The 212,502-nt window shown below is 43.8% G+C and overlaps 9 protein-coding genes and 1 pseudogene across 29 annotated transcripts; 2 read left to right on the forward strand and 8 right to left on the reverse strand.

The window, feature by feature from the left end:
* Nucleotides 1-7,719: 7,719 nt before the first annotated feature.
* LOC106602331 (uncharacterized) lies at nucleotides 7,720-19,150 on the reverse strand. 2 transcript variants are annotated; one of them, XM_014194904.3, is made up of 7 exons: nucleotides 18,722-19,150; nucleotides 11,639-11,788; nucleotides 11,223-11,345; nucleotides 10,935-11,106; nucleotides 10,507-10,613; nucleotides 10,359-10,398; nucleotides 7,720-8,295 (listed from the first exon to the last, which is right to left on the reverse strand). In XM_014194904.3, exons 1-7 carry the CDS (start codon nucleotides 19,115-19,117, stop codon nucleotides 8,147-8,149), a joined length of 1,137 nt encoding a protein of 378 aa, XP_014050379.1. In that variant the 5' UTR covers nucleotides 19,118-19,150; the 3' UTR covers nucleotides 7,720-8,146. The 2 variants fall into 2 exon arrangements, with proteins under 2 accessions (XP_014050379.1, XP_014050378.1); XM_014194903.3 differs by having other exon boundaries at nucleotides 10,929-11,106.
* Nucleotides 19,151-23,460: 4,310 nt separating this feature from the next.
* LOC145850236 (uncharacterized) lies at nucleotides 23,461-39,220 on the reverse strand (annotated as a pseudogene). The gene is made up of 7 exons (XR_014392096.1): nucleotides 38,542-39,220; nucleotides 36,272-36,421; nucleotides 26,265-26,387; nucleotides 25,827-25,998; nucleotides 24,128-24,201; nucleotides 24,003-24,045; nucleotides 23,461-23,912 (listed from the first exon to the last, which is right to left on the reverse strand). The product of XR_014392096.1 is annotated as an uncharacterized LOC145850236 (transcript).
* Nucleotides 39,221-39,794: 574 nt separating this feature from the next.
* Nucleotides 39,795-49,904, reverse strand: trmo (tRNA methyltransferase O). 2 transcript variants are annotated; one of them, XM_045716223.2, is made up of 7 exons: nucleotides 49,638-49,904; nucleotides 49,356-49,501; nucleotides 48,872-49,046; nucleotides 48,449-48,606; nucleotides 46,736-48,139; nucleotides 43,994-45,215; nucleotides 39,795-42,037 (listed from the first exon to the last, which is right to left on the reverse strand). In XM_045716223.2, exons 1-6 carry the CDS (start codon nucleotides 49,721-49,723, stop codon nucleotides 44,983-44,985), a joined length of 2,202 nt encoding a protein of 733 aa, XP_045572179.2. In that variant the 5' UTR covers nucleotides 49,724-49,904; the 3' UTR covers nucleotides 39,795-42,037; nucleotides 43,994-44,982.
* A 307-nt stretch (nucleotides 49,905-50,211) lies between these two features.
* LOC106602333 (hemogen-like) lies at nucleotides 50,212-53,145 on the reverse strand. Of its 2 annotated transcripts, none has more exons than XM_014194914.3 (4): nucleotides 52,994-53,145; nucleotides 52,007-52,097; nucleotides 50,938-51,404; nucleotides 50,212-50,765 (listed from the first exon to the last, which is right to left on the reverse strand). In XM_014194914.3, exons 1-4 carry the CDS (start codon nucleotides 53,055-53,057, stop codon nucleotides 50,650-50,652), a joined length of 738 nt encoding a protein of 245 aa, XP_014050389.2. In that variant the 5' UTR covers nucleotides 53,058-53,145; the 3' UTR covers nucleotides 50,212-50,649. The 2 variants fall into 2 exon arrangements, with proteins under 2 accessions (XP_014050389.2, XP_045572470.1); XM_045716514.2 differs by having other exon boundaries at nucleotides 52,019-52,097; nucleotides 52,994-53,144.
* Nucleotides 53,146-58,367: 5,222 nt separating this feature from the next.
* On the forward strand, nucleotides 58,368-64,021 carry LOC100194711 (uncharacterized). The gene is given in 7 exon segments (NM_001139759.1): nucleotides 58,368-58,497; nucleotides 59,248-59,397; nucleotides 59,705-59,827; nucleotides 60,095-60,281; nucleotides 63,040-63,140; nucleotides 63,234-63,297; nucleotides 63,416-64,021. Coding segments are annotated over 3 exon segments (585 nt in total). The 5' UTR covers nucleotides 58,368-58,497; nucleotides 59,248-59,397; nucleotides 59,705-59,827; nucleotides 60,095-60,281; nucleotides 63,040-63,117; the 3' UTR covers nucleotides 63,914-64,021.
* A 7,864-nt stretch (nucleotides 64,022-71,885) lies between these two features.
* LOC106610278 (coronin-2A) lies at nucleotides 71,886-129,491 on the reverse strand. 5 transcript variants are annotated; one of them, XM_045716517.2, is made up of 12 exons: nucleotides 129,032-129,491; nucleotides 89,947-90,147; nucleotides 87,795-87,911; nucleotides 87,231-87,380; nucleotides 82,571-82,750; nucleotides 81,724-81,840; nucleotides 80,212-80,316; nucleotides 79,485-79,581; nucleotides 78,330-78,442; nucleotides 77,016-77,106; nucleotides 75,714-75,976; nucleotides 71,886-75,500 (listed from the first exon to the last, which is right to left on the reverse strand). In XM_045716517.2, the coding sequence occupies exons 1-12, from the start codon at nucleotides 129,044-129,046 to the stop codon at nucleotides 75,369-75,371; spliced, it is 1,581 nt and encodes a 526-aa protein (XP_045572473.1). In that variant the 5' UTR covers nucleotides 129,047-129,491; the 3' UTR covers nucleotides 71,886-75,368. The 5 variants fall into 5 exon arrangements, with proteins under 5 accessions (XP_045572473.1, XP_045572474.1, XP_045572472.1 ...); XM_045716518.2 differs by lacking the exon at nucleotides 129,032-129,491 and adding an exon at nucleotides 101,432-101,822; XM_045716516.2 differs by lacking the exon at nucleotides 129,032-129,491 and adding an exon at nucleotides 99,616-99,728 and having other exon boundaries at nucleotides 75,732-75,976.
* A 3,547-nt stretch (nucleotides 129,492-133,038) lies between these two features.
* Nucleotides 133,039-151,449, reverse strand: LOC106602327 (general vesicular transport factor p115). Of its 8 annotated transcripts, XM_014194896.3 has the most exons (28): nucleotides 151,200-151,449; nucleotides 148,011-148,097; nucleotides 146,651-146,715; nucleotides 146,371-146,447; nucleotides 145,999-146,010; nucleotides 145,688-145,741; nucleotides 144,592-144,692; nucleotides 144,254-144,356; nucleotides 143,901-143,956; nucleotides 143,501-143,621; nucleotides 143,080-143,258; nucleotides 142,755-142,895; nucleotides 142,526-142,614; nucleotides 142,281-142,435; nucleotides 141,850-142,055; nucleotides 141,339-141,359; nucleotides 140,827-140,841; nucleotides 139,135-139,245; nucleotides 138,673-138,791; nucleotides 137,938-138,119; nucleotides 137,601-137,722; nucleotides 136,607-136,745; nucleotides 136,219-136,385; nucleotides 135,870-135,944; nucleotides 135,669-135,767; nucleotides 135,329-135,433; nucleotides 134,322-134,537; nucleotides 133,039-134,003 (listed from the first exon to the last, which is right to left on the reverse strand). In XM_014194896.3, exons 1-28 carry the CDS (start codon nucleotides 151,269-151,271, stop codon nucleotides 133,911-133,913), a joined length of 2,982 nt encoding a protein of 993 aa, XP_014050371.3. In that variant the 5' UTR covers nucleotides 151,272-151,449; the 3' UTR covers nucleotides 133,039-133,910. The 8 variants fall into 8 exon arrangements, with proteins under 8 accessions (XP_014050371.3, XP_045572476.2, XP_045572479.2 ...); XM_045716520.2 differs by lacking the exon at nucleotides 145,999-146,010; XM_045716523.2 differs by lacking the exon at nucleotides 145,688-145,741.
* A 6,764-nt stretch (nucleotides 151,450-158,213) lies between these two features.
* On the reverse strand, nucleotides 158,214-165,293 carry LOC106602326 (ras GTPase-activating protein-binding protein 2). 5 transcript variants are annotated; one of them, XM_014194895.3, is made up of 13 exons: nucleotides 165,074-165,293; nucleotides 163,227-163,345; nucleotides 163,034-163,115; nucleotides 162,617-162,790; nucleotides 162,177-162,267; nucleotides 161,964-162,069; nucleotides 160,643-160,823; nucleotides 160,305-160,406; nucleotides 160,103-160,208; nucleotides 159,858-159,917; nucleotides 159,634-159,762; nucleotides 159,307-159,425; nucleotides 158,214-158,646 (listed from the first exon to the last, which is right to left on the reverse strand). In XM_014194895.3, the coding sequence occupies exons 2-13, from the start codon at nucleotides 163,319-163,321 to the stop codon at nucleotides 158,359-158,361; spliced, it is 1,533 nt and encodes a 510-aa protein (XP_014050370.1). In that variant the 5' UTR covers nucleotides 163,322-163,345; nucleotides 165,074-165,293; the 3' UTR covers nucleotides 158,214-158,358. The 5 variants fall into 5 exon arrangements, with proteins under 5 accessions (XP_014050370.1, XP_014050366.1, XP_014050364.1 ...); XM_014194891.3 differs by having other exon boundaries at nucleotides 159,298-159,425; XM_014194889.3 differs by having other exon boundaries at nucleotides 162,605-162,790.
* A 9,816-nt stretch (nucleotides 165,294-175,109) lies between these two features.
* LOC106602324 (polycystin-2) lies at nucleotides 175,110-192,192 on the forward strand. Of its 2 annotated transcripts, none has more exons than XM_014194884.3 (15): nucleotides 175,110-176,104; nucleotides 176,387-176,500; nucleotides 184,745-184,878; nucleotides 186,491-186,741; nucleotides 187,018-187,242; nucleotides 187,512-187,740; nucleotides 187,982-188,152; nucleotides 188,437-188,618; nucleotides 188,815-188,935; nucleotides 189,062-189,160; nucleotides 189,474-189,595; nucleotides 189,752-189,869; nucleotides 189,994-190,157; nucleotides 190,334-190,481; nucleotides 190,772-192,192. In XM_014194884.3, the coding sequence occupies exons 1-15, from the start codon at nucleotides 175,657-175,659 to the stop codon at nucleotides 191,000-191,002; spliced, it is 2,757 nt and encodes a 918-aa protein (XP_014050359.1). In that variant the 5' UTR covers nucleotides 175,110-175,656; the 3' UTR covers nucleotides 191,003-192,192. The 2 variants fall into 2 exon arrangements, with proteins under 2 accessions (XP_014050359.1, XP_014050360.1); XM_014194885.3 differs by having other exon boundaries at nucleotides 189,997-190,157.
* A 417-nt stretch (nucleotides 192,193-192,609) lies between these two features.
* Nucleotides 192,610-212,109, reverse strand: LOC106602338 (broad substrate specificity ATP-binding cassette transporter ABCG2). Its single transcript, XM_045716527.2, has 16 exons — nucleotides 212,002-212,109; nucleotides 209,372-209,619; nucleotides 205,963-206,022; nucleotides 205,735-205,849; nucleotides 205,381-205,533; nucleotides 204,414-204,571; nucleotides 203,803-203,954; nucleotides 203,539-203,637; nucleotides 202,566-202,816; nucleotides 199,386-199,468; nucleotides 197,857-197,946; nucleotides 196,886-197,010; nucleotides 196,403-196,557; nucleotides 195,046-195,135; nucleotides 193,926-194,050; nucleotides 192,610-193,378 (listed from the first exon to the last, which is right to left on the reverse strand). Exons 2-16 carry the CDS (start codon nucleotides 209,599-209,601, stop codon nucleotides 193,231-193,233), a joined length of 2,034 nt encoding a protein of 677 aa, XP_045572483.1. The 5' UTR covers nucleotides 209,602-209,619; nucleotides 212,002-212,109; the 3' UTR covers nucleotides 192,610-193,230.
* Nucleotides 212,110-212,502: the final 393 nt, after the last annotated feature.

Raw genomic sequence — 212,502 nt, forward strand, 5'->3', positions numbered from 1 at the left:
CATTATTCTTAATGAGAAATATGATCTAATAAACAAATGTTTGCATAACCGCACATAGGATGTTCCCACATGATGGAAGGGTGGCATGACTGAAAACGTTTGGGAAGCACTGATCTAGCTAATGATAAGCACAAATACAGATGGACATGCTTCAGCCTAATAATGTTTAGCCACTATGCTGCATAAGTTGCATTACAGGTGATAATGCGGTAACACTTTATTTGAATAGTCCATCTGTAGATGCTCTTCAGACTATCAGTAACATTTCAACTAACCATGTTGGGGAGTATTAAACTATATGTAGTTCAACTAGTAATTGAACTACATTTTGCATCAGCTTGGTGGTAGTCGAATTAAATTCAAATCATGTTATGCCATGTAGCGGTGTAGTTTACAACTTAAACTACACACTGCAAATATAAACTGGACACTGCAGATAGAGCATGAAATACGGTTATAGATCATTTGTGACCCATGTATGTAGTGTTTCTAAAGCCTATATGAATGCTTTATGAAGCTTTCATAAGATGCATTTCAAATAAAGCTGGACCGAATTTCCTTTCTTTTTCAGCATCACCCCTTTCTAATTCTCACTTGGAACATCGTTTTTGTGTTTAATATGCTAAATTACACATTCTGTTAACAGAGTGATCTGTTCTTTCAATTTGTAGTCTATGACGTTTCAGATTTAGATATGATCCTTTATCATGACATAGTTCGTATTTTCAAAATAACTTTAGTTAAGTGAACTATATTTTTCTTGAGGGTTACTTTAGTGCAACTTAACTTCTTCCAGAGTGAAGTAATTGGTAGCTTGGTAAACTATATGTTCAGAGTAGCTTCCCCAGCACTGTAACTATCTATTAACCCTAACCTTAACCCTTATCCTAATTTTTACCCTAGCCCTAACCGTAACCTTAGCAAGCAGTTGCTTATCAACAGATAGTTTGTTGATAGTATGACCACCAATAGAGCATATACAGACGGACTTTCTGGACTATCCAAATAAAGTGTGACCAATAATGCTTATTGCTAAATAACACACCAGCCAGATAAAATGGACCAATATGTTGTTAGGCTCATTTTTGGAGGGGAAAATTATATTTGAATGGTATCACCATCATTTTATTTTCATAAATGTTGGAGTAGAAAAGTCACCAGGGCTGCGTTCAGTATGTAAAAACGTAATGCAATGTTCAATTACATGGACACAGTGCTGTTCTGAACGACCAGTTGAAAAACGGGGAGGTGTTTGGTTGTGGGTTCAAAATGCACAACTGCCTACGCCACTCATTGCTTCAAGCCACACGGAGCAAACGTAGGCGATCTCAAAGTCTATTCAAGAACATTGAAGAACTTTTTGGGGAACCGTTTCGTTCAGTACAAGCAATTACGCAATGTAGCTGATGTCCAGTTGAACCTGAGCGCACCCCAGAACTGACTTTCTCACAATCGCTCTACAAACAAATTGCCAAGCGTGGTTCATTTCTGAACTGTTAGAGTTAAACCAACAGTTTAAAGTAACACAAAAATTATTGGTGTTTCAGTTGTGTTTGGGATATATTTACCAAATTATCAGGAAAGTTTGGGGTGTATTTTCCCTTCAAAATGCACCAGAAAAAAAAACATTTATTTTAAAAGGTTATGACAGGGGGGCATGCCCCGGACCCAATTGACCTTGACCCCCCCCAATATGCAACACAAAGTTACACCCTTGATGTCTATAGTCTGAAATTTCCAGGGGTAACTTGGTGTGTGTGTCTGTGAGATATTAGATCATTAGATTGATAAGAGTGAGTGCGCTATGAGGCCTGTTTGAACAAGTGTATTAGATTGACACACAACCCGCCATTCTCTACCTACAGTATGTACACAATATATACAAAAGTATGTGGACACCCCTTCAAATTAGTGGATTCGGCCTTTTCAGCCACACCCGTTGCTGACAGGTGTATAAAATCGAGCACACAGCCATGCAATCTCCAAAGACAAACATTGGCATTAGAATGACCTTACTGAAGAGCTCAGTGACTTTCAGCGTGGCACCGTCATAGGATGCCAAATTTCCAACAGACTATCAGTTCGTCAAATTTCTTCCCTGCTAGAGCTTCCCCGGTCAACCGTAAGTGCTGTTAATGTGAAGTGGAAACGTCTAGGAGCAACAACGGCTCAGCCGTGAAGTGGTATGCCACATAAGCTCACAGAACGGGACCACCGAGTGCTGAATCGCGTAGCTCGTAAAAATCATCTGTCCTTGGTTGAAACACTCACTACCGAGTTCCAAACTGCCTCTGGAAGCAATGTCAACACAATAACTGTTTGTTGGGAGCTTCAGGAAATGGGTTTCCCCGTGCAGACAAAGCGAGGTCCATACAGAAATGGTTTGTCGAGATCGGTGAGGAAGAACTTGACTAGCCTGCACAGAGCCCTGACCTCAACCATATCGGACACCTTTGGGATGAATTGGAATGCCGACTGCGAGCCAGGCCTAATCGCCCAGCATCAGTGCTCGACCTCACTAATGCTCTTGTGGCTGAATGGAAGCAAGTCCCCGCAGCAATGTTCCAACATCTAGTGGAAAGCCTTCCCAGAAAGAATGGCAGCTGTTATAGCTAGCTAGCTGCTATCCGAGTGGCCACTCCTAGCTAACATATCTGTCCCGTAGCAAGAACCAATTAGCCTGGAGTTAGCCTTGCTAGGCCCATCTCTCGGCTAGCCGAAGAGGTCCATCAGCCACTCCTTGGGCTACAATACCTATTTTGCCAATAGGCCTGGACCCCCGCCGACCCATCACGACTGGACTACCGACGTAATTCGGCCGAGGGGGTTTATCAACTGGTTCCTCCGTCGCGACGTCCCCTGAATGCCCATCTGCTAGCCGCGGCACGCTAGCTGTCTAGAGCATATCGGACTGTTAGCTTAAGAGGCCCATCGGACAAATTCTTTGGTCACTATACCTATTCTGCGAATTGGCTTGGACCCTTTTACCACACGGAGCCATGCTGATCCACGACGACTGGTCTGCAGACGTATCAGCACGGGGGGCTACAACAGACTTCTTCCGTCGCGACGTCCCTCTAAGGCCCTTCTGCTAGCTTGCTAGCAGTCTGAATCGCCGTGTCTCCGGCCCGAGCGACTCACTGGACCCCTATGATCACTCGGCTACGCATGCCTCACCCTAATGTCAATATGCCTTGTCCATTGCTGTCTTGGTTAGTAATTATTGCCTTATTTCACTGTAGAGCCTCTAGCCCTGATCAATACACCTTAGTTAACCCTTTAGTTCCACCTCCCACACATGCGGTAACCTCACCTGGTTTAAATGATGTTTCTAGGGACATTATCTCTCTCATCGTCACTCAGTGCATAGGTTTACCTCCACTGTATTCACATCCAACCATATCTTTGTCTGTACATTATGCCTTGAATCTATTCTACCGTGCCCAGAAACCTGCACCTTTTACTCTGTTCCGAACGTACTAGGTGATCAGTTCTTATAGCCTTTAGCCGTACCCTTATCCTACTCCTCCTCTGTTCCTCTGGAGGTTAATCCAGGCCCTGCAGTGCCTAGCTCCACTCCCATTCCCCAGGCGCTCTCATTTGTTGACTTCTGTAACCATAAAAGCCTTGGTTTCATGCATGTTAACATTAGAAGCCTCCTCCCTAAGTTTGTATTATTCACTGCCTTAGCACTCTCTGCCAACCCGGATGTCCTAGCTGTGTCTGAATCCTGGCTTAGGAAGACCACCAAAAACCCTGAAATTTCCATCCCTAACCAAAATTTTCCGACAAGATAGAACTGCCAAAGGGGGCGGAGTTGCAATCTACTGCAGAGATAGCCTGCAGAGTTCTGTCTTACCATCCAGGTCTGTGCCCAAACAATTTCAGCTCCTACTTTTAAAAATCCACCTTTCCAGAAACAAGTCTCTCACCGTTGCCGCTTGCTATAGACCACCTTCTGCACCCAGCTGTGCCCTGGACACCATATGTGAATTGATTGCCCCCCATCTATCTTCAGAGCTCGTGCTGTTAGGTGACCTAAACTGGGACATGCTTAACACTCCGGCCGTCCTACAATCTAAGCTTGATGCACTCAATCTCACTCAAATGATCAATAAACCTACCAGGTACAACCCCAAATCCGTAAACATGGGCACCCTCATAGATATCATCCTAACCAACCTTCCCTCCAAATACACCTCTGCTGTCTTCAACCAGGATCTCAGCGATCACTGCCTCATTGCCTGCGGTCAAACGACCACCGCTTATCACTTTCAAATGCTCCCTAAAACACTTCAGCGAGCAGGCCTTTCAAATTGACCTGCCCGGGTATCCTTGAAGGACATTGACCTCATTCCGTCAGTAGAGGATGCCTGGTTATTCTTTAAAAGTGCTTTCCTCACCATCCTAAATAAGAATGCCCCATTCAAAAAATTTAGAACCAGGAACAGATATAGCCCCTGGTTCACTCCAGACCTGATTGCCCTTGACCAGCACAAAAACATCCTGTGGCGTACTGCATTAGCTTCGAATAGCCTCCGCGATATGCAACTTTTCAGGGAAGTTAGGAACCAATATACACAGGCAGTTAGGAAAGCAAAGGCTAGCTTTTTCAAACAGAAATTTGCATCCTGTAGCACAAACTCCAAAAAGTTCTGGGACACTGTAAAGTCCATGGAGAATAAGAGCACCTCCTCCCAGCTGCCCACTGCACTGAGGCTAGGAAACACTGTCACCACCGATAAATCCGCGATAATTGAGAATTTCAATAAGCATTTTTCAACGGCTGGCCATGCTTTCCACCTGGCTACCCCTACCCCGGTCAACAGCCCTGCACCCCCCCCACAGCAACTTGCCCAAGCCTCCCCCATTTCTCCTTCACCCATATCCAGATAGCTGATGTTCTGAAAGAGCTGCAAAATCTGGACCCCTACAAATCAGCCGGGCTAGACAATCTGGACCCTCTCTTTCTAAAATTATCTGCCGAAATTGTTGCAACCCCTATTACTAGCCTGTTCAACCTCTCTTTCGTATCGTCTGAGATCCCCAAAGATTGGAAAGCTGCCATGGTCATCCCCCTCTTCAAAGGGGGAGAAACTCTAGACCCAAACTGCTACAGACCTATATCTATCCTACCCTGCCTTTCTAAGGTCTTTGAAAGCCAAGTTAACAAACAGATCACCGACCATTTCGAGTCCCACCATACCTTCTCCGCTATGCAATCTGGTTTCCGAGCTGGTCATGGATGCACCTCAGCCACACTCAAGGTCCTAAACGATATCATAACCGCCATCAAAAAGAGACAATACTGTGCAGCTGTGTTCATCAACCTGGCCAAGGCTTGACTCTGTCAATCACCACATTCTTATCGGCAGACCCAACAGCCTCGGTTTCTCAAATGACATTTACATTTTTACATTTTAGTCATTTAGCAGACGCTCTTATCCAGAGCGACTTACAGTAGTGAATGCATACATTTTTTCTCCGTACTCGTCCCCCGTGGGAATCGAACCCACAACCCTGGCGTTGCAAACACCATGCTCTACCAACACGGGACTGCCTCGCCTGGTTAACCAACTACTTCTCTGACAGAGTTCAGTGTGTCAAATCGGAGGGCCTCTTGTCCGGACCTCTGGCAGTCTCTATGGGGGTGCCACAGGGTTCAATCCTCGGGCCGACTCTTTTCTCTGTATACGTCAATGATGTCGCTCTTGCTGCTGGTGATTCTCTGATCCACCTCTACGCAGACGACACCATTCTGTATACTTCTGGCCCTTCTTTGGACACTGTGTTAACTAACCTCCAGATGAGCTTCAATGCCATACAACTCTCCTTCCGTGGCCTCCAACTGGTCTTAAATGCAAATAAAACTAACTTCATGCTCTTGAACCGATCGCTGCCCACACCTGCCCGCCTGCCCAGCATCACTACTCTGGACGGTTCTGACTTAGAATATGTGGACAACTACAAATACCTAGGTGTCTGGTTAGACTGTAAACTCTCCTTCCAGACTCACATTAAGCCTCTCCAATCCAAAATTAAATCTAGAATCAGCTTCCTATTTCGCAACAAAGCATCCTTCACTCATGCTGCTAAACACACCCTCGTAAAACTGACTATCCTACCGATCCTTGACTTCGGTGATGTCATTTACAAAATAGCCTCCAACACTCTACCCAGTAAATTGGATGCAGTCTATCAGAGTACCATCCATTTTGTCACCAAAGCCCCATATACTACCCACCACTGCAACCTGTATGCTCTCGTTGGCTGGCCCTCGCTTCATATTCGTCGCCAAACCCACTGGCTCCAGGTCATCGATAAGTCTTTGCTAGTTAAAGCCCCGTCTTATTTCAGCTCACTGGTCACCATAGAAGCACCCACCCGTAGCATGCGCTCCAGCAGTTATATTTCACTGGTCACCCCCAAAGCCAATTCCTCCTTCTGCCAGGTCGCAGTTGTAAATGAGAACTTGTTCTCAACTAGCCTACCTGGTTAAATAAAAGTGAAAAATAAATAAAAAATAGCAGCAAAGGGGGGACCAACTCCATATTAATGCCCATGATTTTGGAATGAGATGTTCGACGAGCAGATGTTTACATACTTTTGGTCATGTAGTGTATGTAACCATGGTTCGACGTAAAAAATAATCTGTGGCACAACATCTTCCTGGTCCTAATACTTATACTATGGCCCATTCTCGAATGATGGCCTCCCGAGTGGTGTAGCGGTCTACACCGGGGGGCATCATTGTAAATAAGAATTTGTTCTTAAAGCTACAACTTAACTTTTTGGGCGACCTGACCAAATTCACATAGAAATGTAGGTTATAGATCTTTCATGCTCATTGAAAGCAAGTCTAAGAAGCAGTAGATCTGTTCTATGTGCTCTATTTCTATGCTTCCTGTTAAGTTTAGTGGTCTTTTCCTTTCGGTTTTGTACACCAGCTTCAAAGAGCTGAAGAAAACGCTTTGGTTATTGAGAATATATTTCACAGCAGTTTAATGGTAAATGATTCTCTACACAAGTAGCATTCATCTCTTACCCTGAGGTCCGGCACCTGCTAGATTTCTGTTCTACCTGATAATTAATTGCACACACCTGGTGTCCCAGGTCTAAATCAGTCGCTGATTAGACAGGAACAATAAGCAGTGGAACTGGCTTCACGGTCCAGAGTTCAGGCACAAACTGAAATTAGGCAAACTATTTGAATTTTAGCAACCAAGTAATGGTGGTGCGATTTCTGCATATTCTACTTTTAAGTAGTTAACCAAATAGCTATCCCGTCTATCTACAATAACCCTTTTTGCACTAACCATGACTCACCACACTGCTGCTACTGTCACTTTATTCCTAGTTATATGTGCATATCTACCTCGTACCCCTGCACAGACTTGGTACTGGTACCTCTTGTATATAGCCATGCTATCGTTATTCATTGTACATCTGCTATTATTTTTATTACATGCTTTACTTCCCATCTCTGTATTGTTGGGAAGGGCCTGCAAGTAAGCATTTCACTGTTTGTCTACACCTTTTTACAAAGCATGTGACAAATAAAATTTGAGTTGCAGTGAAACTCGTGTTCCTATTGCAGTCTTTTTTTCCTTCCCTCCCATTCAAAATAAATTAAGCTGCAACATGTCATTTCGTAGAGTGACTGGAGTATCCATTGAGGAATTTGGTGTATATTGTGTGATAAAAATAAGAGTTCTAGACTTATCACTAGCGCAAAACGTTAACATTTTATTTACAAAGTTTGGTCATACAGAAATAATGTTTTTTTTTAGCTATAACCTTTATTTGTGCAACAGGCGGCCACACAAAAATCACAGCTTGCTTGTTGCACCGTTGCTATATAAATTTTATTGGGGGGGAAAAAATAAAGAAAGCCGACAAAGGGGTAAGAAGTAAACCTAACAATGTATTCATAATTCATCCAATAAAAATATTAAAAGCACAGACCCAAAATGAAATACCAATCCTGAAATCCTCACACAGGTATACATAAAGGGGAGTTGACAGTGAAATTGTGGAATGCGGAGTAAAGCGCTGCTTGAGAACCTTGGGAATGTCTCTCGATTCCATGGGGCACAGGCAGCTCCACTCGAACCAACCGTCTGGTACAGTCTTGCCCTAGACGGGCTCAAAGCTGGGAGAGAGACGTGGCGTAGGCAGGGTGGGTGTCAGGGTGGAGAGGGAAGGGGTTGGTAACTTGATAGGCTGTCGTTTTTTGCTCATAATCATCGTTGTCAGGCTCTTGCTTTCTCTGCTCTCCTTGGACAGCCATGATTTCTGGGAGAAATGGGAAAGGGTCATTATACCATACTAGTGCTGCACCGACGTTACATTTTTGGCTGATACGCAATATTTTCCTTGCCAAAAAAAACTGATACCGATAACCAATATTTAAAATTTTAACAGCCTTTTAAGCATTCTCGCACAGTTAAATAGTTAACACACACATGGGCGCAGCGGTCTAAGGCACTGCATCTCAGTGCAAGAGGCGTCACTACAGTCCCTGGTTCAAATCCAGGCTGTATCACATCCAGGCGTGATTGGGAGTACCATAGGGTGGTGCACAATTGGCCCAGCGTCGTCCAGGTTTGGCCGGGGTAGGCCGTCATCGTAAATAAGAATTTATTCTTAACTAGTTAAATAAAGGTTACACACAAACTGACCAAAAAGTTATTTTGATGGCACTTACGCATGTCCCCATTACCAGTAAAACATAAAAATTTCACTTACTGTGCTGTTTCGTTCAGTCGTTTCATTCTCAACCAGGATTTCTATGGAACTCCGTTTGCCTTTGCGCGGCAAAAAAGATACATATCGATGAATTGTTGTGACATGAAATACAAGTGATAGTTATTACACTATGTTAAAAATGTATGAACGCGTTACATTGTGACATGCAGTCATATTCAGGTCCTGATTGGTCACACCATTTGATGTGTCAAATAAGCTTGTTGACCAATCAGGACCTGAATATGACTGTACGTCACAATAATTGAACACGTTCATTAATTTATGTAGTTATTACAAATTGATTACACCATCATTCGTATTTCATATGTCACAACGATTCATCGATACATATGCTATGATGGTGGTAAAGTTGTCTCGCACAGTGCGGGTCATAAAAAAAAGAAGCTAGCTAGCTCATGGATGCAAACAATGTTCTTCCCCAAAAACATAGCAAAACCACATCTGTTTCAGTAGCATAGCTAGGTGTCATCATCTAAAATAAACCTAATTTATAAGACCGTTCTTATTTGATTAATGGTGGTCGGACCCATCTATGTGAAGCTGGCCACAATAAGGATTAGCCACAATAGTGGACTTTGCGGTTAGCCTTCAAAATAAAAGTTTGGCATAATTCTACTATTTGTATTCATTTGCATCACTGTCAATAACACTTATTTTGAATGCAAACCGCAAATTCCACTATTGTGCCTAATCCTTATTGTGGCTAGCTTCACGACACATAACACGGTCCGGTCGAGCATCACTAGCCAGATTAAGTCAGCTGGCTGCTTATAACGTTAGCTTTGGGCAACAGGGTTAAGTAGTTGGCTGCGATTTATTTTCATGAACTGAAGTTCAATTTCAATAGGTGAACAACAATACTTACAAGGATTCTTAAATCATTGCTAAGAATAATGAAAATGACTGCAGTTTTTACTGGTCATTGTTTTTCAAGTTGGTTGTATTGGTGCTACCTAAAGCTAGCTACCCCAGAAGATGCGGTCAAACAAATGACGCTTTATTACCAACGCGGTATTGTAAACATCGTTCGTGGCCGGTGTTTGCAGACTTTTTTGTACAGCTTTGACAGTGCTACTGTATCATTTTTGACACGCAAAGACCCAAACGGCGTTCCATAGTATGTATGTCATAACGCTATTACTGTGAAACTCCGGTAGGGCAACATCTGAAAAATAGCGCACTTGGTAGTGTGTACCAGTGCTCGACCAGTCGGCGAAAGCCCACGACAGAGAACGGTTGATTGTCAAGGGCAATGAATTCCATTATCTTGGCTTTAATGGATTTCGCCTTTGAGTTGTCTCGCTGAAATGTTCTTACCCTTTCAAATGACTGCTCGACTGCTCTATCCACACAGCAGACATTGTGGGCTAGGTTAGGAATGCTGTGTTGCACGTGTAGCGCAACATTTTTACGTGGCGTCATTAGCTCATGTACCTACCTTACAGGTATGCATGTCAGCTTTGACATCGGTTTTGCACATTGGCGTTAACTAGATATGATCACCAATATATCGTGCATCCCTATACTATATGTACTGTACTTAGTAAAGTATCCAAAAGTGAGCTTGTGACAAAGTATGAATGACATACCATCTTTATCAACTTCACCCTTGATGCCGAGATCTTCCTCCTGGAGAGAAGTGACAGAGCAGGTCAGAATCCACAGAGCTCTCAAACCATATTGATCTGTTGATCTTTTTAAACTATTGGGTCACAAACAAAACAAAAATGGCTTTACCTCCTTATCTCTGCTGATCTCATCATCCTCTCCTACTACTCGCTCCTCTTCAAAGTCATCATCCACCTCGTAGTCAAAGTCTTCCTCCTCTACGTCCTCATCCTCTCCTAAAAAACAAATACACCACCTCCATTGTCAGTCATCACACAGAAATGCCGACAAACCCTACAAATACACAACAGAATTGCTTTGCATGACAAAACACATATGGATTGTAATATATAAATATTCCATTTAGCAGACGTTTTACAGTGAATCGAGCATACATTTTACGTACAAGTGGTCCCGGGAATCGAACCCACTATCCTGGCGTCGCAAGTGCCATGCTCTACCAACTGAGCTACAGAAGACCCTCATTCAACTCACATCTGCACTTACATTTCCTCGTATTCCCTCAAAACACAAACTAAATGGCTGCCCACCCTCACCGTCGTCATCGTCCACCTCTCCATCCGAGTCGGTCGCCTCTCGGTCCTCCACGTCGTACCCGTCCAGGTAGGTGATCTGAGGGAGCAGCTTGAACACACTCTCCCTGTAGTTGTTCAGGTTGGTCACCTCACAGTTGAACAAGTCTAGAGACTTCAGGCTATCCAGCTTTTTCTGTGGGACCAAATTAGTCAAAACTCTAGATGGGGAAATGTAATTTGAGGCATAGCCTGAGACAATGAGATGGTGTCGCACTGTATTGTGCTCTACCAGGAGTTTGGTGTACCTACCAAAGGTTCCAACGTGCTGATGTCTTTCAGTTTGTTCCCGCTTAGATTTAGATGTGTGAGGTTGGGGAGTTTCTCTGCTAGCACATCAAGGCCACCAGAGATTCTGTTGTCACTGAGTTCCAACTGCAACATAATGTGAAGATACATCAGTCACTTCTGTCCAAAAACGCCCAAGCAAGTAACAGCCTTTCAGAAAATAATGACTACGTCCCAAATGGAACCCTATTCCTTACATAGAGCACTACTTTACACCAAGGCCCTCAAAAGTGCACTATATAGGGTGCCATTAGGGGATGACCCAATGGCTCTTTCTATACCACCCCCCGGCAGAATTTAAGGTATTTTTCAAAAGGAGTCAACACAAATGTTACTGTAAACTTGTGTTAAAAATGGAGAAAAAAAAAAAATTTAATTACCTTTTTGAGTTTCCCAAGTTTGGGAAGGTTGGAGACTGAGATTAGGCCAACGTTTATCAAACTGAGGAATTCCAGATTGACGAATTCTGCTGTGAGACCTTCAATTTTCCCTTCATTTGATCTGCAGTTGTCCAGGACAAGTTCTCGTACCTATAAGGATAAAATAATGTTAAATTGTAATCCATGTAATTAAAAAAAAAATTAAAATAAACATTTTAAACGCACGCATGCATCGTTTACAGACGCATTAAAACACTCAATGGATAATGCACCCATATTATGAAAAATGTTATTTTATGCATTTATATAAAAGTGTGAGAAACCTGTTTAGGATAGTCACATGTTGGCAACAGTAACTTGCTGCATCAATATTTTTCATGGATAAAAACAAAAAGCTTTTCATTTAAACTTCAGGATGAAAAAGGTCAATACACAAAATATGGACCGCAATGATAGGAGTGGTTGTTATTCCACCTCTATTGGTCCATTTTTAAGCTACGACTCCAGTACATAGACGGGAGACGGGGGCGCTCCGGTACATGCCGCTAATGCACCATAACGTTGGATGCCAACCACCGATAAACCCCCCCCCCCCAGCTAGCTATAGCCAACTATTATGGATATACTGACAAGATACATGTCTGTCTATCTTAACAATGGGAGTCGTTGTCCACAAAAGCGGCACGGCGGGCTGTCTAGCTCCTGCCTGTCCTTTCTTTGGATTGATGAATACATCTCATTATTGTAAAACTTTTTGGAATATTCGATGAGGGTTGTTGACATCAACCACCTGTATTCAATGGAAAGATACTATGCTATTAGACTTATGCATAGCCATCTCTGATATAGTGCCGTCGGAAAGTATTCAGACCCCTTGAATTTCTACACATTGGTAGGTTACAGCCTTACTCTAAAATTATCCCCCCCAATCTACACACAAAAACCGGTTTAGAATATTGCAAATGTATTAAAAAAAACATCACATTTACATAAGTATTCAGACCCTTTACGCAGTACCTTGTTGAAGCACCTTTAGCAGCGATTACAGCCGCATGTCTTCTTGGGTATGCTGCTACAAGCTGCAACCTGTATTTGGGGAGTTTATCCCATTCTTCTCTGCAGAACCTCTCAAACTCTATCAGGTTGGATGGCTGCACAGCTATTTTCAGGTCTCTCCAGAGATGTTTGCTCGGTTTCAAGTCCGGGGTGTGGCTGGGCCAATCAAGGACATTCAGAGACTTGTCCCAAAGCTACTCCTGTGTTGTCTTGGCTGTGTGCTTAGGGTCGTTGTCTTGTTGGAAGGTGAACCGTCGCCCCAGTCTGAGGTCCTGAGCGCTCTGGAGCAGGTCTTCATCAAGGATCTCTGTACAGTCATGGCCAAAAGTTGAGAATGACACAAATATTAATTTTCAAAGTTTGCTGCTTCAGCATCTTTAGATTTGTCAGATGTAATTATACTTCAGTATTCCATAGTAACAAGTATTTCATAAGTGTCAAAGGCTTTTATTGACAATTACATGAAGTTGATGCAAAGAGTCAATATTTGCAGTGTTGACCCTTCTTTTTCAAGACCTCTGCAATCAGCCCTGGCATGCTGTCAATTAACTTCTGGGCCACATCCTGACTGATGGTAGCCCATTCTTGCATAATCAATGCTTGGAGTTTGTCAGAATTTGTGGGTTTTTGTTTGTCCACCCGCCTCTTGAGGATTGACCACAAGTTCTCAATGGGATTAAGGTCTGAGGAGTTTCCTGGCCATGGACCCAAAATATCGATGTTTTGTTCCCCCGAGCCACTTAGTTATAATTTTTGCCTTATGGCAAAGTGCGCCATTATGCTGGAAAAGGCATTGTTTGTCACAAAACTGTTCCTGTATGGTTGGGAGAAGTTGCTCTCGGAGGATGTGTTGGTACCATTCTTTATTCATGGCTGTGTTCTTAGGCAAAATTGTGAGTGAGCCCACTCCCTTGGCTGAGAAGCAACCCCACACATGAATGGTCTCAGGATGCTTTACTGTTGGCATGACACAGGACTGATGGTAGCGCTCACCTTGTCTTCTCCGGACAAGCTTTTTTCCGGATGCCCCAAACGATCGGAAAGGGGATTTATCAGAGAAAATGACTTTACCCCAGTCCTCAGCAGTCCAATCCCTGCACCTTTTGCAGAATATCAGTCTGTCCCTGATGTTTTTCCTGGAGAGAAGTGGCTTCTTTGCTGGCCCTTCTTGACACCAGGCCATCCTCCAAACGTCACTGCTTCACTGTGCGTGCAGATGCACTCACACCTGCCTGCTGCCATTCCTGAGTAAGCTCTGTACTGGTGGTGCCCTGATCACGCAGCTGAATCAACTTCAGGAGACGGTCCTGGCGCTTGCTGGACTTTCTTGGGCGCCCCGAAGCCTTCTTCACAACAATTGAACCGCTCTCCTTGAAGTTCTTGATGATCCGATAAATGGTTGATTTAGGTGCAATCTCACTGGCAGCAATATCCTTGCCTGTGAAGCCCTTTTTGTGCAAAGCAATGATGACAGCACCTGTTTCCTTCCAGGTAACCATGATTGACAGAGGAAGAACAATGATTTCAAGCACCACCCTCCTTTTGAAGCTTTCAGTCTGTTATTCGAACTCAATCAGCATGACAGAGTGATCTCCAGTCGTGTCCTCATCAACACTCACACCTGTGTTAATGAGAGAATCACTGACATGTCAGTTGGTCCTTTTGTGGCAGGTCTGAAATGCAGTGGAAATGTTTTTGGGGGATTCAGTTCATTTGCATGGTAAAGAGGGACTTTGCAATTAATTGCAATTCATCTGATTACTCTTCATAACATTCTGGAGTATATGCAAATTGCCATCATACAAACTGAGGCAGCAGACTTTGTGAAAATTAATATTTGTGTAATTCTCAAAACCTTTGGCCACGACTGTACTTTGCTCTATTCATCTTTGATCCTGACTAGTCTCCCAGTCCCTGCTGCTGAAAAACATCCCCACAGCATGATACTGCCACCCCCATACTTCACCGTAGTTATGGTGCCAGGTTTCCTCCAGACGTGACGCTTGGCATTCAGGCCAAAGAGTTCAATCTTGTTTTTCATGGTCTGAGTGTCCTTTAGGTGCCTTTTGGCAAACTCCAAATGGGCTATCATGTGCCTTACGTCTGCCCACTCTAGCATAAAGACCTGATTGAAGTGCTGCAGAGATGGGAGAACCTTCCAGAAGGACAACCATCTTCACAGAGGAACTCTTGAGCGCTGTCAGAGTAGCTATCAGGTTCTTGGTCACTTCCCTGACCAAGGCCCTTCTCCCCCGATTGCTCAGTCTGGCCGGCGGCCAGTTCTAGGAAGAGAGAGTCTTGTTGGTTCCGATCTTCTTCCATTTAAGAATGATGGAGGCCACTGTGTTCTTGGTGTGCCTTCAATGATGCAGACTTTTTTTGGTACCCTTCCCCAGATCTGTGCCGACACAGTCGGTCTCGGAGCTCTACAGACAATTCCTTCAACCTCATGGCTTGGTTTTTGCTCTGATGTGCACTGTCAACTGTGGGACCTTATATAGACAGGTGTGTGCCTTTCCAAATCATGTCCAATCAATTGAATTTACCACAGGTGGACTCCAATCAAGTTGTAGAAGCCTCCCAAGGATGATCAATGGAAACAGGATGCACCTGAGCTAAATTGAGTCTCATAGCAAAGGGTCTGAATACATATGTAAATAAGGTATCTGTTTTTTTTTCTCGTTTTTTTTAAAAACAACTACTTTCACTTTGTCATTATGGGGTAACAAAATGTGGACAAGTCAAGGGGTCTGAATACTTCCGAAGGTTGCTGGATGTCACGTGACCTATATCAGTACACTTAACTTGAACATTATGAAACATATATTCGATCAAATAAACCTCATGTAGCAAATAGGCCATACATTTTTGTTGACCAAATTCAAAACTCATTGACCGCCATACAAAAACTCCTTGCTTGGTTGGCGAAACAACCCCACTTGCTGGAGGGAGAAAGATCTTCAGCCAAATTGGGCCTCACTTCCTCTTTGTTATAGCTAGTACACACCAGTAGCACAGAACAATCAGCCAGATACTTCACCAGTTGTATAAATGTGAAGCATCTGGTTGGCGTCTGGTCACTCAATGGTAAATATGGTGATGAGGAAGCCCAGTGGCCGGCAATGGGAGAAGATCGCGTTTGGGCCGACATTCTGCTAATTTTCTCATCTATTAAACATTTGATCTCCATACAGTATTGTTTCCAAAACTAGAATCTGTAACAAGCTGAGTTTTATAGACTTTACCCTTTGCCAAAGTAAAAAATTTTTTAGGTGTTCCATACCAAAAATATGCAAATAAATGCTAGAACGCGCCAATAGGATCTCACTAGCTCATGCATGCTCTGCCCATCTTCTTGGTTGTTCTGCCAACTATGATTAATTTGCTCCCATTGGAAATGACAGGCTCTGGTTTATCTTGGGCACAGAAGGTTTGTGGCACCTTAATTGGGGAGAATGGGCTCGTGTTAATTACTGGAGTGGAATGGTATCAAATGTGACTCATTTCAGAAAAACCTAGGCGTATGTCGCGGGTCACTATTTCACAGGAGAGCCATTCGAATACCAACTTTTTTTTAATCAAAATGCATTTTTTTGGCAGAAATGTCTTCTGGAACATAACTTTCATGTGCCTTAAAACTTGTATGCCTTCTGTAAATACAAATAAAATTGTTAAATACCGAGCCTAGTTGGTTTAGGCACAGAAAGACAGCAACCTTCCCGCTAGCCATGATTGGCTGAGAGAGTGGGCTGGACATGCCGAGTGGGCTGGACATGCCGAGAGATGAGTTCGGATTGCTTCTGTCCATTTGAGCTGGTCAGTATGTGTAGGTAATCCTGTCTAGCGCAGCTTTTTTACTAATATATTGCATAGTAGAACTGCATAAGTGTTGCTCTCCACTTTCTGGAGGACCAAGTTTTAATCAGTGGAATTAGAGAATGATAGCTAAGGAGATGGAGAAAACACCTGTCTCCGGATTACATCTTCAAACTAAGGGCAACCATGGTCACAAATACATCAAACATGTGGTTTCTGGCCATTATAAGTCGTTCTCCCCGCCCCAGCCTTCTGTGCTCTTGGGTTAGTTATAAAAATCTTTACCAGTAGTGTTCTTCGCCCCCACCTGCCGGGCACTGTTTTCCCGCAGTTCTGTTAACGACACCGGCAGGTGGGAGCGGAGGACACTGTGCTAGCTTGCCAGCTCATCCTGCTGACGCCGGTACACAGCAGGCGGGGGCGATGACGTGTGTTAGCTAGCTAACAGTGTCGCTGACTAGCAAGCTAGCTAGTTAGCACATGGTGTCGCCCCAGCCTCCCACCTGTTGTGCGGGTGACCGTTAGACAGTGTCCTTTGCCCCCCCCCCCCCCCCTCCCCCTTGTCAGGCATGGTTTTCTTTTGCTAGCTAGCTAACAAGCTAGCACAGTGTTGCTAATTAACATGCACACAGTGTTTCCCCAGCTTCCCGACTGCTGTGCTAGTGGGAGTAACCGGTACAGTGTCCCACTAGCTAGCAAAGAGGACTCTGGTACACAGCAGGCGGGGGCGACGCAATGTGTTAGCTAACAGTGTCGCTGACTAGCAAACTAGCTAGTTAGCACATTGTGTCGCCCCAGCCTCCCACCTGTTGTGCTAGCGGGAGGTGGGGGGGCGACCGTTAAACAGTGTCCTTCGCACCCGCCTGTCAGGCATGGTTTTCTCCGGTATGTGGGGGCGAAAGTGTGCTAGCTAGCTAACTAACAAGCTAGCAGTGTCACCCCAGCCTCCCGACTGCTGTGCTAGCGACCACTAGACAGTGTCCCACTAGCAGGCAAAGAGGACTCCGGTACACAGCAGGAGAGGGTGAAACATTTCCCTTTTGAGCCACATTCAAAAGGTGTCACAGGAGCATGAAGATGTTGTGCCCGAGGGGTACATTCATGCAGGAACCAATGGACTTACCGGGGCGTTCCTACAGATGAAGGAGGGGAGGGGGAGTCCCTAAAGATGTAGGAATGCCCACATGCAACAACGCCCCGAATTGCAGGCTGCAGTTGCACACTATTGGAAATTAGTAAAACAAAGATGGAGTTCCTTCCTCTAGAGCTTCAAAGACAACAGAATGACAACATGGCGATTCCTGAGATGCAGTTATCTAAACGCTCCAAAGAAGAATGACTGTTTACTCGCAGTAATAACGTAAAAATATCAATTAAAATGCATTCAATGTTAAATACTTGTATTAATGTATGCATGAAAAGCCAGAGGGTCGAACGGAGTTTTAGCAACCCACACACCGAACGCCTTTTGCTCGGTCTCATGTCATTCAGCCCGGCAATTTCACAAGACGGCGACCAACACGTTAATTGTCTTGCCTATACATTATACATGTCAAATTATTAACACAATGTACAAAATATCGACACCGAACGTAGAGCTTGTTGGCCAGTTTCAGTATGTTTTTTGTTTTCCTTCGTGGTAGTTGCGAGGAATAATATGGCTGGAAATAAACATTCGTTGACCGCTCGTAACAGATGCTGTAAAGAAGTCGATCGAACTCGACTAAAACAATGGAATTGCCATGGAAACGCATAGGGGGAAAGGGCTGTGGAGGAAAGATTCCGAATTTCTTCATTGCCCCAACGAAATTAGTTTACATTTAGGCAATTTATTTTACACAACGTTAAGGTAAAAATCGGAGTATAACGCTTATATGGATGTCAACAACACGTCATCGTCACCAATCAACTGTATTACAGTTAAAAAACGACTGACTACCACCGATTTCTGTACGCTACGTAACAAGTTTAGCTCTATGAACGGGAGTTAGTATTTAGCAGTCACTTCTTCTGAACTTTAAAGTGGCAACTTCTAAACATTATGCAGCGAAAACAGCCAAACAAATCAATCGGATTTAAGTAACCACATTGTGGGCCTGTGACAATACATAAATAATCCATTATTTGAGACATCCACTTTGTTTGGCGCACATTCAACAAATCTGACCTATCTAATCAATGGAACGGTCTGCATCCCATTGCCTCCTTTACCTTATCCACACAGGCGATGTTTTTCCACTCCTCATTTGCCCGGCGTTTGCTGCAATAGCCCATCCGTGACAAGGATCGGCGAGTTGTGCGTTCAGAGATACTGTTCTGCACACCACTGTTGTACTGCGCCGTTATTTGTCTAATTGTAGCGCGCCTGTTAGTTTGCACGATTCTTTCCAATCTCCTCCGACCTCTCTTATCAACGAGCTGTTTACGCCCACTGGACTGGCGCTGACTGGATGTTTTTTGTTTGTCGCGCCATTCTCGGTAAACCACAGACACTGTCGTGCGTGAAAAGCCCAGGAGTGCGGCCGTTTGTGAAATACTGGATCCGGCGCGTCTGGCACCGACAATCATACCACGCTCAAAATCCCTGAGGTCACTCTTCTTGCCCATTCTAACGTTCAATCGAATAGTATACCTAGACGCCAGGCGGCCTGCTTTATATAGCAGGCCACGTGACTGTCTGTAGGAGCAATCCATTTTCGGGAACGGGGTGGTGTACCAAATTATATATGTTTAACCCCTGGAGTGGATACTGTATTGAAGCCATCTTGGCACTCCTCAATTGTAAAACATAGTACTTTAGAAGCTATAGAAAAGCATTTGTCTACATTCGTTTTTGACACATGTATTCTATTACAGACAACTTAATACATACTTTTAAATTATATGAGCTAAACATAAAAAAAATATAAAAATGTTCCTTAAACTCAGCAAAACTCAGCAAAAAAAGAAACGTCCCCTTTTTCAGGACCGTTTTTCAAAGATAATTCGTAAAAATCCAAATAACTTCACAGATCTTCATTGTAAAGGGTTTAAACACTGTTTCCCATGCTTGTTCAATGAACCATAAACAATGAATGAACATGCACCTGTGGAACGGTTGTTAAGACACTAACAGCTTATAGATGGTAGGCAATTAAGGTCACAGTTATGAAAACGTAGGACACTAAAAGAGGCCTTTCTACTGACTCTGAAAAACACCAAAAGAAAGATGCCCAGGATCCCTGCTCATCTGCGTGAATGTGCCTTAGGCATGGTACAAGGAGGCATGAGGACTGCAGATGTGGCCAGGGCAATAAATTGCAATGTCCGTACTGTGAGATGCCTAAGACAGCACCACAGGGAGACAGGATGGACAGCTGATCGTCCTCGCAGTGGCAGGCCACGTGTAACAACACCTGCACAGGATCGCTACATTCGAACATCACACCTGCGGGACAGGTACAAGGATGGCAACAACAACTGCCAGAGTTACACCAGGAACGTATAATCCCTCCATCAGTGCTCAGACTGTCCGCAATAGGCTGAGAGAGGCTGGACTGAGGCCTGTTGTAAGGCAGGTCCTCACCAGACATCATCGTCAACAAATGTCGCCTATGGGCACAAACCCACCGTTGCTGGACCAGACAGGACTGGCAAAAAGTGCTCTTCGTGGTTCTGTCTCACCAGGGGTGATGGTCAGATTCATGTTTATCGTCGAAGTAATGAGCATTACACCGAGGCCTGTACTCTGGAGCGGGATCGATTTGGAGGTGGAGGGTCCGTTAAGGTCTGAGGCAGTGTGTCACAGCATCATCAGACTGCCTGCAATGACAACAAGCTCAATCTCAACGCTGTGCGTTACAGGGAAAACATCCTCCTCCCTCATGTGGTACCCTTCCTGCAGGCTCATCCTGACATGACCCTCCAGCATGACAATGCCACCAGCCATACTGCTCGTTCTGTGCGTGATTTCCTGCAAGACAGGAATGTCAGTGTTCTGCCATGGCCAGCGAAAAGCCCGGATCTCAATCCCATTGAGCACATCTGGGACCTGTTGGATCGGAGGGTGAGGGCTAGGACCATTCCCCCCAGAAATGACCGGGAACTTGTAGGTTCTTTGGTGGAAGAGTGGGGTAATGTCTCACAGCAAGAATTGGCAAATCTGGTGCAGTCCATGAGGAGATGCACTGCAATACTTAATGCAGCTGGTGGCCACACCAGATACTGACTGTTACTTTTGATTTTGACCCCACCCTTTGTTCAGGGAAACACTATTCAATGTCTGTTAGTCACATGTCTGTGGAACTTGTTCAGCTTATGTCTCCGTTGTTGAATCTTGTTAATACTTAAATACTGTACAATGAATTTTGTCCTTGAAACATAATTGAAATACGGCAGAATAACATTAATTCCTATGGAGGACTGCTCCTACTATGGAGTGCCAATATGGTCGACCGGTGGCTTCAAAGCCTCAATGGCCAATAAATAGCATCAGCAATCCAGGGTTTATATACATCATTGGGTCCACCTAAAACTGACCACAGAGTATGTAACAAATCAGCTTTAATTTGCCAGAAAATAAAATAGTTTATGAATATCAAATCGAACAATATAACATTTGTCGAGATGTGAGGCTAGGCGAGTAGAAGATAATCTGCAACATTGTATCTGGCAATGGCCCCTCAATAACTTCAATCGACTGTTAGCAAGCTAGTATTATAAACTGGGTGGTTCGGGCCCTGAATGCTGATTGGCTGATACATTTGGTATACAGTCTGATATACTATGGCTATGACAAAACATTTATTTTTACTGCTCTCATTTCATTGGTAACCAGTTTATTGGTTAGAGCATTGGGCCAGTAACTGAAAGGTTGCTGGATCGAATCCCTGAGCTGATAAGGTAAAAATCTGTCGTTCTACCCCTGAGCAAGGCAGTTAACCCACTGTTCCTCGGGCTCCGAAGACGTGGATGGTGATTAAGGCCGCCCCCTTAAATGCGGAATACACATTTCAGTTGAAGGCATTGTTGTACAACTGACTAGGTATCCCCCTTTTCCCTTTATAATTGGCAATAAGGCACCTTGGTGGTTTGTGATATATGGCCAATATACCACAGCTAAGGGCTGTATCCAGGCACTCCACGTTGTGTCATGTAAAGAACAGCCCTTAGCCGTGGTATATTGGCCGTGTCACAAACCCCCGAGGTGCCTTATTGCTTAAATATAAAACTTTACATTATGGCTAGGTAGCTTAAGGGGGGGGCGCTAATGGTAGTTATAGCCTACAAGATGTGGATGACTCGAACTAGTGAAACATTTGTTTGCGTAGCTAGCTAGCTAGCTAAATATCTGGGTCCCTACTGAATCAGGAAAAATGTCTAAGACTCCGTTTATCACAAATATAGTTGGACATGCTGTAAACACAAAATGTATTATTGCTGGGGGATATATAAAAGTGCACTGTAATAAAGGGCACCACATTTGAGCATTTATGCTAGCAACAAAAATGGCTACCAAGGTCAATATAAAATAAACCATTCCGTCTCTCTAATGCATTGTGGAAACGTTGACCTCCTACAACACCGATGTAGAAGTTAAATGATTGAGACAAGTTTGCAATTGAACCGTGTGTGTGTGCAACTGACCAGGAGGCTGCGAATTGGTTAAACACTGCCCAAATTCCAGCAAGCAAAATAAAATCGGCAGTGATGCCCCATTCATGTGCAAATTGGAAATGTCAGACTTGCTAATAGGTTTCAGTTATACACATGCTACATTCAACCAGTTAGCATTCCTAGTTCTGACCAGCACTTGAATGTGGCATAAAGCCTGGCAGGCTGTCTGGTTGGCAGTTAGTAAGTTGCTGGTTGGCTAGCTAGAAATTACGACATGTGCAGCAACCTATGACATTTGCCCATGTGTACTTTTGTTAGGCGGCATAAACAATCACTGATATCTTACAACGTAATCAGATGTATGAATTCAGATCTATTTAGATCTTTCTCTGTGACACGATCACAGGCACCCTACATCTCTATGACTCCCCACGAAGTAGAGTGAACATTGACACAGATACTTATGACTGTGGCGTCTAACCTGAGAGCACCAGTGTACCATCAGAAGAGGGGACCACCAGTGTACCATCAGAAGAGGGGACCACCAGTGTACCATCAGAAGAAGGGACCACCAGTGTACCATCAGAAGAGGGGACCACCAGTGTACCATCAGAAGAGGGGACCACCAGTGTACCATCAGAAGAGGGGACCACCAGTGTGGAGACGCTGCATTCAGACTCAGTAGCTTCTTTCTCCTGTACTGTTGATCCCCAGTTGGACTTGAGAGACAGGATAGTCATAGCACAGAATATTCCACTCAAAATTCAAATCCAAAGTTCACATCCTCCGTCCAGGCGATGCCTTCAGCTCTTATGCTCCTAAAGACCCAGGCAAAGACCTCACCCCTGTGCTGGGGGAGCTCAAGGCCTACATCAGCCAGGTAGATGACCACCTAGCCCTGGGAAGCTGTGTAGGAAAGTGCCAGGCTTCAGATGGCCCTAAAGCCAAGCCATTGGAGCCAGCGGAGAATAGTGCTAGGCCCTGCTATGGGCAAGAGGCCTACAGCACCATCGCATTGTTGGGAAGGGCCTGTAAGTAAGCTTTTCACTGTTAGTCTACACCTGTTTACAAAGCATGTGATGAATAAACTTTGATTTCATGTGTTCCTAGTGCTGTCTTTTTACCTTCCTTCCCATTCAAAATAAAATAAGCTGCAACATGTCATCTCGTGGAGTGACTTTGAAGTATCCATTGAGGCATTTGCTGAATATTGTGTGATGAGTGTTCTAGACTTTTCCCCACTGAGGCAACCCATTGCACTCAGCAGGAGTTGAGCGACAGGCACTTGTAGCTACAACCTTGATTTGTGCAACAGGCGGCCACACTGAATCTTAGCTCGCTCTTCACACAGTTGCTATAGCAATACATTTTATTGGAGAAAAAATAAGGAACAGAAAAGATGAAAAGAAGAAAGAAGAAATAAACCCAACAACAACTTTCTCTTCATAATTCATCCAACAAAATATTAAAAGCACAGACCCAAAACTAGATACAGTACCAGTCCCAAAGTCCTCACACAGGGATACATAAAGGGGGAGTTGACAGTGAAAAAGTGGAGTGGTGCGCTCCTTGAGGATGGCTCTTGGTTCCATGGGGCGGAGGCAGCGCCACTTGAACCACCTGTCCGGTACAGTCTTTCCCCACACGGGAGCTCAAAGCTGGGGTAGAGACGTGGAGTAGGCAGGGTGTGGGTGGGTGTCAGGGTGGAGAGGGAAGGGGTTGGTAACTTGATTGGCTTTCGTTTTTTTCTCATAATCATAATTGTCGTCAGGCTCTTGCTTTCTCTTCTCTCCTTGGACAACCTCAACTTCTGGGGGAAATGGGAAAGGGTTATTATATTATACTTCGTAAAGTATCAAAAAGTGAGATCATGACAAAAAGTACAAGAATGACATACCATCATCATTGTCGTCCTCATCATCAATACCAAGGTCTTCTTCCTGGGGAGATAGGACAGTGCTTTCAAACCATATCCCCCGGTGATCTTTTGGGTCACAAACAAACCAAAAAAAGGGGCTTTACCTCTTCGTCGCCGCTGACTTCATCATCCTCCTCGTCAAAGTCTTCCTCCTTTCCATCCTCATCCTTCATTCCTCCTAAAAAAAAAAGAGCAAAGAAATACATCACATCCACTGTCGAAAAACCCAACACAATAGAATCCGCTTGCATGAGTCCCATGTTTCATGAGCTGAAATAAAAGATCCAATAATTTTTCCATTCGCACAAAAAGCCTATTTGTCAAATTTGTTTACATCCCTGTTAGTGAGCATCTCTTTGCCGAGATAATCCATCCACCTGACAGGTGTGGCATGACAAGAAGCTGATTAAACAGCATGCTCATTACATAGGTGCACCTTGTGCTGGGGAGAATAAAAGGCCACTAAATGGTGCAGTTTTGTCACAACACAATTTGCATTCTGATTGCTGTAATGTCCACCAGAGCTGTTGCCAGAGAATTGAATGTTCATTGCTCTACCATAAGCCGCCTTCATCATTTTAGAGAATTTGACAGTACGTTCAACCGGCCTCACAACCGCAGACCGTGTAACCAAGCCAGCCATGACCTCCACATCTGGCTTCTTTACCTGCGGAATCGTCTGAGACTAGCCACCCGGACAGCTAATGACACTGTGCATTTGCACAACCGAATAATTTATACACAAACTGTCAGAAACCGTATCAGGGAAGCTCATCTGCGTGCTTATCTGTGTGCTTGTCCTCACCAGGGTTTTGACCTGACTGCAGTTTGGCGTCGTAACCATCTTCAGTGGGCAAATGCTCACCTTTGTGTATTGCATTGTGTGGACGAGCGGAATGCTGATGTCAACGTTGTGAACATTAGTGGCCCATGGTGGTGGTGGGGTTATGGTATGGGCAGGCATAAGCTACGGACAATGAACACAACTGCATTTTATCATTGGCAATTTGAATGCACAGAGATACCATGATGAGATCCTGAGGCCCATTGTCATACCATTTATCTGCCGCCATCGCCTCATCTTTCAGCATGATAATGCAGGGCCCCTTTTTCGTAAGGATCTGTACACAATTCCTGGAAGCTGAAAATGTCCCAGTTCTTCCATGGCCTACATACTCAGACATGTCACCCATTGAGCATGTTTGGGATGCTCTGGATCAACTTGTACGACAGCTTGTTCCAGTTCCAGCCAATATCCAGAAACTTCGCACAGCCATTGAAGATGAGTGGGACAACATTCCACAATCAACAGCCTGATCAACTCTATCCAAAGGAGAAGTGTCGCGCTGCATGACGCAAATAGTGGTCACACCAGATACTGACTGGTTTTCAGATCTACGACCCTACCATTAAGGTATCTGTAACCAACAGATGCATATCTGTGTTCCCAGTCATGTGAAATCCATAGATTAGGGCCTAATGAATTTATTTGAAATGGCTGATTTCCTTATATGAACTAACTCAGTAAAATATTAGAAATTGGTACATGTTGCGTTTATTTTTGTTCAGTGTATAATGATATACCATTTAGCAGATGCTTTTAGCCAAAGTTGCTTGCAGTGTTGTGTGCATACATTTTACATATGGGTGGTCCCGGGAATCAAACCCACTATTATGCCATTGCAAGCTCCACGCTCTACCAACTGAGCTACAGAAGACCCACATTCTCAACTCAAATTACAACTGCATTTTCATTTTCTTATACTTCCTCAAAACATGGAAAAAAACAAAATGGTTGCCAACCCTCATCGTCGTCGTCCACCCAATCCACGTCAGATGCCTCTCGGTCCTCCACATTGTACCCGTCCAGGTAGGTGAGCTGAGGGAGCAGCTTGAACACACTCTCCCTGTAGTAGTTCAGGTTGGTCACCTCACAGTTGAACAAGTCTAGAGACTTCAGGCTATCCAGCTTTTTCTGTGGGACCAAATGGGTGTAGGGTAATTAGGGGGTGAACAACACTGCCTGAATAAATCTCTAATTAGATTTGAGAGCACACCTTTTCCCCATATAGGCTAGCAAACTAATGTTGACCAGAGCCACATAGGGAAACAAACATCACACTGCCAACTAGGTCTATGGTCAAAACTCTATATAGGGAATAGTGTCATTTGAGGCATAGCCTGAGACAATGAGATGGTGTCGCAATGTATTGTGCTCTACCGGGAGTTTGGTGTACCTACCAAAGGTTCCAACGTGCTGATGTCTTTCAGTTTGTTCCCGCTTAGATTTAGATGTGTGAGGTTGGGGAGTTTCTCTGCTAGCACGTCAAGGCCACCAGAGATTCTGTTGTCACTGAGTTCCAACTGCAACATAATGTGAAGATATACAGTGAGCTCCAGAAGTGTTTGGCCAGTGACATTTGTTGTTTTGACTGTACAATTTGAAATGATACAACGACTGTGGTTAAAGTGAAGACTGTCAATTTTGAGTATTTTCAAGTGAGCATTTCCAAAATTACAGCACTTTTTGTACATAGTTCTCCCATTTTAGGGGACCAAAAGTATTGGGACAAATTCACTTGTGTATTAAAGTAGTTAAAAAGTTGAGTATTTGGTCCCATATTCATAGCACGCAATGACTACATCAAGCTCGTGACTGCACAAATTTGTTGGATGTACTTGCTATTTGTTTTGGTTGTTTCAGATTATTTTGTTAGCATACCCCCAAATAGCATACCCCCAAGACATGCTAACCTCTCACCATTACAATAACGGGAGGTTAGCATTTTTGGGGGGGCTATGATATTTCTGCGTCCAACTCTCAACATTATTCATGGCTCATTCAGGATTATCCGTAATCATTTAGCATCTAGGGCTGACCCCATTTAGTCGACTGGTTGATTATTTGGTCGACAGGCTGTTGATTGACCAAGATTTCTTTAGTCAAGCAGTCGCATGGTACACAAGACTCCTCATCTGATTTGTGCTCGTCTCAGTGGACTAATCCATTGCGGTGGCCACGGGGATGGCACTGTCCATCACATCACTGTAAGACATGTGATACTGAAATTGTATATGGTTATATTATGCAAAAATAAATGGTGCAACACTAAAATCTAATATTTTATAACAAACGTGCTTTCTCCCGTGTTGGATGTGGTCGCTGTCCGCGGTTTGTACATGACAAGAGTAACAATTCCAGCTAGAGTAACCTACTGTTTTTTGGTGAACTCCAAGGTCCTCTGATAATACTAGTCCTGTATGAATAGACATCCCTGTGTTTTGAGAGAAATGTCTGAGTTTGACAGGTGTTGCTCACGGTTTGAGTAAGAAAACGGATTGTATTAATTGAATGAAGTGCTGCATATAGCCTATATATGAAGGGCCTACATGTATCAACTTTCGCAGTGAATGCTTTTATTAATGTTTTGTGCTCATTATTGAATATTGCCAAATGCGTCACTAAAAATAAATTGCGCCTACTTAATGTAAACCTTGCTTTTACTAGATCGCAAAGCAGCATACAACTGACCTAAACCTTTTGGAATTAAGTTCACATCCATAGCCTGAAAACACATCTCAAGTGCACCGTTTAGCTCACAGGACGTACGGCGGATCGCCAAAATGATTATGATCACACTTCACTTATTATGGCGACACGACACTATCCCAAAGATGGTTTGGTATGTTTAGTGTAGCCCTGTTATCAGCTGGACATGTTGAAATATCTTCACGCCTAGAAAAAAAACCTCCAGGCTTCTGTCATAACTGTCAATTAATTGGAAAAAAATAATAACATGGGGCAGTTTGGAAAAAACTAATCCCCTCTAAATCGTCCTCTGGAATAACGGACATTCTGGGGTAATAATTACATAACCAACATTCTCTAGTAATACTAGTCCTGTGCGAATAAGGCTAAGCCTTATACCAAAGCTCCATATACTACCCACCACTGCGACCTGTATGCTCTCGTTGGCTGGCCCTTGCTTCATACTCGTCGCCAAACCCACTGGCTCCAGGTCATCTACAAGACCCTGCTAGGTAAAGTTCCATTGGAAGTTTGTTGTAACCAAGTATTGGTGCTAACCGTGTGTTATTGGACGCTAGCATGCTAGTTAGCTACGGCGTCATAGGATACGGTGCACTGGGTGGGTTTCACGGAAGAATACTGTACCAAGTTATCTAGCTGAATAAACTAAGTTTGAGCCTATTCCTGGAAACATTGAACCACTGTAGTTTACATCAATTATAATTTCTAAAGTGGAAGTTGGAAAAGTTATATTTGAGTGTTTCAGTGAATGGTTAGTGAGGGAGGCCCTGCTCTCTCGCTTCCCCAGTTGTTTAGTTAATTTTCATTCCAATCTCCTTTGCATTAGCATAGCCTCTCCTGTAGCCTCTCAACTATGTGTATGTCTATCCCTGTTCTCTCCTCTCTGCACAGGCCATACAAACGCTTCACACCGCATGGCCGCTGCCACTCTAACCTGGTGGTCCCAGCGCGCACGACCCACGTGGAGTTCCAGGTCTCCGGCAGCCTCTGGAACTGCCGGTCTGCGGCCAACAAGGCAGAGTTCATCTCAGCCTATTCTATCCTCCAGTCCCTCGACTTCTTGGCGCTGACGGAAACATGGATTACCACAGAAAACACTGCTACTCCTACTGCTCTCTCCTCGTCTGACCACGTGTTCTCGCATACCCCGAGAGCATCTGGTCAGCGGGGTGGTGGCACTGGAATCCTCATCTCTCCCAAGTGGACATTCTCTCTTCCTCCCCTGACGCATCTGTCTATCTCCTCCTTTGAATTCCATGCAGTCACAGTCACTAGCCCATTCAAGCTTAACATCCTTATCATTTATCGCCCTCCAGGTTCCCTTGGAGAGTTCATCAATGAGCTTGACGCCTTGATAAGTTCCTTTCCTGAGGATGGCTCACCCTCACAGTTCTGGGTGACTAACCTCCCTACGTCTATCTTTGACTCATTTCTCTCTGCCTCCTTCTTTCCACTCCTCTACTCTTTTGACCTCACCCTCTCACCGTCTCCCCCCTACTCTCAAGGCAGGCAATACGCTTGACCTCATCTTTACTAGATGGTGTTCTTCTACTAATCTCACTGCAACTCCCCTCCAAGTCTCCAACCACTACCTTGTATCCTTTTCCCTCTCGCGCTCCTCCAACACTACTCACTCTGCCCCTACTCAGATGGTATTGCGCCGTCACAACCTTCGCTCTCTCTCTCTCTCCTGCTACTCTCCTCTTCCATCCTATCATCTCTTCCCTCTGCTCAATCCTTCTCCAACCAATCTCCTGATTCTGCCTCCTCAACCCTCCTCTCCTCCCTTTCTGCATCCTTTGACTCTCTATGTCCCCTATCCTCCCGGCCGGCTCGGTCCTCCCCTCCTGCTCCGTGGCTTGACGACTCATTGCGAGCTCACAGAACAGGGCTCTGGGCAGCCGAGCGGAAATGGAGGAAAACTAGCCTCCCTGCGGACCTGGCATCTTTTCACTCCCTCCTCTCTACATTGTCTTCCTCTGATTCTGCTGCTAAAACCACTTTCTACCACTCTAAATTCCAAGCATCTGCCTCCAACCCTAGGAAGCTCTTTGCCACCTTCTCCTCCCTCCTGAATCCTCCTCCCCCCCTCTCTGCGGATGACTTCGTCAACCATTTTGAAAAGAAGGTTGACGACATCCGATCCTCGTTTGTTAAGTCAAACGACACCGCTGGTCCTGCTCACATTGCCCTACCCTATGCTTTGACCTCTTTCTCCCCTCTCGCTCTCTCTCCAGATGAAATCTTGTGACTTGTGACGGCCGGCCGCCCAACAACCTGCCCGCTTGACCCTATCCCCTCCTCTCTTCTCCAGACCATTTCCGGAAACCTTCTCCCCTACCTCACCTCGCTCATCAACTCATCCTTGACCGCTGGCTACGTCCCTTCCGTCTTCAAGAGAGCAAGAGTTGCACCCCTTCTCATAAAACCTACACTCGATCCCTCCGATGTCAACAACTACAGACCAGTATCCCTTCTTTCTTTTCTCTCCAAAACTCTTGAACGTGCCGTCCTTGGCCAGCTCTCTTGCTATCTCTCTCAGAATGACCTTCTTGATCCAAATCAGTCAGGTTTCAAGACTGATCATTGAACTGAGACTGCTCTTCTCTGTGTCACAGAGGCTCTCCACACTGCTAAAGCTAACTCTCTCTCCTCTGCTCTCATCCTTCTAGACCCATCTGCTGCCTTTGATACTGTGAACCATCAGATCCTCCTCTCCACCCTCTCCGAGTTGGGCATCTCCGGCGCGGCTCACTCTTGGATTGCGTCCTACCTGACAGGTCGCTCCTACCAGGTGGCGTGGCGAGAATCCTTCTCCGCACCACGTGCTCTCACCACTGGTGTCCCCCAGGGCTCAGTTCTAGGCCCTCTCCTATTCTCGCTATACACCAAGTCACTTGGCTCTGTCATATCCTCACATGGTCTCTCCTATCATTGCTACGCAGACGACACACAATTAATCTTCTCCTTTCCCCCTTCTGATAACCAGGTGGCGAATCGCATCTCTGCATGTCTGGCAGACATATCAGTGTGGATGACGGATCACCACCTCAAGCAGAACCTCGGCAAGACAGAGCTGCACTTCCTCCCGGGGAAGGACTGCCCGTTCCATGATCTCGCCATCACGGTTGACAACGCCATTGTGTCCTCCTCCCAGAGTGCTAAGAGCCTTGGCGTGACCCTGGACAACACCCTGTCGTTCTCCGCTAACATCAAGGCAGTGACCCGATCCTGTAGGTTCATGCTCTACAACATTCGCAGAGTACGACCCTGCCTCACACAGGAAGCGGCGCAGGTCCTAATCCAGGCACTTGTCATCTCCCGTCTGGATTACTGCAACTCGCTGTTGGCGGGGCTCCCTGCCTGTGCCATTAAACCCCTACACCTCATCCAAAACGCCGCAGCCCGTCTGGTGTTCAACCTTCCCAAGTTCTCACGTCAACCCGCTCCTCCGCACACTCCACTGGCTTCCAGTTAAAGCTCGCATCTGCTACAAGACCATGGTGCTTGCCTACGGAGCTGTGAGGGGAACGGCACCTCCGTACCTTCAGGCTCTGATCAGTCCCTACAACCAAACAAGGGCACTGCGTTCATCCACCTCTGGCCTGCTGGCCCCGCTACCTCTGCGGAAGCACAGTTCCCGCTCAGCCCAGTCAAAACTGTTCGCTGCTCTGGCACCCCAATGGTGGAACAAGCTCCTTCACGACGCCAGGACAGCGGAGTCAATCACCACTTTCCGGAGACACCTGAAACCCCACCTCTTTAAGGAATACCTGGGATAGGATAAAGTAATCCTTCTAACCCCCCCCCCCCAAAAAAAAATATATAGATGTACTATTGTAAAGTGGTTGTTCCACTGGATATCATAAGGTGAATGCACCAATTTGTAAGTCGCTCTGGATAAGAGTGTCTGCTAAATGACATAAATGTAAATTAACCATAAACAATTAATGAACATGCACCTGGAACGGTCGTTAAGACACTAACAGCTTACAGACGGTAGGCAATTAAGGTCACAGTTATGAAAACTTAGAGGACACTAAAGAGGCCTTCTTCTGACTCTGGAAAAACACCAAAATAAAATGTCCAGGGTCCCTGCTCATTTGCGTGAACGTGCCTGTGGCAAAGAAGGGGGGGGGGGGGGGGTTGAGTGATAAATGGCAGATATGTGAGAGCAGAGCTAATAAACGGGCTCTGCCCTTTCACTAAAAATGGCCACCCCGATCAGAACTAGATCACAAAATGGTCGACTGCCAAAACTACAATTTCCAGAAGCAAGGGGAACCCCACCTCAGAAGGTGGGGCCGACCCACAGATAAGGGGTCAAGACAAACCAGGAAGAGAGAGAAAGGGCTGGAAGGATCTGTGAATCATAGAGAAAGAGACGATATATACTGCTCAAGAAAATAAAGGGAACACTTAAACAACACATCCTAGATCTGAATGAATTAAATAATCTTATTAAATACTTTTTTCTTTACATAGTTGAATGTGCTGACAACAAAATCACACAAAAATAATCAATGGAAATCCAATTTATCAACCCATGGAGGTCTGGATTTGGAGTCACACTCAAAATTAAAGTGGAAAACCACACTACAGGCTGATCCAACTTTGATGTAATGTCCTTAAAACAAGTCAAAGTGAGGCTCAGTAGTGTGTGTGGCCTCCACGTGCCTGTATGACCTCCCTACAACGCTTGGGCATGCTCCTGATGAGGTGGCGGATGGTCTCCTGAGGGATCTTCTCCCAGACCTGGACTAAAGCATCCGCCAACTCCTGGACAGTCTGTGGTGCAAAGTGGCGTTGGTGGATGGGGCGAGACATGATGTCCCAGATGTGCTCAATTGGATTCAGGTCTGGGGAACGGGCGGGCCAGTCCATAGCATCAATGCCTTCCTCTTGCAGGAACTGCTGACACACTCCAGCCACATGAGGTCTAGCATTGTCTTGCATTAGGAGGAACCCAGGGCCAAACGCACCAGCATATGGTCTCACAAGGGGTCTGAGGATCTCATCTTGGTACCTAATGGCAGTCAGGCTACCTCTGGCGAGCACATGGAGGGCTGTGCGGCCCCCCAAAGAAATGCCACCCCATGACTGACCCACCGCCAAACCGGTCATGCTGGAGGATGTTGCAGGCAGCAGAACGTTCTCCACGGCGTCTCCAGACTCTGTCATGTCTGTGACGTGCTCAGTGTGAACCTGCTTTCATCTGTGAAGAGCACAGGGCGCCAGTGGCGAATTTGCCAATCTTGGTGTTCTCTGGCAAATGCCAAACGTCCTGCACGGTGTTGGGCTGTAAGCACAACCCCCACCTGTGGACGTCGGGCCCTCATACCACCCTCATGGAGTCTGTTTCTGACCGTTTGAGCAGACACATGCACATTTGTGGCCTGCTGGAGGTCATTTTGCAGGGCTCTGGCAATGCTCCTCCTTGCACAAAGGCGGAGGTAGCGGTCCTGCTGCTGGGTTGTTGCCCTCCTACGGCCTCCTCCACGTCTCCTGATGTACTGGCCTGTCTCCTGGTAACGCCTCCATGCTCTGGACACTACGCTGACAGACACAGCAAACCTTCTTGCCACAGCTCGCATTGATGTGCCATCCTGGATGAGCTGCACTACCTGAGCCACTTGTGTGGGTTGTAGACTCCGTCTCATGCTACCACTAGAGTGAAAGCACCGCCAGCATTCAAAAGTGACCAAAACATCAGCCAGGAAGCATAGGAACTGAGAAGTGGTCTGTGGTCCCCACCTGCAGAATCACCCTCTTGCTAATTGCGATGTGCACGTCTACGGAACCTGACCAGGAGGCCGCTCTGTCTGCCCCTTCTGTGGCACCGTTTTGGGTCGGCTACTGGGATTAGATCCATTGTCCTGGGTGGTGGTCCGAACAGAGGATCCACATCGGGAAAGTCATATTCCTGGTCGTAATGTTGGTAAGTTGACGTTGCTCTCATATCCAATAGTTCTTCCCAGCTGTATGTAATAAGACTTAAGATTTCCTGGGGTAACAATGTAAGAAATAATACATAAAAAAACGAAATACTGCATAGTTTCCTAAGAACGCGAAGCGACCTTCTCTGTCGGCGCCACTTCGATGTTGCCATTAAGTCATACATCAGATAATTGTCTATAGGCTAGATTTGTTCCAACCAACCCAAGGATTCATTTCATACCCCCCATGCCATGTAGCTATAGCTCAAACACAGAACAAATCGAAGCTTACCGTGTAAGATGCTTGCTTTAAAACGATGTGTAAAAGACACCCAACCCGGAAGACACGCATCCAACCCGGAAGCCAGCCGCACCAATGTGTCGGGAGGAAACACCGTACACCTAGCGACCTGGTCAGCGTGCACTGCGCCCGGCCCGCCACAGGAGTCGCTAGTGCGCGATGAGACAAGGATATCCCTGCCGGCCAAACCCTCCCTAACCCGGACGACGCTAGGCCAATTGTGCACCGCCCCATGGGCCTCCCAGTCGTGGCCGGCTGCGACAGAGCCTCTGGTGGCACAGCTAACACTGCGATGCAGTGCCTTAGACCACTGCGCCACCCAGGAGGCCTCAAAACAATCTAAATTTGATCAATTTTAAATTCAGGTTGTAACAACAAAATGTGGAATAAGTCAAGGGGTGTGAATACTTTCTGAAGGTACAGTATAAGTGAATGTCCCAATACATTTGGTCCCCTAAAATGGGCCGACTGTACAAGTACTGTAATTTCTTAAAAGGTTCACCCGATATGGATGAAAATACCCTCAAATTAAAGCTGACATTCTGCACTTTAACCTCAAGTCACTGTATAATTTAAAATCCAAAGTGCTGGAGTAGAGCCAAAACAAAATTGTCACTGTTGCAATACTTTGAGCAGTCACTTCTGTCAAATGCCCAAGCAAGTAACAGTCTTTCAGAAAACAATGACCATGTCCCACATGGAACCCTATTCCTTACATAGTGCACTACTTTTGACCAGAGCCCTCAAAAGTAGTGCACTGCATAAGGAATAGGGTGCCATTAGGGACTGAATTGAAGCCATTTTTCAAAAGAAAACAAATGTCACTTTTTTACTAGAAGAGTAAGCTTTCGTATAAAAAAATGTATAAAAAGGGCTCCTCCACACACACCCGGTCAAAAGTTTTAGAACACCTACTCATTCAAGGGTTTCTTTATTTTTACATTGTAGAATAATAGTAAAGACATCGAAACTATGAAATAACACATATGGAATCATGTAGTAACCAAATAAAATGTTAAAATCCAAATATATTATGAGATTCTGCAACGTAGCCACCCTTTGCCTTGATGACAGCTTTGCACACTCTTGGCATTCTCTAAACCAGTTTCATGAGGTAATTTCAATTAAAAAGACCAAGGCCATATTATGGCAAGAACAGCTCAAATAAGCAAAGAGAAACGACAGTCAAGGTCAGTCAATACAGAAAATTAAGAACTTTGAACATTTCTTAAAGTGCAGTCACAAAAACCCCATCAAGAGCTACGATGAAACTGGCTCTCATGAGGACCGCCACAGGAATGGAAGACCGAGTTACCGCTGCTGCAGAGGATAAGTTCATTAGAGTTATGAGCCTCAGAAATTGCAGCCCAAATAAATTCTTGACAGAGTTTAAGTAACAGACACATCAACATCAACTGTTCAGAGGAGACTGTGAATCAGGCCTTCATTTTTTACTTATTTCTTTACCTTTATTTAACTAGGCAAGTCAGTTAAGAACAAATTCTTATTTTCAATGACGGCCTAGGAACAGTGCCTTGTTCAGGGGCAGAACGACAGATTTGTACCTTGTCGGCTTGGGGATTCGATCTTGCAACCTTTCGGTTACTAGTCCAATGCTCTAACCACTAGGCTACGCTGCCACCCCATGGTCAAATTGCTGCAAAGAAACCACTATTAAAGGACACATAAGAAGAGACTTGCTTGGGCCAAGAAACACGAGCAATGGACATTAGACCGGTGTAAATCTGTCCTTTGGTCTGATGAATCCAAATTTGAGATTTTTGGTTCCAACCGCCATGTCTTTGTGAGACACAAAGTAGATGAACGGAAGATCTCTGCATGTGGTTCCCACTGCGAAGCATGGAGGTGGTGGTGTGATGGCATGGGGATGCTTTGCTGGTGACACTGTCAGTGATTTATTTAAAATTCAAGGCACACTTAACCAACATGGCTACCACAGCATTCTGCAGCGATATGCCATCCCATTTAGTTTGCGCTTAGTGGGACTATCATTTGTTTTTCAACAGGACAATGACCCAACACACCTCCTGGCTGTGTAAGGGCTATTTGACCAAGAAGGAGATTGATGGAGTGCTGCATCAGATGACCTGGCCTCCACAATCACCCAAAATCAATCAAATTGTGATGGTTTGGGAAGAGTTGGACCGCAGAGTGAAGGAAAAGCATTCCAGTTGAAGCTGGTTGAGAGAATACCAAGAGTGTGCAAAGCTGTCACCAAGGCAAAGGGTGGCTATTTGAAGAATCGCAAACATAAAATCCATTTTGATTTGTTTAACATTTTTTGGGGGCTAATGCTTGATTCCATATGTGTTATTTCATAGTTTTTATGTCTTCACTATTATTCTACAATGTAGAAAATAGTAAAAATAAAGAAAAAAACTTTGAGTGAGTAGGTGTTCGAAAACTGAGTGAGTATGTATAAAATAAAGCAAAACATTACCTTTTTGAGTTTCCCAAGTCTGGGAAGGTTGGAAACTGACAATAAGCCAACATTTATCAAACTGAGGAATTCCAGATTGACGAATTCTTCTGTGAGGCCTTCGATTTTCCCTTCATTTGATCTGCAGTTGTCCAGGACAAGTTCCCGTACCTATAAGGATTTAAAAAAAAAATGTAATGTGTACAATTGTAAAATCGATGAAATTCAAAGATTAGATTTTTTTTTATGTATGCGTGCATTGTTTACAGCTGCACTACAAACTCAATTGAGAATGCAAACTTTATTTTATGCATACATGATAAATAATAATCTGAGTGCTTATTTCTATTTTACAAATGTCCTGAGACACCCTCGGAGAGTGGGTCTCTGCCAGGGTCTGATTATCTACGGCGACCTTGGAGCAATTAGGGTTAAGTGCCTCTAGGGCACACCCACAGATGTTTCACCTTGTCGCCTTGGGGATTTGAACTAGAGACCTTTCGGTTATTGGCCCAACAATAACGGTTAGTGCCATCTGAGATCCTTGGGACATCCCTACCCAAAACCTTAACCCTTACCTAACCTTAGCCATTTTAAAATGTCATTTTCAATGGGGTAACATCTAGAGGTCGACCGATTAATCGGAATGGCCGATTAATTAGGGCCAATTTCAAGTTTTCATAACAATCAGGAATCTGTATTTTTGGACAACGATTTGGCCGATTAAAAAAAAATAAAAAAATACTAAAAATAATAATTAACACCTTCATTTAACTAGGCAAGTCAGTTAAGAACACATTCTTATTTTCAATGACGGCCTAGGAACGGTGGGTTAACTTCCTTGTTCAGGGGCAGAATGACAGATTTTACCTTGTTAGTCCAACGCTCTAACCACCTGCATTACATTGCACTCCACGAGGAGCCTGCATGGCAGGCTGACTACCTGTTACGCGAGGGCAGCAAGAAGCCAAGGTAAGTTGCTAGCTAGCATTAAACTTATAAAAAACAATCAATCTTGACATAGTCACTAGTTAACTACACATGGTTGATGATATTACTAGTTTATCTAGCGTGTCCTGCGTTGCATATAATCGATGCAGTGCCTGTTAATTTCTCATCGAATCACAGCCTACTTCGGCAAACGGGTGATGATTTAGCACTGTCGTTGCACCTAACCATAAACATCAATGCCTTTCTTTAAAATCAATACACAAGTATATATTTTTAAACCTGCATATTTAATTAATATTGCCTGCTAACATGAATTTCTTATAATTAGGGAAATTGTGTCACTTCTCCTGCGTTCCGTGCAAGCAGTCAGGGTATATGCAGCAGTTTGGGCCGCCTGGCTCATTGCGAACTGTGTGAAGTCCATTTATTCCTAACAAAGACCGTAATTCATTTGCCAGAATTGTACATAATTATGACATAACATTGAAGGTTGTGCAATGTAACAGCAATATTTAGACTTAGGGATGCCACCTGTTAGATAAAATACGGAACGTATGTCACGTAAAATTCCGGCCAAATTAGTTCGCAACGAGCCAGGCAATGAACGCAAGAGCAGTGAGACAATTTCATGTTAGCAGGCAATATTAACTAAATATGCAGGTTTAAAAATATATACTTGTGTATTGATTGTAAAGAAAGGCATTGATGTTTATGGTTAGTTTAATGCTAGCTAGCAACTTACCTTGGCTTCTTGCTGCCCTCGCGTAACAGGTAGTCAGCCTGCCATGCAGGCTCCTCGTGGAGTGCAATGTAAGGCAGGTGGTTAGAGCGTTGGACTAGTAACCCGGAAGGTTGCAAAAACGAATCCCCGAATCCCCCCTGAACAAGGCAGTTAACCCCCATTCCTAGGCCGTCATTGAAAATAATTGTGTTCTTAATCTGACAAGCCTAGTTAAATAAAGGTGTAGTAAAAAAAAAAAATAATCGGTGTCCAAAAATACCGATTGTTATGAAAACTTGAAATCGGCCCAAATTAAATCGTCCATTCCGATTAATTGGTCGACCTCTACTCGGTACCTCCTGTATATAGCCTTGTTATTCTTATTGTGTTTATTATTTTAAACTTTAGTCCATTTGGTAAATATTTTCTTAACTCCTCTTGAGCAGCACTGTTGGTTAAGGGCTTGTAAGTAAGCATATAACGGTAAGGTCTACACTTGTTGTATTCGGCGCATGTGACAAAGTTTGATTTGAGCATGAAAAACCCAGCAGCGTTGCAATTCTTGACATAAACCGATGTGCCTGGCACCTACTACCATACCCAGTTCAAAGGCACTTACATTTTTGTATTTCTCTTTCACCCTCAATGGCACAAATAGACAGTCCATGTGTCAATGGTCTCATGGCTCAACAATCCTTTAACCTGTCTCTTCACCTTCATCTACACTGATTGTAGTGGATTTAACAAGTGACAACAACATGGGATCACAGCCTTCACCTGGTCAGTCTCGTGGAAAGAGCAGGTGTTCCTACTGTTTTGTATATACACTGTGTATATGGGTCCTTCTATAAATAAACGGGGCCAACGTATGACATCACGCCTGAAGAATGAAAAAGATAAACAGCATTTCTATGCTTTAATAACAAACATTCGCTGACCGCTCGCAACAACAGATAAGGTAAAGGGGTCAATCGAACTTAAGGCTATTGTTTGTTGTTGAGGTAAAATCAGTATAATACTGATGTCAACCCCAATACATTCAGGTCATCGTCACCAATCAACGTAATTAGTTATAACCGACTACCACCGATTTCTGTATGCTAGCTATGCTAACCAGTTTATATGAACGGGAGTTACTTCTAAGTCTGAAAAGGGACAACTTTTAAAATGTTATGCAGCGAAAACAGCCATATATATCAAAATCGGACCTGATCTGACGAATATCCACTTTGTTAGATCAGATTTGTTGAATGTGCGACAATCTGGTCAATGTTGTAACGCTGTGTGTCCATTGACTCCTTTACCTTATCTACACAGGCGGTGTTTTTCCACTCCTCATTTGCCCGGCGTTTGCTGCAATAGCCCATCCGTGACAAGGATCGACGAGTTGTGCATTCAGAGATGCAGTTTTGCACACCACTGTTGTACTGCGCCGTTATTTGTCTAATTGTAGCGCGCCTGTTAGTTTGCACGATTCTTTCCAATCTCATCCGACCTCTCTTATCAACGAGCTGTTTACGCCCACTGGACTGGCGCTGACTGGATGTTTTTTGTTTGTCGCGCCATTCTCGGTAAACCACAGACACTGTCGTGCGTGAAAAGCCCAGGAGGGCGGCCGTTTGTGATATACTGGACCCTGCGCGCCTGGAACCGACGATCATACCACGCTCGAAGTCCCTTAGATCTCTCTTTTTACCCATTCTAACATTAAATCGAATCGTTAAACTGGATGCCCGTCTGCCTGCTTTATAAAGCAAGCACCGCCACGTGACTCACTGTCTGTAGGCGCAATCCATTTTCGGGAATGGGGTGGTGGTGTATGTAAGAAATCTACGGTCGGGAGAGTATTAGTGAAAAGAAAAAAATTACAAGTGAAGAGAAAAATTACACTTTACAAAAATATAAACACAACATGGAAATTGTTGGTCCCATGTTTCATGAGCTTAAATTCAAGTCCAGAAATGTTTCATATGCACAAAATGCGTATTTCTCACAAATGGTGTGCTCAAATGTGTTTACATCTCTGTTAGTGAGCAATTTATCCTTTGTCAAGATAATCCATCCACTTGACAGGTGTGGCATATCAAGAAGATGATTAAATAGATGCACCTTGTGCTGGTGACAATAAAAGGCCACTAAAATGTGCAGTTGTCACACAACACAATGTCACAAATTTGGAGGGAGAATGCTGTGCTTGCCACTGTTGAAATGCCCGACTTAGATGACCAGGTGAAATTATACTTTGGAATGTATTTAACTAGGCAAGTCAGTTGACTTCTTCGGGATCGGTGTCCCTTCCACGGGACGGTTGAGCTAACGTAGGCTAATACGATTAGCATGAGGTTGTCAGTAACAAGAACATTTCCCAGGACATAGACATATCTGATATTGGCAGAAAGCTTAAATTCTTGTTAATCTAACTGCACTGTCCAATTTACAGTTGCTATTACAGTGAAAGAAAACCATACTATTGTAGGAGGAGAGTGCACAATGTTGAACATAAGTTATTAATAAACATTTGCCATATTTGGGCAGTCTTGATAGAAAATTTGAACAGAAATGCAATGGTATGCAATTTGTATCATCTTTTGCCTATGTATGTTATGTTGTGAATTTGAACATGAACTATGCCCCTATTTAAGATTACTGTTTTTCGTACGATGTACCCAATGATTAAGGAAAACTTGCTCGGAAGGTCTATGTCCTCAGTGTGGTTTTACAGACGTGTTTAATACGTCTTATTTACACACTTAAAATATTTATGAAATGCATATTGTTATATTTGGTAGCACTTATTTGTTTTTCCTTCGCTTCAATCCCTTTCGATGCGTGGAATGGATGTGGGTGGGGCTAGGTCTACATAAGGGTGCTAATTTTTTTTAAACTCACAAAAGCTCTGACGAAGGCCGTGAGACCGATACATAAGCTAATTAAAGATCAGTGATGCTATCAAGAGCAGTGTGCGGTTTCCTTTTTCCTTCATCTTGTTCAACCGTTACCATGCACCTGAAAAAAAGATTGCTCAGATGTGCGAGTGCCTTTTGAATGATCTTTTACCAGATCTATTGTGTTATATTCTCCTACATTCCTTTGACATTTCCACAAACTTCAGTGGTTCCTTTCAAATGGTACCAAGAACATGCATATCCTTGCTTCAGGGCCTGAGCTATAGGCAGTTAGATTTGAGTATGTCATTTCAGGCGAAATTAAAAAAAAAAAAAAGGGGCAGCTCCTTAAGAGGTTTAACTAACTATTTAGCAGTCTTATGGCTTGGGGGTAGAAGCTGTTCAGGGTCCTGCTGGTTCCAGACTTGGTCCATCGGTACCACTTGCCGTGTGGTAGCCGAAAGAACAGTGACTTGGGTGGCAGGAGTCTGACATTTTTTGGGGCCTTTCTCTGAGACCGCCTAGTATAGACGTCCTGGATGGCAGGGAGCTGCTCTCAATTGTGCTGCTGTATAACCTTTTGAGGATCTGAAGGCCTTTGCCAAATCTTTTCAGCCTCCTGAGGGGGAAGAGGCATTGTCGTGCCCTCTACACAACTGTGTTGGTGTGTTTGGACCATGATAGATCTTTAAAGGCTCTGCATGGTCAATCGGACATCTGCAGTGGCCGTACAGTATTTACTGCCATGTGGCCTCCGCAGAAGTCCAAGCGTTGATACTTCTTGCTCTTGTGAAACAAGTTGTCAAGGAAGTGAGTTTCTGTTTATACAGCACCTCCTGCCACCACCTACCATCAACCAATCATGTCAATGTGGAGCTATACAGAGCCTTAGGCATTGTTACAAAATTTGGGAGAAGCAAGGCAATATGGTACAGAGCTTGATTTGGCCCCTGGAGGCTCCGCCATTATGTCAAACCCTCCGGATCGCAAATACAGAGTAGGCATAAATTGGCTTTAAGTGATGTGGACACCGAGGAACTTGAGCTCTCGACCAGCTCCACTACAGCCCTGTTGATGTGGATGAGGACATGCTCGGCCCTCCGTTTCCTGTAGTCCGCGATCAGCTCCTTTGTCTTGCTGTCGTTGGGGGTAGAGGTTGTTGTCCTGTCACCACACTGCCAGGTCTCTGACCTCCTCCCTATAGGCCAGGAATGGTCAACTTTTGTAGGCCTGCGGAGAAAAAAAAAAAAAGTGTCTCAATTTACTGTTGAGAGTTAGAATACAGAAGGTGCAATTTCAAAATGTGGTTGTGCATCAGCAGTCACTTAATTAGCCCATGTCAGCAAAGCATTTTTAGATTGGTAAGTTAGTCTAGCGGCCAGCTATCTAAACTCGTAGTAAGCAAGGTCGAATTACCGACTGGGGTGGGGCCCATTGATCATCAGTTATCATATTAAAAACTGCAAACATTTGCCTCCATCCTATGGCAAAATAAGTAGAATTGCAGGAAAGTAGCTCGCCCACGAGCCACCGCAGCCCCTTATGATGAGTTCTGTTTTTTTGTGGCCCCCACCCCCATCAGTTGCCCATCCCTGCTATAGGCTGTCTCATCGACGTCAGTGACCAGGCCTCCCACCGTCGGCAAACTTAATATTGGTGTTGGGAGTTGTGCGCAGTTACGTAGTATCGGGTGAACAGGAAGTATAGGAGGGGACTTATGCACGTACTCCTGAGGAGCCCCCGTGTTGAGGGTCAGTGTGGTGGATGCATTGATTCCTACCCTCACCACCTGGGGGCAGCCAGTCAGGAAGTCCAGGATCCAGTTACAGAGGGAGGTGTTCAGTCTTAGGCTCCTTAGCTTAGTGATGAGCTTGGAGGGTACAATGGTAGTAATCGTCTCGTGAACATGATGATGATAGCTTAAGTGGCTGGGCTACTGTCAGAATACAAACAACCTGGTATTATTGTTGGAGCCATATCAGACACGTTACCAACTTGCCTAGCTAGCTAGCTTTTAGACAAAAGTGCTGGGGTGTATTCATTAGTCAGATTCCATCAGCAAACTGAGCGAAATGGGGCGGGACCTACCTACATTTCCCCAATAGAAACTCGTTTTTGAGGAAACATGTTTTTGGTTTGGAGTAAAATGGTTCCCTTGTAGAACATTTTGCAACAGACGAAACGTTCTGCAATGTATTTTTTATTTGATGTATTTAACCTTTATCTAGGCAAGTCAGTTAAGGACAAATCCTTATTTACTAAAGAACTCACTCCTGGGGTGTAATCTTCCACCACTAATTGGCAACAAGTTTCGTTGGCAACTAAAACGAGAGTTTCTATTGGACAAATCCAGGTAGGTTTCGTTCCGTTTAAAAAACGTTTTGCAACAGAATCGCCGGAATTAATACACCCCAATGTACAGTATGTAACTCGTTAACGGGCTACGGAAGATTACGTTGACTTAAATTAGCTAATACCCATACCATTGGGCATATTACTCACTGTGTTAATGGACAGCGATAAAACAGAATTTGAACTTCACGGGGACATTTGTGTAACGTTAGGTAAATTGCCGTTAGCTACAGTAGTTAGAGTTACTGACTAACGTTATGAAACGTGACCCTATTTAAATTATTCGGCTACAAAGCGCTGTAAATAAAAGTCAGAGCAATTTCATATGGTTATTATGAACAGCTACTTAAAATATTTGCTAAATAAAATGTTTTTGAATGAAGTAAACAAACCTGCTGCAGGAATAAACGTCAACCGCCTGTTCTTCATTCAAACATGAATAGGTTCGCTGCTATTGGCTATAAACCGTTAACGTCAAATCCAACGCCTTCACGTAAATCTATGGGTCGGCTTTTACCCATTACTGCCACCTGCTGTTGTGTTTGTTTAGTGTATGGTATTATTTTCAAACGTTTCAGACGCTGCATGTTCACAAAGACAAAATTCAATGGAAGTCACAGTAAAGCCCAAATTAGATTTTAGTAATTTTATTCATAAGACAGTATTTGTTTTATTTTGATACAAAATACAAAACATTCCAAGACAAGTTGTATACAAAAACAAACTTTTTCTCATCTGCATCTAATCCTCACCTCAATGCATCTGTCCCACTCGATGATTGGTATTAACGTTTTAATACAGACACAGCAGGTCATTGATAGGACCGTTACCTACCTGAGCAGCGTACCACAGCACCATGTGATCATGCTTGTCGATACATAGTCCAGTGCTTGGAGGATGAAGTCAGCCTGGTGGAGATTCAGTGGTCCCATTAGACAAATCAACTGGTGAAGGCGTTGTTGTTTTCTCTCTGTTCAGTGAACTCTTTACATCCGATTTAACAACACACTATTAATTAGTTGTAATTTGCTGACTCTAAAAACAGTGTCTCCTCAAATGAAAATACCCACTATGTGTGTGACTCCGAGCCTCCAACTCTCTCTCTCCACACACACACACACACACACACACACACACACACACACACACAAGAATACAAAGTAGTAGTGTGAAAGAGTGACTTGCTGTTGCTATTGGAAAGGGGAGTGGTTCTAGTAGTAAATCTATGCCAGGCAAGTTGACCAATCCCACAGACTGTTGTCACACTGGATATAGACAGAGAGCAATTAAGTTCCCAATATAAATCCCAGAATTTAAAAGACTTTGTACTGGACATTGGATTACTAAAACTGAGAGGTTGACAAAGGTCAAGGGAAATACTGGAAGCAATTTTGGAATCCATATCCTATCATAGCGGAGTCAATATTAAAACTGTGCAACAATCTAACTTGGATAGTAATGGTAGTGAACACGCTTTTACTAAACAGAACTCAACCATAAAGATTCCATCTGATAAGTGATAGTGTGCGCTGCAGTGTACTGAGGTGCTCTCTCCCAGCCTAGAGGTGCTTGGAAAAAATGCCCTATAATGTAACTTACTTAGTCAAATAATGTGGTACGATCATACGGTATAACCAACCATTTCAACAAGCACTATCTTCACAGGAAAAATAAAATCCATGTTTTAATAACAGTTGTTTATAACATTGCATTTATTTAGTTAAATATTCATATTTTCTCAGATTCACCTGTAAAACTATTCTTGAGAGCTGATTCCAAAATCATTCCATAGAACCATTAGGATCATATAGAACCTGAACCATTCAGCTGGCCAGTTCTTTTCCAACAGCCACGAGTCTGACCCGGAGCACCTCAGCGAAGCCCTGTCCGAACCAGCAGGTGATGTCTGCCGTGTCCAAGGTGAAGAAGAAGAGTCTGTCCTTACAGCGGCTCCTCCGATACACTGACCTGGGGTCAGCAGATAGGACCCCTCTGATGGCGGCCGCAGCCTCTTTTGGACCGCGCAGGAACCGGAACCTGGGTCGGTCACGAGATTCTAGAGAAACGGGGACATTCATAGAGGAAGAAGCCAGTGAACATAGATCTACTTTAACGATTATGGCAAAATGGATGACGGAGAAACATTACTTTTTTTAATACCATTGACTTTAGTTTGGTAGGATAGTTTAGGCATGAGATGCAATGGTATCTATACAAACCCACTGCAAAAACAATTGGCGCCACTATGGAGCTCTCTGGTGGATGAATGCACAACTCAGTCCTTTTAAAAAGCAATAAAGCTCTCAAGTCAACCTCGGCTCGGGGAGAATTACAGTGAATTCGGAAAGTACTTCCGACCCCTTGACTTTTTCCACATGTTGTTACGTTACAGCCTTATTATAAAAATGGATTGAATTGTGTATGACATTTACATAAGTATTCAGACCCTTTTAATCAGTACTTTGTTGAAGCCCCTTTGGCAGTGATTACAGTCTTGATTCTTCTTGGCTATGACGCTACAATCTTGTCTCACCTGTATTTGGGGAGTCTATCCCATTCTTCTCTGCAAATCCTCTCAAGCTCTATCAGGTTGGATGGGGAGCGTCGCTGCAAAGCTATTTTCAGGTCTCTCCAGAGATGTTTGATCGGGTTCAAGTCTGGGCTCTGGCTGGGCCAATCAAGGACATTCAGGAACTTGTCCTGAAGCCACTCCTGTGTTGTCTTGGCTGTGTGCTTAGGGTCATTTTCCTGTTGGAAGGTGAACCTTCGCCCCAGTCTGAGGTCCTGAGCAGGTTTTCATCAAGGATCTCTCTCCCAGTCCCTGCCGCTGAAAAACATCCCCACAGCATGATGCTGCCACCACCATGCTTCACCGTAGGGATGGTGCCATGTTTCCTCCAGACATGACGCCTGGCATTCAGGCCAAAGAGTTAAATCTTGGTTTCATCAGACCAGAGAATCTTGTTTCTCATGGGCAGAGTCCTTTAGGTGCCTTTTGGCAAACTCCAAGTGGGCTATCATGTGCCTTTTACAAAGGAGTGGCTTCCGTCTGGCCACTATGCCATAAAGGCCTGATTTGTGGAGTGCTGCAGAGATGGTTGTCCTTCTGGAAGGTTCTCCCATCTCCACAGAGGAACTCTGGAAGTCTGTCAGAGTGACCATCAGGTTCTTGGTCACCCACCTGACCAAGGCCCTTCTCCCCCGATTGCTCAGTTTGGCCGAGCGTCCAGCTCTAGGAAGAGTCTTGGTGGTTCCAAACTTCTTCCATTTAAGAATGATTGAGGCCACTGTGTTCTTGGAGACCTTCAATGCTGCAGAAATGTTTTGGTACCCTTCCCCAGGTCTGTGCCTCGACACAATCATGTGTCGGAGCTCTACGGACAATCCCTGACATGCACTGTCAACTGTGGGACCTTATATAGACAGGTGTGTGCCTTTCCAAATCATGTCCAAGAAGTAGTGTGTGTAGATTGAGGATTTAAAACAAAATGTAATCCATTTTAGAATAAGGCTGTAATGTAACAAAATATGGAAAACGTCAAGGGGTCTGAATACTTTCCCAATGCATAGGCTTACCTGCACTGATGGGGGCAAGGAACTCCCCCAGCTCTCTCTCTGCATGGGGGGTGAAGCGCACCTCCAGACTGGTCACAGGAGGCTCCCTGATCCAGCCAGCGATGGTGCTGTAGGCCTCTTCATCATAGCAAGGCCTAGCACTATCCTCCACTGGCTCCAATGGCTTGGCATTAGGGCCATCTGAAGCCTGAGACTTTCCTACAGAGCTCCCCAGGGTGAGGTAGTCATCTCCCTCGCTAATGTAGGCCTTGAGCTCCCCCAGCACAGTGGTGAGGTCTTTGCCCAGGGTTTTCGAAGCAGAAGAGCTGGAGGCATCGCCTGGACGGAGGATGTGAACTTTGGATTTGTCTTTTGAGTGGAGTATTCTGGGGTCTGCGTTATGACTATCCTGTCTCTCAACCCCCAAGTCCAACTGGGGATCAACAGTACAGGAGAAAGAAGCTACTGAGTCTGAATGCAGCGTCTCCACACTGGTGGTCCCCTCTTCTGATGGTACACTGGTGGTCCCCTCTTCCGATGGTACACTGGTGGTCCCCTCTTCTGATGGTACACTGGTGGTCCCCTCTTCTGATGGTACACTGGTGGTCCCCTCTTCCGATGGTACACTGGTGGTCCGCTCTTCCGATGGTACACTGGTGGTCCCCTCTTCCGATGGTACACTGGTGGTCCCCTCTTCCGATGGTACACTGGTGGTCCCCTCTTCCGATGGTACACTGGTGGTCCCCTCTTCCGATGGTACACTGGTGGTCCCCTCTTCAGATGGTACACTGGTGGTCCCCTCTTCAGATGGTACACTGGTGGTCCCCTCTTCAGATGGTACACTGGTGGTCCCCTCTTCTGATGGTACACTGGTGGTCCCCTCTTCTGATGGTACACTGGTGGTCCCCTCTTCTGATGGTACACTGGTGGTCCCCTCTTCTGATGGTACACTGGTGGTCCCCTCTTCTGATGGTACACTGGTGGTCCCCTCTTCTGATGGTACACTGGTGGTCCCCTCTTCTGATGGTACACTGGTGGTCCCCTCTTCTGATGGTACACTGGTGGTCCCCTCTTCTGATGGTACACTGGTGGTCCCCTCTTCTGATGGTACACTGGTGGTCCCCTCTTCTGATGGTACACTGGTGGTCCCCTCTTCTGATGGTACACTGGTGGTCCCCTCTTCTGATGGTACACTGGTGGTCCCCTCTTCTGATGGTACACTGGTGGTCCCCTCTTCTGATGGTACACTGGTGGTCCCCTCTTCTGATGGTACACTGGTGCTCTCAGGTTGGACGCCAGAGTCATAAGTATCTGTGTCAATGTCCAGTCTACTGTGTGGGGAGTCATAGTCAGAGATGTAGGGTTTGATATCGAGGACAGGGGTTCCTTCGATCATGTCTATCTCACTCAGATGAAGTGTGTCACCTTAAAGTAGAAAGTGAACTGTTTATTTCATAAAATACACCAATCCACATAGCAGGAAGTTCGACACTGAACAAGTGTGCCTATGGCATGCCAAGCTTAGCAATTATGGGGACAATAAGCCTAAGCATACCTGCAATGATGTTGAACACACCCACAAACTCTCTCTCACACACAATGTACTGCTCAATCTGAAATGAGACTGCAACATTCTGGGGGTTATATATTTGGGGACGCACCTTTAGACGGAGCACCATCACACTGCGCAGAAGAGCAAAACAATTCGAGCTGGTTTTGGCAACTGATACTAACCTGTGACTCTGTCCAGCTTGGCCAGGGTCAGACCCAGGGCGTTGGGCCGGTGGGGGCTACGTGTGGAGTACACCCCAACCCTCTGGCCGTTGAGTCTGGGTGGCTTCACCTTAGCCTTATAACTCAGGTGGCCATTCTTATGGAACAGGAAGATGACCCTGGAAATGGAATGAGTGAAAGCAGGCTAATGTATTTCTTGTACATGTGTAGACAAATTGGGAATATTGGGATGTAAGTTGATCAAAACAGTTCATGACTAAGAAAATGATTGTGACATCCTTGATACGTTTAGCTAATGAGAGAACTGTCTTTGCAAAAAATACAGATTGTTTTATGCAATTGCTACCTTCTTAAACAGCCTTAAGTTTAGCTAGCTACCCCCTCTACTAAGTCTAGCACCCTATCCCAGTCTCTAGTACGTACCAGACATGAGAGTAGTTGTCCAGGCCGACCAGTGAGTGTTCAGGGTTGTTGAAGACACTCTGCTGGATCTGAAGGGTGGCTCTGGAGGGCCCACATATGGTTGGCTGTCTGGGGGTGCCATTCTTCACTGAGAAACAGGAGCTGATGTAACCTATGGGGACTGTCTGGATGGTCCCTGTGAAGGTGACATTGACACATTCGAACAATGATTAAAGGTCCATTATCTAGCTTTGTGCCCGACCCAACATATATCAGATTGAAATGCAATCTATAGATATGTTATTCTCATTGAAAATGATTCTCATTGGAAGCAAGTCTAATAATTGGATGATCCTTTGTGCGATATTTCTATATTGATTCTATATTGAATAGAAGTTATAATTAAGTGCCAGTCAGATAAAGCTAAACAATGATCAAGACAAGTCATGCGAGGAAGATATAAGAGGGGGATATAAGCGAGAGATCGAGTGCCTTAGCCGGTTACCTTTCTCAAGTGAATTCTGTGTCTCAAGGTCTGCCTGTGGCCTTGGCTGACTCTTTGGAGATCGACTCTGGCCAATGTGTGTCAAAGCAGACTGGAGAGATGTCATGTGTTTTCGATGAGAACGAACAGCACTGTCCAACAATTGCCTGGGGGGGAAACATTATAATACCTGTGTTGACACATTATGGTCAGCAGCATATAGTCAGTATGTAATACGGATAACGACTTAACTAAATGTTTTTTCCAAGATGCCATGCGTTGCATTATGCATTCATTTCATACCTGAGATTCTTGATTTCTTTTCGCATGACAGATATCTGCTGGTTGAGTTTGTTGACATGCTCGGTACAGTTGCAAGTGGCAGACATTTTGATAGCGTCTTGATTGCTTTGCTAGTTTGTCATTGATTAGATTAAATAATCAGAATTCATACAATAACATCTGATAATGTTGTAAAATATCAGAGATTGTTTATGCTGCCTAACAAAAGTACACATCTCTGCTGAAATGCTTCCGCACATGTGTGTCGTCATTTCTAGCTGGCCAACCAGCAACTTACTAATGGAAAGCGGTGACTGACTGCTGTAGCAAGCATGCGCAAATTATTATGTAAATTGGGAAGCAAAACATCAAACTCGTGTCCTGTTGGAGAGTTATGGATGAAACTCGTAGAAATAACTATTTTTAATGGTTGTCAGTTTAGAGAAATGTCAAAACAACATGTCTACTGTAATATTGAATATATATAATGACTCCTTCGAGATTGTTTCACTACTGTAAAAGGACAGCAGAGGGTAGTATTGAGCAACTGAGACTTGTTCTTGTTTTGTAGATGATCATAACAAGGAGACAGTCATATTATCAACAAAGCATCACACCTTTATTATCATAGCGCTTATCTCAAATAAACCATTGGTATAAAAAAAATGTAAAAATCACAATTAGAAAACACAGTTATCAGAAATGATTAAATACAAATGTACTTTCAAATGCTGCCATATTTAGCTTGTACAAATCATTTATTAAATACAGACAGTGCAGTTCTTGCAACATAACAAATTGACACCATTCATGAAGCAAAAATAAATAAATCCATGGGTAGGTTTAAAGCTGGAATTCATGCATTTCGTTGTACATAACATTTCGTATCCATATTCTATCAGGCTCAAAATTATAAAGGTGAGTTTACCAGTAAGGCTAAACTGCATCACCTCTCAAATGCACATGTTGACAAAATAGATTACTATGCATGTAATCTGTCTGTATGTTATCAGAGGCCAGATCTGAGTCGATTTCAGAACAAGTTTCTTGGTGGATGATCTTGTGAAGGAGCACCAGTGTAGAACCTGGGGAACGTAGAGAACACTCTATTCTGTTCAGGCACATTGACAGACAGCTCCTCAATTGAACCTATGACAGAAAGGTGGTTAGTTTAACATTTCTGATTATACTATATGTGACAAGATCATATCCCCCACAGCTAGATAACATCCCAATGAGCTCATTGGCCAGCCACTTCAGTACATTCAGAAGTCAAGTACATGACGGCAAAGAGACATTAATTAATTGACGCCATTAGTACCTTGATCAGTGCCCCGATTGTTTTGAGATGGAGGGACGTCTTCCTTCTCATCAGGACCCAAGTCCTCAATCAGCACCTGGTCCAGGGTGTCACTACCCTGGTCACTGCCTTCTGTGTACAGGGTCTCCAACAGGGATGGTGTAGGGGCAGTAACAGGGTTATACATTGGAGAAGGGGCAGGGGCAAGGATAGGGATAGGGATAGGGGCTGGGACGGGGGGAACATACGCCGGTAGTGATTCTGGCGGGCTAGGGTCCACCGGAAGGAATGGGGATAGTGAGATCAAGGTAGGGGCAGAGGTGACTTCCACGGGTTTGGACACCACCTTTACAATGACAGCCTCCTGTTCTGGCTCTTCCTGGGAAGCCGGGAGCTCCGGTGTTGGATCAGTCTTCCTCGGCCTTCCTCGTCTTCCCGAGCTACTCTTCTCCTCTCTTCCCTTCGCTCTCTTCCTCCTGCTCTCTACCCTGATGTCACACAAATAGTAATGTAATCGTGGGTCGTCATTATACACTGCTTCGCAACTGGAATGTTTACACTTTGCAGCTGATTACGTTGATAAGCTTGGCGATATTCATTCATTCATTGTTGATAGTGCAAAGTCCTTGATCTAAATGTGAGGTGCTAATAGCTGGAAACGCCTAAGCAACCTTTGGTTTCCTCTTGCTTCATATTGGACAATATGGGCTGGAAAACTGATAGGCAGCCAAATACGATCATTATCAAATATATTGTTTCATGTACATAACTTTATTTATGCATGTACAACACATCTATTACTATTTTCAAGTCTTACATTCTTTAAACATACAAAAACATAAAGTCATGTTAAGTGGCTTTTCAGCCAAACTTATTTAAGCACTAGAGTAAGCCAATAAGGACAAAGGGCTTGGCAGCTGTATTGAAGCCCACATAGTCCACTCAAGTTTCCAGTTAAACACATTTGTAGGCTGAAGCACAAAACCGTCATTAGTGGTTCAAATCTAGGCCTCTCCCTAACTCTAACATGTTTGTTAGAGGATGAGCGTGCATTACTAGTTCTGCACCTCTTCTTAATGTCTACATTTACCCATAAACCCACTGGTTAATCGCCTTCTCCTCGGCTTCTGCCTTTCTTTTCTTGAGAAGGTCTCTGTCTCTTAGCCGCCGCTGGATCCCACCTGTAACACCGACCAACATACACCAGTCAGACAGTCAGCTATCAACGACAGACAGGACACTTCACTCTCATTCCTCATTTGAATTCTATTACATCAATAGTCAGAGTGTAAGACGCATTTAGTAAATATCGTAATAAACTGACAATGGATCAATAAAAATTGGGTTACTTAGGCACTTTGTTTCATTATGATTTTGTTCACTGTCCTCTCTGTACTTGATTACTGGTTTATGCTGTAGTAACAAAACTCTCTCCATATTTGAATGCTCCAATAGCTTATGCTCTTGTATGATTTGTGTCAGAAATTGACTGCAAAACCAATGCAGCTATGTAGCAGCAGTTGTATAAACCATCAGCATACCAAAGTGTAGGATGATAGTACATATTATACCATGGCATTGTTGAATACTCCTTTCTGAGTGGCTTGAAGGGCATTCTAGAGCGTGCATTATTCCCTATAACTCATTTTTACATTGTTTGAGCTGCTTTTGAAAGAAAAAGTTTAATTGAAAACAGTATTGTATAGGATGATTAGTACATGTTAGTACATGGTGTCTGGGACTACAAACATACAGTATGAGACACAAACAGACTCAGACAGAGAACATCTACAGTAAAATTGTCTTCCAAATACATGTTCCTATTGAGTTGCAATCATCTTAGTGGTACATCTGTTTGGACAGATCAACCATCAGTAAGTCCTTTGTGACCCAGTTTGCAGCAAAATACATTAGCAGGAATATGCATGAATAGAGCCAATGTTAACAAATACAAGGACAGTATGACATACTAGGACTAAGATAGTAACCTTTTCCAAAGAACAGTGGTACATCTGAGAAATAATTGGATATTTCACTATAAAACACAGAATAGAGACAATGTTCAGAGGTCATTTACCTTGGTTATCATTGGGATTTTTATATTCCAACTCTGGTTTCTCTTTATCGAACGTCCCCTCCATTTTGCCTCCTGTAGAAATGAATGTAACTTGTTGAGAGGGGCAAGTGAGCAGAGAGGGGTAAAAATGTTGATAAAAAAATGTCTGTTTGCAAGTCCCGCCCCCCCAAAAATCATTATCGGGTTAACCATTACCATAGCCATGGAAGAGCTCTTATCATATTTGTAAAGGTGGAGGAGTTGGCACAAAACGGGCATAAAAAAGCAGGCCGTGTGTGTGTGTGTGTGTGTGTGTGTGTGTGTGTGTGTGCGAGAGAGAGAGAGAGTTGTCATGGGGCTACCTATACAGATGTGTGTGTCTGAGAATAGCTAGCAGCACAGTATAAATAAAAGGTGCGGAATGTGTCACAGGTGCTCAGGAGAGAGAATGACTGAATTCAGGCAATTTCTCCCTTGATGTTATGCAATATCCAGTCAGTGATATGAGAAGGAGCACAGTAGGGTTCAACAAGAGAAAATAAAGCCCAGAGGGACTGAGGCAGACAGTGTCGGTAGGCCCTTCTAGCTGTGAGTCAACGCTTCTGGGATAGACTGTGTGCAGCTCGTTAGAAGGGTATAGCCATAGACATGCACACATTCCGGAAGGCTCCACACCGGCCCTACATACATAGTGTTTGACTTGGACTGAAAAAGGTGCCGCTGGTACTCACTTTGGGTGACGGTACTGTTATATTTAGGTGCAGGAGTTCCACAATACTTTTGAGCTAATATTCTTTAAGAGGAACAGGAGCTCAAGCAGTAGAACATTTGAGGTGCCGATACTCAGCTCTGGGGAGCTCCTGCCCAAGTCAAACACTGAATACATAGTCTACATACCTTAGGCCATGTATTTTTCTATTTCGAGAACTACAGTGCGGAGAAAATGTATCCTATATACCAGATTCACTGAAACCACAGTATACATTCCTATAAGTTGGGAAGTTAACACAATGTCCTCCAATCCATTCACTGAATACTATCTAGTCTAACAAAAAAAAAAAATGTATGGCTGTTTTTTCTTTCTCACAAAGGAAGAACATAGCCACAAAACCTTGAAATACCGGCATGTTTTGTTTTTGAATCAGGCGGCAAAAGTAGCACCCCTACCCCGTGCCTCAGGGTCTTCTACAGTAGAGTGGGGGCATAACCATCTTATCTCATCGCAAGGGAGCTGCTCATTTTCTGGGCGTGTTCTCAATCTTCTCCCTGCACATTGAAGCCTCAGCCTGCTGTGTCTGAGCCAGTGAGCCTCTCTGGAAGCCGCTGCTTCACTAAGAGCAAATAAGACTCAACTGCCTACCAGTCTTCAGTCAGGCACAGTGCTACTAAGAGGCCCTATACTTGATTACTGTACTTAGCCTAGTTTCTGGCTTTGGAATTTTGTGTCAAATAGAATTTTTCTCAAACAATAATTTTACATCAACTTAGTAGACGGCCAAGTACTTTGTTAGCCATTGAAAATACTAAGTAAACCATAGCCTAAACAGTTCATTCTGGGAGACTAGCAACTTCCAATGCAAGGCCACAAAGAGTACTGCCCTACAAATAATCTATGGACTACCAGATATGTGACACCTCCTCTATTTTCATCTACAGCTTTGGAGGGGAGTTTGACAATGACACTTATGCAGAACAATTTGCAAAGCAATAGTAGGTTACCAAAATAATAACTCAATGAGCAACAAATGAGGACACACACACACATACACAAAACTACCTTGAAAAATGCGTGTTGAGGAGAATCAGTTTGCTGGGATCCTGCTGTCAAAATCAAAGCAACTAACACTTCCGTAGATATATACTCAGCCGGTTCACAATAATGTACCCCCTTCTATCTCTTTAAGGGGCAATCTGCACTTGCTACATCCATTTTTTGATGTATAAATTAATATGTACCCATTGATTCTTGAAGAATATAATTTATAAATGCCTCATAAGCTTAGTTCAACTGTCATACCCCATCGGAACCCAAAATATAAGCTTTTTTTACTCCAATGTTTGTAAACAAAGTAGCCTCAAAACATGGTTAAAACTATAATTTTGATTTCATGGCTGGTCAGTCCTTGCATCCATACCTCTGTCTATGAATTGAGAGTGGTTACATTTCTGTATCCCCCTCCCTCAGCTTTCTGCGAAAACACTGTTATTGTTTCCACTGCTGATTGCCCCTTTAAAGGCTTGCACATATTTCTAAGCAATCGATTAGATAAGCAGATACAGTCAGAGGAGAGAAGTCCCCCACACACACCCATAATGCATGATAACCTCATGAGTTTGAGGAGGCTGTACAAATAGACATTGCAGTGCCCTCTCCTGGTAAATACTTTCTATTACCGATTACCATTTTCAAAACATCGTTGAAATGTACAGCATAGTACAGTAGGGCCTGTAATGGAATTTATTTTAGAACATTGATTCTAAGAAAGTTACATTCATATCCAAGATACAAAACTGCTGTTTTCATGTTTTACATATTGTGATTTAGAAGCTGTGATTACAATTTTACAAATGTTACCACCATATGAATTAAAATCCATGCCAAAATAGAAACACATAGCTATCTCAAGCATAGTAGTTGTATAGGTACCGTTAGTCTTGAATAGGACACACATTGGTGACCTGACTAGATCCTACGAAAGGCTTTTGAAAAGATGCATCCAGAGATGCAAGAGACTCTTTCATTGAAAAATAAAACATTTAAATACATAAATTGGCTTGTTGATGAATATCAATTTTTACTAAGGTAATTTGTTGCTGGTTCATAATTGGTCATAGGTGTAAGAGTTTCTTGTTCTGATAGAGAGAGAAGGTGCTCTTTGGTGGTAGCGGGAGGCACACTGGTGTGTTCTTCTGCTTCAGGGATCTGGCGTCTCTATGCAGGAAGTGTAAGGGAGAAGTACCCCATCACGGTGTGCATATACAATGCTCCCTTCACTGTAAACCAAATAAACGCACTCTACCTACCGGTTCTAAATAAAGGGAAAATTGAATGAGATTATCGGGCATCGTCATATTGCTTGATGCTGATTATTGGTAAATGAAATGTGTCCACACATTAAATAGGGTGTAATGTTTATTGAGTACATTAGGACAACAATGTAATGTGTTTACGTTGAAATGTACTGATAAACAAAGAATGCTATGAAATTCATTTGCCGCTGCCTTGTCAACAGGTATCTTATTAATTCATTTCAAAATAAGGCCCTTTAAATAATACAATAATTAGGTGGTTGCTTGGGTTTGTCCTGCTTCACACATGTACCAGTGTGTATTATACATGTGTGAAATGGAAATGTACTTTTTGCATATCCCAAATCCCCCTGAGACCCCCTGGAAGAGTGGGGTCAAGGCTGGGAGGGGGCCTCAAACATCTCCGCTGTAGGTGTTTGAATAAAGTAAATAATAGTCCTGATTTCATTTGTTTTTTTCTTTAGCAATGATTTCTGATTATGTAATCAATTGATTTAATAAATATGTTTCAAATAATCTCTGAATTACAGAATGTTAAACTGGTTATTTTTATAAAAATAATCAAATAAAAAGACTAACAAAAAAACATTTGTTTGAACATCACTTTTCCCCCAGAAATAAATCGCACCCCAGTTGTTTCATGGCAGCGTCATGTTTTGTGACTGCATTGCCTGTTTAACGGCAGTGGGCATTTATGACCAGAGATGGCGCTATTGAGTATATATATTTTGTTTTAGTCCCGTTTCCCTCCATGGTTTCTCCTCTCCGCGGGTAACTTGGCGTTTGGCTCAGTTCATTATACAGTCCCATATTCTTCCTCCATTAGGGCATCTCTCTGCCTTTGGACTGAATATAAATTACACCGACACCCAAGAGAAAAGTTCACTTTCTTAGGGCGAGATGGACATGAAAAAGAGGATCCACTTGGAACTAAGAAACAGGACACCATCTGATGTAAGTCGTGCCTTTTAAACCAAACCTTTAGTTTTCTGGCTAGCTTGCTACTTTTTTTGCTTTCCAAGTGACCTGTGTAGCTAATGGTGACCACATGGGCTTAATGTTTCTCATTTATTAATAGAGCCGAAAATACTTCAACTGTAACAAGCTACATTACACTGTCCCCGTTGGGGCGTGAGAGAGAACAAGACAATATATTCAATCGTTACTTTCGAAAGGCGATGATTTTTTTTCTTTCTGTTAACAGTTTCACAGTCACTGGGTAGATGTTGCGCACACACACACGGTTCGAATGCAACAACGTTGTAGCAATTATTTGTTAACTTCTACATCTGTGTTGTATGAGACGTGTTTTTCCACGATGCGTTAGACATTGACGGAATGGTTTATTTTATATAGACCTTGGTAGCCATGTTTGTTGCTAGCATAAATTCTAAAATGGGGCGCCCTTTATTACAATGCACTTATAACCACAACAATAATCCAAAATTAAGTTTACACCATGCCCCTACTTTTCATATCATTCATGAGATCACGGGTGCCTTCTTTTCGACATTTTCCACGAATTGGGTAGGGACACGTTAGTTAGTTAGCTAGCAAGCAAACAAACAAAATTAGTCATTAACGTTTGTTCTCACGAGTCATCCACATCTTGTAGGCTACAACTGCTACTATTACACCCCCTTTTCGCTAGCTAGCAATATAACGTTTTTATATTACTTTACTTGCTAAGAATCAACTGAAGTTGAGGGAATTAGCCAGCTACAATGTCGCCGATGATCTAAGGTTACTTGCCTACCCTCGCATTTCGTCAAATATTACATTGTTCGATTTGAGATTCATACACCAAATGTAATTTCCCGCAAATTAAAGCTGATTTGTTACAATGTTACTAATTCGCAGCGGTCAGCAAATGTTTTGTTCCCGCCATATTATTCCCCACAACTACCACGAAAGCAAACGAAATACTTATTGAAACTGGCTAACCTTCACGTTCAGATTCGGTATTTTGTATGTTAGTAATTTAAAATGTCTAATGCTTAGGCTACCGACAATAATAACGTGTTGGTCGTCGGCTCGTGCAATAGCCTGCCTGAATGGCACGAGACAGAGGAAACTGCGTTCGGTGCGTGGGCTGCTAAAACTCGACGTTGACGCTCTCTGGTTTTCATGCAAACATTGATAAAAGTATTCTACATTGAAAGTTAATTTTAAGGGGTGATTTTACGTAATTACTGCATGTAAACAGTCATCCATCTCCGGAGAGTTTAGAGAACTCTGCATACTGTATCTCAGGAATCGCCATGTTGTCATTCTGCCGTCTTTGAAGCTCTGGAGAAAGGAGGCTCCATCTTTGTTTGACTAATTTCCGTTATGAATATTTCCTTCGACGTTGTTTACGAAACGGTGATATGTAACAAACTGTCATATCTGTCGTTCGCTCGACGGCTAGGCGATCCATTTCCCCAATAAATTCGATTTGAAAATAATAAAACATCTTTACAGGGTATATTCGCAGTCCTTTCCATTGCTGTAGGGTAGGTAATGGCGGGCAGTCAGGCTTCTCTTGCAGGTCCTCAACTCCACGGCAGCGCTTAAAAGGGCAATGGCTAGCCTGTAGCGAGCTTGCTAACAAAAAGCATTGCTTGTGTCATTAGTGACTGAACAGCGGGCAATTGAAGGTAGAACTGTATTGTGCGGTTCTTCCTCGTGGCAGCTGGTTTAAAGAAACAACCGCGGTGCCTCGACATAAAACATCATGCAACCAAATACCTTTATTGATGGCTCCACTAGACAGCCTTATCAATGTTTCACTTTGCATCAATGTTTCACTTTGCCAATGTGCAAATCATGATATTTGACGTTCAGCGTTAACTTCAACCCTTTTATCGAGTTTTTGGTTGCGTAACGACTGTCCCTCACGTTAACTTTTTAAACGATGAGGTTTTGTAGTGAGGAATTGAAAGGTTGCAAGTATTCATACATAAATCAGGAAAACGTCAAAATAACAACCACTCCTGTCATTGAGGTCCATATTTTGTGTATTGACCTTTTTCAATCATGAAGTTTAGATTCAATCGTAGTTTTTTGTTGTTGTATTGATGCCGCAAGTTGCTGTTGCCAACATGTGACCATTCTAAACAGATTTTCCCACCGTTTTTGCATATATGCGTAAAATAAAGCTTTTTATAATATGTGTGCATTCTCAATTTTAGTGTTTGTAGTGCATCTGTAAACAATGCATACATATGCTTTTCTTTGGATTACAATTTTACACATTTCTATAGGTACGAGAACTTGTCCTGGATAACTGCAGATCAAATGAAGGGAAAATTGAAGGTCTCACAGCAGAATTCGTCAATCTGGAATTCCTCAGTTTGATAAACGTTGGCCTAATCTCAGTCTCCAACCTTCCCAAACTTGGGAAACTCAAAAAGGTAATTAAAAAAAAAAAGTTACTTATAGTTGCAGTATATATTTTAAAAAAAGGTTGACTCCTTTAAAAAAAGACATTAAGTTCTGCCTGGGGGAGTATAGAAAGAGCCATTGGATGCATCCCTAATGGCAACCTATTCCCTATATAGTGCACTATTGAGGGCCCTTGTCAAAAGTAGTGCACTGTTATGTAAGGAATAGGGTTCCATTTAGGGCATAGTCATTCTTTTCTGAAAGACTGTTACTTGCTTGGGAGTTTTTTTGTTGTTGTTGACAGAAGTGACTGTATATCTTCACATTATGTTGCAGTTGGAACTCAGTGACAACAGAATCTCTGGTGGCCTTGACGTGCTAGCAGAGAAACTCCCCAACCTCACACATCTAAATCTAAGCGGGAACAAACTGAAAGACATCAGCACGTTGGAACCTTTGGTAGGTACACCAAACTCCCGGTAGAGCACAATACAGTGCGACACCATCTCATTGTCTCAGGCTATGCTTCAAATGGCACTATTCCTCGTATAGTTGGCAGGCAGATTTGTTTTACACTCATTTCTGATTTGTTTCCCTATGTGGCTCTGGTCAAAATTAGTTTGCTAGCCTATATGGGCAAAAGGTGTGCTCTAAAATCGAATTAGAGATTTACTCAGCCAGTGTTTTTTCACCCCCTAATTACCCTACACCCATTTGCTCCCACAGAAAAAGCTGGATAGCCTGAAGTCTCTGGACCTGTTCAACTGTGAGGTGACCAACCTGAACGACTACAGGGAGAGTGTGTTCAAGCTGCTCCCTCAGCTTACCTACCTGGACGGGTACGACGTGGAGGACCGAGAGGCATCCGACTCGGACGGAGAGGTCGACGGTGTGGACGATGACGATGATGAGGGTGGGCATCCATTTTTTTTGTGTGTGTTTTGAGGGAATATGAGGAAGTGCAGATGTGAGTTGAATGGGGGTCTTCTGTAGCTCAGTTGGTAGACCATGACGCTTGCAATGTCAGGATAGTAGGTTCGATTCCCGGGATCACCCATACATAATGTATGCTTGCGTGACTAAGCCGCTTTGAATAAAAGCATCTGCTAAATGGCATATATTACTATATATTAGAATCCATAATAGTACATCGTGGGTGTTTTGTCATGCAAGGGAATTTTATTGTGTATTTGTACGGTTTGTCAGCGTGTGTGTGTGATAACTGAAATGGATGTGATTAGATTTTTATTAGGATCTCTTTTAGTCCTCAGTTGGACTAATCTACCAAGAGTCCTTAACCTCACTCGGGGTGTGGGACGCTAGACCTGGCCAATCTAGAAAAAAGAAACGCACACCTATAAAGGCGAGGTGCTGGCTAGCGGAGTAGAACACTAGAAAATAAAGGAAAGCCGCACACTCTAAGAGCTCAGATGCAAAAATGTAATAACCAACGTTTCGACAGCGAAGCTGTCTTCATCAGGGTATCATCACAAACACTGCGAGATGAGTCATTTATATAGTGTCAAGAGACACACAGGTGTTTGTAATCATGGCCAAGTATGGCCTAATATCATTGGTTAACTCAAATATTTAAAAAAATGGCATACAAAGAACATACAAAAAGACAAGCAAATGGATAGCATACGATCATAGCATTTGTAGTCTAAAATGTATCTAACAAACAATTACAATGGCAAAATCACAATAATCACAAGAATGGCTTCAGATCAAAGTCTATGTTGAGACCGAAGGGAGCAAGGGTCTTTAAATTAAAGATCCAGGCAGCCTCTCGTTTTAACAATAAATTATCAAGGTCACCCCCTGTCCTTGGGAGGGTGACATGTTCGATGCCAATATAACGCAGAGACGAAATCGAATGGTTTGCTTCCAAACTGGGTAAGTCAAGTTTTTGCACCTAATGGTGCTACGGTGCTCTGAGATACGTACTTTTAATTCACGCTTTGTTTTACCCACATAATTTTTACCACAGGGACAAGTTATAAGATAAATAACTGCCTTAGTGGAACACGTTAGACCTAGCCAACATCCAGTGAAATTGCAGAGCGCCAAATTCAAAAACAGAAATACTCATTATAAAAATGTGTGAATCATACAAGTGTTATACATGGGTTTAAAGAAACTTATTGTTAATCCAACCACGGTGTCAGATTTCAAAAAGGCTTTACGGCGAAAGCATACCATGCGATTATCTGAGAACAGCAGACAAATCATTACAAACAGTAACAAGCCAAGTAGAGGAGTTACACAAGTCAGAAATAGTGATAAAATTAATCACTTACCTTTGATCTTCATATGTTTGCACTCACAAGACTCCCATTTACTCAATAAATGTTTGTTTTGTTCGATAAAGTCCATGTTTATATCCAAAAATCTCAGTTTTGTTAGCGCGGTTTTTGTTCTGTAATCCACTAACTCAAACAACATCCGGTGAAATTGCAGAGCGTGAAACTCAACAAAACAGAAATTCTCATAATAAACATGCATAAAAGATACAAATGTTATACACCAGCTTAAAGATAAACTTCTTGTTAATCCAACCGCTGTGTCAGATTTCAAAAAGGCTTTAAGGCGAAAGCAAACCATGCGATAATCTGAGAACAGCGCCCAGCAGACAAATCATTACAAACAGTTAGCAGCCAAGAAGAGGAGTAACAAAAGTCAGAAATAGCGATTAAAATGTATTACTTACCTTTGATCTTCATATGGTTGCACTCCGAAGACTCCATGTTACACAAATGTTCGTTTTGTTCAATAATGTCCCTCTTTAAGTCCAAAAACCTCCGTTTTGTTCAGCAATCCATTGGAACAAAGCGCGGTCACAACAGACAGACGAAAAATCAAAAAGTACAATAAAAGTTCGTAGAAACATGTCAAACGATGTTTAAAATCAATCCTCAGGTTGTTTGTCATAAATAATCAATATGTCAACCGGACAAAAGCTTTGTCAATAGAAAAGGAGAAACAAAGGCGCGCTCCCGATCGCACGCTGGACTCTTGTCTGGAAATTTCCACTGTCCACTCATTGAAAGTGCTGTATCTCCCTCATTTTTCAGAGTAAAAGCCTGAAACGATGCCTAAAGACTGGCCACATGTAGAAGAAGCCATCGAGATTGTGAACTGGGTCCTAAGTCTTTGTATGGTGGATAGGCTTTCAATGGGGAAAAACAGCCTTTCAAAATAATAGTACTTCCTGGATGGATTTTCCTCAGGTTTTCGCCTGCTATATCAGTTCTGTTATACTCAGACATTATTTTAACAGTTTTGGAAACTTTAGAGTGTTTTCTATCTATATGCACATCCTAGCTTCTTGGCCTGAGTAGCAGGCAGTTTACTTTGGGCACGTTTTTCATCCAAAATTCCGAATGCTGCCCCCTGCCCTAGTGAAGTTAAACATTAAAATACAATTTATAATATGATCGCATTTTCACATAACACACTGTTGCAAACCGCCATAATACACTGACATTGACCAGATAAATACTCTGATTTATTCCTTCATCTACCATAGTCCTGCACAACCTTCCAATTTATTATATCTAAATGGTTCTAACGTATTGTTTGAATTTCTATATTGAAAGGTTTTTGGTTTGCTCAGATAAATGATTCACTTGCTCTGAATTGAAATGTGATGTATTTATTTTATTTTTTAGAAGATGAGGAGGGAGAGGAGGAAGACTTTGATGAGGAGGATGATGACGATGAAGAGGGAGTAGAAGGAGAGGAGGAAGATGAGGTCAGCGGCGATGAAGAGGTAAACCCCTTTTTGGTTTGTTTGACTGAATAGTTTAAAAGATCAACAGGGGGAATATTGTTGATTCTGATCTGCTCTGTCCCTTCTCTCCAGGAGGAAGACCTTGGCATTGATGGTGAAGTTGAAGATGAGGATGATGATGATGAGGATGAAGAGGGTATGTCATTGTCATACTTTTTGTCACAAGCTCATGTCCGAAACTCATGTTAAAAAGTATACCTTTCGGATACTTTACTAAGTACAGTGTAATAACTCTTTCTCATTTCCCCTAGAAGTTGAGGCTGTCAAAGGCGAGAAGAGAAAGCGAGAACCCGATGATGAAGATGACGATGATGATGAGGACGACGATTAAGAGCAAAAAACAAGAGCCTGTCAAGTTACCAACCCCTTCCCTCTCCACCCTTACACCCTGCCTACGCCACGTCTCTCCCCTAGCTTTGAGTCCCCGTGTGGGGAAAGACTGTACCGGATGGGTGGTCCGAGTGGAGCTGCCTGCTCCCGATGGAACCGAGAGCCATTCCCAAGGTTCTCAAGCAGCGCACCACTCCGCATTCCACAATTTCACTGTCAACGCCCCCTTTATGTATACCTGTGTGAGGACTTTGGGACTGGTATCTAGTTTTGGGTCTGTGCTTTTAATATTTTGTTGGATGAACTCTGAATTTATATTTTATGTTGTTGGGTTTATTATTTCTTCCCCCTCTTCTTTTGTTGTTTTATTTTCTGTTCCTTATCCCCCCCCATATAAAATTATTGCTATAGCAGCTGTGTGATGAGCGAGCTATGATTTTGTGGCCGCCTGTTGCACAAATCAAGGTTGTAGCTACATTTTTACTTCCTGTATGACCAAACTACTTTGTAAATAAAATGTTACAATTTTGCGCTTTGCTCTCCTCCCGCCATACCTTTCTCTTGTCACATCTAGAGTTGAATGAATCTGATGAGTTAAGTGCAAGTCGTCTGTCTCACCCCCTGCTGATTGCAATAGGTTGCCTCAGTGGGAAAAGTCTAACACTCATTTTTATATTACATAGAATATGAATTTCCTTAAGGCCTCAGAATGGATACTTCAAAGTCACTCTACAAGATGACATGTTGCACCTCATCATTTTATTATTTTAAATGAGAGGGAAAAAATAGGAAGACGTGAAATCCACTTTAACCCCAGAGCTGCCATGTGTTCGCACTTCTCTTTGTATGTTTGACTTTGAGAGTTGCAAAAGAGGTTATTTGTTCAATTCTAATTTGTTTTGCTTTGCTTTGAGTGCTCCTAGAGATTTGAGAATTCTAGTGCCCAAAAGCCTGTTTTAGCATGTGTAGCACCACTGAGGACTTTCACCATTTTGAAGTAGTCACCTGGGTGGGACTTCCTATGGCTTAAGGAAAGATCACATAATTCCATCCAGGTCACCAGGATAGACTTGTGAGGGAACATTCCATAACTGCAGATGGTAGTAAATTGCCAACCTTTAAAATATGGCTGTGCAGTTGAGTATGTTCCTTCAATCCATGAGGTTATGGGTTCAAACCCCCATTTCCTGTTTTCTAGTGTATATTTAACAATGTCAAATTTAAGAAAATAAGTATAATGGATGTGAAGGAGTCAGTGGCTCTGGCATAAGGATCTCCCCCCTAAGCAAGGGATTATAAAGTTGAACCCAGCCCTGGCTCTGGAGCAGGGTTGCCTTAACACTGAGGACTGCCACAGAGTGAATCAAGGCCACTGGGAGTGGCTGCCTAACATAAGATGGCCAGAAAGGGGTGATGTTGGCCGGAAGGGTGCCATAAATGATCGAGTTCCCCCCTGTGGTGCCTGAACACTAACCAGCAGTGGTTATGGGGATAAGTCCCCGGAAAAAAGTTGACACTGTTCTTAAAGAGCGCTTTAATGGTCTACGTTTTTCAGGGATTTTCCACCGTAACCTCTGCTGTACTCAGGAGAGGAGACCCCAGGTATTCATAACCATTTTGTAGCGTGAATACCACCACACTGCCCAGCTTGTAAACTCAGCAAAAAAAGAAACGTCCCCTTTTCATGACCCTGTCTTTCAAAGATAATTTGTAAAAATCCAAATAACTTCATAGATCTTCTTCTTCCCTCCATCAGTGCTCAGACTGTCCACAATAGGCTGAGAGAGGCTGGACTGAGTGCTTGTAGGCCTGTTGTAAGGCAGGTCCTCATCAGACATCACTGGCAACAATGTTGCCTATGGGCACAAACCCACCGTCGTTGGACCAGACAGGACTGGCAAAAAGTGCTCTTCACTGACATGTCGCGGTTTTGTCTCACCAGGGGTAATGGTCGGATTCTCGTTTATCGTCGAAGGAATGAGCGTTACACCGAGGCCTGTACTCTGGAGTGGGATCGATTTGGAGGTGGAGGGTCCGTCATGGTCTGGGGCGGTGTGTCACAGCATCATTGGACTGAGCTTGTTGTCATTGCAGGCAATTTTCTCAACGCTGTGCGTTACAGGGAAGACATCCTCCTCCCTCATGTGGTAACCTTCCTGCAGGCTCATCCTGACATGACCCTCCAGCATGACAATGCCACCAGCTATACTGCTCGTTCTGTGTGTGATTTCCTGCGAGACAGGAATGTCAGTGTTCTGCCATGGCCAGCGAAGAGCCCGGATCTCAATCCCATTGAGCATGTCTGGGACCTGTTGGATCGGAGGGTGAGGGCTAGGGCCATTCCCCCCAGAAATGTCCGGGAACTTACAGGTGCCTTGGTGGAAGAGTGAGGTAACATCTCACAGCAAGAACTGGCAAATCTGGTGCCATCCATGAGGAGGAGATGCACTGTAGTACTTAATGCAGCTGGTGGCCACACCAGATACTGACTGTTATTTTTGATTATGACCCTCCCTTTGTTCAGGGACACATTATTACATTTCTGTTAGTCACATGTCTGTGGAACTTGTTCAACTTATGTCTCAGTTGTTGAATCTTGTTATGTTCATACAAATATTTACACATGTTAAGTTTGCTGAAAATAAACGCAGTTGACAGAGAGAGGACATATCTTTTGTTGATGAATTTATATGAACCTACAACCTTGTGCTCCAGGGGGACCAGCTTTTCCACAGGGTCAGATGCCCATTCACACTTCAAACTGTTCTCTGCATTAATTTGATATGAAGAAATGCTGAAATAGGGAAAAGAGGAGAGGGTTTGATAGAGGACTCATCTTTGTATCTGTGCCATTATAGGGACTGTGACAGCATGGGCAGTGCCATTGAGGCTATCTCCATTTTAAAGTAGTACTTTTTCTTATTCTGCAGTGGCTGATTGCTCCCAACTTATAGGAAACCCTACCCAGTTGGCTACTTTAAAATTGTGGAAGCCCTCAATGGCAATGTCCATGTTGAAACGGCCATATCGGTAACCCAGAGGTAATCCCTGTTGCTGCCTTGGCCAATCAAAGGGATAGTAGGGGAAGTGAACGGAACAAATGACAATAGCCGTGGGGCAGAGACATTTGTATAGTGAGTACCGTGTGTCAAAGTAGTTTAGTGTGAGCTCAGATAGCGACCCTAGATTCCAGGAAATACTAGGGTTTCCTCTGAGCCTCGTGAAGAAACGTCATCTGGCTAATTAGAAAAGCGATCCCTCTGTTTCTCACCACTGCACTGAATACGGACCACTCTCACCTGCATTGGGACTCCTGCTCCAGAAGCCACACACACAAACAAGAAGCACAGGCCTCCAACGTAGTAAAAGTTATTACATTACAGAGCTCTGATAGTTAAGGGGTACCCGTTTTTTAAAGGTTGCAACCGTTTGACTGTTACTGAATGTGAATGTTTTTACATGTATGGTGAATGACAGTGATATGGTTTTAAGTCTATTGGTTGACTTGGTGCCATACTGACTGGTTTATGTTTACCTGCAATTGAATATCTTATACGATTTATGAATATGTCTATTTACTGAGAGAGGTGTTGCTTTTCCAAACTTAATATCATTTCTGAAATGAGACATTTTGCTGTGTGCATTTTGTTTCTGTGTGTCTGATAATGGGTCAGGTTAAACTAAGGGTATTTGAATAGGGAATTTGTATTTGTATTTATTATGGATCCCTATTAGCTGCTGCCAAGGCAGCATGAGAACACACATGGGGTTATTTCATTTTAGTTAGATCCCAGACCACTATCAACCAGACTTCTCCCTGGTTAGGAAAATGGGTGTTACATATCCAAATGTAACACTACCCAGGAAAGGGCTGAAAATATCCCGTACTAATATATGTAGCCTTAGAAATAAGGTTAATGAAATCAATAACATCAGATAACATTCATATTAGCCATTTCTTAGATAATCAATTTTATGATACAACAGTAGCAATGCAAGGATATAACATCTATAGAAGAGACAGGAATGCTTATGGGGGAGGTGTTGCTATATATATTCAGAGCCATATCCCAGTAATGCTTAGAGAAAATCTTATGTCAAGTGTTATTGAAGTGTTGTGGTTGCAGGTTCACCTGGCACATCTAAAGCCTTTTCTTTTGGGGTGTTGCTATAGGCCACCAAGTGCTAACAGTCTGTATCTAAATAATATGTGTGAAATGCTTGATGTGATGTAAGCAGGTCTACTTTCTCAGGGACCTGAATATTGACTGGTTTCATCAAGCTGTCCCCTCAAGAGGAAGTTTCTCACTTTAATTAACCAGTGCCTGTAATCTGGTTCAGGTTATTAATCAGCCTACCAGGGTGTTTACAAACACTACAGGAACAAGATCATCCACATATATTACATTTTACATTTTTTTTTAGTCTTTTTAGCAGACGCTCTTATCCAGAGCGACTTACAGTAGTGAATGCATACATTTCATACAATTTCATACATTTTTTTCTGTGCTGGCCCCCCATGGGAATCGAACCCACAACCCTGGTGTTGCAAACACCATGCTCTACCAACTGAGCTACAGTACATTACAGTACATTTGTACTAACACTGTAGAACTTTGTTGTAAAGCTGTATCCATACCCATTGGATGCAGTGATCACAATATAGTGGCTATATCCAGGAAAGCCAAAGTTCCAAAAATTGGGCTTAAAATAGTGTACACAGATTTTGCTGTGACTCTTATATGGATGATGTTAAAATATTTGTTGGTCTGGTGTGATTAATAAGGAGCATCCAGATGCTGCACTTGATGCATTTATGAAATTGCTTCTTCCAATTATTGATAAACATGCACCTGTTAAGAAACTGACTGGTAGAACTGTTAAGGCTCCATGGATTGATGAGGAATTAAAAAACTGTATGGTTGAAAGAGATGGTGCAAAAGGAGTGGCTAATAAGTCTGCCTGCGCCTTTGACTGGCTGGCTTACTGCAAATTGAGAAATTATGTGACTCAACTCAACAAAAGAACGGTCCCGTGTGGCTCAGTTGGTAGAGCATGGTGTTTGCAACGTCAGGGTTGTGGGTTCGATTCCCACGGAGGACGAGTACGGGAAGGAAAAAAAATATATGAAATGTATGCATTCACTCCCGTAAGTCGCTCTTACATTTACTAAAATGTAAATGTAAGAAACTGTATTATGAATCCAAGATTAATGATATAAAGAATGATGGAAAACATCCGTTGGAATACTTTACATTAAATTATGGGCTCAAAGACAAATTCAACTCCATCTTTCATCAAATCAGATGGCTTATTCATCACAAAACCATTTGATGTTGCCAATTATTTTAATGATTACTTTATTGGCAAAGTGGGAAAACTTAAGCAGGAAATGCCGACAACGAACCGTGAGCCATCGTATTAATGCATAAAAAAAACTAATAATGAAAGAAAAGCATTGCAAGTTAGAATTTGGTAAAATTAGTGTGGGAGAGGTGGAAAAATTATTGTTTTGATCAATAATGACAAACCTCCTGGCATTGACAACTTAGACAGGAAGCTACTGAGGATAGTAGCTGACTCTATAGCCACTCCTATATGTCATATCTTTAATCTGAGCCTAGAGGAAAGTCTTTGTCCTCAGGCCTGGAGGGAAGCCAAAGTCATTCCGCTACCCAAGAGTGGTAAAGCGGCCTTTACTGGTTCTAACAGCAGACCAATCAGCTAGCTGCAAGCTCTTAGCAAACTGTTGGAAAATATTGTGTTTCACCAAATACAATGCTATTTCTTTGTAAACAAATTAACAACAGACTTTCATCATGCTTATAGAGAAGGGCACTCAACATGTACTCCACTGACACAAATGACTGATGATTGGTTGAAAGAAAGTGATAACAAGAAGATTGTGGGAGCTGTACTGTTAGATTTCAGTACAGCCTTTGATATTATTGACCATAAACTGTATTTTGAAAACGTACATTACCAGTCAAAAGTTTGGACACACCTACTCCTTCAAGGGTTTTTCTTGATTTTTACTATTTTGTAATTTGTAGAATAATAATGAAGACATCAAAACTATGAAATAACACATACGGAATCATTTAGTAACCCCCCCAAAATATTTTGATTTGTTTAACACCTTTTTGGTTACTACATGATTACATTTGTGTTATTTCATAGTTTTGATGTCTTCACTATTATTCATCAATGTAGAAAATAAAGAAAAACCCTGGAATGAGTAGGTGTGTCCAAACTTGGTACTGTATGTGTTATGGCTTTTCAACCTCAGCTCTGAATCCACAATATGACAATCTAATATAACTCAGAGGGTTTTCTTTAATGGAAACATCTCTAATGTTAAACATGTAAAGTGTGGTGTACCGCAGGACAGCTGTCTATGCCCTCTACTCTTTCTATTTTTACCAATGACCTGCCACTGGCATTTAACAAAGCATATGTGTCCATGTATGCTGATGATTCAACCCTATGCACATCAGCAACCACAGCTAATGAAGTCACTGCAACCCTTACAAAGAGTTGCAGTCTGTTTTGGAATGGGTGACCAGTGATAAACTAGTCCTGAACATCTCTAAAACTAAGAGCATTATATTTGGTAGAAATCATTCCCTACATTCTAGACCTCAGCTGAATCTGGGAATGAATGGTGTGGCTGTTGAACAAGTTGAGACTAAATTACTTGGATGTTACCTTAGATTGTAAACTGTCATGGTCAAAACATATAGATTCAATGGTTGCAAAGATGGGGAGAGGTCTGTCCGTAATAAAGAGATGCTCTGCTTTTTTGACAACACATTCCACAAAGCAAGTCCTGCATGCTCTAGTTTAGTCTTATCTTGATTATTGTCCAGTCGTGTGGCCGAGTGCTGCAAAGAAATTCCTAGTTAAGCTGCAGCTGGCCCAGAACAGAGCAGCACGTCTTGCTCTTCATTGTAATCAGAGGGCTAATATTAATACTATGCATGCCAGTCTCTCTTGGTTAAGAGTTAAGGAAATACTTACTGCTTCACTTCTTTTTTTTATAAGAAACATTCACGTGTTGTAAATTCCAAATTGTTTGCATAGTCAACTTACACACAGCACTGACACACACACTTATCCCAGCAGACATGCCACTAGGGGTCTTTTCACAGTCCCAGGTCCAGAACAAATTCAAGAAAACGTACAGTATTATACAGAGCCATGAGTGCATGGAACTCCCTTCCATCTTATATAGTGCAAGTGAACAGAAAACCTGGTTTAAAAAAACAAATAAAGCAACACCTCACGGCACAACACCTCTCCCCCATGTAACCTACTTGTTGTGTGTATGTACTAACATGTATGCGCGCGCACACACAGACAGACAGACAGACTACATGTTAATGTATGTAAATTGTAAAGTATTTTGTCTGTAATGTCTTTTTCGTTATGTTCCGGACCCCAGTAAGACTAGATGTCGCCATTGGTGTCAGCTAATGGGGATCCTAATAAATCAAATCAAATAATGTGTCCCCTATTAATCTCTATGGTTGGTCCCCACAACTTCCTGAATGTAAGGCCCTCCCCTTCCTCATCAAAGATTATGGATATACAGGGTGCCTCCCGAGTGGCGCAGTGGTCTAAGGCACTGCATCACATTGCTAGCTTTGCCACTAGAGATTCTGGGTTCAAGTCCAGGCTCTGTCGCAGCCGGCCGCGACCAGGAGATCCATGGGGCGGCACACAATTGGCCCAGCGTCGTCTGGGTTAGGGGAGGGTTTGGCCGGGAGGGATTCAACCCATCGTGCACTAGCGACTCCTGTGGTGGGCCGGGCGCAGTGCACGCTGACACGGGTTACCAGGTGTAGTGTTTCCTCCGACACATTGGTGTGGCTGGCTTCCGGGTTAAGTGGGCATTGCATCAAGAAGCAGTTGGTTGGGTTGGGTTGTGTTTCGGAGGACGCACGGCTCTCGACCTTCGCCTCTCCCGAGTCCGTACGGGAGTTGCAGCGATGAGACAAGACTGTAACTACTACCAATTGGGGAGAAAAAGGGGTAAAAAAAAAAAAAAAGAGTATGGATATACTGACAAGATACTTGTCTGTCCGCCCTAACAATAGTAGTCTTCGTCCACAAAGCGGCACGGCGGGGTGTCTAGCTCCAGCCTATCCTTTCTTTGGATTGGTAGATACATCTCATTATGTTGACGTCAACCACCTGTATTTAATGGAGAAAGATGCTATGCTACTAGCCTCATGCCATGAATGTGCATAGCCATCTCGAGACAACAACGATATAAAGTGTTTTTTTCTCAAAGTAGCCGGGATGTCACGTGTCTTACTTATATCAGTGCACTTGTAACCACCTAAGCATTCCGAAAACCTATTTTAAATCAAATAAACCTCACACAGCAAATAAGCCATTTATTGTTTTATTGACAAAATTTGACACTTTCTCATTGACCTCTATACAAAAACTCCTTGCTTGGTGGGCTAAACAACAACAAAAAATGCCACCTGCTGGAGGGAGTCAGATTTTCCGGTAGTTGGATCTCCCTCTTCCTCTTTGTCATAATGCACCTGCACCATAGAGATAGATGGAAGACTAGTGCACAAAAGCCCGTTTTAGCATGGGAATCGCCATTGAGGACTTTCACAATTTTTAAGTAGTCAACTGGGTGGGACTTCAAATGGGTATCAAAAGACTTGAAAAAAGACATAAATTACCCAAAGTAATGTTTTCACCTATTTTTTTATTCTCTACACCTGATGTATTTCTTGATATATATAAAAACAATATTAAACATAACAGGAACAAAATTAGAATCATTTCATAAATTGTTCACTGTATTTGTGAGCTGTGTGAACACTAATATTAATATTCGTTCTGAAAGACATCATAATAGCTATACAAAAGAAAACTAAAATTGCAGCTTGATTCTTAGGCACAGTAAGGCTCAGTCATGATATTGCCCAGCAGAAACCCTCCATTTTCAACTTATTTATACAGATGTCCTTGTTTCCAATGAGCAAGATAATGCTAGTGATCGTAGTGTATTTCCCTCAAACTACTGCTCTTTCTTCTGCTAAAATATTGCTTCTGTAAAAATGTAAATGGGACACACACACACAGTTTGGGGATTTAAAATGCCATCAAGTCCCTGGAATGGACTTTGTGATTTGGTCTTGACTGTATCTTTTCTGAAGAAAAATGGTATACAGTAGTCGGTGAAGTCTACAATGCTTAAAGAGGACTAAACACCAAAGTAGTAGTACAAGGATGTGATTGCCAGATATCTAGCCATTGTAGCTGGCAGTAAATGCAAAAGGTCTACAAAAGAACTAGAGACTTATTGCTAAAGTACACATGCCAAGCTAGCTAGACAAGATAGACTACATGCACTCTACAATGACCATCAGGATTACAATAACAGTCGGTTTTCGGATTGTTTCTGAGATTGTCTTCCCTAAGGTGCCATTAGCTAAGTAGTGACTCCATTCAGTCAAGTACCATTTAGAAATATTACCCTTCAAATGGCAATACTCTGACTGAGCTACATTGGCCTACATACAATAGCATATATGAGCTGAACAATAAGGCTAAAACCAAACACATTGCAGGTACCCTGGCCCACATTGCAGGTGCCCCGGCCCACATTGCAGGTGCCCTGGCCCACTTAGTGCAATATTATCCAAGCATATGCAGTTACGTGTTAATGTATTATTAATACATCTATACTAGCGGTGACAATGGTTGGCTTGCCCTCATGCTGCTCTTTGACCATGGTCAAAAGTACTGCTCTCTATGGGAATAGGGGATGTCTTCTCTAGATGCCTGCCCACAAGTGTTGAATAGCTCACAATTATATTTTGGCGTGTGTGCCGTGCTTGTGTAAAACGTTGGCCTCTTTCTTTTCTTTGGACAGGGGCAGTGGGTCTCTGATTGTCTAACTAACATATGATGCACAATTACAGAGCAGTTCCAATCCCATTCCTTGCCATAGTATTTCCATTTCAAACTATTATGAACCACAAAGTAAGTACTTGTGCAGCAGAGGAGGCTGGAGGGAGGAGCTATAGGAGGATGGGCTCATTGTAATGTCTGGAATGGAATAAATGGAACGATATCAAACACGTTTGACTCTGTTACATTCATTCCATTCCAGCCATTAAAATGAGCATGTCCTCCTACAGATCCTCCAACCAGCCTCCTCTGTAGTGCATCACAAAAGCAATGGACATCATATCAAAAACAAAGGCTTAGTGTTATCCTGAAAGTTCCAAATTAGCCTGCTCCAAACATATATATTCCCTTTTACAGTTTCCTCTGTTGTTTTCAAGAGACAACCCAATCACTTGGGTCAGCACTTACAAATTAACAACATAGTTATTAAGTTCCCTGTTAAGTCATATATTACACAATGGCTTTGAGGTTCATTCGATCCCTTTTAAAAAGAAATCATTCCTACTTTTACACAGCGGCTTCGGAACAATGAAAACGGATGGACCAGCACCAAATAGACAGTGAAACAGTAAAACTTTGTGTGCCCTACCAACCCACTCCCTATATGATGTGGTGTGTGTGTTATCTGATAGCGTTAGACATACTCAGTGGTGAGCCTGAAGCATAGAGCTGTGGCCACTGGTGTGAAAAACATGCCTCTGTAATTGGTCATCATTCCATACGGCTACCTTTTCTTGTCCACAAATTAAAAAGAAACAGAATAAATAAATGCAATTTTAAAAATGACAAGTGAGATTCCCTTGGCTGCTTTCGGGTAAAATAAATGGTGTATTTAAAAGCTGCTGGGCAACGATTGTTCTTTCATTTGATTGATCTTCCACCAGTTTACCAGTCATTAAAACAAAACACAGCTTCATTAAAGTCAGACTCACCGAAATGAGTCTGATATTGTGATGAGCGAGATGCAAGACTTTGTTCTCACACAGTCACACACTGTATATGCGCATGTGCACGGGTTCGCTTCACGCTGTTCACACCACGGTAGCGGGACCAATAAAGCGGAGAAGTTTCGCCTCGCGCTTCAACGCCCTTAGCTGTTGTGGAAATTGACCCACTATGTTTACTTTCTGCATCTACGTCATAGCGCTGAGTCTACCTTTAAATACAAAAGACCCAAATTGACTCAATATATACAAAATTAAGCATGTCTCTTTCCCCCTCTCTCTCTCACCCACACATATATTCTGTCATTCCAGATGTAGACATCACGTAGACATCTTCACCAGCATCCACCCATGTACAGTTGTTTAAATATGCAAAATAACAAAGCATAGAAAATAAATTCAGTGTATTTTACAATCATGTGTGACATCTGCTCCCATCCAGACAACATTCAAACATAACCAGCAGACAACCACACCATCTTTTAAAGACAGGCACGTACATCTTATATTCATTCTTTTTCAAATAAAAACGGCATAAACATATTTTCTTTTACCACAAAAACAAAACTAAAATACATCAAACTTGCATAGCTCTGAAGCGTACAAAAGGAAAAAACGAAAACTAACTTTGGGGAGAGGAGCAGGGAGAGGGACAAGCGGCTTACATGTATAGTGATGCGGTAGCATTAAAATATGTTACATATTGAGGAGTGACTGAGAGTCTGTGGGTGTATGTACATATATGGGGGACATGAGAAGCCTTGGTGCGGCTTTGACCCATCCACAGAGACAGATAGTGTTCTGAGATGAGACAGCGAGGCCCCTGGGGAGGGCCCTTGTCTTTAGGGTAAGGAAGGTGGGGGTTGAGGGGTTAGAGGGTTGTTAATTACAGTGAGACCCCCAGGGTGAGAGAGCGGGGGAGAGGTTGGTCAGAGAGTAATCCAGGGAGAGGTGGCTTGGTGCGACGGGGGGGGGCAAGGGGAGCCTCTTCTCAGTGCGAGCCCTGGGAATTCCTCACGTTGTTGATCTCCAGCTCCAGCTGCTTGATGCGGACGTCCCTCTGGTTGAGCATCTCCCGCAGACGCCGGATCTCCTCCTGCTGCTTGTGGAACTTCAGACGCAGCTGCACACCCAACACACACGCACATGCACGGAACACACATTGAGAAAGAATGTGGGTGAGTGCAAGACTAGGGCCAGGATATTTTCTGACCCTATATAGTCACCTACAAAACTCCTACCCATGATGGGATAGGATACAGTCAGTACAGCCTCCATACACTAAACCTTCCCCAACCCACGGTAGAATGGTATACAGCCAAGCTGGGTAACTCACATCGAAACCGCCCCATACCTCGTTCTCGGTTTTGGGAGGCGAGCAGAGCGTGGGGTCCTGTCCGTTGCTGACAGACGTCTTACTCCTGCACTCCTTGTTGCCAAGCTGGTCCTGGATGTACGCCAGCTGCAGTTGGCCTGGTCGGCTCTGGGACCTCCGAGTGCCCAGGGAGTTGCCTAGCCCCTTACTGCCCAGGCCGGAGCTCAGCTCCGGGTAGGAGTCCGGTACTCGACTCCCAGGCTTCAGGGACTGGAGCACCGGGCCTAGTGGAGGTGGAAGGTGAGAGAGCAAACATGATGTTAATGTAATGATTACCTTCTTACTGTCTCACATATGGTTGGTTGATGATAACACAATGCTATCGTTGTCGAGATTTCTTTGAAGGTCAACATATATATATATTCTTTACATCATTTGAATTACGAACACAATTTATAACCAAATCAAGGTTCAAAGACATGATAGAGGACGATGGAATATAAACTTTGCAGGATCTTCTTTGCACAGGACATTGCAGGGTAGATATATATTGTACGAATGGTGCATAATGGGCAACTTCCTGGCCCTACACATGACAAATGAGAATGTCACATCTCGTAGAGAAGCAAATAGGATGCAGCTGAGGCGTCTAGACAGACATGGGTTCAAAAACTATTTGAAATACATCAACTGGGCTAAATTTTGTTTGCCAGGGGCAATAGAACCAATAGAATAGTATCAGAACTGCAAACCCCGCCCATCTGGTACTCCAGGCAGGCTAAGGCAAAATGCTCCACATTTTTGAAAGATATTAAATAATATTTGAACCCGGGTCTGCATCTACCGTAGGTAAACAGATTTCATGGTCAGCTAAAGGGACATCTTGATCCTCCTTTGACCTTTCCACTGTAGGGGGCAGCAAATGGAATCCATGTTATCTCAAACGGAGAACTAATATCCAGCATTAGGCCCTATTAGGACCTTAGATTGAGAGACAGCATTGTGACCTTGCTGTACATGAAAGAGCCTGCATGTCTGATGGCTGACCCCTTACACTGATAATCCGTATTCTGATCATATTGAAATACACTATACACTTTGATACATAATGTATAAATATCCCTTGAATATACGTATACTACTGATAATGTACAAATCCCTTTTGAATACAGTTCTTCGTTTCCTCAGTATTGCCAGCAACTTGTGCTTTTGTATTGCAGTTTCCTCATTGCATAATTCAAGTTCTCAAACTACGGAGAAACAGCATACGATAACCCTGCCCATCCCCACGACCACCCTCTTTCTGTGGTGGTGACCTCTGACCTTTGTTAATGCCGCTAAGCCACTCCTCGGCCGACATGGCGGCCGCGCTCGCCGCCGTCATGGGGTAGATGTCATCCTGGTACGACTCCGACTACAGGGGATGTAAATACACACACGTACACACAGTTGATGCCGAGTTTGTCATGTTTTCAGTACATTGCACTAACGCATTTGGATCAGTAGATTGTGACTACATTGTGTTCTAGTGCTCAGTAGATTGTGTTCTAGTGCTCAGTATATTGTGACTACATTGTGTTCTAGTGCTCAGGAGATTGTGACTATATTGTGTTCTAGTGCTCAGTAGATTGTGACTACATTGTGTTCTAGTGCTCAGTAGATTGACACTACATTGTGTTCTAGTGCTCAGTAGATTGTGACTACATTGTGTTCTAGTGCTCAGTAGATTGTGACTACATTGTGTTCTGGTGCTCAGTAGATTGTGACTACATTGTGTTCTAGTGCTCAGTAGATTGTGACTACATTGTGTTCTAGTGCTCAGTAGATTGTGACTACATTGTGTTCTAGTGCTCAGTAGATTGTGACCACATTGTGTTCTAGTGCTCAGTAGATTGACTGCATTCTGTTCTAGTGCTCAGTAGACTGTGACTATATTGTGTTCTAGTGCCCAGTAGATTGTGACTACATTGTGTTCTAGTGCTCAGTAGATTGTGACTACATTGTGTTCTAGTGCTCAGTAGATTGTGACTACATTGTGTTCTAGTGCTCAGTAGATTGTGACTACATTGTGTTCTAGTGCTCAGTAGATTGTGACTACATTGTGTTCTAGTGCTCAGTAGATTGTGACTACATTGTGTTCTAGTGCTCAGTAGATTGTGACTATATCGTGTTCTAGTGCTCAGTAGACTGTGACTATATTGTGTTCTAGTGCTCAGTAGATGTGACTGCATTCTGTTCTAGTGCTCAGTAGACTGTGACTATATTGTGTTCTAGTGCTCAGTAGATTGTGACTACATTGTGTTCTAGTGCTCAGTAGACTGTGACTATATTGTGTTCTAGTGCTCAGTAGATTGTGACTGACATTCGTGTTCTAGTGCTCAGTAGATTGTGACTACATTGTGTTCTAGTGCTCAGTAGACTGTGACTATATTGTGTTCTAGTGCTCAGTAGATTGTGACTACATTGTGTTCTAGTGCTCAGTAGATTGTGACTACATTGTGTTCTAGTGCTCAGTAGATCTGTGACTATATTGTGTTCTAGTGCTCAGTAGATTGTGACTATATTGTGTTCTAGTGCTCAGTTGATTGTGACCCTAGGTGTTCTGGTCGTCTGTGTTGGTGTGTCAGGGGTTCTTACCCTACGAGGTACAATCATGGAGAGGGGTTCGATGAGGGCCTTGATCGTCACCAGTTTGTAGAACCTGAACACCTCACAGGAGCTCACGTCCAGACCTCTCTTTGGCATGATACCTGAGGGTGGAGGGGCACACACACACACACAGGAAGTTAGTAGCACTGCCTGTTTCTGACACCTTGACCAAACCGGCCCCATGTGTGCGCTTGTTGATTTTGTCTCTCCCCACCAGACGTGTTCATGACACGCAGGTTAAAATACCAAAACCAATATTCATTTGGGGACCGGTCGAAACACACATGAAACATTCATGGACATTTAGCTAGCTTGCTTTTGCTAACTAGTTTTTCCTGTGAGATAAACATTTGGATTATTATTTTACCTGAAATGCATATGGTCCTTTTTTTAGCTGGATCTTTGTAGAATGTGGACCCATCTCTACTCCAACAATTAATTCACAAATAAAATGGGAAACCTAGTTTGTTTTCTTTGATTAGCCCCTCCTCGTTCATCTTTCAATCCCCACGTGGGTTAGTATGCTCGTGAAAACCAATGAGTAGATGGGAGAGGCGGGACTTGTAGTGCGTCAAGCGTCTCAAAGAGAACCATGTAGAGCCTGGCTACGCAGACGCTCGTTGATGCCGCGAGCAGTTTGGAACTAATGATTGAAAAACATCAATGTGTACGTTTATTTAGCAACCCTCACGCACACAACGTGGCCGGTCTAGTCAGCATCAGACAAACACTCCCATCTCAATCACGCTTTTATTGTTTGATACTGTCCATGCCCGTTGAGTTTGTTGATTCTAAGTCTTGACAACAAGGGACTGCAACTTGACTTTGCGTCCTATTGAAGCACTTCAACGGTGAGTAAGTTGTTCAACTCCAGAGACAGGATAAGAGCATTCTCTAAATGAATCAAATGTAAAATGTAACTAGTGCCTCTGTTCCACCACTATGACCCCTAGTGCTTCTGTTGTTACTGCTGATGGTAGTATTATTCATGTCGTAAGTCATTGTCATCATAACACATGACTGAAAGCCTTGTAATCACCTTTTTGGCTAGTCAAATCAACTGGGTTATTTGCACATCTGGTTTGGTTGCAGGTGCACACAGTGTGTGTGTGTGTGTGTGTGTGTGTGTGTGTGTGTGCTTACCCATTCCTTTCTGAGGAGTGTGCGAGCGGTACTCTGTGAGGAAGTGCAAGTAGGGCTTCTCTGAGCTGATCTCATAGTACCGGATATTACCATCCCCCTGAGAGAGACAGAGAGAGATGGAGAGAGACATAGAGAGAAAGAGATGGGGAGAGAGAGGGAGGGAGGTAGAGAAAGACAGAGGGATGGAGAGAGAGACAGAGAAAGAGATGGGGAGAGAGAGAGGGAGGGAGGTAGAGAGAGACAGAGCGATGGAGAGAGACATAGAGAGAAAGAGATGCGGAGAGAGAGAGGGAGATGGAGAGAGAGGGAGGGAGGTAGAGAGAGAAAGAGATGGGGAGAGAGAGAAAGAGATGGGGAGAAAGACGGAGAGGGATGGAGAGAGAGACATAGAGAGAAAGAGATGGGGAGAGAGAGAGGGAGATGGAGAGAGAGAGAGGGAGATGGAGAGAGAGAGAGGGAGGGAGGTAGAGAGAGACAGAGAGAAAGAGATGCAGAGAGAGAGAGAAAGAGATGCGGAGAGAGAGAGAGAGAGAGGGAGGTAGAGAGAGAGAGACAGAAAGACAGAGAGAGATGGAGAAAGAGAGAGCGAGACACATCAGTCAAACATGTAAATGTGTGTGCTCTTGTTCTTCAAGAGTCAGCCATTTAAAACATAGTAGAATTCATCATACAGAAGACCTTGATGGGAATGTGTTGTGTCTCGACCAGCCATGTACCAGAGACCCACCTTCCCTGCTATGTAGAGCATGTGTGTGTCTGGGTCGTAGAAAGGAAAGAGCACCCCAGACGAACCATCAAGGTCCTCCTGTAACAAAGGCACATCTAGGTCCTCCTGTAGACAGACAGACATGATTACTTAATCAACTAAACTGCTGGCTTGCTTCTGAAGCTAAGCAAGGTTGGTCCTGGTCAGTCCCTGGATGGGAGACCAGATGCTGCTGGAAGTGGTGTTGGAGGGCCAGTAGGAGGCACTCTTTCCTCTGGTCTAAAAAATATCCCAATGCCCCAGGGCAGTGATTGGGGACATTGCCCTGTGTAGGGTGCCATCTTTCGGATGGGACGTTAAATGGGTGTCCTGACTCTGTGGTCACTAAAGATCCCATGGCACTTATCTTAAGAGTAGGGGTGTTAACCCTGGTGTCCTGGCTAAATTCCCAATCTGGCCCTCATACAATCATAGTCACCTAATCATCCCCTGCTTCCAATTGGCTCATTCATCCCCCCTCCTCTCCCCTGTAACTATTCCCCAGGTCGTTGATGTAAATGAGAATGTGTTCAGTCAACTGACCTGGTAAAATAACAGATAAATAAAAAAACTCAAGGCAAGAACACCTTATTACTTCAATAAGAATGGAGGTTTCATTGAAGTGGAGGCAACATGAACATGTCTCCCAGCACAGAATGAAAAAGATTGACTGTTTAAAACCCCCTAATCTGTGTTGCAGTCATAATCTCCCCGCCCACTCAGAACCACACCAACATACATTGGTTGTTTTCAAATAGAATACTGGTTGTTGTGCAACAAACACATGCAGGGAGGAATCAGATGATAAATGACATAACCAAAACAGATACTATTTGGGGATTTTGCATGAAAGCATCCTGCAGGATTTCTAATGTGAGATACACCCATTTGGCACCAGAGGGAGCCGTTGTTTGATCCCAATAAAATGAAGTCACCACTAATTGACACTGATCTAAGGTCAGTTTTGAATTTGCCCCCCTGAATTGGGGAAGTAAGCTGTTCCTAGCCCGCTTTCTCAGGGTCAGCCTCTACCAAAGTAAGATGAAGTTGCTCCTACACACTGCTCTAAGGTCAGTTTTACATATCCTTACTGGTTGATATCAGCGACTGTGCGTGAGACAGCTACTCCTAACAGTGTGGTTATGTACCTGGCCATCTGTCAACATGTAAACTGACCCTAGATCTGTGCCTAAGGGCAGCCTCTATCAGTAGTGTGGTTGTGTACCTACCTGGTCCCAGAGAGCCATCTGTCAACATGTAAACTGACCCTAGATCTGTGCCTAAGGGCAGCCTCTATCAGTAGTGTGGTTGTGTACCTACCTGGTCCCAGAGGGCCATCTGTCAACATGTAAACTGACCCTAGATCTGTGCCTAAGGGCAGCCTCTATCAGTAGTGTGGTTGTGTACCTGGTCCCAGAGAGCCATCTGTCAACATGTAAACTGACCCTAGATCTGTGCCTAAGGGCAGCCTCTATCAGTAGTGTGGTTGTGTACCTGGTCCCAGAGAGCCATCTGTCTGTGGTTCCAGCGGGAGCTGCCGGTGGACAGCAGCATCTTGAGGTTCCCCAGGAACAGCACCTTGCTGGCTTTGTGGTTCTTACAGTTGGCCTCCTGAAAAAAAACAGCAGGAAACAAACAAATCAAAAAACTAAAAAGGTCTATGAGAAGAGGTTTATTTCTAAATGTTTTATTGAGTCTATATTTAACCAGATTGGTCAGAGATGAAATGATAATTTGAAGCAATGCCCTGGTCAGGAAGACCAGGGCATATGGTTTAAGTGTGGTTGAAGCATATGGTTGAAGGGCATTCAACCATATGCTATAACAGTGCAAAAGTGTTGTTACACAGGTCACATTTCCTCATTGTAAATAAGAATGGATAGATAACCCTACAGAGTTGTTTTAACTAATGTATTCACATTTCATCACAGTATGCTCCTGGGGTTTCAGTAGTTTCAGAAGTAAACAGTCTATTGGCGTCTGTATAAATATTTTAAACGTCAGCACATCGTGTCTGCACAAATAGGTCTTTGCAATATCACTGTGTCACTATCTGCACATTGCCACGTCAGCTGGTTTGAGGGGCAGAGGGAAGAGTGAGAACAGAGAGAACATGAGTCATGGGGTGGCTGGGTGGGGAGGTGTCAGTTTTGTCTGTGTGGTGCTGGAGGGGCGTGGAGGGGCATAGGACAAGGAGAGAAGGAGAATCCTAAGCACCGTGTTGATATAAATAGTAATTCAATCACTGTTACCGAGGACAATGGCATTATGACAAAAAAATTGAATACTTGCATACAACTACAGACAAACACACAAACCCAGCAGCCCCACCCGTACAGACCTGTAGCAGGTTCCCAGTGCGTGGCTCTAGAACTCTGATCTTCTTGTCCTTGCAGGACGTGGCCAGCCTGCTGCCATCTGTATTGAAGGACATGGAGAGCACCACGTCAGTGTGGTGGCTGATGGTCCGCACCGGGTTCTTTATCACCGCCTCAGGGCTGTCCAGGTTCCAGATCATCACCTGGGGAAGGACACACACACACGTTATGAAATCAGATACTGAAAGTACAAACAGATTGACAAAGGATTTTCAATTCTGTAACTCGACAGGTGAGCAGGGTGTGTGTGTGAGGTCCCGGGTGGCGCAGCGGTCTAAGGCACTGCATCTCAGTGCTTGAGGCGTCACTACAGACCCTGGTTCAATTCCAGGTTGTATCACAACCGGCCGTGATTGGGAGTCCCATAGGGCGGCGCACAATTGGACCGGGGTAGGCCGCCATTGTAAATAAGAATTTGTTCTTAACTGACTTGCCTAGTTAAATAAAGGTAAAATGTGTGTGTTTTAATTTGTTTCCACCTAGGGCTGTGGCAGTCATGAAATTTTGTCAGCCGGTGATTGTGAAGCAAATAACTGCCGGTGTCACGGTAATTGACCGTTAATTAAGATAAATACATTTAGCATCTCCTGTCTTTCACACATAGCCTACAAGCCACTGATAGAGACCTTTGGAACATCTACATTTTAAAAGTCTAATAAATACATGTAATATAGCCAACACCATCACAATAGATCTATTATTTATTTTAGACAGATCTAAAGAAATATGATAGGCCCTGATCTGGCTATGCCATATAGATGTGGGCTACACTAGTTCATTTAGCAGACAAGATTTGCTTCGAATACGGTGGCATTATTTTAAAGTATGAAGAATACAATTGAACATAGCTGAATAAAACAAAAAGGATATTTTCTCCAAGCGATTTGAGGGAGTGCGCACATGCGGCTATTCTGTGATGAGCGGTTAACAAAGAAACAGGTACTCCTACATGCTTAATTTAGAGTTATTTATGTCATATGTGATACATATGTTTAGATTTTCAAAACATTCTAAGGCTGCATGATGTGACTAACGATGATTTGAAAAAAGTCACATGAAAGGCATGAGCTCTGCTTTGTTTTTTTGCGCAGGCTGTACATACTTCATCAGTCTCTCATTCACAATTTGACAAGCACTCGATAATGCCTCGAATTTCCTGGCTGCATCCCGTTTGTGTGGCTGTAATGCCCCCTAAAAAAATCCATGCCTTTTACTCCCAGTGGCCTTTGTGCACTTGGGCTGTGTCACAGTATCCAACGAAGGTGGCGCCCCTCCTCGGTCGGGCGGCGCTCGGCGTCGCCGGCCTATTAGCTGCCACCGATCTATGTTTCTGTGTCTTTTGGTTTTGTCTGTCTATCCCGCACCTGTTTCGTGTCTGTCATTAGTGGGGGGTTATTTAGTGTGTATTTTCAGTTTGGGTTCTCGTGCGGGATTGTTTATTGTCCACTCAGGACAGTTGTGTGTGTGGCCTGTTTCGCTGGCCTGTGTCAGCTTTATTGCCGGGCTGCGCCCCGTGCGCTTTTTTCTCGTGTTTATTTTGGGAATGTGTTTTCCCTGGCGGACTTTATTGAGCGCCCTGTGCCTTTCGGCTATTGTGTTTTTTCCCGTTGCATTAAAACACTGTTGCTCCGGCCCTCTGTCTCCTGCGCCTGATTCCGCATCTCCACTGGTCCTAGAATTCAGGCTGAATATAATAACATGGCTCTCCGTCACGTGATTGGGTCTTTCTCACAGGCTACAAGTGAAGACTGATACATCGTGGATGCAACTGCGCGCGCCCTTATCCAATTCCGAGGTGCATATTGAAGATATTGGAAGATCTGTCCAAATTTACTTTTTGTCAGCCAACACGATGAGTAGGCCTAAAGAACAGCAAAAGCACTAGCCTATGTCAATCTACTATCTCCCATAGTACACAAGTTGACCTATTCTACTCAGTGCGAGAAATAAATATTCCAAACATAGTCTGGGACAGTTGTGGGATGCGATAGATCCCAAATTAATACAACCACTAGTATAAAAAAAAAAAACGGAACTATTAAACTATTTCTTCACATTATAAGCACAGCAACGCACACATGGCAGTAGGCTGTAAGCGCAAATGCTCCATGAGCAGGAAAACACCATTCTCAAAAGTGACCACAAATGCAATTATGCACGTAATGCTTTTATTATAAAGGTGCATTTTTATGGTGAAAAGTGGATTAATGAGCTTCATTTTAAGAAGTTATTTGGCCACTTCAGTTGACACAAACCTTATCAAAACATATAGGTCTAGGGGCTAGGCTACATGAGGTGTGATACAAACCTTATCAAAACATATAGATCTATGGGCTACATGAGGTGTGCGACTAGGATTTCAAAAAGTTGCAAAAAAAAGCATGTGCTGTTTCTTGCCTTACGCTGGGCATCATTAACAAGTGATAGGCTAATATTGTCACCCATCACACTATTGATTTAATCGTGTCTTTACCTGTACCGGGAAAAAAATATGTAATCTATGCACTTAAATAGCGAATGGAGGACGCTTTTCCCGTTGTTCATTTTCATGCCAGCCAGGTAGGCTATACTCCTGTTGTAAAGAGAAGCAATGTGCTTAATATCAGGAAAGTTGAGAAATAAATATAGTAGGCCTAGCCTACATCAGAGCTTGGAGAAGCCTAATTACCATGACTAAAAAGGTCACATGGAATTTGACAGCCGTCATGACTCGTGATCGCCGGTGTGGCGGTAAAACGGTCACCGTAACAGCCCTATTTCCACCACATTTTACTTGCATTCTTATACTGTAAATTCCTACATGGGCATCTAATATTCAAGTACTGAGGAGCTCAACAGATTTCCAAGGAATCCTTAAAGGTCAACAAGGAGCAATGTTCAAGTGTGGCAGATAGACAGTGATCGATTTGGGCTCCGGTCCAAGGCACTGCATCTCAGTTCTAGAGGTGTCACTACAGACCCTGGTTCGATTCCAGGCTGTATCATAACCAGGCGTGATAGGGAGTCCCATAGGGCGGCGCACAATTGGCCAAGCGTCGTTGGCCGTCATTGTAAATAAGAATTTGTTCTTAACTGACTTGCCTAGTTAAATAAAGGTTAAATAAAATACAAATCGTGATGCTTACTGTTGCACTTTGCCAAGCAGATTAAGCTGCAGTAGAATGTGGTGACCCGTTTGGCTGCATTTCAACATTGATAGATTATTCCTGCCAACGCTATTTCCTGGTTAGCTCTCACTATTCTGTATATGTGCGATATATTACATTGAGTGTGTCTGAGTATCTGTATGCAAGTGTGTGGGAGCAGGAGTAGCTGTGAGGGTATATGGGTCTGAGTGTGTGTGTGTGTGTGTGACTTTTTCACATTTTGTTGAGCTACAATGATTCAAATGGATTTGTCATTTTTTGTCAACGATCTACACATAATACTTGAATGTCAAAGTGGAAGAAAAATGTTAACATTTTATTTTATTAAATGGAAAATAAAACACTAATATATTTTGATTAGATAAGTATTTAACGCCCTGAATCACCTTTGGCAGCTATTACAGCTGTGAGCCTTTCTGGGTAAGTCTCTAAGAGCTTACTGTACAATATCTCCCTATTATTCTTTTAAATTCTTCAAGCTCTGTCAAGTTGGTTGTTAATCATTGCTAGACAGATATTTTCAAGTCTTGCCATAGATTTTCAAGCCAATTGAAGTCAAAACTGTAACTAGACCACTCAAGAACATTCAATGCTGTCTTAGTAAACTCCAGTGTATAGTTGGCCTTGCGTTTAGGTTATTGTCCTGCTGAAAGGTGTATTTGTCTCTCAGTGGCAGTTGGAAAGCTGACTTCCTCTTGAACTTTTCCTGTGCTTAGCTCTATCCCTTTTCTTTTTATCAAAACAAATTCCCTTGCCGATGACAAGCATCCCCACAACATGCAGCCACCACTATGCTTGAAAGTATGAAGAGTGGTACTCAGTAATGTGTTGCGTTGGATTTTCTCCAAACATAATGCTTTGAATTCAGGACAAAAAGTTAATTTCTTTGCCACATATTTTGCGATATTACTTTAGTGCCTTATTGCAAACAGGATGCATGTTTTGGAATATTTTTATTCTGTACAGGCTTCCTTCTTTTCACTCTGTCATTTAGGTTAGTATTGTGTAGTAACTACAATGTTGTTGATCCATCCTCAGTTCTCTCCTATCACAGACATTAAACTGGTTAAAATCTCTGAGCGGTTTCCTTCCTCTCCGTCAACTGAGTTAGGAAGGACGCCTGTATCTTTGTAGTGACTGGGTGTATTGATACACCATCCAAAGTACCAATCTACCAATAGGTGCCCTTTTTTGCGAAGGCATTGAAAAACCTTCCTGGTTTTTGAATACTTATTGAGTCAAGACATTTCAGCTTTTCATTTTTAATTCATTTGTAAAAATGTCTAAAAACATAATTCCACTTTGACATTATGGGGTATTGTGTGTAGATAACTGACACAAAATCTCCATTGAATACATTTTAAATTCAGGCTGTAACACAACAAAATGTGACAAAATGTGAAAAAAGTCAAGGGGTGTGAATACTTTCTGAAGGCACATGAGCTTGTGTATCAGAGGGTTAGTGTGTGTGTGTTACCTGGTAGTCATAGCCAGTGCTGAATAGCACATTGTTGGCAGTAGGGTGCCACTCGATGAGGCCCACCCTGCGGCTGTGACCCTGCAACTCCTTCCACGGCACCGTCAGGTTCTTCAGCACACCATGGGGAGGGATGTCCCACACCTTCACCTGTTAGAGCAACACACACACACACACGCGCGCAGACATACAGACAGACACACACAGGCACACCCACGTGCAGGCACACAAATACACATGCACACACAAGGACACACATAAAAAGTTACATACACACACATCAAAGCTAAACATTGACTAGAGCCAACTCACATAGCCAAACTGAAAGGTGAGGAAGTTGGACTGACCAGAGGCTAATTCATAACACACAAATAAGAGTTGTAACTCTCAAACATGTTACAGGTGGTAGTACAGGTCAGGACTTCAGACAGCTATTACCTAGGCCCTCCAGTTATCTTTGACTGTTTAATAGATGTTGCTCTAACCCCAGTTGGCTACTTAGTCAGTGGTATGAAATGAATGGAAAGGTGATTTTATGGGTGTGTGTGTGTGTACACTACTGACCGTGGAGTCCTCTGAGCAGGATGCTATGCAGAAGTCGTTGAAGGGGTTCCATTTGATGTCCAGTACGTTACCTCTGTGGCCTGACACTTTGGGGTGAAGGGGGTCCACCTTCCCTGTCTGAAAAACACAGACAGACAGACAGAGGGGGACAATAGAACATTACATCAGGTAGAAATGTGTAGGCTGGATACAGACTATACATAAAAAGATAAGGACTAATATTGAAGGTAAACAGGGGAAATCGCAAGATAAAATGTATATTCATTACTCGAAGAAACCGATCAACAAATATCCAGTATTCAAAGTCAGGGAGAGAATCTGTCCAGGTAAACATGATGTAATCGGCAGACCAGCCAAGAAAGAACCAAGTCTGACTCCTCTTTACAAGTCAGGACAGGCAGCCTACCTCAGCATACTGAATGACAACCTCACTACAGAGCTAACCAGCAAGTCTCTGCAAGGCGGCATAGCAAACCCTTCACCTGCCTGAAGACAATTGAGCAATAGGCAATGACAGTAAGGAATAGTTCACAAATAATTAACTTCAATACCCTAGCTGGCTAACATGATGGTAAAGGTGGTACATAAAGAAGTTATTTAAGAAAGAGTGTAAAAACAGTTTTAAAAGCCAACCTTATTGATATGTTTTATTCTTTAGGTGTCTGTCAACTCAGGAACTTCCTGAATAGATCTAGACATAATGTATCAAGATCAGCAACTTATGACAGAGGTGAGCATGTTGAGCAATGCTGGGGCGTGTTCACTATTCACCATTGTTTTTAACACAACATGTCTCTATTACACAATCCTTTTGGTATCAATCTGATTTGCATCAGACAATTCAAGAAGTTTAAGAATGCAGTAATCCAGGCCTGTCTTAGTCAGACTTACAGTAACTCAGTCTTATTCAGGCTCCCCGTACTAATGAGTCTGAAAAGAACCACTCACAGGAGTGTTGTGACAGGTGACTGACAACACACATACACACACACTGCATGACATCATTGGTGTACAGGAGGAGCATGGTGTGTGTGTGTGTGTGTGTGTGTGTGTGTGTGTGTGTGTGTGTGTGTGTGTGTGTGTGTGTGTGTGTGTGTGTGTAGGTAAGGTGTGTTTGGGATAGGGGGGTGAGCCCTGAAACTACATTAATGACTCAGTCTAAGAACATGCTATCAGAGAGAGAGATAGGTCATAGATGTATTAGATTATAGGGACCGAACGGTGTGTGTGTGTCGAGGTGGGGGGGGGGACAACTCCTTGCGACGGGTGGAGGGGGACATAGGTGAGTTATGTCATTCCTGAGTCCCCATGTAACTCCTGTCGGAGCCAAGAAGAGGATTATGATAAATTCAGAGAGAGACCCCTTCAAGAAGAAAGCGGAAAAAAAGAAGGGAAAAGACAGGAAAAAAGGAAGAGGGAAATGAGGGAGCGGTGGATCGAGAGCCTTTCTGATGAATCACTGCAAGGTCCTTGATAAATGAAAGCCTGTAAATTCAGCTGATGTTCAGGTGAAGAGGTCTGGAGGTGCTATAGCCGTACAGGGAGTTGAAAGAGAAAGCCAAGTTCAGTGGAGAGATCAACGCAATGCCTCCACTGATAAGAGGCTATACATAATAAGGACATCTTTATATACATCATTTACGAGTCAGATTGATTATTGATATCTAGACAGCAAAGGGAAGGAGGGAGAAAGAGTTTGTGGAGGGGTAACAAAATAAAGATGACAGGCGTTTTAGGAGGGAAAGTTATGGGTTAGACGGTTTAACTTTCCCTGCATTTTCTTTCCGTCTTTTTTTTGCTGGTCTTTGGCTGGGGCGCTGTTTGAAGTGAATCCCCCCAAAACATCAGCCTTAGCAACAGACTACAGAGGGCTTGGAGGGATACCTCAAAATGAAAAGTCAAAGCTAAAACCAGAAGTTTTAGGTAATATAACGCAGCAGGGCATCTCATACAATATGTCCAGAATCTATCAAATGTAAAGGCCCTCAAATACTCACTAATTCACCAACAATGACATCACCATGTAGCTAGACGTTAGGATCATACATTCTGATCCCAGACCTGTGGTTATGAAAAACTTCTACCTCGACAAGAGAGAGAGTGATTTCACATCTATTTCTCAAAAAAAATGCAAAGGTGGGCGGAGACTCACGTGATGGACAGAGAGGACCAGGAAGGCTCCACCCCCGGCGCACTCTGTGATGACGGCAATGAAACGCGGGTTGACGGCGCAGAAGTGGTTGTCGTGGACGCTCCGCGTGATGGGCACGCCATCGTAGCAGTTCTCCTTGGTGGCGGCCTTACCGAACACGTGGCGGAACTTGGAGCTGCGATACTGAGGACGCCATGTCATCTAGGATGGAGAGAGCGAGAGAGCGAGAGAAAATGTACAATCCTGTTTTTTTGGATTAACATCATACATTACTACACAAACACATTAGGCAGAGCGGGAGACAAGGCAGAGGAGGGGAGAAGTAGGGAGAGAGAGATGGAGGAGGGGAGAAGGAGGGAGAGGGAGGAGAGGAGGAGAGAGGAAGAAGGGTCAATGAAGGAGAATTGCCTGTTCATTAAAGTTAATTTAATGGTGCCTTTAACAAAGTTGTTGACTGTTGGCCACGCGTACAACAAAACACAGATACAGAACTAGATATATGCCTTAAAGAGACAGCACTTCAGCCCAATCTTACCAGAGTGTGAGAGATCCATCTATGTCAACCAGACATAAAAAAAACATCCGAAAAGCAGGCCACCACATAACAGTTATTACAATCAAAATGGCAAGCTGCCCACTTCAATTGACATTCTGCACAGTGACAGGATAGATGGACCTATTGTAAAGCTGCACCCTAACACTGTCAACCACCACGGGGGATTGGAACCGTTTAGTAAAGTGAAGATAATCACTATTAGACCTCCCCCCAAACCGTAAGCCTCATGTTAGTCCATCCGCCTCTCTTCAGCCTGCACTTCAGGATCCTATCCATTAGGGAAAACGTTTTTCAACGGGAAGCTAAAAAGAGTGTTTCTTGTTGGACCAGGAAGTCCCTCCCTGTTTCAGTCTGTTTCAGTGCCTGTTAAAGCCAACCCAGCACTCCAGCTAGTGGATAAGTCATCTGTGTGAATGCTAGGCTAAGTGCCTGTGTGGAAGAACTTCTGGGACCCAGCCTGGCTAGCCAACATGTCTGTCTGTCTGCATGTCTATTACTGCTGCATGGTCATTATTTATGAATTAGAGGAGAGGCTGGTGGACCTGAGGTTACAGTACAGTAACAGTACAGGACCAAAACAGTGAGCAGGATGAAGTTGCCCCTATAGATGCTGATCTTAGGTCAGTGTTTCCCTCAAATGGTCAAGGTTAGGGTATAATGAGAGTAAACCAAAAGGTAGGTCGCTGGTTCGAAACATGAGCTGACGAGGTGAGAAATCTGCCAGCGTGCCCGTGAGCAAGGCACTTAACCCTAATTGCTCTGGATAAGAGCATCTGCTAAATTACTAAAATGTAAATAGGAGTAGAATGTAGTGGCTTCTCAAACACTGATCTAAGGTCAGTTTATCATTTTTCCCCCCAATGGTTAAAGTTAAAGGGTTTCGTGAGGGTTAACTGATCCTAGATCTGTGCCTAAAGGCAACCGCTATCTGGAGCCCAAAGGATATGGGCTGTTGTGTCACCTGGAAATGACCTATGGCTTAATGACATCATCCCTCTCTGTGTTTGGATGGAAGTGAGTTTTTTCTGGCGATGCAGATGGTGTCAGTAAAAATATATAAGGCAACGAGGAAAACAGAGTGACATCATTGTGGGGGGGAAAGAGGTAAAAATAACACACTGGGAGCCAGGCAGGCCAGTGGTTGGTTGGTGCGGGTGTGGCTTTAGTGGTGGTGGTTGGTTGGCCTCAACAGAAGCAGAGAACGGGAGAGAGAGAGAGGGGGAGAGAGAGAGAGAGAGAGAGAGGGGGGAAAGAGAGAGAGAGAGAGGTAAAGAGAGAGGGGGGAAAGAGAGAGGGAAAGGAGAGAGAAGTAGGAACAGAAAGAGAGAGGAGACTCCAAGAGATAGAGAAAAAGAAAGAGAGAAACAGGGAATAAGATTTCCCATCCTTCAGCTCGTCTCAGTCTCTGTTTACGCGTGGCCCTATCGTCTTCTACCCCGGGGGTGAGCGTTTAGAGCGCCGTGCGGTCACGCCCGAAAGTTCTCTACCTGACGAGAGCTTCGTTAACCTTTTCAGGTGAGTGAATGAACCCAACCAGCCGTGGGACACAGATGGCTCTCACTGATAATGCCATATCCCTGCAGCTGCACTGCCAACAGCTAGCTGCCTAGATGAACTACACTAGTGGAAATAATGCATTGAGACTGCTGACAAATGTTTTTACCTCAAATGAACAAAAGCCAACACACAATCCCAAACAGTGAAATATCTCAATGCATGTCAAGACAGAAAGCAGGAATGTGTCTACCAGGTCCTATGTGTAGGCGTTCATATTTACACCAACACAACGGTCCTATCAGACTGGGCCTATCTTCTCTCAGCTCTTGCTCTGGGCAACATCTGTGTCCTCAAAAGAAAGAGAAAGCAACAGCCAACAGCCATATCCCATCCCTGTCAGTAGCAGTCAGAGACAGCAGCTCTCTACTACCCCTCAGTAGGAGACTGTTGGGTGTAGCTGATAGTGTCAGCCTACTGCCTGTCAGTAGCAGTCAGAGACAGCAGCTCTCTACTACCCCTCAGTAGGAGCCTGTTGGGTGTAGCTGATAGTGTCAGCCTAATGCCTGTCAGTAGCAGTCAGAGAAAGCAGCTCTCTGCTACCCCTCAGTAGGAGACTGTTGGGTGTAGCTGATAGTGTCAGCCTACTGCCTGTCAGTAGCAGTCAGAGACAGCAGCTCTCTACTACCCCTCAGTAGGAGACTGTTGGGTGTAGCTGATAGTGTCAGCCTACTGCCTGTCAGTAGCAGTCAGAGACAGCAGCTCTCTACTACCCCTCAGTAGGAGACTGTTGGGTGTAGCTGATAGTGTCAGCCTACTGCCTGTCAGTAGCAGTCAGAGACAGCAGCTCTCTACTACCCCTCAGTAGGAGACTGTTGGGTGTAGCTGATAGTGTCAGCCTACTGCCTGTCAGTAGCAGTCAGAGACAGCAGCACTCTACTACCCCTCAGTAGGAGCCTGTTGGGTGTAGCTGATAGTGTCAGCCTACTGCCTGTCAGTAGCAGTCAGAGACAGCAGCTCTCTACTACCCCTCAGTAGGAGCCTGTTGGGTGTAGCTGATAGTGTCAGCCTACTGCCTGTCAGTTTTGAGCCAATGAGAACAGGCTTGATGGGCCCTGTTGGAATGGATGATGGCACGTTGATCATTGGTTGGCTCTGGGTGGTGTTCATAAGTGCACGCAACGGAAGAAAACAGAGTAAAACAGGGAGCTGGACTTATCCAATAAAATCACTCATTTTTGTTTTTCGTTGCACGTTTCACTACAGTATTCCCTTATGAACACGACCCAGCTCCAACAAGGCTCTCTCCATTGGTTCAGCTGTAGAGAGCCGAGTTGACATCGTTCTGCTCCAAGGCTCTCTATTTGAATGTGTGTCTTTCCTCGCTTCGAGTCATTAACCCAAATACATAGAACCTGATCATTATCTCTCAACCCTCTGCTTCTCTCCAAACCCACCTGCCTCTGTTCTTCTACAGAGGGAACACAATGACCTGAAGAACTTCACAATGAGGGGCTTGAAAATGGCAATCTCAAAAGCTGCGTTTGAAATGGCAGCCTATTTGATTTATTTAACCAGGAAAAGCCCATTGAGATCCAGAGTCTCTTTTCGAGGGAGACCTGGCCAAGATGGCAGCAACAATCAATACTAGAGGTCGACCGATTATGATTTTTCAACGCCGATTCCGATACCGATTATTGGAGGGCCCAGAAACCCGCCGATACCGATTAAATTTATTTGTAATAATGACAATTACAACAATACTGAATGAACACTTATTTTAACTTAATATAATCAATAAAATCTTTATATCAATAAAATCAATTTAGCCTCAAATAAATAATGAAACGTTAAATTTGGTTTAAATAATGCAAAAACAAAGTGTTGGAGAAGAGCGTAAAAGTGCAATATGTGCCATGTAAAAAAGCTAACGTTTAAGTTCCTTGCTCAGAACGTGAGAACATATGAAAGCTGGTGGTTCCTTTTAACATGAGTCTTCAATATTCCCAGGTAAGAAGTTTTAGGTTGTAGTTATTATAGGACTATTTCTCTCTATACGATTTGTATTTCATGTACCTTTGACTATTGGATGTTCTTATAGGCACTTTAGTATTGCCAGTGTAACAGTATAGCTTCCGTCCCTCTCCTCGCTCCTACCTGGGCTTGAACCAGGAACACATCAACAACAGCCACCCTCGAAGCAGCGTTACCCATGCAGAGCAAGGGGAACAACTACTCCAAGTCTCAGAGCGAGTGATGTTTGAAACGCTATTACCCCGCTAACTAGTTAGCCATTACACCAGCCTAATCTTGGGAGTTGATAGGCTTGAAGTCATAAACAGCGCAATGCTTGAAGCACAGCGAAGAGCTGCTTGCAAAACGCACGAAAGTGCTGTTTGAATGAATGCTTACGAGCCTGCTGGTGCCTACCACCGCTCAGTCAGACTGCTCTATCAAATCATAGACTTAATTATAAAATAATAAACACACAGAAATACGAGCTATGGTCATTAATACGCCAGGACAGCGGAGTCAATCACCACCTTCCGGAGACACCTGAAACCCCACCTCTTCAAGGAATACCTGGGATAGGATAAGGTAATCCTTCTAACCCCCCCCCCTTAAAAGATTTAGATGCACTATTGTAAAGTGGTTGTTCCACTGGATATTATAGGTGAATGCACCAATTTGTAAGTCGCTCTGGATAAGAGCGTCTGCTAAATGACTAAAATGTAATGTAAATGTAATATGGTCGAATCCGGAAACTATCATCTCGAAAACAAAACGTTTTTCCTTTCAGTGAAATACGGAACCGTTCCATATTTTATCTAACGGGTGGCATCCCTAAGTCTAAATATTCCTGTTACATTGCACAACCTTCAATGTTATGTCATAATTACGTAAAATTCAGGAAAATTAGTTCGCAACGAGCCAGGCGGCCCAAACTGTTGCATATACCCTGACTCTGCGTGCAATGAACGCAAGAGAAGTGACACAATTTCACCTAGTTAATATTGCCTGCTAACCTGGATTTCTTTTAGCTAAATATGCAGGTTTAAAAATATATACTTCTGTGTATTGATTTTAAGAAAGGCATTGATGTTTATGGTTAGATACAGTCGTGCAACGATTGTGCTTTTTTCGCAAATGCGCTTTTGCTAAATCATCCCCCGTTTGGCGAAGTCGGCTGTCTTTGTTAGGAAGAAATAGTCTTCACAGTTCGCAACGAGCCAGGCGGCCCAAACTGCTGCATATACCTTGACTCTGTTGCAAGAGAAGTGACACATGTTCCCTAGTTAAAAGAAATTCATGTTAGCAGGCAATGTTAACTAAATATGCAGGTTTAAAAATATATACTTGTGTATTGATTTTAAGAAAGGCATTGATGTTTATGGTTGGAGCAACGTGTACCTAAGCGATTATATGCAACGCAGAACAGGCTAGATAAACTAGTAATATCATCAACCATGTGTTGTTAACTAGTGATTATGATCGATTGATTGTTTTTTATAAGATAAGTTTAATGCTAGCTAGCAACTTACCTTGGCTTCTTACTGCATTCGCGTAACAGGCAGGCTCCTCGTGGAGTGCAATGTAAAGCAGGTGGTTAGAGCATTGGACTAGTTAACCGTAAGGTTGCAAGATTGAATCCCCGAGCTGACAAGGTAAAAATCTGTCGTTCTGCCCCTGAACAAGGCAGTTAACCCACCGTTCTTAGGCCGTCATTGAAAAAAAAGAATGTGTTCTTAACTGAGTTGCCTAGTTAAATAAAGGTGGGGGGAAAAAAAGAATCGGCCAAATCGGCGTCCAAAAATACCGATTTCCGATTGTTATGACAACTTGAAATCGGCCCTAATTAATCGGCCATTCCGATTAATCGGTCGACCTCTAATCAATACATTACAGAATTAAAACATACAACAATACAATTCAACAACATGATCCAGCCTAAAAAAAAACATTTAAACTCCTCTGTAACAGAGTCTACCATCAAAATGTGTAATTAATTCAGTGGCACTAACATATCTAGATGAAGCATGGGTTGTAGACTATTCCATGCCTCTGGTGCACAAGATGAGAAGGCAGTCTTGCCTAATAAGAGTGCATTACTATATACAGTATATAGGCCCTGGACAAAAGTAGTGCACTATAAAGGGAATAGAGTGCCATTTCAGACACAGACAAAGTGTGACAAGCCTCCAAGAGGAGAAAAAAACCCAACCCTTTTCCCAGAAATCCAGCCTGTAGTCATAGACTTCAAATACAGAGTTAAGTAGTGAGAGAAAGTGACAGTTCCATTTTGTGCTTTAACAGCAGGTAGGTACACAGCTTGGCTGCATTGTGGGGGGCGTCTGAACAAGGAAATGATGACGAGTACAGATTATTCTATTTTTAACCATCTTGCTGATCAAAAGTCTTCCACTGCTCCAAAAATGTCAAATATTGTAAAGGCTGGATATCTCTTGCTGTATAATGGAGAGCAAGGTACATAAGATATAGAGCTAGCTCTATCAGTTGGACTGTAGAACATCTATTTTTGTCAATGGAGGTCTATAACCAATGACTCACAACTTCATATGGTAAAAGGGTGCTGTAAAAACCACTGTGAAACGCATCACAAAGACAAATGTAGAAGACGAATCTCAAGTTGCATTTTTCACGTCTTTCATATTTCAGTGGCATTCAACCATCTGTTCTTTAATCCTGTGAGAGCTAGGTGCGTTACCGTCTCACCCTAGTCACCTTGGTGTGTTCAGGACTCTCCACATCCCCATGAGCCCTGGTCAAAAGTAGTGCACTATATAGGGAATGGGGTGATATTTGGGACGCATCTCAAAGTTCAGAGCCAGGAGGAGGGCAAAGTTCACATGCATTGACACTAATCCGTACGCTTATAAGAAATCCTGCTATGCCCTCAGACAAACCATCAAACAGGCAAAGTGTCAATACAGGACTAAGATTGAATCGTACTACACTGGTTCTGATGCTCATCGGATGTGCAAGGGCTTGCAAACTATTACGGACTACAAAGGGAAACACAGCCACGAGCTATCCAGTGACACGAGCCTACCAGATGAGCTAAATGTCTTTTATGCTCGCTTCAAGGCAAGCAAAACTGAAGCATGCATGAGAGCACCAGCTGTTCCGGATGACTGTGTGATTACGCTTTCTATAGCCGATGTGAGCAAGACCTTTAAAACAGGTCCACAAGGCTGCGGGGCCAGACGGATTACCAGGGCGTGTACCCAGAGCATACACGGACCAACTGGGAAGTGTCTTCACTGACATTTTCAACCTCTCCCTGACCCGAGTCAGTAATACCTACGTTTCAAGCAGACCAACATAGTCCCTGTGCCCAAGAATGTGAAGGTAACCTGCCTAAATGACTACCGCCCTGTAGCACTCACACCGGTAGCCATGAAGTGCTTTGAAAGGCTGGTTAGTGCTCACAACAACACCATCATCCCGGAAACCCTAGATCCAATTTGCATACCGCACCAACAGATCCACAGATGACGCAATCTCAATCACACTCCACACTGCCCTTTCCCACCTGGACAAAATGAACACCTATGTGAGAATGCTGTTCATTGACTACAGCTCAGCGTTCAACACCATAGTGCCCATAAAGCTCATCACTAGGCTAAGGATCCTGGGACTAAACACCTCCCTCTGCAAACCCTCCTGTACTCCCTGTTCACCCACGACTGCGTGGCCAAGCACGACTCCAACACCATCATTAAGTTTGCTGACAACACAACAGTGGTAGGCCTCATCACCGACAACGATGAGTCAACCTATAGGGAGGATCAGAGACCTGGCAGTGTGGTGCCAGGACAACAACCTCTCCCTCAATGTGAGCAAGACAAATGAGCTGATCGTGGACTACAGGAAAAGGAGGGCCGAACAGTCCCCCATTAACATCGACGGGGCTGTAGGGGAGCGGGTCGAGAGTTTCAAGTTCCTTGGTGTCCACATCACCAACAAAATATCATGGTCCAAACACACAAAGACAGTCGTGAAGAGGGCACGACAACACCTTTTCCCCCTCAGGAGAGAAATATTTGCCATGGGTCCCCAGATCCTCAAAAAGTTCTACAGCTGCACCATCGAGAGCATCCTGACTGGTTGCATCACTGCCTGGTATGGCAACTGCTCGGCATCTGACCGTAAGGCTCTACAGAGGGTAGTGCGTACGGCCCAATACATCACTGGGGCCAAACTTCCTGCCATCCAGGACCTATTTACTAGGCGGTGTCAGAGGAAGGCACAAAAAATTGTCAAAGACTCCAGTCACCCAAGCCATAGACTGTTCTCTCTGCTACCGCACGGCAAGCGGTACCGGAGCGCCAAGTCTAGGTCCAAAAGGCTCCTTAAGAGCTTCTACCCCCAAGCCATAAGACTGCTGAATAATTAATCAAATGGCCACCCAAAATATTTACATTCACCCCACCAGACTTTGTTTTTACACTGCTGCTACTGGCTGTGCATTATCTATGTATAGTCACTTTACCTCTACCTACATGTACAAATTACTTTGACTAACCTGTAGCCCCGCACATTGACTTGGTACCGGTACCCCCTGTATATAGCTTCGTTATTGTTATGTAATCTTATTGTTTGTTTTTATTTAAAAAATGTATTTAGCAAATATTTTCTTAACTATATTTCTTGAACTACATTGTTGGTTAAGGGCTTGTAAGTAAGAATTTCACGGTAAGGTTGTATTCGGTGGATGAGACGAATACATTTTTTTTTTTTTTTTGGATCTCTCTATTTACCTCTGTGGCTAAGATGGACTACAGACTCCCAGTTAGAATGTCATGCCTGAAGCTGGAGGCACCATGACACCTTCCACCTACCTTCAGCATCTCTGACATCTATCAGTGATCTTTCTCTCTAAGGATCATGTTACCTCACAACTCCCTTCACCACCCTCACAGCCTAACTACAACTCCCGCATAGCCAAACTACAACTCCCTCCGCCACCCTCACAGCCTAACTACAACTCCCACATAGCCAAACTACAACTCCCTCAGCCACCCTCACAGCCTAACTACAACTCCCTCATAGCCAAACTACAACTCCTTCACAGCCAAACTACAACTCCCTCACTGCCAATCTACAACTCCCTCACAGCCAAACTACAACTCCCTCACAGCCAAACTACAACTCCCTCCACCCCCCTCACAGCCAAACTACAACTCCCTCTGCCCCCTCACAACCAAACTACAACTCCCTCACAGCCAAACTACAACTCCCTCACAGCCAAACTACAACTCCCTCACAGCCAAACTACAACTCCCTCACAGCCAAACTACAACTCCCTCCACCCACCTCACAGCCAAACTACAACTCCCTCTGCCCCCTCACAACCAAACTACAACTCCCTCTGCCCCCTTCACAACCAAACTACAAATCTCTCACCTTTACTTCAACCTAATGTCTTGTCTTATGTTTATATGGTTTAGGAAAATATGTTACTATTAAACGATCTGTCCACTGATGCTTCCACTATGAGAGCCTGTGAAAGGGGGAGTAGTGGAGGAGGGGGTAAGGTGGGAGAAGAGTGAGGAGGAAGGGGGAGATAGAGTGAGGGCTGTTGCTGGGTCGCCTACCATGTTTTGTAAGTGCTCAAAGGGAAACACGAGCCAGGGAATGTCCAGGTCTGTGTGTGTGTCTACGTTCCCGTCTGACATGACATGGTACTCAGACGACAGCCACGCGCTACAGGCTTTCTCCCTGGAAGAGAAGGCCATGCAGCCTAGGTAACACAATAACAGCCCAACACTATAGAATGTACATGGAAAACAGGAATGTACTATAGAAGGAGATGCCTTGATGGGGGCGAGTGGTGTGTGTGTGTGTAGTCTGGCTACAGACCATGGGGTAAGAAAGAGCATTTTGAGCTTGTGGAGGACCTGCAGCAGGTGAAATGTTATACTAGAGAGAGAGAGAGCCTGGGCCTTGCAGCACTATCAATGGGAAAACTCCCACTACAGGACAATGTGTGTGTTGAAGTGTGCAAGCATCTGTATATAGGCTGCACGCCATACAGAACAAATGCTAGCTCTGAATGAACAACAGTCAGTTGTTTCCCAGTTGATTTTGTATGCATTAACATGCGTTTGTGCACCTGCGTGTGTGCGTGCGAGTCGGCGCATTCTTAGAATGCTAGAATTGTATGCATACGACTGCTGCCAATATGCAAAGTCAATGGTATTGACCGCCATTGAAGCACAGAGGAAGTATGCATGCGGAAATAACACGTATGCATGGCTTGCACAAACAGATAGCCTATAGTCCTCCTATGGCCAAACAACTTCCCTATACAGTATACAGGTGTAGTGCCAAACTACTGTCAACACTCACTCACCACTTCCTACATGTTGATACACCCTGGTAAAGTCTGGTAAAACATCCTTTTAAAAGTTTCAAAAGCAGAACACCAGGCAATGAAATCCTGGTATTATGCGGGTTCAGATAGCAATATAAAGTGCTGCTTTGTGTGCAGATCTTTAAGCAGTAGGGATATCTCCAGTGACAGGTGTAGATTTAATGATTAACTAATGGGTGAATTAGGTGAGCAGGGTGTGGTGTGTCCAACAATGGGACTATGCCTATATCTACACGTTACTTCTCCCATTGTAGGCCAATGCAACCCTTTACAGTACAAATCAATCAGAAGGCTATGCTATCCCACTTCAGCACACACACACACACACACACACACACACACACAGCCTTAACATGACTGAGAAATGGGACCCAGAGCTTAATGAATAGGTCTTGTGCGTCTTGTGTGTCTTCCATAGTTCAGTGGCAGAGAGCCTTAGATGACCCAACCATAAAAAACCATCTGTGATTTAACACTTGACTGACTCAGTATAGGGATGATGTCATGTTCACTATTCTAAAACTGTAACAGCTCCTTCATTACGTTCCCTTTTCGGTTTAGTCAGAGTCAGCAGGATTATGCTGCCGTTGGCGATGTGCGTGAATAATTACTTTGTAATGACAACTTCGTAGAGCTTTGCCAACAGGATCTTTTAAAAATACTATGCACGGATGTGCGCACACACACACACACACACACACACACACACACACACACACACACACACACACACACACACACACACACACACACACACACACACACACACACACACACACACACACACACACACACACACACACACACACACTTTAAACGCTCCCTAGAGGTGTTAGGTGTATCTTGTTGGAGCCTGCCTCAGCTCCTCAGGAGCCAGAAAACTGCACACTGTAATCCCCCTGTCCCACACACACACACACACAAAGAAGGAGCAAGTATCAAAGAGCAAGTATCAAAGATAAAGACAGACAGTATGAGTGAACAGCCGAAAGTGAAAAAGACCTGTCATTCCCTCTGTCTGAATGAAGCCTACTCACCCTGTCTAGTCAGTGTGGGATGGCAGGCAGGCCAACTGAGAGGAGAAAAAGAGAAGAGCTCCTTGAGCGAGAGAGAGCAGGTGCTGTCTATATGTCACGTCTAGATGGCTTGCCTCTGTAAATCTCTCTTCTCTCCCGTCTCGCTCTCTGAGGCACATGGAGCAAGCCAGCCTCCTACAACACAGGCTTCAAAGAGTACAGCCACTGAGTGATATCATCCAACTCTCTACAGCCCAAGCCCTTACAGTCCTGCTGCTGGAGTCCAACCAGAGCTCATCCAACTCTCTCTGGGTAGAGCAGTACAGCAGTTCTACGGACACAAAGTTCAGTACACAGTAGCTGGTGGTCACTGTAAGCAGGAGAGAGCATGAGTGTGCGTGTGTGTACACTCACTAAAAGGGTGGTGCCTAACCCAGTGACGAAGAGAAGCAGGGATGAGATAGGAGAGGGAAAGATCCTCCGATCGCCACTTCCTCTGCCTTCACTCCTCCTCCACAGTATTGGTTCAATCAGGATTCCTCCCTCTATCTTGGAGCCGCCACAACCAGAGATAGAGAGAACGGGACAAAACCAGTAATCAACCAGAGATAGAGAGAACGGGACAAAACCAGTAATCAACCAGAGATAGAGAGAACAGGACAAAACCAGTAATCTACCAGAGATAGAGAGAACAGGACAAAACCAGTAATCTACCAGAGATAGAGAGAACAGGACAAAACCAGTAATCTACCAGAGATAGAGAGAACAGGACAAAACCAGTAATCTACCAGAGATAGAGAGAACAGGACAAAACCAGTAATCTACCAGAGATAGAGAGAACAGGACAAAACCAGTAATCTACCAGAGATAGAGAGAACGGGACAAAACCAGTAATCTACCAGAGATAGAGAGAACAGGACAAAACCAGTAATCTACCAGAGATAGAGAGAACGGGACAAAACCAGTAATCAACCAGAGATAGAGAGAATGTGATAAAACCAGTAATCAACCAGAGATAGAGAGAACGGGACAAAACCAGTAATCAACCAGAGATAGAGAGAACAGGACAAAACCAGTAATCTACCAGAGATAGAGAGAACGGGACAAAACCAGTAATCTACCAGAGATAGAGAGAACAGGACAAAACCAGTAATCTACCAGAGATAGAGAGAACAGGACAAAACCAGTAATCAACCAGATATAGAGAGAACAGGACAAAACCAGTAATCAACCAGAGATAGAGAGAATGTGATAAAACCAGTAATCAACCAGAGATAGAGAGAACAGGACAAAACCAGTAATCAACCAGATATAGAGAGAACAGAACAAAACCAGTAATCAACCAGAGATAGAGAGAACGGGACAAAACCAGTAATCAACCAGAGATAGAGAGAACAGGACAAAACCAGTAATCAACCAGAGATAGAGAGAACGGGACAAAACCAGTAATCAACCAGAGATAGAGAGAACAGGACAAAACCAGTAATCTACCAGAGATAGAGAGAACAGGATAAAACCAGTAATCTACCAGAGATAGAGAGGACGGGACAAAACCAGTAATCAACCAGAGATAGAGAGAACAGGACAAAACCAGTAATCTACCAGAGATAGAGAACAGGACAAAACCAGTAATCAACCAGAGATAGAGAGAATGTGATAAAACCAGTAATCAACCAGAGATAGAGAGAATGTGATAAAACCAGTAATCAACCAGAGATAGAGAGAACAGGACAAAACCAGTAATCAACCAGAGATAGAGAGAACAGGACAAAACCAGTAATCTACCAGAGATAGAGAGGACGGGACAAAACCAGTAATCTACCAGAGATAGAGAGGACGGGACAAAACCAGTAATCAACCAGAGATAGAGAGAACAGGACAAAACCAGTAATCTACCAGAGATAGAGAGAACGGGACAAAACCAGTAATCAACCAGAGATAGAGAGAATGTGATAAAACCAGTAATCTACCAGAGATAGAGAGAACAGGACAAAACCAGTAATCAACCAGAGATAGAGAGAATGTGATAAAACCAGTAATCAACCAGAGATAGAGAGAACAGGACAAAACCAGTAATCAACCAGAGATAGAGAGAATGTGATAAAACCAGTAATCTACCAGAGATAGTGAGAATGTGATAAAACCAGTAATCAACCAGAGATAGAGAGAACGGGACAAAACCAGTAATCTACCAGAGATAGAGAGAATGTGATAAAACCAGTAATCAACCAGAGATAGAGAGAATGTGATAAAACCAGTAATCTACCAGAGATAGAGAGAATGTGATAAAACCAGTAATCAACCAGAGATAGAGAGAACGGGACAAAACCAGTAATCTACCAGAGATAGAGAGAATGTGATAAAACCAGTAATCTACCAGAGATAGAGAGAATGTGATAAAACCAGTAATCTACCAGAGATAGAGAGAATGTGATAAAACCAGTAATCAACCAGAGATAGAGAGAACAGGACAAAACCAGTAATCTACCAGAGATAGAGAGAACGGGACAAAACCAGTAATCTACCAGAGATAGAGAGAACAGGACAAAACCAGTAATCAACCAGAGATAGAGAGAACAGGACAAAACCAGTAATCTACCAGAGATAGAGAGAACAGGACAAAACCAGTAATCTACCAGAGATAGAGAGAACAGGACAAAACCAGTAATCTACCAGAGATAGAGAGAACGGGACAAAACCAGTAATCTACCAGAGATAGAGAGAACAGGACAAAACCAGTAATCAACCAGAGATAGAGAGAATGTGATAAAACCAGTAATCAACCAGAGATAGAGAGAACAGGACAAAACCAGTAATCAACCAGAGATAGAGAGAACAGGACAAAACCAGTAATCTACCAGAGATAGAGAGAACAGGACAAAACCAGTAATCAACCAGAGATAGAGAGAATGTGATAAAACCAGTAATCAACCAGAGATAGAGAGAACAGGACAAAACCAGTAATCTACCAGAGATAGAGAGAACAGGACAAAACCAGTAATCTACCAGAGATAGAGAGAACAGGACAAAACCAGTAATCAACCAGAGATAGAGAGAATGTGATAAAACCAGTAATCAACCAGAGATAGAGAGAACGGGACAAAACCAGTAATCAACCAGAGATAGAGAGGACGGGACAAAACCAGTAATCAACCAGAGATAGAGAGAATGTGATAAAACCAGTAATCAACCAGAGATAGAGAGAATGTGATAAAACCAGTAATCCTCTCTCTCCCTTCTTTTGCTTTCATGTCTGTCCATCCTGTTCCGATAACAACCAACCACTAACCAGACAGGCCTTTGAACCCGCAAAGCCCTGAACACAAAACCCATACAAAGAAGATTTTCATCTCAATGCAAAATCCCCACATTCCAACTCACAATTCCAGGATACAAGAGTCTATCGACTACATTCTAATGTGAGGTGGTGGTGTCTTGCTCTAACAAAGACTAGGCCTAATCTGTGGGGGAGATTGACTCCTCTTCAAATGAACGGCTTCCATCCAGCAGGGAGAAAAGCACACATTGCACAATGTGGTCATGTAAAGGGAGGGTGGCTGGTTTGGCCTCTTGCCAAACTTCCATGAAAATCCATCCACATGGGCTGCACTGACAGCGAGACATTGGTAATCACTGCACATCAGCCCCTGTCAAAAACATTACATAACAGCATATTTTGCACTGGAGGCAAGACAAAGTGGCTAGACTAACAGCCTAACAGGTCAATAAGAGTAAAGTGGATAGCCAGGCTACGCTAACAGGTCAATAAGAGTGAAGTGGATAGCCAGGCTAGGCTAACAGGTCAGTAAGAGTGAAGTGGATAGCTAGGCTAGGCTAACAGGTCAATATGAGTGACGTGGATAGGCTAGGCTAAGCTATATGAGGACAGGAGAGAGGGGAAAAATAACAGGCATCGACCATGGTGAAACAGCAGGTCAGAAAAGTGGCCAGGCGATCGATACACATGTGCATGTCAGTGGAGGCTGGTGGGAGGCTCTATAGGAGGAAGGGCTCATTATAATGGCTGGAATGGAACAAATTGAACGGTATCAAAGACATGAAACATATGGAATCCACATGTCTGACTCCATTCCATTTATACAATTACAGCCATTACAATGAGCACGTCCTCCTACCAACCTCCTCTGGTGCACGAACACACACACACACACACACACACACACACACACACACACACACACACACACACACACACACACACACACACACACACACACACACACACACACACACATCCAAAGTCCAGCAGAACCTCTAAACTTCAGTGTGTGTGAGAGAGATAAGCGACAGGTCAGAGAAATAGTTTGTCTGAGTTGCAGGAAAGGAATTATCTACCTGGAGACATTGGTGATTGATCCACCTGATCCAAGTCCTAGATATATGTCATTTAGCAGACGCTTTATAGGATATCCTAATCAAAGACACACACACACACACACTCTCCCGGTATGACTGAATGAAGTCCAACTAAGTGTGGTTGACAACAGAGACAGCTCAATCACACAGAGACGTGCATAACAACATGCTCCGGGAGTCAGAAGTGGAGCGATCCCTCCCCCACACCCCCTGGGTCAACCAAAACAACACCATTAACATCAAGGGGAGGCCAATGGCCTCTGATTTGTTTACTGTAATACCACAGGAGACTGGTGAGGGGAGGACGGATCATATTAATGGCTGGAATGGGATGAATGGAATGATATCAAATACATGGCAACCATTTGTTTGATGAGTTGGATACCATTCCATTTACTCCGTTACAGCCATTACTATGAGCCCATCCTCCCCAATTAAGGTGCTACCAACCTCCTGTGTATAATACACATACAAGTGAATTTGTCCTAATACTTTTGGTCCCCTAAAATGTGGGGGACTATGGACAAAAAGTGCATTCATTTCTAAACGGTTCACACAATACGGATGAAAATCCCCTCAAATTAAAGCTGATGGTCTGCACTTTAACCTCATGGTCATTGGTATCATTTCAAATCCAAGGTGCTGGAGTACAGAGCCAAAACAACAATAAAAATTGGCACTGTCCCAATACTTGGAGTTTACTGTATATTAGGCTAGACAGACAGGGACGCTATAGAAACTCATTATAGATAAATAATGGGAGTCAATTTCCATCCAATAGTATTGAAGAGGCATGTTCAAGAGAGCCGGGTTTCAATGGCTTTTTAAAGTGTTGTCAACCGTTAATATGTGCACGATAATCCAGGTTGTATAGAGTGCTTGAAGAGTGATTTCTTGGAAACCGGCTTACGTAAGACACCAAACACACATGCTCTGTGCATATTCTGCCCACACACATTGATGTGAGCGAGTGCGATGCTGTGATCTATTGCAGGTTTTCCTTTGAGATCGGACCAACTGAAAGCGGTGCCAACCCTCTTTTTATCTGGCCAATGTCTAATCTGGAGCATTCTGCCAAGGAAAGGAGTACAACCGAGACATCAGAGCAACACAGTCAGTGTTCTGGGCCAATACCAGTCTGCTTATTAAAGAGGAAGATAAGACAATCTGATTGGTCCATCAGTTGGAGTCAGTATAATGTACAAGTTGTCCTCTTTTATCATGAACTCAGGTTTGTTCGATTTAGGACCATGCATTCATCTTAGAGTAGGTAAACTAGGTTACATTTCTTACCTATTACCATAGACTGCAAACCACCTAATAGCTTGGGAGCCTTTCCAGAAATCTAACAGCTAACGGTTCTCTCTAATCACAGATCACACAGTCGTGAGGTAATAGGCAGCTACTGTGGGAAACTGGGCACATTTCTTTGACACGGCTGAGCTATAATGGCCATCCCTTCCTCACTGTCATTTCTGATAAGCGGACTGGCTCTGTTTTGACGGAGAAACACCAGGTTTAGGCACAAAGTGCTGTGCTGCTTTTTGTCTGGATGTCTGTCGTCTTTGCTTTATTTGAGGATGAGGGTTGAGGGAGGGTAAAATAGATGGTTGTTTGTAGACCTAGATGTTTCTAGGGTGTCGGTCGGTAATCAATATTTAGTATTTATTAGATCCCCATTAGCTGACAAGGCAGCAGCTTTATGAGAATTGTCTCCGGGGTGTGGAAGTGGCTCTGGATTATAGGGCGGTCTCTGAGAAAAGGGTGTGTCTGCCGTGTGTGTTTGTGCTGTAGATTTTATGATTTGAATCCATTCACCGACAGAGCTAATATTTTATTCCCTTTAGCCTGCATATTTTGTGTATACTGTTGATAGAATCTGAGTCAGATGTACAAACGGCTGATGTCATTTCAGGGACTTTTACAGCTGCACAGGTAGGGCCAGTAATTGCGTAATTATTCTCCAGTCCTGAAGCTATTGTGTGCCAATGTACACAGAAGCGACCATTAAAAGCAGATCCATTGAGATCATTCGTAATAAAGGTAAATACGTGACCATTTCCTGTCTTTTTCATGGCATTGTCACCATCGACCAATCAACCAAAGAACAGGTCAGTCCCTCAAGCTTACCTGTAGGGGTGTGTTAGGCAGCATACCACCGTGCGTCCCACTGCTGGCTTGCCTCTGAAGCTAAGCAAGGCTGGTCCTGGTCGGTCCCTGGACGGAAGTGGTGTTGAAGGGCCAGTAAGAATCACTCTTTCCTCTGAGATCTTCAGTTTCTTGGCAATTTCTCAGATGGAATAGCCTTCATTTCTCAGAACAAGAATAGGTGGACGAGTTTCAGAAGACAGTTCTTTGTTTCTGGCCAATTTGAGCCTGTAATCGAACCCATAAATGCTGATGCTCCAAATACTCAACTAGTCTAAAGAAGGCCAGTTTTATTGCTTCTTTAATCAGCACAACAGTTTTCAGCTATGCTAACATAATTGCAAAAGGGTTTTCTAATGATCAATTAGCCTTTTAAAATTATAAACTTGGATTAGCTAACACAACGTGCCACTGGAACACAGGAGTGATGGTTGCTGATAATGGGCCTCTGTATGCCTATGTACAGTTGAAGTCGGAAGTTTACATACACCTAGGTTGGAGTCATTAAAACTCGTTTTTCAACCACTCCACAAACTTCTTGTTAACAAACTACAGTTTTGGCAAGTCGGTTAGGACATCTACTTTGTGCATGACACAAGTACTTTTTCCAACAATTATTTACAGACAGATTATTTCACTTATAATTCACTGTATCACAATTCCAGTGGGTCAGAAGTTTACATACAATAAGTTCACTGTGCCTTTAAACAGCTTGGAAAATTCCATAAAATTATTTGATGCCTTTAGAAGCTGCTGATAGGCTAATTGACATCATTTGAGTCAATTGGAGGTGTACCTGTGGATGTATTTCAAGGACTACCTTTCAACTCAGTGCCTCTGCTTGACATCATGGGAAAATCAAAAGAAATCAGCCAAGACCTCAGAAAAAAAAGTCTGGTTCATCCTTGGGAGCAATTTCCAAATGCCTGAAGGTACCACGTTCATCTGTACAAACAATAGTACGCAAGTATAAACACCATGGGACCACGTAGCCGCCATACCGCTCAGGAAGGAGGCGTGTTCTGTCTCCTAGAGATGAACGTACTTTGGTGCGAAAAGTGCAAATCAATCCCTCAACAACAGCAAAGGACCTTGTGAAGATGCTGGATGAAACAGGTACAAAAGTATCTATATCCACAGTAAAACGAGTCCTATATCGACATAACCTGAAAAGCCGCTCAGCAAGGAAGAAGCCGTTGCTCCAAAACTGCCATAAAACATCCAGACTACGGTTTGCAAATGCACATGGGGACAAAGATCGTACTTTTTGGAGAAATGTCCTCTGGTCTGATGAAACAAAAATAGAACTGTTTGGCCATAATGACCATCGTTATGTTTGGAGGAAAAAGGGGGGGTCTTGCAAGCCGAAGAACACCATCCCAACCGTGAAGCACGGGGGTGGCAGCATCATGTTGTGGGGGTGCTTTGCTGCAGGAGGGATTGGTGCACTTCACAAAATAGATGGCTTCATAAGGAAGGAACATTATGTGGATATATTGAAGCAACATCTCAAGACATCAGTCAGGAAGTTAAAGCTTGGTCGCAAATGGGTCTTCCAAATGGACAGTGACCCCAAGCATACTTCCAAAGTGGTGGCAAAATGGCTTAAGGACAACAAAGTCAATGTATTGGAGTGGCCATCACAAAGCCCTGACCTCATGCCTATAGAAAATGTGTGGGCAGAACTGAAAAAGTGTGTGCGAGCAAGGAGGCCTACAAATCTGACTCAGTTACACCAGCTCTGTCAAGAGGAATGGGCCAAAATTCACCCAATTTATTGTGGGAAGCTTGTGGAAGGCCACCTGAAACGTTTGACCCAAGTTAAACAATTTAAAAGCAATGCTACCAAATACTAATTGACTATGTAAACTGATGAAAGACATAAAAGCTGAAATAAATCATTCTCTCTACTATTATTCTGACATTTCACATTCTTAAAATAAAGTGGTGATCCTAACTGACCTAAAACAGGGAATTGTTACTAGGATTAAATGTCAGGAATTGTGAAAAACTGAGTTTAAACAAATTTGGCTAAGGTGTATGTAAACTTCTGATTTCAACTGTAGATATTCCATAAAGAAATCTGCAGTTTCCAGCTACAATAGTCATTTACAACATTAACAATGTCTACACTGTATTTCTGATCAATTTGATGTTATTTAAATGTACAAAAAATGTGCTATTCTTTAAAAGTGACCCCAAACTTTTGAACTGTAGTGTATATATATATATCTCCCAATGCCCCAGGATAGTGATTGGGGACATTGCCCTGTGTAGGGTGCTGTCTTTCAGATGGGATATTAAACTTGTGTCCTGACTCTCTGTGGTCACTAAAGATCCCCGGTGTCCTGGCTACATCCCCAATCTGGCCCTCATACCATCATGGCCACCTAATCATCCCCAGCTTTCAATTGGCTCATTCAACCCCCCTCCTCTGTCCTGTAACTATTCTCCAGGTCGTTGCTGTAAATGAGAATGTGTTCTCAGTCAACTTACCTGGTAAAATAAGGGTTAAATAAATGGCCTATGTCATGTAATGCACCCAGACAAACCCACACACACACACGTGTGCACAAATATAATAAAACACGTCAACAGAAGTCTTTCAAATGATGTACAGTGCATTCGGAATGTATTCAGACCCATTGACTTTTTCCAAAAAAATGTACATTACAGCCTTATTCTAAAATTGACTAGAACGACCCTAAGCACACAGCCAAGACAACGCAGGAGTGGCTTCGGGACAAGTCTCTGAATGTCCTTGAGTGGCCCAGCCTGAGCCCGGACTTAAACCCGATCTAACATAACTGGAGAGACCTGAAAATAGCTGTGCAGTGACGCTCCCCATCCAACCTGACAGAGCTTGAGATGATCTGCAGAGAAGAATGGGAGAAACTCCCCAAATACAGGTGTGCCAAGCTTGTAGCATCATACCCAAGAAGACTTGAGGCTGTAATCGCTGCCAAAGGTGCTTCAACAAAGTACTGAGTAAAGGGTCTGAATACCTATGTAAATGTGATGTTTTTTTATTTTAAATACATTTGCACAAATTTCTAAAAACCTGTTTTTGCTTTGTCATTATGGAGTATTGTGTGTAGACTGATGAGGCGAAAAAAGTATTTAATCAATTTAGGATAAGGCTGTAACGTAACAAAATGTGGAAAAAGTCAAGGGGTCTGAATATTTTCAGAATGCACTGTACGTCTCTGGCTAGTATTTGCATGTTCCTTCCCATGTTGTCTTTGATGGTTTGCCATGCAAAAGAGGTTTGGGACCACTCCCACAACACATAGCAGATAAACTAACCAACAGCAAAATTGGAACATGCATTTATTTTTAGATACAGCGAATCAATGACATTTTCTTCTGCCATCATAGATATTGTAAAAGCGAGGTAGCAACAGCATTTCTCTTCTCTTCTGTTTCTCTTCTGTAAATCAAAGATTGACTAACAGTTTGAGAATGTGGCATGATTTTCTGAATGTTAGATAAACCTAGCATGCACACCATTCCAGTGGCGACCCGTCATTCAGGGCAGGTGCGGCTCAAAACAGGTTGAGCAGCCTGAATGACGGGTTACCACTGGAATGGTATGTAGGCTAGCACAACAAGGTGAGTTCAAAAATGTATTGTATGCTGGAGCATAAATTATGTAATATGCCAGGGAGATATGTATATTCTAGCTAAAAAAGTAATACTAAGTGTATGTTGTGTAGTAAGCTGTTAGTAGCCCATGTTCCTCACCCTAGTCATTTGGTCCCTTTCCCCCGCATAACTTTACCTACTGATCTGACTTGGTGGTGAACATGTAGCCTATAGCCTGTTTTAGAGAAATGTCATCATCGAATATTGTAAGAGCTTTCCTTGTCTGCTTATATGCTGTAACGGCTGTCTTCTGTGGAAATGGACCAAGGTGCAGCAGGTTGCGTGTTCATCATGATAATTTATTAAATAAACGTGAACACGGGAAAAACAATAAACAAAAGAGAACGACAGACCGACAGTTTTACAGGCTAAGTACTTACATACAGCAGTGCAAAATCAACTACCCACAAAACCAAGTGACAAACATACTCCTACATATATGACTCCCAATCAGGAACAACGATCCCCAGCTGTTCCTGATCAGGAGTCACAAGACCAACACAGAACAATCACACACACAAGACTGCCACGTCCTGACCCCAAAACTACAACAACAGCTCCATCTGCTGGTCAGGACGTGACAGTACCCCCCCCTCAAGGTGCAGACCCCGGAATGCACCTAACAACGAAAAAACACCAACAAACAAAGTCCCCAACAAAACCCATAAACAATAACCCCTAAACAATAAGGGAGGGAAGGGAGGGTGGCTGCCGTCAACGACGGCACTGTGCTACACCCTCCCTCCCCAACCCACCTATCCTGGAGGTGGCTCCGGTGCAGGACGTGGACCCTGCTCCACCCTCGGCGTCGCCCACTTCGGTGGAGCCGATAGCTGCGCCAGGCAGACGGACCCCTCGAGCCGGGCCGGAGGACAGGAGGGCCCCTCGGGCTGGGCCGGGGGACAGGAGGGCCCCTCGGGCCGGGGGACAGGAGGACCCCTCGGGCCGGGCCGGGGGACAGGAGGACCCCTCGGGCCGGGCCGGGGGACAGGAGGGCCCCTCGGGCCGGGCCGGAGAGCAGGAGGGCCCCTCGGGCCGGGCCGGAGAGCAGGAGGGCCCCTCGGGCTGGGCCGGGAGAGCAGGAGGGCCCCTCGGGCTGGGCCGGGAGAGCAGGAGGGCCCCTCGGGCTGGGCCGGAAGGCATGCGGGCCACTCGGGCTGGGCCGGAAGGCATGCGGGCCACTCGGGCTGGGCCGGAAGGCATGCGGGCCACTCGGGCTGGGCCGGAAGGCATGCGGGCCACTCGGGCTGGGCCGGAAGGCATGCGGGCCACTCGGGCTGGGCCGGAAGGCATGCGGGCCACTCGGGCTGGGCCGGAAGGCATGCGGGCCACTCGGGCTGGGCCGGAGGGCATGCGGGCCACTCGGGCTGGACCGGAGGGCAGGAGGACCACTCGGGCTGGACCGGAGGGCAGGAGGACCACTCGGGCTGATCCTGACAGGCCGGGCACCTCTGGCAGAACAGGGCAGGCGGGCACCTCTGGCAGAACAGGGCAGGCGGGCACCTCTGGCAGAACAGGGCAGGCGGGCACCTCTGGCAGAACAGGGCAGGCGGGCACCTCTGGCAGAACAGGGCAGTCCGGGCACCTCTGGCAGAACAGGGCAGTCCGGGCACCTCTGGCAGAACAGGGCAGTCCGGCCACTCCGGCAGAACAGGGCAGTCCGGCCACTCCGGCAGAACAGGGCAGTCCGGCCACTCCGGCAGAACAGGGCAGTCCGGCCACTCCGGCAGAACAGGGCAGTCCGGCCACTCCGGCAGAACAGGGCAGTCCGGCCACTCCGGCAGAACAGGGCAGTCCGGCCACTCCGGCAGTTCAGGGCAGTCCGGCCACTCCGGCAGTTCAGGGCAGTCCGGCCACTCCGGCAGTTCAGGGCAGTCCGGCCACTCCGGCAGTTCAGGGCAGTCCGGCCACTCCGGCAGTTCAGGGCAGTCCGGCCACTCCGGCAGTTCAGGGCAGTCCGGCCACTCCGGCAGTTCAGGGCAGTCCGGCCACTCCGGCAGTTCAGGGCAGTCCGGCCACTCCGGCAGTTCAGGGCAGTCCGGCCACTCCGGCAGTTCAGCGCAGTCCGGCCACTCCGGCAGTTCAGCGCAGTCCGGCCACTCCGGCAGTTCAGCGCAGTCCGGCCACTCCGGCAGTTCAGCGCAGTCCGGCCACTCCGGCAGTTCAGCGCAGTCCGGCCACTCCGGCGACTGTTGACTGGCGGGCAGCTCCGACGACTGTTGACTGGCGGGCAGCTCCGACGACTGTTGACTGGCGGGCAGCTCCGACGACTGTTGACTGGCGGGCAGCTCCGACGACTGTTGACTGGCGGGCAGCTCCGACGACTGTTGACTGGCGGGCAACTCTGGTGACTGTTGACTGGCGGGCAGCTCCGGTGACTGTTGACTGGCGGGCAGCTCCGGTGACTGTTGACTGGCGGGCAGCTCTGACGACTGTTGACTGGCGGGCAGCTCTGATGATGACTGTTGACTGGCGGGCAGCTCTGGTGACTGTTGACTGGCGAGGCTGGGTTGACACACTAGACTCCTGATGCGTGGGGCTGGTATAGGACGTGCCAGCCCGGAGACACGCACCTCCATGCTAGTGCGTCTGGCGGGAAACACCGGACCGAAAGGGCGCACTGGTGGTCTTGAGCGCAGGGTTGGCATCACCCCTTCCGGCTCGATGCTTACTTCGCCCTGGCACATGCGGGGCGCTGGTACCTTGCCTACCGGCCTGAAAATCCCAGGCCTCACCACAGCCCCAACCCCAAAGCACGGGACCTGTCCAGTCTGCCCTACAAGGGTACGGGGAGCTGGCCTGGGGCTGTAATCTCGCCCCGCCAAATAGCCCTTGTGCCCCCCCCTAAAAAATTCTTGGGGCTGCCTCCAACATTCCTCCCTCACTTGCCTCTGTCCTCTTCTCCGCTGCTTGGTCCTTTGGTGGTGGGTAGTTCTGTAACGGCTGTCTTCTGTGGAAATGGACCAAGGTGCAGCAGGTTGCGTGTTCATCATGATAATTTATTAAATAAACGTGAACACGGGAAAAACAATAAACAAAAGAGAACGACAGACCGACAGTTTTACAGGCTAAGTACTTACATACAGCAGTGCAAAATCAACTACCCACAAAACCAAGTGACAAACATACTCCTACATATATGACTCCCAATCAGGAACAACGATCCCCAGCTGTTCCTGATCAGGAGTCACAAGACCAACACAGAACAATCACACACACAAGACTGCCACGTCCTGACCCCAAAACTACAACAACAGCTCCATCTGCTGGTCAGGACGTGACATATGCCCCCTTTATTCATCCTACGGTTCTGACTTGGTGTACAGGGAGAATACTGTAAGAATGGCCCATGTTCTGAATTCTGTCACTGTACATTTCAAAAGTGCTGAACAAATAGTTATATTGACTTCATCCGTCTTAGCTCGCTCATTAATATCTTAATCAAAATTACGGATTGCCTCTTATCGCTCATCGTTCCCTTATGCCATATTGTCAGTAGAAACCACATCTGCACCATTCACAAGTTATCACGCTTGAAACATACCGTAACAATTGCAGAGGTCTCTACAATAACCCAGTGTTTGACAAATCAGTCATTGCGACACAATACTGCAAATGAAAAAGCAGATCACAATGTACACTATGCGTTCATCTGTTCAAACAAGCAAAGCAGATCAAATCTCTGAGTCAACTCAACACTGAGGCAACACATGGGTTTGGTATCTCTCTCCCTACCTAGCCAGCACTCGTCCATACCTGACACAACACAGACAGAACCCCTCTTCAAACACATCTGTCTTTCTGTTGAAATACCCATTGCCACGCACTCTTACCATCATACACCCCATTACAAGTACAGTACCCACCTATATCTCCATCATCCTGTCTGAATGCAACTGACACTATGGGACTGGACACTGAGGTGGTCTCATGATCCTATCTCTAATCTAATTGGATGGAAATGCTATAGGGACCCTTGGGTGATGGATTTGAGATGCGATCTGTTTTGTCACTGCACGTGAAGATTAAAAGAAGTTCCAGATAGAGTTACAGTACATAGAACGTTGGAGTTATGAAGTTGGGATATTTAGAACAGTTCTAGATCGTCATACGCTCTAGAAAAATGATAGCATGGAGCGCCAAGTATCCAGCATTATATTTTGACATCGTCTTAAGAAAAAAAGTGTCAAAAGATTTCAGATCAAGGGGTTCATTCCCCTTGTGGAAAGTCCTTTATCGGATGTAAAGCGACTATGATCTCACCTGTGATATGGTTACTACCTGTGGTGCGGTGTTGAGTCAGAGATATGTGCGTGTCTGTACAGCTGGCCCTGTTGATTCTTCCAGGCCAGAGGTGACCCATTTAAAGCCCCATGGTGTTAACCTGCTTATTAGCTGTGTTGCTCATTGAATGATATCATGATATGGCTGCTGCTTGATGCTGAAACCTATATTGGCAAGTCTCTCGTAACAATCTACAGCCTTATCCAGACTTTAGGTAGCTTTCAACAGGTCCTAGCTTTCAACAGGTCCAAAGACAAGAATTTCAGTTCACTTCAAGGATGAATAGCCAACTAAACCTATGCTTGAAATATAAAAAGAAAACCAATTTCTTAAACCGCCTGAATGGAAACATTTGAAAAATAGCCTACGATCTCATCATTACACTCGTTACCCAACTTTCATTTCCCTCAGCCATCCTTTTCTATTATGACAAAACATCCATGGCGACGAGATAGACTTTACAACCCCCCCCCCCCCCCCGAAGCATTGCAACAAATATCAGATGGGTCCGTGAAACTCTAAACTAAATCAATCCCTTTATTGACGTACAGTAAAAAGCCTCTGCCTGACTGTAGTGGAGGGGTGTATTTAACACAGCAGCGATAATGACTACATCATTATTACTGTGTCTTTGGAGGCCCGTGTCTGAATGGCTTGGGGGGGAGAAGGCCTGGTGTAAATCAAATAAAGACATGGGGAGGAGAGGGCCTCGTGGACAGAACCAATCTGGAATCCTCAGGGACTTTAGGAGGAGATTCCAGTAAATGTCCATTATGCATTTGTCCCTGTGCTTCTACAGCTAGTTGGGGTTCAGGGAGCTGTTTGTAAAGGGCAGACATAACCGGTGGTGTGAAGCGTTAAGTATGGAGGAAACGTAATTATGGATATCATGTCATAGCTCTGAGGGGTGAGCCATGTTGGAGCCGGACCTCTGGAGGGAATTTCTTTGTCTAGTCTTAATTCTGAAATGTTCTGGCTGTTATTGAGAGTACTGACTGGTCCTGTGTAGCTACAGCCCCTGGCAGAGTGGAGAGTTTTACACACTATTATCTTCTAGCCAGGAAACCTTATCTGATTCAAAAAAAATTGACTCGATTTCACTGAGTTCAAAACGGACTTTACCCAGATGAGCAGTGAGCACCCCATTCCATAGAAGCCTCTTAGTAACACCGGCATATCTAAACTCTGCTGAGCTCAATGTCAATTTGTCAAAGTAGCAGGAGATAGCAAAGAGAGGAAAAGGGCTACGTCAAATTCAAAGTTGGATATCGGTCAGGCTTTAAATTGGCTTTGTTCTTGGAACCATGTGTAGTGCTGCTCTGGTAATGAATAGCAGCTATAAAACAGGTTATGACATCCAATTCATTCTTTTTACGTTTTCACTCTCATGCATTGGCTTTTACTTTACAACCTCAGGGTTTTTTTCTTCCCCTCATTCCTAATTGGAATGAAACCTAAATATTTGATGCTAGTTAATGTAAAATGTTGAATTATTCAGTGGAGGTGATAAGAACAAGTAGGCCTAGTGTCAACACAAGTAGCCATATCACGCCATTCCCATAACTTCAGAACTCCACCAGCCATTTACTGCATTACTCCTAAATCAACAGTGAGCTTCACTAATGACACCCATCCATCCAAACCATAATAACTGCAGCCGAGGTAAGTTCCACTTTGAGCCACGGGAAGATGAGATTGCATTTATACTATGCTGATGCAACCCCTCTATCCACCTCTCTAACAACAGCAACTACAGGTTCCTGGAGGCTCACAACCAGCTCCATGATGACATCAGACTGTCTGATGCTTTCGCTAATCAGATCTCTTCCATTGGCTGACTGCATTAGTGTGGCGTGATATGGTTACTACAGCATTCACAGCTGTTTGCTGTCTGGCCAAAGTAATGCTCAAGTAGCTCACACTATTAGTCTGGAAACATTGGCTGTTTCTGAGGAAGGGCCATTAGGGCCACTTAAGGTCTGGCTGGTTAACAGAGAGGAATAACATGTCAATGGGAGGGCGAGGCCCTCGCCTCCTCCTCATCCCCCTCTCCACTCCTCCTCTCTATGAATAATAGAGAAGACTTGTTCTAGTCACTGACACATCCACCTTCTGCTCTTTTATTTATTGAACCTTTATTTAACTAGGCAAGTCAGTTAAGAACACATTTTTATTTACAATGAAGACCTACCAAAAGTCAAAGGCCTCCTTGCGGGGACGGGAGCTGGGATTAAAAATACAAATATAGGGCAAAACACACATTACGACAAGAGACACCCCACAACTTTAGATAAAGAGAGACCTAAGGCAACAACACAGTATGGCAGCGACACATGACAACACAGCATGGTAGCAACACATGACAACAACATGGTAGCAACACAACATGGCAGCAGCCCAACATGGTAGCAGCACAAAACATGGTACAAACATTATTGGGCACAGACAACAGCACAAAGGGCAAGAAGGTCGTGACTCTCAGACTACATCCTCCAGGAAAACATAAATAAACACAACGTTTTGTACCAATTAGCGAAATACGTAGGCCCACTGAATGGTACGGTAGTTGTAAAAGATGAATCTCCTTCACAAGTATCTGAGAAATGTGTATCATGGTTTCTCTGTACACTCCATTTTTGACAATGTCAAATGTAAAACAAATCAAATTTAGAGACACAGGAGTCATCATACAACAAGGACTGTGCCAACTATGCTAGTCTACGGAGAGACACTCTAGTGAAGAATGATTCTGGGTCAAGTTGTTGTTTTTGGTTTTCTGGAAGAGCCCAGGTCTGGGTACTTACTGTCAGAGAGATCATCCACTTCAAGTTCTCTCCATATGACAAGAATCAAGATCCATTCATTCAATACCCTAATGCACTGATTAATACACTTACAGCCAAACTATACGGGGCACGTTAGCATGAGAGAACCAACCGTAAGCATTTTTGAGGTGCGGGAGGGTGAAACAGACCCATTGTAATGAACAAGACGCTTCAGCGGTCGCAGAAGGCCTTCCTGTTTGGACACAGCGGGTAACATCTAGGCCTACATGTAGCCTACATCTCAGCAGCCTGGACATTTTCTGGGATTGAGCATACCATTGGGAACACCAATCGGAGCAGGATTGGAGCTGGGAAAATCCAAGGGAGGAGGACTCTGCATTTTTAAAGTAATCCCCTCCCTCTCCCTGTGTCCACCACTACTGAAGCCCACCCATCTGGGACAATCCGTTAGGACACGTCCATGACAACCTTTATGACGTCGGTCAACTATGACATAACAGCACGGGAGCATAGCGCAGCGTAAGAACATACTGGACATGCAAGCAAACACTTCGGTGCACTTTCAGAAACTGCCACGAGAAATACGTGTTATGGTAATGACAACTGTAGAGGACAGTTTGTGTGTGTGTGTGTGTGTGTGTGTGTCAGCGACTATGACATTGACAGTCGGGGGTGGTCTCTGTATGTCACGTGCAGATGGCTCGGTGGTTACGTAAAAGCATTTTAGGATTTCAGTAAGAGCCATTGTAAGGGATGTAATCATCCCAAACAACAGATTGGTCCCTTGGATGGAATTGGTGCGGTACAGTATTTGGAAAGCTCGGCTCAGCCACAAAATTCCCCTGCCGTAATGGTCAGGTGCCCAATAAGATTATTTCATCAAACAAATGTTATATCTAAGAGTTGTGGGCCTAATAAGGAACACAAACAGATTAAACAATAAAAATGTTTCATCGATAGAAATTCAGTATGTGAGAGTATATGATGGCTGGCTGTTCAATACTACAGCCACAACATTCAAACAAACCAATCTCAGTTCACCTCAACAAAACACAGTAATCTTGAAATCAATCAATCCGCACCACTTTCCTAACACATCTCTCCACTACAAATAAATCAAGTCACTGGAACGTCATCTGTGGAGACCCATGGAAAGGGTGAATAATCAGACCTTTGTGAGAATAATGTAACCAGGAAGACAATAGATTTATGGTGTTAGCTCAATGGCACAATCAGAAGGAGTGGGGGTTAGAGTCCAGAGTGATGAAATCATGTCTCCAGGTACCCAGGGCCGGATTACCAAAACGGCTTGTAGGGCATGCCCCCCCCACCCCACCCACCAGATAGCATATGAACACATCGGTTGGGGCCCCTTGGAGGTCGGGGCCCCCCCCCCCCAGATGGCATATTAGGATGATTCTCATGAAACTAGTTTTAAAATGTCTGTAGCAAATTGAGTTTAAAAACCATGATGCATCTGCAAAAATCAACTACCATTCTGAGGACTAAGATGTGTAGCTTTAAAATAAATACATTTTCACCTGAATTTGATACATTTTCACCCAAATTCTCGTTACTGAAATTAGTACGGATTAAATAAAAATTGGGTCATTTTATATATAATAATTATAAAAAGCTAACTTATTTGAATAAAACACACAATTATATTGCTGTAGTTTGTCCCATAAATCATACAAATTGTATAATAGTTTAAGTTCACATTGTACATAATAAATATTATGGTTTAAACACAGTGTCTGTGTCTCATTACCGTAACACTTTTTCAAGTTCCTGTAAAAACTCCAATCAGCAAAAAAAATAATTCACCCATGTGCATCATCTAGAGGAGTAGTACATAGATGAGCACAAGTTTAGTTCATTTGTTCGCTTATATGCCTTCAGAATTAGGTTCTTATTCTCAAACACCTGCTTTACACCATTTGGCCTTCTCATTACCGAAATGGCTAAAAAGCTCAAATTGGGAAAAAGTCTGATACAATTTTATAATAATAATAGATTTCAAATGAAATATTTGTATTTTCAGTGTTATTTTTAACTCGGGCCTTTTCATTATGGGAGATTTTTTTTTAAATATTACAAATATTGATTTGTTTATTACTTTTTTGGGACTTTGAAAACTGTTACGGTAATGAGAATGTTGGTACAATGCATAATATCTGATATAGATAATTACAGATCCTAATCTCAGTGATTAAACAGGAAATGTTGTGAAAAAATTGCACAGTTTTGTGAGAATGACCCATGAACACGTTATAAGCCATGACAAAGTGTAGAATTGCAGGAATTTAGCTTTAAAACGGCAAAATATTCTCTCAGCCTCATGGAAAAATGTATAGAATAGCATGAGATTAGCTACAAACTGTAGCTGTGCTACTCCGGCCCTGCAGGTAGCCCCTTGGCCCTGATCTAGGATGCCCTTACAGTCCCAAATCCCTAACCTTAACATTTAGGGGAGGGAAACACTAAACAGACCTTAGATCAAGAGTCAGAGACTACAGATCACCTGAGCCCATACTGTGAGGCCAAGGACATCACTGGGGGCAAGCTCCCTGCCCTCCAAGACATATACTCAAAACGGTGTTGGACGAAGGCCCAGAAGGTCGTCAAGGACTCCTGTCACCCGAGCCAAGGACCATTCACTCTGTTACCATCTGGTAAGCGGTATCTGAGCATCTGGTCTCGGACCAACAGGCTCAGAGACAGCTTCTACCACCAGGCCATCAGACTGCTTAACAGCTAACCCTAGCTGTCTCCCTGCACAGACCTGGGCTCAGTTTCCCAATAGCGATGGAACTTAGGCTGACGAGTGTTTTAACGATGCATCTTTCCTACAACGGCCGAATTCATAACATGTGTCGTTGAGGCATATGTCGATACTGATAGGATCGAAAGAAAGGCAGCGCTGCTCTCGGGTCAGCTCCCTCCATTCAGATCTTACCTTAGCATTAGAATTATTCCACAACACTGACAACGGATCAGTTCCTAGAGAGATATTATCACCTATGGCTGCAAACACTGAGGCGGCTTTTTCTAATGCTTACCCTATAATAATGCACTAAATCAAGATTTGACACATTGTGTGCGTTAGGCAACAAATCATGAAATATATTGAGGCAAAAATTAGACAGTAGCCAAATAAAACTCAATTGAATGAACATTAAATGTATTTAAATATAATTTAAATATATGGGCCTATGAAGCCTATACTGTAGGAATGCTATTTAAACTTTTCATGCAGTCATCTCAGTTTTAATTTGAAGCCTCTTTTTATCCTGCTTGTTTGTAACAATTGAAAACACATTGGCAACTTTATCTGCAGTCACAGAGAGACAGATACACGTCTTGATTCTATGTACGGTGGAGATCTTCTGTGTATAAAGTGACGTGGTAGGGAAAAACGCATCTAACGAAGTACTTCGCTGTTCCACAAGGGGTCTGAGGCAGTCGGTAAATAACAAACGTTTTCAAGTGCAAATTTTGTAACGATGGTTTTGGGAAACAGCTCGGAGATTCAACAATGCTCCTGCAAAGATTCTAATGATGAACATAGCCTTAAGATGCTTTTAGGAAACCGGGCCCTGCACCTTACTGACTATCGGCACTGACGCTCCACATTTTACATTGACATTTTGGTCACTTTATATGTAAATACTGTCATACTTGACATAGCACATTCATGATATATTCTGTATATCCTATTGTGTACAAACCAACATAATACTCTGCATACTACCTTTTCTATTACTTATTTATTACTGATTATTATTCATTATAGTACTGGAATGTTGAGGTAGCTAGCACACGAGCATTTCCCTGCACCTTTCATACCTGCTGTATAAACTGTATACATGACAAAAAACATTTGATTTGACAGGCAGGCCATCATCAGTGGGGAATGTCATAGGAAACCAACCTCAAGGAGGAGGGGGGATGAAATCAGATCTAAATAACTCCTCTCTGAGTCAGAGCTCCATGGAAGAACACAGTCTACATTAGAGATCGACCGATTATGATTTTTCAACGCCGATACCGATTATTGGAGGGCCAAAAAAGTCGGTGCCGATTAATCGGACGTTTTTTTTTTTTGGTAATAATGGCAATTGCAACAATACTGAATGAACACTTATTTTAACTTAATATAATACATCAATAAAATCTATTTAGCCTCAAATAAATAATGAAACATGTTCAATTTGGTTTAAATAATGCAAAAACAAAGTGTTGGAGAAGAAAGTAAAAGTGCAATATGTGCCATGTAAAAAAGCTAACGTTTAAGTTCCTTCCTTGCTCAGAACGTGAGAACATATGAAAGCTGGTGGTACCTTTTAACGTGAGTCTTCAATATTCCCAGGTAAGAAGTTTTAGGTTGTAGATATTATAGGAATTATAGGACTATTTCTCTCTATATGATTTGTATTTCATATACCTTTGACTATTGGATGTTCTTATAGGCACTTTAGTCTTGCCAGTGTAACAGTATAGCTTCCGTCCCTCTCCTCGCTCCTACCTGGGCTCGAACCAGGAACACATCGACAACAGCCACCATCGAAGCAGCGTTACCCATGCAGAGGAGGGGAAACAACTACTCCAAGTCTCAGAGCGAGTGACGTTTGAAACGCTATTAGCGCGCACCCAGCTAACTAGCTAGCCATTTCACATCGGTTACACCAGCCTAATCTTGGGAGTTGACAGGCTTGAAGTCATAAACAGCGCAATGCTTGAAGCATTGCGAAGAGCTGCTGGCAAAACGCAAGAAAGTGCTATTTTGAATGAATGCTTACGAGCCTGCTGGTGCCTACCACCGCTCAGTCAGACTGCTCTATCAAATCATAGACTTAATTATAACATAATAACACACAGAAATACGAGCCTTAGGTCATTAATATGGTCGAATCTGGAAACTATCATCTCGAAAACAAAACGTTATTCCTGTTACATTGCACAACCTTCAGTGTTATGTCATAATTACGTAAAATTCTGGCAAATTAGTTCGCAACGAGCCAGGCGACCCAAACTGTTGCATATACACTGACTCTGCGTGCAATGAACGCAAAATGACACAATTTCACCTGGTTAATATTGCCTGCTAACCTGGATTTCTTTTAGCTAAATATGCAGGTTTAAAAATATATACTTGTGTATTGATTTTAAGAAAGGCATTGATGTTTATGGTTGGAGCAACGTGTACCTAAGCGATTATATGCAACGCAGGACAGGCTAGATAAACTAGTAATATCATCAACCATGTGTAGTTAACTAGTGATTATGATTGATTGATTGTTTTTTATAAGATAAGTTTAATGCTAGCTAGCAACTTACCTTAGCAGTGGAGTGCAATGTAAAGCAGGTGGTTAGAGCGTTGGACTAGTTAACCGTAAGGTTGCAAGATTGAATCCCTGAGCTGACAAGGTAAAAATCTGTCATTCTGCTCCTGAACAAGGCAGTTAACCCACCGCTCCTAGGCCGTCATGGAAAATAAGAATGTGTTCTTAACTGACCTGCCTAGTTAAATAAAGGTCTAAAAATATATATATACACTGCTCAAAAAAATAAAGGGAACACTTAAACAACACAATGTAACTCCAAGTCAATCACACTTCTGTGAAATCAAACTGTCCACTTAGGAAGCAACACTGATTGACAATAAATTTCACATGCTGTTGTGCAAATGGAATAGACAACAGGTGGAAATTATAGGCAATTAGCAAGACACCCCCAATAAAGGAGTGGTTCTGCAGGTGGGGACCACAGACCACTTCTCAGTTCCTATGCTTCCTGGCTGATGTTTTGGTCACTTTTGAATGCTGGCGGTGCTTTCACTCTAGTGGTAGCATGAGACGGAGTCTACAACCCACACAAGTGGCTCAGGTAGTGCAGCTCATCCAGGATGGCTCATCAATGCGAGCTGTGGCAAGAAGGTTTGCTGTGTCTGTCAGCGTAGTGTCCAGAGCATGGAGGCGCTACCAGGAGACAGGCCAGTACATCAGGAGACGTGGAGGAGGCCGTAGGAGGGCAACAACCCAGCAGCAGGACCGCTACCTCTGCCTTTGTCCAAGGAGGAGCAGGAGGAGCACTGCCAGAGCCCTGCAAAATGACCTCCAGCAGGCCACAAATGGTCAGAAACAGACTCCATGAGGGTGGTATGAGGGCCCGACGTCCACAGGTGGGGGTTGTGCTTACAGCCCAACACTGTGCAGGACGTTTGGCATTTGCCAGAGAACACCATGATTGGCAAATTCGCCACTGGTGCCCTGTGCTCTTCACAGATGAAAGCAGGTTCACACTGAGCATGTGACAGACGTGACAGAGTCTGGAGACGCCGTGGAAAACGTTCTGCTGCCTGCAACATCCTCCAGCATGACCGGTTTGGGGGTGGGTCAGTCATGGTGTAGGGTGGCATTTCTTTGGGGGGCCGCACAGCCCTCCATGTGCTCCCCAGAGGTAGCCTGACTGTCATTAGGTACCGAGATGAGATCCTCAGACCCCTTGTGAGACCATATGCTGGTGCGGTTGGCCCTGGGTTCCTCCTAATGCAAGACAATGCTAGACCTCATGTGGCTGGAGTGTGTCAGCAGTTCCTGCAAGAGGAAGGCATTGATGCTATGGACTGTTCCCCAGACCTGAATCCAATTGAGCACATCTGGGACATCATGTCTCGCTCCATCCACCAACGCCACGTTGCACCACAGACTGTCCAGGAGTTGGCGGATGCTTTAGTCCAGGTCTGGGAGGAGATCCCTCAGGAGACCATCCGCCACCTCATCAGGAGCATGCCCAGGCGTTTTAGGGAGGTCATACAGGCACGTGGAGGCCACACACATACTGAGCCTCATTTTGACTTGTTTTAAGGACATTACATCAAAGTTGGATCAGCCTGTAGTGTGGTTTTCCACTTTATTTTTGAGTGTGACTCCAAATCCAGACCTCCATGGGTTGATAAATTGGATTTCCATTGATTATTTTTGTGTGATTTTGTTGTCAGCACATTCAACTATGTAAAGAAAAAAGTATTTAATAAGATTATTTCTTTCATTCAGATCTAGGTTGTGTTGTTTAAGTGTTCCCTTTATTTTTTTGAGCAGTATATATTAAAATGGAAGAAAAAAAATAATCGGCCAAATCGGCGTCCAAAAATACCGATTTCCGATTGTTATGAAAACTTGAAATCGGCCCTAATTAATCGCCCATTCCGATGAATCGGTCGACCTCTAGTCTACATGCAGGCTTATTGGTATGGGACATGATTGAGTGAGGCAGATTTACAGTCAGTCAGTGTGTTCATGTCTCCTCCTGCAAACAGACTAGATATCCATGACAATGAGGCAACCAAGGACATGAAGTGACATCCCTCCCCTTCAGGCCCTCTTATAGAGTGGTTCAGTTCCTAAGTGTCCAAACGCAAAACACAGAGTCATAGGCACGTACACACACACTTACTCACACACACACACACGCAGACAAGCACACACACAAAACGGTTGTCAACCACTATGACTAACTGGCCAAGTCAAGTAGGCAACTTTTCCTCAATTAAGTAAATCAAATGTTGGCTATTCCCAAATGAGAATAGAAACACAGTACAGAGAGTGGAAAAGATTGGGCACTAGGCTGACAACAGAACATAGTGTTGTTCCTCTGTGGTCTCTACAGTATCCTATCTGACAATATTACACAATACCACCTCCTCATTGGTTGATTCACCTCTGTGCTGATTGCAGGCAACATTCCATGGATGTGCTACTGACCTAATACATTCTTCAGATTGAACAGCGCCGGCGTGTGCAACACAGAAAGACCGACTTCAGCAATTTCTCAAACACCATCAATGTATGTAGGCTTCCTGTAGCAGAACTCAAACGCAAGTTACTCTGGGGCGGCAGGTAGCCTAGTGGTTAGAGCGTTGGGCCAGTAACTGAAAGGTAACAAGATAAAAATCTGTCGTTCTGCCCCTGAACAAGGCAGTTAACCTACTGTTCCCCGGTAAGGTGTCAATGTAAATAAGAATTTCTTCTTAACTGACTTGCCTAGTTAAATAAAGGTTACATTATCAAAAAATATTTAAAATATTTAAAAAAAAAATATATATCTATATATATATATATACCGGTAGTCAGGGAAACGTCATTTAATGTAGTTCTGGATTTATAGAGAACATAAACCATTTCCTATTTCATTTACTCAACAGTGAGTGATGTATGCTAGCTAGCCTAGGTCCCATGTTTTCTCTGAGATTGTATCTGTCAATCAAATGTAAGCAAGCTACAAAGCACTCAGGTTCAAGGCCATGTTTGCACAGGGCCACGCCTCCAATCAAGAGAGCTCTTACAGTGAGGACTTTGATACCTCCTGCTACAATAAAGTTGCTGTACTTTGCTGCATGGTCCTTCCATTGAATTCATTCAGCAGTATTACAGTAAATAACTTGAATATGGGTCACATGTTCGGTTTACATACTTACTGTAAAATTGTAAATATTATACATGACTGTACATATGTCTGGTCACATTTATTTGACCAGACATAAGCTTGACCACTATTTTTGTCAGAATATAACCTAAATAACGACTTGTTTGAATGTACTATTTTTTGGCATGTCAGGCATTAGACAGAAAAACCCAACGTCTCAGCCAAGAGTGAGCTATCCAGAATGCCAAACGGTGTAACAAGCACCGTACAAAAAGGCATCGCAACCAGTCACAACCCAGTGGCAGAGAAGCTACCGTTAATAAACGGGCAGTGTGGACGGGTGTGAAAGACAAAAATGTGCATCCTAAAAGGCACCCTATTCCCAAATAATGCACTACTTTTGACCAGAGCCCTATTGGCCCTGATCAAATGTAGTGCACTACTATATAGGGAATAGGGTGCCATTTGAGATGCAATAGAGAATCTCCAGCATCTGTTGACTGTCTTAGTAATAACATGACACAGATATGGGCCAGCGGTTTATGGTCCAGCTTTAAAGCATTGGCGGCAGAGATTTCACTGAGTGTGAAAAATACTACAAGTGTGTTTCTATCCACCAGGCTACATGTATTGTGACCTACACCTTCCGTTAACCAATGTTTGGGTATAACTATCGGCCAACTCAGGATAGGACTGATTAACTGTCTGCTGCTAGACATGACGTTCTAGTCATTATCCTCATTTTTCCTCACGCGTTCAATAGTCTTCCCTTTAGCCCAGCGTTTCCCCAAACTCGGTCCTGGGGACTCCAATGGGTGCACATTTTGGTTTTTGCCATAAAACTACACAGCTGATTGAATTGATCAAAGCTTGATGATGAGTTGGTTAGTTGAATCAGCTGTGTAGTGCTAGCGCAGAAACCAAAACGTGCACGAGTTTGGGAAACCCTGTTCTAATCTTTATCCTCGTGTTCCTCACCTTTCTTCAATATTGGCTGTAAGGAGATGATTTTTTTAATAAAGGATTTTAAACTTATTCTAGCTACAAAAGTGTTCTTCACCATCTCAGGCGATAATATACATTTTCCTAATGCATTATTTGGCAAGTCTTCCCTTCAGCCTGAAAGACTATAACATGTATACATCGCTACAGTATCTAATTGGATTGCCTCACCAACATCTCATCACCCCCAAAAAACTCTCAACTCAGTAAATTAAGCAAAATACTTGTCAGGTTGTCCTTTCAAGACAAAATAGTAGACATTCTATTCTTATAATGCATGGGTTACTTTTGTATCCTAGTTTTAAGCCTAAATATTACACTTGGGTTAAACAAGTGGAGACTTGGTTCATGCCATGCCTTATAACTAACTAACTACACTTTCATACAGAGGGAGAGGCTGTGAGTGAGGAGACAAGTCCAGGTTCCATCCCACCACTAGCCTACACATATGTTCAGCATTAAAACCATGCTTCAAAACACCAAGTATGTTGCCTTCAAGTTTGTTTACGTCTTCCTCTGTGTAACACTATGGAGCCATCGTACACCATCTCTGGCGAACTGATGAAGGCACCAGTAGTACAGTAAAACGCCCTGAAAGCGATACCTGGGTGCTCTGTAACACCGCCTGCCAATCCCTTCAATTCACCCCGAAACATACCCTGAAATGCGCATAATGTTGACAATTTGGTAGCTAGTTATCATACATTTGTGTTCACTTAATTTCTACATTACAGGAGTGAGTACCTTACATACAGCCGCATGGCAGTGCTGTGGACATAGCCACGCGGTCAGTCAAGCTAAATAAACCGTCCTTCAAAACAATATTGAGGCTAGGTTACGATATTAATGGAACAACCACATTCATATTTGTACCGTGAGCCGCTGGTAACATTAGTTGTTATCAAGAAGCGGTAGATACAAGAGCGGTAGATACAATGTAACAACTTCTTACCTTTGAGACGGTCATATAAGACGTGTCGGCAGGTGGAAAGATTTTCCGGAGAGGACTGAACTGTCGAGGTGGATGGATGGTGGAGTGCTTCTCCTGCGGCGGGTGTCTTCAATGTCTGGCTCGGTTTTGATAGCCGGCTGGCAAGTCGATTTACATGTCAGCTGTATGACTGAGGCGGTTACCACACACACACACACTCACCGCAGTGACGAAATAAATCGACAGGCGAGGTAAAGCTCTGCGGGACCCAACCTAGGAGGGGTGGAGTGGAAAGAGCGATGTTCAGAGCCGCGGAGGGAAGGGAGAGGAGGGGGGCTCTCTCCCAGTGGGGTTGCTATTGTAGTTCTCCCAGTCGTCTGGTCCTCTGGAAAACGGTCCTAAAGTCGTGGTCAGGCTTTGCCTTGCTAACAGACTGCTCGCCTTCCGTCCACCGTGACCAAAAAGGACCCCTTTATTGACGCATAGAGCTCGTGCTATAAAGTAACCCCGGGAACAATCGTGGACGGTCCCTATGGATGCGACGGAGCTGTGACCTCACAGTGCCATTGATATTTAAAACAATGACAGGCTGCTAAGCAATATGGTCACACTCAAGTAGAGAGCACCACTACAATAACACCATTAAATCTATTAACATATGCGTAATTTCCTTGGAGCCTATAAATGGCCGGTTGGCATACGCGCGCTACAGGATGATCATGGTGCATATAATCCATTGAAGCATTTAAAAAGTATTTGCTGTAAGGTAATTAATTCCCTTACATGGGTCAATGCTGGCTGGATACTGGCACCAGTTACAGTGATGTCTTCCAACCCACAACATACGGCACTTATTGGAGTCATTTAACATACGCACTAAACACACGTACACAGGGATTTTGTGTTGTAGATATGTGGTGGTAGAGTAGTGGCCTGAGGGCACACACTTAATGTGTTGTGAATGTATTGTAATGTTTTTCAAATTGTATAATAGCCTTAATTTTGCTGGACCCCAAGACGAGTAGCTGCTGCCTTGGCAACAGCTAATGGTGATTCTAATAAATACAAATACAAATTTAGTCACTAGAAAATATGCAATAAAATATGACTTTTAATGTAATTGTAACATGGTGAGAAATATTATGCTGCCGTCGATGTACCTTTGTAATAAGGCCAATGCATTTAAAAATAATTAAACATCTGCAACTATACAATTCATAGAATTACAGACCTGGTTACTCAAGCGTCTCTTACAAATAAATAATCGTCAATCTCATTTGATGTAACAGTCATTCGTACTGTATTGTTTACATCCGTCATCCTAATCCATGTTATACAAACAAGTGACGCGCTGGAGAAGCTTTGTCTCCCCCAAGTGGAGGTACACTGTAACGCATGATGATTTATGAACAGAGGGAGAGAACACTGAAGGGGACATTTCAAAGAATAGGGTGATAATAAGTAGGTAGTCTAGAGCAGGGAACAACCGTCACAGACTAGACCTAGAACACGTGTATGGGTTATCATTATCTTGTCCCATGTGTCTGGGAACATGTCATGTAGGTAGAAGAAGTGCTCATGATATGTTGTTGTCAGTGGGACACAGGGGGTTGTACACACACGTGCTCAAATATGGAATTTATCATGGAACAACTGTTCATTGTGTGTTACTGTGCATGAACATGTAATTCTCAACAGCCATGCATGTTATTCCAAGTGGATCACATTATAGGCTGTACAAATTGTGAATGGTAGTGTCTTGCTCAGTAACAGCCAATAACTCAACATGGAACACCTACCTCACAGGAACACATTCATAATGACATCTTTATTGGGTGTGTTCTTGGGTTCATACTGCACAATAAATGTTTTGATTTAAAAGGTCTCTCTGTTGCATCATGGCTGAACTTAGTCTCTCTACTGTAGAGAGAGTAATGTTTCTTGTCATAACAATATACCCAAGTGCTATGATACGTAGGGCATTACATATGATTTACCGACAGCCTAAGGTATGGAATATCCAGTGTAGCGAATGTCATAATTCACTGATGTATCATTTTCAAATGTTCTGAGTCCTTTTTCACACTTTCACAAAAACCAGGGGTGTCATTTCTAACTTAATTTACATTTGTGTATTTCTTGAACATGATTTAGTTGGCATTACCTTCCCCTAATCAACACTATAATTTGAAGGGTTGAACCAGGACTCTGCTGCATGCAGACCATTTGTCAAGGACAGTAAAATAAGAACAATCTTCCTATGACATTTGGAACAACTTTAAAGGATCTTCAAATCCAGGCCTTTGCTGTCTCAAAGACTGGGGGGGGGGGGGGGGGGGGGGATGACGCTCACACTACAATAAGCTTATTACATAACCATAGTTCTTTTATTAATTTAATTAAAACTGATACAGTACAGATGGAGAGGGCAAGAAAGTTCCTCTCAAACATATGAACCTGTATAATATCACCTCTGTCCTTGAACAGTTTCCATTCTAAAATGTGTTCCACATCAACTTGTTCCCTCCTACATTACTGTTTTACGACTACACAGTTCTGACTACACATTTTTCTTGGATATTATGAAAACACTGTGTAAATGTAGCACACCACTCACTGTGCAGACCTGAATCCTTTATGTCATCTTGTTACCTAATGCTCCCCCGCCATAATAAAAATCATTCTGCAGAGAAGATACAGTACTACTGTCACAACCTCAGCCTGTGTGTAATATATATATATATATATATATATATATATACTACATCCACCCAGCCCTCAGAGTCAATGGGCTGGAAAGTCAGGGAGTGTGCCTGCTGCCTACCTTGGTAACTGGGCCCAGCGCTGTGGAAACATGGCAGGCAAGGTGTTTACAGCATAGGAGGAGCAGAGTAGACAGCCTCCAGGCAGCACAACAGCATGTGCTTTACCAGAACCAGGTGTAGGTCGTATTATCTGCCTTCCAGGAAGCATTCCCCTCACTTTGTGGGACAATATTTGAAATACTGATGGGTTAGGCTGGATGAAGTTTCCCCATATGAAATTAACATTGTCTGTCAATCAACTGAAATACTAATGGGTTAAGGCCAGATGAGGTCTTCCAAAATGAAATTACCCTAATGATGTGCCAATCAACTGAAAATGTGAGGCATGAAGGGTGTGGTATTCTAAAGAATCTGTGTGGTCCAATACTGTAAATTAAACTCTTTTTTTTTTTTAAGGGAGGGTCTAGTATCTTACCAACCAAGGAAAACAAGGAACAAACAAGGAAAACAATGGTGCAGTTAATCAAAAACTGAAACTTTATGCAGATACCAGACACACGCAATGGCCCTGTTCAAATTAGGGGTTTAGACTTGGATGTCATTGTGACTGAAATTCAATATTGCAAAAGCTAATTATTTTCAATTCTTTCCCTAGTAATGCGATAGAAACTCCATATTGCAAATATTGAAGTACTGTAGTGTTTCTTTTAGCCCGCAATCCTAACTGATATGCTCAATAGGGAAACAGAGCACATCAATTTGGATTTCAGGCTATTTCCTCCTAGCTTATAATTTTACTATAGCGCTTCACACCAAAACTGTGAAATACATTTTTACATCTCATTCGTCAAACACCAAAAGTTTCAAAGTGGAACCCAGATGGATGGTCAATATTTCTTATATCAACAATTACGGTCAAATGTCTCTATTCAGAATCAGTATGTCTTCACACAAAGAATTCACCTAGGTATAAGGCTAATGTAATATGTATACAACCAATAGGCAAAAATATGAGGAAACTTTTAAGTCTTTAAAATAACAGGCAGAAACCAGCCCTGTGGGTTTATAGAGCTACTTTAGTAGTTTAGTTGGTTTAAATGTGAAATGTTGGTTTAAAAAGTTCAGCTACCTCTTAAGTTAACCCCACTATTGAAATTACATAAGACTGTTGAAGTGAAATGGAAAATTCCTCTTGCGTTTTCATCTATGAAACAGATTTAGTCAAAGTGTATAGTAAGTATTCACAAGTATTCCTACAAGCTGTACAGATTCATAGATCATTTTATTTATTTCAATGTGGCTCATAAATTGATAAGTTACAACAATCACACAGAGAAGCTGGATGTCAGGTCAGGACTTGACATAAAAGTTGCAAAAATATCTCTTTTACATCTTTTTCTATCATCAGCGAACGTTGCAGCATATTGCAGAGCAGTACTGTAGCTGAGGGGTCAAACTCATATTGGAAACAGTTATGATAGAACACTGACTGAATGTATTGAACTGAACTGGTGCCAAGAGGGAGAGTGTATACACAGATAAATTGGGGGGGGGGGGGGGGCAATCTGGTCTTCAACTGGTGGTCTACAGTGCAGTTACCATGGTAACGAAAGAGGCATCCGTTCGTCCGACTGCTTGGTGTCCGTACATCCGTCCGTCTTTGCCGTCCATTATTTTCTCTAATTGCGCTCGTTCTTCAGTGGCAACATTGTGTGGTAAAGTTGAAACTAAGCCTGGTTATTGAATCGATAACTGCATAGGCCTAACATGGCGCTACCGTAGCGGAAACAAAAAGGCTTGAAATGCATGAAGAAGTGTCTCTCTGGGCTGTTTATGTGGTAGAAGATGGCAGAGATGAACACACTAAGAATGTCATTTCTTTGGGAGGGGGGGGGGGGGGATCTTTGTCACCATCTTGTAATAAAATGATCTAGACCTTAAAATGGATGACGCGATCGAGGGATGAAGGGAGGGGTGGAGTAAAGAAGAAGGTAGCATGGTGGGTTGGAGCGATAGAGAGAGCAATCCATCTAGTCCCATTCTTCCATTTTTCATAGTGTATTAGAACAACATGGCTAATGCAGCAATGTCTTTGTTGCCTTTAGTCTGCCACATTTCCATCCCTCTAGAACTCTCTAGTCATTGATCTCTTCATCCTCCTCGTCATCGTCGTCATCATCTTCACCGAATTGGTCCCTGGTGTCTAGCTCATCTTCGTCTTCATCAATCTGTGAGGAGAGGGTCACATTTTAACTAGGGCACAGGGAGTACAGGGACAGTAGGGCTAGCTGGTTAGGACGACAAGTTATGTCCTCATTCAACTACTACACAGGCAGAATGACATCACAGCTCTCCAGGAAACCAGCCCTACATGTAACAATGAAATATTAAATATTAGCTTAATCTAAAACCTCACAACATCCAACTTACCATCTACCTCCACTAAAACCATAATAATAACATAAACCTTTGAAACTCTGAGGATCTTCCTCTGTAGTTTGAGAACACGGTCTAGATCTACAATAGGAACAGATGGTTTCTCCTACCGTCTCTCCCAGGTCTCTGAGACGTTGCTTGAGGTTGAGGATCTTCTGGTCCTGGTCGGCCAGCAGCATGAGGAGGTCGTCCTGCTCCTTCTTGGACTCCTGCACCTCCTGCTGCAGCTTGGTCTTCTCCGTCTGCTCGATGGCCACCGTGCTCTGGGCCGACGCCAACTGCTGCTCCAGCCCCGCATGGCCCTCCCTCAGGCCCCGACACTCCTCCTGGTGGGGGAGAAGAGAGCGAGGTGAGAGAGCGGTAGGACAGCTAACAAGAAGGGCATGGCTTCAACATGGCTGTCTGACCAAAAACATGAATAATTCAACTGCATCAGATTCTTCTTTTTTCTTCACTAGCGTTAGAGAGAGGAAGGGGATGCCACATACATGAAGGTCATACTTAAGATGTTGAATAATTGAGAAGTTTCACAACGTCTCAGCCCACATTTAGCTGGTAACAGTCACGAGTCAGTTACTAATGGGCTGATATCACAGGCAGCCCAATTCTGATCTTTGTCTCACTAATTGGCCTTTTGACCAATCAGATCAGCTCTGAAAAAGTTCTGATGTGATTGGTCAAAAGACCAATTAGTGGAAAAAAGATCAGAATTGGGTGTAAGGCAGCCTTGGAGTCAGGCTAACACGAGAAGTTTATTCAGCGAGGTGAAACTTCCAGAATGTTGCAGATAGAAATGCAATGTAAGTATAGAGCTGACATGACCCTCTAGTCTACAAAACAGACCATCAGGTTGTTCTATACTCCTCAAACTCAACTCTGGACCTTGAAAACAGCTCCACTGCATTTTTTCATTGTTCCCCTCTAATCAGGGACTGATTTAGACCTGGGACACCAGGTGGGTGCAATTAATTATCAGGTAGAACAGAAAACCAGCAGGTTCAGGATCTTATAGGGTAAGAGTCGAGTACCCCGTTCAATACATTTGTTTCTGAACGCTGCTCACTTCTGAACAGACAGCAGCTACCTACAGGGATGCGAGGTGGTGATAGTCCAGTACCTTAAGTCTCTCTGTCTCGGTGGTCTGAGCAGCCAGCCTGCTCTCCAGTTCAGATACTTTAACTGTGTCTGTTGAGCTCTCACTGCTGGAGGCCGGGGCTGAGGACTGAGGGAGGGGGAAGAGAGAGAGAGAGACACTAGTTACCTCTCTGTACTAAGTGCAGTGGTCATAACATATACATTAATGCATACCAAAATGGGAAATATGGACCAAATAACTTTCTGGGGGGGGGGTATACAACAGTTGGAGTAAAGTGTGAAAGGTCATGTTTGTATATAAACAGCCTTAAGACATCTTAAGACATCTCAAGACACGGTGATTGCTGGGTCTGCGTTCTCACCACGGCCTCAGCTCTCCTGATGAGCTCCTGTCTCTCTGTCTGCAGCTGGCTGATCTCTGCACACTGAGCCTGGACACGACTCCTCAACGACTCCACCTCCTGGTGGAAACAACCAGCAGTAACTCCATCATCAGTATAATCTCTCTATGTAACTATACTCATGTCTGTTCTACACATGTCCTGTCTGTGGTTGGGTCTTACCCCGAGAAGCTCTGTGTTGTCGGACCCTCCCGCTCCACCTTCTGCTGTCTGTGCTGCCGCTGCCGCTCCGCACCTCTACAAGACATCACAACCATTACAACTATTAGAACAGGAAGTGGTCAACGGCTGAGACGTCCTATCTGAAATGATAAAGCAGCACTCAGATATCATCAACTACCATTCAGATCTACTAACACACACAATATAATGAATCATTCTTCAGCTCCATCTTGTCCAATTCCAGTAACATCCATGATACATGACATTTATACAGAACTCTTATCCACACAGGGAGGGATAACCCAAAGACATTTTTCTGATATCTGATTAACCCCCCCCAAACACGCACCAGTGTGTTGATGAGTGAGTCCTTGTCACTGAGCTGTGTGTGTTGTAGTGCGTGTTGTCTGCGGAGCTCCTCCACCTCCTCTCTGAGCTGGCTCAGCTCCTCTGAGTGGAGCCCGTTAACGTGAGCTCCCTCTCCCTGGCTGGAGGACAGACCCTGGCTGTCTTTACCTGGACACAGTCAGTCATTATCACATCTACAATCCTATTTATAAAATCAACAAGTCTGCATCAGTAATAGGTTTCAATTTCCACGACCATTATAGACTGTGTCAATTCCATGTGCCACTATGAACAATCCATGTGCCTAACCCCCCCGATGTTGCTCTCTTGTTTTCCAATGGATTGAGGCGCCATTCTTTGCTGTGTAATACTAAGTTATCCTACAGTACCTAGTTTCAGCTTGAGGATGTTGTACTGGTCTTTGTGTTGCTGGATCTGGGACTGCTGCTGTATGATCTGGTTGTGCATCTGTTCACTGTTCAGAGACAGGGTGGAAACCTGCTCCCTCAGCTCCTGGATCTGGGTGTCCTGGTTGAGAGATGACAGACACTTCTTTAATGACAAGAGACATTGGCCAAAACACACAACTAGACCTTTCAGGGTAACGGGATAGGTCCGTTGAATATTGTATGAAATGGGTTGTGTGGTTGTGGCCCGGAGAGTGTACCTTGTAATAGTTTTCCATTAAAATGGACAAAAATAGCTTTTTTTAGCAAAAAAAAAAGATTTCTCAAGCAAGAATTTGGCGAGGACTGTCTGGGAGTAGTCTGAGTGTGGTTTGGAAAACTGAAAACTAGCTGTTATTGGCAGAGAGGTTTGGAACTCTTTGTTATTGGTCTATTAAACAATATAAGTTACCGCCTGGTGATGTCACCAGGCAAGCCAAAACTACCGCCCATGCAAAGCTGCTGATTAGAAGGTCCTGTGCAGACTGCATTTTCAACCGGAAACTAGCAGGAAATAACACTGATCAAATGTTGTTTTCACACTTTTACAGTGTTAGTTTCACCAGCTGTTGTAAAACATGATATAAAACACAAGGAAAAAAATGCATTTTGAATGCAAGCTGCCTTTAAACTGAGTGTAGAGGGTGTATATAAACTTGTGATGCTTGAAAGCATGGAGAGTTGGTTTCTGAGGGTTTGCGGACAGGCTAGAATGAAAGGCGGCCGGTGTGTGGGACAGAAAATATCTGTAGGGTTCAAAAAGTACTCGCACTCATAACCATGACAAGGAATAACCCAAGGAGGGGCTCTAGAATGATTCATTTAATCCATGCTCAAAGGAATACAAAACGTTAAAGTGGAAAGTGCTAATGAAGATTTTAGAACAGAAACAGGGCATCCGTTTCAGCGTTACGCCTAACAGTGTGAGGCCAGTTACCTGATCTCTGATGAGATCTTTGTACTGGATGACGATGCTGTCGTGTTGCTCCAGAGTCTTCTTCACCTCCTCCTCCTTCTTCTCCTCCTCGCTCGTCTTGTGGACCGCTTTCGTTATCACGCCTGTGGACGGACACACACAATTAACAGTGGTAAAACCACCCAAGAGAAGAGCAAAGAAGAGTTTTGATTTGTGGTTCTGGTTGTACTTGGCTTAGGGTCAAATCAAAGTGTATTGGTTGTGTACACTGACTTGAAGATGTTATCGCAGGTGCATCGAAATGCTTGAGGTTGTATTTCGGTTAGGTTATGGTTAAATGGAGGTTACTTTTGCCAACCTTCCAGTTCTTTGACCAGCTTGGTGAACTCGTGGTCGAACAGCATCTGTTCAGGGGAGGGGAAGACGGGCTGGGGCTTCTGCGCAGCGCGGGAGTACAGCTCGTGTTTAGTGACGAAGCCCAGCTTCTCCACAAAGTTCTCCTTCCCAATGCGCTTCTCGATCAGCTGCTTCAGCTTCTCTCTGGGGGAAGACAAGACAGGCAGGGTTAGCATGAAGGGAAGGAAAAGGGGGATACCTAGTCAGTTGCACAGCTGAACGCATTCAACAGACATGCGTCTTCCGCATTTAACCCAACCCCTCTGAATCTGGCAGCTCATAGTTCTTGTTCTCATTGTAGCGGCATCGGTGTGTGCTGTAACTGCTGGTGTAGAGTGAAGAGGTGTAGAAAGGCTGTGTGTATGAGACAACCAGGCTCAAATAGGGTTTGGACTTTTGGAGCTATTATAATATTGGTTCCAAGTTCAATCAAACAAGCATTTGAAAATACTATTTGAACCCGGGCCTAGTATGAGAGGGTACGCGTTAATATTTGGGTAGCAGATGTCATACTCGATGTAGTTCTAACTGCGGTTATGAGAGTGAAAGAGGATGCATTAGTATGAGGGTTAGAACGTTCTACTTGGTGTAGTTATGAGGGTCGTAGTTAGATATAACTACACCAAGTAGTACAAGGGTCGCAGTTAGATGTCCTACTTGGCGTAGTTATTATGAGGGTCGTAGTTAGATGTCCTACTTGGTGTAGTTCTCCAGAGAGTTGTCGTTGTAGTAGATGCAGATACCCAGTAGGAGGGCACACAGGCCCTGCACCAGCCTCTCATCCTCCCCCAGGTTCTCGGAGATCTGACCTGTCAGCTACAGGGCACCAGGGGTCAAGGGTCACAGCAACATAGGGGATTTAATGGCAACAAGGCCTTTCTCAAGACAATTTTCAATGAAACAATGCACTGGTGCATACATTGGCATCCACTGTGTAGCGCTGATCTCTCTTATTCTCTTAGCAACACAAGACATAGGGCCTCACGAACTTCCATGCAATATCCAACACTATCCTGTATGTGGTGAACGAACACAGAGAGGAGTTGGTTATACGACAGACTGCACTAACAGGCTAATAGTTGATATTCCAGCCATCTGAGTAAAAGGAAGTGCAATAGAACAGGGATGTGGAGCTAGTTGGTTTGTTGAAGGAGGATACGAAGGGGACGTTCTCCTGGTTGTGCAGGAAGTGTGTGACGGCGATGGGACAGTTACTGATCCAGGTACAGAGCAGCATGAGGAGACCGACCCGCGTCTGCACTTTACTGCCCTGTGGATGAGACGCACACACACACACACGCACAAAGTCTTAAGAAACACACTCACAAATATAGCGCCGTAACATCAGCATAGGGGCGAGTAAAAGGTATTGAACATGAACATTGTGTACAGAGCCTGATGATGGCCTGGGATCCAGGACTTCAGCAAAACAAGACTCATGTAAGGTTTAGTCTCGTGCTGGACCACATCCTGGTCTCTGTGTCAGAACAGAACTCTTCCTCAACATGGAGAGTAAATTCATTTAGCTGGGTTCAATTCAAACGTCTGTCCCCCCACATTATAAATGAGGGATGTCTTATTTTTCCTGTTTAAGACAACTTGTCATTGCGTCTCCTTTTGTCCAATTAATCAGTCTCCTGAATATCTCCAGACGACACGTTTGATTTAAACCAACCAAATAAACAGCATTTTAAGGGCCAACAAAATGAATTGATATTTCTAAACTATTCCCAACTGGGACATTTAAGGTTGAATAGGAACTTTATAATATAACTTGATGTCATGGAGACTGAAATTAGGAATAGTGTGTGCTGGTAGCTACAATAAAAATGCAATTTTGTTGGCACATGGTCAACTTTTGAATTGTATTTTTCCCTTTTGAGTTCTGTTGGGAAAAACAACATTGTATCTAGCAGTTACGCAGGAAATACCTTGTTATAAATGTTTCAAGAGTTAGTGACTTCAATGCAGACCGTTAGTAATTAATAAAGTTATTCAAATACAACAAAGGAACAAAATCTAAAAATGAACATTATTAATAAACCAAGGTTAGGTTAGGTTAACCATGCAGTGAATTTCATAGGATGACCCGAGTTAGTTCAGATCCTGTTAAAAACAACTCTTTCAGGACTCTTAAGTGTTCAACAATATGCTGTTACTGTAGCAACGGCCTTAGTTACCATCACTACCTGCACCACAAAAGGATGATGAAACTCCTCTGCAGCTTAGCTAAGCAGGTGATACAACAGGACTGATAAATGTTACTGCATGGAAGGACTATAATAGCATATTGGCACATTCGTCCACCTCTACACAATCCACAAGAGCCCAAATATGACTACTTAGACATTCACATACAAAAATAACTAAGATATCAAGCTAACGCACAGCTGCTAAATGTAGCTGACAACACATGCAAAGCTAAAGCCTCTGTGTAGTGAGTCTTTAGGAGTGGCGACTACAAAAGAGAAACAGATAATAATAATGATAATAAAGTGGCTTTACAGTATCCATGCATGGTCATGGGAATAAGAAAAAAGGTTGTTGGCGTAATGATATGCAGCGAGTGATGGGCACTATTAAGTTACCTCACGTAAACTGCATAGTTCAGGCATGTTTGTGTGCCAAAAGGCACCATATTCCCTATATAGCGCACTACTTTTGACCAGAGCCCTGGGCTGTGTACTATAAAAGGAAAAGCGTGCCATTTGGGAGGCAATGCAGACCTCTCCTGTTGTGAGGGCGATGAAGGGTGTGAGAAAGGAAAGAGGGTTCATTCCAAATGGAGGTCAGTAAGTGACTATAAATAGTAAGGATGACATGGCATACTATCAAACCATAAGTAAATCACCTTTTCAGATTTCGCCTCCAATGGTGACGTAATGCAAAAAACACCAAATGTTTGAGAAAGGGGGGCAGGAGGAGAAAAAAGGGGGAACACAAATGATCACAATAGTTAATTGGAGAATCTTTGGCCCCGGGTGAAAACGCTAAGTTTTATAACGGATAGTGCTGCCACCTAGAGTACAGGAGGAGAAACACCAGTGGTGAAAATAATAATGTCAGTAACCCCTCTCACAACAGATCAATAGAGGAACAGACAGAGTTCCGCAGTGGTTGCTGCATCCGTCCAGGACAGTCAAGTCCCCATAGAACGGACACAGCAAGGGGGTCAAGGGTCAAAGCACCAGTATAGAACTCGACAAACACGGGTGAGCTAGGCAAACAGAGAGGGCTGGAGGCACAAAAACAAAACAGGAAAGCCAAAACGTAACCCCCAACGTAAGGAACATATAGAAGGATCCTGCTGATGCCAAAGCCAAACCATGACAGACAGGTGCTGCCCACACCCCAGATACTCACCCTCCGGTCGATCTTATCCCCCTGCAAAACCACAACAACCTTCCTTACGTGACACTTGGCAACTTCACACACCAGCAACAGGTTGACTGTCTGAGAACCACTACTATGGTCGGGTCCCAAATGACAGCCTATTCAAAGGTAGTGCACTGTAAAGGGAATAGGGTGCCATTTAGGAGCCATACCATGACAAAGGTGACCTGAAAACCTGGAGTGACAAATGATCAACTATTTGAATCTAAGGCAATACTTTCAACCAGGCAGAGACACCGTTCAACCAGACAGAGACACCGTTCAACCAGACAGAGACACCGTTCAACCAGACAGAGACACCGTTCAACCAGACAGAGACACCTTTCAAATCACCCTCTGTTGCTTATGTTTCACTAATAAGACTTTCAAACTAATATTTATTGATCAGCTACACCTACAACTCTCCCGCTATGGTGCTAACCCTTTGGTCCAGTCTGACCGCTCCCCCCACGTAGCATGTTAGCCTGTCTATGTGGTGTACCTGTGAGAGGATGTTGGTGCACTGCTGCAGCAGGGAGACGGGGGGCTTGCCCAGGCTGGTGGCCAGCTGCACCCGGAGAAGCTGCTCTTTCTGGGTCAGGTTGTCCTGCAGGGCGTGGGCCAGAGCCACTGCAGCACACCAGTTAGACAGGGAGTCAGCCGAGAACAGGCCCCCGCACAGCAGCTGGCCCGCCGAGATAGAGTTGGCTGGGGAGAGAGAGAGTCGGAGGGAGGGGGAATAAAGCAATAGATATATGTAGATTATTTATGCCTCCGTTCCACTACATTTTTCCACTAGAAAATAATAAGCAAATAACCTACAGTATATTAGTCATAAGTAACATTTCATTATATGCCATCTACAGCTGTACAGTGTGGTCATAGCTTTGTAATAACACATTCAGTATAGAGGTTCAGTGCAACTGAACTGACCGTCAATGGTGGAGGGCAGTAGGGTGGCTACGATCTCTCCCTGGCCCTTCTGGTTCTTGTAGAGAAAACACTGGAAGCAGTAGAGAACGGCACAACGCAGCACGAACGGCTGCCTCTCGTTGACCATGGACATCAGCAGCACCACTATGGCAGGTCTGGAATCAGGGGATAAGGGTTTTTAGAGATGACCTTCACTCTGTGGCTGCGCTATAACTGATTACAGTCCTCTGTCTGGGGGAACTCACCTTGGGGGGTTGGAGGGAGCGTTGACAGATGCAAAGTAGTCCTGGTTGATCTGTGAGCCGCGGATCACCTCCGATACAGTGTTGATGGTCTGAGAGGAGAAAGAAAGAGTGACATAGTGGTACAAACACAAAGCACGCATCAGTATGAACAACAGTAATCACTGATCTAACACAATGAGTAGAATGAAAAGCCTTTTTGGTCCACTCCAACAGTCCTCCCCTACGTTACCTCAGTGAGTATGTCAGCAGGCACGCCAGTGGCCATGAGGATGGTGCAGAGCTGCTGCAGCAGGCCACACTGGTACATTGACTTCTGACAACTACTGGTGGCTCCAGGAGAGTTGACCGGGGAGACCATGACTCGCACCAACTGGACCAGAGAAGAGATGGAGAGATGAGACACAGTGCTACGGTCAACATACTCTACACCCCAACCGCCCCCAATCCTGGCCATGCGTGGCACAGTGAACTGCTCTGTCAACTGCTCAGGGCTCTAAACTCCCCTTCTCCCTGAATTAAACGTACCATCAGGACTGTGGTGTGCTGCGTCCTACCTGCAGCATGAGGTGGAGGTTGGTGACCTTCTGGGCGGACCAGCCAGAGTTGTCGTCTCCCACCTCGAACCAGGGCTTCATCCTCTGGATGTAGGAGCCCTCCTTGAAGAAGTTCTGGTTGGAGCTGTTGTTCCTCAGCAGGTTGACGAGCAGCAGGAGACAGTCCTCCACTACGATACCTGGACAGAGAGAAGGTGGAGGGTGGATTTTTGTCAAGAAATGTGTGAAGATTATAGATTTTTCTATCACATGAAATTGCATTTATATAGAAATGGATTGTATAGAGGGTGGATGTTGGTCAGTGTGAGTGAACTGAAATGTCATTTTAAATCAAATAAAATGTAATTCATTAAGAAATGGATTCACTGATTGCCAATTAGCTTGAGTGTATATATGGCACTACTCCACCACTCGACTTTACCTCCATCACTGCTGCCCTCCTCTGTTATGATATCTAGGAGACGCTCGAAAGCGTTCTCAAACGCCACGATCTTCTGGATGGCCGCGTTGCCTTTGGTCAGCTGCTGCAGCAACAGCAGACCCTGAGGGAATACGATCAAAGTAGCTCTGATGTAGTGATCATATATCCAGAGAAACAGTGAGAACAAGCCCAGGTATAAGACCAGCTAGTATGATTTTGGCACGGTTTCCCAGAAACAAGACGTGCTTTTTTTAGTCGAAGACTTCATCTGTGTCTGGGAAACCGGCCCAATGTCTTGTATCAGCAGAAAGATAAACTAGCAGACTAGCTTGTTCCTGTGGCTTTACGGTCTTACTACTGAAGACCATCTGAAGCAGCAGTCAGTAGGAGTAGTACTCACATCATTACGGATGACTTCTCTGGAGTCAGCTAATAGGTCCATCAGTCTAGAAACACCTGCAGGGGAGAGAGACGGACCATTAACAACATACAACTCAGAGAGCAGCCAGGCAAATCAGTCAGAAAATAACTCCACTAATGGTCAAGTACGCTAATTAGTCATATGATCTAGGGAAAAAAAATAGACAAGACTAACACGTCTTGTCATACTACTTCACCAGTGAGAGAGAGAGAAAAAAAATGTTGAGAGGATAAATCAAATCACAACAGCTGATTTTGGGTCAGTTGTTGGTGTGGGCTGATGCCAGACAATTCAGCAGCAGCTGATTCCAGGTCATTTGTTAGAGGACTCACCCATAGGGCTGACCAGGATGACGCCCTGGACCTGGTTACACTGGTTCTTCAACAGAGCGGTGAGCAGCTTCACTCCGGGCCACCGCACGTGGAAGTCAAACTCCTGAAACAGGCAGGGAGTCAGTGACACAGGCATGGTGGGAAATCAACTACACCCTTGTAATCCTGTATATAAGCAGTGCAGATTTTAGGCTTATATTCTTAAATATGAAACCAGCTGGTCTGAAAACCACCACGCACAATGGGTCTCCAGGTCTAGTTAACACTGAGACCATGGGTTAGAGACTACTAGCTTTCATAAAAGACAAAGTAGATGTTTGGGTCTCTGGTCTGTTTACCTCTAACAGAGTCAGTAGAAGTGTCACGTTCTCAGAGTCGCCGAGGAACTTGTCAGTGAACAGGACTCCCAGGTCTTCTTCCTGCTTCTGGGCGTTCTCATCTGAAAAGGTCAAAGGCCACAAGGTTTAAAGACCTCTGGGTGTGCCATGTTAGGCGGGAAGTAGCCCCGAGACATGGCTAATATACATAGGCAAGGCTGGAGGGAGCCATAGAATAATGCTAGTTCACAGAGATCAATCTCACCTAGGCACTATACCGATGTTTTGATCTAGAAATTACTTGAGCCTGAGTATGAATAGATCTTTATTAAGGAATGATTCGTGAATCTGTGCAGTACCTAGTTCAGACTGACCCTCATGAATAGGACCAGGAGTTTGTCCTCCTGACCATGTGACCTGGCAGGAAAAACTCCAGGTCCTTATCCTACTCATGAACAGGCTTCAGAGAAAGACAGACAGGGGGAGAGATGGAGGGGGTAATTGGGATAGGGGTGTTGATGGTTGTGGGTTGAGGTAGGCTAGCACCAGAGGGGGGTAGGGGGAGAGGAGTTAGCGAGAGGGGAGGTGGTAGGGCACGGTGAATTGGTTCCCATCCAGTCTAAAAGCACACAAAAGTACTGGAGCATCGTATTATAGACAACACACTCAATCATCTAGGGTTCTAGGCTAAATATAACATTTCACATCAAGAACAACCAGATAATGAGACGTTCTGTAATACTAGAATAACCTCACCACAGTGAACATGGTTTAAAATGTACAACTGTGTGGAAGAGGATGCTTTCGGAATCTAACATTCTTCTTTTGGAATCAAAACCTCTTCGTCCCAACATCCTGTGCAGAGTGATGTGCGTTTGACTAGATATGCTAATTGTGAGGAAAACAAGAAGAGCAATGGGAAGAGAAACGCTGCAGGACAGGAGAGAGGCTGAGGTAGGAGTGCTATTAGTGACATGTTACTACCACCCAGTCATTACTGTATTAAACCATACTTCCCATTCCAACACGTTTTAGTGAGGTTAGTTCAGTTGACTAGTAAGAGTCACCACACCGTGAGGTTTCTGTGGGCTAGTTAGTCTACAGTACTAGTACTGACCAGACACAGGCACGTTCTTATGCTTCCCTGAGACAGGGGGTGCGGCCGCCATGTCTGTAAGAAGGGGGGAGTGCAAGAGATTGAAGCCCCATCCAAGTCAGACGATTCGACTCGTACACAATACATAAATACAGCCCTAGTGTTTGTTAATGGGCTCTGCCAAAGCACTGCATTTCAGACTAACAACCTACTGTGCACCACAGGAGAGCTAGAAATCAAAACAACCCGCGGAGAAGAACGATGCATATCATTTACAAGAAGCGTCGCTAGTGGTTGGGGGGGGGGACGTCATGCACAAACAAGAGTTTTACCTTCAGATTCGTCTGTAGAGTTATAACATGGAAGAGAAGAGAGAGATGACAATCTTTACATACATAGCAATTAACATCGAGAGAGAGAGAGAGAGAGAAATGGGGCGAGTGTGGAAGAGGACGACAGGGTCGATTTTGATTTGAAGTCCAATTAATTGGCAGTAATTGAACTCAATTACACATGCTATGGTTACTAGGCCAGGGCTTGCTTGTTGTCATTCAAAAGCATTTTTCCCAAAAAGGAAGAGTGTTTTTAACTGCATGTTCAAAAACAGAGGCTCCGCTCTATGACAAAATACTAAATTATTGACAGTTCTGGGGCCTGTTCACAACCCTCTGTAGAAGAGGACTAGGTTTTTAACACCTAAACACCTTGTTCCTCCTCTTCGTCGTTGCAGATGATATTATAGAGTGTGTCCAAAGCGTAGCCAAGGATTTCAGAGTCCGACCTGCAGAAAATGGGAAGGGTAGGATGTCAACACAACAAGCACTGCTTTCATCCCCTAAATATTAAGTACTCTTAGCAACGACCGAGCGCCATAGAAAAACGCTCGCCTTAAATCACCCCACCACACTTTTACAATGTGCTAACGAGGAGCATAGGGCAAGGGATAAGTATAAAGCTCTTAATCATAACACACACAAAACATACCTGTCAGTTTGCAGTATGTGAACTAGGTGTTCCATAGCCTGAGTGCCAACTTCCAAGCGATATTTCTACAAATCAAAACCAACAGTCAAGTCAGGAGAACAGAAAGTGATTGTTTCCCCCTAAGCAGCCCTTGGATCAGAGAGGATATGACTTTTGTTTTAACTCGAAGCTATGCCTGTTTTGCTCCAGTGCTCCCCCTAACTGTTGATATACCGCCCGTGTCTGCATGAACAATACACGTTTTAGCTCCACACATGACCTTAGGCATTAAGTATAATACATTCTGAAAGCAGAGTTAAATAACAGAACAGTGGTTTGCTTTGTGCCATCTCTGATGTGATAAGACAAACCTGTGTGATTAGTTACCCCTGTTTGGCTACTGGGGCCAAACAGAGCTAATGCAATTCAACAACTCCCAGCTCTAGCCGGTCTGTTTCTCTGGCTAGCTTTGTTTTTCCCTGGTCTGTGTCTGTGTGTGACCCCATGCCCCTAAACCCCTTATTCATGCCTGATAAACTCATTACTCGTGGTTGACGAGGCAGCTAGTGGCCAGTCAGTCAGTTATGGCCTAGAGGTCTCTAGACCTTTAATACAGTAGAGTAGGGACTGAGGGAAGGAGTCAGGTTTTCAGCAAGGCTGCATGTCAATAATTGTCTTTTCCTCAAATATGCTTCTTTTTTTTCTTTTTTTAAGAGAACTGGAGCAGTGAACGCACGGAGCCAACCAATAGGCACCCTCCTTATTCATGGGTTGCACATTGTGTCACAATAGTGTTTGGAACGTTCATTTTAAATTTGACGAAAAAGTCATTAGCCCCGTTCAGAAAGACAACCATCGGTCAGACATCAATATGCTGCGGCATCTGTAGAATGTCGATAACAATGGCAACGATGCGACCAAATGACAGAGGTGCAACCCATGAATTCCTACATTACCTTTCCCCAGTCGGTCTTTCCTGATCGGTGTATAGAGGAAAGGTGGCGAAATAATGAGGTGATTTAAGAGGATTGAGACAGGGCCCATCCCAGACTGTTTAGATAGAGCCTGAGGATGTGTACGCATGAGGATGTGTACGCAGAGTGAGGGGTGATAAGGGGATGTGTCCCTGCTCACAAGATAACGAACATCAAAAGATAACTCTAGCGATGTTCACTTAAAACAATGCACAGGAGAAAAGCTAATATTTAGATAAGGCCTAGGCTCATCATAATCGGTCTCTGCAGCCTCAATGCTTTAACATGCATTTATCAATAATGAGTAACAATTGTCAGTGTATCAATGGTACAATCATGACAACAATGGTGCATCAGCGTAACAATGGTGTAACTATAGAGATTAGCCTAATGGAATTGTCTCCTACCTTTGAGAGCGATTTAAGGGCTCGGACAGCGTCCCTGCGGTCCTCCAGGAGTGTGGAGGAGGCCACGCGGTCACACAGCTTATGGATCTGTGGTTCGATCAAAATAATTCATGGTTAACACAACATGTTAAGGGAAAGGATCTACAGCTGCACCATGGAGAGCATCCTGACTGGTTGCATCACCGCATGGCATGGCAACTGCTCGCCCTCCGACCGCAAGGCACTACAGAGGGTAGTGCGAACGGCCCAGTACATCACTAGGACCAAGCTTCCTGCCATCCAGGACCTCTATACCAGGCGGTGTCAGAGGAAGGCCCTAAAATTGTCAAAGACTCCAGCCACCCTAGTCAGACTGTTCTCTCTGCTACCACACGGCAAGCAGTACCGGAGCGCCAAGTCTAGGTCCAAGAGGCTTCTAAACAGCTTCTACCCCCAAGCCATAAGACTCCTGAACATCTAGTCAAATGGCTACCCAGAATATTTGCATTGCCCCCCCCCTACACTGCTGCTACTCTCTGTTGTCATCTATGCATAGTCACTTCAATAACTCTATCTACATGTACATACTACCTCAACTAAGCAGTGCCCCCGCAAATTGACTCTATCGGTACCCCCCTGTATATAGTCTCGCTATTGTTATTTTACTGCTGCTCTTTAATTACTTGTTACTTTAATCTCTTATTCTAATCCTGATTTTATGAGCCCCTAATTTTATGAGCCCCTATCCAACAATTGCATTGGTGGTTAGGGGCTCATAAGTAAGCATTTCACTGTAAGGTCTACACCTGTTGTATTCGGCGCATGTGACTAATACAATTTGATAAGGGATACTTAGTCAGTTGCACAAGTGAATCCATTCATTTAACCTAACTACTCTGAATCAGAGAAGTGCGGGTGGGCTGGCATAGTCAACATCCACGTCGTCGGCAGCAGAGTAGCAGTTGTTGGGAGTTAACTGCCTTGCTTAAGGTCAGAACGGCAGATTTTTCCACCTTGCCGGCAAAAAAACAGCAACCTTTTGCTTACTGGCCCAACGCTCTTAAAACCACTAGGCTACCTACCACCCCCTGCAACCATGTACTGATACATAGGCTTACATCCACTGCAGATTCAGGACAATGTGTTCAATATAAGTTCAGCCAAATCAAATGTTATTTGTCCCATGCTTCGTAAACAACAGGTGTAGACTAACAGTGAAGTGCTTACTTACGGGCCCTTCCCAACTATGCAGAGAGAAAGAAAATAATATAAAAGCAATAACATGTAATAATAAATACAAAATGAGTAGCGATAACTTGGCTCTATACACGGGGTACGAGTACCGAGTTGATGCGCAGGGGCACAAGGTAATTAAGGTAGATATGTACATATAACTTGGAATAAAAGTGACAGGATAGCAGGAGTCAAAAAAGTTAGTGGAAAAAGGGTCAATGCAGATAGTCCTGGTAGCTATTGGGTTAAGTATTTAGCAGTCTTATGGCTTGAGGGTCGAAGCTGGTCAGGGTCCTGTTGGTTCCAGACTTGGTGCACCGGTACCGCTTGCCGTGCGGTAGAACAGTCTATGACTTAGGTGGCTGGAGTGGAGTCTGACAATTTTTAGGGCCTTCCTGTGACACTGCCTGGTATAGAGGTCCTGGATGGCAGAGAGCTCGGCCCCAGTGATGTACTGGGCTGTACGCACTACCCTCTGTAGCGCCTTGCGGTCAGATGCCAAGCGGTGAGGCAGCCAGTCAAGATGCTCTCAATGGTGCAACTTTGAGCATGAGGGCCCATGCCAAATCTTAGCAGCTTCCTGAGGGCAAAGAGGCATTGTTGTTCCATCATGACTGTTGGTGTGTTTGGGCCATGATAGATCCTTACTGATATGGACACCGACAAACTTGAAGCTCTCGACCCACTCCACCTCAGCCCTGTTGATGTGAATGGGGGAGTGCTTGGCCCTCCATTTCCTGTAGTCCACGATCAGCTCCTTTGTCTTGCTGACGTTGAGGCAGAGGTTATGGTCCTGGCACCACACTGCGGGTCTTTGACCTCCTCCCTATAGGCTGTCGCATGCACTGTTGGCATGTCTCCCTCCCTCCTTCTCTACTGCACCTGTTGTCTCAACCTCAATGCTCGGCTATGAAAAGCCAACTGGCATTTACTCATGAGGTGCTGACCTGTTGGACCCTCTACAACCACTGTGATTATTATTTGACCCTGCTGGTCATCTATGAACATCTTGAAGAACAATCTGGTCTTAATGGCCATGTGCTCCTATAAATCGCCACCCGCCACAGCGAGAAGAGGACCATCCACCCCTCAGAGCCTGGTACCTCAAGGTTTCTACCTAGTTTCCTGCCTTTCTAGGGAGTTTTTCCTAGCCACCGTGCTTCTACATCTGCATTGCTCAATCTTTGGGGTTTTAGGCTGGGTATCTGTATAAGCACTTAGTGAAATCTGCTGATCTAAAAATGGCTTTATAAATACATTTTATTGATTGATGACAGAGATTTTAATCTATTCATTGATATGCACCGTTCAGATTGAAATGCCTTCTTTTGATAGCAGTCCGAGATATGTCACACACATTCTCTTGTTTGGCACGGGTGAAGGGACTTAAATATATCAAGGTCACGCAGCCCCTCCCATTCTGTCATCACGAAAGGAATGCCAGCAGAGATCCATTCCCAACCAATGGATTCACGTGGAATTTGGCTGTTTTTTTGGTTTGTGAACTGCAATCCAAGTAGCCATATAGTCTCTTCCAGATGACAGTAAACAGTTGGATGCAAAGCATGTAAACTATCACATACGAAGACATCTGCTCATTTAGTGGCAGCAGGTCATGTCAAGCTTTTTCTTCCCAAAAAACGCTGAGAACTCAAGAATATGAGCAGGCTACACACGTTCAATTGTTATCCTGTGCCAATTAGGCTAACCAGCTTAGCTAGCTAGCTCTGCAGAAATGTTTGCGTCAATCACTGTATTGATTGACACATTCTGTCTGTGCTCGTGAGGCTGGTTGTATAGTGCACTGTTACAAGGCCTACACCGGTCTTTCAGCCTGGAAAAGGTGAAAGTAAACTCATTTGCCTGTCTAGCAACTATTAACGACACACACTTGTCCTAAGATTCGGTCCACCAGGTTGTGTGTGTGACATTAGCTAACTTGTTAGCCTAACATGCTAGCCCTGTTTCGTTTCTCACCGTCTCCGCTCCAGTCGGCTGTGGCCCCGCGGGTTGTCCACCCATCACTCCCCTGAAGAAATTCATTGTCATCGACGTCCTCTTGGGGATTTGTTCGCAATTCCAACAGTCTTAAAGAAACTTTGAAAGGGTTTCTGCCGTGATGGGTCTTGTGTAATAATGTAAAAGCGTCTAAATGTTGATTTTTACACTGTACACAACCTCCTGGACCGACCCCGGAACTTGAGTGACATTTAGCCAATGCGCAAGCGCCGAGACGTGGCGCTACGTGGCTGATCAGAGGACAAGTGCCTCATTTTTTAAAGGGGAACGAGCTTTTACCACACCGCCACTTGTATGTAAAATGTGTGTATTCTATACACGATTATTTTCAAAACCATTCACATTAATTAAAAGATAGATACGTAAAGAAACAAATAAGGTATCAAACATGCCCTTCTTTCCATGCAAAATAAATCATAAATCAAGAAAATAGAAGATTCATGCACCTGTATTTTTTTCTTCTCATGTTCATTTTTAAACATACTGATCTACTTATATAACTGGTGAAGCCTGCTTATATTATCTGCTTATATAATTTCCATTTAACCTAGATGCTGTCCACAATAGGGACCAGCTGAACAGTGGGACCTGTTTGGTATGCAACCCATGTTGCATCTGATGGCCTTTCTCTCTCAGACACTCTCTCTTTCTCTCCCATGTCAGAGACAGAGAGTTTACCTTTTTATTTTGATAAATTGCCCCAAACCAGACCCTACTTATCATTTGAGCTTACTTATCACAATCTCTTTTGCATAATATAATGATGGAACTGTCTGGTAGCTATGAGTTTGAGTCAGGTGTTATTGTACTCTGAGGGTAATTATAACATGCTAATACACCTCTGTTCCAGCCAGACACCTGGATAAAAAATCAAAATGTGCATAAATATGTGTATTTTATCTATATATACACAATTGTTTTCAAAACATTCACATTAATTAAAAGATAGATACGTAAAGAAACAAATAAGGTATCAAACATGCCCTTTTTTTCCATGCAAAAAAATGCACAAATCAAAAATCACACACATACACGCACGCACACATGTGAGATAGAGAGTGAGATAGAGCTTACCTTTTTATTTAGACAAATTGCCCTAGACCAGACCCTTCTTATCATTTGAGATTACTTATCACAATCTGATTTGCACAATATAATGATGGAACTGTCTGGTAGCTATGAGTTTGAGTCAGGTGTTATTGTACTCTGAGGGTAATTATAACATGCTAATACACCTCTGATCCAGCCAGACACCTGGATAAAAAATTCAAATGTGCAGAAATATCAAAGTTATTATAGAGGGCGCTGAGACAGACAGATCCACTCCTTGTCTTAAAAGGCCTCTGCACAGATCTCAGCATGTTCCTTTGACAATGGAAGTCAAACTAACAGGAGCAGTGATTTTCTCTCTCCTTACTCTCCAGGTATTCTCTGCAGGTAAGTACATTTTTTATTTTTTCAAATCTTCTAATTTCTGGGGATTTAAATATCCAACATCAAATATGAGCGATCTTCTCTTCAAAATGCTATGATGACGTTAGTGTCATATATTTTTAGAGGAAATGGAGTGAAAATATATATGTTTTAAATGTTACAGAGTCTTTGCCATTTGAAATGATAGTGATGATCAGGACATTCAGGGGCGATTTCAGATTAAGCCTAGCCCTGGACTAAAAAGCACTTTCTATGGAGATTTTCCATTTAGAAGTATTTTTAGTCCAGAACTAAAATTAATCTGTGTTAGCATCACTTTCACAATGTATTGAATGTCATCCAGAGAGGAACGACGAGGCTCCCACTTCCTGGCCCGATTAAGGGGCAATTCCCACGGGAGACTACCTGGAGAAGGGGAGAGGAGAGGTGCACAGATTTGACAGACAATGTGAGTCAAAAAAATCAATACATTCAGACTAGCCTGGAATCCAAACTGAATATTGATCAGTATAACTATTGTTTCAGTGACATGGTGTGATATTCAGCTTGGATCCCAGGCTAAAGACTACTGAGTAAACATGATTGATCTCTTATGTCGATCTTCGGTGGCATTTATATAATTTATATAATTGACAACAAAAACAACTTTCTCACTTATGTTACCACCAGCAGCCCACACCTGGACAATAACAAAAACAAGGGAAAGGCCAACATCAGGTTCCAGTTGTCCCATACCTACCCATCAGGCCTGGTGCCCCCAACATAAATGGCTCCCTCCTGCACCACCAATGTTCTTTGTCCCTCAGAGAGCTGCTGCACGCCATCCCCACCCCATGAGCTGGTTTCCCAGAGGTTATGGAAGTGTGCCCAACTACCTCATGCCCCCCTCTGTATTCTCAGCCTATGTCCAGGCTTTGCATGGAGGTTCATCTGAAGAGAATTCTCTGAGTGACTGAAGTATTGGGTTCCTGAGACCATTTATAAATAGAACGGTGTCCGTTCTATAGATTCTATTTCTATGGCTGAGAGTTTCTGGTGCTAAGTCTCCATTACTCTCCCAGACAAGAGATCGGTAGAGGATGATATGATCAGTGCCATTGTGTGCTGAATCTGCTATGTGGAAGTGTTGATAAGCATCATGTTTTTATTTTTTAATCACTCACAGCATCATGCGTATATGCTTACATGACAAAAATAAACCATTTCCTTTTCATAAACAGTCTTTAAGTTGTTTTGGACTGCAGTGCTCAACCATTTAATTACACTAAATGAATATGTTTAACATGTTACCTTCAGAATCACGATGCTTGCACAATACAAATTACACCCTGCATTGCAAAGAAAGCCAGTTTGGACAACTGCAACTTTTAATCAAGCCAGAACGAACAATGATTCATGGATTCATTATCGGAGAGTATCATGCCTGTGTCACAAATACGCAGACCTGTGTGGTCAACCTCGCCTGCCTTTGAGATCAACACAAGACAGTTACCACGGGAGCTGGAACGAGGTGGTGTTCATTATGCACCAAACTGAAGGAGACAAAAAAGGGACTGAAACAGGGACTGCCAATAAGAAACGTTCCTTTCATTAGAAATCAGAAGTGTGGTTAAGGTTAGGTTTGAAATAACATTTTAAGAAGAGAAATTGTAGAAACAGGCGGGGTTTAGCAAGAATTATGACTGTGCTAACTACACTGAACAGAAATATAAACACAACATGCAACAATTTCAAAGTTACAGTTCATATAAGGAAATCAGTAAGTTCAAACAAATGAATTGGGCCTAATCAATGGATTTCACAACTGGGCAGGGGCGCAGCCATGGGAGGGCATAGGCCCAGCCACTGGGGAGCCAGGTGGAGAAGCCGGATGTGGAGGTTCTGGGCTGGCGTGGATACACGTGGTCTGTGGTTGTGAGACCGGTTGGACATACTGCCAAATTCTCTAAAACGTTGGGAGGTGGCTTATGGTAAAGAAATTAACATTCAATTATCTGGCAACAGCTCTGGTGGACATTCCTGCAGTCAGAATGCCAATTGTACAGTCCCTCAAAACTTGAGACATCTGTGGCATTATGTTGAGTAAAAAAACTGCACAATTTAGTGGCATTTTATTGTCCCCAGCAAAAGGTGCACCTGTGTAATGACCAAGCTGTTTAATCAGCTTCTTGATATGCCACACCTGTCAGGTAGATGGAGAAATGCTCACTAACAGGAATGTAAAGACATTTGTGTACAACATTTGTGAGAAATCAGCTTTTTGTGCACATGGAGCATTTCTGGGATCTTTTATTTCAGCTCATGAAACATGGGACCAACACTTTACATGTTGAGTTTATATTTTTGTTCTTTATAGTTGAGACCCACGTTACTTCTGGCTTTGTTAATAATCTCAAGTAGGATCCAACATCTAGGGGCATTTCCAACTTTGTCTTTTACGACATTTGGTTGACTGCTGTGCCCCTTAAAACATGACAACCGTGATGACTGGTGCAGATATCAGTAGTTTATTGTATGTTAAGTCCAAACACACTCAAAATGGAAAACTAAAACAAATTTGCTCCATCTGCAACACATTTTTTTGTTTCTACTAGCAAACAAGTAGAAGGTAAACACAGTAAATTAAGATGGCAACCAACTGACTGCTTAGCGCACCACACTTGCTAAAGCCAGGAAGGAAATCCTATTCCACTGAAAAGAGGACTGGAATGATATACATTTAAATCCACTCTACAGCATTTTTCAACAGTGGAAAAAGTTTACAGCCTTTGCTTTAGGGGGTCCTTTGAAACTTGGGGGTAGAGATGGGGGTTTTCACTGAAATTTCAGAGCAGAAAAAATAAAAGTACAAATCTGCTCCCAATAAACATTTTAACACCACTGAGTTTTAAAGCACTGACTTCAGAAAACTAGCCAGAAAGCATGATGGCATTCAACTCGACTGACTCTCCTCGCCCTTGTTGCCCATTGCAAAAGTAAAATCGTAGTAAGTGCCCTTTTCTTAGCCATAATATGAAACTCACATTATGAGTATATAGGCAACTGTGAAACTTGTCCATATGTGGAAACATGGGGAGGGGTGTAGCTCTGCAGTGACCAACAATGGGTTCCTGGAGAAAGGGGCTCAATTTCAAAATGGCCTCTTCCCATAACACACACACACACACACACACACACACACACACACACACACACACACACACACACACACACACACACACACACACACACACACACACACACACACACACACACACACACACACACACACACACACACACACACACACACACACACACACACACACACACACGTCGCTCCAATCCAACCAAAAGGTACATGCATTTCAGCAACCACCAGTGTGACTGGCTTTTTAAGCCGGCCCATGCCACGAGAAAATTTATTATGAGAACTATGTCAAAAAGGGGGTAGGATGTGGAAAGTGTTTTTACTGTGACAGATTGTCCCAGAAATTTTCAGAAATAGCGCAACACCACCTGACAAGGAAGACCTCAGTACGACATTTTGGAAAAGGCGCTACATCAGATTTAACTTTCCGTTTCAGTGCAAGAAGACCAGTATAAGAAAAAAAGAAGTGCAAAATATTTGTCATTTCTCCTCCCCGATTCTATCCCAGGTTGAAACCGAGGTCTTCCCTTTCACACAGTCACAAAAAGAAAACGTCCCATTTCACTGGCAGAGTACTAGTATAGAAATCTTATTTTGACTTGCCTTAGAGGGAAAAAAATTATAGAAAAATCGGTACACAGCACATTGAATATTATCAGCATTTAAAAAAAATATGAACGCATAAATGGATTAAAAAAAGTGAGTGTCATCCCAGATCAAGTTTGCACTAAGGCTAAACCACACCTAAGACGACCATTTTACAAAAATTGCTGCCAACGAAAAATGTTTGTTGTTGATGAAACAGTCGGATGCCCTTGGATCCAGGGCTTATTCCGTGTGCCACCGTTCGAGACAAAGACCACGCTGCTCCGACTGACCGTACCGATTCAGAACCGTCTAGCCCACGTCTGAGCCGTGCAATACAACGTTTTCCTTTAAGAGGGCATTTCATTTTCACTGTCCGTTACAGTTACTAAGCAAACCACTCATCAATACTGCAGATCCAAACTCTTCAACTGATCCCATTTGCTTGACTAACCAAGAATCACACACACACACACCATGACTAGTATGTTCCAATGAGTCCTTTCTTTAACATAATAACACATCTCTGGGACATTTAACATTAAAACTTCAGGCACCCGTTGTCTCTCTAGTCTCTTCAAAACCCAAGAGCAGATACTATAAACAAATGCACAACTTGCAGCACATCATCTTAGGTAGTTGAACAGTACTTATGGGAGAGTGAAATGAGCACCAGAAAAACGTTATAATCCTGTGAAGAACACGGCAAAATCTCCTGGCCTCGGTAGGTAGAGTAGATCAATTGGAGCTGGGAGCAACACCGGACACCCTGACCTCAACTCACTAGTAAGACTGGAAAGATGAAATAGAAGGCACCATCATGCTTTTATAGTCAAGTTGAAAAAAAAAAAAAATTAAATCATACAGTGAACTATGATTTTTGCTGTACATTTATTATGTTCCTCCGTACACTTGACGGGGAATGGAGGGAGAAGAGGGGGGGCCCAGTTTCACAGTTCTGGCAAGTGTAGGGAAGGGAAGAAAAATGCATGAAAAACAAAAAAAAAACTATCAACAAAGAATAGGGAGCGAGTCTCCACAAACATTATCACCACCACTCTCCTATTGGTCAGCTTGGTTTGTGTCTGTGGACCATCCTTTTATTTCCCCGTTCGGTGCAGTCCAGGAACTTCGAGCTTTTTATTAAATTCATTTAGGAAAATAATCATTCTGTAGATTGGTTTGTTGTGCCTTGTTGTATTCCAGCAGTAATTGAAGCATAGTTATGGGTTCGCAGATGAAAGATGTGAGAGAAAAGTATATTGGTCACAGTAAACAGGCCTGAAGTGGAGGCCTGCCTTGTCACGTCGTTTAGCTTTGAGACAACAGTAGATGTCTCAACCAGCTGTGTTCCCAGGATGTCAATGTAACATGACAAAAGTACCCATTAGTGCATATTGATGAGTGCATTATGCAATTTGTTTTAAGCAGTGTTCTTTGAAAAGGAAAAAACTAAATGCAAGCCCCCCCATAGCAGGAAATTCACCTCATGCTTTCCCAACAGTAACGGGCAGAGAACTCCCACATATAAAATGTGCATTAAGAGGGGTTTCGTGACGTAGTGCCCGGTAAGTTGAGGCATAATAATCTCTATTCCAAATGATGGGCTGTATTATCGTAGGTAAAAGTCTATCAGTCCCTCCTCCTATAACGTTGCAGATTACTCCTGGTTGCTTTTCCTCAAATTTACAAATTAATGTTTGTGAATTCTTGACAACACTGGAAAAGGACGCTCAGCTCACAGCTAAGTAAAGCGAAAATGCAAATTTTACGTTTGCTCATTTTTGTCTGTCACATCAAAGAAGAAATAGTTGACAGGCTGTGTCACATTCCAAAGCCAAAAATACTTTTTTACCGAAACGAAAAACAAACAAAAGTATATATGTTTATACATGTAGATTTTTTTTCGTTAACGAGAACGGTAGAAGATGAAGAACGTGGTACTACTTCCGAACTGCAGGTGGCACTATCAGCGGCGCTGGGTGGTGAAGCGGCCCTCGGCGGTTCCTCCTGCTCCTCTTCCAGAGCCTAGGCCGGGCTTGGGCGCACCCATGCCGCCCCTGGGTGGGGGGCCCCTGCTGTCACGCATCATCCCGTTGCCGGCCACCATGCCTCCTCGCGGGCCACCGGGCCCCCTGTCGCCGCGTCTCCCCATGTCTCTGCGGTCATCTCCTCCGCCACGGACCTCCCGCTCACGTACCGCCCTGGTCTTCTTCTCCTCTACGTTCAGACGCACCTCACCGCGGAACATGATGGGCTACAGGACAGAGGAGACCGTTAATACAGGACTGGCAGGTGATAGGGGACCTTAAGAAAATACCCTTTTCACAATCCTTCTCATTCACTGGTTTGCACACCATAAAACCCTATTGTTGCATCTTAGGTTGTATCGATTGTGTTTGTGGTTTTCCTGCATAGGAAAGTCTTGGGCAGGCCTCCTAAGTGTTTTCGGGCCACCTATGTCCAAACAGCCAAAACAAGAGCCCCCAATATTTTTTTTTTATTATGATCCTTGAGAACCAACAATCACCAAAAATAAGAGTCAGGGAGAATCAAATACCAAAATTGATACATTCAGGAGTATTTTTGTCAGAGCATGGGAACCCCATTGATTTTGTTAGAACGTTTGAGACTCAGATAGCATAAGCCAAGCTGAATGTTGCCTCTGCGGACAACGGGAGGGCCTCAAACTTCGAGTCAGCACCCCCCCCCAGCACCATTTTGATCCAGTAAAACCTTGAATACTCAGTCTCCTATAGCTGAGATTCAAACTAAGGGAAAACGGGCTACAGATTTGGGGATTAGGATACTGTGCAGAAAACCCATGGGTAGTGATTTACAACACCAAGCCGTGTGCCACCAAAACACCAGTGTGAATGAGGGGGATAATGATGAAGTTAGTACTTGCCCCCCCTACCTTCGCCCCCAGGATTCTCTGGACAGGGTCAGAGTCGTCGAAGACCACAAATCCAAAGTTGGGCAGCTTTCCTCCGACTCCCTTGGTGTTGATCCTCAGCTCCACTACATTGCCAAAAGCTGAAGGAAGACATTTTAGTTTTCAATTCCAAATCCCGAAAATCATACATTGTCCTCCTGCTACGTCATCTGGAGTTTAACTCGTTAGTCACACCTTACCAAAAGGATAGAAGATGTAAACTGTTCCAAATGCACAAAATTCTATTGATACTTTGAACAACAAGAAAATGGCATGGCTAAATAACCATTCATGTGTACGAGTGCTTACTCATGAAGAAGTCCTTGAGCTCTGCCTCGTCAATGTCATGAGGGAGGTTGCCCACAAAGAGCTGGTGGCTGTCTGGGTACCGGATGATCCTTCTGCTGTCCATCTCACCAGGGTCCGCCTCGCCCCGACCTGCAGTCAGGAGAAGTCATTAGCTACCATCTGCACCGTCACTCTGTACCAACACTGAAGAGAGCCCATTTAGTACAAAGTCACAGCTTTATTACCTTTGTTGACAAAACTGAAGTGGGGTTTCCCAGTTTGTGATTCTGAAGGTGCAACACCATCTAAGTGACAGAGACGTGCACACATTGACCCAGGTGTAAATAATAAAGACTAGAACAGAAGTGTGAGCACCCGTAACGTTGGTGACATGTTGAGAACTAAGCAGACCTAAAACCAAGAGCATATTGCGCGTGTAGACAGTGCGTCTATTGAAAAACACACTGCCATTAGGTCCCACTGGTCTTACCAGGTCTGGATGCTCGCTGTACGAAGGCTGGTCTGTCGCGGGGGCGCTGGTCCCGAGGTCCCCGGAGAGGGGCCGTCTGGCTCTCAGGTTTGTTCTCCGCTCTGGGCTGTAAAGGAACGCGACACACAGAGGAGATGAGACCTACTTGACCACAGACAACACTCAGCCCAGACACACACAAGACACGGGGGGGAGCGGTTACCTGTGAGCTTGGTGCTTTAACAACATGGGGGGGGATTCCAGAGGAGGGTCCTGTACCGCTAGGAGGCAGGTTTTTACTGGTCACCGAGGCCCAGGAGAAGGTCTGCCAGGAATTCAGTCAGAATTCAACCGTGCCAATCAGTAGAACACAGTACAATATACTTTCCTTGTACAATTTTTGAAAGGCAGATATCTTGACAGTAATCAGTGCAATAGTGCTAATGGCACCCTATTCCTTCTATAGTGAACTTTTGTCCAGCGAGAATAGCAGTGGGATTTCAGATGCAACCTGCATGTTATAATGGTCATAGCACCGTTGTACCAGGAGAGTGGACCAACCTTGGGGGCCTCCTGGGTGCTGGGTGGGGACTCTACGGGGACCGGGGAGGGGGCCTTCTCCTCCAGCTCCTCCATCACCTTCTCCTCCACGTCGGGCTTCAGCTCCTCTACCTCGGGCTCCGGTTCAGGCTCGGGCTCAGGCTCTGGAGCCGGCTCCTCCATGGGCTCCTCAACACCATTGCTAAATGAAGCAGAAATCAGTCAAGTTTTCTACAGCTGTTGACCTAGATGTACCTTATTATAAACTCAGATACAAGCTCAATATGATTGGATTCGGTCACATTTCTTCTTGACACAAATATGATGCAACTGTACACTCACTGGCCAGTTAATTTGGTACCCCACCCCGTTCATGAAAATGGACCGCTCCTACAGACAGTGAGTCATGTGGCCTGCTAGATAAAGCAGGCAGACAGGCATCCAGTTACTGTTCGATTGAATGGGCAAAACGAGTGACTTAAGACTGCTCGTGGTATGATCATTGATGCCAGGCGCGCCGGATCCAGTATCTCAGAAATGGCCGTCCTCCTGGGATTTTACCACACGACAATGTCTAGAGTAAACCAAGAATGGTGCGACAAAAAGAAAGAAAAATAAACATCCAGTCAGCGGCAGTCCTGTGGGCAAAAACAGCGAGTTGATGAGAGAGGTAGAATGAGAGTGGAAAGAATCGTGCACGCTAACAGGCGGGCCACAACTAGATTAATAACGGCACAGTACAACAGTGGTGTGCAGAACGGCATCTCGTTGATCCTTGTCACAGACGGGCTATTGCAGCAGACGACCACACCGGGTTCTACACCTATCAGGTAAAACAAAATGCAGCTCGTGGGCACATGGTCACCAAGTTTGGACAATCAAGGAGTGGAAAAACAGCACCTGGAGCATGACATCGAGTTCAATTTACTTGAGTGGCCTGCGCAGTCCCCAGACCTCAACCCAATAGACCAATTGGAATGGGCTAGACGGCAGTACATTCATGCTGCGAACAATCCACAGCAACTGTGTGATGCCATCGCCATCAGCATGGACCAACATCCCTGTGGAACGTTTCCGATAGCTTGTTGAATGCCCCGAACAATTCCGGCTGTTCTGGAGGCAAAGAGCAGGGCCGACCCAGTACTAGATGGGTGTACCAAATAAACTGTCCGGTGAGTGTACATACCAACTGTATGCCATGTTTCCTTATTGTTTTTTAATGCAGTGCACTACCTGTACGTAAACTCAATTTCTCTAAAACAGATCATTAAGTACATCTAGTCACCATTAATCTAAACATCATTGTCAAACTGGCATGGTGGTCTCCATGGCATAGACTTACATGACAGGGTGAGGCTCGTAGTAAGTAGTGCTGTTAGGACTGTCCTGGAGTGGCTCTGGGGATGGCTGTCTCTCCTCCTGCTCCTCCTCAACCTCCTCTTCAGATTCTGAGGTATCATCGATTAACAAAACAAAGTTCACAGACCATAAACAACTTGACAACCAAATTCAACATTGAAGAGAATTTAACTGGACAAAGTGCAAAGTTTCTTACCCTCATCAAGTTCAGCCTCAGAGTCACCGAAAACCTCATCCTCATAGCGGAAGATGTCGTTGTGTACGTAGAATTTGTTTGCCACGGAACCCTGTGGAAATAGCCAGACAAGCTATTATTATTTGTGCTGCAATAGCTGAAGAAAATGTGCTTTTCCTCATAGTTGAGGTGCTTCATAATCAAAAAAAAAAAAGTTAAGAGTTGTTTTCAGTGGGCATAAAATGTTTTGAAACAGAGTGAACTGGGGAGGTACTTCCTGAACATTGAGCCCTACTGAACACAACGCAGGTAGTCGCTCCACTTCAATTCATTCTACTATTTTGTGACTGCTGAACACAATCCAAAATTCCGAGTGAGTGACAATTAAAATATGACAACTAGCCAATGCTTAGTAAAGTGTGTGCAGTGAGCCCCGCCCTTTAGCCTACCGTACTACGCACCTCTGGAGCGAGCACAAAGGTCTGCATGAACTTCCTCATTGGCTGGCCGTTGTTGGAGAGCTCACCCAGCACTTGGACCACAACGCCGTCAGTCAGCGTGGCATGGGCGTCCACGTGTCTGATCTTCGTGTGGCATTCTTGGAACTGCAGGGACAGGACCTTCTTGTGGATTTCCTGGGTAAGGTGAAGGAAGTACAGTTAGAAGTAAATCACAAGGCCAGGAGTGGTTTATAATAGAATCAAATTCCCTGAATTATTACATCACAGCACTTGGAAGGTTATTAAAAATATATTTTAAAATCTAAATTGTTTGAGATTTGCATGAAAAGCATCCCGAGTGAAGACTCTTGACTGTGCTATGTTTTTCAAAACAGGTAGTTGTCATCTGGATCTTTGATTTAGGTTATTGACACTTACCGCTTGGCCATACACCGCTTCTGCAAGCTTCCCGTTGGAGTCGAGTCCGCCATGAACATAGGAGGAGTTCCTTCCATAGAACCTGTCATGACAAAGCAGAGACATTTAAAGTCCTGCTGGCACAAGTCTACATAAAGCAATGGAAAGTTATCACATACTGTGGGCTATTCAATCTAGACAAATCGGTCAGTACCTGTGCAGGAAATCGGGTGCTTTGTTTAAGAGTGTGTAATATTGCCTCACAAACTCCCGCCCTACAAGCAGGGGACTTGGCTTCTCCATCACCATTTCTTTGGTAATCAATATCAAGTGCTGAAACAGAACGTTAACAAAACATATTTTAATCTTGAAATTAAGTAATACTTTGAAGTAACCTAAGAACATGCAGGTCAGCATTGCAGAAGGAAAATAAAGCCATGACAACTCATTCATATTGGACATAATTGAGGCAACATGTACAATATCAACCCTTAATATCAGAATGAAACCAATGGAAAACTGAGCAACTTATGAATCGTTCATGGAAGTTATTTGCATGCAAATTTCAGCTAATAGAAAATTGTGTACAGAAACTGGTTATTAAGACGTTGCTTTCTAGTTTTGAAATTAGTTGAGAATATGAAGACAAAGTCAATGCGTTCAACTCCACGACAATGCACCAAGTTGTTCGTGTTCACATTTTAAACTGATACATATTTATCGTTGCTAGTTGGCTAGCTAACTACCTACTTTGTTAGCACCCACTAGCGTGCAACTGCGCCATCATGTTTATCCACCCGGACACAAGAGGGGTACAAAGCATAGGTCGACTTCAACGAGACGTTCTCAGAAGAGTTGAGAGATTGTCTGAACATATGTTACTAATCAAATGAACAAATTAGGGTAATGTTAAATTAATTTGTTTGATAGTAGCCAGGCCTATTGTGACAACTGCGGAAGGCCTCCCACGACCTGGTACAGCCTCTGTCGTAGCTGGATGTCTATTTTTGTGTGGCATCGTCGAATCATTTCCCTGGCCTTGATACCAGACATAACAAATGTTGCTAGAAATAGTAGACCAACTCCATATGCTTTGAAAGAGGCCTCGTTTTATTTGGAAGTGTATTTAGCAAACTAGTAAGGGCAGCATACTTGTAAGGTAAACGAGGATTAGCTAGTTAACGCTGGCTTCCTACAACTAGGTTGGGAAAGTAGCTAGTTTGCTAGGCCAAATTGGGAAAACTCGCTAGCTAGCTCAAAGTTATCAATGCACGCAGTGTTAACCAAATAACATTACCCCCAATATTCGAATGTAATTTCAGTATACATTTTCATAAACAATAAGCACAGTTAAGCCCGTACCGGTTGCTAATTAAATTATAGTGAAACTGGTACATTAGCTAACGTTAGGCAGCTAATGGCGCTAAGCTAGATTTGTGGCGTCGTTGCTTTTTCTCAAGCTACCTTGTCTGACAACTTTGTTTACCCCTATCAGTTTTCCTTCGTGTATTAATATGCATCAACACTTTAATGATGCAAAGTCATGTGGCTCAATTTCATGAATAAGAAACGTTGAACAGCTAGCAACAATCACTTTGTAACTAGACAATACACATTGGTCTATTCTGACCGGCTAACACGCTCGTGCAAGTGCCTAAATCCTGGCACCGGCAGGCAGGGTTTTCTTGAACAGAACTGGTTAGCAAGCAATAGTGTCGACACCAGTGCTCGTGTTAGCATTGCACATAATACAAAGGCCGACTGGCTAGGTATTTTGAGCTATAGCTAGTTAATAAATGAGAAAAAATAAAATTGAACACGGTAAAATTCGGGGTTTAGCATCACATGATACCATGACTGTTTTTCCCTTTAACTCAAATTGTCGACATGGAATTAATTGAAGACACATACTGTACAGTGAGCCAACAAAGACCTTCACTAACTCAAACGTTAACTTTTTCCCGAGAACAACTACAGTAGCTAGCCATTAATAAAATGTTAGTCAGATTAACGGTAGACAGTTTAGCTATTAATTTTTTTTTTTATTAAAAGGTAACTTACCTTTTGAAATACCTATCTAATTGAACACAGTGATTAAATAACTATGACTATAAACGATTCTGGTCGTCAAAGACTATACTCTGAAATATGAAGAATATTTCAGGTGTAATTTATAATATTTCTCACCCTCTACTGACAGACTTAATGATCTCTGCTGTATCAGAGATTGGAATTTAAAGCGATAGACTTCAAATTTATTGTCTAACCCCTGCAATCTAGGGCAGGAACCCCCGTGACAGTGGAGTAGCCAATGATATTTTTACACTGGACAACATTAATTGTGACGTAATTTGGTGTATTTTCCCGCCTGCCTTCCTGCCTAAAAATCCAGACGTTATGACGTCACAACGGGTTTATTTTGTCATAATATAATATTCTTTATCAGCGAACATTTAAAAAGAGATTCACTGTGACTTAAAACATATTTATAAAGAAAATCATGTTCATATAGTATGTTCTATACACTACAAAATTGAGCACTCTTTAATGCATGAGGCAAAGATATGTTTTATTCCTGACAGACAGCAGATAACTTGAAGGCTACAATTAATACTTTTGAATACAAAAACTGGAGGAAACCTAGAGCCACAGAAACAAGCCTGTCATATGCCTGCCAGTATCAGGAGACACACCTACAGTGCATTCGGAGAGTATTCAGACCGCTTGACTTTTTCCACATTTTGTTACGTTACAGCCTTATTCTAAAATTGATTAAATTGTTTTTTTCTTCTCATCAATCTACACACAATACCCCATAATGACAAAGCAAAAACAGGTTTTTACTGAAATGTCCCATTTACATAAGTATTCAGACCCTTTACCCAGTACTTTGTTGAAGCACCTTTGGCAGCGATTACAGCCTCAAGTCTTCTTGGGTATGACGCCTCAAGCTTGGCACACCTGTATTTGGGGAGTTTCTCCCATTCTCCTGTGCAGATCCTCTCAAGCTCTGTCAGGTTGGATGGGGAGCTATTTTCAGGTCTCTCCAGGGACGTTCGATCGGGTTCAAGTCCGGGCTCTGGTTGGGCCACTCAAGGACATTCAGAGACGTCCTGAAGCCACTCCTGCATTGCCTTGGCTGTGTGTTTGGGATTGTTGTCCTGTTGGAAGGTGAACCTTCGCCACAGTCTGAGGTCCTGAGCACTCTGGAGTAGGTTTTCATCAAGGATCTCTCTGTACTTTGCTCTGTTCATCTTTCCCTTGATCCTGACTAGTCTCCGAGTCCCTGCTGCTGAAAAACATCCCACCATGGTGCCACCACCATTCTTCACCGTAGAGATGGTGCCAGGTTTCCTCCAGACGTAACACTTGGCATTCAAGCCAAAGAGTTCAATCTTGGTTTCATCAGATCAGATAATCTTGTTTCTCATGGTCTGAGAATCCTTTAGGTGCCTTTTGGGGGACCGGCAGAGGTTGGAGGAAACAAGCCGGAGCTTGCCGAGGAGTCTTATTCTGTGCACACACCGTTCAAGTGGCGACGAATGCGGACACGTCAGGGACCAAAATAGGCCACCAAAAGCGCTGTCGCACAAAGGCCAGGGTCTGACGGGTGCCCGGGTGGCAGGCAAACCTGGAGAGTGGGCCCACTCCAGGACCGCGGAGCAGACGGCATCAGGAATGAACATCCGGTTGTCAGGGGCCCCCCCCCGGGGTTCGGCTGGGAACTCTGCACCTCACGGACATGCTACCCTATTGACCCGCTGCTGAGTGCCATTGCCAGGCACGAAGTGGGAAGGATGGTCTCGGGTTCCGGGAGGGAAGCAGGTCCGTGAGGTTATTGCAACCCCTATTACTAGCCTGTTCAACCTCTCTTTTGTGTCGTCTGAGATTCCCATAGATTGGAAAGCAGCTGCTGTCATCCCCCTCATCAAAGGAGGGGACACTCTTGACCCAAATTGCTACAGACCTATATCCATCCTACCCTGCCTTTCTAAGGTCTTCGAAAGCCAAGTCAACAAACAGATTACCGACCATTTTGAATCCCACCGCACCTTCTCCGCTATACAATCTGGTTTCAGAGCTGGTCATGGGTGCACCTCAGCCACGCTCAAGGTCCTAAACGATATCGTAACTGCCATCGATAAGAAACAATACTGTGCTGCCGTATTCATTCACCTGGCCAAAGCTTTCGACTCTGTCAATCACCACATTCTTATTGGCAGACTCAATAGCCTTGGTTTCTCAAATGATTGCATCGCTTGGTTCACCAACTACTTCTCTGATAGAGTTCAGTGTGTCAAATCGGAGGGCCTGTTGTCCGGACCTCTGGCAGTCTCTATGGGGGTGCCACAGGGTTCAATTCTTGGGCCAACTCTTTTCTCTGTATACATCAATGATGTCGCTCTTGCTGCTGGTGAGTCTCTGATCCACCTCTACGCAGACGACACCATTCTGTATACTTCTGGCCCTTCTTTGGACACTGTGTTAACAACCCTCCAGACGAGCTTCAATGCCATACAACTCTCCTTCCTTGGCCTCCAACCGCTCCTAAATACAAGTAAAACTAAATGCATGCTCTTCAACCGATCGCTGCCTGCACCTGCCCACCTGTCCAGCATCACTACTCTGGACGGTTCTGACTTAGAATATGTGGACAGCTACAAATACCTGGGTGTCTGGTTAGACTGTAAACTCTCCTTCCAGACTCACATCAAACATCTCCAATCCAAAGGTAAATCTAGAATTGGCTTCCTATTTCGCAACAAAGCATCCTTCACTCATGCTGCCAAACATACCCTCGTAAAACTGACTATCCTACCGATCCTCGACTTCGGCGATGTCATTTACAAAATAGCCTCCAATACCCTACTCAACAAACTGGATGCAGTCTATCACAGTGCCATCCGTTTTGTCACCAAAGCCCCATATACTACCCACCACTGCGACCTGTACACTCTCGTTGGCTGGCCTTCGTTTCATAATCGTCGCCAAACCCACTGGCTCCAGGTCATCTACAAGACCCTGCTAGGTAAAGTCCCCCCTTATCTCCGCACACTGGTCACCATAGCAGCACCCACCTGTAGCACGCGCTCCAGCAGGTATATCTCTCTGGTCACCCCCAAAGCCAATTCCTCCTTTGGCCGTCTCTCCTTCCAGTTCTCTGCTGCCAATGACTGGAACGAACTACAAAAATCTCTGAAACTGGAAACACTTATCTGCCTCACTAGCTTTAAGCACCAGCTGTCAGAGCAGCTCACAGATCACTGCACCTGTGCATAGCCCATCTATAATTTAGCCCAAACAACTACCTCTTCCCCTACTGTATTTATTTATTTTATTTATTTTGCTCCTTAGCACCCCATTATTTATTTCTACTTTGCACTTTCTTCTACTACAAATCTACCATTCCAGTGTTTTACTTGCTATATTGTATTTACTTTGCCACCATGGCCTTTTTTGTCTTTACCTCCCTTATCTCACCTCATTTGCTCACATTGTATATAGACTTATTTTTCTACTGTATTATTGACTGTATGTTTGTTTTACTCCATGTGTAACTCTGTGTTGTTGTATGTTGTCGAACTGCTTTGCTTTATCTTGGCCAGGTCGCAATTGTAAATGAGAACTTGTTCTCAACTTGCCTACCTGGTTAAATAAAGGTGAAATAAAAATAAATAAAAAATAAAAGTAGTCGTGGGGCTATAGCGGTGGGACGGTGCATCTGGCTTGACATTCTTGGATCCTGGCTGGTTTGAGAGGGAGAAGTTGAACCATGTGAACAGCAGGGCCCATCTGGCTTGCCTGGAGTTGAGGTGCTTGGCGGTGTGGAGATACTCCAGGTTCTTGTGGTCAGTCCACACAATGGCCTCCATTCCTCCAACGCCATCTTCACCGCGAGAAGCTCACGATTCCCCACATCATAGTTCCTTTCCGTGGCGTTGAGGCGATGGGAGATGAAGACGTTGAAGGACCTGCCGGACGTGGAGCATGTGTTCTTGAGGGGAGCGGGAGAAGACGAGGATGTCATCAATGTAGATGAAGACGAACCGTTTAAACATGTCACGGAGAACATCATTCACCAGAGCCTGGAACACAGCAGGGGTGTTGGTGAAGTCAAAGGACATGACCAGATACTCGTAGTGGCCACTGGCCGGGTTGAAGGCGGTCTTCCACTCGTCCCCCTCTCGTATCCACACCAGGTGGTAGGCGTTCCGTCGATCCAGCTTGGAAAATACAATGGCCCCCTGGAGCAGCTCGAAGGCCGAGGAGATGAGTGATAGCAGGTAACGGTTCTTAACCATAATGTCATTGAGTCCCCAGTAGTCAATGCACGGGCGCAGGGTCTTATCCTTTTTCTCCATGAAGAAGAACCCCGTCCCAGCGGGAGAGGAAGATCGACAGATAAATCCAGCAGCTAGGGAGTCCCCAATGTAGGTATCCATCAATGTAGGCGGCGTGGTGCTAGTTAATGAGGGGATTGTGTTGTTCGAGCCAGGAGAATCCCAATACCACTGGAATCAGAGGCGACTTGATGAGCAGGAACTGGATAGCCTGGTTTCCACTAGCACCACTATTACTGGTCTGGAGTATCCGTGACTGAGCATCACTTTGACATCACTGGCAGAGTTAACAGCTTTTAGTATTGTATACACACCCTTGATCACCACCACTACAGGTGGGGCATAGCACCCCTTACCCTCTCTCAGGAGGGAGTGAAGAGTACCAAGGGATGACCAGAACTGGTTGGACCCAGGCCTTGTCAGGTTACCAGACTGCTGCACATTGCTCCCGGCAGGCATGGGTACGACTTGTACCTATGTGCCCTGTTATACCTCTCTCATTTCTGGGAACTTGGCAGCCGAATAGATTTTCTTCCCAGCCACATTGACCACCATGGGGTACACAAAATACGCCCCAGTGGAAGAGAGAGCTACACCAGGGGGGAAGGCTGTGGTGGTCTGGGAGGGGGAGTGGAGGGGTTAGCTGGAACTCCTTATACCCGTCTCCCCTCTCCTCGTCCTTCGGGGTGACCTGATAGCCTTCAAGGAACCAGACACACCTCAGAGCACTTCTGGAGCCCTAGGAACCAAAATAGAATGGAATGGATCGATTGTTCATGTTCAGAATTGCCCACTAAAAGTACAATGTTTATTACATTTTTATTGAAGCACAAACTGTACAGTCAAAAATAAATGAATGGCCATTTATGATGATGATGATAATGAAAATACTCACTGCGGAAATATTTGTGACAGTTTGTAACACCTTTAACTGTTAAGGATAAGAAATGGATGACCATTTATGATGATGATGATAATGAAGATACTGTGAAAATACACAATATATACAAAAGTATGTGAACATCCCTTAAAATTAGTGGATTTAGCTATTTCAACTACACCTGTTGCTGACAAATCGAGCACCCAGCCATGCAATTTCCATGGACAAACATTGGCAGTAGAATGTCCTTACTGAAGAGCTCAGAGACTTTCAACGTGGCAACGTCATAGGATGCTATTGCCACGTTTCCAACAAGTCAGTTTGTAAAATTTCTGCCCTACTAGAGCTGCCCCGGTCAGCGGTAAGTGCAGTTATTGTGAAGTGGAAACGTCTAGGTGCAACAACGGCTCAGCCGCGAAGTGGTAGGCCACACAAGCTCACACTACGGAACCGCCGAGTGTTGAAGCGTGTAGAGTGTAAAAATCGTCTGTCCTTGGTTGCAACACTCACTACCGAGTTCCAAATTGCCTCTGGAAGCAGTATCAGCACAAGAACTGTTCGTTGGGAGCTTCATGAAATGGGTTTCCATGGCCGAGCAGCCGCACACAAGCCTAAGATCACCATGCGCAATGCCAAAAGTTGGCTAGAGAAGTGTAAAGCTCGGCGCCATTGGACTCTGGAGCAGTGGAAATACGTTCTCTGGAGTGATGAATCACGCTTCACTATCTGGCAGTCCGACAAACTAATCTGGGTTTGGCGGATGCCAGGAGAACGCTACCTGCCCGAATGCATAATGGCAATTTGAAAGACAACAACAACCACCCGAGCCACTGCCTGTAGACCCCACTATCATCCAGAAGGCGAGGTCAGTACAGGTGCATCAAAGCTGGGACAGAGAGACTGAAAAACAGCTTCTATCTCAAGGCCTTCAGACTGTTACATAGCCATCACTAGCACAGAGAGGCTGCTGCCTACATACACAGACTTTAAATCATTGGCCACTTTAATAAATGGAACACTAGTCACTTTAATAATGTCACTTTAATAATGTTTACATATCTTGCATTACTCATCTCATATGTATATACTTTATTCTATACTATTCTACTGCATCTTAGTCTATGCCGCTCTGACATTGCTCGTCCATATATTTATATATTCTTAATTCCATTCCTTTACCTAGATTGGTGTGTTCTGGGTATATGTTGTGAAATTGTTAGATATTACTTGTTAGATATTGCTGCACTATCGGAACTAGAAGCACAGGTATTTCGCTACACCCGCAATAACATCTGCTAAACACATGTATGTGACCAATGCAATTTGATTTGATTTGATTTGAAAGTTTGGTGGGGGAGGAATAATGGTCTGGGGCTGTTTTTCATGGTTCGTGCTAGGCCCCTTAGTTCCAGTGAAGGGAAATCTTAACTCTACAGCATACAATAACATTCTAGACAATTCTGTGCTTCCAATTGTTGTGGTAACAGTTTGGGGGAGGCCCTTTCCTGTTTAAGCATGACAATGCCCCCGTGCACAAAGCGAGGTCCATACAGAAATGGTTTGTCGAGATCGATGTGGAAGAATTTGACTGGCCTGCACAGAGCTCTGACCTCAACCCCATCGAACACCTTTGGGATGAATTGGAACGCCGACTGCAAGCCAGACCTAATCACCCAACATCATTGCCCGATCTCACTAATGCTCTTGTGGCTGAATGGAAGCAATGTTCCAACATCTAATGGAAAGCCTTCCCAGAAGAGTGGAGGCTGTTATAGCAGCAAAGGGGGTCCAACTCCATATTAATGCCCATGATTTTGGAATGAGATGTTCGACGAGCATACTTTTGGTCATGTAGTGTATTTGCGGCTGTTTGTAACACCTTTGCCTGTCGAGGATAAAAATTATAATATTTTGATCAAAGGAAAGGAATGCTTGATCTTTGTTCGTTCTGACTGAAGGCAATGAACAACTCACCTATAATGGTTTTGATAACCTAATGGCATGACATCATATGAAAAGATCTCTTGACATTACACACAATGTGTGCATCTCAATAGACATTCTATTCGGTATATAGTCCACTACTTTTGACCAGAGCCCTATTGGCCCTGGTGTAAAACAGTGCTCAAGGGAATAGGGTGACATTTGGCTCTTACACAGTGTTGCATTTGTAGAGGCAGTTATGTAACATGGTATGCTTGTTTCTAATTAGATCACTAATCACATCACCATTAGTGTCACAACTTCTGCCGAAGTCGGTTTCTCTCCTTGTTCGGGCGGTGTTCGGCGGTCGACGTCACCGGTCTTCTAGCCATCGCCGATCCATTTTTCATATTCCATTTGTTTTGTCTTGTTTTCACACACACCTGGTTTCAATTCCCTAATTACATGTTGTATATTTTCCCTCTGTTTCCCCCATGTCCTTGTCGGGAATTGTTTATTTTGTAAGTTTGTGTGCTATGTGTCACTGGTGTGCTACGGGTTTTGTACTCATGTGTTTGTTGTTTTGTATGCCGTTAGTTTTATATATTAAACTGCTCCGGCTATTCACCAAGTTCTGCTCTCTGCTGCGTTTGACTTCCCTGCCACCAGTTACGCACCCCTTACAAATAGGGATGGATTGTAGAAAGAAAGAGTTGATTCTATGAAGAATACATCATGACATCACAAAGCTTGATAAATGCAAAAATAACCCGTACAAAGGTTTACTTTAGAACACATGGTACAAAGTCTCTGAGAAAAAAAATACAATTTGTAAATAGTTACAGCAAACTCTAAAGATGATACCTACCTTCTTTGTCATCAGATAACATCACGAGGATAGTCACTGCAGATAGAACACAGACAGCACTGTTGACATCCATGCCTGCAAAATTATCTGAAGTCTCTTTCCCATGGAAATCTATTATGAAGGCTGATACATGCTAATTAAACAACCCTCTCATGCCAATGCTTTGTGATATAGCACAGAGCCTATTGTGAAATTTAGTGTGCCAGAGGCCTTGTTTTGACAAATAGCTCTAATATGGAAATATTACATATTCTTAATTATTTTGTTTGTTTTGAAGCGGGACAGTGTTGGAAAACTAAAATGTTTGCCAGGACTTTGGTTGTCTCGCCGCCATTTTTTTAAATAAAGTTGTAATTGATAGTGATTACACCAAAAAACTTGATCAGATATATCACTACTAACCATATCCTATTGCTGTTGTTACTTGCTACTGAATATGATTCAAGTACCCAACAAAGGATAACATATTGCTTAGTTATCGTCACACATAGGGTTAGGGAGTAATTTTATTACAACAAAACTGTAAGTGTAATCAGTTAAATTACCAGCAAAAAAATATAATCAGATAACTTTCAAATTCAGAAAGGATGTTTGCGAAGTTAAGTTTGTTCCACCTGAACAAGTCTGACCACACACCAAATGTATTTGATGGATATTTCTTGTCTTCTTGTCTCCTCTAATTCCTCTTAAGTAACTGAAAGTAATTAGATTATACTGAATTTGGGTCATCCAAAAGTTACGTGACTGACTACAATTTTGGACAGGTAACCAGTAACTGTAACGGATTACATTTAGAAAGTAACCTACTCAACCCTGACTGTACCATAAAGTAACCTACCCAACCCTGACTGTACCATAAAGTAACCTACCCAACCCTGACAGTACCATAAAGTAACCTACCCAACCCTGAATTCCAACAGCATTCCATCTGTACAGACTACATTACTGTATCAGGCTGGCGGTTCCACCACAGCTGTTCTCTCCTCATCTGAACTGTAGAGACTTGTTCTGAGAGATGAACACAACATCTTATCAGTCATGATGACTCATTCAGTCAAGGAACTCAATCAATCCAATCCAGTTATTGGAAAGTACAGCTATGATGTAAACAGCAGTGGGTGTATAGTTATCAGTCCTTGACCAAACAATGCCAAGGGTGAAGAACAACGAAGGTATACTGTGCGTTTGTTATAAGTTACACATAAAAAAAGAGTACTTTCTTGAACAGCGATTGTTACCTTGAAGTAACTACCTTTAGTTCTTAACTCCCTTGTGAATTGAGCCGGTGGGTGATTTAAATCAAAACTGGAGAATGAGCGCCATCTAATGGACATGAATAACACAACAGTGAGTAAAGGTAATACAATGTGACAAAGTTGATAAGTATGTAAAAACACCATCACACATCACGTGTAAATTAACAATGTTGCTAGAAAAAAACACGCCAAGTGACCGAATAACTATGGAAGTACTAGTAGAAATGCTGTTTTTCCATGTAAATAAATATGAATGGCCTTTAGAAATGTCACTCAATTATTGGGTCCAAATCACATCCAATCCTGGCCAGGTTTTGCAGGACTGTCTTGTTGCTTAGCAGCCCCAGACCCAAACATACATAGTTATACAAAGTATGGTTCTTTGTTTCTAAAGGCACATGCATTTAGCCCTAAAATAATGTCCTCATGACAAATTGTGATTTTATTCATTCTAAATAGTAGGCTATTCATTCTCATTCCATACACAGCACTGCAAACACTCATCCTGAATAGCAATTTGCTCAGAAAACGAACAAAAACTAATATAAACCTTTGGAGAAAAAAGTGTTTTGCTGAGCCATATAAGGCAATTATAGTTTACTGCTGTATAAATAAATATTGAAATGTTTTTTTTTCACTCGTTTAATAATGATGGAATGTACAACAACTTGATTCTATTCTATTGTATTCTATATTGTACAATTCTAAGACGTGAAATTGTCTTTTACCAAAGTGATTCACCCCTACGCATTCGACTGTGCAGTATTTTCCAGAGGTGCATGCCACAGTGTCTGTGACGCCATGATTTCTAATGTAATCTGAGTCTCCAACAAATGAGAATGCGAGATTTTGGGGGAACAGCAAGAACAAGATGGCTGGCCCGGGACAAGGAAAGTGTTTGGCTTCTTTTCCATAAACGAGGCATTTCGTTGATAGTTTTCAGTTTCATTAGTAAATGTTTAGGCTACAAATTCGTTTGTAACTATATCTTTTTTGTTGTTGATATACCTACTTTTGCAATAGTTTGATCTAGAACTACGCAGACGCTCACTTTCTTGAAGACAGAAACTTTAGATGTGTTATTTTTCTTTCTTAGTAAGCAATTTACGTTTCGAAGTATATTTGTTGTGAAGAGGAACATATACAAATAATCAAAATTAGTTAATCTGTGGTTTCCCGAAATTGTTTTGCAGAGTTTGAACTTTGGCAACTTTCTTACATATTTTAATGTGTGCTAAACATTTCCTTTCTGATATGTGCGTCAAGCGTGACATAAACATAGCACTTGTTAGTGGCTAGAGACATAATTGATTTTTAACGTTTCGTAAATGTAGTTAGTCTGGCCTTTAAAAGCTTTTCAGTGAATTGGACTAACAATGAGCTCGACTCGAGTGAGATCACAACAACCGCAGCAGAATCAGGCTGGCAGGTCCGCCACGGGCGCAGCGGGTGCGTCCCTGCCGCACAGATTGGACACAAGCGAGGGGATTGAGATGGAGAACATACATCACCAGGACTTGGGGCTCGGGGGCGCCATAGGCACACCATCACCCCCCTCAAGACAAGCCTGGAGTCGGGACAACCCGGGGTTCGAACCGGAGGATGAGATGATGGGGGCCGATTGGCCTCCGGCTAGCCCAGGGAGAAGATCAGTGTCCACAGGCTCCAGCAGTAGCTGCAGCAGCGGGTTGGGAAGTTATACCGCCGGAGGGAGCAGCACCCGCATCCACCGTGGATTATACCCGACCCCGACAGTGGATGCCCTGCAGCAAGACAGACATGACATCAAAAGCTGTGGGAAGAGGATACTGGAGAAAATAAGAAGTTAGTGTCACTTACGTTTCCTCCTTGTATGAAGAACACTACAGCTGCCAAGAGGTCTGGACCTCTATGACACAGGAGGTAGTGCACTTGCCCTTTAACTTGTAGAGACCTGGGTCACTGGCTCAAACACCTCTCTGGCCATTCTTCCTCACTGTTACATACACCACTAAGGTCAACACACACCTGTAGATGCCCTCATTGGTAATGCACTGGCATCTCAAGGCGAGCATTGACGGTTAAGGAAGGATACTAATGTGTGTGTTGAAATTGTTTTTTCCCCAGTTTTGTGGGGTACTCAGCTGATGGAGGATAGTGACAGCAGCAGAGAGAGGTACCTGAGGAACGTCCTGAGAGAAATGGTCACCTACGTCATCTTCCTCATCACACTGTGTATCTGTAAGTACCACGGACACACATACACACGGCGGCTCCGCGTGAGGAGACTACAACAGACTTCTTCCGTCGCGACGTACCTCTAAGGCCCTTCTGCTAGCTAGCTAGCCCCGGCCTGCTAGCTGTCTGAATCGCCGCGTCTCCAGCCAACTTAACTACTCACTGGGCCCCTATGATCACTCGGCTACGCATGCCTCTCCCTAATGTCAATATGCCTTGTCCATTGCTGTTCTGGTTAGTGATTATTGTCTTGTTTCACTGTAGAGCCTCTAGCCCTGCTCAATATGCCTTAGCTAACCCTTCAGTTCCACCTACCACACATGCCGTGACATCACCTGGTTTAAATGATGCTTCTAGAGACAATATCTCTCTCATCGTCACTCTATGCCTAGGTTCACCTCCACTGTATTCACATCCTACCATACCTTTGTCTGTACATTATGCCTTGAATCTAATCTATCGCGCACATCAACCTGCTCCTTTTACTCTCTGTTCCGAACGTACTAGACAACCAGTTCTTATAGCCTTTAGCCGCAACCTTATCCTACTCCTCCTCTTCCCTCTGGTGATGTAGAGGTTAATCCAGGCCCAGCAGTGCCTAGCTCCACTCCCATTCCCCCAGGCGCTTTCATTTGTTGACTTCTGTAACCTTAAAAGCCTTGGTTTCATGCATGTTAACATTAGAAGCCTCCTCCCCAAGTTTGTTTTATTCACTGCCTTAGCACACTCTGCCAACCCGGATGTCCTAGCCATGTCTGAATCCTGGCTTAGGTAGACCACCAAAACCCCTGAAATTTCCATCCCTAACTATAACATTTTCCGACAAGAGGGAACTGCCAAAGGGGGCGGAATGGTAATCTACTGCAGAGATAGCTTGCAGAGTTCTGTCATACTATCCAGGTCTGTGCCCAAACAATTAGAGCTTCTACTTCAAAAAATCCACCTTATCAGAAACAAGTCTCTCACCGTTGCCGCTTGCTATAGACCACCCTCTGCCCCCAGCTGTGCCCTGGACACCATATGTGGATTGATTGCCCCCCATCTATCTTCAGAGCTCATGCTGCTAGGTGACCTAAACTGAGACATGCTTAACACCCCGGCCATCCTACAATCTAAGCTTGATTCCCTCAATCTCACCCAAATTATCAATGAACCTACCAGGTACAACCCCAAATCCGTAAACACGGGCACCCTCATAGATATCATCCTAACCAACTTGCCCACCAAATACACCTCTGCTGTTTTCAACCAGGATCTCAGCGATCACTGCCTCATTGCCTGCATCCGTAATGGGTCTGCGGTCAAACGACCACCACTCATCACTGTCAAACGCTCCCTAAAACACTTCAGCGAGCAGGCCTTTCTAATCGACCTGGCCCGGGTATCCTGGAAGGATATTAACCTCATCCCGTCAGTAAAGAATGTGCCTTCCTCACCATCTTAAATAAGCATGCCACATTAAAAAAATTTAGAACCAGGAACAGATATAGCCCTTGGTTCACTCCAGACCTGACTGCCCTTGACCAGCACAAAAACATCCTGTGGCATACTGCATTAACATCAAATAGCCCCGTGATATGCAACCTTTCAGGGAAGTTAGGAACCAATATACACAAGCAGTTAGGAAAGCTAAGGCTAGCTTTTTCAAGCAGAAATTTGCATCCTGTAGCACAAACTCAAAAACGTTCTGGGACACTGTAAAGTCTATGGAGAATAAGAGCACCTCCTCCCACTGCACGGAGGCTAGGAAACACTATCACCACCGATAAATCCACGATAATTGAGAATTTCAATAAGCATTTTTGTACAGCTGGCCATGCTTTCCACCTGGCTACCCCTACCCGGTCAACTGCCCTGCACCCCCCACAGCAACTCGCCCAAGCCTCCCCCATTTCTCCTTCAACCAAATCCAGATAGCTGATGTTCTGAAAGAGCTGCAAAATCTGGACCCCTACAAATCAGCCGGGCTAGACAATCTAGACCCTCTCTTTCTAAAATGATCTGCCAAAATTGTTGCAACCCCTATTACTAGCCTGTTCAACCTGTCTTTCGTATCGTCTGAGATCCCCAAAGATTGGAAAGCTGCTATGGTCATCCCCCTCTTTAAAGGGGGAGACACTCTAGACCCAAACTGCTACAGACCTATATCTATCCTACCCTGCCTTTCCAAGGTCTTCGAAAGCCAAGTTAACAAACAGATCACCAACCATTTCGAATCCCACCGTACCTTCTCCGCTATGCAATCTGGCTTCCGAGCTGGTCATGGGTGCACCTCAGGCACGCTCAAGGTCCTAAACGATATCATAACTTTCATCGATAAGAGACAATACTGTGCAGCCGTATTCATCGACCTGGCCAAGGCGTTCGACTCTGTCAATCACCACATTCTTATCGGCAGACTCAACAGCCTCGGTTTCTCAAATGACTGCCTCGCCTGGTTCACCAACTACTTCTCTGATAGAGTTCAGTGTGTCAAATCGGAGGGCCTGTTGTCCGGACCTCTGGCAGTCTCTATGGAGGTGCCACAGGGTTCAATTCTAGAGCCGACTCACTTCTCTGTATACATCAATGATGTCGCTCTTGCTGCTGGTGATTCTTTGATCCACCTCTACGCAGACGACACCATTCTGTATACTTCTGGCCCTTCTTTGGACACTGTGCTAACTAACCTCCAGACGAGCTTCAATGCCATACAACTCGCCTTCCGTGACCTCCAACTGCACTTAAATGCAAGTAAAACGAAATGCATGCTCTTCAACCGATCGCTGCCCGCACCTGCCCGCCCATCCAGCATCACTACTCTGGACGGTTCTGACCTAGAATATGTGGACAACTACAAATACCTGGGTGTCTGGTTAGACTGTAAACTCTCCTTCCAGACCCACATTAAGCATCTCCAATCCAAAATTAAATCTAGAATCGGCTTCCTATTTCGCAACAAAGCATCCTTCACTCATGCTACCAAACACCCTCGTAAAACTGACTATCCTACCGATCCTCGACTTCGGCGATGTCATTTACAAAATAGCCTCCAACACTCTACTCAGCAAACTGGATGCAGTCTATCACAGTGCCATCCGTTTTGTCACCAAAGCCCCATATACTACCCACCACTGCGACCTGTACACTCTCGTTGGCTGGCCCTCGCTTCATACTTGTCGCCAAACCCACTGGCTCCAGGTCATCTACAAGTCTTTGTTAGGTAAAGCCCCGCCTTATCTCAGTTCACTGGTCACCATAGCAGCACCCACCTGCAGCACGCGCTCCAGCAGGTATATTTCACTGGTCACCCCCAAAAGCCAATTCCTCGTTTGGCCGCCTTTCCTTCCAGTTCTCTACTGCCAATGACTGGAACGAACTGCAAAAATCTCTGAAGCTGGAGACTCTTATCTCTGGTTAAATAAAGGTAAAATAAAACACACACACCCACAGAGGATGCATGTTGGGCATCATAAGTCTTTTTGTATAAAAAATGTTGGCCCCACTTAGTAGACATGCATTATTTAAACAATCAGGCCCGAGGGGGTGTGGTATATGACCAATATACCACGGATAAGGAGTGCCTGGACGCAGCCCTTAGCCGTGGTATATTGGTCATATATCACAAACCCCCGAGGTGCCATATTGCTATTATAAGCTGGTTACCAACGTAATCAGAGCAGTAAAAATAATGTTTTGTCATACCTGTGGTATACGGTCTGATATACCACGTTTGTCAGCCAATCAGCATTCAGGGCTCGAACCACCCAGTTTATGAACCAGAATAACTATAGGATAGGCAAACCAATATAATGACATTGTAATAAGGTAGTAGTAAAAGTACATACACCTATCAAGTATAGCACTTTTGTGCTCTCGCATTTGTATTTTCTTGAAAACATATTGAAGTGGTATTACTATGTAACTGCTGCTCTTAGCTAGGACTAATACTAACATCTGTCCGTGTGGATACTTTTACCCGCTGACCAGCTTTTCTTGCAGAAAAGTCATTTTCCAAACTCCTTAGATCTGATAAACAACTCTGGCAGCGTATCAGGAAAGCTCCCTCAAGCCAGGAACTTCCATTAGAGTTTAGTCACTATTATGGAACGTTTGGGAATAGGATTGTGGGAAGATGATGAAAGTTCCAGAATACAGCTTAACCGAGAGTCAGAATGCTATTAATCTAGTTTCACCACTCCTTATACCACGGCTGCTGAGAGGAAAAGTGTTCCCGTGCCAGAATGGGGTTTTGGGTGGATCAGGAAGTCATTTCCTGGCTGGATAGATGGAGCTAGATCAGCCAGTTTCTCAGCCAGGTGGGAGTCAATGAAATAGAGGCTTGGAAAATAGCATCCATATTAGCCATATGGGCTATATGTGTGTATGTTGGACTGTTTATGTATATTTATCTAGATATAGATTATATATGGACCTGGATTCAGTCCAACAGAGCATATAAGCAAATACTACAATGGAATGCTGATTAAGTCGGGTTGGATGATACTTTTCTTATCAATCATCATGAAAAACGTTTACTTAAACATTTGAAATCAACCAATCCTCCATTGTTAAAATACCACAATCAAATCAAATTTTATTTGTCACATGCGCCAAATACAACAGGTGTAGTAGACTTTACAGTGAAATGCTTACTTACAAGCCCTTAACCAACAATGCCGTTTGAAGAAAAATAATAGTTATGTAAAAATAGAAAAGTAAAAAAAAGTTACAAATAATTAAAGAGCAGCAGTAAAATAACAATAGTGAGGCTATATACAGGGGGTATCGGTAAAGAGTCAATGTGCGGGGGCACCGGTTAGTCGAGGTAATTGGGGTAATATGTAGAGTTAGTGGCTATGCATAGAGAATGTACAGAGTAGCAGCAGTGTGAAGGGGGGGGGGGGGCAATGCAAATAGTTTGGGTAGCCATTTGATTAGATGTTAAGGAGTCTTATTGCTTGGGGGTAGAAGCTGTTAAGCCTTTAGGACCTAGACTTGGAGCTCCGGTAACGCTTGCTGTGCGGTAACAGAGAGAACAGTCTATGACTAGGGTGGCTGGAGTCTTTGACAATTTTTTGGGCCTTCCTCTGACACCGTCTGGTATAGAGGTCCTGGATGGCAAGGAGCTCAGACCCAGTGATCTACTGGGCCGTACGCATTACTCTCTGTAGTGCTTTGCGGTCGGAGGCCGAGCAGTTGCCATACCAGGCAGTGATGCAACCAGTCAGGATGCTCTCGATGGTGCAGCTGTAGAACCTTTTGAGGATCTGAGGACCCATGCCAAGTCTTTTCAGTCTCCTGAGTAGGAATAGGTTTTGTCGTGACTGTCTTGGTGTGTTTGGACCAAGATAGTTTGTTGGTGATGTAGACACCAAGGAACTTGAAGCTCAAACTGCTCCACTACAGCTCCGTCGATGAGAATGGGGGCGTGCTCGGTCCTCCTTTTCCCGTAGTCCACAATCATCTCCTTTGTCTTGATCACATTGAGGGAGAGGTTGTTGTCCTGGCATAACACGGCCAGGTCTCTGACCTCCTCCCTATAGGCTGTCTCATCGTTGTCGGTGATCAGGCCTACCATGGTTGTGTCAGCTGCAAACTTAATTATGGTGTTAGAGTCGTGCCTGGCCATGCAGTCATGAGGGAACAGAGAGTACAGGAGGGGACTGAGCACGCACCCCTGAGGGGTCCCCGTGTTGAGGATCAGCGTGGCGGATGTGTTGTTACCTACCCTTACCACCTTTGGGCGGTCCGTCAGGAAGTCCAGGATCCAGTTACAGGGGGAGGTGTTTAGTCCCAGGGTCCTTAGCTTAGTGATGAACTTTGAGGGCACTATGGTGTTGAATGCTGAGCTGTGGTCAATGAATAGCATTCTCACCTAGGTGTTCCTTTTGTCCAGGTGGGAAAAGACAGTGTGGAGTGCAATAGAGATTGCGTCATATGTGGATCTGTTGGGGCAGTAATGTAAATTGGAGTGGGTCTAGGGTTTCTCGGTTAATGGTGTTGATGTGAGCCATGACCAGCCATTCAAAGCACTTCATGGCTACAGACGTGAGTGCTACGGTTCGGTAGTCATTTAGGCAGGTTGTCTTAGTGTTCTTGAGCACAACGACTATGGTGGTCTGCTTGAAACATGTTGGCATTACAGACTCAGTCAGGGACAGTTTGAAAATGTCAGTGAAGATACTTGCCAGTTGGTCAACGCATGCTCGGAGTACACGTTCTGGTAATCCGTCTGGCCCTGCGGCCTTGTGAATGTTGACCTGTTTAAAGATCTTACTCACATCGGCTATGGCGTGCGTGATCACACAGTTGTCCGGAACAGCTGATGCTCTCATGAATGTTTCAGTGTTACTTGCCTCGAAGCGAGCATTGAAGTAATTTAGCTCATCTGGTAGGCTCGTGTCACTGGGCAGCTCGCTGTGCTTCCTTTTGTAGTCTGTGATAGTTTGCAAACCCTGTCACATCTGACGAGTGTCAGAGCCGGTGTAGTACGATTCATTCTTAGTCCTGTATTGACTATGGAATGCTGAATACATTTTATCCCTGTGACTTTGCTGCTTGTGGAAGTGTATTCCTGTGCATGGGAGCTGGTTGACCAGATTCAAGTATACACAGATATTTGGGGTTGCAACTGCTCTCCTGGCACCAATGACATGGATGTCAATTAAGGCAGCCCTATTCAGAGGTGTTGGGTTAAATGCGGAAGACACATTTCAGTTGAATGCATTCAGTTGTGCAACTGACTAGCTATCCCCTTTCCCCTATACGTTTTCTGTTTTCAGTGGCATCTTAAACAGGTCTTGGCCTCAGTGCGGTAGGCCAGGATTTGGTAGCTGGTGCTAACATGAAGTCTCGGCTTGCAGTATAATACTGACTCTCACTGTACCTGTTGGACCACTCAGAGAGAGAAACACATGATCAACAATATTGTTGTATACATTTCTTAGACGCCATTATTTTAAGAAATTGTTTGAAGAAAATCATACCATGGACCATTTAGCTATTTTATTTAAAATTTTATAACCCCTTTAGGTATCTCCCCCCCCCCCCCAAAAAATATATATATAATAAAAAAAAAAATATATATATATATATATATATATATATATATAATATATATATTGAATTTGTCCTATAGCCCATAGAAACGCATTGAATAACACATTCATAAATGGCAAAAAATACAGTCAAAAAATGTATCATAAGGAATAAGGTTTGGAAGTGTCTGTCCTATATCTAGGACATATACGAAAGCTCAGGCAATATTTTAGTTTTTTCTACACATATTTAACCCCATACGTTTGTTGGAACAAAACAAACTCCATACTTTCATTTGTATGGGTTACCTTTAGACGAGTCCCATGACACTTGTCATAGAGCAGAACCAAGAAAGCCGTCATGTTCGTGAGATTCTTACCTTTCTATAGAGTGGTCATATTAGTTTGTAGGCCAAACCGTTCAGACGCTACAGACGGTTTCTTGAGATGATCTTTTTTAGTGATGTCTCCTGGTCAGACAAACAGAGCTCTAGCTCTGCCACTTTCCACCTCAGATGCGGAAGACGGCCACAGGCGGATGCGTTGGATTGAGACATAGCCCATGCAAAAAAAACATATCTCGAGCTTAAAGGAAAATTCCATCCCAAAACTTTTGGTATTCTTTGGTATTTGTTTGATTAGTCGATTGTTGACATAGTCCCAAAATGTTTTGCTTGTCAGTAATCAAGTTTTCAAGATATGTAACTTTCAAAATACAAAAATCATCCCATCATATGACTTAAAATACAGCATCATATGATGCAAAATGCATTATACGAGGATGATTTTTGTATTTTGAAAGTTACATATCTTGAAAACTTTATTGCTGACAAGCAAAATATTTCGGGACTATGTCAACAATGGACAAATGAAACAAATACCAAAAGATAGTTTCTGGGTGGAGTTTTCTTTTAAACTGATGGATTTTGATGGGGATTTTTTAAATTATGTTACTTAGATTGATGCACCGGTGTGTCAATAGACTCTATGGGGGTAAACACAATATAGGCTAATACAACTGTAGCATGACAGTAATATATAGTATAACGATAGGATAACATTAATGCCGTTATTCATTATTTTAACATTGGGTATGTATACAAGTATGTATGAAATAAACAGTTATTAGAAAATGCTGAACAGGTATGCTGTGTGTAACTAAACACACAATAGAAAATGCACCATAATCTCATCCAGAGAAACTCTTACAGTATCTTCTGTTGTGTAGTGACCTATGGGATGGTGGGCTCCAACATGTACTACTACACCAAGGTGATGTCCCAGCTCTTCCTGGATACACCACTGTCCCCGGGGGACACAGCCACATTCAGAAGCCTCTCAACTATGAGTGAATTCTGGAAGGTAATGAGTCAATTCCCCGGTTTGCTATGCAGTGGTTTAATTTCCTGCTTTGTGCTTTTTGTCTGATTGGAAAATAGAGCTTGGTGCTTAGTTATGGTATAACAAAGATGTCAATGCATTTACTTTGGCCCATGCTCAGTTACACTATATATACAAAAGTATGTGGATACCCCTTCAAATTAGTGGATTTGTCTATTTCAGCCACATCCGGTGCTGACAGGTGTAAAATATCGAGCACACCGCCATGCATTCTCCATTAAAAAAACATTAGCAGTTGAATGACTTTACTGAAGAGCTCAGTGACTTTCAACGTGGTACCGTCATAGGATGCCACCTTTTCAACAAGTCAGTTTGTCAAATTTCTGCCCTGCTAGAGCTGCCCCGGTCAACTGTAACTGCAGTTATTGTGAAGTGGAAACGTCTAGGAGCAACAACGGCTCAGCCACAAAGTGGTAGGCCACACAAGCTCACAGAACGGGACCTCCAAGTCATCTCACTACTGAGTTCCAAACTGCCTCTGGAAGCAACGTCAGCACAACAACTGTTCACCAGGAGCTTCATGAAATGGGTTTCCATGGCCGAGCAGCCGCAAGCCTAAGATTCCCATGTGCAATGCCAAGCATTGGCTGGAGTGGTGTAAAGCTCACCGCAATTGGACTCTGGAGCAGTGGAAACGCGTTCTCTGGAGTGATGAATCACGCTTCACCATCTGGCAGTCCGAGGGATGAATCTGGGTTTGGCGGATGCATCGTGCCAACTGTAAAGTTTGGTGGAGGAGGAATAATGGTCTGGGACTGTTTTTCATGGTTCGTACTAGGCCCCTTAGTTCCCTGTGGCTCTGTTGGTAGAGCATGGTGTTTGCAACGCCAGCATGGTGTGTGCAACGCCAGGGTTGTGGGTTCGATTCCCACGGGGGGCCAGTACAAAAAAATGCATGAAATTAAATTAAATGTATGAAATGTATGCATTCACTACTGTAAGTCGCTCTGGATAAGAACGTCTGCTAAATGACTAAAATGTTTAAAAAAATTAAATGTAAAAAAATCCAGTGAAGGGAAATCTTTAACGCTACAGCATATAATGACATTCTAGATGTTTCTGTGCTTCCAACTTTGTGGCAACGGTTTAGGGAAGGCCCTTTCCTGTTTCAGCATGACAATGCCTGCGTGCACAAAATGGTTTGTCGAGATCGGTGTGGAGGAACTTGACTGGCCTGCACAGAGCCCTGACCTCAACCCCATCGAACACCTTTGGGATGAATTGGAACACCGACTGCGAGCCAGGCATAATCTCCCAAAATCAATGCCCAACCTTACTTATGCTCTTGTGGCTGAATAAAAGCAAGTCCCTGCAGCAGTTCCAACATGTAAAGGAAAGCCTTTCCAGAAGCTTTTCCTCTACAACTCTGTATTAATGCCCAGGATTTTGGAATGAGATATTCAATGAGTAGGTGTCCACATACTTTTTGTTGTGTAGTGTATATGAAGCATAAAACCAAAGCAGCACACACTTAAAAGTATTTAGTCCAAATCACATTAATAAACACCAAATAGAACAATGGAGCTTTCAGTTGAAATTCTCTCTGTAACCAACGCGTCTCTCCACCATGCAGTTCACAGAGGGTCCCTTCCTGAACGGGATGTATTGGGAGGTGTGGTACAACAACAATAGTCTCCCTGAGAACCACAGTATGATCTACTATGAGAACCTGCTACTGGGGGTGCCCCGCCTCCGCCAGGTCAAAGTTCGCAACGAATCCTGCTCCGTGCACGAGGACCTTAGGGACGAGGTGCAGGACTGCTACAACATGTACACCCCTAGCAACGAGGACAGCGCCCCCTTTGGCCCCATGAACGGAACTGCGTATGTCTACTAAACTACTATGTACTACTGTTAGATGTATAGTTAAATGGTAACGTATAAGAAAACAACCATAGAGCTACAATTGGTTGTAATGCTAGAGACTAAACCAAAGCAACAGTTGCAACATGTGCTCTAGTGTTAACTGAAAGCACATTATGGATGCTGTCCACCAGATAAAAGTATGGCGTATAACATATAGCCACCAGTGAATACCAGGCCAAACTGTTTCACTGGGGCTCTATGATGAGTCTGACTGTCTGTCTGTCTTTCCACCAGGTGGATGTACACAGAGGAGAACAGCCTGAATGGGAGTAGTTACTGGGGCCAGGTGGCTACCTACGGTGGAGGGGGGTACTACCAGGACCTGGCCCGTTCCAGAGATGAGTCAGCCGGCTTGCTACGCTCCCTAAAACATCAGCTGTGGCTGGACAGAGGAACCAGAGCCGTCTTCCTGGACTTCTCTGTCTACAACGGCAACATCAATCTCTTCTGTATCGCCAGGTACAGAGCCCAGAGTTATTACATGTTACTTAGGACTGTTTCACACTAATTATATCGGTGATACATAGGTTCAATTCAGGCTCTCAACACGTTCATGGTTGGGATCAATGACTCATGCAATCCAATGGGAGTTCTCTAGTTACCATCCTCATCCACAATCTGGTGTCATTTTCACCCTAGAGAGGCTGAATACTGAATATCTCTTGTTCATTCAGTTTAACCTGTCTGCTTAACTGCGGGGATAAATACAGTTGAATTGAATGTTTCAGATTGGTGGTGGAGTTCCCCGCTACAGGAGGCGTAGTCACTTCCTGGCAGTTTCAGACGGTGCGTCTGATTCGCTACGTGTCCAGCTGGGACTACTTTGTCGGGGTGTGTGAGGTGGCCTTTTGCCTCTTCATCCTGTACTACGTGGTGGAGGAGGCCCTGGAGATACGCATCCACCGCCTGCGCTACTTCAAGAGCGTGTGGAACTGCCTGGATGTCCTCATCGTTGTGGTACGTAATTAAAGATGGCCGCCCTAGCAGGGAGTAGGAAGGGATGGAGTCTCCCTGAAACACCCAAGTAAAGAAGGGCTCTGTTCCAGTATCCACACTAGCATACTACTTAGAATGAGGTAGTGCAATGAACATGCATTCTAAGTGGTAGGCTAGTATAGACATTGGAACAAAGGGAAGAGGTTTGTGATCCAAATATTGTTGTGTTGAGATTCCAAATATCCCCCTCCTCTTTTTCCAGTTGAGTGTTTCTGCCATAATCATCAACATCACCAGAACGTCCGTGGTGAACAATCGTCTCAAAGACCTTCTGGAGAACCACAGCGCCCACCCCAGCTTCGAGCCTCTGGCACACCTCCAGGTTACGTTCAACAACATGGCCGCAGTCATCGTCCTCTTCTCCTGGGTGAAGGTAAGAATGGCTTTATGGTAGATTGACATGCTGAATGTAGCAATTGAGTGGGAATTGACCAGGAGCAGAGCTTGAACCAGACAGTCTGCAGTTGGTTACAGGATGAGAGTACTACTACCTGTGCCGTAAAGGTCCAGACCTGTTGGCAGAAGCCAAAGTATGCTCCCATAAAGGGAGACTATATTAGCATGATTTTAATACAAATAAAAAAAGACAGAATTTATATAATGCTGTTCAAAGACACTTGAATTCTAACCTGGTTTCTGCTCATCTCTCCTCTTCAGCTCTTCAAGTTCATCAACTTCAACAAGACCATGAGCCAGCTGTCCACCACCATGTCTCGCTGTGCCAAGGACCTCATCGGCTTCGCCATCATGTTCTTCATCATCTTCCTGGCCTACGCTCAGCTGGCCTACCTGGTGTTTGGCACCCAGGTCAACGACTTCAGTACCTTCCAAGCCTGCATGTAAGTAACATTGGTTTGATTGGAATCAACCCAGGTTCTAAGATTCTCAGTTCTTTAGGTTCTCCATAGACAACCAGGGCTCCCAGATTGATTCGAGTTTTGTTTGGAATTTGACCCATTGGAACTGTAATGGTAACGCACCCCTATAGCTTCATCTTAGCCTCTTCATAGCTTCTTCTTCTTCTTTTCCATGTAGTTTTACCCAGTTCCGCATCATCCTGGGAGACTTTGAGTTCTCAGAGATAGAGGAGGCTAACCCAGTCCTGGGACCCATCTACTTCATCACCTTCGTCTTCTTCATCTTCTTCATCCTCATGGTGAGTTTTGATATACTACCATTGATAAATGTGTGGGTATATTGATATACATTTATATTGTACTATTTGATCTACATTATCTCGAGAGATTAAAGTTTGCTCTGACTGTCTTTTGTCTCCCTGTAGAATATGTTCCTGGCCATCATCAATGACACCTACTCAGAGGTGAAGGCAGACATGTCCCAGCAGAGGTCTGAGATGGAGATGACGGACCTCATTAAAAAGGTACGGACCCAAATGGTATGTGGGGTTATTTGTTCTAGTAGGTGTATGTGATCCCTTAACGCGTCATTGTAGCTGAGTATTTCAAACAACTGCAAGCTGGCTTGTATCATAGCAACTTCATATTTAAGATTCTATGAAGTAAAGACTTCAATTGAAAAGGAGACTCAAGTTAATGTAAGTTTACATTACTGTTGAATATTATCAACGTGTACTGAATAACTGATAAATGCAGAATGAAAATGGCAACAACATTCACCTCAGAGTGTTGATAGGTGTCCTTGAGTTTGTCTGAGTGTTGTTCCTCTCCCTGCAGGGCTGTAACAAAGCCTTGATGAAGCTGAGACTGAAGAAGACCACTGTGGATGACATCTCAGATAGTCTGCGCCAGGCCGGTGGGAAACTCAACTTCGGCGAGCTCCGCCAGGACCTCAAAGGGTGACCGCTGCAGTGCCTGAAACCGAACTGGGGTTTCACTGACTAATTCATAAACATACACTATTTCATTAATTTATACAGACATGCGAAGAAAGACATCAAGACACACGTGACATGTAATAGTACAACTAAATGTGTTGTTGTTTGTGTGTTTAGAAAGGGCCACACGGATGAGGAGATTGAGGCCATCTTTGCCAAGTATGACCACGGTGGGGACCAGGAGCTGACTGAGCACGAACACCAGCAGATGAGGGATGACCTGGAGAAGGAGAGAGTGAGTGGACGCGCGTGCGCACACACACACACACACACACACACAGGGCAACGAGCTGCACACACACACACACACACACACACACGTTTGCAGATGTTCAGTGTGTCTCTGCACATATGGCCAGGAGGACTTGGATCTGGAGCGCAGCTCGTTGCCCAGACCTACCAGTGGGCGGAGCTTCCCCCGTAGCCATGACGACTCGGAGGAGGATGACGACGAGGACAGCGGTCACAGCTCCCGTCGCCGCGGCAGCAGCTCAGGAGGCGTGCCCTACGAAGAGTTTCAAGTGTAGGTCGAGTTCTATTACCAGCCAAGTTGAAGTATTGGGCTTTTGAAAGGTCCTCTGTGTGTTTCCGACAGAGGATGTACCTGATATTTTAATGTTTTAAATCATGTGTCGTAACTATGGATATAGCATGTTATATAAACGTGTTATTGACATTTATTGTTCCGTTCTATTCCAGGCTGGTGCGTCGTGTTGACCGGATGGAGCACTCCATAGGTAGTATAGTGTCTAAGATCGATGCAGTGATTGTGAAGCTGGAGGCCATGGAGAGAGCTAAGCTCAAGAGGAGAGACGTGCTGGGAAAACTGCTGGAGGGGGTGCTGGAGGTGAGACAGAATGTACATGGACACACACACACATGCCCATCTCGCCCACACCAAACACTTCTTTAAAATCTTTCCTTCCCCTCTTTCTGTCCATCTCTCTCGATCCACCATCTCCCTTTTGTCCCCCCCTCTCTCAGACTTTTAGACTATTTATCTGGTCAATATGTTAGTGTATTATGTCTGTTTGTAACAGTATGTTATATGTGAAAAATGTTTAAGGACTCTTGGAAGATTAGTCCAAATGAGGACTAAAAGATACTAATAAAATCAAATCTCTCCCCCTCTCCCAGGATGAGAGGCAGGGTCGGGACATGGACGTCCAGAGAGAGCAGATGGAGCGGCTGGTGAGGGAGGAGCTAGAGCGCTGGGAGTCTGACGACACTGTCTCACAGGTCAGCCATCACCAGCCCACCACTGCCATTGGTCCAGGAGCCCAACCACGCCCCCGCAGCGCCCGCCCCTCCTCCTCCCTGTCTACTGACGGGGTGGACGCTGGGGGTAATGGGAGTGGCCACGTGTAAAACTCCGCTCACCAGAAAGTTACACGGTAACGAGAAAGGGACATTCTAGTATTTTTACAGGTTCTAAGCGCCGAATCCTTACTTGAGATGTGTGCATGCAATTAGAATTTTCTGAAAATGTTCCCATTGACCTCAATGGAAGATTATCGTGGAAGTCCAAGTTACGCAATCAAATTTTAAGTAAGGATTTGGACCTATCGGAGAGCAACCAAAATGGCTAAGGGTAACTTTAAGAGACATTTTAGTGAGGTTCGAGATTGTATTCATTGGTTGTGGCACAATAGGTTGTCGCACAAATGAAGATATCCTTGTGTAAATGTCCTTTCTGGTTGTGTTCTACATTATATACCAGTACACAGTCCCATCATCATCCCTCTGTATTTGTTTGAAATCTTTACATATGATACCACAATGGCAAAGTCAAGTGCACAGCACCTCAGCTATCCAAGAGTGTGAGTGAAACCCACCAAATAGACTCATATGGTCTGAAAACAGTCCTACGTACTCCATCTATAAGATGGTACATGCTTTAAGGCAAGCAAAATATGACCTGATACATTTACAAAGCTTACAGTGCAAGCACAGGTACATGATTGTAGCGTTTAAAATGAAGGCCGAATACAATGAAGAATTAGGGTACATGAAGATGCTGGACACAATGAAGGGTACATGAAGGTTTTGATTACATTGGAGATATTACATGTGATGTAAATGAACTGGCCTCTAAGCTATTTCCATTTTGTTTATATTCTAAGAATACACGGCATATCAGTGCTTTTCCTGTGCTGGTACGTAGATCAAGGGCTTTTGGTTTTGATTTCACCGTATATGCACGCACGCACATCTTGATATTCCACAGGAAAATAATTTTCTCATCGATCGTTCATTTGCTGCTTTCCTTTTTGTCATTTTAATATAGTTACAAGTGTGGCTCATCCTGTCATAATTACTCATCTATATCACCTTGTAATGACTTACAAAACACCCTTCTTATAAACGTATAATATGATACATATTGTAACTTGAAACAAACTTCGATTCGGAGTGCATCTAGGGTCATGTGATCCTCGTGTGTATTATTATGTACGCTGCCTTGCAGTATTTTGTAGTGTTATTATTTTGTACTTTTTTTTGTGGTTACATACTGTATATCAAAGGTGTGAAAAATAAAGTGTATTGTGATGCTAAAACGATGAAGTGGTGTGTGTTAAAAAATCGTCAATTTAATCCGGGTCGTTGTTTGATACGTTTTGAACACACCGATAGTGACTCTAAACCTTGAATATAAGGTGTCAGTAATGGACCTGTCGTGTACATTGAACCGGTTTGATTGGAGTTGATATATGTTGGGGGATTAAGTGAGATTAAATAGGATTATACCCTCTATTGACCTAAATGCCTGTTCTGGAGACGAGACGCCTGCTCTGTCACCAAAAAGGTCTCTCTGTTACTAAAAGGTCTCACAAAGGTGACCATTTAGGCCTCTGTATGTGTTCTAGGAGTCAGGAATGTATTGCATATGGTCCATTGGAACCACATTGTCAACTGTTGGTATCATTGATTTTGGCTATACATTGTTGGTAGGTACATAATTACCAGACGCAAGGTTACATGAAAATGTTTATAAAAGCATTGTTTCCAAAAACTAGTATAGATAAAAAGGTAATAAACACAATAGAAACAAACACTTAAATGATTACACACAAAAAAAGCACTAATAAAAGTCATTCATCATTTTTTACATATAAACATAATTCAACATCATTTTTCAAATAAATGAGTTCAGTTCCTCTATAAATAGAAACGATGAACTAAATTCCAAGGCATAGTCTCGTACTAGACTGGAACAAATGCTACTAAATACACAGCAGTCAACATGAGAACAATGGCTACTGGAGGGCAGAGATTCCACATTAATATTCATGTGGTGAAAATGTACATTAATGCATAGATATTGAACGTTAAAGTGACAGTTCAGACAAATTTCTCATTTACAGTGCTAGTGTAGCTAGTTCAGCAAAGCCAAAGCGTGGATTGCAGTCTCCACTTGTCCAGGAAATGAATATGTGAATATGTAATTTGGCTGAACTACCCATTTAACCTGTCTCAGTGCAAACCATAGGCACACTGCTTCATGTTATAACATATGTATGGAGAGAGAAACTACTGGCAGTTTGTCATTGATATAACCACAGAGGAGTGAATTGTAAGGCAAAGTAAGACACTTCTTATGTGAACTTCTTAATAAACCGCAGCTTCAGATAGGCGATGACCAGGAAAATTAGTGTCATTATCGCCAAGGCAACGTGGTTTTCCCATAGGCCCCATGTAGTGTATTCTATTCCTAGGTAGTCCAGGTATTGTTCCCCTGTGCACCTGGAATGAGATGGAGAGAGGACCAAACAAACGTTCACCACTGTGTATCTATGGGATCCCGTGGGCAGGCAAGGCTGGGTCACGTTAAATAGGAAGAAAGTGTTTTGAAACGGACTGAAACCTGAACCTGAACTAATTTGAGTTTTCAGCTGAAAAGGACTCTGTGGGTCAAATTTTATTGTGTCGTAGGATAATTATTGTTTATTCTCTAATGTATATTTTTTAATTGTATCAAATAATTCAGCCTTCGCTGCTATTGACACCCAGTAACGATGCCTTATTGAAATAAGCCATTCTCTCTCTACGGTAGGGGATCTAGCTAACACACAACCGCTGCTCCATCTACAATGACTTCCTCAGTAGATGGTGCTAGAGGTACTCCAGTGACCATAGGCACTACACTTAATGACAGCATGTATGTAGCCTACTGGTAATACTAGTTATATACCCTATAAACCGTATTTAAGTCAGCCAACATCTATCACTATTTCTAAGCAAAAAATATAAAGATAACTTCCACAGTGTGTGTGTGTGTTACGTTACTCACATCCCGAGAGCGTGAGTAGTGTTCATACTACAGTTGGTCATCATGCCAGAGCCAGGAGACATGGTGGTGTGAATGGCAGGGTCCTCACAGAACTTCAGCCCCACAAACTCGTTGATCTCCAGGGCCTAGTCATTAAGAAACGTTACAATACAGTTTTGTTATAGTATATAATATCATACTGTATATATTAATATTTACAACAATTCTATATGTAATGAATTGCGCTATGAAAGTTGAATAAATGATTCTAATTAATACAGTATGGCAACATTTCACTAGATCAATTAAGAGGTGGTGGCTGACTGAGGTACTTACTGTTAGACCGTAGCGAGGGATACTGAGGTACTTACTGTTAGACCGTAGCGAGGGATACTGAGGTACTTACTGTTAGACCGTAGCGAGGGATACTGAGGTATTTACTGTTAGACCGTAGCGAGGGATACTGAGGTACTTACTGTTAGACCGTAGCGAGGGATACTGAGGTACTTACTGTTAGACCGTAGCGAGGGATACTGAGGTACTTACTGTTAGACCGTAGCGAGGGATACTGAGGTACTTACTGTTAGACCGTAGCGAGGGATACTGAGGTACTTACTGTTAGACCGTAGCGAGGGATACTGAGGTACTTACTGTTAGACCGTAGCGAGGGATACTGAGGTACTTACTGTTAGACCGTAGCGAGGGATACTGAGGTACTTACTGTTAGACCGTAGCGAGGGATACTGAGGTACTTACTGTTAGACCGTAGCGAGGGATACTGAGGTACTTACTGTTAGACCGTAGCGAGGGATACTGAGGTACTTACTGTTAGACCGTAGCGAGGGATACTGAGGTACTTTCTGTTAGACCGTAGCGAGGGATACTGAGGTACTTACTGTTAGACCGTAGCGAGGGATACTGAAGTACTTACTGTTAGACCGTAGCGAGGGATACTGAGGTACTTACTGTTAGACCGTAGCGAGGGATACTGAGGTACTTACTGTTAGACCGTAGCGAGGGATACTGAGGTACTTACTGTTAGACCGTAGCGAGGGATACTGAGGTACTTACTGTTAGACCGTAGCGAGGGATACTGAGGTACTTACTGTTAGACCGTAGCGAGGGATACTGAGGTACTTACTGTTAGACCGTAGCGAGGGATACTGAGGTACTTCAACCAGGCCAGCCAGTTCATGATACTGGGCAGGTTCACCAGCAGACCTGAGAAGATCTGACAACACATCAATAAATATTAATTCACCAATGAGGATCCCCCCCCCTAAATTGCAATTTGACCAGGAAATTGCCATTTTACAAGACAGACCTGGTAAGATGGAAGGAGCCCAACAAGCAGAACAAGATACAATAATGTTATCGCCCCAAGGATCCAACACAGCCACAGAGAGAGAGTTGATCGGCAGGTAGCCTAGCGGTTAGAGAGGCGAGCCAGCAACCGGAGCGTTAAAGAGGCAAACCCGCAACCAGAGGGTTGCCAGTTCGGATCCCGGGTCTGACATGAAGTAATCTGTCAGGAAGAGAGCTGGCAACCGGAGGGTTGCTGTATAAAATCCTAGATGCTGTTTCCTGCCGTTTTGCCCTTGAGCAAGGCACTTAAACCCCCACAACAACAGCTCCCCGGGCGCCCAGTGTGGCAGCCCCCCGCATATCTACAAAACCTGGCGTGTATGCATATGGGTCTTTCAGAGGGGTGAGGTTAAAAGTCAAATTTCGGTTGGACCTTGTGTGCAATTGACCAATAAAGTGATCTTAATCTGATTTTAGTCTTAACACCACAGAACCTATCTAAAGATCAAACAGAAAGACAGACAATAACACCACAGATCCTATCTAAAGATCAAACAGAACGACAGACAATAACACCACAGATCCTATCTAAAGATCAAACAGAAAGACAGACAATAACACCACAGATCCTATCTAAAGATCAAACAGAAAGACAGACAATAACACCACAGATCCTATCTAAAGATCAAACAGAACGACAGACAATAACACCACAGATCCTATCTAAAGATCAAACAGAAAGACAGACAATAACACCACAGATCCTATCTAAAGATCAAACAGAACGACAGACAATAACACCACAGATCCTATCTAAAGATCAAACAGAAAGACAGACAATAACACCACAGATCCTATCTAAAGATCAAACAGAACGACAGACAATAACACCACAGATCCTATCTAAAGATCAAACAGAAAGACAGACAATTACACCACAGATCCTACATCACTTTAATCCGAGGCTAGAAAAGATGACGGCCATTCCCCACTGTAATATCCATGTGTAACCTTGGAATGCAACGCTAGCTTATATTTATGTCTATACATAACTAGCAAATAATACTAGTGGGACAGCGCTGAACTTGAACCATAACTGGCATTGCAATACAACTCAGGTGCACCCTGCGCGTCCCTGAGTACCCCACCGCGCGCATGTGGTCACCGCATTGCACCCTCGTCCCTACACTCACCATCATGAAGACGAAGCTGATGGTCATGAAGATGTTGGCCATTGCCACCACACTCTGGTCGGCAGAGATGGCCATGGTCATGGCGGTGGCTGTGTAGGCCACCAGGGTCACGGTGAACATGAAGATGAAGAAGGCTGCCGGAGTGGTTTTGAAACCTGCAGGAGAGACACACACTTGAATGTTAAGATCATTTCAGAGACTGGTATTGAGTGGTAGGGTACATGCCCCTCTGCAAAGAGGGTTTGAGAGCAGTTTTGACCTTTCTTGACCTTTTACTGTCTGTGCCATTACCGTCTCAAATCTAATTGTATTTGTCACGTACACAGTTTATACAGCAGGTATAAAGGTTGCAGGGAAATGCTTGTGTGCTAGCTACCTCAACATCTACTCTATGTCCCTCTCTACTTTCCTTCCATCTTGACAATTCAAATTTAATCTTCATAAATGCAAATGTCTCATTCCCATGTTGTGCATCCAACCCACCTATCATGAAGTAGGCCACGCAGCTGAAGATGATGGCGGGGATGGTGCGCAGGGTGATGATGTCAGACAGGATCTTGGACAGGAAGTAGACTGAGACTCTGTAATACCCGCTGATGTACTCATGGCTGTTGGGGACAACAAAGACAAGAAGTCTACATGAACTCATACTGAGTGGTTTATTTTCTAACTTCCTTGGCTAGGGCCATTTGGAACTAATGCTTGCCAGGGTATTTCATACTGAAAATGCTCATTTACAGAATAATTAGAAGTACAAAGTTCAAACAGTGAACCTAATGTAGCTGTAAACGAATGCTTGTTGGTCCATTTCACACTGATAAGTATTTAGGCAGAGACAGTGTATATATATATATAATAGAGAGATTGAGATTTGTTGTTTTATAATATATATTTTCTTCATTTTTCCTCCACTCCAGATGTCACGTCCTGACCAGTAAAGGGGTCATTTGTAATTGTAGTATGGCCAGGGCGTGGCAGGGGGTTTGTTATGTGTGTTTTGGGTTTTTTTGGGTCTAGGGGATTTTGGTTCTAGTTTTCTATTTCTATGTTTCTTTTTCTATGTGTGGCCAGGTATGGCTTCCAATCAGAGGCAGGTGTCTTTCGTTGTCTCTGATTGGAAGCCATACTTAGGCAGCCTGTTTTTCCTGTGTTTTTGTGGGTGGTTATTTTCTGTATAGCCTGTGTGCCTTACGGAACTGTTTCGTCATCTGTTTATTTTGTTTGAGTGTTCTCTCTAAATAAAGAAGGAAGATGGGCACTATACCCGCTGCGCCTTGGTCTGTCCCTTACGATGCTTATGACACCAGATCCAACCTTATACATACGAACAACAACTTACAGACACACACAATGACTACATCTCATCTGGCCAGACCCGCATGCTCACACCCCCATATTCTATATTTCAAAGAGACCAGGTTATAGTGGTGCCACTGGTCTACTACAGTACGTACACAAACAGCTTCCTCTCTGTGATGAAGAGTTCGGCAGCGGACAGCGTGCTGAAACATTGGTTGGTGGTGATGAAGAAAAGAGCACCAATCCTACAAGAGGGGAAACATCAAGTTATGACATGAAATCCTTATGTTCTGCCCAGTCATGCATGGAATGAAAGGGAGTAAACCCCTATTGAAATGAATGCTACATGTTTTGCTGTGTGTGTACTCCATCGGCCTTCAGACTAAAGGGACCAAGGGAGTGGAGTCATAGTGTAGGTCTAATTTGACGCAGACCTGGGTTCAAATACTATTTTAAATATCTCAATTACTTTCACATACATTCAAAGTGAGTATTCAGATACAGTTTATTTGAAAAGACAGGTAGTTTCATATTTTAATGTATTTGCAAATACACTTGGAAAGTATTTGTCAGTATTTTCAAAAACTATTTTCAAATACCTGGGTTAAATAAATGGGAGTGTATTTGAGTATTTGAAATACAATTTGGCAAACTATTTGTTTTTGTTTTTACAAATAACCATTCAAATACTCAATTAAAAGTAATTGTTTGGGCTATGTATTTGAAAATACTCAAATACACAGAAAAATACATTTCTAAATACTACATAACTCAAATACACATGTATTTGAACCCAGGTGTGATTGTACCAATAAAATAATGAGCAAAATCCTGATTATTGTAAGCAGATTAATACACTAGTTAAAGACTCTCTAATGTACTTGTCTTCTTGCTAAGTTGTGCACCGGGGCCTCCCACTCCTTTTTCTATTCTTGTTAGAGCCAGTTTGCGCTGTTCTGTGAAGGGAGTAGTACACAGTATTGTACGAGATCTTCAGTTTCTTGGCAATTTATCAAATGAAATAGCCTTCATTTCTCAGAACAAGAATAGACTGACGAGTTTCAGAAGAAAGTTCTTTGTTTCTGGCCATTTTGAGCCTGTAATTGAACCCACAAATGCTGATGCAAAAAATATACTATTTATTGCTTCTTTAATCAGAACAACAGTTTTCAGCTGTGCTAACATAATTGCAAAAGGGTTTTCTAATGATCAATTAGCCTTTTAAAATGATAAACTTGGATTAGCTAACACAACGTGCCATTGGAACACAGGAGTGATGGTTGCTGATAATGGGCCTCTGTACGCCAATGTAGATATTCCATTACAAATCAGCCGTTACCAGCTACAATACTCATTTACAACATTAACAATGTCTACACCGTATTTCTGATCAATTTGATGTTATTTTAATGGACAAAAAATGTGCTTTTCTTTCAAAAAACAAGGACATTTCTAAGTGACCCCAAACTTTTGAATGGTAGTGTAAATGTCTGCATTATCCCGTTATATCATCTCTCTCCCAAAGCAGAGTCATTTACTAACCTAACCTTTACAGACAGACATTGCCGTTGTTCTGCCCCATGGGTTCCCATCAGTTTCAGTCTACAGATGAATCGAAATCAGATCACCTTACAGCCCATTCTGAGATGGATTTAAGGTTTTGTGATAAAAATGGTTCCCCCACCTGTTCTGTATTCCACTCTGGTCGTCCTTCACCCCGAAGAAAATGGCACCCACAATAAGAGCCAGAAAAATGGTGACTCCCAGCTGCCCAAAAGAGAAACATCGTAAATTTAGTAGCTAGGTCAAAGGTCAGCAAATCAGACAATCATAACGTCATATTTTACATCATGACCCGCAATGCGCCGTGGCATTGGGGAGTAAACAATCTTATATGTCTGACAATTTGCCTTACACAACTGAGACTTCAGTCACATGAGGGAGCCCATTTTGATCAAAGGCCCAGGCACGTTTTAATGTAAACACATCTCTTTAGGTCTATAGAAAAAAGGGTTTAGCTCTCTCTCAGAGAAGAAAATAAGCTGACTTTCTTAAAATACAGTTACAGTGAGGGAAAAAAGTATTTGATCCCCTGCTGATTTTGTACGTTTGCCCACTGACAAAGAAATGATCAGTCTATAATTTTAATGGTAGGTTTATTTGAACAGTGAGAGACAGAATAACAACAAAAAAATCCAGAAAAACGCATGTAAAAAATGTTATAACATTATTTGCATTTTAATGAGGGAAATAAGTATTTGACCCCCTCTCAATCAGAAAGATTTCTGGCTCCCAGGTGTCTTTTATACAGGTAACGAGCTGAGATTAGGAGCACACTCTTATAAACCTACCATTAAAATCCTTGCAAGATCTCACCTCGTGGAGTTGCAATGATCATGAGAACAGTGAGGAATCAGCCCAGAACTACACGGTAGGATCTTGTCAATGATCTCAAGGCAGCTGGGACCATAGTCACCAAGAAAACAATTGGTAACACACTACGCCGTGAAGGACTGAAATCCTGCAGCGCCCGCAAGGTCCCCCTGCTCAAGAAAGCACATTTTTGTTTGCTTTGCCAATGAACGTCTGAATGACTCAGAGGACAACTGGGTGAAAGTGTTTTGGTCAGATGAGACCAAAATGGAGCTCTTTGGCATCAACTCAACTCGCCGTGTTTGGAGGAGGAGGAATGCTGCCTATGACCCCAAGAACACCATCCCCACCGTCAAACATGGAGGTGGAAACATTATGCTTTGGGGGTGTTTTTCTGCTAAGGGGACAGGACAGCTTCTCCGCATCAAAGGGACGATGGACGGGGCCATGTACCGTCAAATCTTGGGTGAGAACCTCCTTCCCTCAGCCAGGGCATTGAAAATGGGTCATGGATGGGTATTCCAGCATGACAATGACCCAAAACACACGGCCAAGGCAACAAAGGAGTGGCTCAAGAAGAAGCACATTAAGGTCCTGGAGTGGCCTAGCCAGTCTCCAGACCTTAATCCCATAGAAAATCTGTGGAGGGAGCTGAAGGTTCGAGTTGCCAAACGTCAGCCTCGAAACCTTCATGACTTGGAGAAGATCTGCAAAGAGGAGTGGGACAAAATCCCTCCTGAGATATGTGCAAACCTGGTGGCCAACTACAAGAAATGTCTGACCTCTGTGATTGCCAACAAGGGTTTTGCAAAGAAGTTCTAAGTCATGTTTTGCAGAGGGGTCAAATACTTATTTCCCTCATTAAAATGCAAATCATTTTATAACATTTTTGACATGCGTTTTTCTGGATTTTTTTGTTGTTATTCTGTCTCACACTGTTCAAATAAACCTGCCATTAAAATTATAGACTGATCCTTTCTTTGTCAGTGGGCAACGTACAAAATCAACAGGGGATCAAATACTTTTTTCACTACTATGTATCACTACTTCTCCTGGCCTTGCAGAGGCAAAGGGTCTAACCCTGATAGAACCTGATTAGTCCATTAAGAATCCTGATAGAACCTGATTAGTCTATTAAGAACCCTGATAGAACCGATTAGTCCATTAAGAACCCTGATAGAACCTGATTAGTCTATGAAGAACCCTGATAGAACCTGATTAGTCCATTAAGAATCCTGATAGAACCTGATTAGTCTATTAAGAACCCTGATAGAACCGATTAGTCCATTAAGAACCCTGATAGAACCTGATTAGTCCATTAAGAACCCTGATAGAACCTGATTAGTCCATTAAGAACCCTGATAGAACCGATTAGTCCATTAAGAACCCTGATAGAACCTGATTAGTCCATTAAGAACCCTGATAGAACCTGATTAGTCCATTAAGAACCCTGATAGAACCTGATTAGTCCATTAAGAATGTGGACATTCTTAAAACTAGGTATATTCCCACACAAACTACACCGAATCAGCGCTCTCCACACTCTCCCTCATCCATTCTCATCCACAGACCGGTAGTCCATGTTGGGTAAGAAAGAGAGAAAACAAAGAGAGAAAAGGTGAAATCTCCGGAGCGACATTTGTTTTAATCCTGACGATTTACATCTTATGACAGGCCTAACCGGCCCCAGCGCGGTTCCCAGGGTGAGAGGATAAGCTAATAAGGTTGAGCCTTTTTCACCTCATTCCCCAAGCCCCTCATGTGGAAGCCCAGCGCAGGTCATGGTGTGATCATGTGACAAAGGTCTGGGCCCTGGCCACTGGGGGGGGGGGCTGCTGTGGCCAGATATGATATCACTTCAGTTCTAGGCCCGGAGAGGCAACAGCAGGGTCACAACAGTCAGCAAAGCTGATTAGCTAGGTCTCTAGCCCTCTATCCTTTAAGATCCAGACCCAGCCTGGGATTATTGTCAATTTACTATGAGGCCAATTAGCTGTTAATAATTCTTGAAGTGATATACTTCTGATGGCCTGTTGTTGCCTTGGATGACTAATGAGGGCACTAAGTCGTCAGAACTCCCTCCTCCCGCCAACTCCGTCACCCTTTAAGCGCAAAAGAGCTTGTTGTGAAGTGGAGAGTTAAGTACGTGGGCTGCAATTAAAAATCATACTATTCTCAAGTCACTTGCTCGGAGGGTAAGTCCGGTCATAAGGTTATTGGTGATAGGAGCGTAGCTAAATCCATTACCCTTTTATTCTGAGAATCCTCTCCCCACTGGGGTGTGTTTGAAATGAGTTTAGGGGACATTGGTACAGCACCTCTTAAACTTGAAACCCACAAATAGAAATCCGGTGACTATTGGTGTGTGTGTGCGTCTGTATCGGTGTGTGTGTGTGTGCGCGTCTGTATCGGTGTGTGTGTGTGTGTGTGCGTCTGTATCGGTGTGTGTGTGTGTGTGTGTGTGTGCGTCTGTATCGGTGTGTGTTCTAACCTGTGCGACGGAGGTCTGCGGGTTCAGCGCCAGGTTCCGTAAGGTTCTGCCTAGGACCCAGTGGAGCTGGGTGAAGAAGGAGCTGTTGTAGGTGATGGTACGGGACGTGGGCTTGGTGGTGTACTGCTTTCCCTGGGTGATCCTCTCCAGCTCGACCTGGGTGTCTCTGAAGTAGGAGCAGTTCCTGTACTCCTCCACTAGACGCTCCTCGATGGTCTGCCTGGAGCCACTCAGCTCCTCAAAGTCAATGTCTAGGATGGGAGAGAACCAAGAGTCAATACACACTGTTAAAGGTTGGAGACCATCCCCCCTTAATTCACCCATGACAACAACCCATTTTTCAATCCATACCCTTATCCTAAGTGCAAAAGACCCAGATACAAATTCATTGAAGTCCAGTCTGAGATCCGGCTGACTACTCCCATTGTACCAAAACGGTTCCTTCCACAATCCACACCAATAGTGTATGCCTGTCGCTATTAGCATTAGCCGTAGCCTCTCAAAGGCCAACAAATCCTACTGTACCAGTACAGATCAGAGGGTTTTTCACATTGAGCTGATAGGATTAACGGGGGTTATCCAACTGCCTGGCCTCCAGCCTCAGGCCCTAGCTGCGGCATCAGCCGCCCGCTCCCTCCAACCCCTGTCCCTGTCTGGGCAACGCCAAGCCTCCTGCACCCCTAATCTCACTGACCCAGGGGCAGATGTTTGTGTTAGAGTGCTGGGTCCCTTGTTCTTTTACTATGCTGCCAGGGCTCTAAGGCACCTTTCAGGTGCTTGCGAGACTTGGACTCATATACTGCACACTGTTTGTTAGTGTGTGTGTGTGTGTGTGTGTGTGTGTGTGTGTGTGTGTGTGTGTGTGTGTGTGTGTGTGTGTGTGTGTGTGTGTGTGTGTGTGTGTGTGTGTGTGTGTGTGTGTGTGTGTGTGTGTGTGTGTGTGTGTGTGTGTGTGTGTGTGTGTGAAAATGACCTTCTCCCTGAATCTTGTTCATAGCAGTGGCAGTAGAATCTCCGTTGATGACGTCTAGGAAGAAGTCGGCTGGGTTGTTGTGGGCCTCGCAGGCGTAACCTAGGATACAACAACACATGTGAACATTAGTCTCCCCTATATCAATCTCTATTCTGCTTTGTCCCGTTCAGGACTTTTACATCAATCTAACTTCCTTTATCTCTTAAACAACACAACAACGGTAGCTCCTTATATTTTGTGTGTAGTATTGATATTGAAGGTTACCTATGTCGGCGAAATAGTCCAGTGCATTCTGGGCCGGCCCATGGTACACCTGTTTGCCGCTAACTAGCAGGGTCAGGGAGTCGAACAGCCGGTAGATGGAGTAACGCGGTTGGTGGATGGACATGATGATGGTGCGTCCCTGATTGGCCATTCTAAAAGGAGATAAGACAATGAAAAAAGGTCTGGAGGTCTACATTTAACAGGGCAGCCAATAAGAAAGGTAGGACATTTAGAGGACAAATGTGGTGCAAATTAAACCGGGAAGGGAATAAGAAAAGCATCAAATATGAAATGTAGGATACTACTATTAACCCCACCCCATGAATCAATCGAAATTAAATTAAATCTCTTTCCTTCTTGGAATAGTAGTCCTATACCTTTTGAGCAGCAGCAGCACAGAGTTAGCGGTGCTAGCGTCCAGGGCCATTACAGTAACAGTTTAGAGCTACAGATACCTTTTGAGCAGCAGCAGAACAGAGTTAGCGGTGCTAGCGTCCAGGCCCGTTACAGTAACAGTTTAGAGCTACAGATACCTTTTGAGCAGCAGCAGAACAGAGTTAGCGGTGCTAGCGTCCAGGCCCGTTACAGTAACAGTTTAGAGCTACAGATACCTTTTGAGCAGCAGCAGGACAGAGTTAGCGGTGCTAGCGTCCAGGCCCGTGGTGGGTTCATCCAAGAAGAGAACAGAGGGGTCGATGATGAGCTCCATGCCGATGTTGGTCCTCTTCCTCTCCCCTCCAGAGATCCCCCGGATCATCTGGGTACCAACCTGGGGAGGAACACAATCACATCACATGATAGCCCTTGGACATCTATCATATGCTGTATGGAACCACAGCCTTATATGACATGATAGCCCTCATATGGCCTGAAACCTTCAAAATGACATTGGAAGACATTGGTGAGAAGGAAGCAATTTTACTGCACATCTACAATGTGTATACAAAACATTAAGAACACCTGCTCTTTCCATGACATAAACTGACCAGGTGAATACAGGTGAAAGCTATGATCCCTTATTGATGTCACTTGTTAAATCCACTTCAATCAGTGTAGATTATGGGGAGGATACAGGTTAATTAAGGATTTCTAGGACTAGAGACAATTGAGAGATGGATTGTGTATATGTGCCATTCAGAGGGTGAACGGGCAAGACAAAAGATGCCTTTGAATGGGGTGTGGTGGTAGGTGCCAGGCGCACCAGTTTGAGTTTGTCAAGAACTGCAACGCTGCTGGGTTTTTCATGCTCAACAGTTTCCCGTGTGTATCAAGAATGGTCCACCACCCAAAAGACATCCAGCCAACTTGACACAACTGTGGGAAGCATTGGAGTCAACATGGGCCAGCATCCCTGTGTGTGGGGGGGTGCAACTCAATATTAGGAAGGTGTTTGGTATACTCACTGTATATAGTGGAGGGAAAATACTGTGGACGGTTTGATCATAGAGATCCTATTAAACTGCATTTAGTCCTACTCAAATTCAAATTCCTAATTCTATGGAAGGCTCATAAAACTATCATGAATTCAGTCCTGAACAGTCGTCTCAACATTTCCATTCTGTCTATGTTACAACGTACCTTAGCGTCGGCCACCTTGGTGAGGCCTAGCTCGGTGATGAGGTCGTTGACCCTGCCCTCCTTCTCTTTCTGGGGCACGGAGCGGGGCAGACGCAGCGCTGCAGAGAATCGCAGGTTCTCCCTCACCGTCAGAGTCCCCATCACCACATCGTCCTGGTGAGGTCACAGAGACAAAGGTCAGAAGTCACTGACTGGGGTAATATGGTCAGGAGCTTTGAAAAAGTACTGTAGCTACATGGTTCTTTTCCTGCTGTTGGACCCTAGAGTTTTGTTGTACATGTCTCCTTTGAATATGCTCTTCTAACTGCGCCATGGTCTCCGACAATATTTACAACAGGTAGCCAATAGACTTACCTGGACAACATAGCCGGAGAGGCACTTGAAGTTGGGTGGTTGTGGCACCCCGTCGATCAGCACCTCCCCTGAGAGACCAGAGGGGTCCTTCCTGGCTGCTAGAACGTCCAGGAACCTAACCATAACGTTAGATCAATAATCACTATGGCAACCTGTGGGACCTTTTTTTTTGTAACAAGCAATGTAATGCCGTTAAAGATAAACCGTTGTCATCAACAAAATACTCACGAGGACTTTCCACTTCCAGTGGGTCCTAGAATGGCATTTAGACCCGGTCTCATGATGCCACTGCAAGACAACGACAAAACGCATAAGATATTTTAAGATGCACTGAAACATTCCACATATTTACCATAATAAACATGTAATCAACACACATTGTGTTACATCATGTTTTATACCAATGAGAAGTGGAGCACTGTATTCTAAATTATGAAAGACTTACAAAAATCAATAAGAGTATAGGCCTACAGTTCAGAGTTGCAAATCAGTAAATGGATTTGGATATGTGTACACACAACTGAGTCATTCATAAGCACTTCAAACTGTTGGACTAAGTTAAGCAAATCAAAGCTAGATGAACCTAACATTGAATCAATACCAATAAAAAGGTCTGCACTCTTGGAATTGTGGCTATGAAAAGGAAATATGTTGATTTCATCTCAGAGGAACATTGAAGTGTTTTTCTCCGTAAACCACTTTCAGAATTGTGAAAAGCTGATTAAGGACCAAGAATTATAGGACAGAACTTTTATCATCAAACAAAATGCTAGATTTATAGCACCTTATGACATACTTACGACAGGTTTATGGCACCCATTCATGTCATGGGCAAAGCATTTTTGTCATCTACTTTCTATACTCACAATGTTACGCAAATGTCTTATCAAATCATTACATACGGCGGGCAAAAGTTATCACGCCAGTCCAGCAAGTTGATCAAGTGTCAAGGGCTTGTGTTTTTAATGTGTGAACATTGTCTCTATAGCATAGTCATACACACGGAAGAATCACAAGTGTGACAGAGTGAAAAGGAGGAGGTTTGGTTCTCCAATTAACCGATTCAAACAGCACAAAGAATACGCTGAACACAAAGACCTCCAACAATCTGAGAAAGAAATGATCAATACCAATGTATAATGGTCCAAAACAAGAATACAGAATCACATCTTGTGATTCCACAAAGAACATTTGCACAATTGGTATTAAAAAGCATCTGTCATATAAAAACAGAATTAAAAAGCTGAATTATAAAGGCTTGTAGTGTAGAATCACGTGACAGCATTTAATTTGGTTCCTTGGCAGCCTGCTCCACAGTGCATCAAAGAGATTACAGGCAAGAAACCATGCTTAATATCATATAATTAACACTAGGGGAAACGGACCAAAACTTGTGTGAAATTACACATTCCTCCCTGGGAAATGTCAAGTACATTTAATGCCATCAGAAAAAAAAGACATTTGAATTTTCCACTGCACTATTGTTCATTGTGGTCTGAGTATGCTAGCCCTAATCTCAAATGGAGAGGCCTGTATGTTTTGTCAACTTGTGTTAATGATCTCTCTCCCTCTTTTGGTTTCACTTCACTTTCACGCTCTCTCTGACACACACACACACACACACACACACACACACACACACACACACACACACACACACACACACACACACACACACACACACACACACACACACACACACACACACACACACACACACACACACACACACACACACACAAAACCTCTTCATGAGCATTGGAGAGACAGCGAACTTAATTCCTATAATTGAGTTACATCCATCAATGACACTCACAAGCATTCCTAATTTGTTGACACTCCCTTAATTCACTAGTAAAGGGGCAGTGGTGAAAAAGTACCCAGTTGTCATACTTGAGTAAAAGTAAAGATACCTTAGTAGAAAATGACTCAAGTAAAAGTCGACCAGTAAAATACTACTTGAGTAAAAGTCTAAAAGTATTTGATTTTAAATATACTTAAGTATCGAAAGTAAATGGAATTGCTAAAATGTACGTAAGTATCAAAAGTATAAATTATTTCAAATTCCTTATATTAAGCAAACCAGACGGCACAATTTTCTCATTTTTTTGTTGTTGACGGACAGCAGAGGCACACTCCAACACATCATTTACAAACAAAGCATCTATGTTTAGTGAGTCCGCCAGATCAGAGGCAGTAGGGATGACCAGGGATGTTCTCTGTGTGTGAATGAGACCATTTTCCTGTCAAAATATAACGAGTACTTTTGCGTGTCAGGAAAAATGTATGGAGTAAAAAGTACATTATTTTATATAGGAATGTAGTGAAGTAAAAGTAAAAGTTGGCAAAAATATGTAAAGTAAAGATACCCCCAAAAATTACTTAAGTAGTACTTTAAAGTATTTTTTACTTAAGTACTTTACACCACTGTAAAGGGGTGTGGAGGTGGGCAGGAATACACTGAGGCTGTATCAAGAGAGACATAAGCAAACGAGCTCAACCAATAAATCCACATCGAATTAACTTCATAATCCCCAAATGTAATTGGGTGGTCAAAGTGTATATTAACTTCAGGTCCACTAGCATTTTGGCGTGTGTGTGTGTGTGTTATTGTAGCTAGTTATTGAGTATTTTTACATGCACAGTAATAATTTGATATTAAACTGATTAATGGCAGTAGGCAGATTATGCAATAGCCATGTAAACACCTTACTCTGCTTATCTTAAATCGGCGTAAGGTCAAAATCAAAGTAAGCATATGCCGATAAAAAAAAACTGGTTTTCTGAGCAATCTTTTTAATTATTAGGACATGTAAACGCCTTAAATCGGGCGTTCCAGCAGTGTATTTGATCTGCGCATATGCCAGCACCAGCCGAGCGAGCCTCCTTCTTTAGCGAGAGTGAAGTGAGTTTGGGACAACTGAATGTATGAGACTCAGAATCAAATATGCTTCCAAAAAATAACATGGTCGCTGTGGTTGAATGTTAATTTTAAATGCCGATTTTCTGCATTTAACAGAGTGCCATCAGGTAACCTGACATCAGATGTGCCCATGTAAACATGATTATTAGGGAAATCGTTCTTCTTGCAAAGCATGTAAACATTTTCATCAAACTATTATATTAATCTGACTATCCACAATAATCACCTTATTGTGTGCATGTAACCTTACTCATTGTATGCCATTTAGCAGACGCTTTTATCCAAAGGGACTTACAGTCATGTGTGCATACATTTTTCATATGAGTGGCCCCAGCGGGAATCAAACCTTTAGCCTTGGCGTTGCATGCTCTACCAACTGAGCCACACAAGACTGTGTGTGTGTGTGTGTGTGTGTGTGTGTGTGTGTGTGTGTGTGTGTGTGTGTGTGTGTGTGTGTGTGTGTGTGTGTGTGTGTGTGTGTGTGTGTGTGTGTGTGTGTGTGTGTGTGTGTGTGCATGTGCATGCATGTGATGAAACTCCCATTAATCATCCACTAGTCAATTAGTATCACTAAAACTTGTGCGTTTGGGCATGTTTCAAGGTGGAAGCCTGTGTGTAGAATACATGAGAGTGTGTGTGCATCTTTGAAAGTGTGTGTTTGTCTGCTTGTGTCTGTGTGTACATGAGACCAAAGGATCCACTAACTCCACTCACTTGAGGTCCACCAGTATCTCCCTGGCAGTGTTCTTCCTCTTGCAGAGCGGTCCAGTCTTCAGCTTCACCTTGTACTGGATGCTGTGGAAACTGACCGTGGAGCCCCGGGGCTGCAGCTTGTTCAGCTCCACCATGGTGCTGCTGGTTATGACCTTGGTCCTGGGCGTCCCGTTGGTGGATGTGACGTCTTCAGTCATGGCAACGCTGATGTGATTGGCTCGATCGGTCATTATCTGCAGGGGTGAGACCTGTGGGGATTGGTCAAGGGATAGGTCTGAAATTGATACACTATTTTCCTCGTGTAGTGCACTACTCAAATCAAATGTTATTGATTGCGTGCACATACTTTGCAGATGTTATCACAGGTGCAGCGAAATGCTTGTATTTCTAGCTCAGACAGTGCAGTAATATCTAACAATACACACAAATCTCTCAAAATAAAAAGAAAGGTATTAAGAAATATCATGACGAGCAAGTCAGAGTCCGGAATATAAATATATATGTATATGATAGTGTGTATAAACATTATGGACAGTATATGAATAGAAAAGGTGTGTACAGCAGTAATTATATAAGATGAGCCTTGACTAGAATACAGCATATACATATGAAGTAGGTAAAACAGTATGTAAACATTATTAAAGTGACCAGTGTTCAATGACTATGTACATAGGGCAGCAGTCTCTAAGGTGCAGGGTTGAGTACCGGGTGGTAGTCGGCCAGTAACAGTGACTTAAGTTCAGGGCAGGGTACTGGACAGAGGCTGGCTAGTGGTGACTATTTAATAGTCTGATGGCATGGAGATAGAAGCTGTTTTTCAGTCTCTTGGTCCCAGCTTTGATGCACCTGTACTGTCTGCACTTTCTAGATGGTAGCGGGTGAACGGGTTGTGGCTCGGGTGGCTGAGGTCCTTTATGATCTTCTTCTCCTTCCTGTGACACCGGGCGCTGTAGATGTCTTGTAGGGCAGGCAGTGTAGAAAGCCCTGTGGTTGCGGACGGTGCAATTGCTGTACCAGGAGGTGATACAGCCTGACAGGATACTCTCAATGGTGCATCTGTAGAAGTTTGTGAGGTTCTTAATGTCCAAGCTGTTGGGTCTTAAGGGCTGTTGCACCTTCTTCACCACACTGTCTGTGTGGATGGACCATTTCAGGTTGTCAGTGATGTGCACGCCGAGGAACTTGATGCTTTCCACCCTCTCCACTGCTGCCCCGTCGGGGTGGATGGGGCGTGCTCTCTCTGCTGTCTCCTGAAGTCCACGATCAGCTCCTTTGTTTTGTTGACTTTGAGGGAGGGGTTATTTCCCTGGCACCACTCCCCTCACCTCATCCCTGTAGGTTGTCTCGTCGTTGTTGGTAAATCAGGCCCACCACTGTCGTGGCATCTGCAAACTTGATGATTGAGTTACTTCTGACCAAAGTGATTCAGGTCAAAAGAAGTGCACTACTGTATGGAGAATAAATAGGGTGTCACTTAATTTGAGATTTAGAGTGGATAAATAGAAGGACTTTTAATGTGTTTTATTGATGCCTTTAGGACATACTTTGGTGTATGAATCTGAGAGCTTCAAGTAAGGGAGGGATATACTGTAGAGACAAACTTCAGACTTTTAGGAAGAGTGATACATATTTATCATTACGCAATACATTTAGATGTGGAGAAGTGGAAACATTGGGCACATTGTCTGCATATCTGAGCACATTTAATTAGGATCAGTCTAAATGAATGTCATGCGACCTTTGTGGTGGACTGGTACATAGAGAGAAAGAAGCTCGAGAGACGGAGAGAGAAGCTTGAGTGAGAGAAGCGCTCCAGAGAGAAGCAATAGAGAACAGCTAGAGTGAGGAGAGACACCCAATCGCTTTCAAATGCCGTTATAAATACATTATACCACTCTAAATACCTCTGCTCTGGGATACGCTTGTTGAAGACAAATTAAACCAAATAATTGTATCTATTTAATCCTATAGGAATGTATAGACACTGGAAAACAGTATACTCGTCCAATGAGCAGACCAGCGTTGAAATTTAGTTAGTTGGACCACTTTCCACATGTACATACATTGTGCTTACTTTTTTTTACCACCCTCTCTTAGCATAATTGCTACAAATGTATATCATAGCCTAGGCTACTTTAAAACTATATATTCATGTTTTACCATGACTGAAGATAGCCATTCTTGGAAATATGATTTCTGAATGGTTTGAATTGGTGACCATAATTGTTCAACTGGGAATGCAATGCATGGATGACTAAGTAACGTTAGGTTGTTTCTGCCTGAAAAAAAAGTATGTAGCCTTCATTTCCTAGACGTAAAGTAAACAACAATATTTAATTGTACAAAAATGGTCAAAGTCAATGTTTTCTTTTACCAAACACGCATGCAGTGGAGTGGGGTCTTTTACAAAAACTTGAACAAAATTGAATCATCGTCTGGAACTAAAAGATAATCGGCGCCCGCTATTTTTTATATAATACTAGCATGTAGAAGCAGGATGTTACTAAAGAATTGACCGAAGAGGATCACGTCACTGTTATGCATGGCATTTAGCCTTCAAATAATGTAGCAAATTTAGCCTAAAATAAAATATATCCCATCTGAAAATATCATGCAAAACGGATACATACCCGCCTGTAAACTTTGAAATTGCTACAGTCCTCTCAGTTCTGGTACTCGAAAAGACCGAACCAAGCCACGAGTGTGACCAACGATCCGCTTTGGCCAATGAATTTATACTACAGGTATTCAATAAGAGAAGCGGCTATGGAAAAATCTCAATACATACTCTTCGCCTAATCTCTCCTCGGCCTCCTTCTCAAAACTCATTGGAGGAGAAGGTCAGAGGGGCGGGACCTCTGGCTTTCTCATCCAATGGGTTTTGAGAAGGAGGCGAGGCGAGAGGGCGCGAAGGTATATATAATTGAGATCATCCCTATGACAGTATGGGCGCCTCCCAAACCGAGCCATGCCGTTAAATTGTGCAAAGCGTGTGCATGAATGGTTCAACAAGGACATTGGCAATTAAGCATGGGCAAATAAGCATTTCTTAATTATTGCAACATTTTCAATAGAACCCCTTTCTCTTTCAATTGCTCTCACACGTATCTAGAGCACAACCCCAGGACTAC

The sequence above is a fragment of the Salmo salar genome, chromosome 04, assembly GCF_965601325.2.
Source record: "Salmo salar chromosome 04, fSalSal1, whole genome shotgun sequence".
In the NCBI taxonomy this organism is placed as follows: Eukaryota; Metazoa; Chordata; class Actinopteri; order Salmoniformes; family Salmonidae; genus Salmo; species Salmo salar.

Excerpts from the sequence above, each read along its gene's own strand:
- LOC106602331 (XM_014194903.3), bottom strand. The coding sequence starts at position 19,117 with ATGGGCAAGAAGAGTGACCTCAGGGATTTTGAGCGTGGTATGATTGTC. Across the intron at positions 11,346-11,638 it reads AACTTGGGAAACTCAAAAAG|TTGGAACTCAGTGACAACAG; the intron begins GTAATTAAATTT and ends ATTATGTTGCAG. Across the intron at positions 10,614-10,928 it reads GGACGATGACGACGGTGAGG|GAGAGGATGAGGACGTAGAG; the intron begins GTGGGCAGCCAT and ends TTTGTTTTTTAG.
- trmo (XM_045716223.2), bottom strand. The coding sequence starts at position 49,723 with ATGTCTGCCACTTGCAACTGTACCGAGCATGTCAACAAACTCAACCAG. Across the intron at positions 49,047-49,355 it reads ACAGAATTCACTTGAGAAAG|GGACCATCCAGACAGTCCCC; the intron begins GTAACCGGCTAA and ends TCACCTTCACAG. Across the intron at positions 45,216-46,735 it reads CCTTGCCCCCATCAGTGCAG|AATCTCGTGACCGACCCAGG; the intron begins GTAAGCCTATGC and ends CCGTTTCTCTAG.
- LOC106602333 (XM_014194914.3), bottom strand. The coding sequence starts at position 53,057 with ATGGAGGGGACGTTCGATAAAGAGAAACCAGAGTTGGAATATAAAAAT. Across the intron at positions 52,098-52,993 it reads AAATCCCAATGATAACCAAG|GTGGGATCCAGCGGCGGCTA; the intron begins GTAAATGACCTC and ends TCGGTGTTACAG. Across the intron at positions 51,405-52,006 it reads ATTAACCAGTGGGTTTATGG|GGTAGAGAGCAGGAGGAAGA; the intron begins GTAAATGTAGAC and ends GTGTGACATCAG.
- LOC106610278 (XM_045716515.2), bottom strand. The coding sequence starts at position 99,696 with ATGTCAGACGGGAACGTAGACACACACACAGACCTGGACATTCCCTGG. Across the intron at positions 81,841-82,570 it reads GCACTGGGAACCTGCTACAG|GAGGCCAACTGTAAGAACCA; the intron begins GTCTGTACGGGT and ends GTTTTTTTTCAG. Across the intron at positions 79,582-80,211 it reads TGCTCTACATAGCAGGGAAG|GGGGATGGTAATATCCGGTA; the intron begins GTGGGTCTCTGG and ends TGTCTCTCTCAG.
- LOC106602327 (XM_014194896.3), bottom strand. The coding sequence starts at position 151,271 with ATGACAATGAATTTCTTCAGGGGAGTGATGGGTGGACAACCCGCGGGG. Across the intron at positions 142,896-143,079 it reads ACCTCCACCTCATGCTGCAG|TTGGTGCGAGTCATGGTCTC; the intron begins GTAGGACGCAGC and ends TCTCTGGTCCAG. Across the intron at positions 135,768-135,869 it reads ACAACACAGAGCTTCTCGGG|GAGGTGGAGTCGTTGAGGAG; the intron begins GTAAGACCCAAC and ends TGTTTCCACCAG.
- LOC106602326 (XM_014194887.3), bottom strand. The coding sequence starts at position 163,321 with ATGGTGATGGAGAAGCCAAGTCCCCTGCTTGTAGGGCGGGAGTTTGTG. Across the intron at positions 162,791-163,033 it reads AAGCGGTGTATGGCCAAGCG|GAAATCCACAAGAAGGTCCT; the intron begins GTAAGTGTCAAT and ends CACCTTACCCAG. Across the intron at positions 160,824-161,963 it reads TACGAGCCTCACCCTGTCAT|CAATGGTGTTGAGGAGCCCA; the intron begins GTAAGTCTATGC and ends TGCTTCATTTAG.
- LOC106602324 (XM_014194884.3), top strand. The coding sequence starts at position 175,657 with ATGAGCTCGACTCGAGTGAGATCACAACAACCGCAGCAGAATCAGGCT. Across the intron at positions 188,936-189,061 it reads TCATCTTCTTCATCCTCATG|AATATGTTCCTGGCCATCAT; the intron begins GTGAGTTTTGAT and ends GTCTCCCTGTAG. Across the intron at positions 189,596-189,751 it reads CTCCGCCAGGACCTCAAAGG|AAAGGGCCACACGGATGAGG; the intron begins GTGACCGCTGCA and ends TTGTGTGTTTAG.
- LOC106602338 (XM_045716527.2), bottom strand. The coding sequence starts at position 209,601 with ATGACCGATCGAGCCAATCACATCAGCGTTGCCATGACTGAAGACGTC. Across the intron at positions 204,572-205,380 it reads CCAAGGTGGCCGACGCTAAG|GTTGGTACCCAGATGATCCG; the intron begins GTACGTTGTAAC and ends GTTCCTCCCCAG. Across the intron at positions 202,817-203,538 it reads GAACAAGATTCAGGGAGAAG|ACATTGACTTTGAGGAGCTG; the intron begins GTCATTTTCACA and ends CTCCCATCCTAG.